Raw genomic sequence first — 249,457 nt, forward strand, 5'->3', positions numbered from 1 at the left:
TATAAACACGATAAACTTTGATCTTGTACTTTTCAAGTAAATGCATTGAGCTGTCAAAAGTTCTTGTTGCTATCCCATAAACACATAGTTGAAAGCTACACATTTGCACCGTCTTCAGTGGTTTTAATCTACACTGAGTATACAAAGCATTAAGAACACCTACTCTTTTCATGACATAGTCTGCACGGCAAAGCAAGGCACTAGTTGGAAAAATCCTAAACATACGACACACTGCACACACCGCAGCCTAGTCTGGCAGATGGCACCGCAGCCTAGTCTGGCAGATGAGTCGCAGTCATGCGGATTTTCTCCTACTGTAATGAATGAACTTCCTCCAAACCGCATACAAACAAATCACAGTTGGTTTGCAGGCGGCGTGCCCTGTTCTGGTAATGACAGCGAAGCACTGCGCACCGTTCAACCTGTCTTCCAGCTCACTTTACATAAAGTGTATTCTTTTCTTCTGACCTTCAAGAGACTACAGAAGTGCTTTCTTCGATCTTTTGTAAGTAAAGGAACTTTTTATGTTATATTGGCCAGATGGCAAAATGGAAAAGTGGTACAACTTTTAGTAATGCTTTGAAGAAGTTTGTTTAATCAGGGACGTCTGAAATAGAGGTGATAAGCAGTGTGGCTTGGCGGGGTCATGTTTCGGAGGACGCATGGCTCTCGACCTTCGCCTCTCCCGAGTCCGTACGGGAGTTCAGCGATGGGACAAGACTGTAACTACCAATTGGATATCACGAAATTGGGAGGAAAAGGGGTAAAACTTCTTACCCCTTTTTCTCCCCAATTTCATGGGGACTTTTTGTGTAGGCCTATCCGTTACTTCTGATTACAGCATTAGGTCATCTAGCTTCTGTAAAATATGAGATGAAGAGCCCTTGCATCTGCTGCAGGTTTTTAGAAATGTGTCATTTTGTTTGCTGTATTTAAAGCGGCAATCAGGAGTTTAAACAATAACAAAGCGGACTGACGTTCATGAGGACTGACGTTCATGATATCATAATAATAGTTTTAACCATGTTTTGAGGCTATATAGTGTTTGTTTATATTTACTTTGTTTACAAACATTGGAGTGAAATAAGCTTATATTTTGGGTTCTGATGGGGTATGACAGTTAAACTAAGCTCATGAGGCATTTATAAGTTATAGACTTCAAGAATAAAATGGGTACATTTTATTAATTCTGAAGTCCGGAAATGGATGAAGCAACCGCAGATTGCTTTTTTAATTGAATGTACTATGTAGGCTACTGTGATAAACAAAGTATGCACAGCAAACACAAAGTCTGCAAACAGGCATTACACTCGTCAAGGGTAGATGGGGAAGCGTGTGTGCTGGGGAGTATTTTGAGCAGTGGCAGGCTCACTACATCAGTCCCTCGTGTTATCCAGCATGGCATTCCGAGTGTCAGTCGAGTCCCTCGTGTTATCCAGCATGGCATTCCGAGTGTCAGTCGGGGTGGAATGTATTAGACTGTCAGTGTCTGTGTGTGCCTTCGAGCCGCGCTTGGAAACTATTTGGGCTTTTCAAAGTTGTCATTGGAAGTCCTTGCTGCTCTGGACACACACATGCTTTACTGGGTCGTTCGACCAATTAGGTGCCGTTTGAGTAGTGTAACTTAGTGACCTAATTTTAACATTCTGTCATTTATGAGCACATGTTCAACTTAATAAAAAAATACAAACATTATAGTAAGTGCCTATTAGGTAAGGGATAAACGCCGACGTTCTGTACATTACCTTGTAAATAATGGACGACGAGGCGGCGCCGAGTCCCTTTGCGGAGTTCATTTTGAAAGCACACACTTACCGGTGTATATATACTTGTTTTTCGTTGATATTTCAATTTTTATAAGCAAATTCATACTTTTTCATATTTTGGTTGCTAGAGACGCCACCTAGTCGTTCGTTCGATTAGTTCGATATTTACATACGCGACCCAGTCGTTTGTTCTTTATGTTCCATTGTCATGCTCATTGGCAATATTGTTATCCCTTGCTTGCTGCTAGCTAGCCAACTTGCTACGGGTACACAGTCACTACCTCTGCAGCCAGAATAACAGCAAAGTTAATTCCGTTACATTCGTTTAAGCTGTTTATCCAGCTTTTACTACAGTTGCCAAAGAAAACAATACTAAGCACATATTTACCGGTAGGAAAAAAACAAAAACGTTTATATTTTCATTTATATAAGTGAATTCATACTTTCATCTTTTGGTTGCTAGCCCCTATCGTTCGTTTGATTAGTTCGATATTTATGGACGCGACCCAGTCGTTCTTTCTTTGTGTTCTGTTGCCATGCTCGCTGGCAACGTTCATATCACTTGCTTGCTAGCTAACACAGTCATGACCTCTGCAGACAGAATAACAGCAAAGTAGCTGTTTCTACTGACATTCATTTGGATACATCCATAACAATGAACTGATAATGCCCTATTTTTGCCTGGCATAGCTAGAAAAGTTTGCCTTCTCGTCAGGACACTCATCAACATTGACAGTTAATTACGAGGAGATCGGCTAGAAGCTAGCTAAATCGTTTGTTGCTAGCAAACCTGCCAATATGACAACATAGCACCACTTGTGTCATGACTGCAACAGTAAGGACCAGATAATTTCATGTTCATCACTCACCATGTTAGGTCATCATCAGATGCTCCAAAACAATATGTCTCTGCAAAAACAAATCAATGCTAGCTAGCTACGTTTTTACCTCGTTGGACCTGCGTTTACAATGTATCCAATTTCAGTTTGTGTAGTTGTTGATTTAGCTTTCTGTAACTTTGTAGCAAGTGCGGTCTGCATGTGTAGACGCATATTGCATCATAATTGCAAGGTGTCCCGATATATTTTCCAAATGTCCCACTAACTGGTTTTAATGTCCATTCTAGAATGCCCTTCTAGCCAATCAGAAACAAATTTTCAACAATGCTGGGGTATAAGTGCCTATAGTAAGTGCCTGATAGGATTGACTCAGAGCCATATATATAGAGAGAGAGTTTGTCAGGTTTTATAATGGCTGCCATTAAAAATACGCCTCTGACAATTCCCTATGAAATGACCCGCTGTAAACAAGCAAAACAGAGCAACAAGTTTTTATTGATAGCCTAAGCATTCAGGATAATGTCTATCCAAATCTGTACTGTGTCGGTGTCAACAAATTGCATATCTTCTTTCACTAGACATCTTCATAGGTTTTGAAAACTATCAGAAATAAGCAGCACAATGCTGAAGCATCAATGATCACTTAGCAACGGCTATGGAGGAGAAAGTGGTGCTCTCTGAAAGTTCAGACAGAAACCGCATTGGCCCAACTCTACATACACTGAGTGAACAAAACATTAGGAACATGACAAATACTGACCAGGTGAAAGCTATGATCCCTTATTGATGTCACTTGTTAAGTCCACTTCAATCAGTGTAGATGAAGGGGAGGAGACAGATTAAATAAATATTTTTCAGCCTTGAGACAATTGAGACATGGATTGTGTATGTGTGCCATTCAGAGGGTGGATGGGCAAGACGAAAGATTTAAGTGCCTTTGAATGGGTTATGGTAGTAGGTGCCAGGCGCACCGGTTTGAGTGTGTAAAGAACTGCAACGCTGCTGGGTTTTTCTCCTTCCGTGTGTATCAAGAATGGTTCACCACCCAAAGGACTCTGTATATGACTCTGGGTTGACCGTAACAGTGCTGACGATTTCATCTTGAATCAGCCATAAATCCCCTTGTGACAGGAGGAATTGAAGCGTGTGTGCAACAGGGAGGGGCAAATGAATTCAAGCTTCACAAACAAATTGAAATTGTGGAAACATTTCTAGCCTGTCTATATATTGCTAACAGGATTGACATGTTATGCTCGACCTGCTCAATTTTCATCCACAAAACAACAGAAAATGTCTAAAAAGAGTTGAACCAGCTCACCTGCTTTTACACTATTATTTGACTATTAGATGTTCAATGTTTATTTTGTTAAAATATTTTAATAGGAATAGTTTCACCATATTAAAATGAAAGTTCAGTTCATGTAACAGGGTTGACATTAGAATGAGCGACAGGTTTTTTCTTACCTTAAAGTGAATCACTACCACAGGAGGTTGGTGGCACCTTAATTGGGGAGGAAGGGTACGTGGTAATGGCTGGAGCGGAATAAGTGGAAAGGTATCAACAACATCAAACATATGGTTTCCATGTGTTTGATGCCATTCCATTCGCTGTGTTCCAGCCATTATCATGAGCCGTCCTCCCCTCAGCAGCATCCACTGATCACTAATGACATGAAATAAATAATAATCTTCAGAAATGACTTTTTCAAAGCAACAAAATAACTAGGGCTTTACAATGATGGTGAGAACTTGGGAAAATGTTGGGGTTAAGTGCGTTAAAATCTTTCTAGAAGTCACAGAGGATGCAGAGAGGGAAGTGTCAAAATGCTGAATTTTGGCAATTTAGCAAGTCTTTATTCATATTAAATTGAATTTTCCATGTTGTCACTTCGTTTAATATAACAGGCTTTTAAAATTGAATGTTTGTGCACAATGTCTACTTAAAATATAAAAGAGACGCAAAAGGCACTCTTTTCGTTGGACAACCCTACTGTGTTTAACAAACGGACAGACAGTAACCATTTGTTTACATTACAAATCATGTTTCGGTGCATTGGTGAATATGTTCTGTTTGTCTTAAAGCATGTGCGCGAGATATAGAGTGTGTATCCGTGACTAACCAGTATGTAGCATGAAATCTTTCCCCAAGACCCGCCCAGGATTGTGCTGGCGAGTGCAATGGGAGGAAAAGGAAACCGCAAACAAAATCAGTGCCTCACAAAAGTTTCACCACTTGCTATTTCTCAGTTAAATACAATAAAATAATTAGGCCTTATTTTACTCCACAATTCCCCACAATTCCCCACAGTGCTATTATTACTATTTTGTCATTACTTTATTTTGTTACTTTTTTCCTCTAAAGCTGTCTTTCCTAAACTTGTATGGATATTAAAGCCATCTTATCCTGTTTTGAGGGGGCAGTTTTAAAACCAAATATCGCAAGCACTCAGAAGATTATTTTTTGCTAAAGCCCAACACTTAAATCACATCTTTGTAACGAATGATCCCATCCAACGGATTTGTTTCTGCATGCCTGCGTTGCTTGTGTGTGTGTGTGTGTCTGCATGCGGTTATGGTGACTCATACAGTAATTTTTTCCAGCTTGCCTAATCCACCACACCTATCAGGTCTGAGAGAGAACAGGGTTGAAACTTGTCCCTGGAGCAGTCTGGTCTTGCTGTGATGTTAGCTGCTCGACCCAGTAGGTGGAATCAACAGTGTTCCTGAATCCTGACCTTTGCCTATTATGATTGTGTGACTTGAAGCATTGATGTAGGGTTACAGCAATCAGTAGGGTTACATACAATAATTGCATTTGTTCTGGTTTGACTGGGATAAAGGGTGGACAGAGATTGCACTTTTCTGAATATTCCATTGGTTCCATTTAATGGGGCAAGCTAAATCGAGCACACCTTGTGTATTGTAAAAGTATTTGACAGTTGTATTTGCCCCAATCAGGGTAAAGAAGGCAGTAGGTGCAGTGCAGGCATACAACTGTACAGTGGGTAAATGGAGTTGTGCCAGGTAGTGATACATGTGAAGTGACTTCCAATATAAATATAATGCATGTTTTATGGGCATATTAAATTATACAACCCAAGCTGTGTGCACTGTTCATAAAATGATGCATAAAACTAAACCACTGGGGTAAAACGGTCATATTACACTACCAATAATAATAGCACACTCCCCCAACATCTGAGCCAGTGGGACATTGACAACGAACAGTGCGTTTGAAAGAGGCAGCTTTTCCTGTGCCATCCCACTGAGCACACACTGGTTGAATCAACGTTGTTTCCACGTCATTTCAATTAAATTATGTTGAACCAACGTGGACTAGACTTTGAATTGATGTCTGTGTCCAGTGGGATGTGCCATGTCACATTCGTGCACCTCTCCGTAAACATGAACCCTATACTAGACCCCAAGCTGCAAAAAAACACAATGCATGTTTTGATATCAGTGGTGGTCGGTGCCGTTTAAGATGATGGAGGACGATATTTTTTTTAATGAGCATGGCCTTATTTCTATTACAGTATATTAGATGACTGTCATTCATATTCCATTCACCCAGCTCAATGTAACTACATGATACTCGAATTTTCCCTAAACCCATCATGAGGTTGCTACAACCTAGCCTATGAATGAAAGTTTACAACGTAGGTGCACAGGTCGAGAGAAATTTGAGTAATCAAGGTGACAGACATTGACACATTCAATACCACATTGCACAATCTTGCCTGCATCTAGCGGATCTAGGGTGTAATCATTAGTCCAACAGTTGCAAACAAGAGTTTCTATTGGACAAATTCAGGTATGTTTATCTGCGTTTCATTTCGTTTGCTTCCGTTTAAAACATTTTTTCAACAGAATTGGTGGAATGAATACAACCCTGATCACACGCAAACACAGTTCACTTTCATAGCAGCCACATACAAACAGCATGAGCCCTTTGATCGTTGGATAATACTTTCTCGCATCTACGCGAGGTCAAACCATCATAACTGCTAACCGCTACACACAGCCTACATCGTTGTCACAATATTAGCTAACGTCAAGTCAACATAGCTACTAGAACTAACCCGTTAGTATACCCGCTACAATCATGTAGTACAGTGTACAGTTAGCAAGCAGTTTAGCAGTTACACTGGTGGGCTCCGGTTGCAATAAATTAATAAAACCAAAACCTTACCTTGACTTGGAAGAGTTCCAGTGTTGGATAGCCATAGCAAGCTAGGTAACATAGCTTCCCTCTCTGTTTGAGCTGGGTGTTTGAGTAGGCTAAACTAGCTAGCTGCATTCGCTAGCTAAGTAAGTGAAAGTGAAATAAATACAAACTATAGCTCTCTCTCTCTCTCTCTCTTGCTTTTCCTTCATTTTTGAATAAATTAATTTGTTCAAAACTGTTCAACTATTGTCATTTTCTCTCTTTGAGTCAACTACTCACCACATTTTATGCACTGCATTGTTGGCTAGCTGTAGCTTATGCTTTCAGTACTAGATTCAGTTTGTAGAAGTGGGTACGAACCACAAGTCTCCTAGGTTTTGTATTGAAGTCAATGTACCCAGAGGAGGACGGAAGCTGTCCTCCGGCTGGATAAGAGTGTCTGCTAAACGTCTGCTAAATGATGTAAATGTACACAACGGTGCTACCCTACAGAGCGCAGTTGAGGCTACTGTAGGCCTTCATTGCAAAACAGTGTGTTTTAATTAATTATTTGGTGACATTAATATACACTGCTCAAAAAAATAAAGGGAACACTTAAACAACACATCCTAGATCTGAATGAATGAAATAATCTTATTAAATACTTTTTTCTTTACATAGTTGAATGTGCTGACAACAAAATCACACAAAAATGATCAATGGAAATCAAATTTATCAACCCATGGAGGTCTGGATTTGGAGTCACCCTCAAAATTAAAGTGGAAAACCACACTACAGGCTGATCCAACTTTGATGTAATGTCCTTAAAACAAGTCAAAATGAGGCTCAGTAGTGTGTGTGGCCTCCACGTGCCTGTATGACCTCCCTACAATGCCTGGGCATGCTCCTGATGAGGTGACGGATGGTCTCCTGAGGGATCTCCTCCCAGACCTGGACTAAAGCATCCGCCAACTCCTGGACAGTCTGTGGTGCAACGTTGCGTTGGTGGATGGAGCGAGACATGATGTCCCAGATGTGCTCAATTGGATTCAGGTCTGGGGAACGGGCGGGCCAGTCCATAGCATCAATGCCTTCCTCTTGCAGGAACTGCTGACACACTCCAGCCATATGAGGTCTATCATTGTCTTGCATTAGGAGGAACCCAGGGCCAACCGCACCAGCATATGGTCTCACAAGGGGTCTGAGGATCTCATCTCGGTACCTAATGGCAGTCAGGCTACCTCTGGCGAGCACATGGAGGGCTGTGCGGCCCCCCAAAGAAATGCCACCCCACACCATGACTGACCCACCGCCAAACCGGTCATGCTGGAGGATGTTGCAGGCAGCAGAACGTTCTCCACGGCGTCTCCAGACTCTGTCACGTCTGTCACATGCTCAGTGTGAACCTGCTTTCATCTGTGAAGAGCACAGGGCGCCAGTGGCGAATTTGCCAATCTTGCTGTTCTCTGGCAAATGCCAAACGTCCTGCACGGTGTTGGGCTGTAAGCACAACCCCCACCTGTGGACGTCGGGCCCTCATACCACCCTCATGGAGTCTGTTTCTGACCGTTTGAGCAGACACATGCACATTTGTGGCCTGCTGGAGGTCATTTTGCAGGGCTCTGGCAGTGCTCCTCCTGCTCCTCCTTGCACAAAGGCGGAGGTAGCGGTCCTGCTGCTGGGATGTTGCCCTCCTACGGCCTCCTCCACGTCTCCTGATGTACTGGCCTGTCTCCTGGTAGCGCCTCCATGCTCTGGACACTACGCTGACAGACACAGCAAACCTTCTTGCCACAGCTCGCATTGATGTGCCATCCTGGACGAGCTGCACTACCTGAGCCACTTGTGTGGGTTGTAGACTCCGTCTCATGCTACCACTAGAGTGAAAGCACCGCCAGCATTCAAAAGTGACCAAAACATCAGCCAGGAAGCATAGGAACTGAGAAGTGGTCTGTGGTCACCACTTGCAGAACCACTTCTTTATTGGGGGTGTCTTGCTAATTGCCTATAATTTCCACCTGTTGTCTATTCCATTTGCACAACAGTATGTGAAATGTATTGTCAATCAGTGTTGCTTCCTAAGTGGACTGTTTGATTTCACAGAAGTGTGATTGACTTGGAGTTACATTGTGTTGTTTAAGTGTTCCCTTTATTTTTTGAGCAGTGTATTTAGCATAGTTTATCTAAAAAGGATCACTTTTGAAATGTTTCACTGTTTTTATGAAATTTATTGAGGAGGTGTGCCCTCCCCTTCCTCCTCTGAGGAGCCTCCACTGTTTGATATATTATTGCTTAACAAGGGCTTATGAGATTTACAGAGGGGATATGCAGTGCTAAATACTCAAAGGGCTGCCACTGGGCCGACACTGTTTGTGTTACTCGGATATCTGTTCCATTAGTCCGGACTCTGTCACCTGGAAGTCTGTTTTTAACTTAGTAGGAGGACATGACTGGTACAACGAAATTACTGGTATAAGAAATGTGGTGGAAACTTAATAGCCCATGCCTCCACCAAGCCAATGCTTATAGATTTGTGGGAAGTAGGGAACAAGTGCATTGGTATGCACCCCAGGTTGTCACATGACATGACAAAGCTATAAATAGGTAGATCAGCATAAACGATAGACCTCTATCTGCCATTGATAAAAGGTACCCTCGGCCTGCACGCAGATTGGAGCAGGAGCTCGGCTGGAGATCAACGATATTATGTCCTATTTCTGGGCGCCACCACAGATTCCTGGCACGTCGCTGTGTGTGTGCGTGTGTGTTTGTGGGTGTGTGCCCTGACATGCTTCATAGGATCAGACCTTTGGGCAGAGACAGTTTTTCCACCTCTGATGTTAGCCTGACAAATCAATGTTTGTGTGGGTGTGTGCGCGTGTGTGTTTGTGTGTGTGTGCGCGTGTGTGCGCGTGTTCAAAGCACATTAATAGGACAGCTGCCTGCAAGGCTACCTGTTTCCAGCCACATAGACAGGCAGCTGACCGTCCAATTTTGTCTCCTCACCATAGTGACACAAGAAAACACTGGCCACCACACACAACAAGGGCACACATTCCAACATGCCAATATGTTACTTCATGTGGGTAACTCTGTATGTCACCTACTCACTAGTATTTGTGATTGAGCAGTGAGCACCCGTTGTGGGCGTAGTAGTTATATGTTTATCTAGCTTGTAGCACATGTCATTGTGTAAACTGACACTGATTATGGCCACATGACTGAAACGTGTTATTTTATGTTATGACTCACACTTTTTTATTTGTGCATATGTCATTTAATATTACTCACCATTTCTCACTGTTTGTTTCTGAGGGTCTTTTATCACTCCAGTTAAAGCATTGTGCAAGTTTTTTCTCCTTTAGGATGCATGCCTATATACACGCCGTGGATTATATGTAAAATAATAATCAGACATTTACAAATGTTTTAGAAACTCCAGCTGGTAAACAAACAATTTCCACGGTGTAAAAAACATTTGAAGAAATCTTGCACTGGATTTTGTGTATGAATTTTACACATAAATAAAGTTAACTGTGTGCTTTTAACCTACAGGTTTGTATGCAGGCACTGGTAGTTTTGTCTGCGTGAAAAGTTGCTTATTTTCGCAAAATCAGTATGCACATGCACTCAACACTCCTTACACAAGTCTTTGGATTGCTGCACATACCTACAGTGCCTTCGGAAAGTATTCAGACCCCTTGACTTTTACCACATTTTGTTATGTTACAGCCTTATTCTAAAATTTATTAAATAATAAATAAAATTCTCAGCAATCTATACACAATACCCCATAATGATGAAGTGAAAACAGGTTTTTAGAAATCTTTGCACATTTATTAAAAATAAAAAACAGAAATACCTTATTTACATAAGTATTCAGACCCTTTGATATGAGACTGTAAATTGAGCTCAGGTGCATCCTGTCTCCACTGATCATCCTTGAGATGTTTCTACAACTTGATTGGAGTCCACTTGTGGTAAATTCAATTGATTGGACATGATTTGGAAAGGTGCACACCTGTCTATATAAGGTCCCACAGTTGACAGTGCATGTCAGAACAAAAACCAAGCCATGAGGTCGAAGGAATTGTCCGTAGAGCTCCGAGACAGGATTGTGGCGAGGCACAGATCTGGGGAAGGGTACCAAAAACTTTCTGCAGCATTGAAGGACCCCAAGAACACAGGGGCCTCCATCATTCTTAAATGGAAGACGTTTGGAACCACCAAGACTCTTCCTAGAGCTGGATGCAACTGAGCAATCGGGGGAGAAGGGCCTTGGTCAGGGAGGTGAACAAGAACCCGATTGTCACTCTGACAGAGCTCTAGAGTTCCTCTGTGGAGATGGGAGAACCTTCCAGAAGGCCAACCATCTCTGCAGCACTCCACCAATCAGGCCTTTATGGTAGAGTGGCGGAAGCCACTCCCCAGTAAAAGGCACATGACAGCCGGCTTGGAGTTTGCCAAAAGGCACCTAAAGACTCTCAGACCATGAGAAACAAGATTCTCTGGTCTGATGAAACCAAGATTGAAATATTTGGCCTGGATGACAAGCATCATGTCTGGAGGAAACATAAATAATATAATAATAATATGCCATTTAGCAGACGCTTTTATCCAAAGCGACTTACAGTCATGCGTGCATACATTTTTGTGTATGGGTGGTCCCGGGGATCGAACCCACTACCTTGGCGTTACAAGCGCCGTGCTCTACCAGCTGAGCTACAGAGGACGTGGCACCATCCCTACGGTGAAGCATGGTGGTGGCAGCATCATGCCGTGGGGATGTTTTTCAGCGGCAGGGACTGGGAGACTAGTCAGGATCAAGGCAGAGATGAACGGAGCAAAGTACAGAGAGATCCTTGATGAAAACCTGCTCCAGAGCGCTCAGGACCTCAGACTGGGGACGAAGGTTCACCTTCCAACAGGGCAATGACCCTAAGCACACAGCCATGACAACGCAGGAGTGGCTTCAGGACAAGTCTCTGAATGTCCTTGAGTGGCCAAGCCAGAGCCCAGACTTGAACCCGATCGAACAGCTCTGGAGAGACCTGAAAATAGCTGTGCTGTGCAGCAACGCTCACCATCCAACCTGACAGAGTTTGAGAGGATCTGTAGAGAAGAATGGAAGATACTCCCCAAATACAGGTGTGTCAAGCTTGTAGCGTCATACCCAAGAAGATTTGAGGCTGTAATTGCTGCCAAAGGTACTTCAGCAAAGTACTGAGGAAAGGGTCTGAATACTTATGTAAATGTGATATTTCATTTAAAAAAATGTTTTTATAAATTAGCAAACATTTCTAAAAACCAGTTTTTGCATTGTCATTATGGGCTATTCTGTGTAGATTGATGAGGGAATTTTTTTAGAATAAGGCTGAAACTCCTTAGAATGGCAGGAACCTAGGAAGAAACCTAGGGAGGAACTATGTTATATATTCAGTACCAGTCAAATGTTTGGACACACCTACTCATTCAAGGGTTTTTCTTTATTTTTACTATTTTCTACATTGTAGAATAATAGTGAAGACATCAAAACTATGAAATAACACATATGGAATCATGTAGTAACCAAAAAAGAGTTAAACAAATGAAATATATTTTAGATTTTAGATTCTTCAAAGTAGCCTTTGCCTTGATGACAGCTTTGCACAGTCTTAGAATTAAAAAAAAACTGCTTCACCTGGAATGCTTTTCCAACAGTCTTGGAGTTCCCACATATGCTGAGCACTTGTTGGCTGCTTTTCCTTCACTGCGGTCCAACTCATCCCAAACCATCTCAATTTGGTTGAGGTCGGGGGATTGTGGAAGCTTTGGTAGCCATGCTGGTTAAGTGTGCCTTGAATTCTAAATAAATCACAGACAGTGTCACCAGCCAAGCACACCCACACCTTAACACCTCCTCCATGCTTTACGGTGGGAAATACACATGCAGAGATCATCCGTTCACCCACACTGTGTCTCACAAAGACACGGCGGTTGGAAACAAAAATCTCCAATTTGGACTCCAGACCAAAGGACAAAATTCCACCGGTCTAATGTCCATTGCTCGTGTTTCTTGGCCCAAGCAAGTCTCTTCTTCTTATAACTCTAAAGAACATATCCTCTGCAGCAGAGGTAACTCTGGGTCTTCCATTCCTCTGGCTGTCCTCATGAGTGCCAGTTTCATCATAGCGCTTGATGGTTTTTGCGACTGCACTTGAAGAAACTTTCAAAGTTCTTGAAATGTTCTGTATTGACTGACCTTCATGTCTTAAAGTAATGATGGACTGTTCTTTCTCTTTGCTTATTTGAGCACCTTGTCACAACACAACTAAATGGCTCAAATGCATTAAGAAGGAACGAAATTCCACAAATTAACTTTTAAGAAGGCACACCTATTAATTGAAATGCATTCCAGGTGACTATCTCATGAAGCTGGTTGAGAGAATGCCAAGAGTGTGCAAAGCTGTCATCAAGGCAAAGGGTGGCTATTTGAAGGATCTCAAATATAAAATATATTTTGATTTGTTTAACACTTTTTTGGTTACTACGTGATTCCATATGTGTTATTTCATAGTTTTGATGTCTTCACTATTATTTTACAATGTAGAAAATAGTAAAAAATAAAGAAAAACCCTGGAATGAGTAGGTGTGTCCAAACCTTTGACTGGTGCTGTATATATACAGTATATATTTACAAAAAGATATATGGGGGATTGGAAATGATGCAGAGAATTACATTGATGGAAGCTACTATCTATCTGCGATATTAAAGCTGATAATAATTTTTAAAAAGCATGGGTTAGCTTTTCTGCATACTTTTTTTTACAAAACGGTTCAGACTTTTGCAATGTTACTGTCACGATCGTTCATTAACGAGAAGGACCAAGGCGCAGCGTGATATGTATTCATATTTAATTACGTACTGAACACACAACAAAACAACAAACGAACCGTGAAGTCCAAGGTAGACAAAATAACATACCTCACACGGAACAAGATCCCACACAGACTGGTGCCAAACGGCTGCCTAAGTATGGTCCCCAATCAGAGACAACGAGCTACAGCTGCCTCTGATTGGGAACCACCCTGGCCAACATACAGTGGGGAGAACAAGTATTTGATACACTGCCGATTTTGCAGGTTTTCCTACTTACAAAGCATGTAGAGGTCTGTAATTTTTATCATAGGTACACTTCAACTGTGAGAGACGCAATCTAAAACAAAAATCCAGAAAATCACATTGTATGATTTTTAAGTAATAATTTGCATTTTATTGCATGACATAAGTATTTGATCACCTACCAACCAGTAAGAATTCCGGCTCTCACAGACCTGTTAGTTTTTCTTTAAGAAGCCCTCCTGTTCTCCACTCATTACCTGTATTAACTGCACCTGTTTGAACTCGTTACCTGTAGAAAAGACACCTGTCCACACACTCAATCAAACAGACTCTAACCTCTCCACAATGGCCAAGACCAGAGAGCTGTGTAAGGACATCAGGGATAAAATTGTAGATCTGCACAAGGCTGGGATGGGCTACAGGCCAATAGGCAAGCAGCTTGGTGAGAAGGCAACAACTGTTGGCGCAATTATTAGAAAATGGAAGAAGTTCAAGATGACGGTCAATCACCCTTGGTCTGGGGCTCCATGCAAGATCTCACCTCGTGGGGCATCAATGATCATGAGGGAAGGTGAGGGATCAGCCCAGAACTACATGGCAGGACCTGGTCAATGACCTGAAGAGAGCTGGGACCACAGTCTCAAAGAAAACCATTAGTAACACACTACGCCGTCATGGATTAAAATACTGCAGCGCACGCAAGGTCCCCCTGCTCAAGCCAGCGCATGTCCAGGCCCGTCTGAAGTTTGCCAATGACCATCTGGATGATCCAGAGCAGGAATGGGAGAAGGTCATGTGGTCTGATGCGACAAAAATAGAGCTTTTTGGTCTAAACTCCACTCGCCGTGTTTGGAGGAAGAAGAAGGATGAGTACAACCCCAAGAACACAATCCCAACCGTGAAGCATGGAGGTGGAAACATCATTCTTTGGGGATGCTTTTCTGCAAAGGGGACAGGACGACTGCACCGTATTGAGGGGAGGATGGATGGGGCCATGTATCGCGAGATCTTGGCCAACAACCTCCTTCCCTCAGTAAGAGCATTGAAGATGGGTCGTGGCTGGGTCTTCCAGCATGACAACGACCCGAAACACACAGCCAGGGCAACTAAGGAGTGGCTCCTTAAGAAGCATCTCAAGGTCCTGGAGTGGCCTAGCCAGTCTCCAGACCTGATCCCAATAGAACATATTTGGAGGGAGCTGAAAGTCCGTGTTGCCCAGCGACAGCCCCGAAACCTGAAGGATCTGGAGAAGGTCTGTATGGAGGAGTGGGCCAAAATCCCTGCTGCAGTGTGTGCAAACCTGGTCAAGACCTACAGGAAACGTATGATCTCTGTAATTGCAAACAAAGGTTTCTGTACCAAATATTAAGTTCTGCTTTTCTGATGTATCAAATACTTATGTCATGCAATAAAATGCAAATTAATTACTTAAAAATTATACAATGTGATTTTCTGGATTTTTGTTTTAGATTGCGTCTCTCACAGTTGAAGTGTACCTATGATAAAAATTACAGACCTCTACATGCTTTGTAAGTAGGAAAACCTGCAAAATCAGCAGTGTATCAAATACTTGTTCTCCCCACTGTAGATCTAAACGATCTAGAACCTAAACATAGAAATAAACACAACACGAAATATACACACCCTGACTCAACAAATAACCGTCCCCTGAGTCAGGGCGTGACAGTTACGAAGATGGAAAAAAGCTTCTCTTGAAATGTTTTTTTATATGTTAGTCAAAAGAGAGATCAGAGTGCAGAGTAACGTTGAGGTCCTTCACATTTTAATTTGAGACGACTGTACAACCAATGAGATTCATTGTCAGATCCGACAGCAGATATAATTTGTTTCTTGGGACCTAGAACTAGCATCTCTGTTTTGTCTGAGTTTAAAAGTAAAAAAACATTGTCCACTTACTTATGTCTGAAACACAGGCTTCCAGCGTGGGCAATTTTGGGGCTTCATCATGTTTCATTGTTACGTTTGCATAAGCAAACTTAACACATCAAATAGCAAATGACCACCTTGGAGCTTTAAATGACATTCACGGTTCGATTTGGTCATCTGTTATTAGATGCATTCAGTTTTCAAGATTCGTTGTGGTCATTTCTACAGCTGAATTCTGGCACAAATTTGCTTCCATATGAGGTCCAGCAGCAGGGTGCGAATTAAAGGGGTTCAGCTCCCCTGAATGAGATGTTAGCTCCCCTAAGAAAAAAAGGGCAAATTAAGTCAGAGAGGTTTGGGTAGTTCTCCTTAAAAAAAAGGGCAAATTCAGCCAGAGAAATTAGGGTAGTTCCCCTTACCTCTTTGGTGTTCACACGTCTGAAAGGACTGGATAGGTGTAACCAATAGATGGCCCCACCTAGTTCTCCAATAGGCTAAGTGGTGCTTTGTGGACCATGTACATGAAAGGGGGCGGTCCTACGAGCAGGGAACAGGGGTTGAAATGGAACTAGGACAAGGAGGAAGAAGATTCTGAATGACCAGATCCATGATTCATGATAAATGATATCAGTGCACGTCACTGTAGCTTACAGTGGGGAAAAAAAGTATTTAGTCAGCCACCAATTGTGCAAGTTCTCCCACTTAAAAAGATGAGAGAGGCCTGTAATTTTCATCATAGGTACACGTCAACTATGACAGACAAATTGAGAAAATTTTTCCAGAAAATCACATTGTAGGATTTTTAATGAATTTATTTGCAAATTATGGTGGAAAATAAGTATTTGGTCACCTACAAACAAGCAAGATTTCTGGCTCTCACAGACCTGTAACTTCTTCTTTAAGAGGCTCCTCTGTCCTCCACTCGTTACCTGTATTAATGGCACCTGTTTGAACTTGTTATCAGTATAAAAGACACCTGTCCACAACCTCAAACAGTCACACTCCAAACTCCACTTTGGCCAAGACCAAAGAGCTGTCAAAGGACACCAGAAACAAAATTGTAGACCTGCACCAGGATGGGAAGACTGAATCTGCAATAGGTAAGCAGCTGGGTTTGAAGAAATCAACTGTGGGAGCAATTATTAGGAAATGGAAGACATACAAGACCACTGATAATCTCCCTCGATCTGGGGCTCCACGCAAGATCTCACCCCGTGGGGTCAAAATGATCACAAGAACGGTGAGCAAAAATCCCAGAACCACACAGGGGGACCTAGTGAATGACCTGCAGAGAGCTGGGACCAAAGTAACAAAGCCTACCATCAGTAACACACTACGCCGCCAGGGACTCAAATCCTGCAGTGCCAGACGTGTCCCCCTGCTTAAGCCAGTACATGTCCAGGCCCGTCTGAAGTTTGCTAGAGTGCATTTGGATGATCCAGAAGAGGATTGGGAGAATGTCATATGGTCAGATGAAACCAAAATAGAACTTTTTGGTAAAAACTCAACTCGTCGTGTTTGGAGGACAAAGAATGCTGAGTTGCATCCAAAGAACACCATACCTACTGTGAAGCATGGGTGTGGAAACATCATGCTTTGGGGCAGTTTTTCTGCAAAGGGACCAGGACGACTGATCCGTGTAAAGGAAAGAATGAATGGGGCCATGTATCGTGAGATTTTGAGTGAAAACCTCCTTCCATCAGCAAGGGCATTGAAGATGAAACGTGGCTGGGTCTTTCAGCATGACAATGATCCCAAACACACCGCCCGGGCAACGAAGGAGTGGCTTCGTAAGAAGCATTTCAAGGTCCTGGAGTGGCCTAGCCAGTCACCAGATCTCAACCCCATAGAAAATCTTTGGAGGGAGTTGAAAGTCCGTGTTGCCCAGCGACAGCCCCAAAACATCACTGCTCTAGAGGAGATCTGCATGGAGGAATGGGCCAAAATACCAGCAACAGTGTGTGAAAACCTTGTGAAGACTTACAGAAAACGTTTGACCTGTGTCATTGCCAACAAAGGGTATATAACTATTATTATTATTATTATTTATTATTATAACAAAGTATTGAGAAACTTTTGTTATTGACCAAATACTTATTTTCCACCATAATTTGCAAATAAATTCATTAAAAATCCTACAATGTGTTTTTATGGATTTTTTTTCTCATTTTGTCTGTCATAGTTGACGTGTACCTATGATGAAAATTACAGGCCTCTCTCATCTTTTTAAGTGGGAGAACTTGCACAATTGGTGGCTGACTAAATACTTGTGTCACACAACACATAGGCTGTTACTCTTTCTTTTGGACAAAGATTTATAGCCAGATACGTGTTTCCACTGTTGATCCTATGTGTATATGTTTTTTTTGTACTTAAGCTATGTTAGTATGTACCTGTATATTGTTGAATGTTTTGTAATCTTTCTGCTCATATGTGGATTGTTGTTCAGCTTGCTGCAACTCGTATTGTATTAAACTTCATTTATTTGACCTGCTGTTGCTACTGTATATTCTTGGGACTTGGGAGTTTTCACAGTGGTGACACCATGTCTATTTAATGTACTACTGGTACACAGTTTGTGTACACAGTACTCTCCTCGGAGCCCACTAGGTTGACGTGTGTGTGTGGGTGTGATTAATGAAAGTGTGTTATATACAGTAAATATAATTCAGATTATTTATTGTCCTGTATGCCTTGCTATCTCAACAGAGCACCAGCATGCTGCCAGGACTCACCTGGTGATCGGTTCCCCACTCAGGAGATATGGCGTCAGGGCTAAACCCAGAGGAAGCCCCCCTGGACGATGGAGTCATCCCCTTGGACATTGATAACGTCCACATGCTACTGCAAGGTCAGTCCACAGACAGAAGGGGGAACCCAGACACGTCACAGGGGCTGTAAAGCTGAAGCATCCGTTCAGAATGTTTTCCTACCACCAAATATGGTAGTGAGAGGAAGTCCAGTCGCGGGTAGTGGGAGAGGATGGAACTAGGTGAAATTGGGCCGACATTCTGCAAATTTTCTCATCGATGAAATATATGATCTCAATAAAGTTTTCTGTTCCCAAAACTAGAATCTCTTATGAACACAGTGCACAAGTTTTATAGACTTGACACTTTGCCAAAGTTTTTAAAAATGGCGTTGTTTAGGAGTGCAAGGTCAAACTGAGTAGGCGTTCCCTAACTGAAAAATACAAATACATGCTACAACGCGCAAATAGGATCTCGCTAGCTCGTGCTTGGGTTTGCCCACCTCCTTGCTTGTTCTGCCCACTATGCTTCATTTCTCCCACTGTTAACGACACAGATGAACTATCTTGGGTTAGTTATAAATATCTTTGGTCAGCCTCTCTGTCTTGACCCTTAGCCCACAGTGATGTGAGACTCAAATTAGTCAAATTATATTTAGTATAAAATATACTGTACTGAACAAAAATATAAACGCAATATGTAAAGTGTTGGTCCCATGTTTCATGAGCTGAAATAAAAGATCCCAGAAATGTTCCATACGAACAAAAAGCTTACTTCTCTCAAATTTTGTGCACAAATTTGTTTACGTCCCTCTTAGTGAGCATTTCTCATTTGCCAAGATAATCCATCCACCTGACAGGTGTGGCATATCAAGAAGCTGATTAAACAGCATGATCATTACACAGGTGCACCTTGTGCTGGGGACAAGAAAAGGCCACTCTAAAATGTGCAGTTTTGTCACACAACACAATGCTACAGATGTCTCAAGTGTTGAGGGAGCGTGCAATTCGCATGCTGACTGCAGGAATGTCCACCGGAGCTGTTGCAAGATAATTTAATGTAAATTTTTTCTACCATAAGCCACCTCCAACGTATTGTTAGAGAATTTGGCAGTACCTCTAACCGGCCTCACAACCGCAGACCACGTGTGGGCTTCTTAACCTGCGGGATCATCTGAGACCAGCCACTCGGACAGCTGATAAAAATTTCTGCACAAACTGTCAGAAACCGTCTCAGGGAAGCTCATCTGCATGCTCGTTGTCCTCACCAGGGTCTTGACCTGACTGCAGTTCAGCGTCGTAACCGACTTCACTGGGCAAATGCTCACCCTCAATGGCCACTGGCACGTTGGAGAAGTGTGCTCTTCACGAATGAATCCCGGTTTTAACTGTACCGGGCAGATGCGTGTATGGCATCGTGTGGGCGAGCGGTTTGCTGATGTCAACATTGTGAACAGAGTGCCACATGGTGGCGGTGGGGTTATGGTATGGGCAGGCAGGCATAAGCTACGGACAACGAACACAATTGCATTTTAACGATGGCAATTTGAATGATACTGTGACGAGATCCTGAGGTCCATTGTTGTGCCATTCATCCACCGCCATCACCTCATGTTTCAGCATGATAATGCACGGCCCCATGTCGCAAGGATCTGTACACAATTCCTGGAAGCTGAAAATGTCCCAGTTTTTCCTGGGACATACTCACCAGACATGTCACCCCATTGAGCATGTTTGGGATGCTCAGGAACGACACGTACGACAGCGTTTTACAGTTCCCCCAAATATCCAGCAACTTCGCACAGCCATTGAAGAGGAGTGAGACAACATTCCACAGGCCACAATCAACAGCCTGATCAACGGGGGTCACACCAGGTACTGGCTGGTTTTCTTATCTACGTTCCTACCTTTTTTTAAAGGTATCTGTGACCAACATGCATATCTGTATTCCAAGTCATGTGAAATCCACAGTTTAGGGCCTAATTACTGTATTTCAGTTGACTGATTTCCTTATATTATACAATTGCTAAATCTTCTCTCCGCCCCATGGCAAAATGTGTAGAATTGCAGCAAACTTGCTTTAAAACGGCAACATTTTCTCTATACCCCATGGCAAAATGTGTAGAATTGCATGAAAGTGGGGGGCCTCTAAAATGTTTTGCTCACAATATGTGTGTGTGGGGGGGAGGGGTATGGATGTGGGTACGCAGACCCGCGAGCAACTGTGGCCCCTCATGATGAGTTCAGATTTTTTGGGGCCTCCACTCTCATCAAAATTGCCCAGCCCTGACAAACATTATTTAATTCCCCCTTGACACTACACCTCAGTGAGAAAAGTGGAATTACTATCATATTACTTATACCGATCCAATTTGTTCAGTGCCCAGGGATGATGGGTTGTTTCTGGACAGGGCTGAAGTCACACGTTTATCACTGTTTCATACATCGCCAATAAAGACCAAGCCCCTATGCCAATACTTTCTTGTAGAGCTCAAAGCATTGGATTGGTGTAAGCAATATGGCAATACCTTGCTTTCTGATAGATCTAATTTTCATCTTATACCCATCCACTCCTCTCAGATACTGTAGATCTCTCACTGCCTAGAGATGAAGGTTAGGGGTGGCTCTCTCTCTCGCTCTCTCTCTCTCTCTCTCTCGCTCTCTCTCGCTCTCTTTCTCGCTCTCTCTCGCTTGCTCTCTCTCTTTCTAGCTAATTTATCTTCAGTGTGGTCTAGACTCGGCCCAAGCAGACACTGCTCGCTGTCACATGGTTGCCAGGCTACGAGGAATTTGCTATGACCACGAAGTGGTCGGTGTGTGGGGATAGTCATTCTGAGTCACGGTTGTCTAAGGTGACCTTTGTGTCTAAGGTGACATCATTTTTCATTTATTTCACCTTTTTTTATACAGGTATGTCAATTAACAACAAATTCTTATTTACAATGACGACCTAGCAAACAGCAATAAACAACACATCAATAAACAACAATTACACAATACAACAATGACAATACATATCTATATACACAATACATAAAAAGCAAACACGAAAAGCAAAACACATTCTTCAGTAAAACGGCCCTCTAACATCCGACTGAATTGCCCTATGGGCACCAAATCCACCAACTTTAAGGACTTTTGGAGATCATTCCACATGATGCAACAGTTCCTTCTGCATATTGAATTTCAATGTCTAAGGGCTTCCGTGAAGATTTATCGCTGGTCAAGGCTACTGGATGCTGTTTTCTGGTAGCCATCTTAAATACATCTCTCTCTTTCTATACACAGTTTGTGGATATAGTAGCAAAGCTCGAGGCTGACTTTGTTATGGGACCTGTAAGGCTGGTGGTAGAAACACTCAGGAAGCAGGGATGCGGAATCTTTATGAAGACTTTTTATCAAGACATGTGGTTGCAAAAAGTGAAAACAAAACCTGCTGTGGTTGAACAACCAGCTGAGAGAAGGGAGCCAGGTGTTCAGGTTGGAATCCATCCATAAACTCATCCCAAACCAGAAGTGCATTCATTAGTGCAAATCGTAAAATCTAAACATTTTGCAACGGAAAGCATTTTGCAACAAAATCTAGTGTTCCTTATTGGACAAATTCAGGTAGGTCCCTCCCCGTTACAGCCCATTTGCTTCTGTTTGGTTCCTAGTGAATACACCCCAGGTTGAGCCATGGCAAATTAGGCCCTTTCTCGATCTGGGTATACTGACCTAAGGTCATTTTCGCATTTTTCCTCCAGGGGGAAAAATGTGAAAATGACCTTAGGTCAGTATCTAGGAGCAACTTCAACTGCTTTTAAATCTTTACCTGTATGACAGGCAAACCACTGGGGTTTCTGCCATAACCGGCTTTATACAAACAAGCAAGAGTGCCATTGTTATGCTTTGCTTTCTTAGACAAACACTGACTGGGAAATAACTTCAGCTACTGTATATTTATGGTTATGCACTATGGAGTCATACACTCTTGTAAAGCTTGAGCTTCCCATGCAATGTTGTGCCACTGTCAAACAACTGAAAGTTTGACAGTTTGCTAATAATGGTTGGATGGCTCAAAAGGTTAATGGCTGTTGTTGATGCAATAAAAGTGTTGAGTCGCTGGGTCTGAAATATTTCTGGTTGTTAATGGAGTGGAACTGAAGTTAAAGGTAGACTCAGCCTCATTGCCACGAGCAGCACCGCAGATATTGAGATGAGCGAGATGGAAGACTTCGCTCTCACACAGTCACACACAGTATCTGTGTATGTGCACAGGTTTGCTTCACGCTGTTCACAGCGTGGTAGCCAGGCCACCAAAACAGCGGAGAAGTTGTACCCACTATGCTGTTTACTTTCTGCATCTACATCATATCGCTGAGTCTAGCTTTAAGAGTGCTCTATGTTTGGTGGAAGGGGCCGTATACACTAAGCGTCTCAAAAAGTCATAGGAATCCTGTTAAAACCTGTTTTAAGATTACAAATAAGTTTTCAAATGTTTTATGCAACATTATTGGCAAGTAATTTGATGCCTACTGAGCCAAAGCTATTTAGAGTTGTTAAACGGTTGTGTTGATATAACAGTAATTGCCTATTATACAAATTCTGCTTTTAACAGCCATCAGAATTGATTAAAAAAACGTATTAGTCAAAAATTATATCAAACGTTTTACCATTGCAATGTTTGATGGTTGAGGCGTGTTATAGAATTCACAGCTGGCGATGCTTCATTGCGATTGGTTATTCCTCATCATTTGCAACAATGCCAATGAGCGTTATCACTCTTTCCTTTGCGATACCTCAAACGGTCATGATTACCAGGTGAGAAACTTTTATGAGTTGATTTTACTCCTGGCTCAGAGTGTCTGGGCAGTGTCTTAACATCATCCTAAAATCTACTCTGAGCTGGGAGTGCTTTATTGTATTAAAACGGGTTTTAACAGGATTCCTAGGACCTTTTCTGGGATGTCTTGTAGATATGGGCCCTGGTCTGGGGACTACGTGGTGCAGTTCTTTGCACCCCCTTTGCCTGTGTGTGCCCACCTATAACCGCAGCCATCCTCTGGACCTGGTTATTACCAAGTGGCTTTCTATTGACATATCCTCTATTGTTGATGTTGCCTTGTCTGATCTCCACTGTGTATTTTTTTTTACTACTACCAGGGTAATACTGTGCTAACACATTATTAAGAAAAGCTATCTTACCTCTGAAGTTGCTACAGATTGTATTGAGTGTATGAACAATACTCCATCACCTATTCTGCCCTCCTCTTGTGATGATTTAGTTAATAACTTCACTAGCAGATTAAGGGCAACCATTGATGCCATAGCTCCAGTAAAGTTGAAAAAAGCCACATCCAAACGGAGAGCCCATTGGATGAGTGAGGAAACTAATTAATGAAAGAGAAATTGAAGAAGGCAGAGCGGAAGTGGAGAAAGTCAAAGTTGCAGAACCATTATGATATTCTGAGAGAACAAATTGGCATATACAGTACCAGTCAAAAGTTTGGACACACCTACTCATTCCAAGGTTTTTCTTTATTTTTACTCTTTTCTACATTGTATAATAATAGTGAAGATATCAAAGCTATGAAATAACACATATGGAATCATGTAGTAACCAAGAAAATGTTAAACAACTGAAAATATATGTTATATTTGAGATTCTTCAAACCAGCCACCCTTTGCCTTGATGACAGCTTTGCACACACTTGGCAATCTCTCAACCAGCTTCATGAGGTAGTCACATGGAATGCATTAAAAGTCAATTTGTGGAATTTCTTTCCTTCTTAATTTTTTGAGCCAATCAGCTGTGTTGTGACAAGGTAGGGGTGGTATACAGAAGATAGCCCAATTTGGTAAAAGACCAAGTCCATATTATGGCAAGAACAGCTCAGATAAGTGAAGAGAAACGACAGTCCATCATTACTTTAACATTTACATTTTTTGTTTTACATTTTAGTCATTTAGCAGACGCTCTTATCCAGAGCGACTTAGAGTTAGTGAATGCATACGTTTTATAAATTTTTTTCATACTGGCCCCCCGTGGGAAATGAACCCACATCCCTGCCGGCCAAACCCTCCCCTACCTTGGACGACGCTGGACCAATTGTGCGCCGCCCATGGGTCTCCCGGTTGCGGCCGGCTGCGACAGAGCCTGGACTCGAACCAGGATCTCTAGTGGCACAGCTAGCACTGCGATGCAGTGCCTTAGACCACTGCGCCACTCCAACCTTTAAGACATGAAGGTCAGTCAATACGGAAAATGTCAAGAACTTTGAAAGTGCAGTCGCAAAAACCATCAAGCGCTATGATGAAACTGTCTCTCATGAGGACCGCCACAGGAATGGAAGACCCAGAGTTACCTCTGCTGCAGAGGATAAGTTCATTAGAGTTATTAGCCTCAGAAATTGTAGCCCAAATAAATGCTTCACAGAGTGCAAGTAACAGACACATCTCAACATCAACTGTTCAGAGGAGACTGCGTAAATCAGGCCTTCATGGTCGAATTACTGCAAAGAAACCACTACTAAAGGACACCAATAAGAACAAGAGACTTGCTTGGGCCATGAAACAAGCAATGGATATTAGACCGGTGTAAATCTGTCCTTTGGTCTGATGTGTCCAAATGTCCGATTTTTGGTTCCAACCACCGTGTCTTTGAGAGACGCAGAGTAGGTGAACGGATGATCTCTGCATGTGTGGTTCCCACCATGAAGCATGGAGGAGGAGGTGTGATGGTGTGGGGGTGCTTTGCTGGTGACACTGTCTGTGATTTATTTAGAATTCAAGGCACACATAACCAGCATGGCTACCACAGCATTCTGCAGCGATACGCCATCCCATCTGGTTTGTGCTCAGTGGTACTATCATTTGTTTTTCAACACGACAATGACCTAACACACCTCCAGGCTGCGTAAGGGCTATTTGACCAAGAAGGAGAGTCATGGAGTGCTGCATCAGATGACCTGGCCTCCACAATAACCCAACCTCAACCCAATTGAGATGGTTTGGGATGAGTTGGACCGCAGAGTGAAGGAAAAGCAGCCAACGTGCTCAGCATATGTTGGAACTCCTTCAAGACTGTTGGAAAAGCATTCCAGGTGAAGCTAGTTGAGAGTGTGCAAAGCTGTCATCAAGGTAAAGGGTGGCTACTTTGAAGAATCTAAAATCTAAAATATATTTTGATTTGTTTAACTATTTTTTGGTTACTACATGATTCCATATGTGTTATTTCATAGTTTTGATGTCTTCACGATTGTTCTACAATGTAGAAAATAGTAAATATAAAGAAAAACCCTTGAATGAGTAGGTGTGTCCAAACTTTTGACTGGTACTGTATAATAAGGCAATTTGAAATGCCAGACGGGCTCATTTTTCTAACTTGATCACTAATAATCAGAATAATTTGAGAGTACTCTTCTCAACCATTGATGGCCTGATAAATCCTACCCCTGCAAATCTATGTGAACTTTCCTACACATCTAAATGTGATGAGTTTGCGACATATTTCAGAGATAAGATAACAAACGTTAGGCTTGGTATCAGTCAAGACCTGATTAGAAGTTTGATGATGTGTCCTAGCCTACCACGCAAAGGCACTATGGATTTATTTTCCCTGGTTGACACAGACATGCTCAAGAAAGTGATATTACAACTTAAGCCTTCTCGATCCTATCCCCCCCACCTTCTTCAAAACAGCTTTTAATTGCATATCTGAAGAAGTGCAAGCTATTGTTAATCACTCCCTGTTCACAGGCACTTTCCCCACTGCTCTAAAAAACTGCTAGTATTCTAGATTCTTCAGCGCTTAGATATTTTCAGCCAATCTCCAACCTATTCTTAGGCAAAATCTTAGAGCCAATACAGATGCCGAACTGTCACAAGTGTAGAGAGGAGTAGGCAGGAGGCAGGAGGCAGTCGCAGGTTTAGAACTACTGAATTTATTAAAGCACCATAGCTTAAAGTGGGATGAAACCCACAGTGCAAAATATAAAGTACTCAGGAAATAGTAGGAGAGATACCTCTCAGGAAAACAAGCAACATATACAATGACAGACAAAGACAAATGACAGTGATAGAGTGGGGATTGGAACCAGGTGTGTGTAATGATGACGAGACAAGTCTGGGGTTGATGAGTGAAGGGCGTTGCCAGCAGCAGGTTTGGCAGCAGCTAGAACGCTGGCGACGCCGAACGCCTGAGCTGGACAGGAGGGGGTGTCTTGGATTTAAGTGCTGCAATCAACACTGTTGACCATGATGTCCTTCTAGACAGACTGGAGAGGTGGGTTGGCCTCTCAGGTCCAGTTCTAAATTGCTTTAGGACCTATTTAACCAGTTGAGAGTTTTTTGTCACATATTGTGTTCCACAAAGTTAGATTTTGGGTCCGGTACTGTTCAGTTTATATATGTCACCCCTTGGCAGCGTTATCAGAAAGCACAGCATTGATTTTCACTGCTACGCAGACGATACACAACTTTACATTTCTGTGTCACCGGAGGATTTTAGCTCCACGGATAAATTATTAGACTCTATTAGTGATTTAAATACTTGGATGGCTCACAACTTCCTCCAGCGAAATCAAGACAAGACCAAGGTACTTATTGTTGGAGCCAAAGCACAGAGAGAGAATCTGGCCGCACATTTTAATTCACGGGCAATAAAGATAAAACACAAGATAAAAAACCTAGGTGTTATTTTAGATTCTGATCTCAATTTCAAATCACACATTAGGAATGTGACCAAAATATATTTTACCACCTGAGGAACATTGCCAAGGTGCGGCCGTTTTTCTCTCAGACTGATACAGAGAGGCTTGACTACTATAATGCTCTCCTGTGTGGTCTACCCAAGAAAGCCATTTGCAAAACATACAGAATGCTGCAGCACGGGTACTGACCAAGACCAGATGGAGAGCAGAAATTGCACTGGTTTTAAGGTCTCTGCACTAGCTGCCTGTGAGTTTAAGAATTCATTTAAAGATTATTCTATTGGTTTTTAAATCAATCCACGATTGTGCACCCCAATACATGTCAGACATGCTTTTAAGTTATGTACCCAGTAGGTCCCTCAGGTCCTATGGCACTGGCCTTTTAACTATCCCAAAGCCTAGGACCAAGAGGCATGGAGAGGCAGCCTTTAGTTATAATCCCACCAGCCTCTAGAATGTGTCTTTGTGTCTGTGTGAGAGAGAGCGAGAGAGAGAGAAAGGTGTGTCACAGTCTTGGAGCACATATTGGTGCAGTCTTTTGGCCCTATAAACCCTTTTTGCCTGTGTGTGTGTGTGTGTGTGTGTATGTGTGTGTGTGTGTGTGTGTGGGTGTGGGTGTGTGGTGAGTATGTCTTACATTTTTTGGAGCCTGTCCCGTCATGTATCATGAACACCTTGGCCAGATCCCAGAACCAAAGCTGTCTCTAGCTATCCTTAATTAGCACAGGAAGAAACCTTGCCCCACTGTAAGGAATGGTCTGAAAGGAATCTGTCGGCAATCACAGAGAAAGAGAGGGAGAGAGAGAGTGGGAGAGAGATATTTTGAGTTGTAAGTGGAGTTTTGTGTCTGGTCATGATACACTGATACTCAAGGAGAGAGACAGAGAAGAGAGTCAGACAGAGAAGAGAGTCAGAGAGAGAGAGAGAGAGAGAGAGAGAGAGAGAGAGAGAGAGAGAGAGAGAGAGAGAGAGAGAGAGAGAGAGAGAGAGAGAGAGAGAGAGAGAGAGAGAGAGAGAGAGAGAGAGAGAGAGAGAGAGAGAGAGAGAGAGAGAGAGAGAGAGAGAGAGAGAGAGAGAGAGAGAGAGAGAGAGAGAGAGAGAGAGAGAGAGAGAGAGAGAGAGAGAGAGAGAGAGAGAGAGAGAGAGAGAGAGAGAGAGAGAGAGAGAGAGAGAGAGAGAGAGAGAGAGAGAGAGAGAGAGAGAGAGAGAGAGAGAGACAGAGAGACGAGACACAGAGACACAGAGACACAGAGACACAGAGACACAGAGACACAGAGACACAGAGAGACAGAGAGACAGAGAGACAGAGAGACAGAGAGACAGAGAGACAGAGAGGGTCATAAGTGGAGTTTTGTGTCTGGTCATGATCCACTGGGCAGCTTAAGAATGAAGGGTCAACAATCTGAAATGGAGACAGAGGTCCCTGAATACTCTGACTTTGGTAAGTTTGGCCTTATTTAGTCGCATCACAATTTGGACAGCAGTTGTCTAAAGAGCTAACGTGTGTTTTTCAGTCTATATTTGTGAAAGTTATATGGATATTGCATACATCATATGCAATGGAGAATTTCTGACTGATTCATTCAACTTTACTGCAAAATTCATGGTGATTTCACTGATGAATGCATCATACTCAAAGTGTGAACAAGACATACTGTAACACAGAAAATTGATGCTATTTATTAAAATATTTCTGCAATATTGACCCTTTTCTTCTATGTTGGAACAAACAACTAATTTCAAATTATTCTTGACTCTTCGACCAATGTATACTCTAGCCACCAGTTGTACCACCAATTGGATGTGTCCCAAATGGCACCCTCTTCCCTATATAATGCACTACTTTTGACCAGAGCCATATGGGCCCTGGTAAAAAGTGGTGCACTATAAATACGGTGCCATTTGTGATGCAGACTATGTAATGTAGCGTCTTTCTTTTCCCAATAGTGGAGCAAGAACAGATTCAGAAGAGAACCTTCACCAATTGGATCAATGCTCAACTATCTAAGGTGAGTCTAAAGATGGAAAGTCCAGTGTGTGTGTGTATGTATGTGTGTGTGTCTGTGTATGTGTGGGCATGCGTGCTTGCGTCTGTGCATTCGTGTGTGTGTGTCAGGCAACATGAGTCTAAGATGGAGTATAGCAACATTACGTGATTGCCTGGATAGATATAACTTGAATAGGTTTAAGTTATGAACATGAAAAGAGAGAAGAGACACAAATAGATATCTGGAGATACAGTTGAAGTCGAAAGTTTACATACACCTTAGCCAAATACATTAAACTCAGTTTTTCACAATTCCTGACATTTAATCCTAATTTAAAGGTCAGTTAGGATCACCACTTTATTTTAAGAATGTGAAATGTCAGAATAATAGTAGAGAGAATGATTTATTTCAGCTTGTATTTATTTAATCACATTCCCAGTGGGTCAGAAGTTTACATACACTCAATTAGTATTTGGTAGCATTGCCTTTAAATTGTTTAACTTGGGTCAAACGTTTCGGGTAGCCTTCCACAAGCTTCCCACAATAAGTTAGGTGAATTTTGGCCCATTCCTCCTGACAGAGCTGGTGTAACTGAGTCAGGTTTGTAGGCCTCCTTGCTCGCAAACGCTTTTTCAGTTCTGCCCACAAATGTTCTATAGGATTGAGGTCAGGGCTTTGTGATGGCCACTCCAATACCTTGACTTTGTTGTCCTTAAGCCATTTTTCCACAACTTTGGAAGTAATTGTCCATTTGGAAGACCCATTTGCGATCAAGCTTTAACTTCCTGACTGATGTCTTGAGATGTTGCTTCAATATATCCACATAATTTTCCTTTCTCATGATGCCATCTATTTTGTGAAGTGCACTAGTCCCTCCTGCAGCAAAGCACCCCCACAGCATGATGCTGCCACCCTCGTGCTTCACGGTTGGGATGGTGTTCTTCGGCTTGCAAGCGTCCCCCTTTTTCCTCCAAACATAACGATGTTCATTATGGCCAAACAATTCTATTTTTGTTTCATCAGACCAGAGGACATTTCTCCAAAAAGTACGATCTTTGTCCCCATGTGCAGTTGCAAACCGTAGTCTGGCTTTTTTAATGGCGGTTTTGGAGCAGTGGCTTTTTCCTTGCTGAGCGGCCTTTCAGGTTATGTCGATATAGGACTTGTTTTACTGTGGATATAGATACTTTTGTACCTGTTTCCTCCAGCATCTTCACAAGGTCCTTTGCTGTTGTTCTGGGATTGATTTGCACTTTTCGCACCAAAGTACGTTCATCTCTAGGAGACAGAACGCGTCTCCTTCCTGAGCAGTATGACGGCTGCGTGGTGCCATGGTGTTTATACTTGCGTACTATTGTTTGTACAGATGAACGGGGTACCTTCAGGCATTTGGAAATTGCTCCCAAGGATGAACCAGACTTGTGGAGGTCTACAATTCTTTTTCTGAGGTCTTGGCTGATTTCTTTTGATTTTCCCATGATGTCAAGCAAAGAGGCACTGAGTTTGAAGGTAGTCCTTGAAATACATCCACAGGTACACCTCCAATTGACTCAAATGATGTCAATTAGCCTATCAGAAGCTTCTAAAGCCATGACATCATTTTCTGGAATTTCCCAAGCTGTTTAAAGGCACAGTCAACTTAGTGTATGTAAACTTCTGACCCACTGGAATTGTGATACAGTGAATTATAAGTGAAATAATCTGTCTGTAAACAATTGTTGGAAAGATGACTTGTGTCATGCACAAAGTAGATGTCCTAACCAACTTGCCAAAACTATAGTTTGTTAACAAGACATTTGTGGAGTGGTTGAAAAACGAGTTTTAATTACTCTAACCTAAGTGTATGTTAACTTACGACTTCAACTGTAAATCGTCACAGCTCCCCCGTCCATTTTACTTTTCAGGAGACGCTTTTGAACTGAAACATGCTATTTTAAGATGGATAACCTCACCACTCTCATCTGCAACGCCCTGTCCAAACTTAACCGGTAACACCACTCGTAAAACATCCCTCGTGTAGTCTCTACATGATGCTGTTATGAGCGTAATATACTATAACTTTATTATCATTTTGTGAGGTCAGCATACAAAATACACACACTCAAGCCACTGTTTGGCACAAAGCCAACTTCATAAGCTTACAAAGATAATTGTTTATAGTCATGAGACTATAAAGACACTTCTTGTCAGATCTGTTGCTAAAAACTGAAATCAGCTGTCATTACTGTCGAAGACTTCCATGACTCTGATGTGTTCAGGTTAAAACCATGAGGAGTATGGCCTGTGTGGTCCAGCGGTTAGTATCCCAGACTCCGGCAAACATGTATACCAGAGTAGGGTTTGAATCCGACCCACTGCCCATTTGACTCACAATATCTCCCACCTTTCCTGTTTCCTCTTCACTGTCCTATCTTAATAAATACATAAAAACTCTCCCCCCCAAAATATATATAAAGTATATACAGTACCAGTCAAAGGTTTGGACACACCTACTCATTCAAGGGTTTTTCTTAATTTTTACTATTTTCTACATTGTAGAATAATAGTGAAGACATCAAAACTATGAAATAACACATATGGAATCATGTAATAACTGAAAAAGTGTTAAACAAATCAAAATATATGTTATATTTGAGATTCTTACCTTGATGACAGCTTTGCACACTCTTGGCATTCTCTCAACCAGCTTCATGAGGTAGTCACCTGGAATGCATTTCAATTAACAGGTGTGCCTTCATAAAAGTTAATTTGTGGAATTTATTTCCTTCTTAATGCGTTTGAGCCAATCAGTTGTGTTGTGACAAGGTAGAGGTGGTATACAGAAGATAGCCCTATTATGGCAAGAACAGCTCAAATAAGCAAAGAGAAATGACAGTCCATCATTCCTTTAAGACATGAAGGTCAGTCAATACGGAAAATATCAAGAACTTTGAAGGTTTCTTCAAGTGCAGTCGCAAAAACCATCAAGCGCTATGATGAAACTGGCTCTCATGAGGACCGCCACAGGAAAGGAAGACCCAGAGTTACCTCTGCTGCAGAGGATAAGTTCATTAGAGTTAACTGCACCTCAGATTGCAGCACAAATAAAGACTTCACAGAGTTCAAGCAACAGACACATCTCAACATCAACTGTTCAGAGGAGACTGCGTGATCAGGCCTTCATGGTCGAATTGCTGCAAAGAAACCACTACTAAAGGACACCAATAAGAAGAAGAGACTTGCTTGGGCCAAGAAACACGAGCAATGGACATTAGACCGGTGGAAATCTGTCCTTTGGTATGATGAGTCCAAATGTGAGATTTTTGGTTCCAACCGCTGTGTCTTTGTGAGACGCAGAGTAGGTCAACGGATGATCTCCCCATGTGTGGTTCCCACCGTGAAGCATGGAGGAGGAGGTGTGATGGTGTGGGGGTGCTTTGCTGGTGACACTGTCTGTGATTTATTTAGAATTCAAGGCACACTTAACCAGCATGGCTACCACAGCATTCAGCAGCGATACGCCATCCCATCTGGTTTAGGGTAGTGGGACTATCATTTGTTTTTCAACAGGACAATGACCCAAAACACACCTCCAGGCTGTGTAAGGGCTATTTGACCAAGAAGGAGAGTGATGATGCTACATCAGATGACCTGGCCTCCACAATCACCCAACCTCAACCCAATTGAGATGGTTTGGGATGAGTTGGACCGCAGAGTGAAGGAAAAGCAGCCAACAAGTGCTCAGCATATGTGGGAACTTCTTCAAGACTGTTGGAAAAGCATTCCTCATAAAGCTGGTTGAGAGAATGCCAAGAGTGTGCAAAGCTGTCATCAAGGCAAAGGGTGGCTACTTTGAAGAATATAAAATATATTTTGATTTGTTTAACACTTTTTTGGTTACTACATGATTCCATATGTGTTATTTCATAGTTTTGATGTCTTCACTATTATTCTACAATGTAGAAAATAGTAAAAATGAGTAGTAAAAATTAGTAGGTGTGTCCAAACTTTTGACTGGTAGTTTATATTTATTTGAAACGAGTCGTGCCTCTGGGGAGAACTTGTTAAATCTCTCACTGCGCGTAGCTCTGTGATTGCCTTCACTGTTGTGAAGGGCTCATTAGGACATTAGCACTACTAGACTTGACTTACAGCAGCCTGTCAAATGCTGACTCATTGCACAGTGAAGTGAAGGGGGGTTGTACGACAGGGGGCTAAAGTATTAATAGAGCCTGGGCAGAGGAGCAGGCTAGCAGGTTGTAAGGTGAGCTGACCCCCCTTCCCACCTCCACCCCCACATCCACGTTGCTCAGCACCAGATTCTAACTACTTCAATCTCTCATCATAAAAGGGATAACCTGTGATCTATTATATCTTATTACCTCTGTAAGAAGACCTATATACACAAGGCCCCCTCACTGATTTCAACTTTTCTGTGCCCAAAATATAATTTGCTCCAGTATGATTCATATACTGTAGGTTCATTGATGTGTTTATAAAAAGTTTAAATAGCATGAAGAGGTAGTGCGTTTTCAGCATCTCTTGTAATATTTTGGATCAGCCAATCAATTTGTCTCACCCAAGTCATCATATGAGTTATAGTACCTCATGGATTATAATAGTTGTTGTTCTTTGTGTTGTCCCAGAGGAGCCCTCCCACAACAGTGCTGGACCTGTTCTCTGACCTTAGAGATGGGGCGTGCCTCCTTGACCTGCTCGAGGTGATGAGCGGCCAGCGCATGGTGAGTGATCCCCCATGAGAGGGTTAAGTTTAGGGTTAGGATAGGGGTCAGGCTTAGGGTTAGGGTTAGTGGTAGGGATGTAATGATTCACCGATACACATCAGTCCCCGGTTCAAATGTTTAAGATATGAGTGCATCGCTCTGCGGGACCCCAAACCAATCCAAATGTAGAATGCATCGATCAGAAAATCGATTCGAACATTACAAATTGCCAGTTCATTAACATTATTTGCAAAAATGACTTTCTTTCTACCTTCCGGAAATACCTCTCTTCTTTTGTGACAACTGTGTCCTCACCTTCAGTGTCGAACTAAGCATGTAATTATGTTGACAGTTATTTTGCATATCGAGCAACCCCAGGCAATATCAGCAGCCTAGTAAAAGTGTGTGCACTGAGCAATGAGAGGTAGGCCTATTCCTGATCTGGCACATCTGCACATCACCTTCAGCATTCAAATGTTTATAAAATGGCTTGCGCAATATTAGGCTTTATTAGTTCAGTGACAACCAATGTAATTTGTTAGGTTATTTTGATCAAATGTGCTGTTGAAATTAGTTAGTGCATGGAATCGTATTGTATTGCATCGAACCGAATCACATCGATTCGTTCCTCTAATCAAAACGAATCTCATCAAATCATTTCAAGCTAAAATGTATCATTCCTGTACCATATCGGAGCCCATGTAACTAGATGCATATCGAATCGTCTTGAAAGGGAATTAAGCACATCGCTAGTTAGTGAATAGTTAGTTGAAATGACAGTTGTTGATCATCTATTGAACATCTACAAACCATCAACAGAATTTGGGACTATCCAAATACAGTGATACCAGATTTGTATTATTTTATTTATACATTTTATAAATGTAACCTATATTTAACCAAGAAATACCTTGAGATAAGGGATCCCTTTTTTCGAGGGAGACCTGGCAGCTTACAGTATAAGTCATTGTACATGGTAAAATGGACAAGAAGGTACCCCTTACGCCACAAGGGATATTCAGTAACAGTCCTGAAGGGCCGTAGCACTATTGACTTTCACTGGCCCTGTATGGCTCAGTTGGTAGAGCATAGCGATCGTGGGTTTGATTCCCGCTGGGGCCACCCATAGGGAAATGTATGCACTTATGACCAAGTTGCTTTGGATGAAAGTGTCTGCTAAATGAAATATATTATATTATTGACTGAGTTCCAGGCTGGCTACATTGCAGTCGCCTGCCAGATCTCACCCTTACAAAAAAAGTTGTAACTGCAGTCGACTGGGGTATTTTGGACGAAGTAATTGCAGAATAACTGCAGTGTACTGCAGTTGAACTGCAGTTATACTGCACTCTAACTGCAGTTACACTTGCTTTATCTTGGCCAGGTCGCAGTTGTAAATGAGAACTTGTTCTCAACTGGCTTACCTGGTTAAATAAAGGTGAAATAAAAATTAAAAAAACACTGCAAAATTACTGCAGTAAAAAAAACGGTGTTATTTTGGATGCAGTATTTGAAGCATACTGCAGTTATACTGCACTCTGACTGCAATCTTTTTTCGTAAGGGTACCCTGCTGGGATAGGTGTTTAAGATATCAGCTAACTCCATCATATAATATAGCAATTGGTGCCCAACTGTGTAGTCGATTACGTGGCATGCAATAATTTGTTGATCCACGTTGCACTACTGCAATGTAGTCGGCCTGGAATGCAACCGATCTTTCCCTCTAATTCGGGACTGATTCACTCAGGGTCGGGGCTACAGGTTGATTTGGGATTCAGGGAACGTGTTGATAATTTTTTTCTCCCACAGCAACGGGAGAGGGGCCACGGGTTTTTTCAGCACAGGGGTAACATTCAGACGGCCTTGAACTTCCTCAAGAAGAAATCGGTAAGAGCGCATGTGTGAGTGTGGAAGAATCTGATAAGGCAGACAAATTAAAACAAAAATAATGCTACATTTTATAAATACAATAATAGATTTGATATTTTCTAAGTATTGTGATCGAAAAAACTGTAACTGTAAGTTGCTCTGAATAAGAGCATCTGCTAAATGACTAAAATGTAAATGTAAAATGGTGTGTCAGGGGTTGGCTTGTTCTAATAGCATGCCTCTGTTAACCCAAATCCAGGTTAAACTGGTGAACATCAACATCCCGGACATCATTGACGGACGCCCCTCCATCATCCTGGGCCTCATATGGACCATCATCCTCCACTGTCACGTGGGTGTCTGCACAGTTTAGCCCATGACGTACCCTTTTCACACTATCAGGCTAACGCTTTGAACACACCGACTGTGTCATTGCGTTTTGGTACACCAGAAGTACATTCATTTCCAATGGAATGCTGCGTTTGCCTTGCAGCATTGTGTTGCAGAGGCAGTTGCAGTGCGTTCTGTGTGGTGCATACGTTGGATTTATCGAAGGTATGCGTCAAACTGTATGCGTAATCGGGTTGACAGAAATGGCAGCAGAAGGTGAATGTTGTTGCACACATAACTAGATGATGCTGCATACTATTTTGCGCAATGACACAGTCGGTGTGTTCAAAGCATAAGGCTACACAGAGATGTATGAAAACGCATGCATTCATCATTTTCCTTTTCTGTCTGTCAAAAGTTCAACTCGTAAAAATGTTTTGGACTAGTTGCATACACACAAAAGCGGACATATTGTGCGTTTGTTGACAGACAATCTCTGTTGTCCATTATCCGTCAACGGATGATCCCCTTTGAAAAACGATTGGCTCAATTAGTAATTTTTTGGACAAGAAAATCTCTGTGTTGCCGAACCCTCATGCCGAACCAAACTGTTCTGTGCTGGCTTGGATATTTGATTTTCACATTGTCCTTTCCAGCACTTTTCCAGCAACTATGGTGGATGCGTAACCAGGCCAGCGCACTACAGGTCAGCTTGGTTTGGCTCGGCTCAGTATTGTGAAAAGGCTCTTGGTGACGAATTCTGTCACATTCCGCATTTTTTACGGTGCAAACAAGCAATAATATGTTTTGCACTGTGCATTCAATAGTTAGTTTAAATGTGGATGCAATGATAATATCAATCTTATTGCTCTACATAATATGACACCAGACTACATTGGCATGGCTATTCATGCTATATTGTCTAACATTTCAATATACTGGTATTGCTGCTTGATAGACATCGTTTATAGATGACTTATGAAATGTCCAGAGACCATTGATTGGTCAGCACAAAAGCTTGATTCTTATTAAAAAAGTGAACATTTAGTTTAGTATTTGTATCAATATTTCAACCAATATAAGGAGTGTAACAGTGTGAAACATCCTGTAACAATGTGAGTTCCCGTAAAACCCTTCTTTTCTGACTTTGATGGTTTTGATATCAGGGATATAATGGCTAGATAATACCGTATTACATTACAGAACATATCCTGTGTCCTTGAGGTATTCTGTCTCTTTAACCACACCTATAGCTTCAATGGCCTCAAAGTACAAGAGACTCTCCATTCATGTAGTGTAGACGAGCCCTGGGAAATAGACTTTGCATTTAGTTTCTGCTCAGGAACAATGCTGAATACAATAACTTACAGGAGTGTTCTCAGTCAGTTTGGTTCTATATAGAAGGACAGAGGAGGGAGGACTTTTTGTTTAGATACTACAGGGAGGTAGTGTGGGGTGGTTATATGTCAATGTGAAATTGAAATGCGACAGTACATTCAAGGGGGTCTGATTAGTAGGGCCAGATGGAAGACCCTGGTTTATAAAGTGTATTTATAAAGCCCTTTTTACATCAGGCACAAGTGTTTTCGCATTAACCTGACCTAGATCCCAAAGAGCAAGGAGAAGCAGAAGCATAGTGGCCTGGAAAAAAAACCTAGAAGAAAGAAACACTGTTAGAGAATAGCTATGAAAAAATACAATGTAAACTACTTCATTTTGAGGAAAAGGACTCTCTTCCAATGCAAATCAGTGTTCCCCAATATTCAATCGCTATCTGCTTTGTGTCCCAGATTGAGGAGCTGGCCAGCACACTGTCCTTCGGCTCACGTCACTCTTCCTTGGACTCCCTGGCCAGTCTGGACTCTCGCTCCAGTAGCCCTGCCCTGGGAAGCCCAACCCCGGGTAGTCCCGCCCCTCGAGGGCGCGCATCACCCCTCCACGCCCGCTTCCGCGTCTCGGCCAAGAAGGCCCTGCTGATGTGGGTCCGAGACCAGTGCCAAAGGTGGATTCCGCCTACATGTATTTCTATAACACACACAGACATAAACAGACACACATGAACACACACCACCATGCATGATTTCTTAAAATGTTGTTAAAATTGTCTTCCTTCTCTCTCTCTCTCTCTCTCTCTCTCTCTCTCTCTCTCTCTCTCTCTCTCTCTCTCTCTCTCTCTCTCTCTCTCTCTCTCTCTCTCTCTCTCTCTCTCTCTCTCTCTCTCTGTCTCTCTCTCTCTCTCTCTCTCTCTCTCTCTCTCTCTCTCTCTCTCTCTCTCTCTCTCTCTCTCTCTGTGTCTTTCCCCCTATCTCTCTATCTCCCTTCCTACTTCCCTCCCGCCAGGGCTGACTGCTCCCTCAGCATCAAGGACTTTAAGTGCAGCTGGCGCAGTGGGGTGGCATTCCTGGCCATCCTGTGTTCTCTGAGACCAGACCTGGTGGACCTAACTCAGGCCCAGTCTAGAAGCAACCAGCAGAATCTGGAGGAGGCCTTCCATCTGGCTGAGCAGGAGCTGCACATCCCCCGTCTGCTGGAGCCCCAGGGTGAGGACCAGTCCATATTAGATAAAACAAGAAAACTTGGTATAGTGCCGGAGTCTGGTTGAACGGTAACACTACTGACACCGGACTATGCATACCCCCTGGCGACGGGGGTTCGAGTCTCAAATCAGCCACCCCATTTTTTTCCTGATCTCCAAACTTTCCATCTGTCCTGTCAATACAAAAGGAGATCGAAACCCCCGCCCCCCCCCCCCCCCCCCCCCCCAAAAAAATAAAGTTGAGGAGTTAGTCGGTCTTCATAAGGTGATGCCATGATGTTGACAAAGAAACAAGACAATATACTGTACATTACATGATATACATTACATAAAAATTACTATGGGAGTTTCATTGAATGTGGCTTTGTCTCTTTTAATTTTAGACATTGACGTGAAAGACCCAGACGAAAAGTCCATCATGACCTACGTGGCACAGTTCCTGCAATATTCCAATGACCTCCCCACACCACCCGACGATGATGACCTGCAGGTCAGCGGTCACGTTCCCATTTCCCCACCTTGTGCAAACCACTTACAGTATACTGTAGGCTAGGGGTATGCAAATCCGAGCCTGAAGGTCCGGAGTAGTGCTGGTTTTTCTGTTCTGCCTGATAATTAATTGCACCCACCTGGTGTCCCAGGTCGAAATCAGTCCTTGATTAGAGGGAAATAATGAAAGTCAGCCAGTGGAACTGGCTTCGAGGTCCAGATTTGAATGTGCCTGCTGTAAGCAATATGCTATTATATGCTTCAGTCATAGTGCATTGTGCTTTTCAACTATCTTATGTTTAGTTGTTAAATTAGCATAGCTGAAGGAGAGGATGTTAGACTACTGAGATGTACCCATTCTCCTGCTTTGCAGTCAATCTCTCTTCCTTTTGTTCATAATTGTCTGTCCGTCTGTTTGTCCATCTGTCCTTCCATCCGTCTGTCCTTCCAGCCGTCCGTCTGTCCCAATGACTGTATACGGTATATAAATGGACAAAGCCATCGATCACATGACACCATTCATTCCCATGTGAAGACTCAATAGCGCGTTGAAGCCAAATGAAGTCGGTTAAGATGGCATCTCATAGAGACATAGGCCTTTTATCAATTAGATTTGCTCACCTTCTGCTTCCTCTCTTCTCCGTCCTCTATCGCCTCCTTTTGAAAAAGGTCAAAGTTAATCGAGGACAGTCGGCGAGGAGAGTGAACGTGGATGGAATAGCGCTTGCTTGAAATGAGACTGTCCTTCTCCACTCCACATTAGGCAAATCACATTTACAGGGGTGGATCCCAAAATGACAAATGAAGTTAGTTGTGCAAGGCATTTTATAGATAAAACAATAAGTAGCATATTGTTTTTAAACGTGTGCATGTTTTTATCCCCTTTCACAACTCTTCCGCGCCAGGATAAACATGAGTATCCTCGATGAAAGGTGGCTATTGAGAAGGGGAGGACACTCTTCCATTTGCCTACTAATGAACAGACACACTCCTTGACCACTTATCGGTTTCCGGGTCACGGAGGAGAGCGGACGGAGGAGAGATGACAGAGGAAACCCCATAGCATTCGCAGTTTGAGCTACTCAAGGAAGTGACGTTGCAGGCTAGCTCAGTGCTGCCCCCTCTCATTGAGTAACTCAAGTTGAAGGCCGACCGGGGTACTGCAGGCTGCCATTAGCAACTACATCATCTTTATAACTTTTTTTGTGTGCGATAAAAAAAAAAAATTGGTTCAAGGACATACATCTGGAGGCAATTATTGGTGCCATTATTGTCTTAAAAATTTTTTTTTCTACATGATGATTGACGACGAAGATTGCCATTTTTCCAGTCACTATAATGGGGGATCCTGTTTTCTAAAAACAATGCCTGCGGTACCACGGTCGGCCTTGAACTTCCGTGGCTTCAATGAGAGGGGGCAGTCGTTCTCCCCTGGTCCGTCCCTTCCGTCTGTCCATCCCTTCTGCCCATCCATCTATCCAACCCTCCTTCCTTCCTTCGATCCATCCATCCATCCAGATTCCTGCACTGTAATGTTTATCTCTCTTCTTCCTCCTCCTTTTCCTTTTCCTCCTCTTCTTCTCTCCTCTTGCTGGTGGGGTGGTGCAGCTGTTCACCCAGGCTCTGCCCCCCTGCCTCTCTCCTATCAATCTGCCCTCTCACTTCACCCCCGCCATCGCTGTCTCTCCCCTGCACCAGGTACACTGTGCATGCACAAATTTCACAATAAAAAATACTACCTAAACATTGCTATAGCAGGTTTGATTGAATTCCAACATAAGGGGTGAATCCTAACTTCTACTTTTCACATTGCATTGATGTCAGTGGGAGACCAAGTAAAAATGAGTGAAAGAGTGAAGTGTGCGTGAATGAGTGATGTTGTATTGATAATGCCTTCTTTTGTAACTTGTTATGATCCCAGGCCTCACCCAATCAAAGAGCCCGGGAGGTGACCTGCTGGCTACAACGGGCCTATCAGGAGCTGCTGGAGGTGTGGGCCTCCACTGAGAAAAAAGCCTATGCAGAGCGGTATCAGGTTAGACCTTTTTCACACTATCATGCCGTCCCTGACTTTAAGGGATAGTTCACTCAATTAGTATTTTTTGGATTAATTCACTGTTATTGCAGTCCCAACTTTTTTTTCCATTTCAGCAGTCAAGTTTTCAAGATGGACCACTTTCACTACAAAATGCATCATCACAGTTTATGCTCTGTTCTGAAAGTGCTCCATCTTGAAAACTTGACTGAAATGTCAGAAATGTCAGGCCAAATCAGCTCATTTTTATCGACCTGAGCTGTGCTGAAACTGCTGAAATGGACAACATGAAAGCCAGCACAGTACGGTTCAGGTCTGTATGACCATTGTGTGACCAACCAAATGTTTAATCCGGGTCATTCACGTGACTGCATTAGCCCACTGAGCTAAAGCCTATATGTTACACTCTGTCATATACATAATATGTTTTCCTATGTGACGTCTATATGGGCTCCAGGCATTCCAGGCATTTGCGGTCTCCTTCAGTGAGCAGCGGCGGCCAGTGATGCCCCTGTTGGGAGCCATGCGACGCTGCCCGGAGCCCAGCGAGGAGCAACGTGCCCTAAGAGCAGCCTGGGACCGCCTGGAAGAGAAGGTGAGAGAAACTCATATAGAGATAACCAGGGTTCGGGTCAATTTTAATTTAAGTCAGTCAATTCAGGAAGTAAACTGAAATTCCAAGTCAATAATTAAAAAAGGGCATCTATTTTCAATGATTTCTCAATAAATCGAAAAGGAGAAGCTATTTTTTTGTAAAGGTTTATTTAATGTTATTTTTTTGTGATCTAATTACATCTATTGCCTCACTGCAGTCACCAGTGGGAGTTTGTAGAAGCTGCCCCTGTTATACTATCACATATTCCATTTTAATTTTGGGTAATTACATAATTCATTGACATGGATCAGGTATCACATGATTGTTACAGAATCATGGCCCTGTGTATATATACAGCATATATACAGTGCATTCGGAAAGTATTCAGACCCCTTCACTTTTTCCACATTTTGTTACGTTACAGCCTTATTCTAAAATGGATAAAAAAAATATATATATCCTCATCAATCTACACACAATACCCCATAATGACGAAGCAAAAACAGGTTTTTAGAAAATTTTGCAAATGTATTAAGACCTGGTATATCACATTTACAAAAGTATTCAGACCCTTTACTCAGTACTTTGTTGCACCTTTGGCATCGATTACAGCCTCGAGTCTTCTTGGGTATGACGCAACAAGCGTGGCACAACTGTATTTAGGGAGTGTCTCCCATTCTTCTCTGCTGATCCTCTCAAGCTCTGTCAGGTTGGATGGGGAGCGTTGCTGCACAGCTATTTTCAGGTCTCTCCAGATATGTTTGATCGGGTTCAAGTCCGGACTCTGGCTGGGCCACTCAAGGACATTCAGAGACTTGTCTCGAAGCCACTCCTGCATTGTCTTGGCTGTGTGCTTATGGTTGTTGTCCTGTTGGAAGGTGAACCTTTGCCCCAGTCTGAGGTCCTGGAGCAGGTTTTCATCAAGGATCTCGCTATACTTTGCTCCGTTCATCTTTCCTTCGATCCTGACTAGTCTCCCAGTCCCTGCCGCTGAAAACTTCCCCACAGCATGATGCTGCCACCACCATGCTTCACCGTAGGGATGGTGCCAGATTTCCTCCAGACGTGACACTTGTCATTCAGGCCAAAGAGTTCAATCTTGGTTTCATCAGACCAGAGAAGCTTGTTTCTCATGGTCTGAGAGTCCTTTAGGTGCCTTTTGGCAAACTCCAAGTGGGCTGTCATGTGCCTTTTACTGAGGAGTGGCTTCCGTCTGGCCACTCTACCATAAAGGCCTGATTGATGGAGTGCTGCAGAGATGGTGTCCTTCTGGAAGGTTATCCCATCTCCACAGAGGAACTTTGGAGTTCTGTCAGAGTGACCATCGGGTTCTTGGTCACCTCCCTGACCAAGGCCCTTCTCCCCTGATTGCTCAGTTTGGCCGGGTGTCCAGCTCTAAGAAGAGTCTTGGTGGTTCCAAACTTCTTCCATTTAAGAATGATGGAGGCCACTGTGTTCTTGGGGACCTTCAATGCTGCAGACATTTTTTGGTACCATTCCCCAGATCTGTGCCTCGACACAATCCTGTCTCAGAGCTCTACGGACAATTCCTTCAACCTCATGGCTTGGTTTTTGCTCTGATATGCACTGTCAACTGTGGGACCTTATATAGACAGGTGTGTGCCTTTCCAAATCATGTCCAATCAATTGAATTTACCACAGGTGGACTCCAATCAAGTTGTAGATACATCTCAAGGATGATAAATGGAAACAGGATGTACTTGAGCTGAATTTCGATTATCATAGCAAAGGTTATGAATACTTATGTAAATAAAGTATTTATGTTTTTTGTTCTTAATACATTTGCTAAAATTTTGAAAACCTGTTTTCGCTTTGTCATGAAGGGGTATTGTGTGTAGATTGATGAGAAAAGGAATTTTGATTTTTTCCACATTTTGTTGTGTTACAGCCTGAAATTTAAAAGGATTAAATTGAGATGTTGTGTCACTGGCCTATACACAATACACCATAATGTCAAAGTGGAATTATGTTTTTAGTTTCTTTTTACAAATTAAATTTCAAAAGTCAATAAGTATTCAACCTCTTTGTTATGGTAAGCCTAAATAAGTTCAGGAGTAAAACTATGCTCAACAAGTCACATAATAAGTTGCATGGACTCACTCTGTATGCAATAATAGTGTTTAACATGATTTTTGAATGACTACCTCATCTCTGTACCCAACACATACCATTATCTGTAATGTCCCTCAGTCGAGCAGTGAATTTCAAACACAGATTCAACCACAAAGACCAGGGAGGTTTTCCAATGCCTCGCAAAGAAGGGCACCTATTGGTAGATGGGTAAAAATAAAAAAAAGTAGACATTGAATATCCCTTTGAGCATGGTGAAGTTATTAATTACACTTTGGATGGTGTATCAAATCAATACACCCAGTCACTACAAAGATACAGGCGTCCTTCCTAACTCAGTAGCCAGAGAGGAAGCAAACCGCTCAGGGATTTCACCATGAGGTCAATGGTTACTTTAAAACAGTTACAGAGTTTAATGGCTGTGATAGGAGAAAACTGAGGATGGATCAACAATATTCTAGTTACTTCACAATACTAACCTAAATGAGAGTGAAAAGAAGTAAGCCTGTACAGGCTAAAAATATTCCAAAACATGCACCTTGTTTGCTATAAGGCACTAAAGTAATACTGAAAATAATTTAACTTCATGTCCTGAATACAAAGCGTTATGTTTGGGGCAAATCCAACACAACACATTACTGAGTATCACTCTTCATATCTTCAAGCATGGCGATGGCTGCATCATGTCATGGGTCTGCTTGTCATCGGCAAGGACTAGGGAGTTTCTTTTTTAGGATAAAACGGAATAGAGCCTAAGCACAGGCAGAATCCTAGAGGAAACCTGGTTCAGTCTGCTTTCCAACAGATACTGGGAGACAAATTCACCTTTCAGCAGGACAATAACCTATATATGTACATATATACAGTTGAAGTCGGAAGTTTACATACACCTTATCCAAATACATTTAAAATATTTTTTTCACTATTCCTGACATTTAACCCTAGTAAAAATTCCCTGTCTTAGGTCAGTTAGGATCATCACTTTATTTTAAGAATGTGAAATGTCAGAATAATAGTAGAGAGAATGATTTATTTCATCACATTCCCAGTGGGTCAGAAGTCTACATACACTCAATTAGTATTTGGTAGCATTGCCTTTAAATTGTTTAACTTGGGTCAAATGTTTTGGGTAGCCTTCCACAAGCTTTCCACAATAAGTTGAGTGAATTTTAGCCCATTCCTCCTGACAGAGCTGGTGTAACTGAGTCAGGTTTGTAGGCCTCCTTGATCGCACATGCTTTTTCAGGGCTTTGTGATGGCCACTCCAATACCTTGACTTTGTTTTCCTTAACATATACATTTTAGTCATTTAGCAGACGCTCTTATCCAGAGCGACTTACAGTTAGTGCATACATAATTATTATTTATTTTTTATTTTTTTCATACCCCCTGTGGGAATCGAACCCACAACCCTGGTGTTGCAAACGCCATGCTCTATCAACTGAGCTACATCCCTGCCGGCCATTCCCTCCCCTATCCTGGACGACGCTGGGCCAATTGCGCGCCGCCCCATGGGTCTCTAGTGGCACAGCTAGCACTGCAATGCAGTGCCTTAGACCACTGCGCCACTCGGGAGTGGCCATTTTGACACAACTTTGGAAGTATGCTTGGGATCATTGTCCATTTGGAAGACCCATTTGCGACCAAGCTTTAACTTCCTGACTGATGTCTTGAGATGTTGCTTCAATATATCCACATCATTTTCCTTCCTCATGACGCGATCTATTTTGTGAAGTGCACCAGTCCCTCCTGCAGCAAAGCACCCCCATAGCATGATGCTGCCACCCCTGTGCTTCACGGTTGGGATGGTGTTCTTCGGCTTGCAAGTCACAGACTTTTTCCTCCAAACATAACGATGTTCATTATGGCCAAACAGTTCTATTTTTGTTTCATCAGACCAGAGGACATTTCTCCAAAAAGTACGATCTTTGTCCCCATGTGCAGTTGCAAACCGTAGTCTGGCTTTTTTTATGGTGGTTTTGGAGCAGTGGCTTCTTCCTTGCTGAGCTGCCTTTCAGGTTATGTCGATATAGGACTCATTTTACTGTGGATATAGATACTTTTGTACCTGTTTCCTCCAGCATCTTCACAAGGTCCTTTGCTGTTGTTCTGGGATTGATTTGCCCTTTTCGCACCAAAGTACGTTCATCACTAGGAGACAGAACGCGTCTCCTTCCTGAGCGGTATGACGGCTGCGTGGTCCCATGGTGTTTATACTTGCGTACTATTGTTTGTACAGATGAACGTGGTACCTTCAGGCGTTTGAAAATTGTTCCCAAGGATGAACCAGACTTGTGGAGGTCTACCATTTTTTTCTGAGGTCTTGGCTGATTTCTTTTGATTTTCCCATGATGTCAAGCGAAGAGGCACTGAGTTTGAAGGTTGGCCTTGAAATATTTCCACAGGTACACCTCCAATTGACTCAAATGATGTCAATTAGCCTATCAGAAGCTTCTAAAGCCATGACATCATTTTCTGGAATCGTCCAAGCTGTTTAAAGGCACAGTCAACTTAGTGTATGTAAACCTTCGACTCACTGAAATTGTGAGACAGTGAATTATAAGTGAAATAATCTGTCTGTAAACAATTGATGGAAATATGACTTGTGTTATGCACAAAGTAGATGTCCTAATCGACTTGCCAAAACTATAGTTTGTTAACAAGAAATTTGTGGAGTGGTTGAAAACAAGTTTTAAGGACTCCAACCTAAGTGTATGTAAACTTCCGACATCAACTGTATATACAGTATATAATTGCTTACCAAGATGACATTGAATGTTCCTGAGTGGCCTAGTTACAGTTTTGACTTAAATCAGCTTGGAAATCTATGGCAAGACTTGAAAAAAGCTGTCATGCAATGATCCACAACCAATTTGACAGAGCTTGAAGAATTTAGCAAATAATAATGTGCAAATATTATACAATTCAGGTGTGCAAAGCTCTTCGAGACTTACCGTGAAAGACTCACAGCTGTAATCGCTGCCAAAGGTGATTCTAACGTCTAATAAGTCAAGGGGTATGAATACTTTCTAAAGGCACTTGACCACCTGCTCTTCTAATTCCGTGTGTGTGTGTGTGTGTGTGTGTGTGTGTGTGTGTGTGTGTGTGTGTGTGTGTGTGTGTGTGTGTGTGTGTGTGTGTGTGTGTGTGTGTGTGTGTGTGTGTGTGTGTGTGCATTTGTGCGCTTCTATAGCTGCGACAGTGTAAGGCCGAGCTGGATACGTATCTTCCTGCTCCGATGGACTTTGTGGGGGCGTGGCTTCACCGTATGGAGGCAGTACTATCTGAAGAGGGAGGAGATGCTCAGGACCACGCCCGTGCTGCCAAAGAAGCAAGAGTCAAACAGGAAAAACTCAAGGTGTGCCAATAAACTATAGAAGTTGAAGAAGAAGGAATTGACTACTTTGAAATGGAGATAGGCTAGCCCTCAATGGCACTCCCTATGCTGTCACAGAAGTGATAATGGCAAAGATGGGATCTCTTTCTAACTCTATGCTCTATCTCCATCTACATATCTCTGCCTCTAGCTCTTCAACACTGTCTAAAGACTGTTGTTGCCTGTAAAAGAAACAAACAGTTACTATATTTGTTTGAAATTGACTACATTGACTACATTGCATTTGGGCTGTGCAGCGGAGGAACTGTTGTGCTGTATCATGTTGATGTCATTTCTGAAACGTTAACACACCGTTCTAGGAGTTGTGAAGATCAGGGCAGCATCTAAGAGCAGAAGTGTTGATCGAGGATCAGATCCCCTGTCCATTCATTATAATCTAAAAGGCAAAACTGATCCTAGGTCAGCAATCCTACTCTGAGACGCTTGACACATACAGCCCCTGCATGTACATTTGTATAATTTTACGATCATGCATTCTCCCCCAGAATTCAATGGTTGAGTTGAGCAGCCACCTCAACATCCTTCACACGTTCTGCAACCAGGCTGAGACCGGTGCCATACTCGTGCCTGTGGAGAAGTTAGAGGAAATCAAGAGACGGTGGGCATAGCAAAGGGCACAACTTCCCTTGGAACAGAGATCACTTCCTGTCTGAAACAAGCTGATTGGCCCAGATAGAATAGTTGTATGATAGCCAATCAAAATACTAAGTCAGTTGGTATGATGAAGAAAATATCGCTAGTTTTGGGCCCTGTAAAATAGCAGATAGACTTCCCTCAAAATATTTTTTTATAGAATAAGACACCTTTTTAGTGAGATGACAGTAGTTTGTAAACAAACATACTGAATACAGAGTGCAAAAGCAGGTTTGATTGAAGTTATTTACAGTGATTGCCAGTGTGGCCTGGGTGGTCTAGAGTAGGGGTTCCCAGCTGTGGGGGAGGGGCGTGACCTTCTTTGATTTGACAGCTTTTTTATAGAAACATGCCAGAGGAAGACGCGACTCTGATGCACATGGGAATATATTTGGTTTGGCATTCAGAAGCTGAGCTACAGCCTTCTAAAGTCAAGCAGTCAAAGAAATTGGACTTATACAATGTGTGACTCTGTTGCTATCAATTGATCTATTCACTTTCTGTAAAAGATCATATGTATAATTCAATTGAGAGTTCATATAAATTATTATAATTAAATAGCCTACCTAAAAGATGTCAAGTCTTTAGGGTTAACTACGTAGAATTGCAGGGGGGCGTGATATTTTTGACCCTGGGGAAAAAAGGTTGGGAATGCCTGGTCCAGAAGTTAGTGCCGCCTCAGCAAACACATGTACTGAAGGTGTAGGTACTGGGTACGAGTCTGTCCCACTGCCTATTTAACACACACTCTCCTGCTGTCTTTCCTGTCCCCTCTACTGACTGTCCTATTAATTAAAAACATAAAATACAAAATGAGTGGGTAGAAAAAATAGGCAGTTCACTAAATGATGTGGCATTTCCATTACATTTCCCAAACCTGCAACGTATGTTGTACTAAACTCACAGGTAATGAACTGTGTCATTGTGCACCATTTCATTCCTGACCCCTGGGTCGTGGGCACACAACAGAAACATATAAAACCTTTTGCAACAAAAACCAGGTTGTCCCTTCCTGTTTCTGTCTTTTCCCTTATGTTTGTTGCCTACTGAACACAACCCTGTCTTTCTTACCACAGTTTCACCAACGCCCGTGTCACGGCTAAGTACCACGGGATCAAACTGGAATACCGGGAGCACCGGCACACCGTCCTGGATCTACTGGCTCGGATTGGTGCCAAGTTACGCTCCTGGAAAGGGCCCTACAGCTCCCAGGATGCAGTGTGTCTGCTCCTACAGGACTGGCATGTGAGTTGGCTGGGCCTCTGTCCAAAAATGTACTCCATACTCTGCCCCTGGCTGTGCATCATGGCACTGCAGTGAGGGGTAATGGATTCACTGTTTGTGATCGATGTGCATGTATCGATGTGCATGTTCGAGATCAGTGATTCTGATCTACAAGTCACCTTATATCCCAAGTTACTACTCATTATGTGATCAAGATTAGCAATTGTCTTACATCAGATACCAGTGTGGTCCAACCAGGCGAACACTCTAGATAAACATCCTGTTTCAGTTTAAATTAGACTTAAAAAATAAATAAAAACTTTAACCCTGTCATTGTTTAAAATTATAGAAATATCAAAGTTAACAAGTTAACAAATTCATCAAACTATCCACATTGATACAACGCAATTACTTTGATGAAGTAAGTTGAAACAACAAGGAATCCTATGTTGACAAGGAAACCCATTTTTACTCGTAAGGTTCTTTACTCTATGGTTTTGTATGAATGATATTATCTTAACTCAGGACACAGTGGATCGCCAAGGCCTAGTTTCTCATCTGATGGATGCCCTCCAAAAATTGAAACAGACAGCCAGCACTTATACAAGCAAGGCAGCTCTGGGTAAGGCGTGTGTGTGTGTGTGTGCATGTTTGCATGCGCGTGTGTATGCAAATGTATTATTTGTGTACTGTATATGTGTGTGAGTGACTGTGTGAGAATAAACGTGTCTGTACGAGAGAAATAGCCTTATGAGTTTTCAGTGTGTACGATGGAATTCATCCTGAATTCATTGCTACATTGCGTAACGGTTTGTAATGAACAGCACGTTTCCCCTAAACGGTGCTCACCATTCTTCAACAGTCATCAAAGTGTGTTTTCTCCTGTATGGTGTGTGTAGCGGGCTGTTACCTGATCAATAAGGGTGTGACCAATCGAAATCGCAAAACTCATGCAGCACACTGTACATAATCTCCCTTTGGACCACCATAATCACAATATTCTTCAAATCGTTGTTCAGAGCAGCAATGTTACAATTGAATTAAGTGATGCACACTGTTGTCCTGCTGAGCGAGGCCTACAGTAGGATTCTAGCCTCCAATAACACAACCCCAATAAACCTTGACCCTAAACCTTTTGCATTCCACTCCCCAGGTGAGGATGCCCAGCTCATCAGTAGGCAGGTGAAGGAGGCAGAGAGTGACATTGCCACGAGCACAGAGGAAGTGGCGGCAGTGAAAGGCACCATGGGACGTGTGTTGAGTACCTGGGAGGCCTACAGCAAGAACCTTCCCCCCCTACAGACGTGGCTGGCTCAGGAGTCACAGTCACTTATACAGTCCTCTGGGACAGAGGTATAGGTCCCACTCTAGTTCGCCCCCAAACCCTGCAGCAGGGGATGGAAATTTGGGTCCCTGTAGAGCTGCAGTGTGTGAAAGCTTTTGTTTTAGCCCAGCTCTAACACACCAGAGTCGTGTTCAGTAGGGATCACCAGGAAAACAAATGTTTCTTATTGGGCAAGTTCTAGGGCAGACCGGGAACAAAGTAACCGGTTTAGGCTTTTGCTTAGTATGAAAATAATATTTGAGGTAGATTCATAATATTTTATACAAACAACATACATATTTTCAATTTACAATCTGTAGAAACAATGAGAATAGAAAGGTTCAGAACTTTTGTAAAACATCACAGTACAGTTGAAAAATATATGGCAAATAGAAATCCAATATGGATGGTGTTAAGAGATAGATGGGTGGTGTTGAATGGAGTTGTAGGATGGGACTAATAACAACTAACAACAACTAATAACAACAAGATAACTAATAAGGTGCGGACTCCCGCCGCACAAACCTGACTGAATAGGGGAGGGTCCGGGTGGGCTTCCAGCCTCGGTGGCGGCTCCGGCTCCGGAGTGGAGCCGCTGACCGGAGCTTGCTTGGGCACCGGTGGGGCTGACAGCTCTGGCTCCGGAGTGGAGCTGCTGACCGGAGCTGGACTGGGCACCGGTGGAGCAGACTGCTCTGGCTCCGGAGTGGAGCAACCGACCGGAGCTGGATCAGGCACCGGTGGAGCGGACTGCTCTGGCTCCAGAGTGGAGCCGCTGACCGGAGCTGGATCAGGCACCGGTGAAGCGGACTGCTCTGGCTCCGGAGTGGAGCCGCTGACCGGTGCCGGACCAGGCGCCGGTGGAACGGGCCGTGCCGGACTGGCGACGTGCACCACTGGCTTAGTGCGAGGAGCAGGAACAGGCCGGGCCGGACTGGCGATGCGCTACACTGGAGGAGCAGGAACAGGCCGGGCCGGACTGGCGACGCGCACCACTGGTTTGGTGCGAGGAGCAGGAACAGGCCGGGCCGGACTGGGAACACGCACCACTGACTTGGTGCGAGGAGCAGGAACAGTCCGGACCGGACTGGGAACACGCACCACTGGCTTGGTGCGGGGAGCAGATACGGGGCGTACCAGACTGGGAACCGGCGCTGAGGTCTATGACTGTCTCCGTCCTTTACACTCCGCGCCCCGTCCTCCTCCAGTGAGGACTCCTCCTTGAGCCCCTATAAGTGCAGTGGTCGGGGCTCCTCTCTATCGCTCCCTGACCACCCTTTTAGCCCCCCCAAAAAAATGTATTGGGGCTGTCTCTCCTTCTCCACCCTGATCCCTTTCAGGGCCTCCATCTGCCTTGCCAGATCCTCTCTTATCTCCCGCCAAGTCCATACTCTCTGCTCCTCCTGGGCACGCTGCTTGGTCCATTGGTGGTGGGATCTTCTATCACGTACGTTAAGAGAAGGGTCGGACCAAGGTGCAGCGTGAAAGATGTACATGTTTATTTAACTAATAAACACACGACACAGTAACCAAAATAACAAACTTAACCATGACGGTCCAAAGGGCTAACACACAAGCCTAAACAGGAACACAACAAGATCCCACAACACAGGCAGGAAAACTGGCTTCCTAAGTATGATCCCAAATCAGAGACAACGAGCGACAGCTGCCTCTGATTGGGAACCACACCCGGCCAAACATAGAAATACAAACCTAGAATATTCACACCCTGACCAAACTAGCTAGAGTTCTATAGGCCAGGGCGTGACACTTTCATCACATTCCCAGTGGGTCAGAAGTTTACATACACTCAAATAGTATTTGGTAGCATTGCCTTTAAATTGTTTAACTTCGGTCTAACGTTTCGGGTAGCCTTCCACAAGCTTCCCACAATCATTTTGGCCCATTCCTCCTGACAGAGCTGGTGTAACTGAGTCAGGTTTGTAGGCCTCCTTGCACGCACACACTTTTTCAGTTCTGCCCACACATTTTCTATAGGATTGAGGTCAGGGGTTTGTGATGGCCACTCCAATACCTTGACTTTGTTGTCCTTAAACCATTTTGCCACAACTTTGGAAGTATGCTTGGGGTCATTGTCCATTTGGAAGACCCATTTGCGACCAAGCTTTAACTTCCTGACTGATGTCTTGTGATGTTGCTTCAATATATCCACATAATTTTCCTTCCTCATGATGCCATCTATTTTGTGAAGTGCACCAGTTCCTCCTGCAACAAAGCTCCCCCACAGCATGATGCTGTCACACCCGTGCTTCACGGTTGGGATGGTGTCCTTCGGCTTGCAAGCAATCCCCTTTTTTTCCTCCAAACATAACGATGGCCAAACAGTTCTATTTTTGTTTAATCAGACCAGAGGACATTTCTCCAAAAGGTACGATCTTTGTCCCCATGTGCAGTTGCAAACCGTAGTCTGGCTTTTTTATGGCGGTTTTGGAGCAGTGGCTTCTTCCTTGCTGAGCGGCCTTTCAGGTTACGTCGATATAGGACTTGTTTTACTGTGGATATAGATAATTTTGTACCTGTTTCCTCCAGCATCTTCACAAGGTCCTTTGCTGTTGTTCTGGGATTGATTTGCACTTTTCGTACCAAAGTACGTTCATCTCTAGGAGACAGAACGCGTCTCCTTCCTGAGCGGTATGATGGCAGCGTGGTCCCATGGTGTTTATACTTCCGTACTATTGTTTGTACAGATGAACGTGGTACCTTCAGGCGTTTGGAAATTACTCCCAAGGATGAACCAGACATGTAGAGGTCTACAATTCTTTTTCTGAGGTCTTGGCTGATTTATTTTGATTTTCCCATGATGTCAAGCAAAGAGACATTGAGTTTGAAGGTAGGCCTTGAAATACATCCTCAGGTACGCTTCCAATTGACTCAAATTATGTCAATTAGCCTATCAGAAGCTTCTAAAGCCATGACATCATTTTCTGGAATTTTCCAAGCTGTTTAAAGGCACAGTCAACTTAGTGTATGTAAACTTCTGACCCACTGGAATTGTGATACAGTGAATTATAAGTGAAACAATCTGTCTGTCAACAATTGTTGGAAAAATTACTTGTGTCTTGCACAAAGTAGATGTCCTAACTGACTTGCCAAAACTATAGTTTGTTAACAATAAATTTGTGGAGTGGTTGAAAAACGAGTTTTAATTACTCCAACCTAAGTGTATGTACATATCCGACTTCAACTGTATATATATATACAGTGAGGGAAAAAAGTATTTGATCCCCTGCTGATTTTGTACGTTTGCCCACTGACAAAGAAATGATCAGTCTATAATTTTAATGGTAGGTTTATTTGAACAGTGAGAGACAGAATAACAACAAAAAAATCCAGAAAAACGCATGTCAAAAATGTTATGAATTGATTTGCATTTTAATGGGGGAAATAAGTATTTGACCCCTCTGCAAATCATGACTTAGTACTTGGTGGCAAAACCCTTGTTGGCAATCAGAGGTCAGACGTTTCCTGTAGTTGGCCACCAGGTTTGCACACATCTCAGGAGGGATTTTGTCCCATTCCTCTTTGCAGATCTTCTCCAAGTCATTAAGGTTTCGAGGCTGACGTTTGGCAACTCAAACCTTCAGCTCCCTCCACAGGTTTTCTATGGGATTAAGGTCTGGAGACTGGCTAGGCCACTCCAGGTCCTTAATGTGCTTCTTCTTGAGCCACTCCTTTGTTGCCTTGGCTGTGTGTTTTGGGTCATTGTCATGCTGGAATACCCATCCACGACCCATTTTCAATGCCCTGGCTGAGGGAAGGAGGTTCTCACCCAAGATTTGACGGTACATGGCACCGTCCATCATCCCTTTGATGCAGTAAAGTTGTCCTGTCCCCTTAGCAGAAAAACACCCCCAAAGCATAATGTTTCCACCTCCATGTTTGACGGTGGGGATGGTGTTCTTGGGGTCATAGGCAGCATTCCTCCTCCTCCAAACACGGCGAGTTGAGTTGATGCCAAAGAGCTCCATTTTGGTCTCATCTGACCACAACACTTTCACCCAGTTCTCCTCCTTTGTGATGGCAAACTTCAGATGGCCCTGTATATGTGCTTTCTTGAGCAGGGGGACCTTGCGGGCGCTGCAGGATTTCAGTCCTTCACGGCGTAGTGTGTTACCAATTGTTTTCTTGGTGACTATGGTCCCAGCTGCCTTGAGATCATTGACAAGATCCTCCCGTGTAGTTCTGGGCTGATTCCTCACCGTTCTCATGATCATTGCAACTCCACGAGGTGAGATCTTGCATGGAGCCCCAGGCCGAGGGAGATTGACAGTTCTTTTGTGTTTCTTCCATTTGCGAATAATCGCACCAACTGTTGTCACCTTCTCACCAAGCTGCTTGGCGATGGTCTTGTAGCCCATTCCAGCCTTGTGTAGGTCTACAATCTTGTCCCTGACATCCTTGGCGAGCCCCTTGGTCTTGGCCATGGTGGAGAGTTTGGAATCTGATTGATTGATTGCTTCTGTGGACAGGTGTCTTTTATACAGGTAACAAGCTGAGATTAGGAGCACTCCCTTTAAGAGTGTGCTCCTAATCTCAGCTCGTTACCTGTATAAAAGACACCTGGGAGCCAGAAATCTTTCTGATTGAGAGGGGGTCAAATACTTATTTCCCTCATTCAAATGCAAATCAATTTATAACATTTTTGACATGCGTTTTTCTGGATTTTTTTGTTGTTATTCTGTCTCTCACTGTTCAAATAAACCTACCATTAAAATTATAGACTGATCATCTCTTTGTCAGTGGGCAAACGTACAAAATCAGCAGGGGATCAAATACTTTTTTCCCTCACTGTGTATATATATATATTTGCTAGAAAGAAAAAAAAACATAGGATTGGAAGTCATGCAGACAATTACATTGATGGAAGTTACAGTCTATCTGCAATGTTAAAGCTGATTTACCCCCTAAAAAAAAACATAAAAACATAAAAAAATTAAAACTTTTCTTAGCTGCCATTACACACTGTAACAAAGTTTCTAGGACATTCCAGTTGTTTACAATTCAACCGAAAGTGGTGGAAGTGAAATGTCCCTCTTGTATCTCTCAGGGAGTTAAAAGTTACAGGCTGCGGGGTTAACTGTAACACTGTCTTCAATGGTAATAATGAAGTGTAATTTCAAGTCTGATTTGAAACTGATATTTTGATGAAAATACACTAAATTGACAAAAAATATTTAAAGTTTATGTTTTAGGCATGCCATATTGACCAAAAACGGAGTAGCCAAAATTAATATATCTTATATAAGCTACTTTTGTAATAAGGTTAATTGTAACGTTTAACCACATACGTAAAATTCAATGCTATTTTATATGGCATTTAGACACATAATTATATAAAATGTCACTTCTATACATCAAGTTTCCCATTACAACTAAGATAATATCATAGAAACATTTTAAGATGTCAAATTCGCACTTTTGAATGCTAAATCTGAATCTAATCTGAGTTTTGTGAGAAAATACAACAATAATTATTGTCATCAACTATACCAATCAAAATACCTCTTCTTACTGATAAAAGACTGGTCATGGCTCACATCAACAGCATAATCCCAGAAACCCTAGACCCACTCCAATTTGCATACCGCCCCAACAGATCCACAGATGATGCAATCTCTATCGCACTCCACACTGCCCTTTCCCACCTGGACAAGAGGAACACCTACGTGAGAATGCTATTCATTGACTACAGCTCAGCATTCAACACCATAGTGCCCTCAAAGCTCATCACTAAGCTAAGGATCCTGGGACTAAACACCTCCCTCTGCAACTGGATCCTGGACTTCCTGACGGGCCGCCCCCAGGTGGTAAGGGTAGGTAACAACACATCTGCCACACTGATCCTCAACACGGGGGCCCCTCAGGGGTGCGTGCTCAGTCCCCTCCTGTACTCTCTGTTCACCCATGACTGCATGGCCAGGCACGACTCCAACACCATCATTAAGTTTGCCGACGACACAACAGTGGTAGGCCTGATCACCGACAACGATGAGACAGCCTATAGGGAGGAGGTCAGAGATCTGGCCGTGTGGTGCCAGGACAACAACCTCTCCCTCAACGTGACCAAGACAAAGGAGATGATTGTGGACTACAGGAAAAAAAAGAGGACTGAGCACGCCCCCATTCTCATCGACGGGGCTGTAGTGGAACAGGTTGAGAGCTTCAAGTTCCTTGGTGTCCACATCACCAACGAACTATCATGGTCCAAACACACCAAGACAGTCGTGAAGAGGGCACGACAAAGCCTATTCCCCCTCAGGAGACTAAAAAGATTTGGCATGGGTCCTCAGATCCTCAAAAAATTCTACAGCTGCACCATCGAGAGCATCCTGACTGGTTGCATCACCGCCTGGTATGGCAACTGCTTGGCCTCTGACCGCAAGGCACTACAGAGGGTAGTGCGTACGGCCCAGTACATCACTGGGGCAAAGCTCCCTGCCATCCAGGACCTCTATACCAGGCGGTGTCAGAGGAAGGCCCTCAAAATTGTCAAAGACTCCAGTCACCCTAGTCATAGACTGTTCTCTCTGCTACCGCACGGCAAGCGGTACCGGAGTGCCAAGTCTAGGTCCAAAAGACTTCTCAACAGCTTCTACCCCCAAGCCATAAGACTCCTGAACAGCTAATCATGGCTACCCGGACTATTTGCACTGCCCCCCCACCCCATCCTTTTTACGCTGCTGCTACTCTGTTAAGTATTTATGCATAGTCACTTTAACTCTACCCACATGTACATATTACCTCAACTAGCCGGTGCCCCCGCACATTGACTATGCAACGGTACCCCCCTGTATATATAGCCTCCCTACTGTCACTTTATTCTATTGTATATATAGCCTCCCTACTGTCACTTTATTTTTTACTTCTGCTCTTTTTTTCTCAACACTTTTTTGTTGTTGTTTTATTCTTACTTTTTTTGTTTAAAATAAATGCACTGTTGGTTAAGGGCTGTAAGTAAGCATTTCACTGTAATGTCTGCACCTGTTGTATTCGGCGCATGTGACCAATAAAATTTGATTTGATTTGATTTGATTTGATTTGATTTGATACATGGAGAATGTTCCGCAGGTCAATAATTAAGAAAGAGAGACGGCAAGAATATTTAGAATTAATAAAACAATAAAACAAAATAATTTATGGATTTAAGCAAAACTTCCTTGGCATGTAAATACACTAACCAAACATTAGCACATTGAATAACAGCTTTCTAAGTTATTTATAATTTCAGTTATGTAGTTGTTACTTTGTGCCCCGTGTTACTTTGTTCCCCGGTCTCCCGTACCTCCTCATAAAAAAATATATTCTCCTCTTTCTTGTCTACTGGTCACAGGCCGAATTCACACTAATCATGGGGCTGATGATTAGTTGATGAGTTGAATCAGGTGTGTTAGTGCTGGGATAGAACAAAAGCCTTGAGCGCTATCCTACGGGGACTAAAATCTTGTTTGATCAGTATTTAATGTAGAATTTAATTTAGATGATGAAAGTATCCAAATGTGTTGAAAATGCCTTTATTATACAATGTTAATTGTGTGTTGCAATGTGATTCAAACACATTTCACCAGGTCTGTACTTCAACAAACACATTTGCAATGTATTTTCAGTTTGCAAGTTTATTGCAAGTAGCCTATATTGAAAATATAATAATTTCATATGGCAAATAAAACATATTAATCTTGTGTGAAATTTTCTGTAGGAAAGCTTGACCCTACTGTCTCTTCGACCCTTTAGGGGACTTCCCAGCAGGTGTCCCAGTGGAGCACCCTACAGGCCTACCTGAACGAGGTCGGTAACTTCCTCATCGAGGTCACAGACCCATCTACCAGCAAAGCCCTGGTAGCCGAACTTAGTAAGCTGAACATGCAGTGGGCCGACTACATGAAGAGGACTATGTTTGTGAGTGCTATTGTCCCCTATACGAACCTTTCTGATCTTTTCACCATCCATTTGTTGGTTGTTATTTGTGTATGTAAGTGGAACTGGTTCAGTGTAACCTTGCCTGAGACCTGGGTTGTGTTCATTAGGGCAGACAACATACAAGGTTTTAAAAGGTTTTGCAATGGAACACGAAAATAAGAATTTTCTATTGGTCAAGTCCAGGGTAGTCCCTCCCTGTTTCAGTTTGTTTTCTTCAGGCCTAATGAATATGACCCTGAGGACTAGCTCCCTGAATTAATGGCCAGGCTTTAGCTCAGCGAGCTAACACAGTCTTGTGATCTAAAGTTGTGTGTGGTCTGAATCCTCTTGTGTTAACTAGGAGGTATCAAGCCAGCCCAGTGCTGGTCCTCTAACCATCCAGGCGGTGCAGGCTCTGGCCCAAGAGGCAGGCTGGCTGCTGAGGGAGCGCCTAGAGGTGGAGTCTGTCCCACTGAAGGCCTACAAGAAGAGGGTGCAGGTACACTACTCTCCTGGGTGAAATTTCCCCTAGATACAGATCTAGGATCAGCTTCCCTTCCCCCAATCCTAACCTTAACCATTAGTGGGGGAAATGCTAAACTGACTCAAGATCAGCATCAAAGGGCAACTTCACCCTACACCGGTATGCAACATTTTACATTTACATTTTAGTCATTTAGCAGATGCTCTTATCCAGAGGTGGGACAACCACATATCACAAATAAAGTACATTTTTCTGCAATAAAGTAGAATCAGAGTCAGTAGAGTCAGAGCTAGACTTGGGGGGGTCAAGTGCAATTGCATTTTTTTATTGGAGGGTGTCGAGGTGAGGAGGAGGATTATTTAAGATACTGTTTGAAGGGTTTCAGATGTTTTCGGTAGATGGGCAGGGACTCTGCTGTCCTAGCTTCAGAGGGAAGCTGGTTCCACCATTAGGGTGCCAGGACAGAGAAGAGCTTGGACTGGGCTGAGTGACAGCTGGCCTCCTGCAGGGGTGGGAGGGGCAAGAGACCTGAGGTGACAGAACGGAGTTCTCGGGTTGGGGTATAGGGTTTGAGCATAGCCTGAAGGTAGGAAGGGGCAGTTCCTCTTGCTGCTCCGTAGGCAAGCACCATGGTCTTGTAGTGGAGGCGAGCCTCTCCACATCACCTGGTAGGAGCGTCCTGCCAGGTAGGATGCAATCCAAGAGTGTGCAGAGCCTGAGACGCCCAGCCCTGAGAGGGTGCAGAGGAGGATCTGATGGTTCACTGTGTCGAAGGCAGTGGATAGATCTAGAAGGATGAGAACAGCGGAGAGAGAGTCAGCATTGGCAATTCGGAGATCCTCCTTGACACAGAGAAGAGCAGTCTCGGTTGAGTGACCTGTTTTGAAGCCTTACTGGTTAGGGTCAAGAAGATAGTTCTGAGAGAGATAACAAGAAAGTTGATCAGAGACAGCATGGTCAAGTGTTTTGGAAAGAAAAGAAAGAAGGGATACAGGTCTATAGTTTTTGACGGCAGATCAGTCGAGTGTTGGTTTCTTGAGGAGAGGACTTGGGACATTTTGAAGTCAGAGGGGATGCAGCCAGTGGTCAGGGATGAGTTGATGAGGGAAGTGAGGAATGGGAGAAGGTCTCCAGAGATGGTCTGGAGAAGGGAGGAGGGGATGGGGTAGAGCGGGCAGGTTGTCGGGCAGCCAGACCTCACTAGTTGCAGGATGTCATCTGGTGAGAGAGGGGAGAAAGAGATCAAGGCGTAGGGTAGTTCTGTGTGAGTGAGACCAGTGGACTCAATAGGCTGAGTGAATGGTTTTCAAAGTGGTTGACAAAGTCGTCCGCAGAGAGGGAGAAGGGAGGGGGAGGGGGTGGAGGAAGCTGTCATCAAGGCAAAGGGTGGCTATTTGAAGAATCTCAAATATAAAATATATTTTGATTTGTTTAACACTTTTGGTTACTAGATTATTCCATATGTGTTATTTCATAGTTTTGATGTCTTCACTATTATTCTACAATGTAGAAAATAGTACAAATAAAGAAAAACCCTTGAATGAGTAGGTGTTCTAAAACTTTTCATCCGTAGTATACATATACTGTAGCTTAAAATCATTGCATTGTTTGCAAGGAGAGCTTTAGTTGCGAGCAGGCATTTCATTGTATTGTGCAGCTTACACTATGCTGTATCATAAATAACTTTGATTTGATTATCTTGAACACATGGTTACAATATAGGCCTACCCTATCACAGAATAAAATAAAACAGAGGTGAACTATCAATTCATATAATTGATTTACATAGATTAAACATGATATCAAATCAATTGGCCAAGTACACTCTTAGAAAAAAAGGTGCTATCCAGAACCTAAAATGTTTTTTTAGCTGTCCCCATAGCAGAACCCTTTGAAGAGCCCTGTTAGGTTCCATGTAAAACCGTTTCCACAGAGGGTTCTACATGGAATACAAAAGAGTTCTACCTGGAACCAAAAAGGGTTCGACCTGGTCCCAAAAAGGGTTCTCTTATGAGGACAACCGAAGAACCCTTTTGGAACCCTTTTTTCTAAGAGTGCATCTCAACCAATAGCCAATATCGGCTAAATATCCCAAGCAGAGCTACAGCAACTTCCAGAGAGGGTCAGGCTCTTTGGGCTTTGAGGTGACCACTCTGGTTTGGGTATCCACTGCGCAGTGCAAGCGGGGGTCCATGGAGTTTTATGAACATCAAGGCAGACACACAGTGAATTTGGATCCTTAAGCTCGTTGGTGTGATGATAAGGTTCATGTGGCTCAACAGCAGATTTTTTAAATCAAAGTTCTGATTGGCCAAAGTGGTCAAGCCTCCGACGGGCCTTCACAGTGCACACACGTAGCCTATAGTTCTTCATCATTCTCACCACCACCAGAGAGAAGACAGGGATGAAACCACCATTTACCTAGGCCTACCTCTAGGCTGCTATACAGATTTATTTGGTTTGTCATTCTAATGTTTTTCATGGAACTTTAGTGGTATTTAAATAGTATTTATCAGAATTAATTTTCCAGAAATAGTTTTACTAGCTTCATGTATCCTCAAATTGAAAAAAGGTCAGGGGGCGCCACTCCCCTGCGCTCCGGCAGCACTACAACCCTGGTTTGCACCTGGTGCAACCCTGGTTTGCACCTGGTCTTTCACTCCCTAATTTTCTTTCCTCTTTTTGTCCCCGCAGCTTTTGAGTAAGAAGATAATGGAGGTGGATTTGGGTTCTCTCAGCCCATCCCCAGACTTTCCTGTGGACAAAGTGGAGAAACTCAGGCATACACTCCCAGAGGTAGCCCCTCACAACAACCCCAGTGCCTTTCTGCTGGCCTTTCAAACACTGGGACAGTACTGTGGATGTGAACGATTTTAGACTAGCGGTTTTAAGTGTTTTTCTAGTGTGCTGGCAGGTGTTATGACAAGAATGTGACTATACAAATATTATACAAGATTAGAAACAGCATTATGTTTTGATACAAGTAGATATAATTTGTGAACTAGGCTTGGGGTAAATTCAAATTGAATCAGTCAATTCAGGAAGTAAACTGAAATCTATATCATTTTAAATTGACTGACTTCAATTCAGATTGAGACCAACTCTAACCCCAACCCTGGTTTGCACGTGCGTGTGTGTGCAGGTTTGGCAGGCGCTTGCCAGAGCGGAAAGGACATGCAGTGATCTACAGAGGGCAGCGTCCATGTTAGAGGGCCGTTTGGCCGAGCTGAGCCACTGGGGGACCGAAGCCCTGGAGGTTTACCAGCACCTGAAAGAGAGGAAACCTGGAAGAGAGGCCAAAGTGAGCACCCACAATCTCCTCACTACTATTATCTTTAGCATACACTACTCTGTGCCGATACACTTCTTGCTTTTACATGTCGCTGCTTGTGTGGACATGTATAACTATTTACAGTATCAATGTCCTTTTGCAGTATTCTAGTACTGGCAGATCATGTATTCTAGTAGTGGCAGATCGTATAGGCTACAGGTATTGACTTTAGCCCTACCAGCAAACCAAAAACATTCCTAGGACATTAGCTATCATTGCCATTACGTTCTAATAAGACTTTGATCTAACATTTGTGATGGAACATTTTATGTTTGTGCTTTTCTAATAACCAATTTCTGTGTTCATGCAAGTGACTGACTGAACGAATCCTCACTATCAGTATCTGCAATTTGGCAGTAAGCTCAGAACCTTGTTTTGAGAATGATATCTCAGTTTCAAGGTCTCAGCTTGGAGAGAAGAAGCCTTGTGAGGTATTGGTCTGTGACATGCATGAACCAGTATTGGTCGGTCACATGAATGAGCTGTAATGCGTGATTTGAAGGAGTCAAGCGCAGGAGGGTAAATCACAGTATATAGAGTTTATTCCGTAATACAGCATTAACCAGTCCAGTGTGCAAAACAGGCACACTAGAACAAACAGGCACACAGGGAAAATACCCCGGCAATACAAAATACACTGAGCTCAACCTGAACTACTATCTTCTCACAATAAACAATCACCCACAAGGACAAGGGGGTAGAGGGAACACTTATACACGTACTAATGAGGGGATATGAACCAGGTGTGTGTAATAGACAACACAAAACAAATGGAATGATGAGATATGGAGCAGCAGTGGCTAGAAGGCCGGTGATCGGCTAGAAGGCCGGTCGTGACAGTACCCCCCCCCCCCCCCCCCCCCGATGCGTAGTTCCAGCAGCGCGCCGACACCGGCCTCGGGGACGGCCAGGAGGATGCTGAGCAGGGCGAGCCAGATGGCGACAGTGGAAATCCCGCAACAGGGAGGGATCGAGGATATCACTCACCGGGACCCAGCACCGTTCCTCCGGACCGTACCCCTCCCACTCCACGAGGTACTGAAGGCCCCCACCCGACGCCTCGAATCCAGGATGGAATAGACGGAGTACGCCGGGGCCCCCTCAATGTCCAGAGGAAGCAGAGGGACTTCCCGCACCTCAGACTCCTGGAGCGGACCAGCCACCACCAGCCTGAGGAGAGACACATGAAATGAGGGGTTAATACGATAATCATGGGGGAGTAATAACCTATAGGTAACCTCGTTGATTCTCCTCAGGACTTTGAACGGCCCCACAAACCGCAGGCTCAGCTTACGGCAGGGCAGGCGGAGGGGCAGATTCTTGGTCGAGAGCCAGACCTGATCACCCGGTACGAAGACAGGGGCCTCACTGCGGTAGCGGTCAGTGTCCGCCTTCTGATGATGCACGGCACGTTGGAGGTGGACGTGAGCAGCACCCCACGTCTCCTCCGCGCGCAGAAACCAGTCATCCACTGCAGGAGCCTCGGTCTGGCTCTGGTGCCACAGTGCCAGAACCGGTTGGTAACCTAAAACACATTGGAATGGCGTTAGGTTAGTGGAGGAGTGACGGAGAGAGTTCTGGGCATATTTGGCCCATGGCAAGAACACCGACCACTCCCCCGGTCGGTCCTGGCAGTAGGACCGCAGGAACCTACCCACATCCTGATATACCCGTTCCACCTGCCCATTAGACTCGGGGTGGAAACCAGAGGTCAGGCTGACTGAGACCCCCAGACGTTCCATGAACGCCTTCCAGACCTTGGATGTGAACTGGGGACACTATATCCTCTGGTACCCCGTAGTGCCGGAAGACGTGTGTAAACAGGGCCTCCGCAGTTTGCAGGGCCGTGGGGAGACCGGGCAGAGGAAGGAGGCGGTAGGCCTTGGAAAAGCGGTCCCCAACGACCAGGATGGTGGTGTTACCTTGAGAGAGGGGAAGATCGGTAAGGAAATCAACACTCAGGTGAGACCATGGTCATTGTGGAACTGGTAAAGGCTGTAACTTTCCAGCTGGGAGGTGCCTAGGTGCCTAGGTGCCTTACTCTGGGCGCACACCGAGCAGGAGGAGACATACACGCGCACTGTACGACCGATACCTGGGTGACCAGAGGAGGGTGACGTGTGTGCCCAGTAGATCAGACGGTCACGGAAAAGAGCATGCACATACTGCAGCCCAGCTGGACACTGAGTTGGAGATGGCTCTGTTCATAACGCCTGCTCTATATCTGCGTCCATCACCCATACTACCGTCGCCACAATGCAGGAGGCCGGGAGTATGGGGGTGTTGTCTTTGGGCCTCTCCTCTGTGTCATACAGCCTTGACAATGCGTCTACCTTCACATTCTTCGTACCCCGAATGTATGATAGTGTGAAATCAAACCGGGTGAAGAATAGGGCCCACCTGGCCTGGCAAGGATTCAGCCTCCTCGCTGCCCGGATGTACTCCAGGTTACGGTGGTCCGTCCAGATGAGGAAAGGGTGTTTCGCCCCTTCAAGCCAATGCCTCCATATGGTCAGGGCTCGGACAACAGCCAACAGCTCCCGATCACCAATGTCGTAGTTCTGCTCCACCGGGCTGAGCTTCTTGGAGAAGAAGGCACAGGTGCGGAGCTTGGGTTGCGTGCCCGAGCGTTGAGATAGGACAGCGCCTATCCCTACTTTGGACGCATCCACCTCCACTACGAACAGTAGTGATGGATTGGAGTGGGCCAGTACCGGGGCTGAGGTGAACAGACCCCTCAGGTTACTGAAGGCCCTGTCAGTCTCAGCAGACCAGCGTAGCCGGGACGGCCCACCCTTCAACAGAGATGTAATGGGAGCTCCGACCTTGCCAAAGCCCCGGATAAACCTCAGATAGTAGTTGGCAAAGCCAATAAAGCGCTGTACCTCCTTAACCGTGGTTGGAGTAGGCCAATTACGCATGGCTGAAATGCGATCTCCCTCCATCTCCACGCCTGAGGTGGTAATGCGGTATCCGAGGAAGGAGACGGACTGCTGGAAAATTATACACTTTTCTGCCTTGACATACAGTGAGGGAAAAAAGTATTTGATCCCCTGCTTATTTTGTACGTTTGCCCACTGACAAAGAGATGATCAGTCTATACTTTTAATGGTAGGTTTATTTGAACAGTGAGAGAAAGCAGGAGACTCAATAATAGAAAAAGTGACCTGCTCGCGATGAGTGTTGTGGGTAATCATAGTGACTGGTGTTGTAACTTCCCTAACAAACCCGGACCCTAATGGTCGACTGTCAAGTGCTCTGATGGGGAGTGGAATGGATAGGGGAACCAAGGAAATGCCTAGACTGTGTGAGAATGACCTGTCCATAAAGTTCCCAGCTGCGCCTGAATCGACTAGCGCCTTACACCTCGTCCCCTGCCTCAGGTGGACCAGCCGCTCGACCTCCTCTCGACCCTCGGGCGTGTGATCGAAGACAGCCCGAAAGAGGCGAGTGAAATCCCCGTAGTTGTCCAACGCGGCTCCTCCTTCATTCCAGACCGCGTTGGCCCACTCTAGGGCTTTCCCCGAGAGGTAGGAGACGAGGGCGGACACCATCTCCCGCTCCGATGGGGTCGGGCTGATGCTGGAAAAGTAGAGCTCCAGTTGGAGGAGGAATCCCTGGCAAAGAGCAGCTGTGCCATCAAAATCCCGTGGTCGGGATAAGTGGATCCCTCTGGGTGCTGGGGTGTGGGTGGTCGGGATATGTGGATCTCTCTGGGTGCTGGGGTGTGGGTGGCTGGATCCGGTTGCCCAGCTGGTCTCGACAGATCGGGTTCTCTCATCTCCAGGCGTTGGATGACCTGGAGAACCCGATCCATCGCTTCTCCCAAGCTGGCTAGCATTGTTGAATGCTCCTGGACCCGTGCCACGACTCCAGGCATGCGCTCCTCTCCCGCTGACTCCATAGCGGGTGGGTGATTCTGTGATTCGTGATTTGAAGGAGTCAGGTGCAGGAGGGTAAATCACAGTATATAGAGTTTATTCCGTAATACAGCGTTACCCAATCCAGTGCGCAAAACAGGCACACTGGAACAAACAGGCACACGGGGAAAATACCCCGGCAATACAAAATACACTGAGCTCAACCAAGCTACTATCTCCTCACAATACACAATCACCCACAATGACAAGGGGGCAGAGGGAACACTTATACACGTACTAATGAGGGGATATGAACCTGGTGTGTGTAATAGACAAGACAAAACAAATGGAATGATGAGATATGGAGGGGCAGTGGCTAGAAGGCCGGTGACGATGAACGCCGAAGCCTGCCCGAACAAGGAGAGGAGGCAGCTTCGGAGGAAGTCATGACATGAGCCAAACATTGATAATAAATTAATTATGAATAATGAATAAGCTAAATCATGCAAATATTACTTGTCTGTGTAACTATATAAGAGAACTAACGGGACTGCCCCATTTGAGCTCCTGACAGACGTTCACTATGGTGCATCAAGTTTGTTTGAACCTCTCCAGTTAACTGTTAATAAACAATGATTCATTTAAGATTAACTTCAGGTGTCCCTGGTGGTAATTTCGACGACGTGTAGAATTTCCACGACAATTTGGCATCAGTTAACTGTTAATAAACAATGATTCATTTAAGATTGACTTCAGGTGTCCGTGGTGGTAATTTCCACGACATGTGTAGAATTTCAACGACACATTACTTCATAACATTCCAAAAACGTTGTTTGTTTCTCGTGTTCCGCACAGGCACTGATCTCTCGTGGCCTGCAGCTTGAGGGCCAGGTGGTGACAGAGGGGCAGGACCTGCAAGTCCTGGTGGAGAAAGCACAGACAAACTCCCCTATTCAACACCTCAATGCAGCTGCTTTGGAGGACAGAGTCACAGAAGCGGTTGCTCAGGCTCAGGTACTTACAGTAATGGACAACGGATTCACACCGCAGCTATGATTATCTGACATTTCAGGCTAGCTGGGTAGGAAACGGAAGTGCTCCATTTCAGTCTTTGGAAAACAGTGTGGGTCGTCATGTTCGACCATTAAACTAACAGATTATTAATAAATCCAGTTGCTGGCAGTTACATTTGCAAAGACCCAACCCTTAGTTTATGAACATGTTAAGACCTCGCTGTAGGCGGATATAGAAGTTGAGGAGTGCTCTTTGAAGTTTGTCTGTCTCAGTTTCAGAGGTGTTTGCTAAATGTGTGTATGTTTGGTTTGTGTGTCTTTCCTTTTACAGGAAATTGTGGAGATGCTTAGCTCCCTGGGGTCAAGGCGAGCTCGGGCTCCGGCGGGGGACGAGCCACCACCCAAGGTGGTAGTCCGTTGGTACTCACTGCCAGAGACCCAGAGGGGTTCAGTTGCAGCGGCCACAGCCAAGAGCAAGGGTGACCTGCCATCCCACGCCAAGCCTGCAACTCAGACACCCCCACATGGGCGGCACACAGAACCCCATAGCCCACTGCAAGGGGACAGTCTACCCCAGGCCATGAGCCAGCAGACAGCCACCACCAAGGCCCTACCAGAAAGTCAACCTCACACCCAGACCCCAACACAGCCTCAGCCGGTAGGCCTCACTCAATCTCAGGTTCAGACTCAAAACAAACCTCAAACGCAGCAAACTCAAACTCCCATTGAACCTCGAGTTCAGCTTCTGGCCCAAGTTCAAACATATGCCAAACCCAGTGAAATTCAACCTTTGAACCAAAGTCACGAAGAGCGAGAGCAGCAGCCTGTGGGTCAAGCTTTGTCCCATGTTCCCACAGTGCCCCAAACCCAGTCTGAAGCAACTCAAAAACAGACCCACACCCCCAAATTCAGAGTTAAAGGCCAATTGAAGACCCAGAACCCTCCTCAACAGGGTAGCGACCAAGCCTCTCCATGCCTACCGTTCATGGTCAGTAGCGAGATCTACTCGAAAGCCAAGGCGATGGCTAGGAGCAGGCTGGAGAAGGCCAAGTTTCGCCTGAAAGAGAACATCCAGGAAGCCATCGTACTCTTCAGTGACCGAGAGATGTCTGACTGGCAAGCTAAGAGAAAAGAGGTAGAAATCAAATAGTATTTCATCTAACGTTTTAGTTTTTTTTTCTTGTCAAACGTTGCCATTTGCATCTCCATGATTATCATGTGTATAACTTTTTAATGTCTGAATAAAGTGTCTCTTTATTTAATCTCTGTAATATTTTGTGCAATATAGTAAACGTTTTCCTTTGTCAGAAGTTGTCATTTGTAATCCCAGAGTATGGCAAAGGCGCAACACCTAAAACATGTATGGAATTCACTGTCTTTTTGGAGTGTTGGTCAATGGTCAGTATGTGGTCATGTTGTCCATGGTGTGGGGGTTATGATTTTTGTCTGCATGATCTCTCATCCTCCAGAGGGTCCTGGGTGCGTTGAGGCCCGCCGTCCTGGAGGAGTTCCTGGGGGCCGCTGAGGGTTTGGGGGCCCTCTGCTCTGGGGCCCAGCTCCAAGCCGTGAAGCTACTGTCTCTTTCAGTCAGGAAACAGTGGGAGGTAGGAATGGGAAAAGGAGCTGGTTCAAAGAAGACATTACATTTACATAAAATATTTCAGTCATTTAGAAGACGGCCTTATCCAGAGAGACTTACAAGAACGGCCACTATAGAAAATGTTTGTTCACTGTTTGCTGCCTCTGATAAATAAATTGTAATTATTTTTAAAGGAGTGGGGCAGTCCCACTCCTTACGTATTTTATTATTTATTGGATATGACAGAAAGAGGTAGAGAGGAAAAATAAGAGAGTTGTGGCTGAAAGAGCAATTGGCTGGATTCAAACCCATGCTGGTAGCGGTACATGTATTCTAGAGGCAGCAGCCTAGAACGCTAGACCACCCCAGGCCCAGGCCACAATAAATAACCTTTTAATAAAGCATAATGGTTAGGGTTGGCAGCAAGCTGATGATTGAACTCATACCTAACAGGGCTTTGAGCTCCATTGGGCAATGTATAGGTTATGGGCAGATCAGTGGATACATTTTTAGTCAACCTATCAAAATCCAATTGCAGGGAGATAATCAAGTCAAATGTATGCTGTTCATATTAGGATAGCACACATCAGCTGTAGTTGTGCCAGTCACAAGGAGTCCTAATATGGACACCGTACCAATGCATTGCATGAGCTACTTATCATTCTGTGCTCATTTAATTTGATTTAATGCCTAGGCTTACTAACAGTGGTTTTGTGTCTTGTGACGCCCAGGCTGTGCATTCAGAGATGGCTGCCTTTTTGCCACTCTTGTGGTCTGAGATCAGCCGGGTGCGGTCCCTTAACCCCACTGTTATGAGATGTGACATAAGCACTACTAACACTGAGCAAGATGCCACTGACCCTGAACCTGTGTACAGACAACAGGTACTGCAACATCTTTTGAATCAATATTTCACAGCATTGTTGCACGGTAACATGATAGGATGAAATTAGGCCTAGTTTCCATTAGTGGTGGCTGGTGGAATAAATGCAATGATATCAATGATCACATGGTTTCAATGTGTTTGATACCACTCTGTTCACTACATTCAAGCCATTATTATGAGCTGTCCTCCCCTCACCAGCCACCCCTCACCGGCCACCTTTGAAGCAGAAGGGTTGGGAGGAGATCTACCTGTTTTTTTACAGGTTGACCCTGATTGTACATCAGTCTCATTTAGTCTAACGGGGTTCTCATTCTCCAAACTACTGTACTTCACTGTACTTCACTGTACTTCACTGTACTCCAAACGTGGCTCTGGAGCTTGGTCTACATCAGGGATGGACAACTTTGATGGGGGTGGGGGCCACCAAAAAATATGAACTCATCATGAGGGGCCGCAGTTGCTCGTGGGTCTGCGTACCCACATGTGCATACCCGTGTACCTGTAGGATTCATTCTATTCTATTTCTATTGTTCTAGACATGTCTACCCACAGAGGGCGGTGCGTCCCTGAGAGGTGCAGAGCGCGTGGAGGCCCTCAGGGACCTGTGTGAGACCCTGGCCCCGGAAAGCGCAACCAGCAGAGCTGCAGTCCAGCGAAGGGAGTCAGGGGGAGGGCAGGGGAGCATGCTGCCGCAACTGCAGCACGATGCCACAATGCCCCCGCAGGACAGGTGAAACATAGCGCTACAGTTACAAAGTACAGTTTTCAATGGTGCTCTACAGAAACAGACAGGCCATTGGGAAGTTTGGGCAAATGCCAAATGGGCTGGTCCATCTTTAGCCCAGTGGTCTGGTATAAATGTAGGGCTTTGTGCAAAATGATCATTGTTTGGCTAGTAATTTGGACCTCAAGGGAAAAAATGGGCTGGTGTACTAGCCCGGGCCAATTTCTGGTCTGCCCCTGGCAATCTATGCAACAATTCTACTTGCAAATAACCCGTAATATCTTTAATATCTTAGTAGTGATAAAATAATTAAATTCATTTAGATCATTGTTTGAAGCTATAAAGTTAAACTATTGATGGGCTAGTTAACCATTAGCTACTTGTTTTGTCTGTAAAACCTCAAACTGTTAATTATATGTATTTATATTTCCTGAGGCCAGGCAATTTGATTAGCTAAGTGATGGTCCTGGGTTTACCCCCTGTTGTTGTTCTTGTGTCACTTTAGCAGGGGGCGTGAGCCTGGAGATCACACCCTGCTGAGCGAGACTGGCCAGCAGGCTGGCCCACAAAAGCAAAGCCAGGAACTCCCACAAAAGCAAGCTGGACACCATTCTCAGGCTCTGCAAGACCAGAACCAAACCCAACTGAGAAAGAACCGCCCACCGCAAGACAAGGGCCTCCCACTGCAGGCCCCGGAAAAACCACTCCCAGTCCAAGACCGCCCATTGCATGTCCAGGGCCGCCTACTTCAAGTCCAGGGGGGTCATTTAATGCATGTCCAGAAAAGTCACCAACAAGGCCCAAATCACACTCAGGTACTGGAAGTGGTAGGATGGTAGGATGCTAGTCTCGGGTATCCTGAATCTGGTGTTTCGCTCTTAATAATAGTTGGAAAAGTGTCTTCTCAATGAAGGGTGTGGATAGCTATATATAAATTATATATATAAACTCAGCAAAAAAAGAAATGTCCCTTTTTCAGGACCATGTCTTTCAAAGATAAAAAATAAAATAACTTCACAGATCCCATGCTTGTTCAATATATACAGTTGAAGTCGGAGGTTTACATAAACTTAGGTTGGAGTCAATAAAACTAGTTTTTCAACCACTCCACACATTTCTTGTTAACAAACTATAGTTTTGGCAAGTCGGTTAGGACATCTACTTTGTGCATGACACAAGTAATTTTTCCAAGAATTGTTTACAGACAGATTATTTCACTTATAATTCACTGTATCACAATTCCAGTGGGTCAGAAGTTTACATACACTAAGTTCACTGTGCCTTTAAACAGCTTGGAAAATTCCAGAAAATGATGTCATGGCGTTAGAAGCTTCTGATAAGCTAATTGAAATAATTTGAGTCAATTGGAGGTGTACCTGTGGATGTATCTCAAGGCCTACCATCAAACTCAGTGCTTCTTTGCTTGACATCATGGGAAAATCAAAAGAAATCAGCCAAGACCTCAGAATTTTTTTTTTGAACTCCACAAGTCTGCTTCATCCTTGGGAGCAATTTCCAAATGCCTGAAGGTACCACGTTCATCTGTACAAACAATAGAAGGCAAATATAAACACCATGGGACCGCGCAGCTGTCATACCGCTCAGGAAGGAGATGCGTTCTGTCTCCTAGGTGAAGATGCTGGAGGAAACAGGTACAAAATTATCAATAGCCGCAGTAAAACGAGTCCTATATCGACATAACCTGAAAGGCCGCTCAGCAAGGAAGAAGCCACTGCTCCAAAACCGCCATAAAAAAGCCAGACTACGGTTTGCAACTGCACATGGGGACAAAGATCATACTTTTTGGAGAAATGTCCTCTGGTCTGATTAAACAAAAATAGAACTGTTTGGCCATAAAGACCATTGTTATGTTTGGAGGAAAAAAGGGATTGCTTGTAAGCCGAAGAACACGATCCCAACCGTGAAGCACGGGGGTGGCAGCATCATGCTGTGGGGGTGCTTTGCTGCAGGAGGGACTGGTGCACTTCACAAAATAGATGGCATCATGACAAAGGAAAATTATGTGGATATATTGAAGCAACATCTCAAGACATCAGTCAGGAAATTAAAGCTTGATCGCAAATGGGTCTTCCAAATGGACAATGACCCCAAGCATACTTCCAAAGTTGTGGCAAAATGACTTAAGGACAACAAAGTCAAGGTATTGGAGTGGCCATCACAAAGCCCTGACCTCAATCCTATGGAAAATATGTGGGCAGAACTGAAAAAGCATGTGCGAGCAAGGAGGCCTACAAACCTGACTCAGTTACACCAGCTCTGTCAGGAGGAATGGGCCAAAATTCACCCAACTGATTGTGGGAAGCGTGTGGATGGCTACCTGAAACGTTTGACCCAAGTTAAACAATTTAAAGGCAATGCTACCAAATACTAATTGAGTTTATGTTAACTTCTGACCCACTGGGAATGTGATGAAAGAAATAAAAGCTGAAATAAATCATTCTCTCTACTATTATTCTGACATTTCACATTCTTAAAATAAAGTGTTGATCCTAACTGACCTAAAACAGGGCATTTTTACTAGGATTAAATGTCAGGAATTGTGAAAAACTGAGTTTAAATGTATTTGGCTAAGGTGTATGTAAACTTCCGACTTCAACTGTATATATATCTAGCCTTCTCAGATGGCTCTGGTTACATTTTAATGGCAGTTGACATTTCAAGAATTAGGCCTACTAGCTAGCTAGCTGGCCATTGTGCAGAGCCATGGTGTAGTGGTAACAGTCCCTGGCACGTGTCACCTTTACAACTCCCCACCGGAGACTGGGGTTTAGCACCTGCATTCCCCCTTCCCATTGTTTCACCTCATCTCAATTACTTACAGTCTGAATAAAGTGTTAAAACACCTTAAAAGTGTTAAAACACCTTCCTAAGAACCTCATACCTAGAGGCAGAGTCTTGGTTGGCTGCTCCTGGCACCTCTTCAGACAGTGACAGCTGTAGGAGTTAATCCCCAGTAATTGGATAAGGTCGTGCTTGAGGGTGTAGGGTGAAGTTGCCCCTAGACGCTGATCCTGGGTCAGTATTGCATTTTCCGCCCTAATGGTTAAGAAAAGGATTAAGGGAGGGGAAGCTGATCCTATATCTGTACCTAGGGAGAAACTTCATCCTAGAGTGTGCTAGAGCCACTGTCCGTCTTTACTGCCTCCCCTGACCCCGCTGTTACCATACGCCTGCTCTCCTGTCTCCTAGGTGATCGTCAGGGGCGACAGTGTGGAGACCGAGCAGCAGGCACCTGAAAGGACAGTCATCCCGGCCGCCGCCACCACCCCCCCACAGGAAGAGGGGTCGTTGATGCAGGAAGTGGTGGAGAGGTAAGGGTGCCATCTCTACAATTTGTTGGCTAGTGTGAACAAATGTTTTTTTTAAAGACAGTCTAGACGCATGCTGATAACTCTCTTCCATTAAAGCCTCTTTTCAATTTGTTCAAGGCGAGCTCAAATCTTTGCATTAGCCTACACAGTTTGTAAGCCTGGATAGGATGATCTGAAAAGAAAAACGGTTGGATCATGGGTTGATGCTGAGTTATGGATACATAAAACAGATTGGAATGACTGTAAAATGTTTAGTTAAATATACACTTTCATATATAGATATAGAATGCTATAAGAAAGCTATAAACTGTTTATAGACACTGTGCTAACCACTGCAATAACAAGTTGCCATGGCCAATCGACCACAATACCAAACCGTTTCAACCAACGCTCCATTTGAAAACTTGTCGCACTTGTTGATAGTTTTGATAGTTTTGTTTAATGCAGGAGAAAGTTGCTAATGTGAGTGATGCTTTATTCTCACCTCCAGTTTTCATGTTCAGTGGTTGTTTTGAAAGATGCTCATAGATCAAATGTGTTGTTATTAAATGACTGCACTGAATCAATTGAACAACTTTTTATATTTGATATATTTTTGCTGGTTCTTTTTACGTGTATAATTCCTGTCTTAAATTTCTTTGCACTGTGGAAACAAATGTCATGTTTGTTTCAAAAATGTAACTAATAAAAAAGTTGAACCTTGACTATTCAGGTACAGAGCTTCCCATTCAGCCTTCCATTCCCAGCTCCAGAGAAACAGACAGAGTCTGGAGAGAGAGTTTCAGCCCGAGCCAGTCACCACCTCTGCCCTGCACAGCCACCTCAAGGAGCTACAGGTCAGTCTCAGCCATAGAATGGTTTATTCACACGTATATAAATACACGCGCCACAATTATGCACTTTGGCAGTTTACTATGCAGGAACATTGAATAGCTTTGCAGCTTACACAAGATTTAAAAAATACATTAAATAGACATAGAACTACTAGAAGGGACAAAGCCCAGGCTCATACCAATTGGACTAGAACACTCATGGGTGACACAGATAATTTATATGGTCTCAGCTGCCTTCCCGCCACAGTTGTGTTCAGTAGGACACACTGTTTAAAACAAAAATTGCAGCGGAATTGGAAAATGTGAATATCTTATTGCACACGTTCAAGTAGTACCTCCCCATTTCAGTCAGTTAAAAAATGTGTGTGTGTTTTAAAAATGTGCGTGTGTGCGTTTCAAAAATGTGTGTGTGTATGTGTGTGTGTGTGTCGGCAGGCTCTTAAGCAGGAGACTGAGGTGCTCTGGTTTGAGTTTGAGCTGCAGTCCTCCCAGGTGTCCCAGCAGCAGAGTGCAGAGGGAGGTGGACTGGAGGGGGACAGTGAAGGGTCCGAGCTCGTTCAGCAGTGGAGAGGCCAGCAGATCTGCCTGCAGACAAGGTCCAGTTTCACTTTCAAGTTCATTTTATTTATTTGAAAAAGTACATTTGGGGGAGACGTATGATAAAAGATATTAACGAGACTAGCGAAGTCTTCACCCCCCTATACAGGAACTCTCAGCCAAAGCATGGGCAAAATGTCCCCTTCCCTTCCGAATTTCAAAAGATGCGAACACACATAGGGACCAATTGTGTTGAATTTCCTTTAGTGCAAATTACCCATTATTACCACATCATTTCCTATTAAATACTTGGTAGTTACTCCTGCATTTGTGTGTGTGTGTGCGTGCATGTGTTTGTGTATGCATACATGTATGTGTGCGTGTGTGAAATGAAATGGCTTGTGTTTCTCTCTCAGAATGGCTTCTCTGGACACCACTGTGGAGCTGATGGAATCAGCAGACTCTCAGATATCACTGATCTCAGACCAGCTCGACCGCATCACCAGGCAGCCCATAGCCATCTCAGCCTATGCCCTGACTGATCCCTGGACTGTGGCGGACTTTAAGGTATACTGTACCCGTCAGTGTCCACACATCACTTGACTTGACACACAGCAGTTGATGAGTTGTATGTATTTTGTTCAACACACACACACACTAAGCTCATGAGCTGTTAATAAGTGATATTCTTCAAGAATCAATGGGTAATTTAATCAAGATCAAAGACTGGGCCTTTAAGTGTCTACTGTCTTCTTATCCCCCAGGAAATGGACCAGCGGCTCCATGCAGAGCTGATGTGCGTGTCAGGGCAGACCTCCGAGGGGGAGGCCCTAGACCCCTCTATGCCCCCGCCCCTCTGCCACGCCCTCCTGGGCTGCAGCCACCGCCTCCACCAACTCAGACAGACACTGAAGAGGGTAAGCTCGGCCGCCGGGGCCCTCGATCGCTTTCTAGCCAAGATACGAGAGGCCAACGCTGGGATACAGGCTGCGCTTGTTCCCTTGGACCACTGGCAAAATGGAGATGGTACGACCCGGGCCCGAGGCAGGCATTCCGGGCTGCTGTCTATCCGGCAGAGTGTGAGGAAGGCTGGGGAAGAAGCCGGGAGCGTGGATGGTCTACTGGAGGTGGCCGGAATGGCGTTGACGATGGAAGGAGCTGCTGCGACTTGTCGTGACACAGTGGCAGCATTGTCACAGCGACTGGATGAGGCAGACCTCGAGTTGGCCAGAAGAGGAATTGGGAGCGGACAGAAGCAGGAGGAGGAGGAGGAGCTAAGCCTTAAAGGGGAGGGGCCTGACATGCAGAAGGCCCAAAGAAGGAGGGAAGAGGAAGAATCATCAGGCCATAGGAGGAAGGGCCAGGTGGAAGGGAAAGAGGGGGAGGAGAAGAGGAGTCCAGGCCAGAGGAGGATGGCCCTACTGGCGGTCCTGAGGGAGATTCAGAGGGCAGTGGAGCAGCAGGGACTGAAGGAGCCGACACTCACTGCAGTGCAGCACAGGTGTGTGACAAACATGCTCACACACACACACACACACACACACACATACACACCCTCTCTGTAGCACTTGTGGATGAGCAAACACGCTCTTTCTCCCTGTCTTCCTCCTCCTCCTCCTCAGGATGCGTGCATTGGCAGACCTGGAGGGGCGTCTGGCTGCGCTGCGCTCTGAGCTGCAGAGTCTAGAGACTGCAGACTGCTTGGCTGCGCAGACGAACCCCAGCCCCAAAAGCGGCAGAGCCACACAGGAGCTGGAGACATTGTGGGAGGAGACCCATAGAGCCATTACAGAGAGGTAAGACAGGAAGAAGAGAGGAGAGTTGAAATAAAGGAGTGGAGGAGTGAAAAGATAGGAGGGAGGTGTCCAACAGAACCATTACTGAGGGGTAAGAGAGGAAGAGGAGAGGTGAAGGAGAGGTGGAGTGACAGGGTCATTGCGGAGGAGGATACTGCCCCAAAAAAGAGGTGACACCATAGAGGGGAAAAAGAAGAAAGAAGGTACAGGAACAGCGGGAAGGGCTTAAGGCCCAAAGAAGGAGGGGAGAGGAGGAGGAGCAGACCAACAGAGGCATTACTGAGGTAAGAAAAGAGGAGTAGAGGAGAGATGAGGGAGAGGAGCAAAAAATAAGAGACAAATGGAGAAGAGAGGAGGGAAAAGACAGAGTGAGGTTAAAATGGAGGTCAAGTGCTCTATGTGTGTGACCACGCTGTGGATGTGACCGAGTGTGTGATTGTGCTGAGTCGATATCAGTTAACAGTTGAATTTGAACATGTATGAATCTCTACGTGTGACTGCTGTGTGTGTGTGACCGCGCTGTGTGTGATCATCCTTTGTATTACTATGTTATGTGTGTGATCATTCTTTTTGTGACAGTGCTGCGTGTGACACTGCTGTGTGTGACTGTGCTGTTTGTGATCACTCCTTGTGTGTGCATTGCACAGGCTGGGTCATTGTGGAGGTCTAACAGAATTACTGAAGAGGTCCCAAATGGTACGCGGTCGTCTAAGCAGCACCTTACAGAGGGCCGAGCGCACCATCAGTGAACAGGCCTCGTACATGGGCAAAGACAACCTACAGAGGCTCCTTATTAAGGTAAAGAGCTAGAACTTATAGTAATGACAACAATAACAATAACAGCAACAACAACAACAACAGCCACAACCACAAGAACAATGCAACAGATAACACAACCACAACCATAATGATCTCTTTTTTTCCCACCACACGATGGCAGCATAAGATCATAACATTTTCCCTCAAATGTGCTTTCATACGTACAGAATACTGTATCTCTTCACCTGGTAATGTTTTTTTGTGTATTTATTTTTCATACTTGTATTTTTTTGTGTGCCTTTGTTTGTATTTATATGTGTTTGTGTGTGCATGTGCGTGTATATTTACCAGGTCCACAGCACCAAGGCAGAGTTGAGTGGTCTCGGGGAGGAAGTGGAGGAGATGCGCGGCATCTGCAAGCAGCTGCAGTCTCAGCTGCGCCAGATCCCTGACTGCCCTGACACTCCGTTTGAGAGCGAGGCTGACACCCTGATGGACAACTGGCTAGATGTGAGTTCTCACCCCCCTGCCAGAGACCAATACAAGTACAAGTAGTTACACCACAGGGGGCCCTATAATGCCTCAGCAGAAAGACATGTTTTCAATTTGTGTCAAATTTTTCACAGGACTTTGGCTCTCCTATTTTGTCACTTTAGGGTAGTGTAATAACAGTTTTTACCCAAATGCACTAGTACTGTGTCTCCCGAGTGGCGCAGTGGTCTAAGGCACTGCATTGCAGTGCTAGCTGTGCCACTAGAGATCCTGGTTCGAATCCTGGTTCGAATCCAGGCTCTGTTGTAGCCGGCCGCGACCAGGAGACCCATGGGGCAGCGCGCAATTGGCCCAGGGTAGGGGAGGGAATGGCCGGCAGGGATGTAGCTCAGTTGGTAGAGCATGGCGTTTGCAACGCCAGGGTTGTGGGTTCGATTCCCACGGGGGGGACAGTGTGAAAAACAAAAAAATAATGTATGCACTCACTAACTGTAAGTTGCTCTGGATAAGGGCGTCTGCTAAATGACTAAAATGTGAAATGTACTAACCCTTTGGGTCAAAATGTTTGCTCTGGTCAACCGAACGCAAGCCAAGTCTCATAGGTACTCAGATAAATGTGTACCCTGAATGGATTATTGCCTAGAACGTCAAGCCTGAGAGCTGTGATATTCCCAGGTGACAGAGAGGACGGACACTCACCTGGACAACCTGCGCATGGGGCTGGACCTGTGGGATGGGCTGCTGCAGCTGGGCGGGGAGGTGGAGAGCTGGACCGGCCACAAAATGGCCTGCTTGGTGCAGTCACACCCCTTCCACAGCGAGCAAGAGGTCACAGCCATGCAGGTAACTCAAGTCCTTTCACTCTGAAAGGGGAATCGTGATGGTCTGTCTGCCTGTTGATTCCAGTTAAAGATTCCAAGAGTGCTATGTATTTCCTAATCTCAATGATGACTTTTTTCTCTCCAGTTTTTTAATTGGGATTTCAACTAATTCCCTGAATATATTGAAATTGAAATGGATTGGTCCCCAACCTTGATCATGGACCCATGTTGTGTTCTTACTGTAGGACGAGATCCAGGTCCAGGAGGAGAGTATGGGGCGCTTTCACAGGAGGGCCTCTGAGATCCAGGTCTTGTTGCAGAGCAAGGAGCCCCCACTGGAGCTGCAGGTGAGTGGGCCTGAGAGGTAGGCCTGCTGGGAGTGGGACTTGAGTGGATCTGAAAATATGGAGTGATATGAGTTATATTAAATTCAATGTCTGCATACAAATGCTAAATTCTTTCTCTTGGCACTAACTCCATATTGGATAAACAGGTTTGTGTGGGCCAGGGTAGGTCTGGGTGATCCTAGGGGCCTGCAAAGGCCTACATGGGCCTGGATGGGTCTGGGATAGCCTGTGTGAGTCTGAGACAGCCTGTGTGAGTGGTATAGCCTGGGAGTGTTTATAGCCTCTGTTGTTCTGGGATAGCCTGAATGGGCCTGAGATAGCCTGTGTGGGTCTGAGATTGCCTGAGTTGGTCTGAATAAGTCTATATGGCACTGGGTTGGCCTGCACAGGTCTTTGCGTTTCTCCAAAATGTATCCTTGTTCAATACTTCAATGAAATTCTTTATCAATACTTTAGAATGAGTGCTCGTTTACAAAGTAGAAAGTAATTATCTCTCAGAGACACAATTTAGAGAACAATTTAATGAAATGTATTTTGTTAAATTTTCCAAATGATGCTCAGCAGTGACCGACTCTTCCACTTCCTCTTCCTCACCCAGGTGATCGAGACCCAGATGAGGAAGAAGATGGAGCAGGTGAAGGAGCTCTTCTCCGACCTCGGGGACGTCTACAGGCACCTGGTGGTGGCCAAGGGACAAGTGGCAGCCAAGATGGCAGAGTGTCACTCCTCTCTTCAGGGCATCCAGGACTCACTGGACACGCTCAGTGCTGCCGATGGCCCAAAGCTCCTCACACAGATTCAGGTGAGGGTCAATATTTTCCCATATGGTATCTCTTATGTTTGACCCATATCCCCATTTCAGAGGGTACCCTTAGTTTCTTTGGTTCAGGTGAGGCATGATTAAGAACTATGCTCCTGAGCATCATTGATTGATTGAGTCACTGATTGATTGAATATAATGAAACAAAAATTGATTATAATGATCAGTAGATTCCCTTGAACCTATCATATGTTCTTATTAGTGTCTAAAATAATCCTAAATGGATGCAAAATTTGTTCCCAGTGTTAAAAAACATTGCTTTCCATAACATTATTCTCCTCCTGCCACTAGCCTTGGTACTCATTGCTCAAAAACCTGCTTTCATGTGCAGGAGCTGTCTGCACAGCTTCAGACATGGGGAAAGCAGGCGGAGGGCCTCCTGGAGGAGCTGCACCTCATGACCTCTGTGGCCAGCCCACAGAGCTTGCAGAGCCTAGCTGCAGATGGTGTCCGGCTGCATGAGCTCGTCTGCGCAGCCCGTCAGCGCCTCAGTGAAATGAGGGTGCAGGCCCAGAGGGATATCAAGGCCCTGCACAGGTACTGGCTGTCACAAGCATACCTATTGATAGTTACAAGTATATCTATTCAGATATTAGTCCATCTTGGGTGTATAATGTGTGGCATACTATCAGATTCCATGTTCCCCCACATGTACTCCAAAATCCATCATCTGTGATTTTTAGTGTGGTTTTGGTTGCACTTTATTTTATGGTATGCAAATAACATTAGTTATGATTTACTTGCAGTAGTGTTTTTACTAACGTGTGTGTGTCTGTGTGGTAGTCTGCAGGAGGAGTGTGCCCATCTGCAAGAGTGGTTGCAAGCTGCAGTGCTGAAGGTGGAGAAAGGGGAGGAGCTTAGCCGCTTGCAGGAGGATGTAGTCGAACACAGGTCACATAATCTAAAATTGCATTAACTACAATGATGACATTTGCAAAAATGATTATGATGGACATAAAGGTCATGGTGATGGTAGTGATGGTTTTAACTCATCTGTCTCTCCTCCCCCAAATGTAGTAAGCACACAGAGGCCCTCAGTAGACGCATAACATCCTTGCATGGGAGCACCCTAAAGCATTCCCCCCTACTAAAAGAGAGTGAGAAACTTCTAGAGCGCTACCACAGCCTCCGCACCCATCTGCTTTCCTCCAAGGAGAACCAGAGCTCTCTGACCAGCCACACCCAGGCCTTCCAGACTCTGGCCCAGGACACCCAAGCCTGGGTTAGAGTCTTGCAACAGCAGGCTGACTCTCTGGCCACTGGAGCCCCATGCACACACAGCCAGGCTGAGCAGAGACTACAGGCTGCACAGGTAAGAACCTGTCTACGGGCTTACTCCAAACTCCGCCTGGGGGATATTTGGTGGTGGTGCAGATATCCTCTAATAGCACATAAAACAATACATTTACCAAGAGCCAATCACAAAAAAAGGAAATTACCTGAAATTAAAGTCACAGATTTTACCTTTAAACATGAAACCTTTGTCTCTTGCTACCTCTGTTGTGTCTGGCAGAGCGTGTTGAGTGCCAAGGCAGAGGGAGAGTCTCGTATGGAGGAGCTGAAGGAAGCAGGCCAAAGGCTGGCCCACAGGCCGGGCCTGGGTGAGAGTCTGAAACTGGACGTCATGCAGACCGTCAGTTACACAGAGGTGCAGTGGGGAGCCATACTGCAGTCTGCAGACCAACACCACAGGTGGGTGAACGAATGAGACTCGAGACACTAATCAATTTCTATGATTTTTGAGGTTTCTGTCAGAAAGGCATGACCTCTGTGTAATTAGTTGATAGTAGGAAAGTATCGATGGAATGATTGTGAATAGTTAAAGGTGTACTCCTCAGTCTCTGTTTCCACCAACAGTGTAAACTGTAAACTGAGGGTGGGTCTTGGCAAATGTAACTAACTACCTCTGAGTTATTTAAAGTTGACTTGTACATGCAGTTTTCTTCTCTCACTCTCACTCTCTCTTACTCTATTAAGCACAAACACACTCCAGATCCATGCCACAAATTGTCATATTGTCTTCCACAATAGCACTGTAAAATGACTACAATATAGGCTCAATTATGATGCTGAATTTGTTTATTGTTCAAGAATAGTGAGTAAAAGCAAGAATAGAAGATAAGATGGGGGGTGGGTTGAGGAGGATGCTATGCATCAGTCATTGTCCTCCGGGGCGGTTGTCCTGTTTGACTTTCTCTTCTTCTGTTCTGTCGGTCTCTGACTCTGCTGGGGGGTTCAGTGTTGCCCTCATCGTCATTCCACTTCTGTTCCTTGTGAGTGAGGGACCCTGTTGGCCCAGGGCATGGCTTGAAGAGCTCATCCTAGCACTACCCTCAAGAGTAGGACTTAGTCTGCCAGGGGTTGGAAGGAAATCTAGCAAATAAGAAGGTACACCCTCACCTGAATATAGAATCATTAGAGAGGGGTTGTCAAGCCTTTGGCTCTTAGAACTCCGGCTACAGCAGTTCTCATCCTCTTCACCATAATCGCTTTGGCGTCTTGACACAATGCTACAAGGCTTAGGTGTCTGAGAGTGGGAAAAAATCGTACTGGTGCGGCGGGCCACAGTGCTCCTTCTGAGAGACATTTCTATCTCGTCACCGATCTCCTCACGGCTTGATTTTCTGGAACGCTTTCTACCTTGAGCAACCTTAGGCTTGTGCTCATAAGAGGAATGGGTGGTTGACTTGACAAACTTGCCGTGAATTTTGACATTTCCGAAAGAAACTTGCTTTGACTTACTTGTTTTTGCATGTTGAAGACCTGGTGCCTGGTGCCTGGTTGATCCTGCATTCCCAGATGTGCCAGCCAATGGACTTGCTAGTTGGGGGCTTTGGGTTCTGCCATTACAGCAGAAGCCCTCTTCCTTGTCCTTGTTATCAGACTCATCATCTGCATCTTCAGCTTCTAACTCTAAAATCTCAGGCAGGTTTCTACTTCCTCCAGATGTGTCAGGTATGTCTGAAGGGTTGACATTATTTAGAATACTGTCTCTATCCTCATTCTCATGGTCCTCAATGGGTCTTGGTCTAGTGTATGGGTATGGGGTCAATCTCTTGACCCTTTGCATTGGCTCATGACTCTGTAAGGAGATATGGGAATCTTCTTCTGCCACCTCAGGTTGTTCACTTGCCATAAACTCTGGACTCCATGAGGTGCCATAAGATTCTGCCTCATCAAAATCATCATCCTGCGGAGGGCTGGATGGCATGGGTCTTAAATTGTTATATGATTGTACATCACAAAAGAACATAGGTGGTGGAGGAGAGGACGAAAAGTCAAAAGAAGGGGGTGGGGCGTGGAGGGGTTGCTCTGAGACAGTGTTGTCACTCATTTGTTGGAACTCAAGAGAGAACCCTATTCCTTTCATGGGCTCATTGGCTGGATCAATTCCTTGAATGCTGTCACATGATAAATCATTTCCCTGCAGGGATTCAGAAGTGGGTTCAGTAGAGTGCTCAGGGAACACCTCCAACACTTGCCCAGACATTGGAGATGGCTTGGTCTGTAGCGAGGATTCCGGAGATGGCTCTGCTTGACACTTTAAACTATGGTACATTTCAGTTATTTTCTGTAGCTCAAGACCTATCTCAATCTGTTGCTGGGTTTCAAAAAGCTCAGTATCTTGCTTAGAATCAGAAGTCACTTCAAACCTTTTCATGCACACAGAAGACCTCCCAGTCTTTTGCCTGAGTGTGGATAGCAGCTTAAACTCTCCCAGAGTCAGTTGTTGTGGCTCGGTGGACACATCAAGCTTTTCTAGGAAGTTCCATGTTTGAGGCTCAATAGAAATCTCAGTCCTGTGCCTGGACTCAAGAGATTGCTCAATAATTTCCTCATGCTCAGTCTCTTGCCTGGGTTTAGGGGACAACTTGGTCCCTTGGTGGGGTTGAGAAGACACCTCAATCTGCTTTTGGGGCTCAGCAGAGCCCTTAAACACTTGGCCAGAGGGATCAATTCCTTGCATGCACTTTTGAGATCGCTCAACCCTTTTCCTTGGTGGCAGAGGTATCTTGAACACTCCTTGAGACTCTTTGGCTGGCTCAAGCCGTTCCTGGGACTCATTGAAAACCTGAAACACTTGCCAAGAGTCAGGTGTCAATTCATATCCTTGCTTGTGCTTAGAAGACAGCTCCGTGTCTTGCTTGAGTTCAGGAGGCAGCTTAAACTTTTCCTCAGTCTCTGTGGAGGATTTAGTCATTTGTTGACATTCATTGGACATTTCAAATATTTGGCAGCAGATAGGAGAACGCTCAATCCATTCATGTGGCTCAGTGGAGCTCTCAGTCCCTTGGTTGAGTCTAGTAGACACTTGAATTTGTTGTTTGGGTTCAGTGGACATATTCCATATTTGCCCAGAGTTTGCAAAGGAATCAATTCTTTGCATGGACTCATGAGACAGCTCACTCCCTTGAATGTACCCTGGAAACCTCCTAACCCATCGTTTTGGTGGCAGAGGAACCTTGAACACCCCATGAGACTCAGTGGTTGATTCAGTCTGTTTCATGGGTTCATTGGACACCTCAAATACCTGCAAGGAGTCAGGGGTCAATTCTACTTCTTGCTTGAGCTTAGGACACGTTTCATTAATTTGCTTTAGTTCAGGAAGCAGCGTAGACTCTTCCTCTGTGGACAGTTTGGTTTGTTGGGATTCGTCTGACATTGCATTTATTTGCCAGGAATTTGGAGATTGTTCCATCCATTCTTGAGATTCAATAGAAAGCTTAGTCCCAAAAGATGTCTCAATGCCTTGCTCATGTTCAGGAGATGACTCAATTCCTTGCCTGTATTTTCGGGACAACTCAATCCCTTGGTGAAGTTTAGAAGAAATGTCAATGTCTTCGTCCTCTGTGGACTTTTCAAACAATTGCCCAGAGTTAGGTAATGGGTCGATCGTGTGTGTGGATTCAAAGGACAGTTCGAACCCTTGCATGCATCCATATGGCTGCTCAGTTCTTTGCTTGGGTGTGGTAAGTCGCTTGAACACTTCTTGAAGGTCTTTGGCTGTCTCAATCTCTTGGTTGGACTCATTGGACACTGTAAACACTTGCCAGGAGTCTGTATTCGATTCAGCTTCTTGGCACAACTCATTTCTTTGCATGGGTTCAGGAGGTAGCCTGAACACTCTTTGAGGATCTTGTCCTGGCTCAATACCATGCTCGTGCTCAGGAGATAAGTAAATCCCTTGCCTGTGTCCGTGGGACAACTCAGTCCCTTGGTGTGGTTTAGAAGAAACCTCAATGTTTTGTTTGGGCCCAGAAAAAGCTTCAAACACTTGCACATTGTTTGGAGGAAGATCAATACCTTCCATGGGCTCTACAGACAGTTGGATCAGTTGCATGCAACCAGACGACCACTTAGCCCTTTGTCTTGGTGGCATAGGTACCTTAAACACTCCCTGAGTCTCCATTGATGGCCCTAGCCTCTGCTCTGTACACACCTCATTCCTTTCCATGGGTTCAGAAGGAAGCTTAAACTCTCTTTGTTTCTTTGTGGATAATTCAGTCAGTTGTTTGGGCTGAGGTACTTCAGATACTTTCAATATTTGCCAGGAGTTTGGTGACACCTCAGTCCCTTGTTTGCACTCAGCAAATGGTTCAATGTCTTGCCATGGACCAAAGGATGATTCAGTCTCTGGCCAGGGCTCAGTAGGAGCCTTGGACACTGTGTCAGGTTCTGGGGATGGCACAGTTATTTGCTGGAGATCATTGGGCGTATCAATCTGCTGTGTTTCAGTGGAAGATATTCTATGCTCAAGTGGTGGTTCAACCGCTGATTTGTGCTCAGGAGATAAGCCAATCATAGGTCCAGATGACATTTCAGTTCTTTGGTGGGATTTTGAAAAAAACTCAATCTGTTGTTCGGGCTCAGTTGACACTTCCAACTCTTGACCAGAATTTGGATATGGATCATTCCCAAGCATGGATTTATGAGGCAGCTCAATGTCTTGAAGGCACTGCTCAACTGTTTGTTTTGGTGGCAGAGTCAACTGGAGCACTTCCTGAGGCTCTTTGCTTTGCTCATTCCATTGCAGGGGCTCCTCAAACAACTCAACTTCTTGTTTGTGCTCAGGAGACTGCTCAATCATTTGCAATGGTTCACAAGCTGACTCAATCTCCTGCCAGAGGTTAGATGGCCCTTTTAAGGTCTCATGCTCACTGGACAATTCGATTTGTGGTTCTGGCTCAGGGGAAACGTCAGATATTTGCCCAGAGTTTGGAGACAGCTCAATCTTTTCCATGCACTCTGGAACTTTCTCGATCTCTTGCCATTTTTCAGAAGGTGATTTAATTTTGCCCCCAGGTTCTGGAGATGTCTCAATCCTTTCTCCTAAAAGAGAACAGCTATAGTCATTGCACTGCTCACACTCAAGGGACACTGGAAATGGAGAGAGACTGAGTTCCGAGAACTGCTCCCCCTCATCACTTTCTATGATAAATAAAGCAGGAGAGTCTGGGGGAGAGTCAGCTTGAGGGGATCCTGCTGAGGGAGATGGGCTAAGGTCCTCAAGGCAGTCCATGTACACTGAAGCAGGAGAGAGACTGTCCTCTTCTTCATGGCCCTCGAAATACCAGGGATCAGTAGTGGGCTGGTTTTTGGTGTAGGTCAGCCCAGTAGCTCCGGCCGCAAGCCCTGGAAGTGTTCTCATCACAGGGGCATCACTCATTGGCTGCCCCTGTGGTGTTAGGTCAATTGATGCACTGCACCCTGGCTTGCTCAATAAAGGTCCAGTAGAATGATTGCAGCAAGGGCCATGTTTTCTAGTATACTGATCACAGAATGGAGCTGAACCAAGGTTCTGTGATGTAACTTTTTGAAGCCATGTTAGATCAGGCCTGCATCCTGCAAACATAGAACAGAATTAACTATAGTTAGGATAAATGTATTGGCCAAAGCTAGTTTTTGCTTACAAAAATGCACAATGTTGTGAATATATGCAATATTTAACAAAGAAACTAGTATGTTCGTACTAGGACAGTCAACCTGATGTAAAATGATGCTGGTTTATAGTGAAAGATTTGAAAAGCTTCGATAACATGGCGGCAAATGAAAGACAACATAATATTATCAACTGATGGATTAGATTGCATGTAGCAGAAGAAGGCTACTGATATGTTACAACCTTTATTTATTTTTTTACATTATACTTTAAAAAATTAGACACATATTTAATACTGGCATAGTAAGAGTCTCCTCTCACTGTTTATGACATCACCCATGAAAACTACGAATGAGGAGAGCATAATTATAGGCCTAGAAAAACTGTATCTACAATTACAAATTGTGTTGAATACGTGAAGGTTACAAAGCAAAGCGAAACATTTTAAGACAAAGCTAAAAACAACAAGACCTATACAAAGAGATCATCCTTCAACACTTTTATCAAATAAAGACCATACTCTTCTTGCTTTTAGTTTAACACAATAGTTTACGTGAATCACAGAATGGTTTGGGGTACTGTAAAAGCCTACTACTACTACTACTACTACTAGGCCACCACTATTGCTACTACTACTGCTGCTGCTGCTGTTACTACTACTACTACTACTACTACTACTACTAGGCCAACACTACTACTACTACTACTATCGAACTACTACTAGTACTATTACTATTGCTGCTGCCGCTACTACTACTACTACTACTACTACTAACTATTACTACTACTAACTATTACTGCTACTAGCCTACTACTGCTAGGCCACCACTACTCCCTGGTAGACTCCCCCTCACAGGTAGTCACTTCCACTTTTCTAGATTAAAATCCAGTCATAGTTAAATTTTAAGTTAACAAGATTCTACTCAATTGAAAATATGAAAATAACCTTACCTGGGCAATCCACTTTATGCAAATGTATGACAGGAATCATTCTTGTGAAGAATTCTCAGCAGTTGAGTATATCCATTTTGTTTTCGTTTTAAGTCTTACCAAGCAGGCAAGCTTTTATAATGACCAACAAGTATGTGATGATCTTTGACAAAAGTTCTAAGAACCTACCGGTGACATCACAATATCACTGTGACATCATCCTTACTGCAGAGTGCTGTCTTTCCAAGCAATCTGACCTGAATTAAATTACAGAATTACACAGTAAATAATTATCAAAAACAACACAAACCTTTTCTGCTCATCTTTGAAGTTTAGAATGTTGTGGAATATTGTATGGTGTGTGGCATTATGTAACACTAGATGGCAGTGTCAATGCATCTATTGGATGCTTTCTCATTTCAAGACAAATTTGATATTTTTATTGCGACAATGAAACACAAAACAATATACACATCTTTCCCTTCAAATAACTGAAACTCTACGTACAATTTTGCTGACAATATTGTTCCACAATAATGTTATAGTCAAAGTTAGATACCAACTCTGACCTTATGGTTAGATTGTCTGCCCTAAGATTGGAAGGTTGGGGGTTTGATCCCCTGTCGAATCATACCAAAGACTAAAAATGGAAACAGATGCCTCTCAGCTTGGCACTCAACATTAAGGACATGGATTGAGGAGTTTAGTTTATTATGATCCCCATTAGCTACTGCACATGCAGCTGCAACTCTTCCTGGGGTCCACATACAAAGTACAGAACAGTTATAGACAAGAAGGTTACGTTAAATAAAACAAATAAGAGTTATATATAGGAAAGACAACAAAAATACTATTTATACACTATTTATATAGATTCATATTGTTGTATACAGTACAGTTAAATTTGATCTTGAAAGAAGAGAGGCGCTGTGATACAATATATTTTTGATCTGTTGTTTAAAGCTAAACATGCTTTTTCGGACTAAGGTCCTGTTACAGATTAGTTTCCTGTCCAGTGGGTGTACTTCTACTTCAAGCTGCCTCATGCTCCTGCACCTATGGGCTGTTCTGGCTCGGACAAGGCTTACTTGTCCAAAGTTGACTTACTTAGTACAAATTTAGATAAAGACACAAAGCATTACAACAAGGTGGAATAAAGTAGGTAATTTGTAGGTGCCATAGTTCCCAGCTAGCAAGCTTAGACACATTTCCTATTGACATCGATGCAATATTTTTTTACGCACACAGCTCTCAAGATTTGGTTGTTAAAAAAGCTTCTGCACTCAAGCACAATTATCAACATAGAGATGAAGTTGATACAGTCCCCTGTAGCTCAGTTGGTAGAGCATGGCGCTTGCAACGCCAGGGTTGTGGGTTCGTTTCCCACGGTGGGCCAGTATGAAAATGTATGCACTCACTAACTGTAAGTCGCTCTGGATAAGAGCGTCTGCTAAATGACTAAAATGTAAAATACATACAGCCTTTTTGATGTGGATTTGCTAGTGTCCATGAAAGGCATCTCTATTTGTCTCTGTCTTTTTTCACTCTCAGTCTCCTGCAGGGTGAGCCCGAGCTCTCCTCCTCTCTTCTGGTCCAGAGGCAGCAGGCCCGGTCCAGAGTGGACCAGCTCCAGCACCAGACTACCCAGCTCTCCATGTTCTTTCCCTGGCCCGGCCTGGCTCAACACAGGAAGGCTGCCCAACAGGCCCGGGCACTACTGGACCAGGCCACAGCCTTGGGGCCGGCCTTCTCTGCCTTGGGGGCCCAGAGGAAGGAGCTAGCCCAGCGCACCAAGGACCCCAATTGGGAGGACCCTTCCTGGGCTACACTAGAGGATTGCCAACCTGCCTTGGTCAAAAAGCTCCATGTGAGTAGGCTATGTTAAAAAATATTATAATAAACAAGATTTCTGAAGTCAAAGGGGGAATTACTGGTTGGATTAAAAATGTTTTCCTGTTGATTCATGGTAGAATTCCTACAGTATCTGAGCCACTGAGATGAATAACACTGAGATGTAATTCAACAATTACAATTACAAAAACTGTATGAAGTTTCTTGCTTTTTTGAATGATCATAATTTTTAGGGAATGTGTGTGAGTCTTGAGGGAGGCGTCCGTAATGAGGATCGCTGTGGCCAGCTGTTGCAGGACTGCCGGCACACCTTGAACTCACTGCAGGAACGGATGCTGGGTATTGAGTCCCAGCCCAGAGACCCTAGTGTCCTGGAGACTGATACAGGGGCTGTGGAGGTGAGATGTATTAGTGTGCACACACCACACCACACTACACACACACACACACACACACACACACACACTCACACACATCCTTATATAAACTCATCCTTTCAGAAATATGTTTTAATTGCATTTTCAACTGTAAGAGATATTCTGAAGAAACAACAACAACAAAAATCTGTCTGTCCCAGTAGGCTTTGCAGGAGGCCGTGGGCCACATGGAGAAAGATTTTGTGGAGCTCGAGTCTCTTAAGGACATTCTGCTTGCCAGCTGCACCACCAAGGGTCAGGCCGCTCTGTCTCAAGAAGTCAAAGATCTCCAGGACCAGAAGGAGGAGTTAGAGAGGGGCGTCAGCTGGCTGGCTCAACTACAGGCAGAGGAGCAGGTAGCCCGACGAGACCAGCGAATCAGGGAGGAGGTTGACAACCTTCAGAGGGCCCTACAAGGCTCGGCTGAGCGTTTGGGGGACGACCCGGAAACGACCGAAGTATTCACTGATGTCAGGCAGCTCCAGCAGCGCTGGCGCATCCTACAGGTAGCTAGCTATATGCTCCGGGATGAAGATCAGCTTACCCTCCCCCAATCCTAATCTTAACCTTTAGTGGGGAAAATGTTTAACTGACCCAGGATCAGCAGCTTCACCCTACTTTTAGCGCTCTCATGGTAGAACCATTGATAGAAAAATAATGAATGGGCAAAGCCATCTTTGGATTGATTGAATGGTTTCCTATGAGTGGTGTATAACTATACTGAACACAAATATAAATGCAACATCCAACAATTTAAAAGATTTTACTGAATTACAGTTCATAAAAGGAAATCAGTCAATTGAAATGAATTCATTAGGCCCTAATCTATGGATTTCACATGACTGGACAGGGGTGCAGCCATGGGTGGGCCTTGGAGGGCTTTGGCCCACCCACTTGGCAGCCAGGCCCACCCACTGGGGAGCCAGGCCCAGCCAATCAGAATTAGTTTTTCCCCACAAAAGGGCTTTTTACAGACAGAAATAATCCTCAGCACCTGCAGGTGAAGAAGCCAGATGTGGAGGTCCTGGACTGGCGTGGTTACACGTGGTCTGTGGTTGTGAGGCCAGTTGGACGTACTGCCAAATTCTCTAAAACGACGTTGGAGGCAGCTTATGGTAGAGAAATGAACATTTCATTCTCTGGCATCAGCTCTGGTGGACATTCGTGCAGTCAGCAGGCCAATTGCACACTCCCTCAAAACTTGAGACATCTGTGGTATTGTGTTGTGTGACAAAACTGCACATTTTAAAGTGGCCTTTTATTGTCCCAAGTACAAGGTGCACCTGTGTAATGATCATGCTGTTTAATCAGCTTCTTGATATGCCACACCTGTCAGGTGGATGGATTATCTTGGCAAAGGAGAAAGGCTCACTCACAGGGATGTAAACAAATTTGTGCCCAAAATTTGAGAGAAATAAGCTTTTAGTGCGTATGGAAAATGTTGGGGATTTTTTATTTCAGCTCATGCTTCAGCTAAGGACCAACACTTTACATGTTGCATTTATATTTTTGTTCAGTGTAGTTATAATTACATCTTACCATATCTTGTGCCTTTAAACAGACTTATCTCTATCTCACCGTCTTTCTTGAGGCTGTTCCAGAAAGCTGTATCAAAAAGCTAGCCAGCTAGTTGTCTAAAATAGATTGAAATAACATCATCCTTTGGAAAATATAGACTTAAAATTGACAAGGTATAAGCTGGCTAACTTAATTGTCCAGCTTTTTGTTCTACACTGTTCTCCCGTCCATCACATACTTAGACAAACACATCAAACACACTTACTATATCACATCTTGTTCAGGACTGTGACCAGAGCCTGAGGGAGCTTGTGGCACGGCTTCATCACCTGGAGAAAGAAGTAGGGTCAGAGGACACATATGGAGAATTTCAAACCGATGTGACTTTGGCTGTGGATACAGTGGCCAAAGACTTAGACAGGTACCAATTAATATATGTTCTGTAGCTCCTTGCCCCCTGCATATCAAAGCATTTGGATTGCATTTTTAGACAAAAATGTTTTGGTACATGTGAGTACTGTATTCTTTGTATTTCTCTATCATTCTCATTTTCTCTCTCCTCTCTCTCTCCTCTCTTCATCCCTCTCTCTCTCTCCTACTCTATCCCTCTCTCTCTTCTTTATTTTTATTTCTCTCTCTCAACCTATCCTCTCTGTCTCCGTAGCCTGTGTTTCTCTCTACATGAACGAATGCAGGTTTTTTCAGGCGGCATGGCCCATAGAATGTCTGGGGCAATATGTGAACTGCAGCAGTGGAACCAGGCAGCACAGTCAAATCCCCGAAAGTCTATACAGGTACTGTAGTACCTCTCCACCCACCCACATCCATCCATCCATCACATTTTATTTGTGTAGAACCTTTTACAGATACATTTGTCACAATTAAAGTACTTACCAGGAAGCTGACCTAAACCCTAAAAGAGCAAGAGTTTTACAGGGACGTAGAATATTGTTCTATTGTTTAACTTTTCATCTTACAAGAACAAGAATAGTCAATCAGAAAGTCACTGCTGTTTTTACTGGACCAGCCACATGGAGAGTAAAAAAGCAATATCTATATGATAGCTTTTGTTGTCTCGTTCATTAAAAAGATTTAGGAATGACCGTTTAAGATTTTATGCTGCACTCCCATCCATTTAAAATGTTCTGAAATCACTGTTTTTCAAAAACCTTTTCCCACAAACGCATTTCGCATGTTGAACGCAGCACAGAGTTTACTGAGGTTGTTCAGAAATCCCTAGTTGTTTTTGAGATGTTTTTCCACGAACGTGGATGGATGTGTAATATTAGCAAAGGGCACTTAGCGCTACTTATACTCCATATGCCAGCCATAGCAACAACACATGTAGGGATAGGAACCCCTTAGCTAGTTTTCTCTAATAGAGCTTCCCCTTTGCTCTAAAACCAGGGCCATTATCTTTGGACCTGCTCTGCCTCAATGGAAAAATAGAGGGTTTGTCATCCGGCTCCCCCATTGAAAAATACTACGCATATTGCCGATTCTAGATGAGGCATTTCTCAGAGGGGTTATTTTTGAAAAGGCAAAGCACAGCCATCAGTCTCTGATTCAGAGGAGTTCGGTTAAATGAAGAAGACACATTTCGGTGAATGCATTCAGTTGTGTGACTGACTAGGTATCTCCCTTTCCCTAACATTAAGGACATTCTCATTGTAATCAACTTGGGTAGACTAGCAGTTTTCAAAGGATTGAATTCAGTGTCCAAAGCCATTTCTGATCAGGCATGGCTGTTAGTGTGACACATAGGCTTAGAGGCTACTTTGGAGATGTATTAGTATATAGCCAAAACATTTACTAAACCAGTATTGAGTCTGCTTTCATCATGCAGGAAGCAGCACCATACCAGTGTCTACATATGTGAAAACGACACATTTCTAGTTAAAAAGTTTGATGATGACTGTCATCAAGAGTAAAGATATTTTAAAAACAGGGATTTTCAAACCTTATGAGATTCACGGTGACGCGGTGAGCAGGAAAATGCTCCCCCCGTGGCTAGAAACTTGTTGCAAGTTTGGAAAAAAAAAACAGTTTTTTTTGTTTTAATTCTACTCTATGATGTTTTGGTGGTTTTTACCCCAATTGGTAGTTACAGTCTTGTCCCATCGCTGCAATGGTCGAGAGCCATGCGTCCACTGAAACACAACCCCACCAAGCCACACTGCTCGCTCAACCCGTGTCGGAGGAAACACCATACAGCTGGCGACCGAAGTCAGCGTGTATGCAACCAGCACACCACAAGGAGTGGTGCAATAGCACTTCCCTCGATCGCATGGTGCTATAGAGAGTTGTGTGTGGACAGCCCAGTACCTCTATATCAGGAGGTGTGAAAGGAAGGCCTAGAAAATCATCAAAGACCCCAAGCCATAGACTATTTTCTCTGCTGCTGCACGGCAAGAGGTACCGGTGCATCAAGTCTGACACCAACAGGCTCTTGAACAGTTTTTATCCCCAAGCAATATGACTGATAAATAGCTAACAAGATAGCTACATGGACTCAGTTTACCTTGTATCTTTATTTACCTTTTATTTCAAAAGTTTCTATGCACACTCACAGGGCCCTACACACTCACACACAAACACCCACTCCATCATTTGCTCACTCACACTTAATATGCACATACATTTATACTGACTCTACACACCCGCACACCCACTGACATGCAAGCTGCTGCTACTCTGTTTATCTTATATCCTGTTGCCTAGTCCCCTTACCCCTATGCATATCTACCTCCATCACTCCAGTATCCCTGCAAATGTAAATATGGTATTGGACCTGACTTTTTAAATATGTCCTGTATATAGTATACTTACTTACCTACTTTAATGTGTATTTCATATTTGTTCTAGTAATACATTGTTATTGATTCTTGCATTGTTGGGTTTTGAGTTTGCAAGACAGGCATTTCACACTATTTGTGCATGTGACATTAAAACTTGAAACTTGAAACTGCTCAGGGATTTCACCATGAGGTCAATGGTTACTTTAAAACAGTTACATAATTTAATGTCTGTGATAGCAGAAAACTGAGGATGGATCAAGAACATTGTAGTTACTCCACAATACTAACCTAAATGACAGAGCGAAAAAAAGGAAGCCTGTACAGAATATAAATATTCTAAAACATGCATCCTGTTTGCAATAAGGCACTAAAGTAATACTGCAAAACAAAATGTGCAAAGAAATTAACTTTATGTCCTGAATACAAAACGTTATGTTTGGGGCAAATCCAACACAACACATCACTGAGTACCACTCTTCATATTTTCAAGCATGGTGGTGGCTGCATCATGTTATGGGTGTGCTTGTCATCAGCAAGGAATAGGGAGTTTTTTTGGATAAAAATAAATGAAATAGAGCTAAGTACAGGCAAAATCCTAGAGGAAAACCTGATTCACTCTGCTTTCCAACAGACACTGGGAGACAAATTTGCCTTTCAGCAGGACAATAACCTAAAACACAAGGCCAAATAGACACTGGAGTTGCTTACTAAGCCTACATTGAATGTTCCTGAGTGCCAAGATACAGTTTCGACTTAGATTGGCTTGTAAATCTATGGCAATACTTGAAAATGGCTGTCTAGCAATGATGAACAACCAACTAGACAGTGCCTGAAGAATTTAAAAAATAATAATGGGCTAATATTGTACAATCCAGGTGTGCAAAGCTCTTGGAGACTTACCTAAAAAGACTCACAGCTGTAATCGCCGCCACAGGTGCTTCTACAAAGTATTGACTCAGGGGTGTGAATACTTCTGATATTTCTGTATTCCATTTTCAGTACATTTCTAAACATTTCTAAAAACATGTTTTGGGGTATTGTGTGTAGGTGGGTGAATTTTTTAAATTTTAATCCATTTTGAATTCAGGCTGTAACACAACAAAATATGGAATAAGTAAAGTGGTATGAATACTTTCTGAAGGCACTGTATATACAGATTATCTCTCTCAGATCACATCCAGTGGCTACTCACATCACCCAGAGCTCAGTCTCTCACAGCATCTCTAATGGTCGAGCCTCCAAGCAGGACCAGAACAAATCCAACGCCGTCCTCACTGTGGTCGGGGATGAGGGACTAACAGTTAATCAATGTGGTTTACTCAGACTGAGTTAAACTAACTTTTAAAAACAATAAAATAATTAAATAGCCATCTTGCTAGCTCACGTAGTTTGCATTGTTGCCCTCTCCTCACTCTCTCACGTGTCGGGCTGGTCCCTAACAACAGTGCGTCTCCAAAATATGTCCCACATGCAACACAGTAACTAAATCAGTCCGTGCTAGAAAAAGCTAAAAGCAACCAGGGGGTTACATGCAGTTTTGCTAACAGGGAAATGTTAACAAATGGGAAATCCAGGGACAATGCTAAATCATGCTAGCTACTTCATGTAGCAAAAGTAAATAATAGAATAATGTGGATGCTGTCTATACTGTCCTACATAGACAAATCAAGGTAAGATGAATTTGACCCAAACATCAAGATTAGATTAACTAACCCTTTAATCCCTCACAGGCTACACTGAACAATGGGAAACAACTCCAAGGGACTCTAAAGGAGGCGCTATCACAGCTAGACCTCCTATTGGACTGTGTCGGAAGGGAGCGCGTGGAGCAGTTCGAGAGAAGGGCTGGACAGGCCCTCAGCAACAGTGCAGCTCTCCTCACAGCCCTAGCCCATTCCCAGGTGAGCTATCTTCTAATCATCATATAATCAATGCATAATCAAACAACAAAACTCCAAAGTAGATTGAACTAAAACAAAATAACTTTTTTTTTTTATAATCAAATGCACACATTTTTCTTTTGCAATATGAGTTGGCTTGTTGAAAGGTGTTTTAGGCCTACTTCCAGAATGTATGGAGCCCTATGATGATACTGATTAAAACAAAATATGACTATCAAATGCCTCAGTAGGTGAAACTGGGGCATTTCAACCAAGTGTAAAAGAAAAAAGTGTTACATTATATTTTGATTGGAACATCCCTTAACGTTAATATGATCCCTTTAAGGAATCTTATATGTAGCTTCATACCATTTCTAATGAATGTATGCATCTTTAGGCATCCCTAGTCAGCACAGAGGTGGATGCAGACAATAAGAAACCAAGCAACACACGTGACAAAGTGCCATCTTGCAGCGAGGCATCCCTTTTGTCACAACCCGTCGAGAAAGTGACCTCAGGCGGGATCAAACCTCTTCAGGCTAATACTGACTCAACAAAAGATCCGGAAAAAGAGCAAGCTGAAAGCAGAGTGCAAAGCAAAAGAGCCCATACCAGAAGAACAATGGTTGCTGTTAAAAAACCTACCAAGAAAGTGATGAGCGACACTGAAAAAAGAGCAGTGGACAATGAATACGGCAAAGACTCATTGAAGGGCTGGAACATCCAGCCGGTAGAGAGAGTAGTCACAGACATGGAGGATGGGGAGAGTCAAATACAAATTCCCATGGGAGAAACCTTAACCCAAACTCCCAGCGCTGATATCTCAGCCACTGTGGTGGTGCCAGAGACCCCGGGCACTAGCCAGTGTGGGCATACTGTAACAGAGATAACACCTCACCATACAGAACCAATCGATAGAGAGGGAACCTCATCTCCGACTCCGCACAAAGTGTTCACCATCATTCTGGACACAGACCTCGAACGACAACACCTTGATGACATGTCTACAGCCAACACTTTCCAAAGCAGACCAGGTTACCATGGCAACGACGATATTGTACATACAGAGTCAGCTCGACATGGCGACAGTGACCATGCAAACCCTGTGGTTGTATGCACTGGAACATCAGTCAGAGGAGGTCAAGAGTCTTCAGTACCAGATAAAGGTGCGCAACTCACTTACACTTTTTCTGTTGTCAACCAGAGTGACCAGACAAAACAAGATTTGACTGAGCCTCCCCAAAAAGTGGCCACCATCTTCTTGAACGCAGGTGTTGCACGTGCTGGGAAATGTATTGTTCAGGAAGCCGAGACTCTACATCGTGACGTCACTTCCTTGACCAAAACGGAATTAGGCATTAAAAGTAGTGTGGGGCTACGGACAGATCCACAGTCGGACCCTGTAAAACATCTCATGCCGCATCCAGAAAGAGAGCAGCCAGAGATGCACGCAAGACCCACAGACAAATCACAGTCAGATAACAAAACACAATGCACAGAGGAAGAGTCTAGAGACTGCTCTGAGACAAAGAAAGTGTTTACAATTGTTTTGGACATGGAGCTACCTCGGTCTCAGTCCAAGGACATTCAAACCAGGGAGCCTCCTTGTGGTAATGGCTCAGACACGTTTAGCTCTGGTGACTTTGCTTCAAAAATGACTGATAGTTCTATCACTGGGAGCGCCAAGAACACAGACGGCGGGCGGCACGTCAAGTCAAAGCACAGGGGATGGAGGGAGGCTGATTTTATGAGCTCAACGTCCAAGGGCCACAAAGTGAAGAGTTCCAAAGGCCCCTCAGAATCACACACAGAATCAGAGTGGGAGCAATTGCAGGGCCCCAAAACAAAAGGTCCGGAATCAAAATGCTCCGAATCAGGGCTCGCAGAGTCTAAGTCCGCTAAATCGGCACACACCGAATCCGAGTCACAGAGACACACTGATAACTCTGACAACACTGAACCAGGAAGTGTTGATGATGTAAACACAGTCGCTAAAGATGCCAGACAGACACAAATGACAGACAGCCAAATAACTATAAACTCAGGAGCCTCTGACAGAATTAAGGAGACTACATACATCACCTGCACTACAGACAGCAAAGATAACAGACAGACTGTGAGCAAAAACACTGGAAAGATAGATGCTACTGACATGCTACAGGTGAATGACCTCACACAGACAGATGTCAGTCAGACAGATGCCACGAGAGACAATACACAGTTGTCACACGTCCATTCACCAGCGTCTGCAGGCACAGAGATCGAGCCCAGAGAGGGGACAGAAGGGACAGCTCCACAGGAACAGGTAAGGGCAATTCGCTTTTTTGAATTCACTGGAGGGTTTGTCACACACTCTCATCTCGCTCTTGCTAGCGCTATCACTCTCTCTCTCTCTCTCTCTCTCTCTCTCTCTCTCTCTCTCTCTCTCTCTCTCTCACACACTCTCACACACACACACACATTCACACACACACACACACACATACACACACACACAAAAAAACTTTAAGAAACTTTAAGCCTGCCGATTTAGGTTTTGAGTGGGGGTTGTACACTCAAGTCAAACTCTGGAAGTTAATGCAGTCTTTCCCTGAAAGGACTTGACATTTCAAGGCTCTTTATTTAGCCCAAGATCCAACAATGTTAAGTGATGTTATTATGAATGAATTGGAATGGTCAGGCCAGGAGTAGCCTGTTTGTGTGGCATTTAAAGGTCGCACCTTGGCTCAAAGTAAAATTGGAGGAATTTGACTCGTCATACAGTGGCCCCTCCACTTCCAGTCTAGGAATTTACTCCCCTATATACAATTGTCTATTCTTCGAGGGATGATTTACAAACTAAGCACAGGCCTCTTAAAGTGTCCTATAGAGTTCAAAGCTGCAAATCCGCAGAGCAGTCTACTGTCACATATCTGCGACTCTATAACGGTCAATTAAATTAGCTTCGTAATAATGGGCCATCGGACTATTGCAGCTATGCGGCTGTGGATAATGGCGCCGGCGGGGATGGCTGCCGTTTTACGGGCTCCTAACCAACTGTGCTATTTTGTTAGTTTTTTCGCTTTGTTTGTATTTGTATTTTGTACATAAAGTTGCTGCTGTCTCTTATGACCTAAAAGAGCTTCTGGACATCAGAACAGCGATTACTCACCACGAACTGGACGAAGATTTTTTATTTAATGAGTCCGACGCGAAGGATATACTGCTTTCTGGAGACCAGGCCCAAATCCCCATCATTTGCGTGAAGAAAAGCGGAGATACAGAGGGAGAAGGTTGGGGTGCCTTGTGAGGATTCGGAGGCGAGTGAGTAAATCGCCACTACCATTGGTTCTATTGGCCAACGTGCAATCACTGGAAAACAAACTCGATGATCTACGGTCGAGACTACCAACGGGACATTAAAAACTGTAATATCTTATGTTTCACAGAGTCGTGGCTAAACGACGACACGGATAATATAGAGCTGGCTGGGTTTTCCGTGCATCGGCAGGACAGAGCAGCTACGTCTGATAAGACGAGGGGTGGGGGTGTGTGTCTATTTGTCAATAACTGCTGGTGCGCGATGTCTAATATTAAAGAAGTCTCAAGGTATTGCTCTCCTGAGGTAGAGTACCTCATGATAAACTGTAGACCACACTATCTACCAATAGAGTTCTCATCTATATTATTCGTAGCCGTCTATTTACCACCACAAACCAATGCTGTCACTAAGACCGCACTCAACGAGCTGTATAAGGCCATAAGCAAACAAGGAAATGCTCATCTAGAAGCGGGGCTCCTAGTGGCCGGGGACTTTAATGCAGGCAAACTTTAATCCGTTTTACCTCATTTCTACCAGCATGTCGCATTTGCAACCAGAGGAAAAAAAAACTCTAGACCACCTTTACTCCACATACAGAGACGCATACAAAGCTCTCCCTTGCCCTCCATTTGGCAAATCTGTTTACATGCAAAAACTAAAGCAGGAAGTACCAGTGACTCGCTCAATACGGAATTGGTCAGATGACGCGGATGCTATGCTATAGGACTGTTTTGCTAGCACAGACTGGAATATGTTCCTTGATTCATCCAATGGCATTGAGGAGTATTACTTTAGTTTATTGAGTAAATATTTTCTTAACTCTGAATTGTTGGTTAAAGGCTTGAAAGTAAGCATTTCACGGTAAGGTTGTATTGTTGTATTCGGCGCATGTGACAAATAAAATTTGATTTGATTTGACTCCGAATTTAGCTTTAAAATGATTATTTTGAACATCTTGTTCTTTTTCAGACGCAGGGAAGTCCTTTTTCTTTCTCTTTGTGCTACACGAGAGAAGTAGCTTCTCACCTGTCAGCCTACCCAGCCTAAAACCCCAAAGCAAGAAATGCAGAAGCATAGTGGCCAGAAAAAAGTCCTTAGAATGCAGCAACCTAGGAAGAAAACTTAGAGAGGAACCAGACTCAGAGGGGTGGCCATTTCTGTTTGAATTCTGTTTACATATTTTCTCTTGACTTTACACAAATACAAGCATCTGCAGTTAATGTTACAGACACCAGAGTTGAGGTCAATTCCAGTTCAACCTGTCAGTTTAGGATATGGTATTTCTCCACATGAATGCAATACAATTTCTGAATTAACTGGAGTTCAGATGAAATTGACCCTAACAAGTAAACATAAAACATTTATAAGAGGTGAGGAAGTAATGCTATTATAGTTATGCTGTTATTTAACTTTTTATCTTACTATTTGACTTTTTGTGTTTACAGTAAATTATGTGTTAATGCATAAATGTAACGTATATATGAGTCAGGAAACTGGTGCAGAAGGTGAGTTTAATAATAATCATGAAGATAATAAAAAACAGGAGAAGCGTGCTGAACGTAACCAAAACCAATACTGCCTGATGACTGAGGCTTACTGAGGGCTATATGAAGGGAGAGTAATCAGGGTGTTAAAGTCCAGGTGTGCTTAACGATGGGGAGCAGGTGCGCGCAATGATGGTTGCCAGGTGTGCGCAATGTGGGTTGCCAGGACGGTGGTTAGTAGACCGGCGACGTCGAGCGCCAGAGCGGGAGTAGACGTGACAGTAGCAACCCCCCCCCCCCCACCCCCTCCCGATGGGCAAGGAGTGGGCTGGTCCGGACGGTGAAGGTGATGTTGGGATCTAGAATGTCGTTCACCGGAACCCAACACCGCCCCTCTGGACCGTACCACTCCCAGTCCACCAGGTACCGGAGCCGACCCCCACAACGTTGGGAGTCCAGGAGGGATCTTACGGCATAGGAAGGCACACCTGTTCATTGAAAAGCATTCCAGGTGACTACCTCATGAAGCTGGTTAAAGAGAATGCCAAGAGTGTGCAAAGCTGTCATCAAGGCAAAGGGTGGCTATTTGAAGAATCTCAAATATAAAATATATTTTGATTTGTTTAACACTTTTTTGGTTACTACATGATTCCATATGTGTTATTTCATAGTTTTGATGTCTTCACTATTATTCTACAACGTAGAAAATAGTAAAAATAAAGAAAAACCCTTGAATGAGTAGGTGTTCTAAAACTTTTGACCGGTAGTGTATATCATTAATTTAAATGATCAGAAATGGCTGCAAATTATGGAGGACTAAAAGTGCCACAATTAAATAAATAAATACACCATTAAATAATTACTTAAATGTGTCATTAATTAATTCAAATTAGAATTAAATACATAAATGTGTAATTAAATGTATCATTAATTAATTCAAATACCGATTCATTTTATGTAAAATACATATATAATTATTTCACTATTTACATTTACATTTCATGATCCTGCATTGCAGTGATTCATGAATTACTTAAAACTGTCAAACTGACCCATCAAAGTCAGTGGGCGGGGCTAACGCGAATCTAGTCTGATCCATTGCTTTGGTCTGAAGTAGAGTAGGCCAACCTGGATAGAGACAATGGAGGATCTCCGTGAACTTTCCAGGGAGTTGGTTAGAGACATTTTAAACTTAGCAGAGGATGTAGAAGCAGGACCTGCTGACATTATCCGGAATTGATTTGTCTTGGCTTGATGCAGAGGGTAACCAATCAGGCGTTAGGTTCCGCCTACCAACTTTTGATGGGTCAGTTTGACAGTTTTAAGTAATTCAGGAAGCACTCCAACGCAGGACCATGAAATGTAAATGTAAATAGTGAAATTATTATATATGTATTTTACATAAAATGAATCGGTATTTGAATTAATTAATGACACATTTAATAACACATTTATGTATTTAATTCTAATTTTAATTAATTAATGACACATTTAAGTAATTATTTAATGGTGTATTTATTTATTTAATTGTGGCACTTTTAGTCCTCCATAGCAAATATCACAGATTGGGCCTTTAATGTATATCCAAGTCAAGAGCCCTGTTGACTCAGAGTGTAGGGCAGTATAGTGGTGATACATCATTGGCAGCTTCACCTGGAGCCCTGGGCTTGTATTCATAAAGTAGGAGTGCTGATCTAACATCAGGTCCCTCCTGTCGATATAATCGTATTTATTTTGATCTAAAAGGCTAAAGTGGTCCTAGATAAGCACTCCTAATCTGAGGAATGTGGCCCCTGCACTCCTACTTGGTCGCTTTATGAATACGGACCCTGGGTGGGATAGCCTTAGGACCTATAACCTGCAATATAAAGCACATCCTCCTGTGGATTACTGCTTAATAGCGTTCCTGCTCTACTGTTGTTTTGAAATGTTGACAGAGAGAGAGAAAGAGAGAGATTTTTATGCAAGTCTCAGCTTAACTCGTCACCTGTCGGGTTGACCACTCCCTTTAAGAATAGCCTAGCACTTCACTATGTGAGGAATAGATTATTTGCACCACTCTATGATGACTTCACCTCATGTTAACCCTGTCACTTGTAGCTCGCGATATCTCGACCATACTCCCTGACTAGTTCCTGCTGTACCATGTTCCCCCGTGCTAAACCCAATGACACTGATCTAACAGGATTAGCTGGAGACTACACCACATAGTTTTCACCAATTGTGTTGTGTCAGATAAGTGATTCCTTCAAGGAAGGAAGGAAAGAGGGACGCGCTGCTAAACTATTGGAACAGAGCCCTGGTTTCCCTCGGGGCAAGGCCCAGCTCCTTAGTCACATTCCTGCTCTAATAGCTGCACTGACTCGCTGGGGCAGAGTGGAACTAAGTTGTTGTCAGAAAAGCAGACAGGAGAGCAGGAGAATCCCTGTTATTACCTGGGCCGTGAGAGCGAGAGAGACCCAAAATGTCAACACCGTCCCATTGCTGCCATGTTCCCACAGCTGCAGGAGGGGAGTGAAGTCAAGACAAGTACCTCGGTCCAGACTGGGGGGTTGCTATCAGAAGGCGTGGTGAAGGAGGAGAGAGTTGGGGGAGCGGTGCGCCCGGAGATCCCACGATACAGGTCCACCATGCAAGGCATCCTCTCTGAGGTCCAAGGGTTGGTGGAGAGGAAGGCCATCATCAAGGTGAGTGTGTAAGGGAGTTTCTCTCTGTACGGCCGACCATGAGATTCAAACTCGCATTCATAACAATAATACTCACCCGACCACAATCGGTAATACTCAACAGCAATACTCAGCCAAGCCAACGGTGTGTGAACAGAGCTAACTTGTCACTCTGTGAGTGACAGTTGGCTATTAGATCTCAGGGAAGGTAAGGTGGCGTCAACATGGGATATGGTTTACTGTTGATTTGTTTCCAAGAAACCCAACTTGTTGTTCAAGAGGATAATGACATTCAAAATAAGAACCTGAGAAAACCTCTTTAAAAAACAAAGATTAAAAACATTTACATTTCAGTTAGTATCTAATGTGTGTATCAATATCTATATGAGACATAAAAATGGCTTAAATTATATTTCAACATTTTCTCTACCCCAAATAAGATAAGTTGTTGCTCCCAAATATGTGGCTCCGTCCACAAAATATTTGCAGTTCAGTCAACTGCATGGATCAGTGAACAGATAAGACATGGATAAACAAACAGACTCTGATGTGGCATGGGCCTTGATGATGCTGCATTCCCAAGGCTTTGGGGTGAAGTTATCCTAATCCTAATCTTAACCATAACAATTCTAAACTGACCCAAGATCAGCATCTAGGGGGAACTTCATGCTACTCCATTCCCAAGATGCCTGTGGCAGGAAGCTTTACAGGAAGGAGCCATATGAGCCAATTATATTTCCTGTGTAGCCATGGAGTTTTCTCAGTGACGGCACATCTCGCTTTAGAATTAGTAAAAGATTACTTGGAGCTTGGTGTTTGCACTTTTGGGATGATTCCATTGTTTCCATTGTACCAGGCAAACTGAATTGAGTATAGCTCAAGTATTTGACATCCAACCCAGGTCTGGTTGTACATACCAGGGTTGTGTTCATTAGGGCATGCAACAGAAAATCCTTTCAAAAGTTTTGCAATGGAAAATGTGTGTTTCTTATTAAACAAATCAAGATTGTTTTAGTCTGTTTTCTTCTGTTTGGTCCATGAACATGTCCCATTACTGTATTTAATCTGTGCTGTTATGTTGAAGGGAGGCCAGTGGATGGAGGCGGATTGGTACCTGCAGCCTTTGGCCAGAAATCCAGAGATCCAAATAGGGCGCACTGTCCTCAGGGTTCTAGGATGCCGCTACCAGCCAGCCCAGCTCAACCCTGCCACCATGGCCTGGCAACTGATGGAGGCTGAGGTGGGAGCCTGTCCTTTTTTAATTGATAATTTTCCCTTTCAAGAACATAATAGACATTTGAAAATAAACACTTTCAAGTGTCAGACTGACCATCTTACATAAAAACAATCAGCCATAAAACAAAAAGACAGAGTACAAAACATAAACAAAACAAAACTGTCATTTAATGGGCTACACACCACAAACTGATATCACTGTGTTAAATGCTTTTACATAAGGAAAGCTTTATTTGGGATTCCACTGAAGACATTCCTTTTTCTGCCCTGAATGCACATGCATTGGTTTTTTAGTCACTCCAGCCAACTGGCACATTATAATGATATCTCAACAGTCCTCTAATTTATTTAACCTTTCCAGTTCTTTCATATCAATGTTAACGATAATGTATAATGAGACAAGGAGAGGAAGCTATTTCTAACTTTGATTTGCTATGTCTAACTTTTGAAGTACATTATCACCCTTCTTGGCTTTCTTGTAAGTGTAGAGTGTTTGATAAATACAGATGAGATGTGCTGAGCCCATGGTCTAGTGGAAACCCTCCCAGCTCCAGACACATATGCTCTCCCTACTGAAGATCAGGGTTCAATCCCCGTTCCAACCCTTCATACTGTTTCTTACACCTGCCTGTCTTCCCTCTGTGATTTCAATACTGTAAAAAAAATATGCTTTTTTAAAATGACGGATGAGATTTGTTATGGGTCCAAGCTCACTGGATCCCAGACTGAGTGTGTCCCTGTGATGCCCTTTTTTACAGGACTGCAGATGCTACGTGCTTGAGCAGGTGGCTGCGATAAACCATGTGGTCGGTGAACCAGAGGTCGCAACGAATCTGGAGGGGCGATGGAGTGCAGCCCTGTTGGATGCCTCAGCCACAGTGCAGGTCAAAGAGGCTCAGCTCCACCTGGTCACACAGTACCACAGGCAGACACAGGCCATCCGGAGCATTCTGGAGAGATGGGCAAGCGAGATGGATGAGCTACAATTGTGAGTCCATGAACTTGCATAGTCCGGGCTACTATTCTTGTGCATATTTTTGTATTTATGCATCTTTAGCCCTCTGTGTACCTTTAAATTGAACAGTTGATTTAGAATATCATTGATGGGGAGTTTGAATTTGACCAAGATATGCACTAACAGTTATTCGCTCTCTGTCTATTCCTGGGATGTAACAGGGACACTCGAAGCAGTGCGCTTCAGGCTGAAAAACTACATACTCTGTTATGTAACATGGAACAGCAGAAGGGCATGATGGGGGAGCTGCTCCAGGTGTGTTGCCAGGTGTCTGTCCACCTGAGTGAAGCCGAGGGGTCAGGGGCGCTCCTCGCTCAGCTAGGGGATCTGCAGGAGGAGTGGAGGCTTTTGGAGGGCGCCGGGAATAGAGCCCTGAGGCATGCCTCAATTGGTTCTTCTCAGTCCTCTATCCTTCTACAAAAGGCTGAGCAGCTGCATGGCAAGCTTGAGGCTCTTCAAAAGTCCATCACCCTCTTACAGTCCTCTCAATTGCAGCATGACACTCACAGAGCTTTAGAGCTGACCTTTATGACTGCTGACTTGAAAGCCTTCAACCAGCAGTACCTACAACTGCTGGGGCAATCAGAGGCTTTTACCCAATTCTCTCTTGGGCAGAAGGAGAAGAAGGATGTGGAGTGTACTCTTCAGAGCTTGAGCTCCTTACTTGACTCCACTCAGAGGTTGCTCTCTGCTCAGTCATTCTCTATTGCAAACCCCTCCTTGGCTAAAATCACCAAGCAAATGCAGGGCTTGATTATCTGGGCCAAGCAGGTGGACAACCACATCACAGCAGTTGAAAAGGTAGCCCTCTTCCCTGAAGAGGCCCGTCTCCAAATTTCCAGCATGAGGAAACTGCAATCCGAGATTTTGGCAAGGCATTTCAGGGTGAACTCCAAAGTTGAGGACCTGAAAGAACTGATTTCGGATGAGGGGGAAATTGACAAAGTGCTGTCATCACTGAAGACCCTGGAGGATCTCTACGAAACAGTCTCAGACAACTCTGCTCGTACTCTGAAGGAAATGGAGGCCGTTTTGGAGGAAAGAGAGAAGATACTGGACCAGATCTCTAAAGTGAGCACCTGGCTAGCAGTGGCACACCATGAGAGAGAGGTCACCGCAGATGTAGAGAATGTGTCCAAAGACACCACCTCAGATCTGGAAAGCAAGCTGCAGTTTCACATGGGTGCCATCAAGGAAGCAGAAAGACAGCTGGCTGTCATGGACGCCCTTTTGGAGACCTGCATGGAGGTCTCTTTGGGGTTGAGTCCAGCAGAGAGCTACTTTCTGGTCAACAGGCTCACAGGCCTCCGGACCGAGGTGGACGGAATGGTGGCCCACGTGAAAGCAGCCCACTGGGAGCTGGAGGAACTGCTTCACGCCCGGACTTCTTCGGCCGAGGAACTGGCGGCTGTCCAGAAGAGCGTGCAACAGATATGGGCCGACCTGGAGAGGCAGAGGTTCCCAGTGACAAAGGACTCCCTATCTGCCATAGAGCCCTTGACACACATGCTCCTGGAGCACCAATGTCAGATCCAGGAACTCCAGTACTGCCAAGAGGCCCAGAAAAGCGCCCTCTTGCGTACCATCGGCGAACTGCAGGAGAGGGTGAAAACGCTCCACCATCATGCCCTGGAACACGAGAAGTACCTGACCTACCGGCAGCGCATGGAAGACTCCAGGGAGGTGGCAAAGGAGCGAGCTCAGTGCTCCAAAGACAAGAGAGTCAGCATGGGGGAGAGGTTCAGGCTTTGCCAGGCTCTTCTGGTGGAACTTCCGCTGGTGAAGACCCAGTGCCAGGATGCTTCCGACCAGCTCGAGGCCATCGCCCAAGACTTGCATCTATCGGAGAGAACGTTGCTCCTGTCGGAGAGGCAGAGGATCCGGCGAACTGTTGAAAACCTAGAATCCTGGGAGCTTGCCATCACGGATGACGTCAAAAACCTAGAGGGAAAGCTTCTGGAGGGTCTCAGATTCTGCACCGAGCTTCCTGCCATGATGGACCTTCTTCAACAGGTCAGGCAGGAGCTGACAGAGTCTGACCCGGTGGAGCCAGATGTGAGGGCCATCAATATAGCACTACAGAGGTGCTGGGTGATCTGGAGGAACGTAGAGTCTGTCATGCGGGTGTTGGAAGCTTTGGGGCAGAGAGAGCAAGTGGAGATGAGCCAGTGTGGGGAGCTGTACACCCTGAGGAATGACATTGTGCAGAAGTGCCACGCATTCATGGTAAATTCAGTGGGCTCATTACATTACAATTGTTGTAATTCACAATTTCAGCAACAGTGTGCATTACATTTCATAAAATATGCATGAAATTTGAGTTGGTTGACATAATAATAATAATTTGGATCCTAGATGCTTATTGGACGAGCAGTGTTCCAAGCCGTACTGTATTCGCCGACACATGCACACCTATGCCTGCTAACAGTTCCATCTGAATTATCACTGCGCCTCTATAAGAATATCCTCATGTTCATGTTGCTGTCCGAATCATCTCTTGAATTTATCTCAACTCACACATTATTTCCCCTTGCTTCTAGGATACTATTTGGTTTGTAACAGTGGGGTTTATTATAAGCCTTGCTGTCTGCCTGTCCGACCATGGAAACAATGTTTCACTTTTGAAAAACGATCTCCCCTGTACCATAGAGAGGGAACAGTGCCCAGACAAGACATGAACTTTTCCTGAGCCAGGCAGAATCACGCACAAATGAAAATGTGGCTAGTTTACTGTCATTCCAGGTGCAATGTTTGATGTAACTGTGTTGGCTAGCTAGCCAGCAAGTGATAAAAATGTTAGTCAACCTGCATAGCAACCATTTTTGTTAGAACGGACGACCAGTTCTTTTGCATAGCAACTTTGCCAAAATAATTAACGACTGGTAGCAACTGGCAGAAACATTACCAAAATAACTATTGACCAGATTTTTGGCCAGACCATATACAGTATTCTAGTGAAATAATTTACTTATCAAAATAATGTTTCATTGTTATTTTAATATGTATGTTGGTAATGTTTTATAAAAGCAATACGGCACACGAGTCAGTGCTATATAATGAATACAGCCACAGGTAAATGAGAACAACGCCATTTACCTGTGACTGTATTCATTATATAGCACTGCCTCTTGTGCCTTATTGATTAAGGAGATATGTCAACCAACTAAAATCTTGCATATTTTATGCAATGTAATACACACTATCTCTGAAATGGCGTATTACAACAATTTATCCCTCAAACATTTTCCTTAACTTCTATTGGAACTGACTTTAATGTTGTATGTGTAATAACATTCCACCACGCAGCTTGTATTGTATTGTGATATACTTCAAATGACATCCTTGCCTGAATGCTTAATAATATTTTTTAATAATCTTGAATATGTCCTGTAGGAGAGTTTGTCCCATGCTCGGGAAGCCATGAAGGATTACCACTGGGCTGCCCAAGGAGTGGTAACATTCCTCCACGAAGCCGAGGCCATGTTCCTGGCACCTCCAGGTGGATTTGTGGACTGCACAGAGGAGAAACGATACACCCAAGAGCCCCTAGCCTCCCTGGGGGAGAGTCTCCAGGTGCAAATCAGCCATCTCCTGGAGCTGTCACCACAGCAGGCCTGCCTCTCTTTCCCCAAGAGCGAGCAGCTCCACATCCGGGTCCTGAGCCACATTTTGGTGGAGAGGGCCGCACTCGAGGCCAAGGTTGAGCTCAGGATGGAGGCCTTTCAGAGGTAGGACAAAGGTTACATACTCACTCATCAAAGGTTACACATGGCCTTTGGTCCTTGCTGTTTTGGTCACATTTAAACACAGTCACACTCTAAAAGTTATCGTACAAAGAAGCTTGATGAACATTAGATGCTGAACATTGGTCACCAAATAGTCATGCATTGTCAACCTTTCTAAGCTATTACATTTTGGGGGGAATGTGACATGCCGCATGCCACTATGATGTGGCAAGGCACCCCTATGTATTTTTATGTGTTTATTTATTTTACCAGGTTAGTCTCATTGAGATTAATAATCTTTTACAAGAGAGACCTGGCTAAAATAGCAGCACACAAAGTTGCAGACACATTTACAACATAAAACACAAAGCACTACAGTTTAGAAAACAACAATTTACACATTGAACAGCAATAGGACCACTTATATCAGGGGTAATCAACTAAATTAGGCAGGTTGCTGAGCGGGTGCTGAGCGGATGGGAACATAATAATTATATTTCGTACACTTCATGTTGACCACAGTTTAGCACTCCGAGACCCATGTCTCTAGTCTCTGCTGAAATGGAATTGCTCCAAAAATGTTGGTGTAATTGAGACAAATAGGTTCAGCAGTCTAATAAATGAAATTTTAGTGCCTTGTTACTTTTCCCTCTGTTCACCCTCGTTTGATGATAACTAAATGAAAGCCTGGATGAGGATGCAGCTCATGTCTATGTATTTTATGTTGCATTGAATCAAATAAGATTAGAGTAGAAAGCTACGGATCTGGGAACTTTGGATGTAAATTAGCTTCTAACACTGGTACATTTACATTGATGTAAAAACAGACATGTTGATTTATGTGCATGTAAAAGAGTACAGTAGATCAAACCAAATCCTAATTTTCCACCCAGAGTACAAATGAGCTTTTAGCTTCACAATGACTTAAAAAACATGAAAATGTAAACAACATTAAAACCGGACATTAAAACCGGACGATTTTCAGTCAACATATTTGTTTTGTATCTATTCCATAGGTGTGCGGACAGACAAAGCCTCCACAGGAAGTGTCATGAGGAGGTATGGCAGATCCTGAAGAACAACGAATCAAGGCTCTCTGAGTGTGCTGCCCAGGAAGTGACATCATACACCAACTGTGCTGACCAACAGGATAGAGCCAAGGTGTGTGAAGTGCTATGCATCAGTGGTTCTTCTCAGAGTTTATTCCTTCTAGGGAGTTTTTCCTTGCCACTGTTCTCCTGCTTACTTTTCGGGGGTATGGTCCCGTTTACTGTCAAGCACTTGTTTTTAAAAAGCATTTCTTCAAGCTTTATTTAGACTGATTAGATATCAAGGGGATACAGAGGTGGAGAGGGGGGAAAAAGGTACAGGGGAGGACACAGGGCTTGAACCCCAGTATCCATCAGTGAGTTACATGTGTGTTGCCACTACACCACAGCTCTGCCACACCACAGTTCTGCCGCACTATAAAGCACTTTGTGACACATGTTGTAAAAGAAAGGGATATATTCTGTATACAATACATTTGACTGATTGATTAATCTCTTAATGTGAAGACACTGTCGGAGGAGGTGCTGTCTATAGCTGGGAAGCTGGAGGAGCTGAGGGCGGTGTGCCCACTGCGGGGGTGCTGTGTGGGCACCGAGGGGGCACTGGGTGCCCTCTGGAGGCGCTGGGCGGCACTGCGGCGCGGCGTCAGCCTCCTCCGGGCACGCTTAGAGCAGAGAGGGGTGGAGTGGAGGGACGTCACCAAGAGCGTGAGTCACGTGACCGAACTATCTTCAGTGAACTGGTCCTTTAATGGTCATAATGTAATATAGTATATGTTATATAATAAGTATATTACATATGAATAAATGCATGTAGTCCAAAAAATAATTACTTTTCTTTGTTGGACTACATGACTTCACCCCGGATGAGCACTCCATTAAATAGAAGCCTTTAGTAGGCCCGGCACATGATAAATATACATACATGTATTATAAAGGTGATTATTCTTACCTTCACAACAGCACATGGCTCATAACGTATTTTTTATGTATATATTCATAATACTTTACACATAGTTGATCCACAAAGAGTAGGGCTTTGGAAATACCTTGTTTGTTTTTGTACAAAAGTGTGTGTAGTAGTATTGTACGCCTATGTGTAAATAGAGTGGGGGAAAAAAGTATTTAGTCAGCCACCAATTGTGCAAGTTCTCCCACTTAAAAAGATGAGAGAGGCCTGTAATTTTCATCATAGGTACACGTCAACTATTACAGACAAAATGAGAAAAAAAAATCCAGAAAATCACATTGTAGGATTTTTTATGAATGTATTTGCAAATTATGGTGGAAAGTAAGTATTTGGTCAATAACAAAAGTTTCTCAATACTTTGTTATATACCCTTTGTTGGCAATGACACAGGTCAAACGTTTTCTGTAAGTCTTCACAAGGTTTTCACACACTGTTGCTGGTATTTTTTGTTCACCGTTCTTGTGATCATTTTGACCCCACGGGGTGAGATCTTGCGTGGAGCCCCAGATCGAGGGAGATTATCAGTGGTCTTGTATGTCTTCCATTTCCTAATAATTGCTCCCACAGTTGATTTCTTCAAACCAAGCTGCTTACCTATTGCAGATTCAGTCTTCCCAGCCTGGTGCAGGTCTACAATTTTGTTTCTGGTGTCCTTTGACAGCTCTTTGGTCTTGGCCATAGTGGAGTTTGGAGTGTGACTGTTTGAGGTTGTGGACAGGTGTCTTTTATACTGATAACAAGTTCAAACAGGTGCCATTAATACAGGTAACGAGTGGAGGACAGAGGAGCCTCTTAAAGAAGTTTTTACAGGTCTGTGAGAGCCAGAAATCTTGCTTGTTTGTAGGTGACCAAATACTTATTTTCCACCATAATTTGCAAATAAATTCATAAAAAATCCTACAATGTGATTTTCTAGATTTTTTTTCTCAATTTGTCTGTCATAGTTGACGTGTACCTATGATGAAAATTACAGGCCTCTCTCATATTTTTAAGTGGGAGAACTTGTACAATTGGTGGCTGACTAAATACTTTTTTTCCCCACTGTGTTTGTGGTTGTGTGTCCTTTGGGTGTCCCAGATGGCTCAATGCAGCAGTGCTCTGGACAAGCTGCAGGGTGAGCTGCCGGACCCCACCACAGTGAGCTCCGCTCAGGGAGGCCCACTGGTTCTGCTAGTGCAGACAGAGCAGCACCAGATTGGGCTAGAGCGGGAACAGCGAATCCTGACCTCCCTGGAGCTCCGGCTCTCCCAGCTCCTGGGTGAGTCCAGCCCTCAGGAGACAGCTAGCCCCATCCCAGTCTGCCAAAGGCTGAGGGACATGCAGGAGCGCCTTAGGAGGTAAGGATGATACAGTACTCTCTTTGAAATACAAATACTCCGTCTTTCGAAACTCACTCACACAATTCACATGGCACACACGCACGCATGCACACACACACACACACACACACACACACACACACACACACACATACACACACCTCAGGAATAGAAAAGCACAATGCAGAAAAAGCTGTATGTGGGTTTAAATGTTTTCCTTTTTCTTTTTACATAAACATTAGTTGTCAGCGCAAGAACCCTGGAGCCTTTGCCATAGGTGTGCAGACAATCATATTGACACTGTTTATTAACACTGTTTATTGACAAATGTTGACAGTAGGTGTACTATTACACACCATGAGTGTCAATATGATTCTAGGAAACATTTAAGCACATATACAGTGAGGGAAAAAAGTATTTGATCCCCTGCTGATTTTGTACGTTTGCCCACTGACAAAGAAATGATCAGTCTATAATTTTAATGGTAGGTTTATTTGAACAGTGAGAGACAGAATAACAACAAAAAAATCCAGAAAAATGCATGTCATAAATGTTATAAATTGATTTGCATTTTAATGAGGGAAATAAGTATTTGACCCCCTCTCAATCAGAAAGATTTCTGGCTCCCAGGTGTCTTTTATACAGGTAACGAGCTGAGATTAGGAGCACACTCTTAAAGGGAGTGCTCCTAATCTCAGCTTGTTACCTGTATAAAAGACACCTGTCCACAGAAGCAATCAATCAATCAGATTCCAAACTCTCCACCATGGCCAAGACCAAAGAGCTCTCCAAGGATGTCAGGGACAAGATTGTAGACCTACACAAGGCTGGAATGGGCTACAAGACCATCGCCAAGCAGCTTGGTGAGAAGGTGTCAACAGTTGGTGCGATTATTCACAAATGGAAGAAACACAAAATAACTGTCAATCTCCCTCGGCCTGGGGCTCCATGCAAGATCTCACCTCGTGGAGTTGCAATGATCATGAGAACGGTGAGGAATCAGCCCAGAACTACACGGGAGGATCTTGTCAATGATCTCAAGGCAGCTGGGACCATAGTCACCAAGAAAATAATTGGTAACACACTACGCTGTGAAGGACTGAAATCCTGCAACGCCCGCAAGGTCCCCCTGCTCAAGAAAGCACATATACAGGCCCGTCTGAAGTTTGCCAATGAACATCTGAATGATTCAGAGGAGAACTGGGTGAAAGTGTTGTGGTCAGATGAGACCAAAATGGAGCTCTTTGGCATCAACTCAACTCGCCGTGTTTGGAGGAGGAGGAATGCTGCCTATGACCCCAAGAACACCATCCCCACGTCAAACATGGAGGTGGAAACATAATGCTTTGGGGGTGTTTTTCTGCTAAGGGGACAGGACAACTTCACCGCATCAAAGGGACGATGGACAGGGCCATGTACCGTCAAATCTTGGGTGAGAACCTCCTTCCCTCAGCCAGGGCATTGAAAATGGGTCGTGGATGGGTATTCCAGCATGACAATGACCCAAAACACACGGCCAAGGCAACAAAGGAGTGGCTCAAGAAGAAGCACATTAAGGTCCTGGAGTGGCCTAGCCAGTCTCCAGACCTTAATCCCATAGAAAATCTGTGGAGGGAGCTGAATGTTCGAGTTGCCAAACGTCAGCCTCGAAACCTTAATGACTTGGAGAAGATCTGCAAAGAGGAGTGGGACAAAATCCCTCCTGAGATGTGTGCAAACCTGGTGGCCAACTACAAGAAACGTCTGACTTCTGTGATTACCAACAAAATCAAAAGTAACAGTCAGTATCTGGTGTGGCCACCAGCTGCATTAAGTACTGCAGTGCATCTCCTCCTCATGGACTGCACCAGATTTGCCAGTTCTTGCTGTGAGATGTTACCCCACTCTTCCACCAAGGCACCTGCAATTTCCCGGACATTTCTGGGGGGAATGGCAAATTGATATTAAAAACAGTTGAGCTGACAGCTGTTTTGTACTGTTTCGCTATGGCTGTAGTCATCACTCTAGCAAGAGGGCAATATTGTATTAATGTAGTAGTGTGTATGTGTGTGTGTGTGTGTCCAGAAAGCTATGACCTTTGTTTATTTATGTCTGAGAAAAAAACACTTTTCAACCCAAAAGATCCAGTACACAATCAAAGTATAATAAAACATATACAAATATGATGATATGATCAAAATAAAAGAATTCTGAATGAACAAGCCTTTTCATACTTTATAATATGCCTATTGTAATCTATTGTAATCTGTTGTAATCTGTTTTAGGAAAATCTACCCAAAATATTTCACCTTCTTTATTGCTTTACCAAACGTATCATGACATTAGTGATAGTCAAAATCTGTTAAATTTGTGAACGTCTAAATCAACATTTGGGCCATTTAAACGGTGTGCATCCCTCCTATAGACAAGGGGTGAAGGGCTATTTAAAGGGCTCGATTTTGTAGTTTTGAGCATACGTATAAAAAAAGAATATTTTGGACTTCCACACAAAATTACTTCTTTATTTATTTTAGGTTTAAGGAAGCGTGTAGGTCACATTCTTTTTCCTAGAGCTATGAAAGTATTTAGTATTTATATCTGCCTGCTCGAGACAAATTCAGCGATTGCTTTGCCATGTCTGTGCTGTGAAGCAGTCGAGCTGGATAAATGTTTTTGTAAGGACCGCCCCTTTGACGTGACGTCACAGTGAAGTTATATAAATTGATGTAATGATGCAGCCGACCACTAGAGGGAGGCAAATACACGTTTATTCGACAGAGGACCCTTAAATGGTCCTAGGAAGGTCTGGATTTATCAATACAATAAGTAATGTAAACATATATATATTTTTAAGTGATTCTAATGCCCGATTTCGAGGACTGTCAGGTTATTAAAGGTAGACTGAGCCTAATGAGATCATCTTACACAGTGGGGCGACTTCCTGCTGATAGAAATCTACAACTACAAAATTCAAATCTACCAAAACTCATCCCAATGTGGCCATGCTGAAAGAAATGTCTGTAAAGCTAAAATTGTTGTATATACTGACAAGATATTGGAGTCTCCACTCTATGTGAATCAGTGTCCGTAAAGGTGGAAGGCAGGCTGGAGGAGGCGGGAGCAAGCGAGAACATTCTAGTCAATTAAATGGCAGCTTCGCATGTGAACAACAGGCACACCTCCGATATAACATTATTTTTTTCTCCAGGTTGGAGGGATGTCAAGCGCATCCACTTATATCAATACATTTGTAACAACCTAAGCATTACAAAACTTATATTCAATCAAATAGGCCTCACGTAGCAAATTAGCAATACATTTTTATGTTGACCAAAATCAACACTCTCCCATTGCCCTCTATACAAAATAAACCCCACTTCCATTTTCCCGCTGACAGAAATAGAGGCGCAGTCCAGCATCTGCCTTTGCCTCTTCCTCTCTGTGTAAAGTCTGGGAAGTTGCCCTATGACAGTGTATGATTATGTCATATTGCTGAGCCTACCTTTAACATTGTGAGGGTGACATTGTGCCCACACAGTTTGAGAGAGCAGAGCATGCTGGTCCAGAGCGTGGCGCTTTCAGAGGAGCAGGAGAGGGAGCGCTTGCAGGAGCAGATCGGAGAGGTGGCGCAGCAAGTGGCTACCCTGCTCTCCATTCTGGCGTCCCACCCCAGCACACGCCAACTAAAGGTGAGCTACTATGGGAAATACACTGTATTCTTTATTTACATTTACATTTTAGTCATTTAGCAGACGCTCTTATCCAGAGCGACTTACAGTTAGTGAGTGCATACATTTTTCATACTGGCCCCCCGTGGGAAACGAACCCACAACCCTGGTGTTGCAAGCACCATGCTCTACCAACTGAGCTACAGGAGTTCTCCATTTAGAGGCTAGAGAGAGAGATTAATTTATTGTATGGGCCAGAAGAAACTATAACATGGTAAACTTTTCTTGAAACAGCCACTACAAACCTCAGCTAACTTTAGCCATCGTTAACATTAAGTTTTAAAAAACTGAACTTCCCCTTTAAATAGGCTACATCATGACTCTCCTCAGTCAATTCATGACTCATAAGTTATAAACAGTCCTGTTATGTGTATCCCAACCGTTGAATTGAACTAGTCATTCTGATTCTATGGTTGGAGCTTCCTTTCTCCTTTCTCCTCCCGCTGACCCGAGCATCTTTTGAACTCTCCTCAGTCAATTCTGCAGTTACTTTACCTGCTAACTTTTAAGTGGAGACAACAGGTCCTTAATGCCTCATTAGATTCAGTAGAGTTTGCTGCGCTTAAGAAGGCCGTTTTTGGAGACAGTTTAGAACCCATAAGAGACTAAGCCCTGTCTAAGCCGGGGGAGGGGGGGTTCTACTAAGATAGATGGAATTGTTTTAAGAAGGTCATACCAAGGATAATTTTGCTATTTGATTTGGAATTTTAAGACCTCTTGAAGTATAAAAATATATATATAAAAAATTATTTGATTAAAATGTGTATTTGGCATAGGTGCGATTAGCCATACAAATGCTTTGAATAACAGATTCACTACATTACAACAGATAATCCCCCCCCCAAAAAAAAATCTAAAGGAAGTTTGTTCTGAGGTGTCTGTCCTATATCTGATGGATATAATAAAAATCAGGAATCATTCTTTTTAATTTTTTTATTTTTTACATGTATGTAACTAACCCCTTATTTTTGGCACAAAACAGTGTCCAGTGTCCATATATATAGTACTTCCATAAATGTTTTCAACTGGTACCGGGGGACCTTCAGATGAGTCTTGTGAGGCCTGTGGGCAGCTTAGAGCAGAACAACCAACACAAACATGTTTGTGAGAGTCTCACCTTCCCACAGAGGGGTCATATAAGTGTGTAGCCCAAACTGTTCGGACGCTACAGACAGAAGTTGGCAGATTGGCTGTACTGACTTCAGACGAGTCCCAAGACGCTTGTGGGGGTCATACCGCAAAACGGAGAACACCATCATGTTTGTGAGAGTCTCATCTTTCCATAGAGGGGTATAATAGTTTGTAGGCCAAACCGTTCGGATGCTACAGACGATTTTGTGAGAAGACACATTTTCGGGATGTCTCATGGTCTGACAAACACCACTTTAGCTCTGTCATCTTTCACCACAGATGTGGAAGTGCGAAATAGGCAGACGTGGGAATTGAGACGCATCCAATGCAAAGAAACAGATATCTCTAGCTTAAACTGACAGATTTTTATGCAAAAAAAAATTATTACGCTAATTAGATTTCCGTGGGGACGCGGACATCGACCTTAGGGGGTTTAAGGCACATTCACATGGTATCTATTTCTCTCCCTCTCTCGTTCTCTATTTATCCTTGTTCTCTCTCTCTCCCTTTCTCTCCCCTCTCTCTCTGTCTCTCGCTCTCTCTCTCCCTTTCTCTCCCCTCTCTGTCTCTGTCTCTCGCTCTCTCTCTCCCTTTCTCTCCCCTCTCTGCCTCTGTCTCCATCTCTCTCTCTCTCTCCCTTTCTCCCCCTCCCCCCTCTCCCTCGTTCTCCATCCCGCTTTCCTTCCACCCTTCCACCCTCCCTCTCTCCCCACTCCCCCTTTCTCTCTCTGTCTTCCTCTATCTCCCTCCCCTTTCTCTTTCTCTCTCTCTCTCTGCAGGAGGTCAGGGTGGAGTTGGGTTCCCTGAGGGCCAGGTTACAGTGCATCATGGAGTGTGTCGGGACAAAGTATGCCGCTGTTATACCTCCGGAGGTGGAGAGACAGCTGCAAGAAGTCACCGGCTCTCTGCAGGACATGGAGGAGAAGGTAACGGGGATAAAGTTACCGATAGGAACAGATCTAGGATCAGCGTCCCCTCCCCCAATCCTAACCTTAACCATTAGTGGAGAAAATGCAAAACTGACATAAAATCAGCATCTAGGGGCAACTTCACCCTACTCCTTGGTGGGATGGTTGGTAGAGCAGTTTTGGGGTCAATTCCATCTAAATTCAGTCAATTGTGGAAGGGAATTGAAATTCAGCAAATTAATCGAAAAGTCCACATAGAAAACATCGGACAAGTTTCATCCGATAAGTTTGCTGTATGGAAATGGGATTGAGCCCAACACTGGTTTCTGAGTAAAAACCGGGCTAGTTGTGACTTTAAGTGTTATTTCATTGTGTGTGTGTGTGTGTGTTTGTGTGCGCATGCATGTGCGTGTGTGTATTTACCAGGTTGGCCAAGCCCTGGAAAAGAGCAGCCCACTCAATAGGCTGAGTAGCAGAATGGGGGAGATCCGTGTCGGGCTAGAAGAGGTCCAGACATTACTGCAGCAGAGGAGCCCCTCTGTGTCCGAAGCTGAACATGTGCTAAAGGTGTGTGTGTGTGTATGTGTGTGTGTCTCCATGTTTGCATTCATGCGTTTGTTCTTCCCCTGAAACAATCAACCTAGTGTGTATGTATGTGTGTCCTTCCCTGACCCCAATCAATCGTGCAAGATTGCTCCTAACCTGGCTCTTGGCCGAGTCACTGAAAAGCACTTTGTGACAACTGTTGATGTAAAAAAAAAAGGCCTGAGAAGTACATGGGATTGATTGATTCATTGATTGATATCATGACGACATAATATTTTTGTCTAGTTCGTATGGGACCAGCTGGACCAGTGGCACGGCCGGCTGGCCCTCCTGGAGGGCGAGGTGCAAGAGGCGGCCGAGGAGGAGCCGGAGCAGGCCCACCTCCTCATGGACCAGATCACCCAGCCGCTTCAGCTCTACCAGGACACGGCCCAGCAGGCTGAGCAGCGCACTGCCTTCCTCAGCAAGGTGAGTGAGAGATAATACAGGAGTAGCTCAACCTTACCCTCTGATTGGCTTGGTTGGCTTTTCACCATATTCACCATGTACACCAAGTGGTTGTATCTTATAATTACAACATTCCTCAACTGGTTCTTCCAAAACAGCACAATTTCAGTTGACTGTTTTTTTCCCTCCATTTATTTCAGTTCCTTTGGCATATGCCAGGGGTCCCCAATTACATTCAGCCGTGGGACGATTTTTCCTTGAGCGGATGGTCGGGGGCTGGAACATAGTTATAAATCATTTGTACACTGCAAATTGACCGCAAGAATCCCAAACAGATAATAGTATTTGACAAAAACAGGATCATTTCAAACCTTGATTACATTCTTTTCATTTGTGGGAATACTTGGGAACAGATTTCCTAAATTAAAATCACTGAGCTCATTTCCTAGTGGTTTTACAGTATTTTATGTCCATGAATGAACATTATATAAATTTTTTAAAATTAATAATATTAATATATATATATAAAATATAAAATCTATTACATATATATATATATATATATATATATATATATATATATATACATATATATATATATATATATATATACAGTGCATTCGAAAAGTATTCAGATCCCTTGACTTTTTCCACATTTTGTTACATTACAGCCTTATTCTAAAATGGATTACATTTTTTTTTTTTCATCACACAATACCTCATAATGACAAAGCAAAAACAGATTTTTTGAAATTTTTGCAAATGTATAAAAAAACAACTACTGATATTATATTTACATAAGTATTCACACCCTTTACTCAGTACTTTGTTGAAGCACCTTTGGCAGCGATTACAGCCTTGATTCTTCTTGCACACCTGTATTTGGGGAGTTTCTCCCATTCTTCTCTGCAGATCCTCTCAAGCTCTGTCAGGTTGGATGGGGAGCATCGCTGCACAGCTATATTCAGGTCACTCCAGAGATGTTAAATCGGGTTCAAGTCTGGGCTCTGGCTGAGCCACTCAAGGACATTCAGAGACTTGTCACGAAGCCACTCCTGCGTTGTCTTGGCTGTGGCTTATGGTCGTCGTCCTGTTGGAAGTTGAACCGTCACCCCAGTCTGAGGTCCTAAGCGCTCTGGAGCAGGTTTTCATCAAAGATATCTCTGTACTTTGCTCCGTTCATCTTTCCCTCAAACCTGACTAGTCTCCCAGTTCCTGCCGCTGAAAAACATCCCCACAGGATGATGCTGCCACCACCATGTTTCACCGTAGGGATGGTGCCAGATTTCCTCCAGACGTGACGCTTGGCATTCAGGCCAAAGAGTTCAATCTTTGTTTCATCAGAACAGAGAATCTTGTTTCTCATGGTCTGAGTCCTTTAGGTGCCTTTTGGCAAACTCCAAGCGGGCTGTCATGTGCCTTTTACTGAGGAGTGGCTTCTGGCCGCTCTACCATAAAGGCCTGATTGGTGGAGTGCTGCAGAGATGGTTGTCCTTCTGGAAGGTTCTCCCATCTCCACAGAGGAACTCTGGAGCTTTGTCAGAGTGACAATTGGATTCCTGGGCAACTCCGTGACCAAGGCCCTTCTTCCACGATTGTTCAGTTTGGCCGGGCGGCCAGCTCTAGGAAGAGTCTTGGTGGTTCCAAATCTCTTCCATTTAAAAATGATGGAGGCCACTGTGTTCTTGGGGACCTTCAATGCTGCAGAAATGTTTTGGTACCCTTCCCCAGATCTGTGCCTCAACACAATCCAGTCTCTTAGCTCTACGGACAATTCCTTCGACCTCATGGCTTGGTTTTTATTCGGACATGCACTGTCAACTGTGGGACCTTACATAGACAGGTGTGTGACTTTCCAAATCATGTCCAATCATTTGAATTTACCACAGGTGGACTCCAATCAAGTTATAGAAACATCTCAAGGATGATCAGTGGAAACAGGATGCACCTGAGCTCAATTTCGAGTCTCATAGCAAAGGGTCTGAATACTTATGTAAAAAAGGTATTTCTGTTTTGTATTTTTTATTCATTTGCGAACATTTCTACAAACCTGTTTTCGCTTTGTCATTATGGGGTATTGTGTGCAGATTGATGAGGGATAAAATTCATTTAATCCATTTTAGAATAAGGCTGTAACTTAACAAAATGTGAAGAAAGGGAAGGGGTCTGAATACTTTCCGAATGCACTGTATATATATGTTATTTGTTTCGTTTTTCAATATCTTGGGGGGCCCAATAGAGGAACCCTATCCTATGCTCTATGTCCTATATTCACTGTCCCCCTCTGTTAGATCCCTGCCTGCCTCCAGGAGTATGAAGATATAATCCATAGTGCTGGCTGCTGGCTAGACGAATCCCAGTCCTGGCTAGACGCTCCTGGCACCTACACCACAGCCCGGAGCCTCCAGAGCCAGGCCAACACACTGCAGGCCAGTCCACTGCACGCACACACAAACAGACACACCCTCACATGTACATAGGCGCAATCCCCTGGATTGTAGAACACTGCTAACGGTGTTGGTAGTTCAGAATGTATATATACTAGAGCTGTGCGTGTGCGAGTGTGTGTTCCAAGTAACAAGTTTTATTAGTTATATGTACGAGATGGTATACACCGTCCAACTAAATGCTTACTTGCAGGTTCCTTCTCGACAATGCAACAACGATAAGAAATAATAAAAGATAAGAATACGAACATAAAGTAAATGGCTCAGTAGAATAGAATACATTTTTTAGCATAAGTATTATACAGGAAGGCACAATTTATAGTACAATATTTACACGTGTTTTGGGGAAGGGGTGATTGGGGGGCAAGTGTTTAAATTGTGCAGTATTTAGCAATCATAATAAGAGTCTTTTAGCAGCAGTTGGGATGTGTGTGTAGCATAAATGTGTGTGTGTGTGTGTGTGTGTGTGTGTGTGTGTGTGTGTGTGTGTGTGTGTGTGGGTGTGGTGTGTGTGTGTGTGTGTGTGTGTGTGTGTGTGTGTGTGTGTGTGTGTGTGTGTGTGTGTGTGTGTGTGTGTGTGTGTGTGTGTGTGTGTGTGTGTGTGTATGTGTGTGTGTGTGTGCATGCGGGTGTGCTCTCATGTGTCCATGTTCTGTAACCCCATACCATAGATGGTGCTGGATGACTCGGAGCGTATCCTTGCCACTCTGGTGGGCTTCAGGACGGTGTTGGGGGAGATCTCTGTTGTGTGTCACACCACTGCTATGGAGGATAGGCTGGTCCAGACCGAATGCCAAGTCACCGCCATGCAGCAAAACATCATGGGGCCATTGGACCAGCTGCTGCACATCACTCCGGTAAGACCCTCTATTGCAGTGGTTCTCAATAGGGTGTACTACTAGCTCCGGGGTCAAGTTTCCTCTAGGTACAGATCTAGGATCAGCCTCCCCTGCCCCAGTCCTAACCTTAACCATTAGCGGGAGAAATGCAAAAAAACGTAGACAAGATCACTGTCTTTGGGGCAAATTCAACCTACACCAGTACCAGTCCCCCTGGGGGTACTTGCCCTATCCACAGGAGGTCACAAGTGCAAAGTGCAAGCCAGCCATGTATAAGTGTGAATGTGTGTGTGCGTGGGTTTTAAGGCATTTGGTTGTGTAAAGCGGGAGAGAGCGGAGTGTGACCATGAGCATGGTGCTTAAAGCTAGAGTGTTTGTGGAAAGAGACTAAGGTTGTCAATCAACAGCCTCAATAGAGGAGTTTTGCCCTCTCTCAGAATGCATTGTGTCTCCTCCCAGTATGACATTTAAATAATAACAGCTGTGGCTAATGCTAGTGAGTTTCAATGGAACACTTCACTGCGTGTCTAGGCTTATATTTGATCGAACACATTTGGTCTTGGTCTGACCCAGAAAAACAACTCACACACAAACCTTTGATGCTAATAAATGCATTTTTATTGATAAAAAGCCAAAAGAAATGAATAAATAGTATAGAAAATATTGAGAAAAGTAAAGAAGAAAAAAACATTGGCCCACCTCTCTTCACGGCATGTATTTTCCTTTGGTTTGTCTTGAATAATTTAGGATTTTAATTTATACCTTTTTTCATCCCCTTTATCTTTTGTCTTCTTTTTGTTTTAAAGCAACAGTTCACCCTAATTTCATACTTTTTTAATCCTCTTCTTACCTTAGAAGTAGTTTAGGCCAGGAGTTACTGAAATGTACTGAGTGTAATTTGCAGTCACTCCTGGCCTATAGAATACTTCCATGGTAAGAAAAATATTTTAAAGGAGGAAATTAGGGTGAACTAACACTTTAAAAGTAAATTAAATGCCATTAAATTCAATATGGTACCGTATACAAATGCTTTGGGAAAATGTATAAGAACATAGACCTATGGTTGGTTGCACGAGGGGGAACTTTGAGCAGAGCAAAGTGATTGGGGATACAGTAGCCAAAAAGGTTGAAAACCCCTGTGCTGTTCTATCCCTAGAATAGAAGTTACTACGTAAAGTGAAAACAGGTATCAGACATTATGGTATGGGTATGGTACGGCTCAAGGGCCACATCGGGATATCAAAATTCACCAGAGGACCGCACAGATTTTTTTTCTGACTGATTAGTTAGTCAAAAGCAATTTGCAGGTCCTGAAAAAAGGGCAGCTATTTCAAAAGGTATTGGTCCATTATAATTTCTACATACTTTCTATCTAATTTTAGCCGTCCATCAGTGGCCTGGAGTTGTTTTTTAACCCAAAATACAGTACCCTTATAATGTCTTAGTATCATCACATAGTGATCCTACGTTATTACCAGAAGCTTTCAGACTGGTATGTGTGGTGTCAGGAGGTTTGGAATAACATAAGACAGCAAAAGACAATGGACCATAAAGCAGTATTCTATTCTATCTTTTCTATTCCATTTATGAAACTGACTTGTGGTGCTTTTCATGTTTGAGTTTGGTTTTTGCTTTCGAGCTTTTGCTTTTCTCTGGAACATTCACAGCATTGTTGGCATTTTCAGGAAGTGGATGCCATTGAAGCAGAGGTGAAGACGATGGAGAAAAACGTGACCAAGATCAGAGCTATTTTATCCTCCGCTGATACATTGGACATCTCGCTTGAAGAACACCTCCACAACTGGCAGGTGGGACAAGAGTGTGTGTGTGTGTGTGATAAGTGTGTGTTAAGTGTGTATAAGAGGATGTGTACATATCCATGCATGTATGTTTGTCATTATATGATTTAGAAATGTATTTCATTCACACGTGCACACACTTGCATTTAAAAACGTGTGTATGTGCTTACTGTATGTACCTCCCCCTTCCTGTTCTGTCTAGGTAATCCTGGCCAACATCCAGTCTATGCGGAGGACAGTGGGGGAGATCGAGGGCTGTAAGGCTGAACTGGGACTACCTCAGGGGGCAGAAGAGACCCTGAGTGCCTTCCCCAGAGCCATGCAGCTCCTACGGCCCCTCCAAGAGCTGGAACAGCTGACACAGGAGCAGAGTAGAGCGCTGGAGGTAGGAAACGTTCCCATAACGTCCCCACAATATCCCCACGTTTCAACAACGTTACCAGACCGTGTCTCCAATGTCCACACAACGTTACAATAATTTTGTGGCAATGTAACTGTAATGTGCCCCCAATGTTGCCAATATTGTCCCCAAAGCCAGGCCCCTCTTCATTCAAGAAGGGTTCAGTAAAGTTCAGTGATAAAAATAGAAACTGGGTTACATTCATTTTGGATCAATTAAGTGCGAGGGGGAAACAAAAAAAAGTAGGACTGCGTAACTGACCCAATGGGCAAAACTGGTTTCAGTGACGTCATTATGACATTTTGTAAATGTCATTTTAACAACCAAAAATACTTCTTTATCTGACCAGATAAAAACGGAAATATGACGTATTTCTCATGACGTCTTGATGTCATCATAAAAAGGAAGTCACTACCTTGTTGAAACAGAGACTAGTTAGTTATGATCTGGTTATATGGTAATATTCTCAACCAGAAACAACAGTTTACAACAAATTGAACATACCAAATGTTGCCCACTGGGGGAGGGTGTGAGTTGTGCACTTGGGCATTTATAGTGAATTTATAATTTGGGCAAAATGATATTTTAATTAGAGTTGATGTCCGTGCCCCCGTGGAAACAAATTAGTATAATAAAAAATCCCCCCAATATTAGTCAGTTTAAGCTAGAGATATCTGTTTTTTTGCATCGTCTCAATCCACCACATCCGCCGATGTCGCACGTCCACATCTGCGGTGAAAGTTGACAGATCTAGAGCGTTGTTTGTCAGACCATGAGAAATCCAGAACATTGGTCTTCTCACAAAATCGTCTGTAGTGTCCGAACGGTTTGGCCTACAAACTATTATACCCCTCTATGGAAAGATGAGACTCTCACGAACACGATGGTTTTCTTCATTTTGCTATACGACCCCCACAAGCGTCTTGGGACTTGTCTGAAGTCGGTACAAACAATCAGCCAAATTCTGTCTGTAACGTCCGAACAGTTTGGGCTACACACTAATATGACTCTCACGAACATTAACATGTTGGTTGTTTTGCTCAAGACTCGTATGAAGGTCCTCCGGTACCAATTGAAAAACGGAATGGAAGTATCTATGGAGACTGTTTAGTGCCAAAAATAAGCAGTTAAATACATGTACATAAACAAAAAAATGTTTCATGATCTTTCTTATACCTCTCAGATATAGAACAGACACTTCAGAACAAACTTCCTTTAGATTTTTTGGGGGGGACTATCTGCTGTTCCATGTAGTGAATATGTTATTCAATGTGTTTGTTTGGGCTAATAGCAGTAAGGCAAAACATTTAAATACTTCAAGGGGTTGTAAAATTCCAAATCAAATAGCTAAATGGTTCTTGGTAGCTAAATGATAAATGTCCAGTATGGCTGAAGGACCAGGCTGAGTGGTCGGGAAGCTCACCTTGACTGAGAGTTCTTTGAAATGCCTATGTCAAGCAACTTGGACGGAATGTTTCAATGAAATCATCTCAAGCAAATGCTCTGATATATGAAGCAATTCAGATTGAAATTGCGTGGAACATCCAATTCTGTCATACGTCATGGTTTCACACATTATTTGTTTATCCAACCATTTGGTTATTGTAATATCATCGATATAGACAAAATGCTGGCTTTACAATTGAGCTAGCCAAAATAAAATTGCCAGCACTGTTTTATCAAGAGCTCAGTTCACGTTGGACAATTTCAGTTGAAACTGGACAGGAAGAGGTCTGGGTTCACTTCATAAGTTACACTTATTGACTGTCAGACCATGTATAGTCAATGTGCTTGAAGTGGCCAAAGCTGTCAAGCAGATAAAAGAGAACAAAGCCAGCGGACCAGAAACCTGCTGAGATCTACAAACACGAAGGAGAATGTCTAGTAGAACACCTGCACTCAATTATGGTCAGGATTTTGAATGATAAAGACCTTCCCAATGAACTGAAAGATGCCATCATTGTCACCATCTTCAAGAAAGGGGACAAGTCGGACTGTGGCAACTACAGGGGAATCTCTCTCCATTCCAGGCAAAATACTTGCAAGAATCCTTCTAAACAGACTCTCACCCATTGCTGAAAAACTCCTCCCTGAATCCCAGAGTGGCTTACGAGCCGGCAGAGGAACTTCAGACATGATTTTCTCAAACCTTTAACTCCAAGAAAAGTGCCAGGGGCAGAGACTATATGGCCTTCTTTGATCTGATAAGGCCTTTGACTCTGTTAACTTTGAGTTCCTGTGGAGAATCCTGCTGATATACAGTACCAGTCAAGAGCTTGGACACACCTACTCATTCTAGGGTTTTTCTTTATTTTCTACATTGTAGAATAATAGTGAAGACATCAAAACTATGAAATAACACATCTTGAATCATGTAGTAACCAAAAAAGTGTTAAACATATCAAAATATATTTTATATTTGAGATTCTTCAAAGTAGCCACCCTTTGCCTTAATGACAGCTTTGCACACTCTTGGCATTCTCTCAACCAGCTTCACTTGGAATGCTTTTCCGACAGTCTTGAAGGAGTTCTCACATATGCTGAGCACTTGTTGGCTGCTTTTCCTTCACTCTGCGGTCCAACTCACCCCAAACCATCTCAATTGGGTTGAGGTCGGGTAATTATGGAGGCCAGGTCATCTAATGCAGCAATCCATCACTCTCCTTCTTGGTAAAATAGCCCTAACACAGCCTGGAGGTGTGTTGGGTCATTGTACTGTTGAAAAACAAATGATAGTCCCATTAAGCGCAAACCAGATGGGATGGCGTATCGCTGCAGAAAACTGTGGTAGCCATGCTGGTTAAGTGTGCCTTGAATTCTAAATAAATCACTGACAGTGTCACCAGCAAAGCACCCCTACACCATCACACCTCCTCCTCCATGCTTCTTGGTGGGAACCACACATGCAGAGATCATCTGTTCACCTACTCTGCGTCTCACAAAGACACGGCGGTTGGAACCAAAAATCTCCAATTTGGACTTATCAGACCAAAGGACAGATTTCCACTGGTCTAATGTCCATTGTTCGTGTTTCTTGGCCCAAGCAAGTCTCTTCTTATTGTTGGTCTCCTTTAGTAGTGGTTTCTTTGCAGCAATTCGACCATGAAGGCCTGATTCATGCAGTCTCCTCTGAACAGTTGATGTTAAGATGTGTCTGTTACTTGAACTCTGTGAAGCATTTATTTGGGCTGCAATTTCTGAGGCTGGTAACTCTAATGAACTTATCCTCTGCAGCAGAGGTAACTCTGGGTCTTCCTTTCCTGTGGCGGTCCTCATGAGAGCCAGTTTCATCATAATGCTTGATGGTTTTTGCGACTGCACTTGAAGAAACTCAAAATTCTTGACGTTTTCCACATTGACTGACCTTCATGTCTTAAAGTAATGATGGACTGTCGTTTCTCTTTGCTTATTTGAGCTATTCTTGCCATAATATGTACTTAGCCCTATTTGGTAAAATACCATCTTCTGTATACCACCCCTACCTTGTCACAACACAACTTATTGGCTCAAACACATTAAGAAGGAAATAAATTCCACAAATCCAACATTGGATTGCTTGAGCTAGTGCTGCCTTTGGCCAACACAAAAACAGGGTCTTCGAGGATCACAACATTACCACCAGGACCAAAATGGGCTTGTACAATGCCGTGATTATCCCTACCTTGCTATTCAGTGCAGAAACTTGGACCGCATAATGAAAACATATCAACCCCCTTGAAAGATTCCACCAAAATCACCTGGGAAGACAGACAAACCAACATCAGTATCCTGGAGCGAACCAACTCCTCCAGCATAGAAGCCATCGTAATGGGACATCAACTCCGATGGGCAGGTCACCTCGTGAGGATAAGCGACTCAACACTTCTTAAACAGATCTTCTACTCCCAGCACAGGGATGGATCCCATGCCCCTGGAGGTCAGAAAAAGCATTTATGTGACAACCTCAAAAAACACCTCAAGAAACGCTATATGACTCCAAATAACTGGGAAATCCATGCCCTTGACAGATCATCATGGAGGTCCAAAATCATCAACCGAACTCAACATTTTGAGGCCGAAAGGAGAGAACTACTAGCTGGGAAAAGAGCACACCGCAAAGCACAGACACCTGTGCCAGTAAGAACAAGCCCTGGCCACAGGATGAACCATCCCTGCCCCCAGTGCGACAAGACCTGGAGGGAAATCATACTCGACTACGAGAGATCCTAAAGGAAACCATGACTAGCCAATTTTGTATACATCTTCCATTTGACATGTCTCTTTTGTTGTGGTTCGCAGCAGCAATGACGATGTGATGACATGACAACGCAGTCGGAATTCCGAACAGAATGATATGACGAGTCATGTACATTTCCCCCCACTTTTTTCCATGCTGGCTGAAGACCTAGCTAGCCAGTAATACGCTAACAACACAAATTAAAGGTTAAACCGATCATTATATTTGTTAACACCCTGCAGTCAAATCTTTGCACCAGTAGACTAGCCAGCTAGCTATGTAAACACGTATTTAAATTACTAGCTATGTAAAGTACTTATTTAAATTAGGTAAGATAATAAAACATTACCATTGGTGTTAGGGTTGGGTGGTATTACAATAGCATCGTCTATCGATGATGATTCACAGCCATCGTCGATGGTGACAACATCGTGATGGTTTAGGCAATTAAAGCAATTATTATCCAGTTCTGAAGATGGTAGACTGCTTCTATCCAGCCCATGATATCACTACAGTAAGACAGCCCGTTCCTCATCAGACAGTCACTGCTCCATCACAGCGCGCCATACAGACAGACACACACACACACACACACACACACACACACACACACACACACACACACACACACACACACACACACATGCACACACACCCACACACACACACACACACACACACACACACAAACAAACGTGCTCCATGCTGAAGCTCCTCCACCCTAAAGGAATATTAGAAAACATTTGCAGGCACTTAGCCTCTGCCCAGGCTTTCAACAACATTATCTTTCGTCATGATTTTGGTTGGCCAATAGGGGGCGATAGCATCGTATATCACAATGTTTTATGGTTACATAATCACAATAGGACAAAGGTTGACATTGCCCAATCCTAATTGATGTATTAAAATGAGCTAAATGTGATGTTGTATCGATCCCCAATAAGAAATAATATCTGGCTTTCTGAATTTATGTTTTTGACACAGAAGACGCCAGTCACAAAGCTCACGCCATTATCACCTGTGACCGCCAAGTACTTTTGAACTACGAATCGACCGCTACTAACTTTGACTTCGACCTCGATTTCGGCTCCTACTTCAACTGCGACTCAGCTGTTCCCTTGTTAACACCGGACCCCACTCCATTGTTCGGGCTATCCAACAGCCACAAGCAAAGTCGCGGGAGGAGGGCTGAAGTCCTTGTTACACTCTTAGAAAAAAGGTTTCCAAAAGGGTTCTTCGGCTGTCCCCATAGGAGAACCCTATTTGGTTCCAGGTAGAACCCTTTTTGGTTCCAGGTAGAACCCTTTTGGGTTCCATGTAGAACCCTCTGTGTAAAAGGTTCTACATGGAAATCAAAAGGGTTCTTCAAAGGGTTCTCCTATGGGGACAGCTGAAGAAGCCTTTTTGGTGTAGAAAATTGTCCGGCACTCCATTTTATTGGCAAATGTCCAGTCACTGGAGAACAAGATGGATGAGCTCCATTTGACAGTTTCCTACCAACTTGGCGTGAAAAGCTGTAATATTCTATGCTTTTCAGAAACTTGCTGACGGGCGATATGGACATGAAACTCTAAGGTTTCTCCATGCTTCGTTGCAACCGGACAGCGGACCCGGGCAAAACCAAAGATGGAGGGATATGCCTCTTTGTAAACAACAACTGGTGCACTGCTTCAAGTGTGAAGGAAGTCTCAAGCTTTTGCTCACCTGAACTAGAATACCTCATGGTACATTGCAGACCTTTTTATCTACCAAGAGAGTTTTCATCTATAATCATCACTGCTGTCTACATCCCACCACAAAACGAGAATGGCACTAAGCAGACACTCAACGAGCTGTACAGGGCCATAAACAAACAAGAAAATGCACACCCAGAAGCAGTGTTTATAGTGGGCGGAGACTTTAACGCGGGAAACCTGAAATGCTTTTAACCCCACTTTTACCAACAAGAGGCACTATCACTCTGGACCACTTTTACTCTATCCACAAAAACGCATACAAGGCCCTCCTTCGCCCTCCCTTCGGCAAATCAGACCATGACTCCATCCTCCTGCTTCCTGTTTACAAGCAAAAACTCAAACAGGAAGTACCATTGATGTGCTCAGTACCGAAGTGGTCTGACGAAGCGGATGCTAAGCTACAAGACTGCTTCACTAGCACAGACAGGAATATGTTCAGGGATTCATCCGATAACATTGAGGAGTTTACCACATCAGTCACGGGCTTCATCAATAAGTGCATCGGCGACTTCGTCCCCACAGTGACCGTACATACGTAACCTAACAAAAAGCCATGGATTGCAGGCAGTATTCGCGCCGGGCTAAAGGCTAGAGCTACCAATTTCAAGGAACGGGACACAGACATGAACGCTTACAAGAAAGCCCGCTACGACCTCCGACGAGCCATCAAACATGGAAAAGGTCGATATAGGACTAAGATAGAATCCTACTACACCCGCTCCAACGCTCGTCGGATGTGGCAGGGTTTGCAGACCATTACGGATTACAAAGGGAAACCCAGCTGTGAGTTGCCCAGTGATGCAAACCTCCCAGACGACCTCTCAGACTATGCTCGCTTCGAGGCAAACAACACTGAGCCAGGTATGAAAGCCCCTGCTGTCTCGGCCGATGTGAGTAAGACTTTTCAATAGGGTAACACTCGCAAGGCCGCTGGGCCAGATGGAATACCAGGCCGCGTTCTCAGAGCATGCGCAGACCAGCTGGCAAGTGTCTTCACAGATATTTTCAACATCTCTCTGTCCCAGTCTATAATCCCAACATGATTCAAGGAGACCACCACTGTCCTTGTTCCTAAGAACTCAAAGGTAATCTGCCTAAACGACTATCAACCTGTAGCACTCACATCTGTAACCATGAAATGCTTTGAAAGGCTGGTCATGGCACACATCAACACCATCATCCCAGACACACTGGACCCACTCCAATTCTCATACTCAACACCATAGTCCCCTCCAAGCTCATCACCAAGCTCGGGACCCTGGGACTGAACACTTCCCTCTGCAACTGGATCATGGACTTTCTGACAGGCCGCCCCCAGTTGGTGAGGGTAGGTAACAACACATCTGCCATGCTGGCTGCATTACGATCGCAAGGCGCTACAGAGGGTGGTGCGGTACATCACTGGGGCCGAGCTCCCTGCCATCCAGGACCTCTATATCAGGCAGTGTCAGAGGAAGGCTGGGAAAATTGTGAAAGACCCCAGCCACCCAAACCATAGACTGTTTACCCTGCTATCGCACGGCAAGCGTTACTGGAATGCTAAGTCTTCTACCCCCAAGCCATAGGACTGCTGAACAGTTAATCAAATGACTACCCGGAATATTGCATTGACCCTTTTTTGCACTGACTCTCTTACACCGACTCTATGCACACTCACTGGACTATACCCACACACTCACAACTACTTACACTGACACTCCAACCCACACATATACACACACACACACACACCACATACGCTCACACACACAAAACACACACACATGCATATTGACGCCACACACATACACACACTTTCACACTGTCCACAAACGCTGCTGCTATTCTGTTTATTATCTATCCTGATTGCCTAGTCACTTTTACCCCTACCTACATATACATATTACCTCAATACCTCATACCCCTGCACATTGACTCAGTACCGGTACTCCTTGTGTATATATATATTATTTATTGTGTTACTGTTTTCTATTTTTATTAGCTAATTTTCTTACTTTTTAACTCTGCATTGTTGGGAAAGGGCTCGTAAGTAAGCATTTCACAGTAAAGTCTACATCTGTTGTATTTGGCGCATGTGACAAATACAATTTGATTTTATTTTATGATCGAACTATATCGATGTACCAGCAACAGTCATTTTTCATACTTTGGTCATCCTACTTTGATTTAGTTTCATCCAAATATCATCTTATTTGATGAAAAGCATGATTTCGACTGTTCAGGACCTTTAATCTCTCTAGTCTCCTCCTCTGTATCCACAGGGCAAGATGTGTGAAGTAAGGGAGGCTGAGGGGGACGTCCCGTCAGGCAATATGTGTGTGACAACAGAACCCAGTGCCTTTACCTTCAGCACACATCAACGGGATACGGGTCCACCGGGGACCACCGGCCATCAGGTATACACTCGCATGGTCAACCAAAAGATTAATGTTACGTACAGAATGTTACCCTAGTGCACTATGTAGGGAATATTTTGCCATTTCAGACACACCCTAACATTAGAAGTAACATGAGTTTGAATAACAATTTTCAGGCACTCTTAACAAAGTGGTTCTCACAGTCTTGGAGAGCTACAGGGTGTGCAGTCTTTTGATCCAGTACAGCATTTTAACATACCTAAATGAGCTAATCAACTAACTATGAAGAATTTGGTGTTTCAGTGCTGAGCTGGCGCAAAGGACCAGAGTTGACAACCACTGCTCTAACATTTAACTAACAGCCAATGTTAACCCTTTCCTAACCCTGTTGTGAAGGAGGATGCCTCAGAAGCATGCCTCTCTGAGGAAGAGGAGGAATACGAGGACGAAGATCATCACTCATCATCCTCTGACACGCTCACATGCAGTTTTCCGGAGGTAAAGATAAAAAATAAAAATAAAATAAAACACAAGATATATTATTGGCCCACTAGTTCGTTGGCTACAACCACAAATTATTATTTTAATCCTGCCTCTGCTCCAATTTAATTGACTCCTCATTTATTTGCCAGGTCCGTTCTGGGACTTGATCAAAATATTACAATAAAGAGTGGGGTTAGGGCTAAGAGCTAACATTTAAAGTTAGTGGTCATAATGTGGTTGTTGCACATAGAGTGGGATTGTTCTATGCCTTCAGAAAACAGGTAATACACTACTTCATACAATTTCTGACTTATTCCTTTTATCATGCCACTATTGTTCGGTGTTCATAGCAACACACGTCCTTGGAAGTTGCGTCAAGAGTCTTCTACAGTGGTCACCTACAGTTCCCTCTTTTCTTTGAATGCTATTCCGTGTGGGCATGCAACTGCATTTTCCCTTTCTCTTTCCTCTTTAGCTGTGTGATAGTTTTGTTTCATAATCGTCTTACTTTGCAGTATTGAACGTTTTTTGAAGGTATGGAATGTTTTTCCTCTTATGTCATTGTCATGATAGTTTATGTGGGCCTTATAACAGGGTTTAAGTTTGACATGTTATACTTTTACTGATTATAGTCTCTACTGTCGTAACCTACCTAGAAATCCCTTGGACACTGTCAGAGGCAGCTGTCTTTCAAGAGCCCTGTCTGCCACACACACCCATAATACACCTGTGTGCTGCGTGTGTGTGTGTGTACATGTACTGTGTGTGTTAGGACCCAGACGAGACTCTTAGCCACCAGGAGCTGGCAGAATCAGTGGCTACAACCACCCAGTGGCTCCAGGATAGTGACGCTATGTCTGAAGCGCACACCGCCGCTGTCACTAAGGTAAGCAGACGTTTATAGTAAGTCCTCTATACGTGGTCGTTTTTCCTTATTTCTCTCAACAGTCACTAAAGGTCTCTGTGGAGTTCAGAGGGTAACACTTTATAATAACTTTCATTTGAAAGCCATTCATATATCATTTCTAAGGCATGTATTAATGATTTACTGCACATTAATGTAAATCATTATAATTATACGGAACAAAAATATAAACCCAACATGTAAAGTGTTGGTCCCATGTTTCATGAGCTGAAATATAATATCCTAGAAATGTTCCATACGCACAAAAAGTATTTCTCTCAAATTTTGTGCACCCATTTGTTTACATCCCTGTTAATGAGCATTTCTCCTTTGCCAAGATAATCCATCCACCTGACAGGTGTACCATATCAAGAAGCTGATTAAACAGCATGATCATTACACAGGTGCACCTTGTACTGGGGACAATAAAAGGACACTCTAAAATGTGCAGTTTTGTCACACAACACAATACCCCAGATGTCTCAAGTTTTGAGGCGTGCTGACGTGCAATTGGCATGCTGACTGAAGGAATGTCCACCAGAGCTGTTGCCAGAGAATGTAATGTTAATTTCTCCACCATAAGCCACCTCCAACGTCGTTTAGATAATTTGGCAGTACGTTCAACCGGCCTCACAACCGCAGACCACGTGTAACCTCGCCAGCCCAGGAGCTCAACATCCGGCTTCCTCACCTGCTGGATCGTCTGAGACCAGCCACCCGGACAGCTGAGGAAACTGAGGAGTATTTGTCTGTAATAAAGCCCTTTTTGGGGGAAAACTAATTCTTATTGGCTGGGCCTGGCTCCCCATTGGGTGGGCCTATGCCCTCCCAGGCCCACCCATGGCTGCTCTCCTGCCAAGTAAATGATCTGCCAATGACTTGAATACCTTTGTTCATTATTCATATTATTCGTAAAGGGACATTTCACGCATAAATGAACGTTTGTCAGATGTTTTCAGATCTCAAAATTTTACTGATGTCAAGATGAAACCACGTCCCACGACATTGGTTGTGTAGATAACAATCTGGAAACGTTTGTCAAACTTTGATTTGAAAGTGCAAGGTCCCTTTAACAACCCATTTATAAATTATTAGTAAACTAATTTGCAGTACATCATCTAAAGTGGCCACTATATCTTAATAATAGGTATATAAATTATTTATAGTTTTATAAACAATTTGTTGATCTTTTATTTAACCTTGTCTCCAGGCTAATTGCGCATAGCGTAGATAAGCCTGGAATAACAGCAACTCAAATCTGGCCTATGTGGGAGTGAACTAATTAAAATAAATATTTGTAATGATTTGATCTTAGCAAATCAAATGGCTGCAAGACGTGGCTCTGAATCAGAGGTACACAAGACAGGGGTGTTTGTAGGGAAGTTCGGAGGGAGGTGATTGATTAGAGATAAAGCCAGGGCTATGGGTTGATACTTTTTCTATTGGACAAGGACTTTTCCCCGATCTTTCTATTGGGTTAACGCCAAGGTTCTTTGCACTCTGGGAGGAGGACACAATGGAGTTGTCAACCGTGATGGCGAGATCATGGAGCGGGCAGTCCTTCCCCGGGAGGAAGAGCAGCTCCGTCTTGCCGAGGTTCAGCTTGAGATGGTGATCCGACATCCACACTGATATGTCTGCCAGACATGCAGAGATGCGATTCGCCACCTGGTTATCAGAAGTTATTTTAACAGATTCTCGCCACGCCACCTGGTAGGAGCGACCTGTCAGGTAGGACGCAATCCAAGAGTGAGCAGCGCCGGAGATGCCCAACTCGGAGAGGGTGGGGAGGAGGATCTGATGGTTCACAGTATCAAATGCAGCGGATAGGTCTAGAAGGATAAGAGCAGAGGAGAGAGAGTTAGCTTTAGCAGTGTGGAGAGCCTCCGTGACACAGACAAGAGCAGTCTCAGTTGAATGACCAGTCTTGAAACCTGACTGGTTTGGATCAAGAAGGTCATTCTGAGAGAGATAGCAGGAGAGTTGGCTAGAGATGGCATGCTCAAGAGTTTTGGAGAGAAAAGAAAGAAGGGATACTGGTCTGTAGTTGTTGACATCGGAGGGATCGAGTGTAGGTTTTTTGAGGAGGGGTGCAACTCTCGCTCTCTTGAAGACGGAAGGGACATGGCCATCAAGGATGAGTTGATGAGCGAGGTGAGGTAAGGGAGAAGGTCTCCGGAAATGGTCTGGAGAAGAGAGGAGGGGATAGGATCAAGCGGGCAGGTTGTTGGGTGGCCGGCCGTCACAAGTCGCAAGATTTCATCTGGAGAGAGAGGGGAGAAAGAAGTCAAAGCATAGGGTAGGGCAGTGTGAGCAGGACCAGCGGTGTCATTTGACTTAATAAATGAGGATCGGATGTCGTCAACCTTCTTTTCAAAATGGTTGACGAAGTCATCTACAGAGAGGGAGGAGGGAGGGGGAGGAGGATTCAGCAGGGAGGAGAAGGTGGCAAAGAGCTTCCTAGGGTTAGAGGCAGAGGCTTGACATTTAGAGTGGTAGAAAGTGGCTTTAGCAGCGGAAACAGAGGAAGAGAATGTAGAGAGGATGGAGTGAAAAGATGACAGGTCTGCAGGGAGTCTAGTTTTCCTCCATTTCCAGCTGCCCAGAGCCCTCTTCTGTGAGCTCGCAATGAGTCGTCAAGCCACGGAGCAGGAGGGGGGGGACCGAGCCGGCCGGGAGGATAGGGGACATAGAGAGTCAAAAGATGCATCGAGGAGAGGAGGGTTGAGGAGGCAGAATCAGGAGATCGGAGGGAGAAGGATTTAGCAGAGGGAAGAGATGATAGGATGGAAGAGGAGAGAGTAGCGGGAGAGAGAGAGCGAAGGTTGCGACGGCACATTACCATCTGAGTAGGGTCAGAGTGAGTAGTGTTGGAGGAGAGCGAGAGAGAAAAGGATACAAAGTAGTGGTCGGAGACTTGGAGAGGAGTTGCAGTGAGATTAGTAGAAGAACAGCATCTAGTAAAGATGAGGTCAAGCGTATTGCCTGCCTTGTGAGTAGGGGGGGACGGTGAGAGGGTGAGGTCAAAAGAGGAAAGGAGTGGAAAGAAGGAGGCAGAGAGAAATGAGTCAAAGGCAGACGTAGGGAGGTTAAAGTCACCCAGAACTGTGAGGGGTGAGCCATCCTCAGGAAAGGAGATTTTCTTAGCCAATCAGAGAGTGCCATTGTTATTGATGCGAGAGTGCTGTCATGATTGCTATGGTTATTATGTTCAGGTTGAGTGGCAGGCTTCACATCGTTACACCTATGTTTTTGCTATGCTACAATGCACGGGTGCATATCGGAGAAAAAAAGGTATTAAAATAGAAAACATCATGCGGATGTCTGCTTTCATCCGAGCATATCGATCAGATGCGGACGTGGATCAGCTAAAGACAGCTAGCTAGCCCGCAGCTACGTAGCTAGCTTCACTACTAGCTAGCTAGCCAACAAGTTTTCCTCCAACATATGCAAACTTTGTACAGCTGTGATCTATTGGACATTCTCACGGTAAGTCAATAAAATGTTCAACTTTTCTTCAACCTCCTGACTGCTGTGTACTTATTTATGTTTTTTTAATTGATCTGAGCCATACCCTGGAATCCAAACTAATATGCCCCGTTACTGTCCAATCAGCATCCTCTTAAAAATGATGGGTGGGTAAAAACCCACAGAGCCAAACGCTGCACTTTGGATTAGGTCATCTTCTGACTGGTTGAAGGTGATCTAATCGCTGACAAATTTGTTTTAATAATGCCCCTTATGACTTTGTCTCAAATAGTTTTTAATGATGGGATGGCCAGACTGATATTATGAAGGGGAAATTGGTGAAAAGATTTATAATAATTTCAAACTTTATAAATAATTTTGTATGAATGGCTGCAACTTTTAAAAAAGTTTACTAATAATTTGTACTTGATGTGGTTCTTAAGACATTAACATATTGATAATGAATAAAGGCAGAAGTAATAAGTAATAGTTTACAACTTCATAGTATGTAAATAGCTCACTAACATAAACATAATGTAGTTTTTCATTTTTCTAAAAAATTATAGTTTATAAATCATTTACAGATCATTAACAAATTCATTATACATGATTTATTAATGAGCATTGTTAAATAGTGTTAACCGTTTTCAAATACCTTAATTACTAGTGGTAAATAAAGTCGTAATAATGATTTACAAGTGCTCAGTAAATCATTAATACATGCCTTATAAATGATCTATTAATGGATTATAAATATAAAGTGTTACCAGATCATTGAGTAAAGAAGTGCAAGTAATTGTATATCAGATTCCATACCAGTCTATTGGGGTTGGGTTTGATTCATTCCAATCATCTTCGTTCAGGAGTTGGACATCCCAGAGTCTTGTGTAGACCCAGAAGACACTAATTCTGGTTTAATATCTGAGAAGATACAACCAACACCTGAAAAAACTGACAGAGCACCTGGAGACACCCTTTCATTACCGGCTCAGTGGAGACCCATCTCCAAGACCACTGGACCAGAAAACAAGCCGACAGAATCAGTCAGTAAGGACATTACCAAGGAGACTGTGTCAGTAACCGAGAAGTCTGAATTAATAACCAAGGCAACTGTCTCATTACCTGAAACTAGTTCAGTGACCATGGAGACTGGACCAGCATCTGTAAAAAGTAGCTTGGCAACTAAAGAAACCGGAGAAGTACCTGTAAACATTGGATCAGTAACCAAAGAGATACAATCAGTACCTGAGACTACTTCTGTAACCAAGATGACTGGGTCAGTAACCAAGGAAATTGAGTCAGTTGCCAATGGTCAGTTGCCAGATACACCCAGCGACCCCCTTGAAGACCTGGTAAGAGTACCACACCTGTGCACCACATATGTACACATGTACACACATGTACACGCATACACACACAATTACCAGCACGCACGTTTTACATTTATTTTTTTATAGGACGGGAGATGGGACCTCCTTCACACTCGGCTGTCTGAGAAACTTAACACCTTGAGGAAGATTCAGGAAGAGGATCTACATGCGGTCAGTTCACACTGTTACACCTCCCTGATTCAAGTACCCATCAGACCTGGGTCACAATTTAGCAGAGGTACAGGATTTTAATGGCAACTGTCTTCAAGCCATTATAGTGTGTTGACAGTGCTCTCCATTTTGTTGTGTAGGCTACAGGGTCAAGGGCAGAGGGGACCGGCGGTGGCTTTGATGGTCTGAGGGAGATAGAGGTGTGTACTGCAAGCCTTAGGCGACTCAGACACAGAGCAAGTGGCCTTTCCTCTACCAATTCAAAGGAAGGTGGCTATCCCATGTTGGATAGAGAGCTCTACACAGCTCTATGTGCAGTGGAGCATTCTCTGGAAACACTCACTGGCCTGTTGCTCAGTCCCTCTATGACCACCATGGAGGATAGCCAACTAAGACTGCTACAGATTGAGGTACAGTACATACAAACTGCTGATTTACATTTACAGATCTCTGGAAATAGGTAGCCTATATTGCGCTCTGGCGGTGACATTTATGTCGTGCAAAAGAGCACAGATCTGGGATTTAACTTTTCTTCAACAATGTGATAAATAAGGAGTTGATTATTCATATTATTAAGTTTATGTATAAATAGTTGCCGCCTCATAACACGCATTGTTGAACAAGTAAACTTTGCCAGATTAAAAATAACAAATTGTGCCAGGTTTAGTATTTTTTGCACAGATCTGTGCTCTTTTGCACCATGGAAGTGTCACCCTGGGGTTGTTTAATCACTCCCTATCAAATTAGCTAAACTGCAATAACAATATCTATAATGAGCTTTAATTGCATAATTTCATTCACACAACACATACCTCCTTTGGTTATTTTCCGGTGACAAAATCTCTGAAACTGTGCAAGTTAACTGTGCGTGTGTTTGCGCACCTGTGTGTGTGTCTGTGTTTGTGTGTGCTCATGTGTGTCTATGTGTGTATGTGCCTCACAGTGCCTCTCCTCGGAGCTGCCGGCCTTGGGTGAGGAGCTGGACCATGTAAGGTCAGGCATCAACCCAGATCAGTTGTCTGAAGCACCAGAGACCATAGCCCAGTGTGTGACCTGTCTTCATGGTTGTCTCCAAACAGCCCAGTCAGCCCTCACCTCCTCACTGAGCCGGCTACACACACAACTGGGCCACAATCAGGTCAGTGGCTCCACACAAGCCACCTCACAACCACTCTACAACAACTTCACAATAACATCACAACCAACCTACAACCACTTAAGGTTTGGGATAGGGTTAAAACATAACAATTTAAAATGAGTGCCTAGCACTGGAATTGAATCTGTAATCCTCAGAGCCGCAGCTCATGGTTTAAGCCCTTCTTCAATCCCCACCCACAACACCCTAGCAAGCCATGAGCCTACTAGATAGTAATAGGCACTTGTGTTGCCCCTTGTGGACAGTATTGAAATTGCATGCATACTTCCTGGACCAATGTCTAATACTGCAGTGGAACTGGTGTGACCTGGCTGCCCTACAACCACATTCATATCCAGAGCAACTTACAGGAGCAATTAATATTAAGTGCTTTGCTCAAGGGCACATTGACAGATTTTTCAGCTAGTCGGCTCAGGGATTCAAACCAGCAACCTTTCAGTTACTGGCCCAACGCTCTTAACCGCTAGTTTACTTGCCGCCCAGCACTTCACAATCACCCCACAAACCACCCCAGAACCACCTTACAACCATCAGAACGTTACAGAATGTTCAGATACCTAGAACAGATGTCATTGTGTTATTTACGATATGCAACGGCCTCTCGTGCCTAACTGCTTAACCAAGATTTTTCAATGTCTGTCTCTTTTCACACTGTGTGCTGCATGCAGGCAGGGATGGAGCAACAGGAGAGCCACGTGTGCGTGTATGATGAGATTGAACGTGGACAGAGTGACCCATTCACACACATCAAGGATGTCCCCATGCTGGAGGTACCACATTGAATTTGTTAATTATAGGGCTAGTGTGTGTGTGTGTGTGTGTGTGTGTGTGTGCCCCTTTGTCAGTATTTTCTTCCCACATAATCACGCCTTTTACTCTAAATGTCTACTGTAGGTCAGTAATGATGGTGTGTCTCTGCAGTATATCGTCGGCCGGTGTCCCGAGGATGCAGTGGAGCTGCAGCGGGTGTCCCAGGCCCTGCTGCAGGGTGTGGCCAGTCTGGTGGCGCTAGGCCGAGAGCGTCTGGCAGACTGTCAGGACCGCCCTCCGCACAGCCGCACCCAGCTGCAGACTCTGCTCAGCAGGCACAAGGTAAGCGTATGCTGGTCTTGGAGGAAAAGAGAGTGTTATGTCATGTCAAGTCATTTTATGCACATTCGACTAGGCATGGGAGCTGAATGGAAAGGAAGAACAACTGTAGAGGAAAATGTCTTGCCCACTCGGAAAGCAGTTGAATCCAAGTTTAAATAAAAGTTTGGGATCATCTCCATGTAAACCACTGACCAATTGTCATGTGATTTTGTCAATTTAGAAACTGGGTTTCAATTGATTATTTTGTGTGTCTGTGTCTTTTTCTATGTCTGTCTGTGTTTGGCGATGGCTGAACAGAAGTTGTACCAGGTTATGGGGTCCCAGCTGGCGTTGGTGCAGCGGCTGTTCCAGTGTGGGCCACAGGGGGGGCTGGTCGGTCAGGAGGAGGAACAGGTCCGGCTGGAGAAACAGGTCACCACTCTGCAGCAACAGGCTCTGGAGCAGGGAGCCACTATGCACAGAAGACTGCAGGTACACGCACGCACATGAAAGACACACATAAGTAAACACACACACTCTCTTTTAAACAGACACACACACATACACACATATATACATACACACACACATACACACTGTGTCTTTGTGTGTTTGCACACGTGCATGTATGTTTACACCCTTGTGTGTGTATGCGTGTTTGTGCGTAGGACTGGACACAGTGGGAGGAGGGCTGTGTTCGGCTGGGCCGGCTGCTGGAGGAGCTGGAAGCCCTTATCCCCTGCGAGGGTCCCATGGAGGAAGAGGAGGAGGAGGAAGAAGAGGGGCTGCTACAGGAAAGACTGGACACCTGTCAGGTATCCAAACCTCCCTCTCCTTCTCTTTTCTCTACTACTCTTCCTTCTTTCCCCATTTTGCTCTCTCTTTGTCTCGCTGCTCCTTTGTGTCGCTCTCTCTCTACATGCTCTTTTCTCTCTTCTTTCTCTCTGTCCGTAGACCATCTCAGTCTTTCTCGCCGTCCCTATCTCCGACTCCTCTCCTCTCTTGTCTTCATCACCTCCTCATCTCTTCTTCCTTTCACTCTTAATCCCTCTCTCGTTCACTGTCCCCTATTTCCTTCTGTCCACCCTCTTTCTTCTCCTCACATACCCAATTGAGCAACATTTGCCCACTAAGAACTAGTTTGCTCTACATAACAAGTTTATCCCTTATTCTTGATTTTACCAAATCATTTGTATCACTGGAAGATACTGTATATCATGAGCATCAGTCATAAGCAACAGGTGTCTTATGTCCAAATGAGCGATGCATCCTGCGAGCACTGGGATGAAACCGCCTGTTGTCTAATTCCAGTAACCCACATAAATGTAGGACGCGCCACAGGCTGACTCCTAAATGGCACCCTATTCCCCTCATAGGGCTCTGGTCAAAAGCAGTCCACTATGTAGGGAATAGGGTGGCATTTGAGACGCAACCATAAAGAGAGAGCTGGATGTGAACCAGGCCCTTCAGTGAATGAGGGATTCATGGCCACCTGGCGCAAGAAAGATGGAGAGAAAGAGAGATGGAAAGATAGAGGGAGAAGGAGAGGGAGAGGTGGAGAGAGAGGAAGGGTGAAAGAGAGAGGGAGAGTTATTTGTTGTGGCATTGCTTCATTCCGAAATCAGATTACTTTGAGAAATACGGATGGCCATTATCGGAGATTAGAACATGATGTTCCATTTCGGATTCCCTCCCCATATCCTCCCTTTTACAATTACAGAATCCTATTTCTCATCTCTCGGACGGACAGACTTGAGTGGAATGTGTGTGTGTTTGTGTGTGTGTACACCTGTGTGTGTGGGTGGAAGGGTAGAGTACACATGCTTCTTTTTATCAAATCTCCTTAATAGATTTATGCCTTCCTCTATCTGGCCATAATAACTGAATGAGATGCTGTTTACGTCCCAAATGGCCCCCTATTCCCTATATAGTGCACTACTTTTAACCAGGCCCATAGGGCTCTGGTCAAAAGTAGTGTACTATGTAGGGAATATGAGGCCATTTGGGACGCATTAGCAGTAGTGTGGGGGTGGGCAGGGGTTCAGGTGAGGATTTGGGTGGTGATGATTCCATTTTCACTCTCTCTATGCATTTCTTTCGCACATTGTTCCTTGTCTCACTTTTTTTAGCATTTTCCCCTTTTCATATTTCTCTCCCCATTGTCCCTCTCAATATTTCTCTCCTTCTTTCTGTAACCCTTGCAAACATCCCCTTCCTCCTCCTCCTTTTGTCTCCTCTCTCTTTCATTCTCTGTTCCTGTCTTCCTCTCCTCTCCCTTTTCCGTCCCCGCCTCATTCCCTTTCCCTCTCCCCACATCCCACAATAATTATTTGATCCCTACATTTCTTTTCATCCCCCGTTCTTCTGGCCCTACCTCTTCTTCCTTCTCTCTTATTCCAAATACATTCCCTTCTCAATCTTTATCCTTTCACATTTTCACCCTATCCCTCCCCCTATTCACTCCCATCTCTCTCTCTCTCTCTCTCTCTCTCTCTCTCTCTCTCTCTCTCTCTCTCTCTCTCTCTCTCTCTCTCTCTCTCTCTCTCTGTCTCTCTGTCTCTCTCTCTCACTCTCTCCCTATTTACTGATCCCCCTCTCCTCCCTCTTCCCCTCTCTCTCCTCCCCCTTTCTCCCCCCATTAGCGAGTGCTGGCCCTGTTGGAGGAGTGCAAGCCTGCCCTAGGCTCGGTCCTGGACCAGGAGAAGGCTCTGCAGGCCTGGGGATGCAGTACCGGGGTTGGCGGCACAGGGGGCGTCCTGGAGCTGCGCTGGCGGGCCATCCGCGGCAAGGCAGAGCAGGAGAGCCAACGCAGCTGTGACATCAGGGACAACTGGAACAGGTGGGCACACACAGACAGGGTTTTTGGAAGATAGGCAGGGACACACACACACAACACAGCTTTGGCTAACACTTACAGTGCCTTCAGAAAGTATTCACACCCCTTGACTGTTGCGTTACAGCCTGAATTTAAAATTGATTAAATTGACATTTTGTGTCACTGGCCTACACACAATATCCCATAATGTCAAAGTGGAATTATGTTTTTAGAAATGTTTACAAATTAATAAAAAATGAAAAGCTGAAATGTCTTGATTAAAAATGTGCATACCAATTCACATAATAAGTTGCATGGACTCACTCTGTGTGCAATAATAGTGTTTAACATGACTTTAAATGACTACCCCATCTCTGTACCCCACACAAAAAATTATCTGTAAGGTCCCTAAGTCGAGCATTGAATTTCAAGCGCATATTCAACCACAAAGACCAGGGAGTTTTTCCTATGGTTCGCAAAGAAGGGCACCTGTTGGTAGAGGGGTAAAAAAAAGCAGACATTGAATATCCCTTTGAGCATGGTGCAGTTATTAATTACACTTTGGATGGTGTATCAATACATCCAGTCACTACAAAGGTACAGGCGCCCTTCCTAAATCAGTTGCCGGAGAGGAAGGAAACTGCTCAGGAATTTCACCATGAGGCCAATGGAGATTTTAAAACAGTTACCAAGTATAATGGCTGTGATAGGAGATAACTGAGGATGGATCAACAACATTGTAGTTACTCCACAATACTAACCTAAATGACAGAGAGAAAAGAAGGAAACCTGAAAATCTATGCCAAGACTTGAAAATTGCTGTTTAGCAATGATCAGCAACCAACTTGACAAATATTGTACAATCCAGGTGTGCAAAGCTCTTAGAGACTTACCCAGAAAGACTCACAGCTGTAAGTGCTGCCAAAGGTGATTCTAACATGTATTGACTCAGGGGGTTGAATACTTATCTATTGAAGAAATATTAGTGATTTATTTTCCATTAATTAAAACAAAAAATGAATTTTCCTTCCACTTTGACATTTCAGAGTATTTTGTGTAGATCGTTGACAAAAAAATTACAATGATATCCATTTTAATCCCACTTTGTAACACAACAAAAAAGTAAAGGGTGTGTGATTACTTTCTGAAGGCACTATAAATGTAGACTGCTTTGCATAAGGAAACATCGAACCCTGTTTGAACCCTGTTTTCCCTCTTGTAGGTTCCACAAAGACTCTGTCTCACTCACTGGGTGGATGGGCAGTGCTAAAGAACGCCTGAAGACATGGACAAGTCTGCCCGACGCCACACCTCAAGACGAGGAGCTCACCCGTATTTACCTCATCCAACTACTGGTAAAATAGTTAGGAAAAAAAACTTCAGATGACACGTTTTGTAGCTCAAAGTAGTAAATAATCATTGTCATCCAGATCCTACCCGAAATGTATGGATATACAGTAAATATAGAATAACAACTTTTATTGTATAACCAATTTTATTGTAACATGTTAAAAATGCAGTCCATTTGTCTTTTCTTTCACAAACACCTGAAAAGCTAGTTTTGAGTGAATTTTTGGTTCCTAAATACATTACAAATGCCATGGAAAATGTTAGAATTGCAAACTGAATGTGTGAATTTTGTGTGAAATTTCGGGAATGGGAGCTCTTTGATTTGACGTTTAGTTTTTTTACAGGAGTTTTCAGTGGAGCTGGAAACCAAGTCAGCTGAAAAGGCCTCTGCGCTCAGGGCGGGCACATTACTACTGCAGCTGAAGGAGGCTGATGCACCGTGCCTGCGCAGACAGCTAGCACAGCTGGAGCAAACCTGGACCGAAGTCACGTCTGCACTTCCCATAGCCCAGGAGAGACTGCACCAGGTGGGGATTTGATTGGTTGTGCTCTTGATGAGCTGCTGAGTAGAATAATCAGGTGTCTTGTAGTAGAACCAGGCTGTAGTGTAGTAGAACCAGGCTGTAGTAGAACCAGGTTGTAGTGTAGTAGAACCAGGCTGTAGTGTAGTAGAACCAGGCTGTAGTGTAGTAGAACCAGGCTGTAGTGTAGTAGAACCAGGTTGTAGTGTAGTAGAACCAGGCTGTAGTGTAGTAGAACCAGGTTGTAGTGTAGTAGAACCAGGCTGTAGTAGAACCAGGTTGTAGTGTAGTAGAACCAGGCTGTAGTGTAGTAGAACCAGGCTGTAGTAGAACCAGGTTGTAGTGTAGTAGAACCAGGTTGTAGTGTAGTAGAACCAGGCTGTAGTGTAGTAGAACCAGGCTGTATTGTAGTAGAACCAGGCTGTAGTGTAGTAGAACCAGGTTGTAGTGTAGTAGAACCAGGCTGTAGTGTAGTAGAACCAGGCTGTATTGTAGTAGAACCAGGTTGTAGTGTAGTAGAACCAGGCTGTATTGTAGTAGAACCAGGCTGTATTGTAGTAGAACCAGGCTGTATTGTAGTAGAACCAGGTTGTAGTGTAGTAGAACCAGGCTGTATTGTAGTAGAACCAGGCTGTAGTGTAGTAGAACCAGGTTGTATTGTAGTAGAACCAGGCTGTATTGTAGTAGAACCAGGCTGTATTGTAGAAGAACCAGGCTGTAGTGTAGTAGAACCAGGCTGTATTGTAGTAGAACCAGGTTGTAGTGTAGTAGAACCAGGCTGTATTGTAGTAGAACCAGGCTGTAGTGTAGTAGAACCAGGTTGTATTGTAGTAGAACCAGGCTGTAGTGTAGTAGAACCAGGCTGTATTGTAGTAGATCCAGGCTGTAGTGTAGTAGAACCAGGTTGTAGTGTAGTAGAACCAGGCAGCAGCAAAAGCCTGCACACCCAGTATAACCAAGTGTCCTGTCCTCGTGTCCTCTACGTCAGTGGTTCCCAACCTTTTTTGGTTACTGTACCTCTAAAACACTTTGACCTGCCTGAAGTACCCCCTCATGCGCCTGCGACCGGCATAATTCCTAAATTAGGTGTACATTTGACAGAAATTAAGTTTACGCACCCAGTCAAGTTTGGCAGACTTGTTTTCAATGTCAGGGAAGTAGGAGTTGAACTCACTGTTGAGTTTGGATAAATGTGAGCTTACTATTTGCACAATAGGAGTGTCAACATCATCTGTAGAAAGGTCGCCTACTGTAGGTGTCAAGCTGCTGGAAACAACTTATATCCCCATCTTCACATATCCTCTCCCAGAGTTTGATCATCTTCATGAATCCACACACTTTGTCATACATGTTTAGAATGTGTGTGTCTTTAACTTGCAGAGTTAGATTCAGGTTGTTCAGTTTGCTGAACACATCAGCAAGATAGGCACGGCGGACTCCCCAGTCTGTGTCCTCCAACACAGCCACTAGGAGGTGTGTGAGTGCTTAGACAGAAAATTATTTTGAGCTCGCTGCTCAAAAAGCCTCTGTAGCGTTTTCACTCTAGATAGCCAACGGACGTCATGTTAAGCAGTAGAGGCTGGTACTCAGTCCCACTGTCATCACAGAGCCTTTCAAACAGTCGGTGATTCAGAGGTCTGGACTGGATGGATAAAGTTAATCACTTTCACTGCGTCATTCAAAACATAATGTAACTCAGGACTCATTTTGTTGCTGGCCAATGCCTCTCTGTGAATGATACAATGGGATTTACCTTCTTTATCTGGGCAATTCATTCTTTCACTCTCCCAGGCATTGATGCAGCATGATCCGTGCGCACATGAACACAGGATTTCCAATCCAGATTGTGCTCTGAGAAAAAATTGTCAATAACGTGAAACACATCCTGACCTGTAGTTCTCCCCGTTAGCTTCTTGCAGAACAGAATGTGCTCATTAATTTCCAAAATGTCTCTGTATTGCACAAACGCAATCAACTGGGCTTCCCTACTGACATCAGTTGATTCGTCCAGCTGCAGAGAAAATGGACCAGAATGATTTAAATATTTTCACCACTCGATTAACAATGTTAACGCCCATGTCATTGATCCTACGGCACACTGTGTTATTTGACAATGATACAGTCTTCAGTGCATCAGCTGCTGTTTTATCAATCATAGTTTCAGTGAGGATAACACTAGCAGGCACTCTAGCGTGTTGGGTGGGCAGAGGACAGGTAGACAGAGCAATGCACACGCACTGAAACTAAAGTAAAAAAGTAGGCCTATAAATATAAAATAACTAGAGATTTCACACCAGTGGCCTCAGTAAATGTTTTCCTGCCTATTAAGATTGAAAAAAAAAACGTTTTCTTTGTATATTTTTTCGTGATATCAAATTGCAATTCAATCTTGTCTCATCGCTGCAACTCCCCAATGGGCTCTGTAGAGGTGAAGGGCGAGCCATGACCCGCCATGCCATGCTGCTTCTTAACACCCGCTCGCTTAACCTGGAAGCCAGCCGCACCAATGTTTCAGAGGAAACACTGTTCAATTGATAACTGAAGTCAGCTTGCAGGTGCCCGGCCCGCCATAAGGAGTCACTAGAACACGATGAGCCAAGGAAAGCCCCCCGGCCAAACCCTCCCCTAACCCGGACGACGCTGGGCCAATTGCACGCCGCCCTATGGGACTCCCGGTCATGGCCGGCTGTGACACATCAACACTGCGATGCAGTGCCTTAGACCGCTGTGCCACTCGGGAGGTCCAAGATTGAAATAACTTGAACATATTTTGGGGGGTAATATTTGTCCCTATATTTTTTTCCTAAAATGTTTTATTATCTTCCCACATACCCCTTGGGGAAAAGGAAAGGGAAAGGAATGGAGAGCAAGCCTCTCTGGGCTATCGAGACGCACCCATTATCTTTCAAATAATCTCCTAATAACACACACAGATGGGATGACCAAAGAGAAGAGGCGAAGACTAGTTTTTCATTTGGCCTCTCGTTTATCACCAGTGAATCCGAGCAGGTTCTCAGAACTTTCAACAAACAGCCGAACGTTGTGCCAAACTGAACAGTGAGGGTGCGTCCAAAATGGCACCTTATTCCCTATTTAGTGCACTACTTTTGAGCTGGTAGTGCACTACATAAGGAATAGGGTGTTATTTGCGATGCACCCTGAGAACTCTTTCATGTACAGTATGACCGGTTGTGGGTTCACCAACTTGATGAAGATATGAGAGAGGAGGGGATGAAAGACTAAGCTTATCTTCAGACAACGGGATTGTGTAAAATATTTGCACTGGCTCCCACAGTGTATACATCACCGGATCATCAAAACCCATTACCTATACTCACACACGCACAGAACATGCATAGAGGCATACACAGACACACAGTCACGCGCACACACACACACACACACACACACACACACACACACCTGGGCATTGCCCCCTATCCTCCCCCTTGCAGCTGTGGTCTCGGTGAAGGCCAGTTCACAGCGCCGCATACAACGACTCTCTTTCTTTCTTTCTTTCTTTCTTTCTTTCTAACTCTAATTTTTCCCCCTTGTGTTTAGTCAAATCAAGGACATAAGTCAGCTACTGGGAAACTCCTCGATAAGAGCAGATAAGGATAGTTCATTCATGGTTTTCCACTTATTTTGGCTGTGGTCGAATTCACAGCTTTTGGATATTCTAAAACAGCATACAAACATTGTATATTTACACTGGTATGCCTTTCTAAAGCCATGCTCTACATTATATTGTTGACTATACGGTGCATTCAGAAAGTATTCATACCCCTTGACTTAGTCCACATTTTGTTGTGTTACAGCCAGAATTCAAAATTGATCAAATTGATTTTTTTCTCACCCATCCACATACCCCATAATGACAAAGAGAAAAGGAAATACGGAAATAATAATGTACATAAGTATTCACACCCCTGAGTCAATACATGTTAGAATCACCTTTGGCAGCTGTGAGTCTTTCTGGGCAAGTCTCTAAGAGCTTTGCACACATTTACATTTACATTTTAGTCATTTAGCAGACGCTCTTATCCAGAGCGACTTACATGAGCAATTAGGGTTAAGTGCCTTGCTTAAGGGCACATAGACAGATTTTTCACCTAGTCACACCTAGATTGTACAGTATTGCACCGAATAATTTTTACAATTCTTCAAGCTCTGTCAAGTTTGTTGTTGGCCATTTTTAAGTCTTGCCAAAGATTTTCAAGCTCATTTAAGTCAAAACTGTAACTAGGCTACTCAGGAACATTCAATGTCGTCTTCGTAAGCAACTCCAGTGTATATTTGGCCTTGTGTTTTAGGTTATTGTCCTGCTGAAAGGTGAATTTGTCTCCCAGTGTCTGTTGGAAAGCAGACTGAACCAGGTTTTCCTCTAGGATTTTGCCTGTGCTTAGCTCTATTTTATCCCCCAAAAACTCCCTAGTCCTTGTCGATGACAAGCATACCCATGACATGATGCAGCCACCACCATGCTTAATGTGTTGTGTTGGATTTGCCCCAAACATAACACTGTATTCAGGACATAAAGTTAATTTCTTTGCCAAATTTTTTGCAGTTTTATTTTAGTGCCTTATTGCAAACAGGATGCATGTTTTGGAATAGTTTTATTCTGTACAGGCTTCTTTCTTTTCACTCTGTCATTTAGGTTAGTATTGTGGAGTAACTACAATGTTGTTGATCCGTCCTCTGTTTTCTCCTATCACAGCCATTAAACTCTGTAACTGTTTTAAAGTCACAATTGGCCTCATGGTGAAATCCCTGAGCGGTTTCCTTCCTGTCCGGCAACTGAGTTCAGAAGGACGCCTGTATCTTTGTAGTGACTGGGTGTATTAATACACCATCCAAAGTGTAATTAATAACTTCACCATGCTCAAACGGATATTCAATGTCTGCTTTTTTTGTGAGGGATTGGAAAACCTCCCTGGTCTTTGTGGTGAATCTGTGTTTGAAATTCACTGCTCGACTGAGGGACCTAACAGATAATTGTATGTGTGGGGTACAGAGATGAGGTAGTCATTCAAAAATCATATTAAACACTATTGAGTCCATGCAACTTATTTTATGACTTGTTAAGTACATTTTTACTCCTGAACTTATTTAGGCTTGCCATAACAAAGGGGTTGAATACTTATTGACACAAGACATTTAGCTTTTCATTTTTAGATTTTTTATTAATTTGTGAACATTTCTAAAAACATAATTCCACTTAACATTTTACATTTTAGTCATTTAGCAGACGCTCTTATCCAGAGCGACTTACAGTTAGTGAGTGCATACATTTTTTCATACTGGCCCCCGTGGGAAACGATCCCACAACCCCGGCGTTGCAAGCACCATGCTCTACCAACTGAGCTACAGTATTGTGTTTTGTGTGTAGGCCAGTGACACAACATCTCAATTTAATCCATTTTGAATTCAGGCTGTGACACAACAAAATGTGGAAAAAGTAAAGGGGTGTAAATACTTTCTGAAGGCACTGTACTGTATATACAGTATATGCCATTTATATACACACATACACTATAGAGTCCCTTCATTGCTTTATATCCTGCTGGCGTTTTGATGTCCCTTTCCTTCTGTGTTCCTCAGCTCCTGTTGGAGAGGTGGCCACCATGCCAGGTATTGTCAGGCCTGGAGGCGTGGGTGAAGGAGACAGAAGCCAGGCTGGAGGAGCAGGGACAGGCCACCAGCAAGGCCTGCCATGACGCGGATCAGCTCAGACACATACTCCAATACTACCAGGTACATTAACACGCACGCACGCACGCAGGCACACACACACACACACACACACACACACACACACACACACACACACACACACACACACACACACACACACACACACACACACACACACACACACACACACACACATACATACACACACACACACACACACACACACATACATACATACATACACAGCTATGTATTGAGAAACACAGGACTAGTCCCACATTTAATTAATTGTAATATGGATAAATAAATGCCATTATTTACCAAGTTATCATAGTACACATACATGTATTTGTATGCCTACCATAGTACATACCAAAGTATACTATGGTAAACTATAGTACATACTATAGTACACAAGACACAGAACTCTGTGGCCTTTTGCAAAACAGTAAATGTGTTTTCAAAACATTAATACATTCATCAAAACTATATGATACCATCAAAATTGCAAATACATAAATGAAAAGAACACCACAGCCTGCAAAAAGATTAATGAAACCATACTTATCTCTTGAGTCTAAGCAGACCAAACAGAAAGTTTGTCTGTGTTTAAAATATCCCAGTAGATCGATACATTTTCTTTGCAGTCACTAAATCAGGGTTCCCCACCTGGAGGCCCACTGGGGATTGTATTCAGCCACCCAAGTTTTCTGAGCAATAAATAAATAAATCATATGTTTTGGGGGACATAAAAGACTGTAAACACACAAGCAAACCAGCTCCAAGTCATTTTCATTTTGGAAAGTATTCTCACGCATAATAGAGTGTGATCATATACAAATGTAAGCAAGGTTTGAAATGATTATGTTTTAGTCAAATATAATACTTCTTGCGGTCAATTTGCAGTCTACAAATTATTTGTAATTATGTTCTGGACCCCTGACCATCCTCTCAAGAAAAAATTGGCCAGCGGCTGAATCTAGTTGATGATCCCTACACTAAATCGTGACGATCAAAATTGGAAGTACAACTATCCAAAGGTGCGGTATTACTCAAGCTGAACCCTGGCAAGACGGAGCTGCTCTTCCTCCCGGGGAAGGACTGCCCGTTCCATGATCTCGCCATCACGGTTGACAACTCCGCTGTGTCCTCCTCCCAGAGTGCGAAGAGCCTAGGCGTGACCCTGGACAACACCCTGTCGTTCTCCGCCAACATCAAGGCGGTGACCCGCTCCTGCAGGTTCATGCTCTACAACATTCGGAGAGTACGACCCTGCCTTACACAGGAAGCGGCACAGGTCCTAATCCAGGCACTTGTCATCTCCCGTCTGGACTACTGCAACTCGCTGTTGGCTGGCCTCCCTGCCTGTGCCATTAAACCCCTACAACTCATCCAGAATGCCGCAGCCCGTCTGGTGTTCAAGTTCTCTCACGTCACCCCCCTCCTCCGCACACTCCACTGGCTTCCAGTTGAAGCTCGCATCCGCTACAAGACCATGGTGCTTGCCTATGGAGCAGTGAGGGGAACGGCACCTCTGTACCTTCAGGCTCTGATCAGTCCCTACACCCAAACGAGGGCATTGCGCTCATCCACCTCTGGCCTGCTGGCTCCCCTTCCTCTGCGGAAGCATAGTTCCCGCTCAGCCCAGTCAAAACTGTTCGCTGCTCTGGCACCCCAATGGTGGAACAAGCTCCCTCACGACGCCAGGACAGCGGAGTCACTCACCACCTTCCGGAGACATTTGAAACCCCACCTCTTTAAGGAATACCTGGGATAGGATAAAGGAATCCTTCTACCCCCCCCCCCCCCCCCCCAATTGTAAAGTGGTTATCCCACTGGCTATAGGGTGAACGCACCAATTTGTGAGTCGCTCTGGCTAAGAGCGTCTGCTAAATGACGTTAATGTGCCCTTGAGCAAGGCACTTAACCCTAATTGCTCCTGTAAGTCGCTCTGGATAAGAGCGTCTGCTAAATGACTAAAATGTAAATGTAAATGTACTCTTCTTGCATATTTAACTGAACAATTTAAATACATCAAATCAAATATTATTCCTGATTTTTAAAAACATGTTTAAAAAAAATAAGCACCTTGTGTGTAGGATTCCTTCATCGGTTTCATCCAATTCCATGTATTCAATACAAAGGTTGGTTTGCTCATAGTTTTGTAGACTTTCCATTGGCACACAGAAACACAATCCACAATAGAAATAAGGAAAGGTGAATACAATGGAGGAACACAAATGAATTTATAGGCCTAAATTCACACCAAAGCAACGCTCTATAATGGAAGGTCACAATGTTGGAGATGATGACTTAGGAGTCAGTGATTGGATGATTTAGAAACAGTGAACACAATTGCACACATTTATCTTCTAATGAAAATAATCTGTTAATATTCTGTGAACAAAACACTTAACAGTGTATTTTGTTTTCAATGATGACATTTGTTTTTAATGTTTTGCAAAAGGTGGTCCAAGATATTCAAGTCAGGTAGTAAGATAAAGAAAATGATCAGAGGTTCTGTAAATGTACAGTATTTGAGCATTTGATCATCGCTGTTCTGCTATAGATACGTTTCAACACAGATCCAAAAATTGCTTGTACGCGATTGAGAAAAACTGTAATGTCCGAAAGGTACTACAGCGTGTAGTGTATTCTACAGTCGTGGTCAAAAGTTTTGAGAATGACACAAATACTAATTTTCACAAAGTCACTGCCTCAGTTTTGATGATGGCAATTTGCATATACTCCAGAATGTCATGAAGAGTGATCAGATGAATTGCAATTAATTGCAAAGTCCCTCTTTGCCATGAAAATGAACTTAATCCCCAAAAAACATTTCCACTGCATTTCAGCCCTGCCACAAAAGGACCAGCTGCCATCATGTCAGTGATTCTCTCGTTAACACAGGTGAGAGTGTTGACGAGGACAAGCCTGGAGATCACTCTGTCATGCTGATTGAGTTAGAATAACAGACTGGAAGCTTTAAAAGGAGGGTGGTGCTTGAAATCATTGTTCTTCCTATGTTAACCAGGGTTACCTGCAAGGAAACACGTGCCGTCATCATTGCTTTGCACAAAAAGGGCTTCACAGGCAAGGATATTGCTGCTAGTAAGATTGCACCGAAATCAAACATTTATCGGATCATCAAGAACTTCAAGGAGAGAGGTTCAATTGTTGTGAAGAAGAAGTCAGGGCGCCCAAGAAAGTCCAGCAAGCGCCAGGACCGTCTCCTAAAGTTGATTCAGCTGCGGGATCAGGGCACCACCAGTGCAGAGCTTGCTCAGGAATGGCAGCAGGCAGGTGTGAGTGCATCTGCATGCACAGTGAGGCGAAGACTTTTGGAGGATGGCCTGGTGTCAAGAAGGGCAGCAAAGAAGCCACTTCTCTCCAGGAAAAACAACAGGGACAGACTGATATTCTGCAAAAGGTACAGGGATTGGACTGCTGAGGACTGGGGTAAAGTCATTTTCTCTGATGAATCCCCTTTCCGATTGTTTGGGGCATCCGGAAAACACCTTGTCCGGAGAAGACAAGGTGAGCGCTACCATCAGTCTTGTGTCATGCCAACAGTAAAGCATCCTGAGACCATTCATGTGTGGGGTTGCTTCTCAGCCAAGGGAGTGGGCTCATTCACAATTTTGCCTAAGAACACAGCCATGAATAAAGAATGGTACCAACACATGAGACCAGCTTCTCCCAACCATCTAAGAACTGTTTGGTGACGACCAATGCCTTTTCCAGCATGATGGAGCACCTTGCCATAAGGCAAAAGTTATAACTAAGTGGCTCTGGGAACAAAACATCGACATTTTGGGTCCATGGCCAGGAAACTCCCCAGACCTTAATCCCATTGAGAACTTGTGGTCGATCCTCAAGAGGTGCGTGGACAAACAAAAACCCACAATTCTGACAAACTCCAAGCATTCATTATGCAAGAATGGGCTGCCATCAGTCAGGATGTGGCCCAGAAGTTAATTGACAGCATGCCAGGGCGGATTGCAGAGTTCTTGAAAAAGAAGGGTCAACACTGCAAATATTGACTCTTTGCATAAACTTAATGTAATTATCAATAAAATCCTTTGACACTGATGGAATGCTTGTAATTATACTTCAGTATACCATAGTAACATCTGACAAAAATATCTCATAACACTGAAGCAGCTAACTTTGTGAAGACCAATACTTGTGTCATTCTCAAAACTTTTGACCACGACTATACAGTGTACTACAAAATTCGATAGTAAGTACTACACGATCGAGAGATACTAGTGTGTAGTGTATTCTACAGTATACTACAAAATTCTATAGTAAGCACTACACATGATCGAGGGAATCTACAGAATGTATTATAGTATTCTACAGTAAACTGTAGTATTTTTTATGTGGGGTAGTAGAGTAGAGTAGTAGGGATTCCTGTGTGTTAATGCCAGTGTGTGCTGTGGTGTTTCATTCCTTAGGGGTGCCAGGCAGGCAGTGCCAGCGGGCAACTCACCCTGGATTTCCTGTGCCAGTCCGGACCGCAGTCAGTGGCAGCGTCGGACAACTCTGCCCGCTGCTCTGAGGAGCGCACACTCTTTGCAGAGCAAATGGGAGCCCTCAACTTGAGCTGGCTCCTCCTAGAAGGGAAGCTGGGCAGTCAGGTGAGTACGACAGCTAACCAAATAAAACCAGGCTCACTATTGTGATAGCCAATCAAATTAAGGCTTTTTATCATCTAAACAAGGAATCAGGACTCTACTAAATAAAGGTGGAAAGCTGTCAACTGCAAAGTATAATAATATTTTAAAAATGATGACCAGGAGTTTCACAAAATCTTCATAGCTAACGTAGTACTTTATCAACATTTGTCAATTGAAGCAGTTTGCTTTTCTTAGAGTGGCATGGGTCTGGGTCATCGAGAGAAATAAAGGGCTGGGGTCAATTCCATTTCAATTCAGTCGATTCAGGAAGTGAACTGACATTTCCAATTCTAATTTTCCATCGTGAATTTACCGAATTGAAATGGAATTGACCCCAACCCTCGTGTCTGTATGATACCTATGGTTTGCAGGTGCGCCATGCTGAGGAGCTGTTCCACACCTGCGCAGACAGAGAGAAGCGACTGCGGCGGGTGCTCAGCTGGGCCGAGGGGGAAAGAAAGAAGCTGAGGGAGTGGCAGAGACCTGTCAGTCAGACGCAGGTGGACAAGGCCCTGCTTGAGTGGGAGGTATGGAGCGTTTAACAAGCCAGAACTTGAGACATGGATACTATACTCTATGCACTGTATGTAGATGGGGACTTCATTGAGTGAATAGTGTGTGTTTGTGTGTGTGTGCTTGTTTGCGTGCTCACGCATGTGTGTGCGCATGCCTGAGTTGTGTGCATTTCTTTATAGAACAGTTGACAAAAGGTGACTTCCTCTCTATCTGTTCAGGCTGTGGAGGAGAAACTGAAAGACGTGTTTGTGGAGGTAGAGGATCTGGTCCAGGACACCTGGTCTGCAGACACAGTCAACCAGGTCTGCACAAACCTCAACCAACAGGTGACTAACACACACATTGACACAGGCCACAAGTTAACTAGTTAACTATGGTTTTTGTTAGTTAACTATGGTTTTGTTTGTTAACTATGGTTTAATTTATTAAACTCAGACTCTGCGATACGACATTGCCACAAGCAGCACCGCAGATACAGTGCCTACCATAACTATTCAGTGCCCTTGGATTTTTTTACATGGGTTACAAAGTGGGGTTGAAATGGTCTACACTGATCTACAGAAAATACTCCATAATGTCAAAGTAAAAAGAAAATTATATAAATGTTAACAAATTAATAAAAAATGTATAACTGACATTTCTTGGTTATATACAGTACCAGTCAAAAGTTTGGACGCACTTACTCATTCAAGGGTGTTTCTTTATTTTTATAATTTTTCACATTGTAGAATAATAGTGAAGACATCAAAACTATGAAGTAACACATATGGAATCATGTAGTAACCAAAAAAGTGTTAAACAAATCAAAATATATTTTATATTTGAGATTCTTCAAATAGCCACCCTTTGCCTTGATGCCAGCTTTGAATACTCTTGGCATTTCCTCAACCAGCTTCACCTGGAATGCTTTTCCAACAGTCTTGAATGAGTTCCCCCATTTGATGAGCACTTGTTGGCTGCTTTTCCTTCACTCTGCCGTCCAACTTATCCCAAACCATCTCAATTGGGTTCAGGTCGGGGGATTGTGTAGGCCAGGTCATCTGATGCAGCACTCCATCACTCTCCTTCTTGGTAAAATAGCCATTACACAGCCTGGAGGTGTGTTGGGTCATTGTCCTGTTGAAAAACAAATGATAGTCCCACTAAGCCCAAACCAGATGGGATGGCGTATCACTGCAGAATGCTGTGGTAGCCATGCTGGTTAAGTGTGCCTTGAATTCTAAATAAATCACAGACAGTGTCACCAGCAAAGCACCCCCACACCATAACACCTCCTCCTCCATCCTTTACGGTGGGAGCTACACATGCGGAGATCATCCGTTCACCCACACCACGTCTCACAAAGACACAGCGGTTGGAACCAAAAATCTCCAATTTGGACTCCAGACCAAAGGACAAATTTCCACCGGTCTAATGGCCATTGCTCGTGTTTCTTGGCCCTAGCAGGTCTATTCTCCTTATTGGTGTCCTTTAGTAGTGGTTTCTTTGCAGCAATTCGACCATGACGGCCTGATTCACACAGTCCCCTCTGAACATTTGATGTTGAGATGTGTCTGTTACTTGAACTCTGTGAAGCATTTATTTGGGCTGCAATTTCTGAGGCTGGTAACTCTAACGAACTTATCCTCTGCAGCAGAGGTAACTCTGGGTCTTCCATTCCTGTGGTGGTCCTCATGAGAGCCAGTTTCATCATAGTGCTTGATGGTTTTTGCGACTGCACTTAAAGAAACTTTAAAAGTTCTTGAAATTTTCCGTATTGACTGACCTTCATGTCTTAAAGTAATGATGGACTGTCATTTCTCTTTGCTTATTTGAGCTGTTAATATGGACTTGATCTTTTACCAAATAGGGCTATCTTCTGTATACCCCTCCTACCTTATCACAACACAACTGATAAGCTCAAATGCATTAAGGAGGAAATAAATTCCACAAATTAACTTGTAAGAAGGCACATCTGTTAATTGAAATGCATTCCAGTTGACTACCTCATGAAGCTGGTTGACAGAATGCCAAGAGTATGCAAAGCTGTCATCAAGGCAAAGGGTGGCTATTTGAATAATATTTTGTTTAACACTTTTTTGGTTACTACATGATTCCATATGTGTTATTTCATAGTTTTGATGTCTTCACTATTATTCTATTCTATTATTAACCCTTGAATGAGTAGGTGTGTCCAAACTTTTGACTGGTACTGTAAGTATTAACCCCCTTTGATATGGCAAGCCTAAATAAGTTCAGGAGTATTGCACTCTGTGTACAATAATAGGGGTAGACATGGTTTTTGAATGACTACCCCTTCTCTGTACCCCCCACACCCAATTATCTGTAAGGTCCTTCAGTCAAATAGTATATTTCAAGCACAGATTCAACTACAAAGACCAGGGAGCTTTTCCAATGCCTCGCAAAGAAGGGCACTGATTGATAGATCAAAAACGCAGACACTGAATATCCATTTGAGCATGGTGAAGTTATTAATTAGGCTAATATTAATCACTACAAATATACATGCATCTTCCTAGCTGAGTTGCCGGAGAGGAAGTAACCGCTCAGGGATTTCACCATGAGGCCAATGGTGATTTTAAAACTGTTACCGAGTTTAATGGCTGTGATAGGAAAAAACTGAGGATGGATCAACAACATTATAGTTACTCCACAATACTAACCCAAATGACAGAGTGAAAAGAAGGAAGCCTGTACAGAATATAAATATTAAAAACATGCATCCTGTTTGCAACAAGGCACTAAAGTAATACTGCAAAAATGTGGCAAAGGAATACACTTTTTGTCCTGAATACAAAGCGTTATGTTTGGGGCAAATCCAACACAACACATCATTGAGTACCGCTCTCCATATTTTCAAGCATGGTGGTGGCTGCATCATCTACACCAAATCTACACTGTAGCTTCTTACCAAGAAAACAGTAAATGTTCTTGAGTGGCCATGTTACAGTTTTGACTTAAATCGTCTTGACAATCTATGGCGAGACTTGAAAATGGCTGTCTGGCAATGATCAACAACTAAATTGACAGAGCTTGAAGGATTTTGAAAAGAATAATGGGCAAATATTGCACAACCCAGGTGTGCAAAGCTCCTAGAGACTTACCCAACAAGCTTCACAGCTGTAATTGCTGCCAAATGTGTTTCTAACATGTATTAACTCGGGGGGGATACTTATCTGATCAAGATATTTTAGTTAAATTCTTCATTAAAAGATGAACATATATATATATGCTTTTTCTTCTAAATCCATTTTAATCCCCACTTTGTAACACAATAAAATGTGAAGAAATCCAAGGGGGGTAAATACTTATTATAGGCGCTGTATTCAGATGAGCATGATGCAAGACTTTGCTCTCACACAGTCACGCAGAGTATCACGCTGCCACAAAGTGATAGCTACGAGGTCAAAACAGAGGAGAAGTTTAGCCTCGCACTTCAATGCTCTTAGTTGTTGTGGAAATTGACCCAATATTGCTGTTTACTTCATGCATAATTATATCTTTACTTATGGTTTTATTTGTTATCTGTGCTCATATTAAAAAACAAGGAAAACAAAAATAATTTAATTTGAAAATGTATTTTCATGCTGGGCTGAAAGAGAAGTCTGCAAACACTTGGGTCCTGCAGGACCCCATTGCTGCCATGTTTCCACTGCTCTGGCATGTTATGTGTCATACAATATGACATAAAAGCGCTTTACACACTACTGAGCTAAACTGAGTTAAGCAAAACCAAGCTGTACTGAGCTGGCCTTGCTACGCATCCACTATAGTTGTTGGAACCATGCAGAAAAATACATTGTGAAAATGAAATATCCAAGCCAACACAGCTTGTTTCAGGTCAACATGATAGTGTGAAAAGGGTGCTATTGGTATTTTGTGTCCCCTACAGGTTGGGAGCCTAAGGCCTGCTCTCCAGCGGGTGCGTGTTCAGTGGGGCCAGTTTGAGAAGGAGCTGGGTGATGTTTCACTCTACACCACTAGGCTGCGCTGTGGTCTGGAACACAGCAGTGGCCCCCTCCTCTCCTCCCACCAGGTCAAAAGGCATGTGGAGCAGCTACAGGTGAGTGTGATGGAGTAGTCAACCATATAAGAAGAGACACATCAAGGGGCAGTTCCACCAAGCTAGCTACGTGATCCACATTTAGTGCATACAGTCCAGTACAGCACTCCTTTGAAATTAAGTCGTTTTTGACAAATATGGAAATGTGTTGAAGACATATTCAGCTACTTAAGGCTAGCTAATGTATTGAGATTCAGAGAAAACCTACCAGCAAGGGACAAGTTTGTCACTTTCCCCATTGGCAACCAGCTAGCTAAAATCCTGCCCTAGTCTGCTTAATGACCAGTACAAGAAGTGCTCGTCAGTTCCGACTCTCTGTTTTGAAACCTCTCTGTCTCAACCATTAACCACTGATACAGGGTCCAATATTTTACAATCCACTGTAATGGTAGATAAATATGAATTAAAAGATGATTGAAAGAGATACCATCACACTAACCTTGAACTACTGTAGACAACCCGACATTGTGGGTATAGAACATGTGACGTAGACACATATTGTGTGCCAGATGTATAGGATAGCCTATATCTTCCTAACATGCAAAGCTACCAAACCTATATCTCCCATACACAGCGTGCCTCAAGGCTGTAGGAGATTTTGTCATGAAATGCTGTTTGGTTTGGTGAGTTGGAAAGGGAGTGTTTGTTTACACTATGGCATTTCTCTGTCCATAGTGCCTCCAGGTGGAGGCTGGGATGGGGGCGGAGATGTGGGCTGCTCTGGACCAGTCGTACGCAGGCCTGAGGGACGCAGTCAGTCCTGGAGCGGCCCAACTCCTTACTGAGAGACTTGAGGAGGAGAGAACACAGTCAGTACCACCGCTAACTGGACCTTTAAAGGGGCAATCAGCAGTTGAAACAATAACAATGCGTCCTTCCTGCTCCTGTTCCAGTAAAAATCTGAGGGATAAGGCTGGAGAAATGTAACCACTCTCAAATTCATAGACAGAGCTATGGATGCAAGGACTGACCATCCATAATATCAAAATTATAGTTTTAACCATGTTTTGAAGCTATAAAGAGTTTGTTTACATTTACTTTGTTTACAAACATTGAAATAAAACGAACTTATATGTTGGGTTCTGATTGGGTACAACAGTTGATCTAAGCTCATGAGGCATTTACAAGTTAAACTCTTCAATAATCAATAGGTACATATAATTAATTTATACATCCAAAAATGGATGTAGCAAATGCAAATTGCCCCTTTAAGGTGGACTCGGCAATGTGACATAATCAAACAGCAGGGTCATGTTTAGTAAGCACGAAATGGAAGAAAATATATATTACAATATATATACAGTACCAGTCAAAAGTTTGGACACACCTACTCATTCAAGGGTTTTTCTTTATTTTTACTATTTTCTACATTGTAGAAAAGTAGTGAAGACATCAAAACTATGAAATAACACATATGGAATCATGTAGTAACCAAAAAAGTGTTAAACAAATCAAAATATATTTTTGATTTTTGATTCTTCAATGTAGCCACCCTTTGCCTTGATGACAGCTTTGTCTTCATAGATTTAAATGCTGCTGTTGTTAATAAGCAGGAAGTTGGCCTGCTGTGTTGATGATGTCATAATGCTGAGTCCATAGAATTAGGAATTAGAATACTAGAATTGACATGAACCTTCTTACGATGGGATAAAGGTCAGCCATTTTGGTCAGGGAGTTGGTCAACCATGGTTTGCCAGTGCTGTGATAAGATATTGTGTAAAATAATGAATTTTGAAGAATTTATCTGTACTGTATGTTTGTTAGCCAGCTAGCCAGCCAGTTTTAGAGGAATGATTCCATATTTTTTCCAATTAACTGCCAATATGCCAACATTCTGTTCAAATAGTCAATCCACAGCCATACACTGACTGAAATCAGATATTCCATAAAAAATCTGCAGTTTCCAGCTACAAAAGCCATTTACAACATTAACTTTGTCTACACTGTATTTCTGATCAATTTGATGTTATTTTAATGGACAAAAAAACTGCTTTTCTTTTGAAAACAAGGACATTTCTAAGTGACCCCAAACTTTTGAACGGTAGTGTCTATATATATCGACATTTATGGTCTGTTTGCATATATTTTAGAGGTTATTGTATTTATGATTATATGACAAGATTTTAGGTTGACAATAATTCTATTACACAATTTCTGATATATCACATGCCTTTGTTTTATTTTCCTGCATAAGTAAAATCAGGATTATGCCTCTACTGACATGAATTGTAATTAGACTGGCTTGGATTTCTCCCTGACTAATATGGCTGCCATTTTCACCCCATTCTGGAACTTCGAGGGTTTATGACATAGCCCCTCTAGTAATTTAATAGGATCTCTATGGCTGGGTCTACCTAACCTGAAAGTGTCACTTCATCATTGAAGACTCATTTTGCGCCATCTACTGTCAATCACTAAAGCAATAAGAAAACACAGTTGTTCATTTCGCTCCTCTATTTTGCCATCAGCACGTTATATTGCTTTGTATATGGCTAGTGAATAACTTTAAAACAAGATGCCTCAGTTTATAAAAAAAAAAAAAATGGCAGGCAGCCCACTTTGTTGTTGTTTGAATCCCAGATTGCCCCTTTATTATGTTTAAAATACTCTCACCCCCTGTCAGGTGGAAGGCAGTATTGCAGGAAGTGGATGAGGAGCTGCTGAGAACTGGGGATCTGCTGTCGTTCTGGGGGGAATACAGCCGTTTGTCCGACCAGTGCTCCGTCCACCTGCAACACCACCAGGACCAGTGGGGGGCACTGCTCAGCTCCCTGTCGACACCATGCCACGCCACACAGGACCTGGTTGACACCATCAAGGTGAGTGTCACTGTCACTCGGGTTGGGATTTATTCAAATTGAAGTCTACTGAGTGTACAAAACATTAGGAACACCTGCTCTTTCCATGAAATAGACTGAACGCTATGATCCCTTATTGATGTCACTTGTTAAATCCACTTCAATCAGTGTAGATGAAGGGGAGGAGACAGGTTAAAGAAGGATTTTAAAGTCCTAAGACAATTGAGACATGGATTGTGCATGTGTGCCATTCAGAGGGTGAATGGGCAAGACAAAATATTTAAGTGCCTTTGAGCGGGGTATGGTAGTAGGTGCCAGGCGCACCGGTTTGAGTGTGTCAAGAACTGCAACGCTGCTGGGTTTTTCACGCTCAACAGTTTCCTATGTGTATCAAGAATGGTCGACCACCCAAAGGACATCCAGCCAACATGACACAATTGTGGAAAGCATTGGAGTCAACATGGGCCAGCATCCCTGTGGAACACTTTAGACACCTTGTAGAGTCCATGCCCCGATGAATTGAGGCTGTTCTGAGGGCAAAAGAGGGTTCAACTCAATATTAGGAAGGTGTTCCTAATATTTGGACACTCAGTGTATATAGCTTCTCCTTTTCAGTTTATTGAGTTGAGTTCTATTTCAGTATACATGGCAGCTAAAAGCTGAATTGAGTATACATCAAGAAATTCAACAAAAAACAAAGTAAATGTCAATAAATGTCTGTGCTAATCTAGAAAATGCGTAAATCTGATGGGTCATGGAGAGTTGTTCAGTTCAAGCACTTCGGATGGTGAGCGGAGTAGAGAAAACATTGATGGTCAGGAGGAGGAGGAAGCATCTCAGTCACAGCCAGGGAGTCAGAGACAGACAGGTCCGTAGCCTCATCAGCGCACATCGCCTCTGGCGCACAGGCTCACCTCACATTTGGTAACAGAGTAGTTGACAATCTTCACTACTGCAAGTCATTTCCAGTAATGTAGTCCTCTCCTATCCCGAGTCACTTGCTTTTGCGATGTTGAGGCATTCAAACGACAACAGTCCCATTCAAAGCTAACATTAGCTAGCTAACCTAGCTAGCCAAGCCAAACTGCCAACAGTCTTCAAACCGTCAGATACATAAATTCTAAATAAAAACGGGTCAAATCACGACTCAGTAAATGATCAGAAACAAAAAGCAGATGAAAAATACATAAAAAACACTTAAAAACACAATAATATGTTGTTGTTTTTTTTATTACAGAGCTCTCTGTTTAGGCTGCCATATGGCCAGTGTTGGGGTCGTGAAAGTAATATATTACCTTACTCGTGACTTCTTTCAACAGTAATTAATTACTTTACTCATTACTGCCTGGGAACAGTAATTAGTTACCCTACACGTTATATTGCTTTTGCGTTACACCCCAAAACATTGCGCGTCCTCACTAAATGTAAATAATATAACCAACACAAGTTTAAAAAAATTAATAAATTCAAGTAGGCTATGTGCAATAGGCCTGCAGATATCAACTCACAGGGCATTGAGGGCAAGGATATGAACACTATCTAAGCCTACCTGGACTATGGCATCGGGCAGGCCAGCTGTCATCTGAGAGAGACAGTCCTTCAGTGCCAGTGTCTTGGACATCAACATATCCAGGGTTGGTAGTAGATTTTCGTAGAAACAGTTCTCCTCCCCTTGCAAGATGTCCAATGACACAGTGAATGGCTTCATGACTGTGCAATATTCCCTCAGGAATTTATACTCTTTGTCAGTGATGCATTTTACCCCCAGTTGCAGAGAGTGCTCAACTCTGTGATGGAGAAATGCAATGTTTTAAACACTTCTGCCATTTTTCATCTCCCTCACTAAAAGCAGTTAGTAGTAGTGGGTGCGTGCGTAAAACAGGAACTTGGTGAGAAGATGTCAGACTCAGGACGAAAACAATTATATAGAATCCGGGGCGTTTAAAAAATATATAAATTGAGCCAACAGAGAGGGAATAATAATCATCACATATATTTTTGGGGATCAGTAACTGTAATAGGAAGAGAAATATTTAAAAAATTGCGAAGTAACAACGACCTCTGATCAGTAACTGTAATATTATTACTCATATTGGCAACCACTGTGTATTGAGAAGTCATTGAACATGTATACAGTTGAAGTCGGAAGTTTACATACACTTAGGTTGGAGTTTCTTGTTAACAAACTATAGTTTTGGCAAGTCGGTTAGGACATCTACTTTGTGCATGACACAAGTAATTTTTCCAACAATTGTTTACAGACAGATTATTTCACTTATAATTCACTGTATCACAATTTCAGTGGGTCAGAAGTTTACATACACTAAGTTGACTGTGCCTTTAAACAGCTTGGAAAATTCCAGAAAATGATGTCATGGCTTTAGAAGCTTCTGATAGGCTAATTGACATCATTTGAGTCAATTGGAGGTGTACCTGTGAATGTATTTCAAGGCCTACCTTTAAACTCAGTGCCTTTTTGCTTGACATCATGGGAAAATCTAAAGAAATCCGCCAGGACCTCAGAAAACAAATTGTAGACCTCCACAAGTCTGGTTCATCCTTGGGAGCAATTTCCAAATGCCTGAAGGTACCACGTTCATCTGTACAAACAATAGTACGCAAGTATAAACACCATGGGACCACGCAGCCGTCATACCGCTCAGGAAGGAGACGCGTTCTGTCTCCTAGAGATGAACGTACTTTGGTGCGAAAAGTGCAAATCAATCCCAGAACAACAGCAAAGGACCTTGTGAAGATGCTGGAGGAAACAGGTACAAAAGTATCTATATCCACAGTAAAACAAGTCCTATATCGACATAACCTGAAAGGCCGCTCAGCAAGGAAGAAGCCACTGCTCCAAAATCGCCATAAAAAAGCCAGACTACGGTTTGCAACTGCACATGGGGACAAAGATCGTGATTTTTTGAGAAATGTCCTCTGGTCTGATGAAACAAAAATAGAACTGTTTGGCCATAATGACCATTGTTATGTTTGGAGGAAAAAGGGGGTCACTTGCAAGCCGAAGAACACCATCCCAACCGTGAAGCACCAAGCTCTGGGGGTGCTTTGCTGCAGGAGGGACTGGTGCACTTCACAAAATAGATGGCATCATGAGGAAGGAAAATTATGTGGATATATTGAAGCAACATCTCAAGACATCAGTCAGGAAGTTAAAGCTTGGTCGCAAATGGGTCTTCCAAATGGACAATGACCCCAAGCATACTTCCAAAGTTGTGGCAAAATGGCTTAAGGACAACAAAGTCAAGGTATTGGAGTGGCCATCACAAAGACCTGACCTCAATCCTATAGAAAATGTGTGGGCAGAACTGAAAAAGCGTGTGCGAGCAAGGAGGCCTACAAACCTGACTCAGTTACAACAGCTCTGTCAGGAGGAATGGGCCAAAATTCCCCCAACTTATTGTGGGAAGCTTGTGGAAGGCTACCCAAAACGTTTGACCCAAGTTAAACAATTTAAAGGCAATGCTACCAAATACGAATTGAGTGTATGTAAACTTCTGACCCACTGGGAATGTGATGAAATAAATAAAAGCTGAAATAAATAATTCTCTCTACTATTATTCTGACATTTCACATTCTTAAAATAAAGTGGTGAGCCTAACTGACCTAAGACAGGGAATTGTTACTAGGATTAAATGTCAAGAATTGTGAAAAACTGAGTTTAAATGTATTTGGCTAAGGTGTATGTAAACTTCCGACTTCAACTGTATAATGACACCAATATGTGTTCTGTGTCATGTAAGGTACACAGATCATAGGGTCTTACAGGAGGCATGTATTGGTCTAAAAATTGCCTAAATGGCCACTTTCATCATGATTTTCTCAAAAATGGTTTGTGAAACAAATGTAAAAAGCATGTCAAACATCCTTCCTCCCAATTAAGTTATTATATCAGAATTGCCAAATCAATCGGAGATACCAAAAGTATTTTCAGCCTACGTTGGCGTGGAATCACCCAATAGCAACAATAGGCCACACTGTGCTGTGTGTGTATGTGTGTGTGCGTGCATGTATGTGTGTTCTCCTCTACCCCATACCTGACCCTGCAGACCAAGAAAAAGAAATGAGCTCGATATTATTTTGTAAGCAGTGAGCAACCTATCTTCCACTCGCTCCATTAGAGCACAACCCGATTCGTCATCCATGCCTACTTCAAAAACCACTCACCACTTTTAATTAAAATACTCAGCTGTTTTGCTCTGTGAATACAAGACAAGGAGGATGTTTCCCTCTGAATTTGAGACCCAGAAAACACCAAAATATGCAGAGAAAAACAAAGCAAATACTGTAGTAGCGATGGCCAGTGATTTAAAGCAATAACAAACATGAACCAACTAATCAAGGGCTTGGTGATGAGTTGACTAGTGGCAGGTTAGTCGTGCTAGTGTTAGGCTAGAACAAAAATGTGCAGCCCCTAGGTGTCCGTCAGGAGTGAATTGGCAATGTCTCACACATTTATGGCAGTAACATCTCACTGGTGTGTGTGTGTGTGTGTGTATGTGTGTGTGTTTTCCAGCATCAGCAGGTTGGCTTTGAGGATGTTCAAGGCAGTCTGGGCAAAGTTCTGGAAGCCTCCAAGCCTCTGATTGGACAGACGGAGCCACTCGTCGCTGCCATCATCCAATCAGAGGCCAGGTTGTTGTCACGTGACCTGGTGCTGCTGGGCCAGGCGTTGTCAGGGAAACGTGCACGGCTTCAGGTGAGAGGGGAAAGCCATGTAGAAAATGTAAATAAATAAAATACAATGAACAGATTTGATCGTAAATATTGTGGAAAAACGTTAACACCAACATTGATGGATTTATACAACAAAATGAATGCATGGACATTTTATGAAAGTATGCTCCAAAAATATATTGTATGCTAAACAAAATTGGGAAATTAAATTATTTTATACTTATACAATTGCTCAGAGAAAAATATTTAGTTTAAACAAGTAATAATAATAATTTTTAAAAAGATAGGCGTCAAAATGATTGGCACCCCTGTTTTAATACTTTGTGCACCCTCCCCTTGTGAGGATAACAGCACTTAGCATTTTTCTATAATGCTTTATGAGATTGGAGAACATATTGGGAGGGATCTTTTACCATTCCTCCAAATAGAATCATTGCAGATCCTTGATATCCTTCAGTCTGTGCTTATTGGCTGCTCTCTTCAATACAAACCAAAGGCTTCCAATGGGGTTCAAGTACGGAGACTGCAAAATGTTGATTTTGTGGTCAATTAACAATTTCTTTGTAGATTTTAATGTGTGCTTGGGGTCATTGTCTTGTTGGAAGATTAACTTGCACCACATTTCAGACTCCTGGCAGAGGCAACCAGGCTTTTGGCTAAAATGTCCTGGTACTTGGTAGAGTTCATGATGTTGTTGACCTTAACAAGGGCCCCAGGACCAGTGGAAGCAAAACAGACCCATAACATCAAAGATCCACCACCATATTTTACAGTAGAAATTATGTTATTTTCTGCATTTGCATCCTTCTTTCGAGGCCAAACCCACCACTGGTGTACATGGCAAAGAGCTCTATTTTCGTCTCATCTGACCATAGCAGCCGATTCCAATTCAAGTACCAATGCCGTTTAGCAAACTCCAGGCATTTATATTTTATATGGCAGCCCTTCCAAATAGCCTGTTGGCATGAAGGTGGCTTCTAATAGTAGATTTGGAGGCTTGGTGACCTCAAGATGCTGTAATTCTCCAACTATGGCCCTTGGACTTCTTTGCCTCCCGAAATATCTTCCTCGCTGTGTGTGGGGACAAGATATACAGTGTGCATTTCGAAAAATATTCACACCCCTTGACTTTTTTGACATTTTGTTCTGTTACAGCCTTATTCTAAAATTGATTAAATAGTTTCCCCCCCCCTCATCAATCTACACACAATAACCCATAATGACAAAGCAAAAATAGGTTTTTAGATTTTTTGCAAATTTATTAAAAATAACAACTGAAATATCACATTTACCTAAGTATTCAGACCCTTTACGCAGTACTTTGTTGAAGCACTTTTGGCAGCGATTACAGCCTCAAGTCTTTTTGGGTATGATGCTACAAGCTCGGCACACCTGTATTTGTGGAGTTTCTCCCATTCTTCTCTGCAGATCCTCTCGAGCTCTGTCAGGTTGGATGGGGAGCGTCGCTGCACAGCTATTTTCAGGTCTCTCCAGAGATGTTCGATCGGGTTCAAGTCCGTGGCTGGGCCACTCAAGTCTGGCTGGGCCACTCAAGGACATTCAGAGACTTGTCCCGAAGCCTTGGCTGTGTGCTTAGGGTCGTTGTCCTGTTGGACGGTGAACCTTCGCCCCAGTCTGAGGTCCTGAGCGCTCTGGTGCAGGTTTTCATCAAGGATCTCTCTGTACTTTGCTCCGTTCATATTTTCCTCGATCCTGACTAGTCTCCCAGTCCCTGCCACTGAAAAACATCCCCACAGCATAATGCTGCCACCACCATGCTTCACTGTAGGGATGGTGCCAGGTTTCCTCCAGATGTGACGCTTGGCATTCAGGCCAAAGAGTTCAATCTTGGTTTCATCAGAACGGAGAATCTTGTTTCTCATGGTCTGAGAGTCCTTTAGGTGCCTTTTGGCAAACTCCAAGCGGGCTGTTATGTGCCTTTTACTGAGGAGTGGCTTCCGTCTGGCCACTGTACCATAAAGGCCTGATTGGTGGAGTGCTGCAGAGATGGTTGTTCTTCTGGAAGGTTGTCCCATCTCCACAGAGGAACTCTGGAGCTCTGTCAGAGTGACCATCATGTTCTTGGTCACCTCCCTGACCAAGGCCCTTCACCCCCGATTGCTCAGTTTGGCCGGGCGGCCAGCTCTAGGAAGAGTCTTGGTGGTCCGCTGTGTTTTTGGGGACCTTCAATGCTGCAGAAATGTTTTGGTACCCTTCCCCATATCTGTGCCTCAACACAATCCTGTCCCGGAACTCTACGGACAATTCCTTCGACCTCATGGCTTGGTTTTTGCTCTGACATGCACGGTCAACTGTTTGACCTTATATAGACAGGTGTGTGCCTTTCCAAATCATGTCCAATGAATTGAATTTACCACAGGTGGACTCCAATCAAGTTGCAGAAACATCTCAAGGATGATCAATGGAAACAGGATGCACCTGAGCTCAATTTCGAGTCTCATAGCAAAGGGTCTGAATACTTATGTAAATAAGGTATTTCTGTTTTTTATTTGTAATATATGTGCAAAAATTTCTAAAAGCCTGTTTTCGCTTTGTCATAATGGGGTATTGTGTGTAGATTAAAAACATTTAAATAAAAAAATCAATTTTAGAATTGATTTGATTTATTTTACCTTTATTTAACTAGACAAGTCAGTTAAGAACAAATTCTTATTTACAATGACGGCCTACACCGGCCAAACCCGGCCGACGCTGGGCCAATTGTTCGCCGCCCTATGGGACTCCCAATCACGGTCGGTTGTGATACAGCCTGGAATCGAACCAGGTAGTCTGTAGTGACGCCTCAAGCACTGAGATGCAGTGCCTTAGACCGCTGTGCCACTCGGGAGAATAAGGCTGTAACGTGACAAAATGTGGAAAATGTCAGGGGTCTGAATACTTTCCGAAAGCACTGTACATGCATCCTCTACTAGGCATGTTTACCAGTGGTTTTAAACGTCTTAATTGTTGCTCTAATTGTGGTAAGTGGTATATTTTGTTTTTCAGTTGTTTTTTTGTACCCATTGCCTGATTTATGAAAGTCAACAATCATTTGTCTCTTTTCATTTGTGAGTTCTTTGCCTTTCCCCATGGTGATGGATGACGAAGGGATTTTACATGCGTGTTACCAAATTTGTATACCCCAGTGAAACAGGAAGCCATGGAAGCCACAATACAGTTCCTTAAAATGAGATTAACTTAAAAAAGTAGAATGTTAATGCAGAGTTTATTTATAATAATCTCTATGTTAGGGTTAGCCCAAAAAAATTATTGCATACAATATAGCTCAGTATTTGTATTGTTTCTTTTATAGTGTTTTTTGCTCATCAAGGGTGAGCAATAATTTTGGACTTCACTGTATGTGTTTGTGTGTTTGCTTACAGGAGGATTTGGATCAACGCCACACAATCAACAGTAGTATGGATTCACTGGAGCTGCAGATCGAGGCTTTGCATCACATGCTCACTTCTGATGTCTGCAGCATGGACAGTGTGAAGGTAAGTCAGACAACACACACACACGGACACACACACACTCGTATTTAGTTGACCTATGTCCCTTCATTGCTCCTTCAGACTGCTCTGATGGAGCTGAGCCACCTGCGTCCTGCCCTGGATGACCTCACTGAGGCAAGCCTCTCTGTGACCCTGGATGGCCTGGAAGCAGATAGACTGAAGTCCCTGACCAGGAAGTGTGGGCAGGCCCTATCCTGCACCTCCCACATGAACAGGTAAGTGGGCCCATTAATTACAGATCTACTCTAGGATCAGTCTCCTCTCCCCCAATCCTTACCTTAACCATTAGCGTGGAAAGTGCAAAACCGACCCAATATCGGGGGGGGGGGGGGGTAAAATGACCATTAATTCCCAAGAGTAACAGATTTTTTTACAGATGACGTAACGGATTTTACTGAATAATTGGACCTGTATTGTGTGTGATTTGGTCTGTGTGTGCGTTTGTGTGTGTGTGTGTGTGTGTGTGTGTGTGTACTTACACGTGTGTGTGCTCAACAGAAAATTGCAGGCTGAGGCCCAGCACTCCCAGAGCCTTCAACAGAAGTGGGATAGCTGGGAGGGCTTCCAGGAGAAGATGGAGGAGGACCTGGCCCCAGACGTTTCAGGAAACTACTCCGGCCTCCATGAGCAACTGGCAATCCATCAGGTTCATTACCCTTTTTAAAAATAAAATCTTCTACCATTGTTTTAATCATCAGATGATCAATCTCAATCATTATGGCTGCCATTGTATCACCACCCATCTCCTAGAGGTCCTGAATAAGATATATATGTATATATACAGCTGTGGAAAAAATTAAGAGACCACTGGAAATTGTTCTTAAATCAGCATCTCTACATGTATGACAGCCATTCCATTCCAGTGTCTGTTGAATTCCAACACAGGCACACCTCATTCTACTGAATGCCAAAAGAGTTGAAAAGGAAAGTTTTGAGTGAGGAAAATAAGGGTTCAATTCTGGCTTTACTGGCAGAGGGATACAGTGAGCATCAGGTTGCTTCCATCCTTAACATTTCAAAGACTGCGGTTCATAAGAACAAGGTCAAGCAGCAGAAATTGGGGACAACAAAGCTACAGACTGGCAGAGGGCGAAAACGACTCTCTACTGACCGGGATGACCGCCAACTCATTCGAATGTCACTCAACAACCGTAGGATGACATCAAGTGACCTACAAAAAGGATGGCAAACGGCAGCTGGAGTGAAGTGCACGGCGAGGACGGTTCGAAACAGGCTCCTAGGGGCAGGGCTGAAGTCGTGCAAAGCTAGAAAAAAGCCCTTAATCAATGAGAAGCAAAGAAGAGCCAGGCTGAGGTTTGCAAAATACCATAAGGATTGGACCGTAGAGGACTGGAGTAAGGTCATCTTCTCTGATGAGTCCAATTTTCAGCTTTGCCCAACACCTGGTCGTCTAATGGTTAGACAGAGACCTGGAGAGGCCTACAAGCCACAGTGTCTCGCACCCACTGTGAAATTTGGTGGAGGATCGGTGATGATCTGGGGGTGCTTCAGCAAGGCTGGAATCGGCCAGATTTGTCTTTGTGAAGGACGCATGAATCAAGCCACATACAAGGTTGTCCTGGAAGAAAACTTGCTTCCTTTTGCTCTGACATTGTTCCCCAACTCTGAGGATTGGTTTTTCCAGCAGGACAATGCACCATGCCACACAGCCAGGTCAATCAAGGTGTGGATGGAGGACCACCAGATCAAGACCCTGTCATGGCCAGCCCAATCTCTAGACCTGAACCCCATTGAAAACTTCTGGAATGTGATCAAGAGGAAGATGGATTGCCACAAGCCATCAAACAAAGCCGAGCTGCTTGAATTTTTGCGCCAGGAGTGGCATAACGCTGCATATTTTTTGTTATTTTGACCAGTTGTCATTTTCTGCAAATAAATGCTCTAAATGACAATATTTTTATTTGGAATTTGGGAGAAATGTTGTCAGTAGTTTATAGAATATAACAAAAATGTTATTTTTACCCAAACACATACCTATAAATAGTAAAACCAGAGAAACTGATAATTTTGCAGTGGTCTCTTATATAGATCAGAGGTGTATATACAGTACCAGTCTAAGGTTTGGACACACCTACTCATTCAAGGGTTTTTCTTAATTTTTTTACTATTTTCTTCATTGTAGGTTAATAGAGAAGTCATCAAAACTATGAAATAACACACATGGAATCATGTAGTAACCAAAAAAGTGTTGCATCAGATGACCTGGCCTCTACAATCCCCCGACCTCAACCCAATTGAGATGATTTGGGATGAGTCGGACAGCAGAGTGAAGGAAAAGCAGCCAACAAGTGCTACAATAGCCATTTACAACATTAACAATGTCTACACTGTATTTCTGATCAATTTGATGTTATTTTAATGGACAAAAAAATTGCTTTTCTTTCGAAAACAAGGACATTTCTAAGTGACCCCAAACTTTTGAACGGTAGTGTATGTATGTATATATATATATAGTGAGGGAAAAAAGAATTTGATCCCCTGCTGATTTTGAACGTTTGCCCACTGACATAGAAATTATCAGTCTATAATTTTAATGGTAGGTTTATTTGAATAGTGAGAGACAGAATAACAACAAAAAAATCTAGAAAAACGCATGTCAAAAATGTTATAAATTGATTTGCATTTTAATGAGGGAAATAAGTATTTGACCCCCTCTCAATCAGAAAGATTTCTGGCTCCCAGGTGTCTTTTATACAGGTAACGAGCTGAGATTAGGAGCACACTCTTGAAGGGAGTGCTCCTAATCTCAGCTTGTTACCTGTATAAAAGACACCTGTCCACAAAAGCAATCAATCAGTCAGATTCCAAACTCTCCACCATGGCCAAGACCAAAGAGATCTCCAAGGATGTCAGGGACAAGATTGTAGACCTACACAAGGCTGGAATGGGCTACAAGACCATTGCCAAGCAGCTTGGTGAGAAGGTGACAACAGTTGGTGCGATTATTCGCAAATGGAAGAAACACAAAAGAAATGTAAATCTCCCTCGGCCTGGGGCTCCATGCAAGTTCTCACCTCGTGGAGTTGCAATGATCATGAGAACGGTGAGGAATCAGCCCAGAACTACACGGGAGGATCTTGTCAATGATCTCAAGGCAGCTGGGACCATAGTAACCAAGAAAACAATTGGTAACACACTACGCCGTGAAGGACTGAAATCCTGCAGCGCCCGCAAGGTCCCCCTGCTCAAGAAAGCACATATACAGGGCCGTCTGAAGTTTGCCAATGAACATCTGAATGATTCAGAGGAGAACTGGGTGAAAGTGTTGTGGTCAGATGAGACCAAAATCGAGCTCTCTGGCATCAACTCAACTCGTCGTGTTTGGAGGAGGAGGAATGCTGCCTATGACCCCAAGAACACCATCCCCACCGTCAAACATGGAGGTGGAAACATTATGCTTTGGGGGTGTTTTTCTGCTAAGGGGACAGGACAACTTCACCACATCAAAGGGACGATGGACGGGGCCATGTACCATCAAATCTTGGGTGAAAACCTCCTTCCCTCAGCCAGGGCATTGAAAATGGGTCGTGGATGGGTATTCCAGCATGACAATGACCCAAAACACACAGCCAAGGCAACAAAGGAGTTGCTCAAGAAGAAGCACATTAAGGTCCTGGAGTGGCCTAGCCAGTCTCCATACCTTAATCCCATAGAAAATCTGTGGAGGGAGCTGAAGGTTCGAGTTGCCAAACGTCAGCCTCGAAACCTTAATGACTTGGAGAAGATCTGCAAAGAGGAGTGGAACAAAATCCCTCCTGAGATGTGTGCAAACCTGGTGGCCAACTACAAGAAACGTCTGACCTCTGTGATTGCCAGCAAGGGTTTTGCCACCAAGTACTAAGTCATGTTTTGCAGAGGTGTCAAATACTTATTTCCCTCATTAAAATGCAAATCAATTTATAACATTTTTGACATGCGTTTTCCTGGATTTTTTTGTTGTTATTCTGTCTCTCACTGTTCAAATAAACCTACCATTAAAATTATAGACTGATCATGTCTTTGTCAGTGGGCAAACGTACAAAATCAGCAGGGGATCAAATACCTTTTTCCCTCACTGTATGTGTGTATATTTTTCCGATTTTATTGTACAGATAGTGAGAGGCAATCAAATTAAAATTAACTAGTATATTTTAGGAAGCAGAAATGGGACAGTATGGGCACAGATAGGGCATCTGCAATATCTAACTCGCGCTCTAGCGACTCCTTGTGGTGGGCCGGGTGCCTGCAGGCTGACTTTGGTCGTCAGTTGAGCGGTGTTTCCTCCAACACATTGGTGCGGCTGGCTTCTGGGTTAAGCGGGCAGGTGTTAAGGAGCGCGGTTTAGCGGGTCATGTTTCAGAGTACGCATGACTCGACCTTCACTTTTCCCAAGCCCGTTGGGGAGTTGCAGCAATGAGACAAGATCGTAATTGGATATAATGAAATTGAGGACAAAAATACGAACAACAAAAAAAAAACAGTAGGGTTGCTCATGGCAATGCTCGATAGTCTTGATTTAACTCTGGCATATTATACACTTATTCACACATTCATGTTGATTTTCCCTGTCTGCTAAGTCCATTATCAGTCCTAAGCCACTTTTCAAACCTGTTGAATTCAATTTGTACTGTACACTGCACCGATATTCAATGTATTCTACAGTCAGAAGAGGACTGGCCACCCCTCTGAACCTGGTTCCTCTCTAGGTTTCTTCCTAGGTTAGTTCCTTCTAGGTAGTTTTTCCTGGCCACTGTGCTTCTTCTTCTGCATTGCTTGGTTTGGGGTTCAGGCCAGGTATAAGTAAAGCACTTTGTGATAGCTGATGATGTAAAAAGGGCTGTATTCAATGAATTTGGTTAATTGATATACCTTGTTATTAAACAGAGACTCCGGATTGAGGTATTGGCTGGGCATCAACTCTTGAGAGGGGTGATCGTCAACACTATGAGGTCAATTGAAGACACACCAGAGGAGAAAAGGTAAAGGCGTGCAGCAGGCTACATTTCTAGCAGGGTTGGGGTCAATAGGTCAATTTGAATTAAATTGCTTCTACTTCTTAGTTCATTGGAAGGTCATTGAAAAGAAATAATTTTTTCAATTATTTAATTGGAATTTCAGTTTATTTCCTGAATTAACCCAGAATTTACCCTGACCCTGATTTTCAGAATACATAATTCAAAGTTACTAACTCAAAGTAGTCCCATTAAACGAAACTGAAATATATATGAATTAAATAAATAACTCTCAATTAAAGATATAACACTATTCTATTTTATGTCTTACAAAAACAACAAAATATTTGCATCTCAGTGCGCTGACTATGGCAACTTAAAGCTGGAATCCTTAATGGTGAAACTGCCTTGTCCGTTTGGGATATTACAACAACAAAGAAGTCACTGCAAACAATGAACACTATTTTCTTTTCTCAGACATCATTGCACGCACAATAGAACAGCAGAATATACACTATTTTTTTTTTACCACACTGCTCGACACACCTCACCTCCATTTTGTCCACAAAACAAAAACAATAACAAAGGTGCATGGGCGGGCAGTGGTGCTGTTTCCCCTAATGTGGATTTAATCTTTAAGGTTATATTATATGAGTGTGGGTGAGGGTGTTTACCCTCTTCATTTCAACACTGTAAATTTCAACCGGGACAACTATGTGGTTACGCTGGGTTTAGCAATCCATCACACACTGGCGTTCTGGCCTCTAGTGGTTAGGAAATCAAAGCTTGCGGTCTCCTATTTCTTCTGAGGATCTGCTATCTCATAAAGTAATAAAACATTTGGTTTTCCTGCCGCGTTCCTTCCAGCTGGGGTAATGGCATCCCAGCTGTGACCATAATTCACACACACTCACACACACACACACACACACACACACACACAAATAGGCATACATGTGCACACATGCACGTGCGTACACACACACAAACGCATGCACGCCCACATGTGCACGTGCATACAAAACACACACACACAGACACACAGACACACACACACACACACACTCTGGGGAGCTGTACTATTCTCTGGAACAGCAAGATGGCTCACACAAAGGACCACCACATAAATCAGTCGTTGTGCAACTAGTGTGGAAACTTCCAAGCTTTATAATCTCTCTTTTCTCCCGAAGGAAATTACTGATATATGGAAACTCCCTCTAGCTCATGCCGACACCAATCCAATTCTTTTAAATTTGTGTAGAGAGGTGAATGAGTGCACACTTCAGGAGGAAGGGGAGATTATTGGGCACAACAACTGCTCCAAGACACATCTCCTCCAACTTAATCTTCGTTTCAGCCTAAGAGTTATAGTTTGCATCCCAAATGGCACCCTATTCCCTATAGAGTGCACTACTTTTGACTAGTCAAAAGTAGTGCACTATGTAGGGAATAGGGTGCCATTTGGGGCACATCCATAGAGGCCGGTGCCTGCCACGTAGACAGTGTTTTATCAGTAGAAACAGGAGGAGATTGATTTAAGTTGAGGTTCGCCAAGAACTACAGATGAAATTAGCTGGCTAAATCTGGAACATTTACTGAAATGTTGTTGATCTATGTGAATTCATCCCTGTCAAATAAATCAAATTAAAATAATGAGGCTGGATCAGATCTGCAATGTTGATTCACCTAGCCTATGTTTTGTTATTATCGTAGGTGAATTAAACGCGTATCTATCGGGACCCGGTTCAGGTCCTATTTTCCAGATTTTGATTAAAATAGTATAAATAAACACTGTCTTTCAACTATCCAAAACAATCTATGCATCCACCTGCACGTAGGGATTCTGAAAAGCTGTCTAGATCGTTATTCCTGTAATTGTTTACCGTGTTTCTTGGTAGTCTTACAGTTTTTCCCAACTGCTTACACACGTTTTCAAAACTATGTCTCCTTTTTTCAAAACTCTACACACAATTCCCAAAACTGCACACACAAAATGCAAAATGCCTCACATCTCCTTCAAAATGTAACACTGCATTCAAAATGCCATAAACACATGTCAGAATGAAGCATTTGCATCAAATGGCAAACACTTCTTTCATAATAGTACATTTTGTGTACTATTATGACTTAGCAGTCACCAGTGCTAAGCTAGACTTCATCTCTTCTCTGGGATGGGTCTGGCCACAATACTTCGTCCACATCACAAGATACGTTTTCTCTTGCCAAACATCGAGGGAAGTATCTCCTAGCATGGCGTATCCAACCTTGGACAAAGGCAACCTCTATGTCCCCACATGCGTCCTCCATTGCCTGGAGAAGCGGCATGCGGGCATAGGGTTGGCGATCATGCACTTTCCAGCGCCAGCCTGAGAAGAATTCCTCTATGGGATTTAGAAAAGGTGAATATGGTAGGTACAAAACTACAAATTGTGGATGGGTGGCAAACCAGTTTTGGACCAGAACAACCCGGTGAAAACAAACATTGACCCATATAACCACAAATCTAGCAGGCTCCTGATCTGGATCAGGGACAAGCATTGTGTAAATTGCATCCAGAAAAGTGAGCATATGGCCGGTGTTGTACGGACCCAGTGTGGGATTGTGATGGAGGACCCCGTTTTGAGTGATGGCAGCACACATAGTTATATTACCCCCACGCTGTCCAGGGACATTGGTAATTGCCTTCTGTCCTATTACATTTCTTCCGTGGCTCCTGGTTTTGGTGAGGTTGAAGCCAGCCTCATCCACATAAATAAATTCATGGCGAATTACATGGGCATCCATCTCCAGTACTCTCTGTAACAGACAAAAGGATATCCAGATGAGTAAATATGGTATGTCTGAAGTACTGGAAGTAGTGTTGCATACATACCTCTACAAAGTCATGTCGCAGATTCTTGACTCTGTCAGAGTTTCTCTCAAATGGCACCTTGTAAAGTTGTTTCATCGTCACTTGGTGCCGTTGGAGGATGCGTTGTATGGTACGAGTCCGTACGGGAGTTACAGCGATGGGACAAGATTGTAACTACCAATGGGTAAAAAATTAAAATAAAATAATAAGTAATTGTTGTCAGAATAGATGGACGCAGTTCAATGCATGATTAATATGGCTAATCTTAAATGCCTTATTTGCATATTTATTTATTTATTTATTTTTATTTCATCTTTATTTAACCAGGTAAGCCAGTTGAGAACAAGTTCTTATTTACAACTGCGACCTGGCCAAGATAAAGCAAAGCAGTGCGATAAAAACAACAACACAGAGTTACACATGGGATAAAACAAAACATAAAGTAAAAAATACAACAGAAAATATATATACAGTGTGTGCAAATGTAGCAAGTTATGGAGGTAAGGCAATAAATAGGCCATAGTGAAACATAATTACAATTAGTATTAACACTGGAACGATAGATGTGCAAGAGATGATGTGCAAATAGAGATACTGGGGTGCAAATGAGAAAAATAAATAACAATATGGGGATGAGGTAGTTGGGTGGGCTAATTTCAGATGGGCTGTGTACAGGTGCAGTGATCGGTAAGGTGCTCTGACAACTGATGCTTAAAGTTAGTGAGGGAGATAAGAGTCTCCAGCTTCAGAGATTTTTGCAGTTTGTTCCAGTCATTGGCAGCAGAGAACTGGAAGGAATGGCGGCCAAAGGAGGTGTTGGCTTTGGGGATGAGCAGTGAGATATACCTGCTGGAGCGCATACTACGGGTGGGTGTTGCTATGGTGACCAATGAGCTAAGATAAGGAGGGGATTTGCCTAGCAGTGATTTATAGATGGCCTGGTGCCAGTGGGTTTGGCGACGAATATGTAGTGAGGACCAGCCAACAAGAGCGTACAGGTCACAGTGGTGGGTAGTATATGGGGCTTTGGTGACAAAACGGATGGCACTGTGATAGACTACATCCAATTTGCTGAGTAGAGTGATGGAGGCTATTTTGTAAATGACATCGCCGAAGTCAAGGATTGGTAGGATAGTCAGTTTTACGAGGGCATGTTTGGCAGCATGAGTGAAGGAGGCTTTGTTGCGAAATAGGAAGCCAATTCTAGATTTAACTTTGGATTGGAGATGCTTAATATGAGTCTGGAAGGAGAGTTTACAGTATAACCAGACACCTAGGTATTTGTAGTTGTCCACATACTCTAGGTCAGACCTGTCGAGAGTAGTGATTCTAGTCGGGTGGGCAGGTGCCAGCAGCGTTTGATTGAAGAGCATGCATTTAGTTTTAATTGTGTTTAAGAGCAGTTGGAGGCTACGGAAGGAGTGTTGTATGACACTGTTTGGATGTTTGTTAACACAGTGTCCAATGAAGGGCCAGATGTATACAAAATGGTGTCGTCTGCGTAGAGGTGGATCTGAGAATCACCGGCAGCAAGAGCGACATCATTGATATACACAGAGAAAAGTGTCAGCCCAAGAATTGAACCCTGTGGCACCCCCATAGAGACTGCCATAGGTCCAGACAACAGGCCCTCCGATTTGACACATTGAACTCTATCTGAGAAGTAGTTGGTGAACCAGGCGAGGCAGTCATTTGAGAAACCAAGGCTATTTAGTCTGCCAATAAGAATACGGTGGTTGACAGAGTCGAAAGCCTTGGCCAGGTTGATGAAGACGCCTGCACAGTACTGTCTATTATCGATCGCGGTTATAATATCGTTTAGGACCTTGAGCGTGGCTGAGGTGCACCCATGACCAGCTCGGAAACCGGATTGCATAGCAGAGAAGGTACGGTGTGATTCGAAATGGTCGGTGATCTGTTTGTTAACTTGGCTTTCAAAAACGTTCGAAAGGCAGGGCAGGATGGATATAGGTCTGTAACAGTTTGGATCTAGAGTGTCACCCCCTTTGAAGAGGGGGATGACCGCGGCAGCTTTCCAATCTTTGGGGATCTCAGACGTTACGAAAGAGAGGTTGAACAGGCTATTAACAGGGGTTGCGACAATTTCGGCGGCTAATTTTATAAACGAAAGGGTCCAGATTGTCTAGCCCAGATGATTTGTAGGGGTCCAGATTTTGCAGCTCTTTCAGAACATCAGCTGTCTGAATTTGTGTGAAGGAGAAGTGGGGGGGGCATGGGCAAGTTGCAGCGGAGGGTGCAGAGCTGGTGACCGGGGTAGTGGTAGCCAGGTGGAAAGCATGGCCAGCCATAGCAAAATGCTTGTTGAAATTCTCGGTGGATTTATCGGTGGTGATAGTGTTTCCTAGCCTCAGTGCAGTGGGAAGCTGGGAGGAGGTGCTCTTATTCTCCATGGACTTTACAGTGTCCCAAAACTTTTTGGAGTTAGTGCTACAGGATGCAAATTTCTGTTTGATAAAGCTAGCCTTTGCTTTCCTAACTGCTTGTGTATATTGGTTCCTAACTTCCCTGAAAAGTTGCATATCGCGGGGGCTATTTAATGCTAATGCAGTACGCCACAGGATGTTTTGTGCTGGTCAAGGGCAGTCAAGTCTGAGGAGAACCAGGGGCTATATCTGTTCTTAGTTCTGAATTTTTTGAATGGGGCATGCTTATTTAAGATTGAGAGGAAAGCACTTTTAAAGAACAACCAGGCATCCTCTACTGACGGAATGAGATCGAAATCCATCCAGGATACCTGGGCCAGGTCAATTAGGAAGGCCTGCTCGCTAAATTGTTTTAAGGAGCGTTTGACAGTGATGAGGGGTGGTCGTTTGACCGCGGACCCAGTACTGACGCAGGCAATAAGGCAGTGATCGCTGAGATCCTGGTTGAAGACAGCGGAGGTGAAATAGAGGGTAAGTTAGTCAGGATGATATCTATAAGGGTGCTGTCACGCCCTGGCTCGGGGGACTCTTAAATGTTGAGCCAGGGTGTTTAGTTTCTGTGTTTTGTTTTCTATGTTTTTGGTTCTAGTTCGTTTAGATCTATGTTGGCCAGGGTGGTTCCCAATCAGAGGCAGCTGTATCTCGTTGTCTCTGATTGGGGACCATACTTAGGCAGCCTGTTTGGCACTAGTCGGGGTGGGATCTTGTTCCGAAAGGTTTGTGTTGTAACCTAGGACTTCACGTATCGTTTGTTTGTTGTTTTGTTCTAGTGTGGTGTACCGAATAAAGTATGTACGCTTATCACGCTGCGCCTTGGTCCGCATCCGTCTACGATCGTGACAGGTGCCCATGTTTACGGATTTAGGGTTGTACCTGGTAGGTTCCTTGATCATTTGTGTGAGATTGAGGGCATCTAGTTTGGATTGTAGGATGGCCGGGGTGTTAAGCATATCCCAGTTTAGGTCACCAAGCAGTACGAACTCTGAGGATAGATGGGGGGCAATCAATTCACATATGGTGTCCAGGGCACAACTTGGGGCTGAGGGGGGTCTGTAGCAAGCGGCAACAGTGAGAGACTTATTTCTGGAAAGGTGGATTTTTAGAAGTAGGAGATCAAACTGTTTGGGCACAGACCTGGATAGTATGATAGAGCTCTGCAGGCTATCTCTACAGTAGATTGCAACTCCACCCCCTTTGGCAGTTCTATCTAGACGGAAAATGTTGTAGTTGGGGATGGACATTTCTGAATTTTTGGTGGCCTTCCTAAGCCAAGATTCAGACACTGCTAGAACATCAGGGTTGGCGGAGTGTGCTAACGCAGTGAATATCTCAAACTTAGGGAGGAGGCTTCTGATGTTAATATGCAAAAAAACAATGCTTTTACGGTTACAGAAGTCAACAAATGATAGCTCCTGGGGAGTAGGAGTGATACTGGTGGCTGCAGGGCCTGGGTTAACCTCTACATCACCAGAGGAACAGAGGAGGACTAGAATAAGGATATGGCTAAAGGCTTTAAGAACTGGTCTTCTAGTGCATTGAGTACAGAGAGTAAAGGGGGCAGATTTCCGGGCGTTGTAGAATAGATTCAGGGCATTATGTACAGACAAGGATATGGAAGAATATGAGTACAGTGGAGGTACACCTAAGCATTGGGTAACTATGAAAGAGATAGCATCACTGGAGGGACGATTGAGCCGGTCTCTGCGTGTATGGGGGGTGGAACAAAGGAGCTATTTGAGGCAGTTTGAGAGGGACTTGGGACTTTACAGTGAAATTGTATAATAAGAACTAACTGGAACAGCAATAGGCAAGGCATATTGACATGGGAGAGAGGCATAAAGCAATCACAGGTGTTATTCAAGAGAGCTAAGACAACAACTGGTAATTGCGATGAAAGTTTGGGCTGAGGCTGAACAGATAAACAGGACAGGGTACCGTGTAAAGGAACAGTCCAGCAGTCATCAGCTGTGCAGCTGAGTGATCATAAGGTCCAGTGAACAGCAATATGTGAGTCCGAGAGCAGTTAGAATTGGTGCTATAGCACAGGCTAGCAGGAAGCACGGCTGTTGTTTGCTCGTGCTAGCGGGCCGGGGCTAGCAGATGGATCTTCGTGGTATGTTCTGGGTCGATAACGCGCTGTGCAGACAGTGTAGACTGGCCGATAATAGTCCAGGCTAGAGCTGGCTGGTAGGTAGTGCAGGCCACGGACAATGGTGAAAATCCGCTAACGGTGGCTAATAGCAAGTAGCTAGTTAGCTGGCTACTCCCGTCCGGTAGACAGAGAGGTAGATAGCCGGGATATGGGCCTGGCTCGAGGCTAGCTCAAGGCTAACTGGTGCTTGCTTCGGGGGCAGTGGTGATTAGCCAACAGCAACATCCATTCGGTTGCAGCTAGCTAGTTGTGATCCGGTGTTAATGTCCAGTGATTCAGTTATTCCGGCAGAAAATCAGATGTTCTGGGTGAAAACCACTAACGGTGGCTAATAGCAAGTAGCTAGTTAGCTGGCTAGCTAGTTTCAACTGGAGATTCTAGATAAAAGGTAAGTCAATAATAGAATCCGTTCCACATTGAGTGAGGCGGGTTGCAGGAAAGTATATTTAGTAGAAGGATGAAAAGTGTGATAGGGAAATATGTACGAAAAATACAAAAAACAGGCTATTTACACGGACACACACAGAATACACGACCGTACTGCTACGCCATCTTGGATTACATATAGGCCAACTGTAGCTCTACGTCATTCCCAAACATTCTATGAAAGTATGAAAATGTGAAAATTACCTTAACTAAGTGCTCGCTTCTCAAAAACTGTAAAAAAAAAGGCATCATATTCTTCCTGGGTGTGTATATGAACAGATTTGTATACGATTTCATGTTGGTAAAACACTGTCAGTTCCACTTTAAATAGTTAACCAACAGCTACCCGGACTATCTGCATTGACCCTTTTTGCACTAACTCTTTTCACTCATCACATATGCTGCTGCTACTATTCATTATCTATCCTGTTGCCTAGTCACTTTATCCCTACCTATATGTACATATCTACCTCAATTACCTGCACATCGACTCAGTATTTGTACCCCATGTATATAGCCAAGTTATCGTTACTCATTGTGTATTTATTCCTCGTGTTATTATTGTTCTATTATTTCTCCTGTTTTCTCTCTGCATTGTTGGGAGGGGCCCGTAAGTAAGCATTTTACTGTTAGTCTACACCTGTTGTTTACGATGCATGTGACACATAACATTTGATTTGATTCTCCCTCACCAAATGGCTCTATTTCCAATCCATCAGTGTCCCATTTGCCTATTCCTTAGATGCACCTCAGCTGTGAGTTGCTCTGAATAGTAACCTAATAAATAACTTGTAACACAATATCAGAAATAAAAATACGTCTTCCATTACACAACATTAGGCCAATAGCCGACTAGCCCATATCCAACAATAGACAATTTTTGCTGTATCGGCACCGCATCTATAGTCTGCCGCTTAGCCCTGCTAATAGTCCCCTTAATGGAAAGGCATTCAGTCTGATATCATTTTAGTGCATTTCCATCCAGACATGATGGGGAGGGGACTGTTCAGAAGGGCCTATAGAGAAGGAGATTGTAACATAAGTGTGTAGTGTTGTGTATGCCTAATTGGGAATTACTGGCTCAGCATGGTAGGGTTATACATTCTGACCCTGTGCCCTGTGGTGTTTTAGAATACGGCACAGTATGTGCCTCTTATCCATGATTTCACCCAGATATTGCTCATTGATAGAGAAAAATGTTGTCTTCAGTTCCCTTCCTCTTTCCAGAACTGCCACTTTCATATTTTAGTGGGTTAGTCTCGGTTTGTTGGGAACCTTCCTACCAAACCAATGTGCCCTTTGGTAGTCCACCTTTGCCACCTCTTCCTCCATCATTTGAAGATGTTCCTTCATTAATATTTGTACCTTATTTTCTGTTGCCAGGTAGTCTTTTTTTCCTCCTCCTCCACCTCCATGATGACAATGCTGTGCCTTATGAATCTGCATTTTAAGTCCAGTATTGCCGCCTTCATTTATTTATTTGTAATGAATACTCGGACAGAGTGGTAAGATCCAATCGCAGAATAGCGATGCTTTATTAGAGTACAGACAAGGGTATAGCTTAATCGTGGTCGGGCGGGCTGTGGTCAAAACCGGGCAAGGCATAGACAGGCAGAGGTACCAAAGGAGCGGGCTAGTCGTAGTCGAGGGCACAGGCACAGGATCAGAGGACGGTAATCACTGGGGTAGACAAGCAGAGGATTAAGCAATTTGGGAAGTCAAACAACAAGGCACAGGTCGGATACACGGGTAATCAAAACAACAAACTCTCTCTCTCTCTCTCTCGGAACAAAACGCTTAGCAAGTCACAAAGGAACAATACCTTGCACCGACTGAACTTCTGAGCACACCTTATATCCTACCCTAATTACGAACAGGTGTGCTCAGAACTCAGGTGAACCAGATCGAGTCTGATGACTCCCCCTCTCTGTAGATCGGGGAAGTGTCAGACTCTGTCTAGACCCAGCCAACCCCCGATCCCTTACAGTATCCCCCTCCCCAGGGCCGGCTCCTGACGGCCTTCTACCTCTACCGGGTGGTCTTCCTCTGGGTCGGGGTCCGGGATGATCTGGGTGTTCAGCGTGGAAAGTGGCCTTGAGAGCGGGGTCTAGTATGTCCTTAGCAGGAACCCAGGACCGTTCCTCCGGTCCATATCCCTCCCAGTCCACGAGATATTCGATGCCCCCTCGTCTCCGTCTTGACTCCAGTATCTCGTGGACTGTATAGGTGGTGTCCTGTTCATCCTCCAAAGGTGGTGTAGTAGGTTGTTGAGCGATTGGTGGATACATCGGGCTATAATGAACAGGTTTCAGCAGGGAGACGTGGAACATAGGGTTTATCCTGTAGTGTCGAGGGAGTAACAGACGGTAGGTGACAGGGTTAATACGTCTCTGTACTTTGAAGGGACCAATGTACCTGGGTTGGAGCTTCTTGCAGCTCAGACGGAACCGCAGGTCTCGGGTAGACAGCCACACTCGTTGCCCGGGTTGATAAGTGGGAGTAGGTCTCCGGCGTCGGTCGGCATAGGTCTTTTGCTGCTGTGAGGCTTGACTGAGATGTTGATGGGCCGTCTCCCAGACCTGCGCACTCCGACGGAACCACTCGTCCACCGCCGGTACCATCCCGGGTGCGGTATCCCACGGAAACAGGGGTGGTTGATACCCCAGAACACACTGAAAGGGCGTTAGACGTAGGGAGGTGTGAATGAGTGAGTTCTGAGCATACTCTACCCAAGGAAGGAATCGGCTCCACTCTTGCGGCTGCCGCGAACATTGTTGCCGTAGATACTTCCCAATTTCCTGGTTGAGCCGTTCTGTCTGCCCATTGGCCTGGGGATGATACCCGGAGGTGAGGCTCACCGAGATGCCCAAGCGTTCGCAGAAGGCCTTCCAAACCCGGGATACGAACTAGGGTCCCCGGTCGGAAACAATATCCTCTGGAACACCAAACTGCCGGAACACCTGGTTAAACATAGTCTCCGCCATCTGAGTGGCGTTAGGTAAACGGGTCATGGGTACTAACCGACACATCTTTGAGAATCGATCGATGACCACGAGAATTACAGTATGGCCCTCTGATTCTGGTAGGTCGGTAACAAAGTCCATCGCAATGTGCGACCAGGGTCGTTGAGGAGTTGGCAATGGCATCAGCTTACCCTCCGGTAGTGCTCGAGGCGCCTTGGACTGAGCACATACCGGGCAGGATAATACGTAGTCTCTGACGTCATCTGTGAGGGAATCCCACCAGTATTTTCGACTGATGAGTCGTGTAGTTCGAGTGATTCCGGGATGACCAGATCCTAGCGACGTGTGGCACCATTCCATCAGTTGAGGTCGAAGCGGAGCTGGTACAAACACCTTCGACACCGGGGTTTCTGGAGGGGCTGGTTCCGCTTGTAGGCTCTCCTGAATTGTGTCATCGATAGCCCACCTCACAGGACCAGCACGGCAACTCATGGGGAGGATAGGTTCTGGTTCAACCGGTCTGTCAGCGCGCTCGAACCGTCGGTAAAGCGCGTCCGCCTTACAATTCTTGGACCCGGGAATATAAGAAACAGTGAATTGGAAACGGTTGAAGAACAAAGACCACCTTGCCTGTCGGGAGTTCAGTCGTTTAGCACTGTGAAGATACTCCAGATTGCGGTGGTCCGTGAGCACTTGGAACGGATGAGCTGCTCCCTCCAGCCAATGTCTCCACTCCTCCAGGGCTAACTTCACCGCCAGTAATTCACGATTTCCCACGTCGTAGTTCTGCTCGGCCGGATTCAGCTTCTTAGAAAAAAAAGCACAGGGTCGTGATTTGGGCGGCTCACCTTGGCGCTGGGATAGCACGGCTCCCACTCCAACCTCCGAGGCGTCCACCTCCACGATGAACGGCAAGGTAGGATCCGGCTGACATAAAATGGGAGCGGTGGTAAATCGTTGTTTCAATGTCTCAAAAGCCCGCACTGCCTCCTCCGTCCATTTCAGACCACGACCCTTGTGGCTGGTCATCGCCGACAGGGGAGCTGCGGTTGTGCTGAAATTACGCACGAACCGTCTATAGTAATTGGCAAACCCCAAGAATCTCTGAAGCTCTTTCACCGTCTGGGGTTGAGGCCAGTCTCGTACAGCCTGTACCTTGGATTCATCCAGTCTTACCCCGTCGGGAGTGAGTATGGCCCCAAGGAAGGAAATCGTTGTGACATGGAATTCACTCTTCTCGGCCTTCACGAACAGAGAGTGTTGGCGGAGTCGGTCCAGAACCTGTCGTACATGGAACACATGTTCTCTCAGAGAGTTAGAGTAGATCAGGATGTCATCAATGTACACTATGACGAAGCGATCAATCAAGTCCCTAAAAATGTCATTCATGAACGCCTGGAACACAGAGGGCGCGTTAGTAAGTCCATAGGGCATGACACAATATTCATAATGTCCTCGATGGGTGATGAAGGCGGTCTTCCATTCATCCCCCTCTCTAATGCGCACCAGATTGTACGCACTCCTGAGGTCCAGTTTACTGTAGATGGAGGCCTGCCCCACCTGCTCGAGGGCTGCTGGAATCAAAGGAAGGGGGTAACGATTTTTAATGGTGATATCGTTCAAACCTCGATAGTCTATACAAGAACGCAGTCCGCCATCCTTTTTCTTAACAAAGAAAAAACTGGATGCCGCGGGAGACGTAGATGGGCGAATGGCCCCTTGCTGAAGTGCCTCATCAATATACTTGCTCATTGATTCCCGTTCCGGCTGTGACAAAGGGTAGATTCGTCCGCGAGGAGGTGTAGCCCCGGATAGCAGATCAATTGCACAATCCCAGGCCCGATGCGGTGGTAACACGGTAGCCCTCTCCTTGGAGAACACCTGCGCGTAATCCTGGTACTCTGTAGGAACAACAGTAGACACCGCACCCTTCGCATCCTCCACAGTAGACGTTTTGCAAGGTAAAATGAGGCACTCAGCCCTACATACCTCACTCCAAGCCGTGATATTGCCAGACTTCCAGGAGATGACCGGATCATGGGTAACGAGCCAGGGGTGGCCGAGGACTAGCGGCTCCTGTGGAGCGGAGATGACGAACAGAATTATGTTCTCATGGTGCAGGGAGCCCACTTGTAACTTGATTTCCCCGGTACAGTGCGTAATGAACCCAGTGCCCATGGGCTCACCGTCTAGCGCGTTGACTCGCAGGGGAGGTTGAATTGGGATGAGTTGAACTCCCAACTCCTCAGCAAGACCCATATCCAGAAAGCTGGCCGCCGCTCCGGAATCAATAAGTCCTTCCAACCTGCGCACTTTCTCTCCGACAGATAAGGTAACAGGTACATACATTTGTTTAGATGTAATGTTCAGAACGGGAGTCTCACTCACCGGTTTGGCAGTTCCGAGGCGATACCCTGGGATACGGTTAGGTCGTACCGGACATTGACGAACGAAATGACCCGACTGCCCACAATACAGGCATAGTCCGTCTTGCCGACGTTGTTGTCTCACCGACCCTTGTAGAGGTGACCGTCCCAGTTGCATAGGTTCCTCCTCAGATTATCTCCTCCGCTCTGTCGATTGCATAGGACCAGTGATCGAGAGCTCCCGAACAGGGGATGCCTTGTGTTGCACTATAAGATTATCAATAGAGATGGCTATTTTGATAAACTTATGTAGCGCAGTGATATCTCCTCGACAAGCCAACTCAGTCTGTACATCTTTGCGCAGCCCTCTTCGGAAAACTGTGAGCAAAGCAGTCTCGCTCCATCCGCTACCGGCTGCTATAGTACGGAACTCTAAAGCGTAGTCGGCTACTGTGCGACGGCCCTGCTGAAGTTCGCACAGTTGGTCTCCCACACTACGCCCAGATACTGGGTGGTCGAACACCTCTTGAAACAGTCTCTTGAACTGAACTTCCGCATTCAGCTCGGGGACCTCAGCTGCCCAAAGCGCAGTAGCCCAATCCAGTGCTCTTCCCGTTAGCAGAGAAATCATGAAATCCACCCTGCTACGGTCATCGGAAAACATAGTACGATTATATGACAGATACAGGGACATCTGGAGTAGAAACCCCTGACATTTGCCAGGTTCCCCGTCGTACCTTGTAGGTAGAGAAATCGGAGGTGCATGACGAGGACTGACCGTGCGCGGTGTGGTGCCTTCAGCCGCACCAGCGTGGAGTAGCTGTAGGAGTTCATCCATCCGTTTCTCCTGTATCTCCCATCGCCTCTGTAATTCCGCTGGATCCATGGTAATGGCGAGGTATTCTGTAATGAATACTCGGACAGAGTGGTAAGATCCAATCGCAGAATAGCGATGCTTTATTAGAGTACAGACAAGGGTATAGCTTAATCGTGGTTGGGCGGGCTGTGGTCAAAACCGGGCAAGGCATAGACAGGCAGAGGTACGAAAGGAGCGGGCTAGTCGTAGTCGAGGGCACAGGCACAGGATCAGAGGACGGTAATCACTGGGGTAGACAAGCAGAGGATTAAGCAATTCGGGAAGTCAAACAACAAGGCACAGGTCGGATACACGGGTAATCAAAACAACAAACTCTCTCTCTCTCTCTCGGAACAAAACGCTTAGCAAGTCACAAAGGAACAATACCTCGCACCGACTGAACTTCTGATCACACCTTATATCCTACCCTAATTGCGGACAGGTGTGCTCAGAACTCAGGTGAACCAGATCGAGTCTGATGACTCCCCCTCTCTGTAGATCGGGGAAGTGTCAGACTCTGTCTAGACCCAGCCAACCCCCGATCCCTTACATTATTGTCATCTTGGATTGTATTTGTTGTAGTTTCGAGGGTCGCTACTGAGGCTCGGAGGGTTTAATTTTCTGCCCTTAGTTCCGGGATTCATTTATTGTTGAACTCCATAGATCATTTGAGGGCCTCAATTTCTGCCAAAACCCCGGAGATCAAATCGAGCTTCTTCAGTTGCTCATTCATGGTGGCCAACAGAGCACTGTCGTTCCTGGAGAATGTTGTGGGGTATTCTCCCTCGGTTTCTCCGTCCATAGTGTTTGAATGTTTGGACGGCTGCGCCTCTTCGGTTTCGCTGGATGACAGTACTGATCTTGTTCGTTTTGCTTGTTGACTAAGCATATGATGAGATAGATCAATAAAATGCTATAGTTCTGATATACCCTCCAGTTGGATCGTTGTTATGAATTAATTGATAAATTACCAATTTTAAACAATAATAATGGCCCAGGTTTAGAGCTCAGCAAGCTACCGCCACTTACCACGTTTTTTCCCGCCCCACTTTCATTGAACTTTCTTTCAAGGAACTACCCTTGCAGTTACTTTCAGAGAAAACCTTAGCATTTTACTCTGCAATGCTACCGTAGCTACTTAAATGTATTTGTTTCTGACTTGTATCTGATTTTTTTACCATGATGTAATGGAATGGGAGTTATCCATTTTGTAGCATTACAATACAATATATTACTTGCTTTAGTGGTCCATTTGCACGGATATTCAAAATGTTTTGTTGTCACAGTATCCAACCTACGCACATCACAAGCTGGGAGCAGCACTGGGGCACTTAGGGGTAATGTATTTCAGTGATGTACTCACTAGTTATCCTTATATGGTGCAAATGACCCGAAAATACTGTTGCCATCAACCATTGTTGATTATCTCTCTTTCCCCTCTCCTCTGCCCTCCTATCTTTTCCTCCCCCCTTCCTTCTCCTCCCCCCTCTACTCTCCTCTCCTCCAAGCAGGCTTGACCTCACCCTAAAGCTGGCCCAGATGAGAGAGCGATGGCAGGGGATAGTGAGTGCGGCACAGCAGCGAAGTAGCCTGGTGCAGGAACGGCTTGGCCAGTGGCGGTTCTACACCCGGGGTGTGAGGAGGCTAGGGGGGCTGCTGAGAGATGTGGAGGCCTTACTTCCTTCTGCTGCTCTGGCCTTCTGCACTCTGCAGCAGCTACCATGTTCCCTGGAGGACTTGGGGGTGAGACCATCATATAAATATAATTAAGTAAATTATCTGTGATGGATGGTCATTCCATTTTTGGAGAGACGGTGCTAATTCAGAGCTATTAGGGCAATATTTGCTATTTCTAAACATGTATATGATTTTGGAATACCGCAGCTAGTGATTGCACCACGCACAACACATTTTAGGTGCTGTTGATTTTAATTCCACACCTTGATAGACGAAAAGAGAGGCTTTTGAGATATCCTTTTGAACATAGTGTTATATATATTTGGGGTCACTTAGAAATGTCCTTGTATTTGAAAGAAAAGCATTTTTTTTGTCCATAAAAATAACATCAAATTGATCAGAAATACAGTGTACACATTGTTAATGTTGTAAATGGTTATTGTAGCTGGAAACGGCAGATTTTTTATGGAATATCTACATAGGCGTACAGATGCCCATTATCAGCAACCATCAGTCCTGTGTTCCAATGGCACGTTGTGTTTGCTAATCCAAGTTTATCATTTTAAAAGGCTAATTGATCATTAGAAAACCCTTTTGCAATTATGTTAGCACAGCTGAAAACTGTTGTGCTGATTAAAGAAGCAATAAAACTGGCCTTCTTGAGACTAGTTGAGTATCTGGAGCATCAGCAATTGTGTGTTCGATCACAGGCTCAAAATGGCCAGAAACAAATAACTTTCTTCTGAAACTCGTCAGTCTATTCTTGTTCTGAGAAATGAAGGCTATTCCATGCGAGAAATTGCCAAGAAACAGAATATCTCGTATCTGTGTACTACTCCCTTCACAGAACAGCGCAAACTGGCTCTAACCAGAATAGAAAGAGGAGTGGGAGGTCCCGGTGCACAACTGAGCAAGAGGACAAATATGTTAGAGTGTCTAGTTTGAGAAACAGATGCCTCACAGGTCCTCAACTTGCAGCTTCATGAAATAGTACCCGCAAAACACCAGTCTCAACATCAACAGTGAAGAGGCGACTCCGGGATGCTGACCTTCTAGGCAGAGTTGCAAAGAAAAATACATATCTCAGACTGGCCAATACAAAGAAAAGATTAAGATGGGCAAAAGAACACAGACACTGGACAGAGGAAGATTGGAAAAAGTGTTATGGACAGACGAATCGAAGTTTGAGGTGTTCGGATCACAAAGAAAAACATTTGTGAGACGCAGACCAAATGAAAAGATGCTGGATGTCACGCCCTGGCTCGGGGGACTCTCGTATGTTGAGCCAGGGTGTTAGTTTCTATGTTTTTGTTGTGGGTCTAGGTTACTTATTTCTATGTTGGTCTGAGTGACTCCCAATCAGAGGCAACGAGTGTCAGCTGGTTGTCTCTGATTGGGAGCCATATTTAAACAGTCGGGTTTTCATTCGTGTTTGTGGGTTTTTGTTTCGAGTCTGTTTATGGTAACCGTGAACTGTCACGTATCGTTCGTTGTTTTGTTCGTGTTGCCTTCAGTGAGAATAAATATGTTTACATTCAACGCTGCGCATTGGTCCACTCTGTTAGACGATCTTGACAGAAAAACCCACCTCAACTGGACCAAGCAGCGAGTCGAGGAGCCATCGCCAGGGAAAGCGCTGGCAGATCTCCGTGGCAGCTTCGACTGGGTCAAGCCCATTGAGGAGCTGAGTGACGAGGGTTGGAGACAGAGGAGCGAGAGGTGGGCGAGAACGATGGAGGCCTGGCCCACGGGGAGGAGAGACCCCCAGAAATTTTTTAGGGGGGGGCTCACGACGTCGGGGCAGCAGGAGGCCGCTATGGAGCGGTCCAGCGGGGTTGCAGAGGAGGCCGCCAGGTTACGGGGGCCACTGGTAGAAGAGGGGATGGAAGGTGTAGAGGCACGGCGAGAGGTACTGGCGTGTGTTGCCAGTCCGGTCCGGCCCGTTCCAGATCCCGGTGTAGGGCCAGTGGTGTGTGTCCCCAGTACGGTCCGGTCTGTTCCTGCTCCCCGCACCAGGTCAGGGGTGCGTCTCGTCAGCCCGGCTCTGCCCGTTCCTGCTCTCCGCACCAGGTCTGTGGTGCGCGTCGCCAGCCCAGTCCGGCCCATTCCTGCTCCCCGCATCAAGTCTGTGGTGCGTCTCGTCAGCCCGGCTCTGCCCGTTCCTGCTCCCCGCACCAGGTCTGTGGTGCGCGTCGCCAGCCCAGTCCGGCCCATTCCTGCTCCCCGCATCAAGCCTGTGGTGCGTCTCGTCAGCCCGGCTCTGCCCGTTCCTGCTCTCCGCACCAGGTCTGTGGTGCGCGTCGCCAGCCCAGTCCGGCCCGCTCCTGCTCCCCACACCAAGCCAGTGGTGTGCGTCGTCAGTTCAGCACGGCCCGTGCCTGTTCCCCACACCAAGCCAGTGGTGTGCGTCGTCGGTCCGGCACGGCACGTGCCTGTTCCACTGGTGCCTGGTCCGGCGCCGGTCAGATGCGTTACGCCGGAGCTAGAGCAATCCGCTCCACCAGTGGGCAGTCCAGCTCCGGTCAGCAGGACCAGACCGGACCAGGGGTACTTTGGGGGGTTTGAGAGCGAGTGGGGATCATGCCAGGAGCCGGATCCGCCGCCTAGGCGGAGTGCCCACCCGGTCCCTCCCCTGTTGTGTTTCGTTGGCGCGGTCGGAGTCCGCGCCTTTAGGGGGGGGTACTGTCACGCCCTGGCTCGGGGGACTCTCGTATGTTGAGCCAGGGTGTTAGTTTCTATGTTTTTGTTGTGGGTCTAGGTTACTTATTTCTATGTTGGTCTGAGTGACTCCCAATCAGAGGCAACGAGTGTCAGCTGGTTGTCTCTGATTGGGAGCCATATTTAAACAGTCGGGTTTTCATTCGTGTTTGTGGGTTTTTGTTTCGAGTCTGTTTATGGTAACCGTGAACTGTCACGTATCGTTCGTTGTTTTGTTCGTGTTGCCTTCAGTGAGAATAAATATGTTTACATTCAACGCTGCGCATTGGTCCACTCTGTTAGACGATCTTGACACTGGAGGAGTGCTTGATGCCATCTGTCAAGCATGGTGGAGGCAATGTGATGGTCTGGGGGTGCTTTGGTGGTAGTAAAGTGAGAGATTTTACAGGGTAAAAGGGATCTTGAAGAAGGAAGGCTATCACTCCATTTTGCAACGCCATGCCATACCCTGTGGACGGCGCTTGATTGGAACCAATTTCCTCCTACAACAGGAAATGACCCAAAGCACAGCTCCAAACTATGCAAGACCTATTTAGGGAAGAAGCAGTCAGCTGGTATTCTGTCTATAATGGAGTGGCCAGCACAGTCACCGGATCTCAACCCTATTGAGTTGTTGTGGGAGCAGCTTGACCATATGGTACGTAAGATGTGCCCATCAAGCCAATCCAACTTGTGGGAGGTGCTTCAGGAAGCATGGGGTGAAATCTCTTCAGATTACCTCAACAAATTGACAACTAGAATGCCAAAGGTTTGCAAGGCTGCAAATGGAGGATTCTTTGACAAAGCAAAGTTTGAAGGACACAATTATTATTTATATTAAAAATCATTATTTCTAACCTTGTCAATGACTACATTTCCTATGCATGTTGCTATATTTCCTATTCAAACTCATTTCATGTATGTTTTCATGGAAAACAAGGACATTTCTAAGTGACCCCAAACTTTTGAACGGTAGTGTATATATATTTTTCAGACAATTACACCTCCCACCCTTCCCACCCCTCATCCCCAACAAACCTCTGGCGGCTCCACCCCATCCCCAAACTTTGTCTAAACACAGTACTGGTATGAAGAACAAAAACATAAAAATCTAATAATAACAAACAAACAATAAAATAAAAAGTACAAACAAGAATAAACGTTGCTTCTAACACCTTCTATTCCCCTCTATTAAATAGGCTAACAAATGCTAACGCAGCATAGGTGAAACTATTCAGTAACTCAGATCGCTTTGTCTCCCCTCTTCAGCGCGTTGAAGAGACTCTCGCCCAACACAACAGCTTCTACAAACACACACTGGAGACAGGCAGGCTGCTGTCCTCCACGGCAGAGCTACAGACACAGGCCCAGCTACAGACAGAGTTACAGACCTTGCAGGAGGCCTGGGACCACGCCAGGGAGCTGCTGGGGGAAAGGAGAATCCTGCTGGAAACTGTTGTTCAGGTATATCAGTCAATCAATTAACCAATCAATCTCTTGGAAGCACTTGAACGTGAACTCTAATTTTACATTATAGTCATTTTTTACTTTTGAGTCATTTAGCAGATGCTCTTATCCAGAGCAACTTGCAATCAGTGCATTTAACGAAGCAAATAAGCAGAACAAATATCACCGTCATTGCAAGTAAAACCTTCAAAATCAGTGTGAGAAGAAAAGACAAGTAAAACTTAGAGGATACACAGAACTTTTTTCTCTGAAGTTGCTCTTGACCTCTCTCTCCACCCCAACCGTGTGTGTGTGTGCGTGCGTGCGTGTCTTTCTGTGTGTGCATGCGTGTGTGTGTGTGTGTGTGTGTGATTTGAATGTCTGTTAGCTGCTGTTGACCCACATTCCATGTACTGTATCTGTGCACTGCCCCAGTGAAAGCCCCCCAACAGCCAAGGCGATCAAAGAACAACCCTAATCTAACCCTAATCTAACCATGATCCATGAAGGGGCCAGCTGCCAGCTACGGTTAAGGCCACACAGAGATGCATAAACACGGATGAAATTGTATATTATGCATTCATGAATTGTCTGTGTATGTCTGTCAAAACTGAACTTCAACTCAAGTCAAATATTTTTCGGACGAGTTGCCTACTTGAAAAAATTGACAATTTGTGAGTTTATGTCGGGCAATCTTCTCCGTTGTCCATCTTCCACCAACGGATGACTCCTACTGAATCCTACTGGCTCAATCCATAATTTTCGGACACGAAATCTCAGCCTGGCTGCCGCCTAACACTGGGAGATACAGCACAGTAGGCACTGTATGGCCCATCACTACCACTACCACCATCATCAAAGTAAACTTTACAGTTGCCAGCTAACCCTGAGAAATACAGAATATTGGGCACAGTATGGTCCATCACTACTGCTACCACCATCTGGGTTGAGCTCAATTCCATCCATTTCAATTCAGTCAATTCAGGAAGTAAACCGACATTTCCAATCTAATTTTACTAAACATTTCATAGAGAGAAAATTAGGGCTGATTTTCCAGACACAGATTAAGCCTAGTTCTGGACTAAGAAGAGGAGATTCTCATTAAAAGCACTTTTCAGTCCAGTTCTAAGCCTAATCTGTGTCTGGGAAACCGGCCCTTAAAGTTGTCACTACGGTTTAGGATGACATTTTCCCTAGATGCTGTTGGAAAGTCCGATTTGCAGGTTTCACAGTAAAGTCTGTAGCTAGGATTTGGGAGATGGCGAGCTGATCCTAGATTTGAGCCTGAAGTCAATTTAGGAGCGGTTCCTTTACCTCAGTCATAAAGGATTAATGAAACCACACCCCACAGGCCGCTGAATCTGATTGGTTGTTGCTGTGACACAGAGGCAGCTGTGAGCCTCGAAAGGGGCTTGCTTTGAGTCGTTGCTATCTGGCCATGCTAGAAAGGGCACAAGTATCGCACCTCATAACCACAAACGCGATTTCAACCACCATAAACCTAAACCTTTACCCTAACCCTAATCCCAAACCTTGAAAACCACAATCAAACCAAAAACCTCATGCATTCGTTCAAAAGTTCAGATGATACCATTCTAGCGTGGCCATCTAGTGACTACTCAAACTTGTTGCTGTCTGTTGGAACCATTATGACCTCATCTGTGAGTGTTGTATACGACCCCCTGGGGGGTCAGGTTTGTTGTGTTAACCAATTCTATAGGATCTGCGTGAAAGCACGGATGCAAAATCAAGTGTGTCCAAAATGACACCTCATTCCCTATACAGTGCCTTCAGAAAGTATTCACAGACCTTGACTTTTTCCACATTAAATTGAGATTTTGTGTCACTGGCTTAAAAACAATACCCCATAATGTCAAAGTGGAATTATGTTTTTAGTAATTTAGAAATACATTTTTTATTAAAAATGAAAAGCTGAAATGCCTTGAGTCAATAAGTATTCAACCCCTTTGTTATGGCAAGCCTAAATAAGTTCAGGAGTAACAACTTGCTTAACATGTCACCTAATAAGTTGCATGAACTCACTCTGTGTGCAATAATAATGTTTAACATGATTTATGAATGACTACCTCATCTCTGTACCCCACACATACAATTATCGGTAAGGTCCCTCAGTTGAGCAGTGCATTTCAAGCACAGATTCAACCACAAAGACCAGGGAGGTTTTCCAATGCCTCACAGAGAAGGGCACCTATAGACGGGATGGTTGTTTAGCAACAAAACCGACGCATGCGCAACTATGGGGCAAAACAGACAGGGTTGGTTTATATTGTTTGTATTTGTATTTATTAGGGATCCCTGGGCAGCAGCTACCCTTCCTGGTGTCCAAACATATTAAAGCACTTACATTACATATAAAATAAAAGATAAAACAGTACATCATACAACATTATTACACCACTACATAGCTACAATACAAAATGTTTAATACCACCATACAACAATATCACAATGTTTCTGGGTTGCTTGATTGTTTTTAATGCTTTACTGGGAAGCTTATCAGAAGTAGACTTGCTCATATTATTTATATTGGAGCTGATCTTGCTACTAGGGCACACCGCCTCAGTGCTAACAGTGTAACTCTGGTTCATAGGCTCATGATTACTGCATACAATAGCTGTAGGATCAACAGAGGTATACAGGGAAATTAGGGGGACATAAATTAAGTTACTTAATTAAGTTACATTGTGTCTGCCAACGCCCCTAGGATAATGTACATTTGATGCAGCATGATGATGACTCATTGTTGACAACATGTAAGCCATATTTCGTCTCCAATGTTTATTGAACATATAAATATATTCGCACTTATCTCTCAAATACATCATCGCAGTTGTTGGTTAGCTAGCTAGCTAATTTTAGCCACATTAGCATTGACATTAAATCAGTCAAAACACCTCAAAACAAGACATGGTATCAAGAACAAGATGAAACGAGCTAAAACGAGACACAATTCCCTACATGGCAGTTTCCTGTCTTTCTTGCTAGCAATCTGGCCATCCAGAATCACAACAACATGCTGACTTCTGCACCATGGTAGCAAGCACATCATTTTCGTGACGTTGTCAGCTAATCCATCTATTGGTAGATGGGTAAAGATAAGAAAAAGCAGCCATTGAATATACCTTTGAGGATGGTGAAGTTATTAATTACACTTTGGATTGGTTATCAATACACCCAGTCCCTACAAAGATACAGGCGTCCTTCCTAACTCAGTTGCCAGAGAGGAAGGAAACTGCTCAGGGATTTCACCATGAGGCCAATGGTGACTTTAAAGCAGTTACAGAGTTTAATGGCTGTGATAGGAGAAAACTGAGGATCCATCAACAACATTGTAGTTACTCCACAATACTAACCTAAAAGACAGAGTGAAAAGAAGGAAGCCTGTACAGAATACAAATATTCCAAAACATGCATCCTGTTTGCAACAAGACTGCAAAAAATGTGGCAATTTTTTTAACTTTATGTGATAAATACAAAGCGTTATATTTGGGGAAAATCCAACACAGCACATCACTGAGTACCACTCTTCATATTTTCAAGCATGGTGGTGGCTACATCATGTAATGGGTATACTTTTATCAGCAAGGGAGTTTTTTAGGATAAAAAGAAACGGAGTAGAGCTAAGCACAGACAAAATCCTGGAGGAAAACCTGGTTCTGTCTGCTTTCCAACAGACACCGGAAGACAAATCCACCATTCAGCAGGACAATAACCTAAAACACAAGGTCAAATATACACTGGAGTTGCTTACCAAGATAACATTGAATGTTCCTGAGTGGCCTAGTTACAATTATTATAAAATTGTACTTTTACCCCTTTTTTCTCCCCAATTTCATGATATCTAATTGGTAGTTACAGTCTTGTCCCATCGCTGCAACTCCCGTACGGACTCAGGAGAGGTGAAGGTTGTGAGCCATGCATCCCCTGAAACACGACCCTGCCAAGCCGCACTGCTTCTTGACACACTGCTCACTTAACCCGGAAGACAGCCGCACCAATGTGTCAGAGGAAACATCGTACAACTGGCGACCGAAGTCAGCTTGCAGGCGCCCGGCCCGCCACAAGGAGTTACTAGAGCGTGATGGGACAAGGAAATCCCTGCAGGCCAAACCCTCCCCTAACTCGACACTGGGCCAATTGTGCGCCGCCTCATAGGTCTCCCGGTCACGGACTGCTGTGACATTTTAATTTTCCACAAATTAGCAAACATTTCTAAAAACATGTTTACACTTTGCATGTGTTAAAACATATATCATACATTTAATCAATTTTGACCAATGGGCCCTGGTCAAAAGTAGTGCACTAAATAGGGAATAGGGTGCCATTTGGGACGCCAGGTCAAACAGTTTATGTCAGCCCCGGTGAATAGGAAATCCCCAAGCACAACAGTGAAATCAGGCTAAGACAATAAGTCAGACATGGGGCGAGTCTGAAATGAGCTAGCTAGTTGTCATTAAAGAAAGGGAAATACACACCAGGAAAATTAGACACTTTGTTAATCTCCCACTCAAATGTGTGACCAAATCTTTGATTAGAGGTGGGGTAATGTTTGTGTCTTAGTGGTATATTCAAAAAATGTATTTTAAACTTTTGCTCGTGGATGTGGAGAGGTGTGCCATTCTATTTCTGGGAACCCTTTTTTGCCCATAGAATAATATAATTTTCCTAAATCACGTTATTCAATTTAATCTGATGTTGTTTTTTTCTGAACTGAACTGTAAACTAATATTGTTAATGAGATATCACTTGTTGGAGAATGTTACATTTACCTTCTCTATATCTTGTAGAATTGGGGCCACTGTCAGGTCAGACTAGTTGACAGCGCACACAAACTGGAGGAGATCAGGGACAGGCTGAAGCAGCCGCTGCCAGAGAGGCTGGAGGAGCTACAGGGTGAAGAGAAGCTCATAGAGGTGACTACCTTCTCAATCTGGATCTCTGTGTGTGTGTGTGTGTGTGTGTGTGTGTGTGTGTGTGTGTGAGTGTGTGTGTGTGTGTGTGGGGGGGGGGGGGGGGGGGGGTTGCATATACTGTACATGCAAGTGTGTGTCTGTGTGTGTTTACATGCAAGTGTGTGTGTGTGCATCCCACTTTGTAATATTGAGCTGTGTATATTAGTATCTCTCTGTGTGGGTGGATTTCAACCTCTCTGTGCTGTTAGAAAGAAGGTAACACTTGAGGTGAGTCAATAGGTGAGTAACACTAACTAGGTTTCCATCCAATTAGCGGCAGATTTTTATGGTAATACTGAAAAATCTGCATAAAGAAAATATGTGCATTTTCCCACCAGTGGTGTGTCTCCACCAAACGGACTTGGTGCAGATATAAATCAGCGCGTGTTGAGGTAGTGCACACAAAAATGTATTTTTCACGTCACTTTTCAAGTAGCGATTGTTTTGTCACAAAAACTGTTGCGTTAAATAGCAAATGTATGTGCCTACTCTGGTCTTGGCACATGCGCTCTAGCCAACAACAGATACAGTGCGGGTAGGTTGTGCGGGTAGGCTATACATGACGAGATTAGCCTATTATGTATAAGAGCGATAATATTTTTATTTGTCAAACAGCAGTCAAGCATCGATCATCATTTCTCCATAATAAGATCCTCAATATTTATTGGAAAGTAGCATCAAGCTCATCACCGTGCACGTTCACCACCCTGTGAAGTTCATCACAAGTTATTTAATCTGTAGCCTAATAAACTGCATGGTTTCTGAGATGTAGTGGGAGGACCACACACCATATTAGCGTGTGACTCATAAAGATCTTTCCGCCGCCATTTCTTACATAATACATTTTACCGATACAAAAAGATCCCACTATGATCGCAAATGATCTGTCGGCATTAATAAAATTGTACCGAAACTTCCTGTTTCCATCATAGCTGTCGTGATTGTTTTTATACGGTATGACTTTACTCGCATAAAAACTGTGTATGGAAATGTACTTACTGACATTAAAATTGCCATGGCATTGATAATTATAGAATCACACATCTAGATACAATATAATACTGTTTTATTTCAATTCTGCGGAATAGCAGCACCTCAGACCTGACTTAAAAGCATAGTTCATAAAAAATATATTTAGTATTTTGCTCATTAGTCTGCTGTTAATACAATCTTGATCAACAGCCACCGACACAATGAGATTAAAGGGTTAGTTCACTCAAAAATGATATTTTTGTTCATTAGTCCACTGTTAATGTAATCCCAAAACGTTGTGAATGTCAGCAGTCAAGTTTTCAAGATAGAGCACTTTCAGAACAGAGCAAAAAGGTTCATGCTGATGTGTTTCGCATCATATGAAACCTGACTGCTGACATTCACAACGTTTTGGGATTACATTAACAGTGGACTAATGAACAAAATACTAAAATATCGTTTTTGAGTGAACTAACCCTTTAATCTCATTGTGTGGGCGGCTGTTGATCAAGGTCTCATTGGAGAGGTACTTCTATTGTGAAGAATGAGGATAACAGTGGCAAAGATAGTTAAGTCAGGTGCAGTCAGGTTTATTTAAAGTGCATTGTCCATGGGTCTCAACATACTTTACATAATGAGGCAAGGAAACAAACAAACAAAAAATGATAAAGGAAAAGAAAAGGAATACAGGAAAGAAATGCCTAGTTAGGTCCCAAATTGCACACTATACCCTATAATGTACTACTTTTGACCAGGGTCCATAAGGCTCTGGTCAAAAGTACTGCATAATATAGGGAATAGGGCGCCATTTGGGACGCAGGGCGCCATTTGGGACGCACACTAAGATAAGAGGAGAGATATCATGTTATTTTTTTATTGTTTCTAATACACCTTCTTCGGCTTTCTTAGCACACACATTTGCTTATTTGGGTTTGTAATTTCATCACTGCAGCTATTGAAAATCATTGCTGTACTGTGTATCACTCCTGTCATGCCAGTAAAAGTTGTTTGAGTTTGAATTTGACTGGGGGGAAAGTGAATTGATTGAGGGGGTTTTCAGGCACTCACAGAGGGGCCAGAGTTACCAACAGGTTTTGGGGGCTCCCACTATCCCCCACCCACTGAGTCCCACTATTATGAGTTTTCTACACTCCTCCCTCTTTCCCCCTTTCCCCTCCTCTCCCTTACCCTTTCACTTCACTTCCCTCCTCTCCTTTCCCCTCCCAGTTTACCCTCTGCTCCCCTCCCCCTTCCCTTAATCCTGCGGGTTTGAGAGAAAGAGAGAGAGTCACACATACAGAGACAGAGAGAGAGAAACACACACGTACTGGACTAGTATGCACTTACTACAGCGCCGGGGTGCCTGACCGGTCAGTTGTGTGTGTTGTGTGTGTGTTATGCAGGAGAACGAGGCCTCTCTGGAGTTGTGGGCCGGTGGAGTGAAGGAGTTGTCCACCATGAAGACGGACCTGTCCCAGTACATCTTGGCCGGGGACGCTACCCTACTACAAGGACAGGTGGAGCAGCTGCACTGCCAGTGGGAGGAACTCTGTCTGAAGGTGAGAGGGGCATGGATGGAGAGAGAGAGAGAGAGAGAGAGATGTAGGGAAAGAGATAGAAAGAGAGAATTGTGTGTTAGAGAGAGAGAGGAAGACTGATTTTATTTAAGAGAGAGTGAAAGTGAGTGAGCGGGAGGGAGGGAAGGGAGAGATATAAAAATATAGTAGCCACTAGCTATGTTCTGGCCACACAAAAGGCTCCTCCGCTACTGGGGCTGATGACCAGCGAGTGGAGACACAAAACACACACACATTCACTCATTCATGGCAGCGCAACATGAGAATAGAAGCAGCATGGAATGGAGGGGAAAACGGACATGTGGGTGAATGGAATGCCACTACTGACCAGCAAAAATGCATTAGATACTTGCATTTCCCCAAAAGATTATAATTTTTTTTTATTTAATGTGTTTCTATTTCTGCTTAAGATTTAACAGTTTGACATTTCCAGTGCCCCCATTTAATATCTTCTCAATAGAAACTGTTGGGGTTATTATGCATGTACTGTGTTTCAGAGTTTGAGGCTCTGAATGCCTCTGTAAGAGACAGTAGTATTTGTGCTCTCAAGTGGTATAATATTTTACTAATGATGTACATCTTTGTCAGTGAGAGAAAGAGAGAGAAAGATTGACTGTTTTTGGGGGGGGGGATTTAGCTTGATTGTTTTGAGACCTAATTGGGTCCTGATAAAAGCGCATGGGCAGTTCGAACGCTGTTCTGTTGGGTTTTGTAACTGAATTTGTCTATTACTGATTGTAAGTCTAAGTGACCGCAGCACGTGGGAGATTTGAATGCTTCTGTTGGAGTTTGTAACTGAATTTGTCCATTACTAACTGTAAGTTAAATTAACAATGGTGAATGGAGGTGTTTAGCTCTTTAGCTGAGCAGAGGTCAGAATTCCAAGCTACAGTTAAATCTCCCTTTAAATCAAAAACAAACACAGCGTTTTTGTATAAATGCCTGTTAACGGTTTTTCTTTCTGATTACTAACTTGTTGTTGTGCATCGGGCCTTGTTGTTGGAGAAACAATGGGGCCCTCATGGTTCCACTGACTGCCCCAACTTGCAACCTGTTAGGGAAACTGTTAAAAATTGTGCACTTGTGGGGACACAGAGCTGGCGGCAGCGATGAGTTCTCCTTAAAAGAAAGTGTTGCATTGCTATTATGAATAATGTAGGCTCAATTGATAGTTCATTAATTTAACATATTTAGACATTTGTTTCCTTACCTTGAAAGCAGTCTATGGGCACTTTGGTTTTGTTTTACAAGCCACTAGAATAAGCAACATTAGCATTTTGAGATCAATTTCCGTATCTCCCCGTATAGCATGTATTACATTTCATGCCCAAATCATAAAAAAATTAATTCAACCAATTAATTGAGTAATGTAAAACATTTAAGATGATAAGATGAGAGATGATGTGGGTTTGAAATGTAATACATCCTACACGGGGGAGATTGAATTACACTAATAATAAAAAACGTGTTTTCGGAGTGAATATTTAGCTGATATGTACACTACCAGTCAATAGTTTGGACACACCTACTCATTCAAGGGTTTTTCTTTATTTTTACATTTTTTTACATTGTAGAATAATAGTGAATACATCAAAACTAGGAAATAACACATGGAATCATGTAGTAACCAAAAAAGTGTTAAACAAATAAAAATATATTTTATATTTGAGATTCTTCAAAGTAGCCACCCTTTGCCTTAATGACAGCTTTGCACACTCTTGGCATTCTCTCAACCAGCTTCATGAGGTAGTCACCTGGAATGCATTTCAATTAACAGGTGTGCCTTGTTAAAAGTTAATTTGTGGAATTTCTTTCTTTCTTAATGCATTTGAGCCAATCAGTTGTGTTGTGACAAGGTAGGGGGGGTATACAGAAGATAGCCCTATTTGGTAAAAGACCAAGTCCATATTATGGCAAGAACAGCTCAAATCAGCAAAGAGAAACGACAGTCCATCATTACTTTAAGACATGAAGGTCAGTCAATAAGGAAAATGTCAAGAACTTTGAAAGTTTCTTCAAGTGCAGTTGCAAAAACCATCAAGCACTATGATGAAACTGGCTCTCATGAGGACCACCACAGGAATGGAAGACCCAGAGTTACCTCTGCTGCAGAGGATAAGTTCATTAGAGTTACCAGCCTCAGCTCAAATAAATGCTTCACAGAGTTCAAGTAACAGACACATCTCAACGTCTATAATGTAAAAATAAAGAAAAACCCTTGAATGAGTAGGTGTGTCCAAACTGTTGACTGGTACTGAAGTTTTGGTACTGTATATCTACAGTATATTTTTGCCCATTACAGGTTTTCTGAAGTTGGGGATGTGCATATCATGCTTCTATGCTTCATAGAACAACAATGGAGCCCTTATTATGACAGTGTGTCCCACATGACAGTGTCCCCAAAACACATGGCGCTGTCCCCACAAGGCTAACAGGTTGCAGGTGGAGCCAGTCAATGGAATGGCTGAGGGACAGATGGCCAGCCAGGGCTGTGTCCTGCCTGTGCTTCAGGGGACAGCCCCTGTCCCCTATTGTTGGGGTGGCAACACAAGTCCTCACATGGCAACGACGGGTCACAATCGAAACCGCTCCTGAGGGAATATTAAGAATATTAAGCCTCAATGATAAGTTAAGTGAGAGAAAGAGCCACGCTCGTGAAAAAAAACTGTAACTGTCAACAGACAGTGAAATATTGCCGTCAAAATGAACTCATGTCTGCCAGTTAAGCTCTTTGACCTCAAAATAATCAACATCCCCTCCTTTGTGGAGCAATGGGAGTATAATCTACACATTAAGCTATCATTAGGAAAATGGACCCTATTCATTTCATGTAAAAAGCTTGACTCTCTAGGGGCCTCGCTCATTTTACTTGATTATGGAGAGTCCCCCAGGGTTCTAGCATTTGAATTGACTTGTAGTGAACTGGTAAACACAAGGGTTGGGCTCAATTCCATTTCAACTCAGTCAATTCACAAAGTACACTGAAATTCATGTTTTCCTTGTTGCTTTTCAATGCACAATGAAATGTGTCAGTGGTCCACTTTGGTGGAACAAACTTGCATTACAGTCTTATTCCAGTTAAAGCAGCCTATGTAAGAGGCTATAACCTGTACATACTGTAGGAGATTTGTACCGTGCCGTTCCACCTATGATAATAATAATAATAATAATAATAATAAGCCATTTAGCAGACGCTTTTATCCAAAGCGACTTATAGTCATGTGTGCATAAAATTTTACGTATGGGTGGTCCCGGGGATCGAACCCACTACCCTGGCGTTACAAGCGACATGCTCTACCAATTGAGCTACAGAGGACCTTCCAGTAGAACTAGATTGTTCACAGAATCGAATTGACAGCAGGGAGGTCTTATCGCCTGTCCAATTTTGCATTAGTAGGGATGGATCAAACTTTTAAGTGAAATTTAGGGACTACACAAGCCAGGTGTCATAGTGTCAAAGCACTCTTAAAGTAGCCCCCTTACTGAAAGCGGGCATCTAGCATGGGAGCTGTAGTTTTTCTGCCCATTACTATTCACTAATAGAGTACAGCTGAAAACCTTGCTCGCCCAGTGATACAAAACCAATCCACTTTGTTAAAAAAAAGCATTTTCAAAGTCCACTGGCACTTCAGGGTATTATTTTTGGGCTACATTCAATGGACCTGCATTGTATGGTGTTATCTTTTCAATTTAGACTCCACCTGACTCACAGTTACTTGACAGTGCCTGTTTTTGTGTTAAATGTGGCCAATTTCTCAGGATTTTCTGTAAAGGTCTGGGTTTAACTTGACAAAATATAGCATTTTAGACCCTAGGTCTGTTTTTTGTCAATGGGAATAACATTACTGAAGGTATTATTTAACTTAACATTTAGTTAAGTTATTAAAGTGGCTAAAAGGATTCATTCAAATTGAGGCGGTCCTATAGTTCCAGACTAGAGTGGCAAGACCTAGCTTGAGTGCCAGTCTGTTTGTGCTATCGTGTCAACTCCGTGTCACTCATTGTCATGCTATTTTTGCAAATGATTAGGCAAAAGCACAAACAGATCTGGGACCAGGTGAGGCAAGACCCCCATCACAATATTTTTTTCTGCATCTGATTGTCAATCCCTTCCCCTGGTAGTCTATCAAGCAAAATCCAGTCCTTGAGGATCGCACTGTATGAAGGTTTCCGTTCCTCCCTGGTCCCAGAAACTGGGGGCCTCCAGGAATTAGGTTTGACATCCTGTCAAGAAACCTACTACAATAACCCCCCCCCCCCCCCCCCCCCCAACCCCCACTTCTCTTCTCTTCTCAGGTATCCCTGCGCAGGCAGGAGATCGCCGACCGACTCAGCGCCTGGACCATCTTCAACGACAAGAACAAGGAGCTGTGCGACTGGCTGACCCAGATGGAGAACAAGGTGTCGGACAGCGGAGACCTCAGCCTCGAGGAGATGGTGGAGAAACTGAAGAAGGTAAGAGAAAACTGGGGTACTGTGCACATTAATTTGAGGAAACAACCTCAAGTGTGGTGAAACTGAAGGAGGTGACAGGAAACTTTGGTATGGTGCACATTTTAGGACATATCCTTAGATGTCCTAAATGTAAACTGCATATAAAATTGTCACTTACAATTGCGAAGTAGTGGTAAATTATTCGGGGACATTTTTTATGCTGGTTGAGTTGACCGGCAATGGGACAACCTAAAAAACGAATGCTAACAATGCCAATTTAGTTTTGTTAAAATGCTTTTTACCATGTAAAAAGGCACATAGATGGCGTTTATGCTCCACTACAATCCTGGTCACAATCCATTCTTTCAAGTAAAAAATAACTGTCTTCTCAAACTGAAAGAAAGCATGTTTGGAATGGATATGCAGTTTACCTTACCATGCAGAGCATGCTTGGTCTATATAATTATATAAAGATGTAGGATCTTAATTTGATCACCCTGTTGCAGGAGAACTTCCCTGCAATGCAGGAATGTAAAACGTATAGTGTATTTGAGGCTTAAAAAGGCTTCTGAAGTTTGTAATTTCCACTTTCAGACTTGATTTTCCCTTATGAAAAATGTATCAACCCCTACAAAAATTTCAATTAAAGGACAATTCCTCCATTTTATAAACAGTTATTATGCTGTTAGTATATATGTACTACTATAACATTTGATTAATTTGTTGACGTTTATTGTTTTTGTTAGTCATACTGCACATTTCCTTGATTTTGTAATTTTGAAACTTCTGTATTGCCTTCATCTACAGCATACTATGATTCCCAGGGTGCATTTAATCTCTCATGATGCAATTCTCCACGTAGTTAGTCTGCAGTTAGCTTAGCTAGCTATATCAAGCCCAGGCGAAGCTTAGTCTAAATATATAGACGTGTTGTTTGTTTAGCAACAAAACCGACACATGCTCAACTATGTGGCAAAACAAACGGGGTTGGCTTAAATTGTTGATAACATGTTAACTATATTTAATTCCCAATGTATATTGAAAACATAAATGAAGTTGCACAATGAGCACTTGTCTCTCAAATACATCGTTACAGTTGTTAGTTAGCTAGCAAATTTTAGACATATTATAATAGACGTGACATCAGTCAAAACACCTCAAAACAAGACGGTGGTATCAAGAACAAGATCAAACAAGCTGAAACGAGCCACTTACGATTCACCACATGGCAGTTTCTTGTCATTGTTGCTAGCTATCTGGCCATCCAGAACAACAACAACACACAGCCTTCTGCCCCTTTGGAGCACGCGCATCGTTTTCGTGACGTTGTCAGCTAAACTGTCTATTGCTTATGTCAAAAGTTATGAGTGCATTTCACATTACTTTGGGCCTGTAAATATATTATAATGGTTGTATGAATGTCATGCTGAATATATGTTCATGTCAATAACCAGGTTTCCATCCAATGTTTTTTAACATTTTTAATGACGGGCCTGATGGAAACAGAACATTTTTCGGTTCACTTTCCAAATGACGACTAAACAAAATACACTAGACAAGATGAGATTGTTTTGTGTCTGTAAAATTAATTATGCGATATATGTCGGTGGAAACGCTTTTATGCACAAATATTGATATAATAACCATCATATCGAAGTAAACTTGGAGACACGCGATGAAATGTTGTGTGGTCCTCCCACTTTGACTCGTCAGGAAAGCATGCAGTTTATTAAGCTGCAGATGAAATAAATTATGATGAATTTAACAGGGTGGTGGAAGTGCAAGGGGATGAGCATGATGCTCCTTTCCAATAAATATCTAGTGTCTTATTCTGGTGACATGATAATCGATGCTTGGCTGCCGTTTGAAAAATGTAAATAATATTTTGTCCATATAATCTCATCATGTAGACTATTCGAGCGCTCTAGCCAACAGCACCCTGTTACAGGAGGGGGTCGCAGTTCCGGAGCGACCCACTAGGTGTCATCCTCCGACAACCTTAGGCACCTCCTCACTCACAGTCTGGACTAATCAGTATCCTATTGGTGTCACCTGTGTCTACCTGTTCACCTTCACCTGTGTATTTATGCCCTCACTTCCCTGTGTTCCCTTGCTCAGTTTTCTCCCTGTTTCATTATTTGTTTCAGTCGTAGGTAGTATTTCGTATTTTGGCTGTCAGCCGGTTTTTGGAGACTTATTTGCGCCGCCTTTCTTTTATCGTGATAAGTCCGTTATTTTGTATTCTGGCTTCGGGACCACCAGTAAAGATCCTTGTTTCACCATCTCTGCCTACTGCCTACTGTATATCCTGCACCCCACCTGGGTCACACCTCACACCAACCCTTACAGCGCGCAGATAGCGCTGTTGGCTAGAGCGCACTTGCCATTACCAGAGTGGGCACACACGCCATATAATGCAAAACATTTTATGAGAAAACCATCAGTAGAGTTGAAAATGCGATGGACACCCATTTAACTTGTATTTTTTATTCAGTACATGGGAATTTAACTGCAAAATGTATTTTAATGTGAACTATGTCATCACGCACAGCCTTTTATCTGCAACAAATCAATTTGATGGAAACATCTCTGGTGGGAAAAATATTTAATGCAGGTTTTTGAATATTCACATGAAAATCTGTCACTAATTGGATGGAAACCTAGCTATTACATTTACGTCATTTAGCAGACGCTCTTATCCAGAGCGACTTACAGGAGAAATTAGGGTTACGTGCCTTGCTCAAGGGCACATCGACAGATTTTTTTACCTAGTCGGCTCGGGGATTAGAACCAGCGACCTTTCGGTTACTGGCACAACGCTCTTAACCACTAAGCTACCTGCCGCCCACTATTGTAACCAATCAAGTGCAATACACTAAAAATGGATTTGAATGTGGATGCTAACTAGGAGTGGTTTTGCCTAATGGAATCATGGAAGTTTGAGCCTAATATTGGAGTAAGCTGACTATAAATATCATTCTATAGGTTTTTGAGCGTCTATTTAAAATATGTACATGTTATTAGACAAAGACAACCAGAGCAACACATAGCAGGGAGTTCCAATATGAAAAGAAAACTACAGACGGGTTATATAGATTGCTGATGATGACTGTCCATAATTTATTGTATTAATCACATATGTCAGAGTCAAGGCCCGCGGGCCACATCCGGCCCGCGAGAAGGTTTTTTACGGCCCCTGGGATGATCTTGATTTATTATTAGAACCGGCCCGCAGACCGCAGCAAGCCGGCAGCCCGCAGATCTTTTACACGCACCAATACTACATTTCCCACAATGCAACGGTGACGCACCGAGCAGTAGGCTGCTTCATTTCAATATTTATTGGCACAGCAGTCGTCAGCATCACAGTAAAATTAACTTTCAGATACCCATCAAAAATGGCAAAACGGAAGGTGGACACTGAGAACCGGGGGTTTCAAACAAGGTGGGAGTCGGAGTATATGTTCACGGAGGTAGCTGGAAAACCTGTGTGTCTTCTGTGTGGAGAAAGTGTGGCGGTACTGAAAGAGTATAATCTGAGACGACATTATGAAACGAAACACGCGGACAAAAACAAGAATATGGACATGGAACAAAGGCTACAAAAGGCAGAGGAATTAAAACGAGGCCTCAAATCTCGACAGGCTCTGTTCAAAAAAGCCAAATCACAAGGCCAGGCTGCTGTCAAGGCCAGTTTTATTTTGGCAGAAGAGATCGCTAAATCAGCCCGGCCATTTACGGAGGGGGATTTCATCAAAAACTGCATGATTAAAGTTTGTGACGAAGTTTGCCCAGAAAAAAGGCAACTCTTTTTAAATGTGAGTCTGAGCAGAAACACCATTGCCGAGAGAGTAGACCAGTTGTCCATCAATCTAAAAGAGCAGCTTGTGAAAAAGGGAAAAGATTTCATTGCATATTCCTTGGCTGTGGATGAGAGCACCGACATTTCTGACATTGCCCAGTTGTCAATTTTCATCCGCGGAGTGGACTCCAGCCTAAGCGTGACAGAGGAGTTTTTGGCTTTACGTCCTATGCATGGCACAACTACGGGGCATGATTTGTATGAAGAGGTGTCAAGATGTGTAAATGAGATGGAGCTGCCTTGGGAAAAACTCGTGGGTTTGACAACCGACGGAGCACCTGCGATGTGTGGACACAGGAGCGGACTGGTGGCGAAGATACGGGAAAAGATGCAAGAGGAAAACGCGACAGGTGAGCTGACAGCTTATCATTGTATCATACACCAGGAAGCGTTGTGCGGTAAAGCCTTGAAAATGGAGCATGTAATGAGCATCATCACGCGCACAGTTAACTTTATCAGAGCCAAAGGTTTGAATCACCGCCAGTTCAAGGCATTTCTGACGGAGTTAGAAACGGAGCATGGTGATTTGCCTTATCACACAGAGGTGCGATGGCTAAGCCAGGGAAAGGTGCTTCAAAGATGTTTCGAGCTTCGTGAGGAGATTTGTCTGTTCTTGGACAGCAAAGGGAAAGACACAACACAACTCCGAGACGAAATGTTTCTGTGTGAAATGGCTTTTCTGTGTGACATTACGAGTCATCTGAATGCAATGAACTTGCAGCTGCAGGGTCGGGATCATGTCATCTCTGATATGTACAGTACAGTGAAGGCATTTAAAACCAAACTGACTCTGTGGGAGACGCAGATGCGGAAAGAAAATTTGAGCCACTTTCCCAGCTGCCAGACCATGAAAGAGAAGCTCTCTACCAGTGCGTTCCCGAGCGCACAGTTGGCTGATAAAATAGGTATGCTTGCCGCTGACTTTCGACGCCGATTTGCTGACTTTGAAGCACAAAAAAGCAGGTTGGAACTGCTCGGTAACCCATTTGCTGTTGACGTGGAAAGCTCACCACCAAACCTCCAAATGGAGTTGATTGACCTCCAATGCAATGATGCACTGAGGGCAAAATATGCGGCAGTGGGTGCTGCGGAGTTCGCCCGTTTCCTCCCCGACACAATGCCCCAGCTGCGCATCCAGGCTGCTCAAACGTTGTCTATGTTTGGCAGCACATACCTGTGTGAACAACTGTTTTCTTTGATGAACCTGAACAAAACATCACACAGAAGTCGACTTACTGCTGAACACCTCCACTCAATTCTGAGGATTTCCTCAGCTCAGAGCCTTACCCCGAACATTGATGAACTTGTGGAAAAGATGGGACACCACCAAGTATCACCCTCAACCTCAAACAAGTGAACATTACTGTGCAATCACATATTTAGAGTTTTTACTCAGTTCAAGTTTAAAAGTTAAAGTTTAATATTTGTTTTCACTGCATGTTACTTCTCCTTAAACAAAGTGTTGTTTTTGATTAATAGATTTTTGCACTTTATTTTATTGTATTTCAATCCAATTATATTTTAAAAATATTTCAGTTGAGTGGATGATAGAAAATTGCTATTATTGTTTTTTTCTTTGAAGTAAATTTAGCCCACTTTTGCTAAAATAGAAAATATAGGCTACTGATGGTGCCTTGAATACCGGTTTCTTTCATTTAATGTTCATGTTATGGGGATTTTTATATAAAGGAAATTTGTCTTTTGTGTCTGTTGAAAATTAAAGATTACTGACAGAGCCATAAGAAAATATTGCTTTATTTATCTGATCATATTGGAATATATTTGTTAGGTTTTCAGTAGGTTCAATTAGGTTCACTAGACTATATGCGTCATTTAAAAATTTTTCAATGAACATTCGAACAGTCCGGCCCTCGGCTTGTAGCTAAATTTTTTATTTGGCCCTCCGTCCATTTGACTTTGACACCCCTGGTATTAATCATCTCAGTGAACCTACTTGAAAACTTAACAGATGCAATTTCCGGTTTTGCTCATCAATAAACAGTCAACATGAAATCATAAAATTACACTAACACTGTGTAGGACATCACTAAATACTTCATAATAACACCTCAAATGTTAAAAGTGGCAGAGTTTTCCTTTTATTATAAACCACATAATAATTCACATATCCTATTGCTGCAGGATTATTTTCCCACTGTAGCAAACTGGCTCAAATTAAGATCCTACATCTGTCTGGCTGGGTCTTTGGTGGCTATTGATCTGAATGAACTTGATTGGTATGGTAAACAGTGCAGTGAAAACCTCTGTAGATTCAGACCCATGTCTGGTTAGATAGATTAGATAACCCTTTAACCCTGGTGGTTGCATAACCACTAGAGCCCCAGCTCACACACACAGTGTAGCCCAGACGATAGAACTAATGTGGGTGTTCATCTGAGGGAGTCTGCCAGGTGTCCTCAGGTCAGGTGACTGGACTGGGGAAAGGGGTCCCCTTGGACCTCCCTCATCTTGGTACAGTCCACTCCTCTCATGAGAATCACACCCAGTCGCAATTGAAAGTTAGTGTGTCACTCTCCCACATTTCTGACCTGTGTTATGCACGTTTGTGATATTGTATATCACGTGCTTGGTTCCAGAATTAGAGCGGTAATCCTACAAAGTGTACAATTGCTGACAGAAACGTGGACAGACAAAGTAAACAACTTTACTGTATGTAGGGCAGAATGGGTACATGAGGATTTGGCCAACCCCTTTGTTCCGGTAAACAATGGTCCTCTCTATTGAATTTAGCCTACATCACGCCTCCTTTTCTTTCTCATCATCGATGTTAGTCATTTAGTACACAAGATAATGATTTGGGACACAGGGTGTGTTCATGTTTTTGATGTAGTGTGAGAAGAAATAAATAAATTAAACGTTGCAAGAGAAAGTGCTCTTTGTTTTGCAGCCCTTTCTCTTGTGGGCACCCCTTGATCAAAGCTTAAAGCAGAAGTTCAGGATTTTAGAACTTGATGTTAGCCACATAGAATTAGAATAATAATAATAATAATTTAATAGGATCTCTATGGTTAGCCACTATAAACTACGGCTCATTTTAGCCACCGCACGCTAACAATCAATGGAAGCGATAGGGGCAGTCTTTTTTTTTATGGTCTAATCACCTTTAAGTCACATCACACATATGGAGTTGATTTCAGTTGATTTCAATTTGGCCATCACATTTTTTTAATTGTACAATTGCCTGAATTGTTTGAAAGCACAAAAAAACTGATTTGGAGATACCTGAGTGAGTGGGTAGCTGAAAGAGCGGGGGATGGGCTGTGAGAAGAAGTTGTTAGCTAGGTCGTCAACCCCCCTATCTGTTGTAAATACGTATTTGAAATGCACTTGATGTAGCTTGGGAAGTATTTGAAAGTACATTATTTGAAACATGTATTTGACCCAGGTTTGGTAGTCTGCTCCCTCTCCTTGAAAGCAAAAGACAGATTTCTGTGATCTGAAAATAACATTCTTCTTCTTCTCTATAGGACTGTATGGAGGAGATCAACCTGTTCAGTGAGAACAAGAGCCACCTGAAGCAGCTGGGGGAGCAGCTGATGCTGGCCAGCGACCAGGCCAAGCAGGCCCAGCTCCACGGCACCCTGAGGGACGCAAGGGACCGCTGGCAGCACCTTTTCCACCACATAGAGGCCAGGTGAGGCTAGCACATTTAAAAACTGGGCACAGGTTGTTTTTCTTTTATTGTTTTCCAATGACAGAGACAGTATGAAATGAAGGGGAGAGAAGAGCCAGGATTCATACCCACACAGGCTACTACTACTAGCGGCAGGTAGTCTAGTGGTTAGAGTGTTGGGTCCGTAACGGAAAGGTCACTAGTTTGAATCTCCTAGCCAACAAGGTGAAAAATCTGTCTATGTGCCCTTGAGAAAGGCACCTAACGCTCCAGGGTTGCCGTTGATAATGACTCACACTGGCTGTGACCCCACTCTCAGGGAGAGTTGGGATATGCAAAAAACACATTTAGGACAAATATAAGCACCCACCAAATTATTGCTTATATTACTAGGCCTACTACTACTGCTTCTACTACAATACTACTACCACTAGTACTACTACTACTACTACCACAATCGAACTGGTACAGAAGCTGAAACAAGACAACAGGTGACTTCATATCCTGCCTTGTCTCAACTTGTTTAAAGAGTATGATTCCATATACTGATGGGATGCCACACGCTGGCATCCAAGGGGGGTGAACCTTTCTTTTATTCAACCTCAACCTCCCGTCTGTCTGCCAGGTCAGGTGCCACCGTGGCCGTGTGGTGTCGGTTGCTTTGTGCTCTTCAGGATGATTTTAAAAATCTAATTAAATGGTGTTTGTCACGTACACAGATTACAGCATTTATAAAAGGTGCAGTGAAATGCTTGCGTGGTAGCTCCCTCAATATTGCAGTACAATAATCAATATAAATAATTAAAGGCCAAATACAAAATAGAAAATATCAAGTAATTAGAAGAAGGTAGTATGTAAAGTAATAACTGATATGTATGATTATGAATGTGCTATGTCAAGTATGACTGTATTTACAAATATAAATTGAATACTGACTAGGTTGCGCAGTTAAATAAATAGTATAAATAGAGCAACAGCGTTGACAGTGTGTGAGTGTGTGTGCTTATGTGTGTGTGTGTGTGTGTGCTTGTGTGTAAGGTTTGGATGTGTGGAGAGTCAGTGTTGCAAATAGTTTCTAGCTGCAGATAGTCTTTAACATGCAAATAGTCTCTAAGCCTGTTGGTCTGAGACCCGATGCTCCGATACCACGGCGCTCAGCTTGTCTGGGTGACAGACACAACGGATGGCACATTATTCATAGGGAGTGCTGTGAGTGTTGTTCACAGTGGCAGCATCGTTTAGCACTACGGCTAGTCAGCTTTTTATGCTAACCGGATAACAGATGCTGACGGGGGGTCCAGGCTATCGTTAGCGCCAGCAGGCTATAGTGCTGTTTCCTATTGTTTAGCCCCCACCACGTCACGGCTAATGCGGGGCGACAGAACCCCCACCCCCTCCTCCCTCTCCACCTTGCTTGGGTCCCCTACACTCTGGGGCTGAAAAAGGGGGACTCGGAAGGAAGACGTAAGGCCATATGGGACAGTCCTAGACTTTTGAGGGGGCCATACAATCTAAATCCCCTCTGATTCCAAGTCTGTCCATCTATCTGTGGCTACGCATGGTGGCTGGCTATGTAGACAGTAGATGATAATGAATATACAGAAGTGATTGTACAGCAGCTGCAAAGCTGAAGGAACATTGGTGAACCACAGGGTACAGTGTGAGTTACTTTAAAATTTGTGCCATAGTGGGTCCTTGACTCTTTGGGGGCTGGCCATCACCACACTTGACACCTATATGGGAAACAAAGGCTGAGCGTTGCTAGGTTGAAACAGGTATGAATGAGTTGGAAGGGGCTCTTTGGAGGCGCTTGTGAGTTGATATTAGGGAAGAGTGTTGCCTTGGTATATACAGTACTCTTCTGTAACCTTTAAATAAGAGCATTCAGTGCTGTAGCTACATATGAGGACACCGAGACCTCTGTCAGGGTCTCAACTTACTGATGGAAGTTAGAATAGTAGAATACAAAAGGTGCAATTTCGAAACTTGGTTGGGCATATGCAGTTTTCTTCTTGGTATATATCACTCAGTGACATTTTTTTCATTGGTAAATTACTCTAGTTAGTGTAGCCTGCTATCTACAGTAAACCTGTAGTTATTGCCGAATTACCGACTGGGCACGCAGGGGCCCTGACCTCCAGGGGTCCCTCCATTGATTTTGTTAGTCACTCACTCAGATATCATATTAACATGTCATAAGTCATGTCATAAGTCATGGCAAAATGAGTAAAATTGCAGGAAATTAGCTGTAAAACTACAAAACACAATTGTTCTGTAAAGCAAACTTATTTGTTTACCTTTTGTTAATAAAATAATTTTCTGCTAACAGATCGCTCTGTAAGTGTTAAATTATAGTTTTGTGTAGCGGCTAATTTATTCCTAATAGGCTATGTGTTTGTAGATCAACTGAGGTGAATTAAACTAAAGCATCCAATGTGATATTGGCTGTGGTCATTTTTGCTTGTTTTTGCTGTTCTCCAAACAGCATTTTAGAGTTTTTAAATTGTATAGAAATGCAGTAAATGAGCTTCAACTTTCTTAAAATGTCTTGACCTCCAGACCTCTCTAAAACTCAGACCCTGACTACGGCCCTGGGAGCATTGTTTGCTAAGCTAAAGATTAAGCTTGGAGTAAGAGCGTCTGCTAAATGACGTAAATGTAAATGTGAGTAGCATGGCGCTGTTCTTGCTACCGGTCTATGGTCAGGTTTGCGTGTTGTTGTGTTTTTACTTTGATGATTACGGTTAGGGTTTGGGGAGGGTGAGCTGATCCTACATCTGTTCTTAATATATCTTGTACCCGGACCACTATAAGTTCAGGAAGTCACTCCTATCTCTCTAAAGGTGTCAGGCGAGACGTGTGTGGTGACCATTGTTACTATATAACTGTAACCTCTATAGAGCCTTGTCTCCAAGCGACTTGGACACCCCCCCCTGTAGCGACAGTCACTTTGTTCGCCTTGCTTTTTTCTCCCTTTCCCTTTCTCTCTCCCTCTCCCTTGCTCTCCCTCACTCTCTATATTTTAATCTCTCTCTCTCCATACCTCTTCACACATTCTTTGTCCCTCTATCCATCCTTCTCTTCCTATACACTGGCTCAGCAGGGAGGCTTGCCCTGGGGCTCAGTGTCTTTTGTGTGGCCCAGTGTCACTACTCTTTGTTGGGCTGTCAGATGTTACGAGAGGTGCGGGAGGGAATGTGGGTCTCGGTCAGTGCTAGGTCTCATGGTTAGTTTAGTTTGGTTTGGTATAGTTTTGATTAGTTTATTTGGTTTAGTTTAGATGGGTTTACTTTAGTTTGGTTAGGTTTAGTTTAATTTGGGCTCAGTTTGGTTTAGTTTAGTGCTTGGTTAAGTTTAGTTTGGTTTAGTTTTGTTACATGTATACTGTATAATGGCAGTTTAAAGCTGAATTGCAATACAATACATACAAGCAATACAATACATATTAGTCGTACTGGTGCGAGCTGCACATTCTTCTGGTCACCGCAATCAAAACCTCCTATTTTTTGGGTGGATAAAACCATGAATTTGTTAAACAGTATAAAGCATTATCCTCATGATTCCTGTAATTAAAGTGTCTGCCCTGATGCTGTGCCTGCCTGTTTAGCTGAGGCCAGCTGCTGTAATGAGCGAGGCGCTCACGCTCTCTCTCCCCCTCGTGTGCCCCTCGTGATTGTATAACATTTAGAAATGCAATGCAGGACAAAAACTACTTTGGAAGCAACTAGTTGTCCATATTAAAGAGAGGAGGGTCTCAGCTTTCTGTAGGTATACTTTTATTTCTCAACAGTCATTATTGCACTCAAAGCACACTGTTTTACAAACAATATATCTGGTATGTCTTTGAAATACGGAGGGCGCGAAATTGTCCATTGCAAGTGCACTCATAGCAAAGTTTTTTTTAGGACATTACATTTACTATTAGATTAAAACATTAGCAGTATTAGCAGTAGATGTTATATTTTGAGTTAGCTATCTAGCTAATGTGTTCTGAGATGGTTACTCAGGTGGTGAATTAGGTCTATATTTAAGCGATAATGCCCGAGAAGCCGGTGTTTGGAGGATATACAGTTTAAGTCGGAAGTTTACATACACTTAGGTTGGAGTCATTAAAACTTGTTTTTCAACCACTCCACAAATTTCTTTTTAACAAACTATACTTTTGGCAAGTCGGTTAGGACATCTACTTTGTGCACGACACAAGTAATTTTTCCAACAATTGTTTACAGACAGATGATTTCACTTATAATTCACTGTATCACAATTTCAGTGGGTCAGAAGTTTACATACACTAAGTTGACTGTGCCTTTAAACAGCTTGGAAAATTCCAGAAAATGATGTCATGGCTTTAGAAGCTTCTGATAGGCTAATTGACATAATTTTAGTCAATTGGAGGTGTACCTGTGAATGTATTTCAAGGCCTACCTTTAAACTCAGTGCCTCTTTGCTTGACATCATGGGAAAATCAAAAGAAATCCGCCAAGACCTCAGAAAATGTTTTGTAGACCTCCACAAGTCTGGTTCATCCTTGGGAGCAATTTCCAAATGCCTGAAGGTACCACGTTCATCTGTCCAAACAATAGTACACAAGTATAAACACCATGGGACCACGCAGCCATCATACCGCTCAGGAAGGAGATGCGTTCTGTCTCCTAGAGATGAACGTACTTTGGTGCGAAAAGTGCAAATCAATCCCAGAACAACAGCAAAGGACCTTGTGAAGATGCTGGAGGAAACAGGTACAAAAGTATCTATATCCACAGTAAAACTAGTCCTATATCGACATAACCTGAAAGGGCGCTCAGCAAGGAGGAAGGCACTGCTCCAAAAAAAAAGCCAGACTACGGTTTGCAACTGCACATGGGGACAAAGATCGTACTTTTTGGAGAAATGTAATCTGGTCTGATGAAACAAAAATAGAGCTGTTTGGCCATAATGACCATCGTTATGTTTGGAGGAAAAAGGGGACGCTTGCAAGCCGAAGAAAACCATCCCAACCGTGAAGCAATGGGGTGGCAGCATCATGCTGTGGGTGTGCTTTGCTGCAGGAGGGACTGGTGCACTTCACAAAATAGATGGCATCATTACGAAGGAAAATTATGTGGATATATTGAAGCAACATCTCAAGACATCAGTCAGGAAGTTAAAGCTTGGTCGCAAATGGGTCTTCCAAATGGACAATGACCCCAAGCAAACTTCCAAAGTTGTGGCAAAATGGATTAAGGACAACAAAGTCAAGGTATTGGAGTGGCCATCACAAAGCCCTGACCTCAATCCTATAGAACATTTGTGGGAGGAACTGAAAAAGCGTGTGCGAGCAAGGAGGCCTACAAACCTGACTCAGTTACACCAGCTCTGTCAGGAGGAATGGGCCAAAATTCACCCAACTTATTGTGGGAAGCTTGTGGAAGGCTACCCGAAACATTTTACCCAAGTTAAACAGTTTAAATGCAATGCTACCAAATACTAATTGAGTGTATGTAAACTTCTGACCCACTGGGAATGTGACGAAAGAAATAAAAGCTGAAATAAATAATTCTCTCTACTATTATTCTGACATTTCACATTCTTAAAATAAAGTGGTGATCCTAACTGACCTAAGACAGGGAATTCTTACTAGGATTAAATGTCAGGAAATGTGGAAAAACTGAGTTTAAATGTATTTGGCTAAGGTGTATGTAAACTTCCGACTTCAACTGTATTGGCACGGGTGTTGTTCGTCGAGGGCCGGCAAACCGTGCCAATATATCCTCCAAACACCGGCTTCAAGGGCATTATCACTTTTATACAACAGGTTACCAACATATTCAAATATGATTGACATATTTTCATTACAAACATTATTTTGATGAATTTATTCATACTATTTAATCCTTCCACAAGATATCGTCCCGACACAAATCTAGGGTTGCTACCCAAGCTGGCTGGTCGTTCGTTCTATCGGTTCAGTTGCCAGAGACGTGACCCAGTCGTTCAGTCTTTCGTTCGTTCTATATGTTCCATTGCCATACTGGCTGGTAACATTCTTATCCCTTGCTTGCTAGCTAGCCAACTACGGCTAACTTACAGTCACGTCAAACAGTGCAGCTAGAATAACAGAAATGTAGCTGCATTCTAGTGACATCTATTTGGATACATCCATAACAATGAACTAATGAGGCGCGATTTCGCCTGGCATAGAAAATGTGCTCTCTCGTCAGGACACTGTTGTTCAGAGGAGCTAGCAAACAACACAGCTAACACAATCACTTCAAACTGAAGCTGGAAAGACAGCAAACTAGCTGCACTTCGTTTCGTTTTACCTGTTTTCTATTGATAGTTTTTTGTAAATATCCATAAAAATTATGGTGATTCATGATTTCGACTGGCTGAGAAAAGCTGCCTGCCTGTCTGTCTCATCCCGACACGTTCATTACTATGGGACAGCTGGAAATCGAATTTGAATATTAAAACAATGTTCCAAATGTCGGAGAGACAGACAGCAAGGTTTATACAAATCTCCGCTGTTGAAAACTAATATGTTAGTCTAAAAGAAATGTGAGATAATGTCTAGATGCTTTTTATAGTGGAGATCAAGTTTATAAAATGCCTGGCTGGGTTGATGAGAGTGGATTGCACAGTCAGATGGAACAGAGTAAATAGGCATTTTAACGTCATAGATTTAGCCGGTGGTAACTTGTGGAATAGACACCGGCTGGAATGTGGTTTTAACCAATCAGCTTTCAGAATTAGACCCACCCGTTGTATAAATAATATTAGTGCACATAAAGATGAAGGCATTTATCTCTATTGAACAAAGAAATCTGAAAATTCTGGATCCCTATTTTACCAGTAAATTATAACAAAAATAGCCTAATTGTCAACGCAAAATTCATGAGTATCACTGGATTAGGTTGCATATCAAAATATTTTGAATCATGCATTCCTGCTTGGACATGTTAGATGTAACAACTTTATTTATTGAAAACCATCTCAGTAGTCTATTGCCCTTCTTAATAAAGCATTGTGAATGACTTTATAAAATGATTACAAAATATATTATATTGTGTGATGCTGCAAAAAACAAAAACAAATCTGGAGCCCTGATTTAGTATATATGTAGCATTTATGTAGTATTTAGGAGTATTAGCTGCTATATATGGAATGAGAAAGCAACATTATAGATTTAACTTTTTTGTTAGTTAATTTATGAGATACTGAGTATTGACTTTCTCTTAAAGCAAAGATAAGTGGCACACATGATGCACATACACACAAACACTTACACACATGCATGCACATACACGCATGCAGGCACACATGCACGCACACACACACACAGTCTTGTACAGCTAACCTTGTGGGGACACACAATTCAGTCCCATTCAAAATTCTATTTTCCCTAACCCCTAACCCTAAACCTGACCTTAACCCAAAAACCTAACCTTAACCCTAACCCTAACCCTAAACCTAACCCTAGCTCCTAACCCTAACCCTTAACGTAATTCTAACCCTATCACTAATTCTAACCTTAACCCTAAACCCCATAGAAATAGCATTTGACCTCATGGGGACTAACAAAATGTCCCCAGTTGGTCAAATGTTTGTTTGTTTACTATTCTTGTGGGGACTTCTGGTCCCCACAAGAATAGTTAAACACGTCCACACACACAGACAGAGAGAGACAGACGCACACAGTCCTGTACCTACCTGCTGTTCGGTTGGCCTACACCACACACACACACACACACACACACACACACACACACACACACACACAGACACAGACACAGACACAGACACAGACACAGACACAGAGACACACACACACACACACACACACACACACACACACACACACACACACACACACACACACAAACAAACACACACACACTTTCACTATAGAGAAAACTCTCCCTCTTTCCTAATGTAGAAGACAGTATGGAATGCTACCAGGGGGTTAGCAGAAGGATCCAACCTGCACACACTTAGGCTTCTTTTTCTCTAAAGAGCAGATTTTTGTAACCAAATGTAGTCATGGCAACATTTTCTATGTTTTGTGTTCTGTGTTGCCCAGTTGCCATGGTGACCTTTGAAGAGCCAGGGGACACCTGGGAAAAAAAGTGGGGGGTGCAGGGTAATAGTAGCCTGGGTACCAGTCTTTTTAACTAATCCACTCCCTGTACTCCATGTCATGTGCCAAAGAGACTGGCCTTTCTGCCATCTTCAAATATGAACATTCTGTCATTAATGATCTCGATGAGAATGGAGGATTTGATCCTGATTCGCTCACCCTCACAGCTATCCTCCAATCACATTGATTATGCAAATATTGGAACTATCATTTTTTTCTCCATAGAACACTTGGTATCCCTTTGCTAAGTAACTGCTTTTTGCTTGTCCAGATGAAACCAGTCTGTCAAAAGTTGCCAGCTCACGTCTAAATAGCTACATACTGCAATTCCAACCACAAAAAGTCTTAGTTTAGATAATAAGATGATAGTTGGAGCTGTATTGTTAGATTTCAGTGCAGCCTTTGATGTAAATTGATCATAATTTGTTATTGAAAAAACTGGCTTGTTATGGCTTTAAATCACCTTCCATCACATGGTTGGAGAGTTACTTATTCTATAGAACTCAGAGAGTTCAATGGAAGCTTCTCTAACATCAGATATGTACACAGAGGTATCCCTCAGGGCAGTTGCCTTTTTTTCACGCTCAACAGTTTCCCGTGTGAATCAAGAATGGTCCACCACCCAAAGGCAATCCAGCCAACTTGACACAACTGTGGGAAGCATTGGAGTCGACATGGGCCAGTTACCCTGTGGAATGCTTTCGACACCTTGTAGAATCAATGCCCCGACGAATTGAGGCTGTTCTGAGGGCAGTGTATGAATAGTGTGTGTAAATAGTATTTTGTTGTCTCTTGGTGTCTTTCCTATATATAACTCTTATTTTTATTTTAAAAAAAAAAGTAATGTAATATCTTCTGTTGTTCTTGTCTATTACTGTTCTGTACTTTGTCATGTATTTGTACGTTTTATGTGGACCCCAGGATGAGTAGCTGCTGCATGTGCAGTAGCTAATGAGGATCCTAATAAACTAAACTAAATAGTGGGCACTTGTGAAGAATAAACACTTCATGAACTTAAATGGTAGCTGAGGTTGAATACTGGTTGTATTCTTGATTAAAGGGCTCAATTTATCTTAGTTTAGAATGCTTGTTAATTCAACTTCTTAGTGTAGTGTGTGTATGCGTATGTGTGTCTCTGTGTGTGTGTCTCTGTGTGTTGATAATATCCAATCTAAATGGGTTCAAATAGTATTTGTTTTCTTTCAAATACTTTAGGTGCGCTTGATAGAGCTTGCCTGGCACAATAAAACAATGGAATAGTTCCAAAAGTACAAACCCTGTCCACCTGGCACTCCAGAAAGACTCAATCAAACAATCGAAAGTAGACATGTTGGGTGTAGTTCGTTTTCAGATATGTAGCATTGCTCTGACTCTCTTCCCTGTGTGTGTGTGTGTGTGGACGGGTGTAGGGTGAGGAAGCTGAAGGAGACCCTGGTTACGGTGCAGCAGCTGGACAAGAACATGAGCAACCTGCGATCATGGCTGTCCCGCATCGAGGCCCAGCTGGCCAGGCCCGTCACCTACAACGTGTGTCACCATGAGGAGATCCAGAGACGGCTCGCCCAACAGCAGGTGGGTGGGAGTAGGGTGAAGTTGCCCCTAGACGCTGATCTTGGGTCAGTTTAGCATTTTCCCCACTAATAGTTAAGGTTAGGGTTGAAGGAGGGGAAAATGAGTTTAGATCTGTACCTAGGGGAAACTTCACCCCGGAGCAGGTGGGTGCCAGGGTCCTGTTCATTAGGCACCAAATGAACAGGGAGGGAGTACCTGTTTAACGCTTTGAATCGTTTTCCAGTGAACACAACCCAGATTATCATAGCGATTATTATGAACCGACTTACCTAAATAAATACAGATTGAAAAAGGTGTGTTACACAAAGGTGTAATATGCACATCCCAGATTTCCCCACGGAAAAAAACATATATTACTCAGATATAGACTGTAATTCCCTTTGGATTTTGTCTGCTAAAATAACCATATCTGCATTGATTTCATTTTATTTTAGTTATGTGAATAGAGGGCGATAGATACAAACATATTACCCCATTGAACAAACCACCATCCAATGCATAGCCTTGTCAATAGCCTTGTCCACAATTTTTGTCCAACGTTGTCCGTCTGTCTGTCCACATTACGCTAAGGTTGTCCATGTTTCTGTCCACAGGAGCTGCAGAGGGACATTGAGCAGCACACGGAGGGCGTGGTGTCCGTCTTGACGCTGTGCGACATCCTGCTGCACGACCAGAACGCGTGTGTTGGCGGCGACGGCGAGAACGACTCCATCCAGCAGACCACCCGCAGCCTAGACCAGCGCTGGAGGGCCATCTGTGCCACGTCCCTGGAGAGGAGGCTCAGGTAAGACACACACACAATCAATCAATCCCCACCAAAAGATATAATGTATTTATAATGCATTATACAAAGTGTTACCAAAAGTGATGAATTAAGTTTGTGGGTTCATTTGGATGGTGATGGATGGTGATGGATGGTGATGTTTTGCACTCCAGAGTGAAGTTTCATTTGGGTTAGGATCAGCTTCCCCTCCCCTAATCCTAACCTTAAAGGAAATATCCACCCAAAACCACTAAGTCCTATAATTTAAAGTGTTAAATAACACTAATATGTGAGAACAATATATTTCATTTAGTCATTATAATAAGGTTGGTAGCAACGTGAAAATTGTTGTGGAAATTTGTGAAAATTTGTGGCAGCTCTGTCTGGCTAGCTAGCAAACGTAGCTACACACAATAATACTAAAGTCAATATCAGCATGTGAAGTAGCTAGTTAGCTATAAAATCGCTTAAACAAACTGCACTATCAATTTAGGAGTCTACAATCTCACCATGTTCAACCTGCAGATCGATGTGCCTCGCAGCGGCATCATGCAGTGCTCCCTGGACTGTCTCCTGAGTGGCGCAGTGGTCTAAGGCACTGCATCGCAGTGCTAACTGTGCCACTAGAGATCCTGGTTCGAATCCAGGCTCTGTCGCAGCCGGCCGCGACCGGGAGACTCATGGGCGGCGCACAATTGGCCCAGTGTCGTCCAGGGTAGGGGAGGGAATGGCCGGCAGGGATGTAGCTCAGCTGATAGAGCATGGCGTTTGCAACGCCAGGGTTGTGGGTTCGATTCCCACGGGGGGCCAGTATAAAAAAATATGTATTCACTAACTGTAAGTCGCTCTGGATAAGAGCGTCTGCTAAATGACGTAAATGTAAATGAAGAGGCAGACAAATAGGAGGAATGTGGTGGACCCTCTATTAAATTACACATTTCTCAAAGTAGGAATATCGCAAAAATATAATCAATTGCTCATTCGAGAGAAGACAACCTCCCGTGTTATGTCATTAGCCAGTATACACTTCCAGTGTAGCGAGAGTGACTTTATCGCAATGCTTTTCATACCTGACACATTTCTGCCAGCTCGAACGGCAATAGCTCAGATACACATGAAAACCTCAAATCACCCAGGGAATTGATAGAACATCGCTCAGAGATGCACACAAACAATATAACATTCAAAATGGGTGAATCTTTCCTTTACCCATTAGTGGGGGAAATGCAAAACTGACCCAAGATCAGCATCTAGGGGCAACTTTACCCTACACTGATGTTTCCCTATGATAGGATTGAGGAGACTTGGAGGCTGTGGTGTAAGTTCCTGGATGACTACTCGCGCTTTGAGGACTGGCTCAAGGTGGCCGAATGCACGGCAGCCAACCCCAACTCTGACAACGTTCTGTACACAGTCGCCAAGGAGGAGCTCAAGAAGTTTGAGGTCAGTTTTGGGGGTCAGGATCCTATAGGAACTGACAGTGAAGTTCACTTCTGCCTCCCAAATGGCACCCTATTCCCTACATAGTGCACTACTTTTACCCAATGCTCTGATCAAAAGCAGTGTAATATGCAGGGAATAGGGTGTCAGTGTGACACAGACACGGTCTGAGATTTTCATTTGTATTCTATTAACTAACCAATGACTCGGTTACTGAATGGTTGGTTGAATCATATCCTTTCCCCAATATTCATCAATCAATGTTATTCACCCCCCTCTCTCCCTCCTCCTTCCCTCCATCCTTCCTTTTTTCCTCCCTCATTATCTCCCTCCCTCCCTCCATCCCTCCTCCCCTCCCCACCCTACACAGGGCTTCCAGAGGCAGGTGCAGGAGCGTCTGACCCAGCTGGAGCTGGTCAACAACCAGTACCGCCGGCTGGCCCGGGAGAACCGCACTGACGGCGCCAGCCGCATCAAGGTTATGGTCCACGAGGGCAACCGCCGCTGGGATGCACTGCACAGGAGGACGGCGGCCATCTTACGCAGGCTAAAGGTGAGAAGGAAGGAATGCTGGGATAAAAAAAAAAAAAGAAGAAAATACAAATATGCACACTGCTATTGCCATTGTTACTTTAGTTAGCTTATGCATCGACCTTACTACCTGTCCGAGCTTAAGATATCATCGACTTATTGCTTTTCCTATTTTTAACGTCAATGATTCTTAACTCTTAAAAGAATGAAGGTTTTTTACATCAAGAGCCAGAGCTGTGACTGTTTTCCACCCCCCATGTGACTCTAGGTTCGCGCACTATTGAGCACTATTTTCCTACAGACAAAAACTCACTGTCTCTTTTCCCCTTTCCCCCTGCAGCATTTTACGGGTCAGAGAGAGGAGTTTGAGGGGACCAGGGAGAGCCTGCTGGTGTGGCTGACGGAGATGGACCTGCAGCTCACCAACGTGGAGCACTTTTCTGAGACGGACACGCAGCACAAGATGAAGCAGCTCAACGTAAGGGGGGCAGGGGGAATGGGTGGGATTGGGGGAAGGTGGGGTAGGCAGAGGGATACAGACGCACAAGTGCAGGAACGCATATTCACTAGTGCACACACACACATGGAGGAATGTGCATTCACAGTCACTGTCTTGCACACAAGCTCGCACATGTGAACTCAGATTCACAGATGCAGGACAGCACACACGTCACACACACATCCATGGCAAGCTTTGACACAGTCACTCATACACACAGTCAACCAAACACTCTCACACTCCCCTCTCCTTTCTAGCTCCGGGGTGAAGTTTCCCAGCCCTAGGTACAGATCTAGGATCAGCTTTCCCTCCCCCAATCCCATCCATAACTATTAGTGGGGAAAATACCAAACTGACCCTCTCCCCTCCAGGGCTTCCAGAGGGAGATCACCCTGAACACGGAGCGCATCGACGGCCTGATTGTGTTCGGTGAGGGCCTGATCCAGAGGAGCTCCCCGCTGGACGCCGCGCTCATCGAAGACGAGCTAGAGGAGCTACACTCCTACTGTCAGGAGGTTTTTGGCAGGGTGGTCCGCTTTCACCAGCGCCTCACGCAGCCACCGGTTAGTATGTGTGAACACACACACACAGATGTACAGGCACGCACACAAAAAAGAGAGAAAAACACACAAACAAAAAGAGAGAGAGACACAGACACAAGAGTTGTACTCCTACTGCCAGGAAGTGTATGGCAGGGTGATCTGCTTCCACTAGCACCTGAGACAATCTCCTCTCCTGTCCTCTCCTCCTCTCTTCTCCAGGTGTTGAAGGAGGAACCAGAGCTGTTCGGCGGGGACAAGCCCCTGGAAGGGAGCTGCGAGCTGATTGGCCGTCCCTGGCTGGGGCGGAGCCAGAGTCAGGGGAGCGCCCCTGCCACACCAACCCACCTGTTGGCCCCTCCCCTGGAGTGTTCAGGCCGGGAGACACCCGTGAGCGTGTGTGACTCCATCCCTCTGGAGTGGGACCACACGGGAGACGTAGGAGGATCTTCGTCCCACGAGGATGAGGAGGAGGTTGAGAAGGAAGAGGGGACCTACTACAGTGCCCTGTCAGGTAAAATACAGTGTTAATATTTCCTCTCTGACGACAACGAAGTGTGTGTGTGTGTCTGTCTTACAATCAGAAAATAGTATTCAACAATGCTGTGGTATTTATGGATACAGTATATTAATGTACACACAGCCACAGTGACAGTCACGCATGCACACACGCACACACACACACACACACACACACACACACACACACACACACACACACACACACACACACACACACACACACACACACACACACACACACACACACACACACTCTCAACTTGGCCCTCTTCTACTCTTCTCCAGAGGTGGAGGTTACAGAGAGTCCAGAGGCCTTTGTCAAAGCCACGGCTCTCTCACTGGGAGCTGGTCCCTCTGGTAGGCACCACTATGGTCTTCCTCTTTCATGCCGATGCCAGTGGGTGGCTATATACAAGCGGGCACTGCCAGGCTTGGGGCATGCCTCACGCAACCCCACATAACCTCACGCAAACCTCACGCAAAACTGCTAAAGTACACTGACTTAAAGCAGTCCTCACACTAAAGTGTGATCACCGCTCACAAAAGCACTAAAGCTCACTAACAATTTAACTAGGCTACATCTTAGCTCAGCGTCATTTTTTTTTACATACAGTGGCAAGAAAAAGTATGTGAACCCTTTGGAATTACCTGGATTTCTGCATAAACTGGTCATAAAATTTGATCTGATCTTCATCTAAGTCACAACAATAGACAAACACAGTGTGCTTAAACTAATAACACACACATTATGGTATTTGTCTTGTTTATATTGAATTGCACATTTCAAAGTCCATTTCATAGAAAATGTTACAAACTGGACTACATTTAGTAACTTACTTTGAAGAGATGGTGATTGGGTCTAAATAGGCTTTTGGCGTTTGGTAGTCTTAATTCAGTGTATTTGTCTTCAACTTCCATTCCCCGAAAGTCAGACTCTTCCCACACACCAATTCATTTTTCACAGTTTCAGAAGCATCTGCATTCACCAAATTTTGTGTGGTTGTCCTTAGATACATTCTCCAGACTTGCCCAGAGGGAATTGTTGATATGCTGTAAATGGTTTATTCTAGATAACATTTTATTTGGAAAAATGCCTTTAAATGTCTTTAGTATTTTACAGATAGAAAGATTCAAAAAGTATTTATCCACAATCTGCTCTGGACAAGTCCGGTCCTGGAGTGTTTTAACAAAATGAAACAAAAATATTTAGGCTGACTTAATCCAGTGTCCAGAAAGATGTATTTGCGTGGTATGCAAATATGCGCTATTTAATAAGATATCGCCTAATTTGCATATTGTAATAATATATTTCAGAAAATAGTCATACAAAAAAGTATTTTATTCAACTGATAAAAGGTGATTGTGATCTGATTAAGAGGGGAAAAAATCCCTATTAGGGTGTGGTGCCTGGCCTTAAGGAGATAGATTGGGTGTAAGGCCCTGTCCAGGGGATGTATTTGAAGTAGAGAGGTGATTCAGCAACACTTGGAGGACAATGGAATTAAATAAAAAAGCATATTTTTTGCTAAAAGTAGAAGCAATGCGTTATGGCTTTTGGACTTCGTCAGGGTTTTTACAGAAGTAAAACAGAATGAGTCTTTTATACATTTCAAGGGACCAATCACAGTTAGTATGCCAATAAAAACATGTGATTGGTTAAATCAGGGGATGTACTTGTACATCAAGCTACCTCACGCTACAGAAACAGAAGATAGGTTCCTGCCCCATGGGCCGTTCTGGCTCGGGCAAGGCTACTTACCTTTACTTACGCCTCAGTAAGAGACTTGTCTGCAATAGGCTTTAAGTGTAAAATCCACTTAGGGTTGCCAGATACAGTGAAACCACTCCCGTTTGGGTTGCCATATCCAACTACACTAGTTCACCCCACTGCTGTGCCATAACCTCCCTTTGCTACTGTCTACCACCTGAAATACTGCATGGGAATAAAGATGCACACACATAATATGCTTTTGGGTTTCTTTCACTGCTTAATTTATACTTGTATGGCATTATTATTTGGGTGGCAGAAAAGCTCCTTTGTAACCAGAGCAAGCCCACTGGGCAAAAACTGGTTGAATCAACGTTGTTTCCACATCATTTCAACGTCAAACAATCAATGTTATAATGTTGAATCAACATGGGAAACTGATTGGATTGGCAAAAAGTATTTTTTAAACTCAACTTTAAACCTAAATCCAATGACGGTGGCATTTGGTGACATTTTTTGTTGATTTCACGCAGAATTCACATTGATTGACAACTCAACCAAACATAAATCAAAACTAGTCGTTGAAATGACGTCTGTGCCCAGTGGGAGTAGAATGACCTGCAGGAAAAATGTGGTCATTATTGTGTTTTCAATGTAAACTCAGGCTCTAACGTGGTGTGTGTGTGTGTGCGCATGCGTGTGTGTGTTTGTGTGCCTGCGTATGCATGTGTCTGTGCATGTGCATGCATGCCTGTGTGTGTGTGTGTTTGTGTGTGCGGTCCTCTCAGTTCCACTCAGATCCATGGCCATACCCGAATCTCCAAGCTGGCGCTCGCCAGGCGACCTGGACAGAAAGTACCTCCACCTGGACTCTCCCGACGGCCTGGACCCCTCACCTACACACACCAGCACTCCCTTCAAACAAGGCTACGTAAGTCGCTCCGGGCTGAAGTTTCTCCTACAGATCTAGGATCAGCTTCCCCTCCCCAATCCTAACTATGCCTATTAGTGGGGAAAATGCAAAACTGACCCAAGATTAGCATTAAGGCGCAACTTCCCCTTACTCCTTTCTAAATCTGTTCTGCTGCCCTCCTCTGGCTACACCGAGTGTTTGTGTGTGTGAATAGATTCAATTCTATGTTTTTATTTAGTCACATGCACAGTGAAATTGTAGTGAGATTCTTAAGCTCCGAACTCCAACAGTGCAGGTGTGAATGAAACAATAAAAAATGTAATATCAATAATACATGTTTAGAACTGTGACAATGATAAATATAAATGTCCATTGGGGTGTGGGCAAGGTAATTGTCCGTTGAGGGGGGGAGGCAGTGTGCACCCACTGGTGCGTTCTGCTGAGCATACCACCCTTTGTAGTGCCTTGCGGTCATCAGCGGTGGAGTTGCCATACCAGGCTGTGATGCAGCCCGACAGTATGCTCTTGATGTTGCTCCTGTCGAACAAGGACACTCGGGTACAGACATCATTTCTTCAGCCTCCTGAGGTTGAAGAGTCACTGTTGTGCCTTCTTCACCATGGTTTGACCATTTCAGCTCCTCGGAGATGTGTACATCAAGGAACTTGACGTTTTTGACTGTCTCCACGGCGGCCCCGTTGATGAGGATGGGGGCGTGCCCAGCCTGGTTCCTCCAAAAGTCCACAATCAGCTCCTTTGTTTTGCTGACATTGAGGGAGAGGTTGTTTACCTGGCACCACACCATCAGAGTGCCTACCTCCTCTCTGTAGGCCGTCTCGCCGTTGTGTGCATGCGTGCGCGTCGGTGTGTGTGTTATATGCTGTAACAATGTGTGTCTGCGTTGCAGGTGCGTCTGATGTCAGAGTGCAGTGGTAGCATCAAAAGTGTCAAGAGGGTCTCCCTGATCCTGGATGATGAGGAGCAGCCCGAGGAACAGGGCCTCACTGGCCTGACGACCGCTGACAAACAATCAGGTACCGCACGCACACAAACACATTGGGGGAGGAAACGTGAACATTTTTACCTGCCGTCATACAATATTTGCGATAATCTAATAAATGTATGTTACAAATGTGTGTGTGCATGCCCGTATGTTTTCAGGGGTGATCGAGCGCTGGGAGCTGCTGCAGGCTCAGGCCAGGAGCGACCTGCTGTCTGGCCCGCGGGAGCCTTGCCAGCTGACCTCTGACCTGCATGACATCACTTCCTGGCTGGGGCGGGTAATGCCGGAGCTGGAGAGAGTGCAGGTTCCCGAGACCCCCACCAGCATCCAAGACATGGAGGCTAGGGTCAAACAACTCAAGGTAAGGCTGCTGAATATTATACTGTACTACGGTGTCCATTTTAGGACTGCTGAGACTGAAGCTTTTTGAATATGGACACCATACATTGCTTGTCTTTTCCATTCAAGGTAAGGAAATTAACTATAATACTTTTGATTTTGTACACCAGCTTCAAAGCTGAAAATACAATATTTTTGGTTTAGATGGTACAATGATTATCTACACTATACCTTGCTCTCTGTCTCTCTCCCTCTCTCTCTCACACGCACTCTCACTCTCTTACTCTAGGAGATGCAGAAGGTCTTTGCTCACTACAAGGCAGTCATGCTGTCGCTTAACATGGGCGGTCGCGAGTTGCGGGGGTGTGATGGTCCGGAGGCCCGGGAGCTAGGGGAGGGCCTGGCTAGTATGAACCAGGGCTGGATGCTGGCCTGCACTGGTCTGGAGGAGTGGCAGGACAGTCTGCGTACCACTGTCATGCGCTGTCAGGTCAGTTACTGTACAGTTACAGGACAGTGGGCAAAACTGTTTGAAATGACATCTTGTCAACCAGTTTTGCCTAGAAAATATGTAATTCAACCGGTTTTGCAAACTGGGAGTACAGTGTTTCTCAATTTCGGTTCCTGGGGGTATACCGCCTCAGGGTTGCGCATATTTGTTCTAGCCCAGCAAAAGCACACCTGATTCAACAATCCTTGCCCTTCATCAGGCGTGCTTGTGCTGGGCCAGAAGAAAAATGTCCAACCATTTTTTTTACCTGCCCAGCTGGTAAAACTGGTAGCAATGAAGTAAGTCATTCTGACGTCTTCTTTGATGTCATGGTTGGGTTGTATGCTGATTGGAAAATGATATTTTTGGGATGTCTTTTTAGCGACCAGACAAATAGATCCTTACCTGGTTGTAAGGTAATCTGACGTCTCTTGAGTGGCTCTGCAGAAAATGACATTATTATGACGTCCAATGCGCTGACCTAGCATCCTGTCCATGGGGTGTACTTGTACATCAAGCTACCTCACAATACAGAATCAAGAGATAGGCTCATGCCCCTATGGGCGGTTCTGGCTCGGACAGGATTAGTTGTCCAAGGCTTACTTACTATGCACTGACCTGAGGTCCCTGACCTTTGCCCTTTCTCCTCTGACCCACGACAGGAGTTCCACGAGACGCTGCACTCCCTGCTGCTGTGGCTGGCCCACGCTGAGAGCAGGCGTTACACCGTCGACATCCACCACCCGGACACATCGACAGGCACGCTGTGGGAACACCGCAACACACTCACTGTGAGAGAGAGGGAGGGGAAGGGGAAGGGGAAGGGGAAGGGGAAGGGGAAGGGGAAGGGGAAGGGGAAGGGGAAGGGGAAGGGGGAGGGGAAGGGGAAGGGGAAGGGGGAGGGGGAGGGGGGGAAGGGAAAGGGGGAGGGGAAGGGGAAGGGGGGAAGGGGGTTAGAGGGAGGGGAAGGGAGAGGGGAAGGGGGTTAGGGGGAGAGGGAGAGGGGAAGGGGAGAGGGAGAGGGAGAGGGGAAGGGGGAGAGGGGAAGGGGAATGGGGAGAGGGGAAGGGGGAGAGAGGGAGAGGGGGAAGGGGGAGAGGGGAAGGGGGAGAAGGGAAGGGAAAGAGGGAGTGGGAGAGGGGGAGAGGGAGAGGGGAAGGGGGAGAAGGGAAGGGGAAGAGGGAGGGGGAGAGGGGAAGATGGAGAGGGGTAGGGGAAAGGGGAGAGGGGAAGAGGGAGAGGGGAAGGGGAAGAGAAGGAGGGAGAGGGGAAGGGGAGAGGGGAAGGGGAAGAGGGGAGGAGGAAGGGGGAGAGGGAGGGAGAGGGGAAGAGGGAGAGGGAGGGAGAGGGGAAGGGAAAGAGGGAGGGAGAGGGGAAGGGGAAGGGGGAGAGGGAAAGGGGAAGGGGGAGAGGAAGGGAGAGGGGAAAGGGGAGAGGGAGGGAGTGGGGAAGTGGGAGAGGGAGGGAGAACATGGAGGATGGATAAGGGGGGAGGAGGGAGAGGGAAGAGAAAGGGGGTGTGGGGTGGTAGAGGAGAGAAAGAGGGGATGGTGATGGTTTGGGTGAGAGAGTAAGGGGAACTTAATGAGGGAGAAATTATGGAGAGAGAGGGTGAAAAAGGGAGGGAGTACACATGACTTGGGAGAGCGAAGGGGGAAATGGAAAGTTCTGACGGACAGTGCAATATACACTGAGTAGGCTAAGTAGACTGAGCAGGTGGGAGGCTTGGGCGGCAGGTAGCCTAGTGGTTAGAGCATTGGACCAGTAACTGCAAAGTTTCTGGTTTGAATCCCCGAGCCGCCAAGGCTCTGTTGATATGCCTTGAGCAAGGCACTTAACCCTAATTACTCCTGTAAGTCACTCTGAATAAGAGCATCTGCTAAATGACTAAACCAGTTGAAAGCTAGGATCCCTTATTGATGTCACTTGTTAAATCCACTGCAATCAGGGTATATGAAGGGGACGAGACAGGTTAAAGAAGGATTTTTAAGCCTTGACACATTTGAAACCTGGATTGTGTATGTGTGCCATTCAGAGGGTGAATGGGCAAGACAAAACATTTCAGTGCCTTTGAACGGGATATGGTAGTAGGTGCCAGGCGCACCGATTTGTGTCAAGAACTGCAATGCTGCTGGGTTTTTCACGCTCAACAGTTTCCCATGTGTATCAAGAATGGTCCACCACCCAAAGGACATCCAGCCAACTTGACACAACTGTGGGAAGCATTGGAGTCAACATGGGCCAGCATCGCTGTGGAGCGCTTTCAACACCTTGTAGAGTCCATGCCCCAATGAATTGAGGCTGTTCTGAGGGGAAAAAAGGGTGTGGGGTTGCAACTCAATATTAATGTTTGGTATACTCAGTGTAAATGTAGCACATTCCCTTATCATTGGTATGGCCAATTAGATTTATTTTACATTTATACTTTTCCACGGGTTCAGAAGCTCCCCTTCGACTGATGTGTGTGTCGTGTGTGTCTGTATCGCTCTCTCTGTTTGTCTGTCTGTCTTCTGTCTGCATCTGTGTGTGTGTGTGCCCTCTTTTCCAGGGCCTGCAGAAGGAGTTGCGGGCGAGACAGAGCCAGGTGAGCTCGCTCCAGGGGCTGTGGAGTCAGCTGCAGCCAGCGGAGGAGGGGGGGGGGGAGGAGAGCGTAGAGGCTCGGGAGAAGCTCCACGTGACGGCCAACAAACTGCGGACGCTGCTCCGCCAGGTGGCCCACGACCTCAGTGTCGTGCAGGAGCGCCTGGTAAGGAGACCCCACACCAAGTGATTTGAATGTAAAATTGAAAACACTTCTTAAATAAATAGCTTCTCCTTTTTGGTTTTTGAGAACATTTAATAAAATATTTTTTTTCAATGATTGAATTGGACTTTGTTTACTTCCTCAATTGACTAACTTCAATCGAATTGACCTTAAAACTGCCCCACAAACTTTGCTAGGGTTTGTGGTTGATTCCATTCCAATATAGACAGCTCAGGAAGTAAACTGAAATCATGATTCCAATTAGCCTTCTTTGTCGGTTTACGTTCCTGATTTGAATGACTTGAAATTGAATTGACCGCAACAATGCGCTCCAATGTGTCTGAAGCATTAGACCGAGAGGATTTCTCAATCGCAATCACCAGGGACCTCCACAAGGTGGTGCACATTTTTGTTCTAGCCCAACAATCACCAAGCCATTGATTTGTTGGACCGGGTGTGTTAGTGCTTGGCTAGAACAAAACTATGCCCCTTCTGGTGCCCCAGGAACGTATTGAGAAATAACATATTGACAATGTTCTAGAAATGCACAAAGAACATTGTTAACCAGACAGAACTGAAAACACATTTAGAAGAAACATAAGAAAACAGACTGAAACGGGGAGTCTACGTGGACTTGTCCAGTAAGAAACGCACATTTTCGGTTTACACTGCAGAGATGTCTTAAAACAAATTTGACACTACTTCAAGTTTTACATTACATACCACAAAACCCACGTTCCAGAGTCATGTTCATTAGGGCACACAATGGAAATAGATTTAAGGGGAATTTTGCAACGGAAAACGAAAATGAGTGTTTCCTAATAGACAAATCCAGGTAGTCCCCAGTTTCAGTCTGCTTTCTTACATTTGGTGCCTAATGAACACGGCCGTGTAGCTGGCACCATTCTCCATCCAAATGAGCCCAATGAAACCCTGATTAAGGCAGCTTAGCTGTCGAAACGTTGGTATTTATGAACTGTATTGCATCGGAGCCAGGAGTGTGAGACTTTTATTTATGTTTCTAACCATTCAAATGAACCACCTGACATGTTTACTGCCCTTGCTGCAGGACTGTGGGACTCTATCTGCGGGTCCGGCTGTGGCTCGAGCTGCAGTTGAAAATAAGGGCAGAGGGCGGGCGGAGGGCAGCCAGTCCCCGTCTAATGCCAGTCAAGAGGAGGGTACCAGTACCACACCAACCTCAGCTGGCAAAAGGTACGGACCAGAGAGTTTAAACTTCTTAAAATCACTTCAGTTAAAAATGCTTTATTACAATGGATAATCACGCAGTGAAAATAGAATATACAGTATATAACAGAAAATATGAAACATTGAAATTATTATTGTTAACGTTGAGATAATTATAGACACTTGGGCCGGTATCTAATCGAAGGCACACTGCAGAGCTGCACACTGCACTACCGACAATGTGCCTTTAAAAGGCTCTTTCCCCCGATGTTCAGAAATCCAATTAATGGATGTCGGCTCAAGCGTTATGGGCAGTGCTGCAACGCGCCTTTGAATTAATTCCTGCCTTGATGTAATGATAAAAAAAGGTTAAATCAGTTTAGCCCCACTAGTGGTCTCTCAATACTTTTTATGGTGGAGGCTGAAGTTGACCCTAGACACTGATCTTGGGTCAGATTTGCATTTCCCCTACTAATAGTTATGGTTAAGATTGGTTAAGGGGAAACTGATCCTAGATATGTACCTGGGGAAAACTTCACCCCGGAGCAGTTGTTATGGTCTATGGAAGTCTATGGAGGAGGTCTGTGGAGGATGCCTGTATGTTTTGACTGATGATTTGCCTAAGTACCATTCTTCGTCCCTTGTCTTGGACCTCCAGGGGGGAGAAGAGGGACCCAACCCCACCTCGCTCCTTCTTCTACCGCGTGCTGCGGGCTGCCTTCCCCCTACACCTCCTCCTCCTCCTGGTCCTTGTGCTGGCCTGCCTGGTGCCCCTGGCTGAGAACGACCACAGCTGCACACTGTCCAACAACTTTGCCCGCTCTTTCTACCCCATGCTGCGCTACACCAATGGCCCACCACCCACCTGATACAAACACACACACACACACTGACATGTGGCCTGCTTCCAAAACTAACCCATCGATACTCTCTGCTTAAGAGCTGGAGAGAGGATATTGTTACGGTCCCAACATTTTCTTTTAAATATCTATATTTATAGATTTGATTTTATTATTAATTTATTCCCTTAAAAAAGCCATACCGAAGTTCAGTTTCTATCAAACAGTTGATGTGATCCACCCATTTGGAACTCTTGCCCCTAATGTCACTAGCAAGTACTGTATTTCAAAGGAGACTTGTTCTTTATGGGGTTATGTTGTGTTCTGGTTGAAAAGATTTCTATCTTAATGATTTGCCCTTCAAGCCATGTATTGAAGTAGCAGTCTGTTGTTGGACCTATCCAGTCCACAACATAGCTTTATCTCATTCAGAAATGCCTTCTGTAAGCGTCTATTATTCAAATCTTGCGACCCTTTGACTTGGCTGTGCGAGTGAAATGTTTAATTGGTCGCACTGGTGCGAGCTGCACATTCTACCTGGTCGCCTCAATCAAAGCGTTCTATTTTTTGGGGCGGATAAAACCAATGAATTTGTTAAAGAGTAAAGTGCATTATCCTCATGATTCCTGTAATAAAAGTGTCTGCCCTGCCGCTGTGCCTGCCTGTTTCGCTGGGACCGGCTGCTGTAATGAGTGAGTCTCTCACTCTTTCTCCCCCCTCGTGATTGTATAACATTTCACAAACAAAACTTTGGAAGTAACTAGTCTCATCTTTCTGTAGGTATATTTTTTTATTTCTCAACGATCATTATTGAGCTCAAAGCACACTGTTTTTCTAATCAAGATATCTGATATGGCTTTGAAATACGGAGAGAGAGAAGTTTTGCATCGGCCATCGCAAGTACAGTAAACCTCATTGCAGAGTTTTTTTTAGGACATTACATTTACTGTTAGATTAATACATGGCTACTAGCAGTAGGTGTTATATTTCGAGTTAGCGATCTAGCTAACATGTTTTGGCGTTTCCACTTCCTCAGGTGGTAAAATAGCACCAATTGAATTAGGCCTATATATAATTTTAGTGCACATAATGATTAAGCCAAATTCATCTCTATTTAACAAAAAAAATCTGGAAATTCTGGAGCCCTATTTTGACAATAAAATATAACAAAAATAGCCGAATTGTCAACTCACTGGATTAGGTTGCGTATCAAAATATTTTCAATCATGCAATCCTGCTTGGACATGTTAGAAGTAACAACTTGTTTATTGAATACCATTTCAGTAGTCTATTGCACTTCTTAATAAAGCATTATGAATGACTTTATAAAATGATGACTGAAATGTATTTTATTGTGTGACCCTGCAAATTTTTGGGGGGGGAGGGGGGGGGGGGGTATCACCAGATCATGGGCTGGTGCCACCAGCTGAAGCAGTTAGGGGCACCAGTGCCACCAGGGGAAAATGTTAGTCTGGAGCTGTGGGTCAGTGTGTATGAATTATGTGCACTGTATTATTTCTAAATAATATAATTTTGATGTTCTTCACCTCTGAACCTACACAAGCAGTCGTAGCAGTTACATCATATAATATCATTGTGCACCAGCAAGTGTATATTGAGGTAGCCAAAGCGGAGGTTGAAAACCTGAATGGGCGCCATTTTGACAGCAGATTATGTTTTAAAAAAAAATATGGATGACATGTTGTTCAACTCTACATCTTTGTTATTATCCTCTCCTATACTGCGGTCTCTTGAAATATGGAGGCACTTTACTTTTCCACACATCGAGACTGTGTATCCAATCAAGAGCACATCCGTCAGACTGCATATTTTTGTAAGGGGGAGAATTTGAAGAGCGGAAGAGTATTTTTTTTAACGGTAATGAGACACTGGCACACTGTAGGGTAGATACCAGTAGTAACACTGTTATAAATTGGTGCAGAAATCCACCAGTATAAAATAATGGCAAATAATAATAGCAGTTTCCATTTCAATTTCTAAAAGTAGACATCTCCTCTTTAAAAAGTAATAATTCAGTAATCATTGGTGCGGAAATACATTTCCATGGCTGCATAGTGCACTGTTGTGTAGGACACTTAAGCCCTAAAGAGAACAGTATGTGCTAACACTAATGCTTATTTAGGCTCTCAAACAATGAACTGTATATGTATGCCCCTTTTCTCTGGCAATAAACATTGTTTGTCTTACTGAACAAAAACTCCAAGGGCATATTCTGTGGAGAGACTGTGGAAGATGGTAATTGTCTAGCTTGATGCTAAGGATGACTCACTTTAGAACAATACACAGTGGCTACTGATTCCCTGGTGCTACATACTAAAGAAAAAGAACAATAACAGGATATAATGGAGGCTGTTTAAAGGAATACACTATACTCAAAAACTATATTTTAGTATTTTGTTCATTTGTCACATGCAAAACACTGACACGCACAATTTAACAAAATACTAAATAGTGTTTTGAGTGTGGTATTCCTTGAGCACATGGACACTGAGAAAGGAAGCCACTGGCAGCAAAAGTTCATAATTGAATTTTTATTCTCCAAAGAAACATATCCCTGTGTGACGGTAGGAGAAAATCCACATGAAAATTCACATTGGGAAACCTTGACATTTAAAGCACTCACATTACAGATGAAAAAGGCTGCTGGCAATGTACAGCGTTTTCAGAGATCGTTCAAAGCAGAATGCACACCTGGGCTACAAATGGCTTAGTCATCGGGAAAGTGAAAGGACTTGTTTAATTAAAAACAGAGTTAATAACGCAAATAATTTCCTTGCCTTGAGAGGAGTCCACTGTTGGTGTTGACAAAGATCAATGGTGTTTGTTGCCTTATGGTATTAAACAGTTGATATAAGCTATGGCCTAGATTCAATCAGATCTGCATTAACCCACGATAAAAGACAACTGTATAGCATATTATTGCTTTTGTTTGGGCGAGGTCGGAGATGTAACTGCATTGGAGCTGTCAAATCTGTGGAGCTGTGGTCATTGTCACGAAACCAAACCCATCCTTAAATCCCACCCACGTTAGAAGTTCAGAACGAGAAAATGTAGGCTATGTAGAAATGACACTCAAATTGAAAATCATTAAACAAAATAAGGAATTATATCAGCCTAATTCGAGGTGTAGATTACATCACACATTCATTCCAGTGTTTGGACTTGTATCACGGCTGCATGGGATTTCTACCAATGCAACTCGAAGCATCCAATGGCAATGTCAGCAAAAGGTATAACGCCGGGAGCCGCTTGTGGATTTGACAGCTCAGTTACACCTCTGACACCGCCCAAACAAAATAAATGATATGCAATGCAGTTGTCGGTTATCGCGGGTTAACTCTGAACTGATTGAATCTAAGCCTTAGTTAACCCTAAATGACAGACTAAATGGACCCAGAGATAGAAATTAGCATCCACATACTATTTTGGATGCCATGTTAAAGAGTAGAACCTCAGCCTACAGTAGAACCTCAGTTACCGACTGACCGATTAAACTGGCAATATGGAACCGGATATGTATTATTAATTGCAAAAAAAACGTAAATGTTACTCATGTGCCGGAGTCTGTAGATTACAGAAACGTAAATGTTGCTTTTATGTGCTGAAAACACAGCCATTTACAGTATAGCTAAATGGTTAGAAAATACATGTTAATAAGCAATTAATATTTTCTACAAAGGTTTGATGCGTTTTTAAGTCCATTTCAAAGTAAAGAACGTGTCAGTATTCCAAACGACCTCCATTCCCGAAGTGTTCATATCTCATGAGGTCCTACTGTACTTTGTTATTCAGGCTAGAAATCATCCCCAAAATTAGCTATTTCAAATGAAAAGTGTGGGTTGCAGCTATGGCTGTCTGCTCATCAAAAGTAAATAAGATGCTTCCTCTACCAGAGAGAATCTAGCCTAGGTAGGTAATACAGCGCTACTGAAAGGAAATTGGCAAAATTGGCACAGGAAATTAAGCTAGCACTCTGCTTTTCCATTACTATAAGCTTGCCAAAAGCAGACAGCGACATAGTTTATTATTAAGGCTTTGAAAAGGCTTTCATTCCATTACCAATGTTTGAAATAAATCCCAAACAAAAAAACTACCTTATATGTGAGAAGTAGGCGTTCATCTGAAGCCAAAAAATATATAATTAGGCTGTATGTATTTTTGGATATAGGCCTAATGTAAATGTGCATTATTGTAGCGTCACCATCTTTATTGCAAAATGAAATACAAATACAAACATAACTTTAAGCTACATATTCATTTGGCAGAGGTAATGAACTGTCCATTGATCAGCACAGCAAGAGATAAAACAGGACCGTGTTTGCAAAACAAGTGGTTCTGAGCTCATGTCAATATTACACAGATAAACTAATGGTTACAGAAATCAGGAATACAGACAGGCTCTATATACACGGAGTATACCCAACATTAGGAACACCTTCCTAATATTGAGTTATTTTGATTGAGACCCTATTGTGTATGTATACATGTAGTTTGTTGTGTTACCACAAAGGACAAGGGAAATAAATGATACAGAGTGTGTCTTTAAGACCTCACATTAATTTCATTCTAAGGCCTGGATTCAATCAAATGCATGTTGTAGAGTGTTTACGTGACCGTGAACTTGGGAATATTGCCTTTAAAAGCTGCATTGTCGACAGCGCTAACATGCCTCGGGTTTAATTCTGGCCTAAATATGGCAGGTTTGAGGACAAATTAGCAAAACAAAGCTGATGAATGGATGGAAAGGTCCAGTTAGCAGGTGGGTTATAGGCAACACCTTACTTGAACCCGTCATAATAAGTCCAACATAATGCAAAGACATAAAATATATTATAAACAGTCAGGACAGCTGATGTATGCATTTAAGACAAGCTGGTCGGCTATGTAGAAGGCACAATCAAATACTTTCTTGGTCCCCAGTAGCAACTACACAAAGTACAACTGATCTAAAACAAAAGACACACAAATACTGCACTGTTTCTATTCTACTTCGGTTTTGCACTCCTAAGACCCTCCCCTCAAAACTGTCAAGATGGCACTGTTTTTTAACCGGGAATCGAACTTACACTATGCATTGGGCCTTATTGGGCCAGCCTTATAAATAAAGTGGTACATAAACATAACAGCTTTGCACTGTGCTCTTTGAAAGGCGTGAGTCTTATCATTACAATATTACACTTATTGTATCTCTTCATTTCACCATGCTTTCTTCCCGGGGAAATAAAACACAGAAGCAACATTGTGATCAGAATTCGATCGCATTGCCCACGCATGAAGGGCTGAATTTTAGCTAGAGACATGCGCACGTAAAACTGACATTTAAGTAAGTCACAAATTCATTTGCATGAATGTTTGAGTCACACTCCCATTGCTGAAGATAGGATTGGACCCATAGGCAGTTTTTGCGAAGGAATTAAAAATCTTCCATCTAAATTAGCATTTTTTTTGAAGAGACAAAATAGTGTCATTTAGATTTTGTTGTCGTTGATTCAAACAGGACTTTATCCCACTGTGTATGATGATATTATTATTCCGGAGTCCACCTTTAAGGGAATGTGTTCTAGAGTGGAATGACAGTAGCGTGATGTTTCACGTCCACCTTTTCACGTCTGTAGCCATGAAGTGCTTTGAAAGGCTGGTCATGGCTCACATCAACACCATTATCCCAGAAACCCTAGACCCACTCTAATTTGCATACCTCCCCAACAGATCCACAGATGATGCAATCCCTATTGCGCTCCACACTGCCCTTTCACATCTGGACAAAAGGAACACCTATGTGAGAATGCTATTCATTGACTACAGCTCAGCGTTCAACACCATAGTGCCCTCAAAGCTCATCACTAAGCTAAGGACCCTGGGACTAAATACCTCCCTCTGCAACTGGATCCTGGACTTCCTGACGGGCCGCCCCCAGGTGGTAAGGGTAGGTAACAACACATCTGCCACGCTGATCCTCAACATGGGGGCCCCTCAGGGGTGCGTGCTCAATCCCCTCCTGTACTCCCTGTTCACTAGACAGCCATTTTCAAGCCACTCAGGAACATTCACTGTCTTCTTGGTAAGCAACTCCAGTGTAGATTTGGCCTTATTCTTTTGGTTTTTGTCCTGCTGAAAGGTTAATTTGTCTCCCAGTATTTGTTGGAAAGCAGACAACCAAATTTTCCTCTAGGATTTTGCCTGTACTTAACTCTATTCTGTTTCCTTTTATCCTAAAATACTCCCTAGCCCTTGCAGATTACAAGCGTACCCATAACATCTGCCACGCTGATCCACAATACGGGGGCCCCTCAGGGGTGCGTGCTCAGTCCCCTCCTATACTCCCTGTTCACCCATGACTGCATGGCCAGGCACGACTCCAACACCATCATTAAGTTTGCCAGCGACACAACAGTGGTAGGCCTGATCACCGACAACGATGAGACAGCCTATAGGGAGGAGGTCAGAGACCTGGCCGTATGATGCCAGGATAACAACCTCTCCATCAACGTGCACAAGACAAAGGAGATTATTGTGGACTACAGGGAAAAAAAAGAGGACTGAGCACGCCCCCATTCTCATTGACGGGGGTGTAGTGGAACAGGTTGAGAGCTTCAAGTTCCTTGGTGTCCACATCACCAACAAACTATCATGGTCCAAATACACCAAGATAGTCGTGAAGAGGGCACGACAAAGCCTATTCCCCCTCAGGAGACTGAAAAGATTTGACATGGGTCCTCAGATCCTCAAAAAGTTATACAGCTGCACCATCGAGAGCATCCTGACTGGTTGCATCACCGCCTGGTATGGCAACTGCTCGGCCTCCAACCGCAAGGCACTACAGAGGCTAGTGCGTACGGCTCAGTACATCACTGGGGCCAAGCTTCCTGACATTAAGGACCTCTATAACAGGCGGTGTCAGAGGAAGACCCTATAAATTGACTCCAGCCACCATAGTCATAGACTGTTCTCTCTGCTACCGCACGGCAAGCGGTACCGGAGCACCAAGTCTAGGTCCAAAAGGCTTCTTAACAGCTTCTACCCCAAGCCATAAGACTCCTGAACAGCTAATCATGGCTAGCCGTACTATTTGCATTGCCCCCACCCCCTCTTTTACGCTGCTGCTACTCTGTTTATTATCTATGCATAGTCACTTTAACTCTACCCACATATACATATTACCTCAATCACCTCGACTAACCGGTGCCCCCGCACATTGACTCTGTACCGGTACCCCCTGTATATAGCCTCCCTACAGTTATTTTATTTTACTGCTGCTCTTTAATTATTTCCTATTTTTAGTTTATACTTATCTATTTTTTACCTAACGTTTTTTTTTCTTTTAAAACTGCATTGTTGGTTAAGGGCTTGTAAGTATTCGGCGCATTGGATTTGATTTGAAATATATTTGTTTATTAGGACAAGTGCCTGATTAGCGTAATGTATGCAAAGTTTGAAGCTATACAGATGGTGGAACAAAAAGCTTCACTTGAGGTGAAGTATTATATATATATATATATATATATATATATATATATATATATATATATATATATATATATATATATATATATATATATATATACAGTGGGGAAAAAAAGTATTTAGTCAGCCACCAATTGTGCAAGTTCTCCCACTTAAAAAGATGAGAGAGGCCTGTAATTTTCATCATAGGTACACGTCAACTATGACAGACAAAATTAGGGAAAAAAATCCAGAAAATCACATTGTAGGATTTTTAATGAATTTATTTGCAAATTATGGTGGAAAATAAGTATTTGGTCAATAACAAAAGTTTCTCAATACTTTGTTATATACCCTTTGTTGGCAATGACACAGGTCAAACGTTTTCTGTAAGTCTTCACAAGGTTTTCACACACTGTTGCTGGTATTTTGGCCCATTCCTCCATGCAGATCTCCTCTAGAGCAGTGATGTTTTGGGGCTGTCGCTGGGCAACACGGACTTTCAACTCCCTCCAAAGATTTTCTATGGGGTTGAGATCTGGAGACTGGCTAGGCCACTCCAGGACCTTGAAATGCTTCTTACGAAGCCACTCCTTCGTTGCTCGGGCGGTGTGTTTGGGATCATTGTCATGCTGAAAGACCCAGCAACGTTTCATCTTCAATGCCCTTGCTGATGGAAGGAGGTTTTCACTCAAAATCACATGATACAAGGCCCCATTCATTCTTTCCTTTACACGGATCAGTCGTCCTGGTCACTTTGCAGAAAAACCGCCCCAAAGCATGATGTTTCCACCCCCATGCTTCACAGTAGGTATGGTGTTCTTTGGATGCAACTCAGCATTCTTTGTCCTCCAAACACGACGAGTTGAGTTTTTACCAAAAAGTTATATTTTGGTTTCATCTGACCATATGACATTCTCCCAATCCTCTTCTGGATCATCCAAATGCACTCTAGCAAACTTCAGACGGGCCTGGACATGTACTGGCTTAAGCAGGGGGAAATGTCTGGCACTGCAGGATTTGAGTCCCTGGCGGCGTAGTGTGTTACTGATGGTAGGCTTTGTTACTTTGGTCCCAGCTCTCTGCAGGTCATTCACTAGGTCCCCCCGTGTGGTTCTGGGATTTTTGCTCACCGTTCTTGTGATCATTTTGACCCCACGGGGTGAGATCTTGCGTGGAGCCCCAGATCGAGGGAGATTATCAGTGGTCTTGTATGTCTTCCATTTCCTAATAATTGCTCCCACAGTTGATTTCTTCAAACCAAGCTGCTTACCTATTGCAGATTCAGTCTTCCCAGCCTGGTGCAGGTCTACAATTTTGTTTCTGGTGTCCTTTGACAGCTCTTTGGTCTTGGCCATAGTGGAGTTTGGAGTGTGACTGTTTGAGGTTGTGGACAGGTGTCTTTTATACTGATAACAAGTTCAAACAGGTGCCATTAATACAGGTAACGAGTGGAGGACAGAGGAGCCTCTTAAAGAAGAAGTTACAGGTCTGTGAGAGCCAGAAATCTTGCTTGTTTGTAGGTGACCAAATACTTATTTTCCACCATAATTTGCAAATAAATTCATTAAAAATCCTACAATGTGATTTTCTGGATTTTTTCTCCTCAATTTGTCTGTCATAGTTGACGTGTACCTATGATGAAAATTACAGGCCTCTCTCATCTTTTTAAGTGGGAGAACTTGCACAATTGGTGGCTGACTAAATACTTTTTTCCCCCACTGTATATATATA

The 249,457-nt window shown here is 43.7% G+C and overlaps 1 protein-coding gene across 1 annotated transcript; it reads left to right on the plus strand.

Annotated features, from left to right (window-relative positions):
* The first annotated feature begins 343 nt into the window (after positions 1–343).
* Positions 344–242,463, plus strand: syne2a (spectrin repeat containing, nuclear envelope 2a). The gene is made up of 112 exons (XM_084151514.1): positions 344–505; positions 18,451–18,592; positions 29,131–29,192; positions 33,797–33,892; positions 35,685–35,762; positions 36,004–36,096; positions 37,865–38,076; positions 38,415–38,614; positions 38,994–39,100; positions 40,708–40,797; positions 41,021–41,134; positions 41,592–41,729; positions 47,014–47,178; positions 47,703–47,815; positions 48,927–49,095; positions 49,600–49,696; positions 50,228–50,427; positions 58,151–58,315; positions 58,677–58,814; positions 61,494–61,595; positions 61,942–62,100; positions 66,846–67,004; positions 67,335–68,138; positions 68,473–68,607; positions 70,005–70,198; positions 70,698–71,007; positions 73,403–73,524; positions 74,237–74,360; positions 74,793–74,953; positions 75,311–75,461; positions 75,659–76,395; positions 76,517–76,690; positions 77,338–77,488; positions 77,801–77,959; positions 78,617–78,784; positions 79,008–79,109; positions 79,708–79,911; positions 80,261–80,466; positions 80,713–80,820; positions 80,947–81,241; positions 81,443–81,621; positions 89,291–89,606; positions 89,824–89,988; positions 90,171–90,512; positions 91,809–91,945; positions 92,189–92,318; positions 96,053–96,223; positions 96,600–98,507; positions 103,489–103,674; positions 104,738–104,893; positions 105,648–105,877; positions 106,066–108,130; positions 109,298–109,632; positions 110,646–110,790; positions 111,186–111,386; positions 112,726–112,985; positions 116,485–116,635; positions 118,585–118,731; positions 119,140–119,280; positions 119,545–119,727; positions 121,998–122,135; positions 122,825–123,010; positions 124,678–124,800; positions 124,994–125,176; positions 133,405–133,539; positions 133,897–133,998; positions 134,756–134,869; positions 139,219–139,707; positions 139,813–139,896; positions 140,037–140,306; positions 140,840–141,034; positions 141,721–141,822; positions 141,974–142,144; positions 142,442–142,615; positions 142,792–142,938; positions 144,766–144,962; positions 146,161–146,293; positions 146,633–146,815; positions 152,411–152,563; positions 156,964–157,146; positions 157,557–157,712; positions 157,920–158,027; positions 161,594–161,764; positions 162,440–162,573; positions 164,388–164,583; positions 169,097–169,279; positions 172,641–172,754; positions 172,833–172,987; positions 173,271–173,418; positions 177,657–177,751; positions 193,291–193,525; positions 197,426–197,620; positions 202,411–202,536; positions 204,951–205,106; positions 209,421–209,579; positions 216,909–217,075; positions 226,580–226,742; positions 227,336–227,526; positions 228,798–228,948; positions 229,316–229,498; positions 229,817–229,954; positions 230,347–230,538; positions 230,737–231,028; positions 231,322–231,393; positions 233,533–233,675; positions 234,565–234,691; positions 234,819–235,021; positions 235,289–235,489; positions 236,152–236,280; positions 238,038–238,235; positions 239,302–239,447; positions 240,079–242,463. The coding sequence occupies exons 2-112, from the start codon at positions 18,505–18,507 to the stop codon at positions 240,287–240,289; spliced, it is 23,298 nt and encodes a 7,765-aa protein (XP_084007640.1). The 5' UTR covers positions 344–505; positions 18,451–18,504; the 3' UTR covers positions 240,290–242,463.
* Positions 242,464–249,457: the final 6,994 nt, after the last annotated feature.

This window comes from Coregonus lavaretus (genome assembly GCF_964263955.1).
Source record: "Coregonus lavaretus genome assembly, chromosome: 33".
NCBI lineage: Eukaryota > Metazoa > Chordata > Actinopteri > Salmoniformes > Salmonidae > Coregonus > Coregonus lavaretus.

Bases quoted from the DNA above. Each gene is read 5' to 3' on its own strand.
- syne2a (XM_084151514.1), top strand. From the start codon at position 18,505: ATGGCGTCAGGGCTAAACCCAGAGGAAGCCCCCCTGGACGATGGAGTC. The intron at 70,199-70,697 runs GTGAAACATAGC...GTGTCACTTTAG, and splicing joins ACAATGCCCCCGCAGGACAG to CAGGGGGCGTGAGCCTGGAG. The intron at 79,110-79,707 runs GTGAGTGGGCCT...TTCCTCACCCAG, and splicing joins AGCCCCCACTGGAGCTGCAG to GTGATCGAGACCCAGATGAG.